The 265,735-nt window shown below is 30.4% G+C and overlaps 3 protein-coding genes across 23 annotated transcripts; all 3 read left to right on the plus strand.

Moving 5' to 3' along the window:
* The first annotated feature begins 26,008 nt into the window (after positions 1-26,008).
* Positions 26,009-177,433, plus strand: LOC145293993 (uncharacterized). 21 transcript variants are annotated; one of them, XM_080140886.1, is made up of 27 exons: positions 26,009-26,170; positions 27,853-27,982; positions 30,951-31,052; positions 35,241-35,342; positions 37,586-37,687; positions 40,476-40,577; positions 43,306-43,407; positions 46,315-46,416; positions 49,226-49,327; positions 52,232-52,333; positions 55,240-55,341; positions 58,237-58,338; positions 61,235-61,336; positions 64,238-64,339; positions 67,244-67,345; positions 70,237-70,338; positions 73,242-73,343; positions 78,946-79,047; positions 81,149-81,250; positions 81,949-82,050; positions 94,290-94,388; positions 97,845-98,177; positions 100,490-100,600; positions 162,981-163,079; positions 163,522-163,836; positions 166,851-166,961; positions 177,159-177,433. In XM_080140886.1, exons 2-27 carry the CDS (start codon positions 27,853-27,855, stop codon positions 177,161-177,163), a joined length of 3,039 nt encoding a protein of 1,012 aa, XP_079997012.1. In that variant the 5' UTR covers positions 26,009-26,170; the 3' UTR covers positions 177,164-177,433. The 21 variants fall into 21 exon arrangements, with proteins under 21 accessions (XP_079997012.1, XP_079997020.1, XP_079997032.1 ...); XM_080140894.1 differs by lacking the exon at positions 166,851-166,961; XM_080140906.1 differs by lacking the exon at positions 166,851-166,961 and having other exon boundaries at positions 163,794-163,836.
* Positions 177,434-199,956: 22,523 nt separating this feature from the next.
* Positions 199,957-200,748, plus strand: LOC145294201 (uncharacterized). The gene has a single exon (XM_080141311.1). The coding sequence runs from the start codon at positions 199,957-199,959 to the stop codon at positions 200,746-200,748; it is 792 nt and encodes a 263-aa protein (XP_079997437.1).
* An 8,171-nt stretch (positions 200,749-208,919) lies between these two features.
* LOC145293995 (uncharacterized) lies at positions 208,920-232,604 on the plus strand. The gene is made up of 8 exons (XM_080140908.1): positions 208,920-209,078; positions 212,207-212,342; positions 216,626-216,724; positions 220,677-220,991; positions 224,516-224,626; positions 227,329-227,439; positions 230,575-230,889; positions 232,163-232,604. The coding sequence occupies exons 2-8, from the start codon at positions 212,207-212,209 to the stop codon at positions 232,165-232,167; spliced, it is 1,092 nt and encodes a 363-aa protein (XP_079997034.1). The 5' UTR covers positions 208,920-209,078; the 3' UTR covers positions 232,168-232,604.
* Positions 232,605-265,735: the final 33,131 nt, after the last annotated feature.

Consider the following 265,735-nt stretch of genomic DNA (forward strand, 5'->3'; position numbering starts at 1 on the left):
AAATCAAATAAAATCAATGCGCATCAAAAGAATTGAGTGTATTACTTCAATCATGGAGACTTGATATCAGTCTGTCTGAAACCGAAACTATTAAAGAGTAAATTTACACGAGGCTGAACTAATAAGTATACTAATTAAGACTATTGTACAAAATTTTAATGTCCAGTCGTGTATTTTCGATCCTGTTGTCATTAGACTACCTTTCCAGGTCTAGTTATTATAATGATTTCATTAGGTGATCGTAGCCCCTTATACATCTGTCCTAATATGCCTTATGTGTAACTATCTAACAGGTAATCTCTGAAAGTACTGGTCACATAGCACTGAAATTCTCAGGAAATAATATGCATGAACCAAGGGTGGTTTATAGCGAACAATCTCTTTGCTTACATGCATGTATATCGCATACACACATAGGCAAATTTACATGTAAAATGTTCATTAAGCATGAGATGACGTTTTGTTTTTTATGCGCATGAGCGTTCTTTCGTTTTTTTCTCAGGCTGGAACGCTCGGTTCTTTTTAATTTCAATTCTAACTAATGACACTAACTCATTTTTTTATGTTTTAGTATTAAAAAAACGAAATCATGCGTACATTTTACTCGCGGTTTGAAATTTCTTAATATGAAAACAAACCTATAAATCTTTTTTACGATCTCATATTTACTTAATTTCATACATTATTTTTAGACAGAGGACGGGGGGGGGGTGACACACGGAATACTGACAGTAACGTTATTATTTACAAAGCCATTCTTAATATGGGAAGGGGAAGGTATTATTTAAACTATTCTGTACTTTCACCTAACAATTTATTAAATAAGAAACTGACATGTGTTATCTCTATTTTTGTTTAGTATTAGCTAATATTAGGATCTGTTTCTCAACCCAATTTCTTGATTAGTTTATTGTAAAGCAAGTGTTGCCTAATCACTAACTGCACTTTGAAATATTTATTTTTTGAGTAGCATGAATTTTAAATAAGGTGCTTCTACGGTGTAGTACGCATATTTGAAAAATACAAACAATTTATAATGAAATCGTGTATTTCGAAAACCTGCTGAGTTATTTTCCGGAAGTGACGTCATGTGTTGATGATGGGGGGGGGGGACAAGCACGATTATGTTGCTTTAAAAAGTACTCTGAAGGCTGCCAAGGATTACCAAACCTTCTTTTTTTAGGTGAGGTTGGGGTGTGGTGAATTAGTGCCTGTTCATTCTCCCAAGCATTACCACCACTTTTTCTGTTTATGGAGAGGAGGCCAGTAGATGATTTCGCTGAAATGCTGCCGACACAGCATATATTTATTTTAAGAGGTGGGGAGGGGAATATGGAGTAAGCCCCGGTAATGGCTGAAGCAGTAGTTTATGATCTCAAAACTACTTTATTTCATATATATTTTAAAAGGAATAGGATATGGAGTCAGGCCTGGAAACGGCTGAAGCAGTTTACGATCTCAAAATTACTTTATCTAATATTAAAAGCTGAAACAGTCTACGATTTAGACATTACATTATTTCCTGTATTTTTTAAAACAGTGAGGTGGGGGATATAAAATCAGTCCAGGAAATGGCTGAAACCGTTTACGAGTTAAACATTATTATATTTCATTCATATTTTTAACAGTGGCGTGGGGCTTACAGAGTCAGTCCCGGAAATGGCTGCAACATTTTACGTTTTAGACATTAATTTATTTAATGTATATTTATAACATTGTGGTGGGGAATAAGAAGTCAGTGCCGGAAATGGTTGGAACAGTTTACGATTTAAACATTACTTTATTTCATGTATATTTTTAACAGAGATTATTACATAGTTATTATTTTCGTAAGGGGAGGCGATAATGTGGGTTATAATTATGAAAAATGATTGTCTAAATTAGTAGCATATCCAAGAATTGCGAAAAATGATGAAATGTGAGTTAATTGATTGGTATTTTTTAACGAAATAATGGACACAGACAATATATCAAAGTTATTATTTTCGTAAAGAAGAGGGAGTCTAAATGTGGGTTAAAATTATAACAAAAAAAATATTGTCGAAATAAGTAACATATCCAAAAATTATAAAAATGATGAAATGTGAATTAATCGATTGGTGTGTTTGTAATGAAATAATAAACCCAGACAAAATATCAGTATTATTATTTTCGCAAGAATGGGGGCATTATGTTGGTTACAATTTCAAAAACTGATTGTCGAAATTAGTAACATATCCAATAATTGTGAAAAATAATGAAATGTGAGTTAATTGATTCGTATTTTTTTTAATGAAATAATCAACGCAGACAATATATCAAAGTTATTATTTCCGTAAGGGGGGTTGCGATAATGTGGGTTACTATTATGAAAATTTTGCCGAAATTAGTAATATATCCAAGAATCACGAAAAATGATGAAATGTGAATAAATGATGTGTTTTTAATGAAACAAATAACTCAGACAATATATATCAAAATTATTATTTTTGTAAGGGAGGCAGATGAAAATGTAGGTTAAAATTACGAAAAATGATTTTCGAAATTAGTAACTGTTAAGTTTGCAGGTTGAAACAAGTAACGTAGAAAGCAATACAAATGACGACTCAACAAACAAAGGTAGATCAAATAACAAGTGTATTAGGAAAAGGTATATTTACAGGATATTTACATAATGGTGTCAAATAAGAGAGTCTTTGCTGCTCTCGGCGGCCTTCGGTGGCTTCTGGTGAACACACACTCAGACTAACTGAGTCTTCCTATTTATGTGTAATTACTATCCACATATGCAAATGAATGTGTGCTACCACTACAGTAACATATCCAAGAATTATGAAAAATCATATAATATCATATAATTTATTGATTGGTGCACTTGTAATAAAATAATCGGCCCATACAATATATCAAAGTTACTTTTTTTCGTAAAGGGTAAAGCGATAATGTATGTTACAATTATAAAAATAATTATCGAAATTAGTAACACATCCAAGAATTATGAAAAATGGTGAAATGTGAGTTAGTTGATTGGTGTGCTTGTAATGAAATAATCGGCCTAGATAATATATCAAAGTTGTGATTTTCGTAAGGGATTGCTAGAATATGGGTTAAAAATTCGAAAAGAAATTGTCGAAATTAGTAACATATCCAAGAATTATGAAAAATGATGTAAATTTGAGTTAATTGATTGGCCTGTTTGTAATGAAATAATCGGCCCAGACAATATATCGAAGTTATTATTTTAGTAAGGGATAGGCGATAACGTGGATTACAAATATCAAAAACTGATTGTCGAAATTAGTAACATATCCAAGAATTATGAAGAATAAATCGATTGGTGTGTTTGTAATGAAATAATAAAGCCAGATAATATATAAAAGTTATTATTTTCGTAAGGGAGTGGTCATAATATGGGTTAAAATTATAAAAAATGATTGACGGAAGTAGTAAAATATCTAAGAATTAAGAAAAATGATGAAATGTAAGTTGATTGATTGGTGCGTTTGTAATGAATTAATCGGCCCAGACTATATATTAAAGTTATTCTTTTCGTAAGGAGGGTGCGATAATGTCGATTAAAATTATGAAAAATGATTGTCGAACTTAGTAACATATCCAAGAATTATGAAAAATGATGAAATGGGAGTTAATTGATTGGTGTGTTTATAATGAAATAATAAACCCAGACAATACATTAGTGTAAGTATTTTTCGTAAGAGGGGGCGATAATGTGGGTTAAAATTGTGAAAACTGATTGTCGAATTTAGTAACATATCCAATAATTATGAAAATGATGAAATGTGAGTTAATTGATTGGTGTGTTTGTAATGAAATAATCCAGACAATACATCAATATTATTATTTTTCGTAAGAGTAGGGCGATAATATGGGTTAAAATTGTGAAAAATGATTGTCGAACTTAGTAACATATCCAAGAATTATGAAAAATGATGAAATGTGAGTTAATTGATTGGTGTGTTTGTAATGAAATAATCAATCCAGACAATATATCTATATATAAACGCCTGCTTATCCCATGCTGTCCGGATGAAAAGAGGTCGATAGAAAAAAGGGAATTATGAGGTTGCATTTCTGTGTGTTCCTCCGCCTACGGCCAAATCACTATCTGGCCATGCAGGGGGAGGGTGTGTAAAAACCAAGTACGGCCAAGGATGGAATACTGCTGCCATATCTGGGCAGGAGCTGCCAAAAACAGCCTATCATGCCTTGACAGAGTACAAAATAGACTTCGTGGTTTAGTGGGGGATGCCCTTTTCTCTACCCTGCAACCCCTCTCCCACAGAAGAGACGTTGCGAGCCTATCCTTGTTTTATCGTTATTTTCATGGCAGGTGCTCGTCTGAACTCCAATCCCTGGTCCCCCCTCGCCAATCTTTCACGAAAAACACCCGTCTAGCTGAATCTACTGTGAAAAATTTCCCCCACTCTATATCTGTGCCTAAATCAAAACGCGGATTTCATGAGCAAAGCTTCTTTCTTAGAACTGCACGCCTGTGGAACTCTGTTCCGTCTGCCTGCTTCCCTCCGGACTACAACTTGGATGTCTTCAAGTCTAATGTTAACAAATTCCTAATGAACCGCCCCCCTAATTAAACACTTCATAAAATCTCCTCACTAACGTGATGTACTTGCAATAACCCTTATCCCTGAGTGGCTTCCGGGCCTTGATAAGTGGTGATCACTGTGTAAAAAAAAAAAAAAACTACAAAAACTATGGCACTACGATATAGTGCCATACCAGGAACTACTACTGAACACACAGCATAATGGTGGTTTAAGAAATTTCGTGGCGACGATGAGAGTTTTGAAGATTATGAGCGTAGCGGTTGGCCATCGAATGTTGACAACGATCAATTAAGAGCTTTAGTCAAAGCCAATTCACGCACAATTGTTAGAGAACTTGCTTCTGAATTAGACGTAACGTATACAACGATTTTCAATCACTAAAGAGAGACTGAAAAGGCAAAAAAAAACTTATTAAATGAGTACTTCACGAATTGACCGACAACCAAAAGAAGCGCCATTATGAAGTGTCATCTTCCCTACTTTCACGCAACAAGAACGACCCGTTTCTCGACGAGGTTGTTACTTTCGATGAAAACTGGGTTCTTTACGACAACCGACGACACTCAGCTCAGTAGTTAGACGCCGACGAAGCTCCACGACACTTTTAGAAGCCAGAGTTACACCACAAGAAAGTCATGCAAACTGTTTGATGGTTTGCGACCGGTCTCACCCATTACAGTTCTTTGAATGTAGACGAAACCATTACGGCAGCAAAGTACTGTCAACAAAAAGATGAAACGCATCAAAGACTTCGATAACAACACCGAGCATTAGTCAACAGAAACGGCTCATTTCTCCTCCACGTCAATGCCTGACCCCACGTTTGCGACCGGTCTCACCCATTACAGTTCTTTGAATGTAGACGAAACCATTACGGCAGCAAAGTACTGTCAACAAAAAGATGAAACGCATCAAAGACTTCGATAACAACACCGAGCATTAGTCAACAGAAACGGCTCATTTCTCCTCCACGTCAATGCCTGACCCCACGTTGCTAAACCGACCCTGCAGAAGTTGAGAGAAGTGGAATACGAAACTCTACATCATCCGCCATACTCTCCAGACCTCTCACCCACTGACTACCGCTTTTTCAAGCATCTGCGTGAGAAATGATTCAAAAAAGCGATATCAACAACGCCTTCAGCGACTTCATCGTCACCAGAACGCAAGATTTTTACGTTACTGATATAAATACACTTGTTTTGTGTTAGCAAACGTATGTTGATTCTAATGGTGCTCATTTCGATCAATACATTTTTGTTAGTAGCCGAGATAGATATGTTCGTCTGAATTTAATGGTTAAAAACCGCAAGAACGTTTTTGGTAACCTAATATTTAATAAAGATGCATACAAAACACTTCTGGGATCAGCAGGAATATATATATATATATATATATATATATATATATATATATATATATATATATATATATATATATAGTAGTACGTAGACACGACGTTGCCCGGTATTGACTGAGTATCAACGAAGGTTCTACATCATACTTGTATTGTTATTAAAATCAGTGAAATTGCTCATTTTCAGTCAAACCGATTTATAACCTTCCCTAGTTTGGGAACGACTGCCGTGCCACGGGAGGAGGCTTCACAGACCTCACTGCAGTGACATAATTTATAATACATTGTAATGTATATTGTAATGTAGAGTACCTACTGTTAATTTTATAAAATTATTTTTATATAATGGTTGAATTAGAGTTCAAAATTCAGATGTCAATATCATAGTTTAATTGTATCCCAAAAAGTAGCATCCATTTAGAATGCGCCCCTGTCCTATCAAAGAACCTATAATTGATTTTATATTCTGCGCAAATAACTTTTGGAGCTTACGAAGTCAATCAAATCGTTCAACGTAGTATTTGTATTAAATAATATTGTATTTACAAAAATGTTTTTGTGATAAATTAAACAACAAAGGGACATTAATGGGTTAAGACAAAAGTTAGTCATATTATTTCTAAGTTAACCAAATTAATCATTCAATTGCTTCAGATCTATATAAAAATGCTTGGAATTACGCTAATTCGTTTTTCTTCCTTTTACGAATAAATTGAATTTATCATTTTGCTATTTTAAGCAGAATTAAGTATGCAATTAACGCATTAACCTGTTCTAATTGTGCCATCAATTTTTATGTATGTTGCGTCATGTATCCTTGTAAGTTGCGTCATCCTATTTATCGAACCAGTCCTCTTCACCACTTTCTCTTTCGCACGTCTATAGACAACTATATTCTATCTATAACTAGAAGGATCTGTTTCCCAGTGATGCCCGAGATAATATAAAAGAATGTTTTATTATATAAAAAAATAGATATTAGATTATCAGTTGCGTAAAAAAAACAACAACTCTGATACAACCCATTGTGAGGTATGAAGATATTTGATAAGTGCAAACAGTTTTTTCTTTGACATGTATATTTGAACTGGTAATATTTAAAAGAATTTCTAAGTGTTATTTCTTTACATCTCTGAATATCTTTTCTGGATCCAGTAAATTACTTACAATAGGAATCCTTTTTTTAATTTCTTTTTTGTTGAAATCAAATAAAAATGTTTTACACGGTGATACGTTTGGTAGGGTTAACCCTAGAGTAAATATATGAAAGTATGACCAACAATATCCCGACTGTTTGGATATCATTGTGCATATTTTTTTTATGTATTTTTTACTGATAAATAAATGAAAGTATAATATCTGTTCTGACACTAAACTTCATCTCCATTGTCATTAGTAGCGAAATTCTAAAACCTTTTTTTAATATTTAGTCCGGATCTAGAGTGTCCCTTTGCGGAAGCTAAATTTACTTCCCGTTAAAAACAGATCTGTTGTTTTTCCTTTGCCCTCGTGTGATAATGGATGGGATCGGCACTAACCCATATGCGGGTTTAAGCGGCTTCCTCCAAAAGAGGAAGTTCCGTGAGAATATGAAATTGTCAAGCGGAAATCGATGTGTCAACGTAATTATGCCGTACATTTTGCCATTGGATGGAGCCAAATAAATCAGAATATACATAATTACTAGTGCTATGACAACAAAATATTATTTTCATTGTTTTGACTCTCGAGTATATATCCGACACAGTTAGACACAGTTAATCAATCGAGAACCACATCACTCTATCCCAAAACATATAAGATGTTAACTGATATATACTTGAGAGTCAAAATAATGAAAAGAATATTTTCTTGTCATAGCACTAGTAATTACATACATCGTGAGAAGAATTAAATAAAAAAGCATTCTTATATTGTAACTGTAAGATATTATATGTAACCGAGAAATCTACCAGTATGACGTTATCAGTCTTTTGTTTTAAATTCTGTAGAGGTTGCAAAAAGACCCCCCCCCAAAAAAAAGAATATTTCTATTCTGAAAAGCAAAACGGTATTGTTATGCGTAAAACAAATGGTTGAAAACGAAATTACTATTCCCTGCTGTTAAAAGATCTCTTACGAAGAGATTCTACTTATGATTATAAAAGTACGTTATTCAGATGTTTTATTTTGTGAAAGCAATCAACAGCTAAAAGAAAGCGTTTGGGTTTTATTTAACACTAGCCGGGGGCGCACCCGGCGTTGCCCGGTTGTAAAATATGTTTAAATATGATATTTCAATTTATACAGATTTCGTATATATTGTTATAGAGTCAATTCTCTATTGATTATTATATTGTACCCAATATATAGTGGTGATTTCAAAAGTGAAAAGATATGACTTGAGTGCCATCAGTTAGAATCGAAACTGAAACCAAATTTTATGAAAAATTCTTTGTAAAATTATTTATTACAAGATTCAAAAAAGCAAGCAAGGCACCTGGACGATCTGCAGTTTTATAATTATTAATTATTTGTCTACCCACCAGCACACAAACACCCTCACATGCATACATACACGTGTATAGAAAAAGATGAGATCGAAGCAAGCAAGGACGCCACAAGGATATAATTATCAAGATTTAAGAGGGACTAAAGATAAAAAAATAATTGTAAGTCATTGTAAACGAAGGTGGAAAATAACGAAGACATTTAACGAATACAGAAGATTATTCGAACGACGGTGTTGAATGTGTTCGTTTAAATTGGTATTGGTTAACTGAAACGTATAAATGTGAAGCAACCTGGATTACAGAATAGAAATCACGCAATCCTGGATTATACTAGTTCAGTAACAGTCTGTCGGTTCAAATACAGTAAAGGTAGTAAAAATAGTTTCCAACAAAAAATGACATCAAAACTGATTGTGAAAGCAAATAAGAGGGTAATCATCTTTTTCAATAAAACGGATGGAGAGCACTTTACCTAAATACTAGTTATGATTAATTTTTCTTTCACACATGTGATGTCCCTCAGATGGGGAGCGACATATATTTTTATATAATTATCCAGGACACGTTTTTGTCATTATATGATTCATTAGCATGACTGAATATAACGAGACTCGGATCTAGAACCTTAGAGTTGGAAGCCTGAAGAGCAGTGGCAGAAGATCACGCTTCAGATTATGGGATTCTACTTTCATGCATTTTCTCTTTTTGTCATTTGTTTCAGCTAGGGGGATGATGCATCCTACCGGATGCCACACATTCACCCACTACCTCACACATTCAGACCAGAGATATTTGTACGATTCTAAGCGTACCTTTACGTGCTATTGTTTATATCTTCCTTGCATTTGGTTCACCGGGTATATTTGCCAGGTAGTTTTTGAAATTCTTTTTCATGAGTCCGGTTGCTCATATAATTACTGGAATGATAGCGATCTTCCTAAGATTCCAGTTTCTACTCATGCGACATTTAAGATAATTTTTTTTCGCTTTCAACATCACTAAGGACACTAACATCTACTAAGGTTGCTGTCTTTTCCTTCTTGTCCCATATAACTATGCCATGTTCAATAGCTCTGTTTTCTAAGTGCGGAGCTGTTTTCTGAATACGGAGTATTGAATAGTTATTGTAGATGGTGTGTTACTAATTTACAATTGATCTTTCTGTTATATCTTCTCTAGAGTTATTGCTGTACATCTATGTGTATGCATTTCTAGTTATAATATAAATTATGGTAAAATGTGTATAAACATAACCAGATTAATTTTGCATTTTAATCATTTGATCATGTTAACAAAAAATGTTAGTTTATTTATTTACTAGATGTACCAGGCATTGCCCGGTATTAAACGTAAAATTAAATTCCTTCAAAAATAATTAAAAAACAGAAATTGGGGCATGGTCATGCGAGTATTGTTTTCTTTCTAAACGCTTCACTAAAGCCATTGTGTCAAGTACAATAACCATTAGATTAGCTTGACACGATCTTCACAGAGTGTTTTCAAACCTATTTATACTTAACATATTCTAAAGGATTCGCGCATGCGCAGTCGTGAAACAGATAGCAAACATAAGAATTTGACGACTCCCACGTACCAATTATTTCCAATTTTGACGCCTTAGCAGCTCTTTTTTCCACATGAAATTGATTACAAGTCTTCCACCAAATTTAAATTCTGTATATAAAAAATTCGTTGAGTATATAGGTTGAGAAATGTCCTCACGCACACGTTTTCACTATTATATATATATTAGGTTGGTATAAAAACAATATCGTTTTTTCACATATGTTACTTTTATATATGATTTCTGAATTTTTTTTTTTACACGGTGGTCACCACTTATCAAGGCCCGGAAGCCACTCCGGGATAAGGGGTATTAATTCATCGATATATATAGCCATGTTATTGATAATTTTTCGCTCTATCAAATCGTGTTATTCGTTACTCTTCTCAATCTCTTCATTAATTTCAGTATAGACAAAATTCAAATCCGCACGATTTTCTTGTTCCAGTTCAAACTAGGCTGAAAACTTGACGAAACAGGTCATGATATCAATGGTGCATTTGGCCAAGAAACCACTAAAGAATTTGTGGCACAACAATGGTTCAAGAAATTTCGCAATGGTTACGAGAGCCTCGAACATGAAGACGATCGCAGCCGGCCGACTGTGGTTTATAAAGAACATTTGAAAGCCTTAATTTAAGCCGATTCTCGAAAAATCACAGATGGAAGTTGCTGTTGAACTCAAGGTTGACCACTCAATAGTCGTTTGCTATTTAAAGTAAATAGGGAAGTCAAAACAGTTGGGTAAATGGGTGCCGCATGAATTGAACGATAATCAAAAAAGAATTGTCGTTTTGAGATGTCTTCTACGCTTTTTCTGCGCAATAAAAACGACCCATTTCTTGAGCGGATTGTGACGTGTGATGAGAAGTGGATCCTCTACGACAACCGGCGACGTTCGGCACAGTGGTTGGATGCCGGAGAAGCTCAACAACACTTCCTGAAGCCGAAATTGCACCAAAAAAAAAGATTATAGTGACTGTTTAGTGATCTGAGATCGGTCTCATCCATCACAGCTTCTTAAATCCGGGCGAAACGATTACGGCGAAGTAGTACTGCCGACAAATTGACGAAATGCATCAGAAGCTTCAACGTATGTGCCCGAGATTGGTCAATATGAAGGGACTCATTCTCCTCCATGACAACGCTCGTCTGTATGTTGCTCAGCCGACACTGCAGAAGCTGAACGAATTGGGATACGAGACTCTGTCTCATCCGCCATATTCATCGGACCTCTCGCCCAACGATTATCACTTTTTCAAGTATCTCGACAACTTCCTACGCGAAAAATGCTTCAAAAGTCGAGATGATGCCGAATTGGCCTTCAATGACTTAATCGCTTCAAGAACACCGGGTATCTTTGCTAATGGGATAAATAAACTTGCTTCTCGTTGGCAAGAATGTATCAATTCTAATGGTTCTTATTTCGATTAATAAAGTTTGTCATGAAAGAAGTTATGATCTTTTGCATTTGAACGTCAAAAAACGACATTATTTTTGCAATAACCTAATACATAGATGACTGATTTCTACCAACTCCGAGTGCAATGCACACAATTCATTATTTGTAAAGTTGTTTATCATGTAAAATCCTGTTCAATAACAACAGCGGTAGCAGCACAATGTCAAGAACTGCAACAGATATTCTATGGCAAAAAAATATCTTGTAGTTTTGTTGTAGTCAAGAGCTCTTGGTTGACGTTTGATACGACTAGATCATGGCCCTTCTATTCGCTTTATCTATACGGACTGATGATATAAACTTCATCATCATCATCATCATCATCATCATCATCATCATCATCATCATCATCATCATCATCATCATCACTACCACCACTACACTACTACTATTACCACCGCCACCACTACCACCACCATCATCACCTTCATCATCACCACCACTACTACTACCACCACTACTGCTACTTCTGCTACTACTACTACTACTACTACTACTACTACTACTACTACAAAATAATCCGATTAAAGAAGAAACAGGCGATATTGACAAAATTTAACACCTTATACAACCAAAAATCACAAGGATTTGAGAGGTTTTATTAAAACACGAACAAACAGGCCCGACATATAAAATCAACAGTAGGTTCTTTTCGAACTGGATATTTCTGTTTAAAGCACGATTTCACCATGATCCTTGACTTTTTAATTTTAAACTTAAATTCAAGTCATTATTCCCGCACAAGCAGGTATATAAAATCAACAATAGTTTCTTTGATATGACAGGGGCGCATTCGAAATTAATGTTTCTGTTTAGAGCACAATTGAACCATGATACTTGATTTTTGCATTTTAAACGTTAACTCCACCCGTTATATATAAACATAATTTTATAAAATCAACAGTAGGTTCTCTACAGTGCAATGTAGATTACAATGTATTGTGGACCAGTCATTGCGTGAAAGCATTTGAAGTTTCCTCTAGAGCAGGTAATCAATCGATTTGCTTGAAAAATGGGCGATTTCACTGATTTCAATGACAATAAAAATATGGGCGTGTGAAATATTCGTTGATCATCATTTAATCTCGGGCAAAGTTGAGTCTCTCTGCTAATGGCACAACTCTGTATTTAGTGGAAACAAAAACGAGTACAGAAAATAAAGTAGTTGTACGTCAGTCCGACTGCCAAGAGTGCATACTTTTACTTAATCTCGAGAGGCATATCATCACGGGTTTTATAGTAATCTGAAGAGTTCATTGTTACCCGTAAGATGGGCACTACAACGTTCTTCTCTCGCAAACCTCAACTACGTGGAGGCCTCAGCATCATTTTCTCTTTGAGTTGATTACGATAATAACCGGTGACTGTCGTTTCCTTTTGGAGTGTCATTGTTCTAGGGCTGTTTATATCATGTCTAGATAAAAGGTGTCATTTTCCTGTGGCGTACTGCCGCTTTCTGATTTAATTAAGATGCTTCTTATGCTAAAACTGACAGTCTCGGATTATATAAACTATATTTTCCATTTTCTACTCTAGAATACCATATTCCCAGAAGGATGTATTGTTTTAAACATAGTGAAAAAATACCCTTTTCCCTTAGATGAACTGTTTATTTTAGTACTTTATACTTTTTAAGGTGTCGACAAGCGATTGTAAAATCAAATTCGACCAGCATATTGTACATAACTTGTTGAAGAATCGCTAGCGCAACTGACTTCAAAAGCAAGCCTTTTAAACTTGTATAATTCGCCAGGCGTATTATACATAGTAATTTAGGACGTTCTTTTACAACGAGTATTTGATTTAAAAAAAAGAATGTCCTTTTATTTAATTTTGCAAACACTCTCTGTGCTTAGAAGTGGTGACCTTAAACTATATCCAGTGGTGAGGCCCCAGCTTGTGGGCTTTGGGGAGTGTGGAGCCACCCTTTAATTACCATTGCTCCCAGGTCCACTCTGACCCGGAGTGGTAGTACCTGTTAGGGTCCCAACTATGGGTTAAATAGAAACCAACGTGAAAACCACAAATATATTCTATTAAAAAATACATTTTCTTGAAAATCTTTGGATTCGGCATTAAATAACCCGAAAAGGGTTGACATGCCGTAAAACAAAAACAACCAACCAACTTAGAAGTGGATAATGGGGCTGCGTTTAGACAAGTTGAAAAATCAGCACAAATGCAAGCCTTTAGTTTTTTTAATAGACAGTAGGTGCTAGCCATTGGCTATACTCTACTTGAAATAAAATAGCGGTCCGTACTAATCTGTTAAATTCCTCATTTACCTTTTACAACGAGGATAAAAGGCACACTCCCTTATTTCTTAAATAGTTGTTGTATTTCTCTTTCGGTTCAAATTTTGTTGACATTTTTAACACCAACCAGGACTGGCATAAAATTTTTGCGTAAATGATATTTTTATTTCTATTTTGTGTTCCTTGCGCGATCGTCAGACTTTCTATTTTCTGCCAAAATCTATTGATTGGTAATTCTTAAAGATTAAACTGTTGCATCCAGTCTGTACCAAATAAATTGCTGGTACGTTTAACTTGTATATTTTCAAATTTTTGGTAATTCCGTAAAAAGACACGATGTAACGAATGTTGATTCCAAGTCCGTGCATATATCTGTCAGAGTAATTACGATTGAGAGAGAGAGAGAGAGAGAGAGAGAGAGAGAGAGAGAGAGAGAGATCCTTTCATGCTAAAGTAGTTAGAGAGGATTGAGAAGTGTATGTAAGTTTTACTTAATGCTATATTATCCGAGGAGTTTAGTAAGAAAAATGAGTCTACATCATCTAGGTTAGTCCTATGCATATGAACATTTGTGAATGTGAGCTTTAAGCAAGGAGGCGACATGGTTTTGGGATGGAAGCTTTTGGAATTTTTCTTCGTTTTTTAGTTGTTGTTTCATTTGGTATTTAATTAGTTCCACCATAATAGAATTAAAATATTCCAAGGTTAAATGTATCTATAAAGTACAGCTTTAAAAGTTTCAATTTAACGCTGCTAACAGTCATCATAATAATGCAATTTGCAATCCCCTCTGATCCATTTGGGCAGAATAAAAATAGTAGCCATAATTTTTTGAACAACCCTCGTAGTAAGCAGAAGAGTTCAGGCAATTGAAACAAATACTGGTTGAATAATAATAATAATAATAATAATAATAATAATGAAAACAGCTGAAATATTAAGGAAAACGCTTGAATGCGGAGATTAATACAAATGAGACAAACTACTGTAGAGGCAAATCATGAAGAATCATTACATGGAACCAAGAATATTAAAGCTGCATACCTACAAATTCTCTATCCCCTCACCCATCCCCTCCCATTGCCCCATCGCCCTCTTCCTCCTCCTTCCCAAACAGATGCCAAATAGCCGAGAAGGGTCAAGGAGGATCGAAAGACCGAGGAGAGAGAACCAACCAGACCTCCGCTGGACAAGTGAGAAGAGAACTGGGACCTTGGGGAGGCTTATTGCCACTTAAATTCCAGTAGAGACCAATGGCCGCTGCATTCGAGAAACCAATGGAAAGCAGCTGTTGCGATAACGCAAATTTATTTGCAAATGTTATCGAAAGAGGTGGAGGGTATTGAAAATCTGAGGAGACTTATTGTCACTCACCTTCCAGGGAACACCACAGGTTGGTTTCAAGGAGATATCTTTGATGACCTGTGTGATAGCTCCTTGCCAGCCATTATTATTATTAATAATAATAATAATAATAATAATAATAATAATAATAATAATAATAATAATCGAATTGCCCAACAAAGGTGGGGGAGGATACTACGCTAACATGATACCCATACATATTTGAGAATTCTAGAAGCATTCATCATAAAACCAACAGAAATTAAACAAAGATTGGAAAATAAAACCCGAGAAATATGAGAAAACTCTTAGAAACTAAATTATATAGCTGTGGTTGACTAAAAAACATCAGAGAAGTATCACTAGTACTATATCCTGGAACATTCATATACTTGACTAAAGAAGAACTGAGACATTTTAACAAGACGACTAGGGAACTAATGTGTATGCATAGGTTTCTACAAATATAAGTTTAGGAGAAGTTGTATTCTTCAAAATTGTATACAGAGGAACTCAAGTATTTTCGTAAATAGAGGGAGTAGTGTGTTTATATCTGGATCATAATAACACCGCTTAATGTAGAAGGGATGGATAGGGCACATTCCATAATTTAGTCTTTTCCTAACTCTTAACTCTACCCAACACATTCTATAATCAGGTAAGCTTATTCGGGATTGAAATTATATCTTAACTGCTTACACACAATGCCATTGATCAGTGGCTAATTCAACTCATCCTTTAGGACTGGATTAAACAGCTAACGGTGTCTTTACTGCCCACTTGTCTAAACAATATTTTTTCAGTCTAGATTTTCATAACTCATGCTATGACAGGATCACAGATAAAATAAGCCTGGCTCTAGTGTTGTCACACACTTCAACCAAACCATGAAAAAATGACACTAAACAAATATAACAGCCGTGGAGCTCAGACGAAAGATGTGAGCATCATGATCAGTCATCATGGAGGATCAAGTCGGCATCTTGTGTATGCTTGTACTTCTGATTTTAGATAACAGAATACGTTCTTTTAATTAGAATAATATTTTTCTGACCCCTAAAATATTTTTAACACTTTAACAGAATTTGAACAGAATTAAAGTAATTTTAAGTTTATTCAAAATTATTTTGATTCGCTTAGATTTACGTAGAAACACAGATACAACAAATTCAGCACACACAATGTTCTGATTTTTTCCTGGGAAACTATTATTGTTTATATTTACGGAATTTGAATCGCCACACTGTTGCTGCACCGGTACATTCCACGATTGAATAATCTCTATGATGTAATTCAGCCTGTTTCATATTTATGCATTTTGAGTAACCAATACCAAGTTAAACGAACACATGTTATGTTGTGGAGTTTTCATGCATGTGTGTGTACGTATCATGTTAATAATGTCTATAGTGGCTTCTCCACTATCTGAACCCAAGTTATATTTGTGACCTGTTTGAGTTCTTTCCGTGATCGTCTAAATGTTCATATGCGCGCGCGCGTGTGTGTGTGTATGTGTGTGTGTGTGTGTGTGTGTGTGTGTGTGTGTGTGTGTGCATCATATATGTATTCGACATACCTTGTTTTCAACTGCGTCGTTGATCTTGTGGTCCGCCTGGATTTTGTCTGTTCTTGGAAGGAAGCTGAAATCTGTTTCACTCCAAAACGATGGTTAGTTTTATATTAGTCTTTATTTACTTTCTAGATATCGAACGCAGAAGCATGGAGTGCGAGTATCTTTGCTCGTGGTTAATTCTAATCTCCAATTTGGAGACACGTTATCCCCCTGCCAAGGGGGTGGGGCAGACAACCGTTACCCCGACCGCTCTTCTTTACTTCCAAATTCCAACTCGAAATCTATGTTCAAACAACCTGATCACGTGACAACTACGTCCTTCTGGGTCAGCTGTTTTTTTTAGAGCTTCCAGTGAAGCTTTCCATTTTATAGTTTTGGGCAAGTTTATCAAAACATCTTCAGCTAAAACCCATTTTAACATTTCAGACCAATTTATTCTCTAAACAATAAATAACTTCCAATAAAAACCATTTTAACACTATCACTGAACAGATAGATAAATAGATAGTAAGGCAGATAGATAGATACATACATAGATCGACAGACAGATAAATAACAAATAATTGCTTGCGTTCCACAACTATTCAACAAAGTCGTTTAAATAAATAGCAGAAATCTTATGAATTCGTTTACTGCCTTCGTTGTGTTCTGCCTACGTCTACAATTAGTTTTGGCTTTGTTCCTGATAAATGTTAAATAAACAAGTGAACGAGGCATAAAAAAATGACTAAGTTCAGCACCCTCCCCCCGCCTCATTTAGCCCCCAAAGTCACCAGGAGACGTCAAATCCTGGTGAAAATGAAAAAACGGTGCAGTTTTAGGCCTTAACATATGTAAATTTAAGTTCTGCACCATGCAAAAAAAAAAGAAAGAAATGACTAAGTCCATCATTCCTCGACATATTAAACCACAAAAGTTTCCAAGGCTTCTACATATTTAAATTTGAGTTCAGCACCATGCAAAACTGCTAAATAGACATACACAGAAAATTTTGGACACATATGGTAAAATAGCCCCCAAAATAGAATGTTTTCATTAGCCCTAAAAGAGCCCCTGCGGGCACATCCAAGAGTTATCGCGAAGTATAGACAAACAAAATTATATAGAAATCAGTTAGTTACAACTTTTCAGAAAGTTTTATAAAAATCCAAGACATCAATTTTTTTTTAATAAGCACAAAAGTGTCAAGTTTAGCCATTTTAACTCCAAAGGCACCCCTGGGGAAGGGCAGCCAGAGTTTTCCCGGAAAATCCGTTCTGTTACATTTTTACTCATATCATGTTTAATGTTTGTGCAAAATTTCAAAAAATTCCAAGGCGTAGTTAGGAGAAAAGTGCAGACAGACGAACGGACAGGGGTGAATTTACAGGGCCACCCTCCTTTGGTCTGGGGACCAAAAAGAAAAGCTTACTTTTTATCTTTCAACTATTTTCACCAAATAAAACATCTGCTTTATATACGTTTCGGCCAAGATTAAAGTGTAGTATCTGTTCTTCAGATGCGGCACTTCCATTTCTCGTTCTCTTTCAGTGGAGGAGAAATCCTTCACGACTGAGACAATTTTTATTTTTATACCTTTTCTCCACGTTAAAAAACGACCCTAGTTTCTAACTCTATCTCGTGGGGAGGCATTGTAAATAGATATAATCATAACTAAAACATCTTCGTTATAAAAAAAAATCACTGTAACAGGATGTAGAAATTTACAATAACAATACCGAACTGATTTCACAATATCTCTTAACAATAACAATACCGAACTGATTTTCAGAATTGGAATCTTATTTTATTAGGAGGGTTTCAAAGTATTTTTGTTCCATATACTGAATTTGAACAGAAAGACTGTTAGCGTACCAGTAATTTCCCTGATTACATTATACTTTATTTACAATTACAATACAAACATGCTTATTTTTCTTTGTTATTCTTGTTAGAATGTATGCAATTACGTGTGTTCTGATTTTTATAGCTCCACACAAGGACAAATGTTAGACAGCAGGTCGTTTTGTTTATGTGGACAAAATCTGGCTACCAGGAAGGGATCCTCTGGATTTGGACAAAAAATATTGATTCAGTCTTTAGAATGTGTACCTCAATGACTGAGTAGAGATGTGATGAAACGTTATATTAGAACGGATACTACATTTTCAAATATTTATTTGAAAACATAAAAATACAATTTAAAATTTACACACAAGATCATCTAAACAGCGAGGATTAGTAATAGACGCACATATTTAATTTAAAGGCCATTCTACCTAAAATATCCTCTACCTGTATAAGAGCCAAGTACGTCCTAGGACAAGGCGCTGTTGCAACATATTAACAGGAGCTGCTCGGAGCTTCCTATCCTGCCTTTATTTGACTAAAAAAAATTACTAATTTAAAGAAATGAATTGCTGAGCTCAGATCTTCATCAATGTTCTCCCGTCGTCGGCATTTATGCAGACGACACTACCATCTATGGCAACACTTCAAAGACCAGAAACCGCCTATATCTCTCTGATTCTCTCTCCTCTGACCTTGAGTACGTGTTGTAATGGGTTAATTTTAATGCATCGAAAACCAAACTTCTTTCTTTCCCTTATCAACGCCCTGATTCACATCTGGCCCATATTGAAATAAACGGCTCTCGACTTGAGGACGCCCCATGTTTAGTCAAGCTTCTTTGTCTGACCTTAACCCCTGATCTGAAATGGAGCACATACATCAAAGTCGTTGCCAAAGCTCGCTGAAAAAATTGTTGGATCATTCTACCGCTCCAGTAGATATCTCACTTCTGATGCAATTCTCTTCCTGTATAAAAGTCAAGTACGTCCTAGGATGGAGTACTGTTGCCACATCTGAGCAGGAGCTGCTTATAACCTCCTATCCTGAATTGACAGAGTTCAAAACAGACTTCGTAATCTAGTAAGCGATGCCCTTTTCTCTTCTCTGCAACTTCTTTTCTACAGAAGAGACGTTGTGACTTTGTCTTTGCTTTATCGCTATTTTTATGGCAAATAATCGACTGAGCTCCAATCGATAGCACTCCCTCGACAATTTGTCATAAAAAACACTCGTTTAGCCCAAAATAACTATCAATAAACTCCCCACTCTTAATCGGTGCCTAAACCTAAACGTGAATTCTATGAACAAAGCTTCTTTCCTAGAACTACTCACCTATGGAACTCTGTCCTGCCAGTTTGTTTTATAGCTGACTACAATATAGTCGTCTTGAAGTACAAACTAAACAAGTTCTTATTAAAGTGTACTCGTAAATAATCTAATTATACTCAATGTCTACTATAAACGATTATTACGCTACTGTCCCAATGACTACAATACACACGTTAATCCTTATCCTCGAGTTACCTCCGGGCCTTGATATGTGGTAACCCCTTTGTAAAAAATGTTCAAATATATACTGTTTACACTTATGACATATCTCTTCTACTTACAGTGGATTGTTCTAGAGTATGTTTGTTTTTTTTTTTTGTTTTTTCACACAAGCTGATGATCTAATATTTATTTTTTATAGTTGAAACATTCTTTTATATTCCCGGGCAACTCCGGGAAACAAGTCCTGCTATTTAAATATCAACCATAGCTGTCTATTAAATTGCAAAATTCGCTTGTGATTGTAAAAGAAAGGGGCGAAGAGGATAGATGCGATAACTACGATAACACAATTTACAAATTACATAATGAACCTTACATAAAAGTTGATGACTACAATCAAAACAGGTTAATGTGATAATTGTATGTCTAAGTTTGGTTTAAATAGGAAATAAACAGATTCAATTTATGTGAAAGCGAAGTAAAACGAATTAGTGTAATTTGAACCATTTTCATATCGATCTAAAGCAATTGAATGTTTAATTTAACGAATTTAGAAATAATATGAATATCTTTGGTCTTAACCCATTATAGACCATTTGTTCTTTAAATTAATTATCAAAACTTTTTGTAATTACAATATTTTTTATACTAAACCATTTTCAAATATTTGCTTGACTTTATAAAATAGAGAATTCACATGTACGATATATAAAAATTGGCTAAGTATAAGAAAAAAAACCGTTTATTTGGTCTCAGCCCATTTATCTCCCCTTAGTTCTTTAATTTAAACTACTTTTTTAAAAATACAATATAATTTTATACGTAAACTATTTTCAAACATTTAATTGACTTCGTAACACATTTTACACTTGTGTCAAATGTGATAAGGTTATAATAATACTAAAAAAAACAATACGATCGAATCAAACATGTGAATGATTTTATCTTTTCGCTCTAGACTTTCATCTAAACTGATATATTCATCAGTGTTTTCTAATATATATATATATATATATATATATATATATATATATATATATATATAATATATATATATATAACACAGTATGTGTTAATTTGAAAATTTATAAATGTGGTAAAAATATTGTTATTTATCCTTCTGGCCAGAAAAAATAACTATGGTCGCTAATAGGTTAGAAATATGAAAACATGTTTTCGTGGGAGGAAATATTTATTTGTCAACAAATGGTTTTCTTTTTGGTAATATTTTAATAAATTAAATTAATTGACAATATAAAACATCCTGATGTTGTTGATACATATACATAAACACACACGTACACGCACACATACACACACACACACACACACACACATATATATATATATATATATATATATATATATATATATATATATACACTAACAGGGATACCCGATGTTGCCTTAGATTTAATCGATTGATTGCATAGTCTAATTGGGACCCACTGCGTTGCACAAGGAGAAAGCTTCACATGTCTCCCCCAATGACTTAGTCCACAAAACATTGTAATTTTCATTGCACTGTATAGAAACTACTGTTCATTTCATAAAATTATTTTATATAATAATTTACATTAAAGTTTAAAATGCAAAAATGAAGTATCATAATTCAATTACGCTCCAAAAAGAAACGTTCATTTCGAACATGCACCTATCATATCAAAGAGCCTACGGCTGATTTTATATGCCGGACTTCTCAAATGCACTTGTGATGTTAGGCTGTGTAAAGCGTTAACCTTGGTCAAAAAGGCCTGTTCCTTCTTTTATCGGATTATTTCGATTATCGATTATCGAAACGTTTTCAGGGGTATTCGGATACAAAACCGATCTAAGAAAACTCGAAAACTCATAAATTACATTAACAACATTGACAGATATGGAATAGCTGGAAATTTTCTCTTAATTATTAAAGCCTTCCTCTCCGATAGGTTTACACGAGTAGTCATCAAATGGCAGAAATCAGAAACTCATAGTATCAACGCTGGTGACCCTCAGGGTTCCATCCTGGGCCCAACTTTCTAGCTGATCTTCATCACTGTTCTCCCTAATTACATTCTTAGGTGGTCCTGGATATGATCGTAAACTATATCCGATGGTGAGTCCCCAGCTTGCGGGCTTTGGGGAGTGTGGAGCCACCCTTTAATTACCATTGCTCCCAGGTCCACGCTGACCCGGACTTATTAAGTTAAATAAACTTTATGAAATAAAGTTTTTCTGTATATACTTGTAGAACTGTATATTTATGCGTTAGGGTTAAGCAGGTATCTGTCTTAGTGTATTTGTATATATGTAGATCTATACGTGTGTGTACATGGATATCTATATATCTATGTATCTCATATTTATATTTATATATGTATGTGTCTAAGCCTGTATGCGTGTATATATATATATATATATATATATATATATATATATATATATTTTTTATTGAAAGCTGTATCCGATTGGGGTCTGCAGGTTCTAAGGTTCCCAATTAGCAGTTTTATTAGTACCAGTATAATAATCGGGGTAGTATGTGTATGGATGTTTATGTTAAGTATCTGTATAGATATTACTACGTGTATAGGTATCTATGTAGATTATATGGGTGTGCGTTTTCGTTTAGTATAAATGGATTTAACTATACATTATGTATGTATATATGTGTGTACATTTATATATGTATATATATATGCACGCGAGTGTATCAGAGTATGGATTTTGTACATGTATTTCTGTATATTTGCGCGTGCGGAAGTCGGTAGTCTTCTTTAATTTTATATTTATATTTATTTTATTTTTATACTTATAATTTATATATCTGTGCGTATGTGTAAGTTGGAATATAACAAACGAGTGTATCCACTCCTGAGTGTATATGTGTGTTTTACTTCTAGAATAGAATGTGTATGCAAAGGAAGAATGCCGGCCTAATCCCACTGGGTAGCCACCGGAAGTATCTATGCTCATTTTGACCATTTTTGCCAGGCGAGACAGAATGTCGGGTCTCTCAAGCACGTTATAACGCAAAAACAAAAAGACGAGATAGATAAAACGGAATATAAAAAAGGGAATAAAAATAAATAAGAAATAAGAGGTTAAGATATGAAAGATAAAAACCGATGAGGTATGGATCGTTCAAGAACCTTACTTATCCTTCCACACATAAACCCCCCACCCATATTAGGTAACAAGATTTCTAATTTTGTAAACGAAATAAGGAAAGTGTTTTTTTTTTTGTGTCTTGAAATGTCAGTTTTCGAAGATAATTCATGGCCTGAAGACGTAATCTCCCCAGTACGCGTGATAACAGAACATGTATGCACATATGTAGGTATCAATGTTTGTATAAATTATGTGTCAGGTCATGTCATATGCTACTGGTACCATGTAACCCAATACTACCTGCCTCATGGTCGGGTCACCGGCGACTAAACTGGTTCCCCCACCAGACTTGTTTGGTGAGGAGGGTGGCTAGTCTCCCTGACCTGAAGGATTAAAAACAAGACCTTCCAAAGGGCGAATGAACTCTTTTTCTGGGTCAACGGCCAACTAGAACCGTGTATATTTGTGTGTGTGTATATGTGTATTGGGGTGGAGAGGGTTCCCGTAAGCCGTGGTGAAGGCAACCTTTCTAGGAGAAGCAAATCTCTGATTTAAAAAACCATAAAGCGGGAGACCAGTACCCGCATTAAGCTGGTCTGCAGTTAAATTTGTTGCTGGCTATCTTGCTCTTGCTTGTTGCTGGATCTTTTGAACCGAGAGAGAGACAAAGCTAAGACTCTGTAACATCATCTTTGTATAGATACTCCCTCAGGCATTTGGGCTCATGGATTTTAAATGTCTGAGGGAGTGGCACTCGTCTGACAAGACGTTGCAATCATCATAAATAAATTATATATATATATATATATATATATATATGTTTTTTTTTTGTTTATTGTTAGCGATACTTTCTTGAATGAATTCAAGTATTTATACGAAAGTGCATTTTTACCTAAATGCTTGTTGGGAATAATTTTCCCATTGACCAATCTGGTACCCCCTTTTAATGGGGAGCGGCATATATATTATTTTTAAAATATAATTATCCACTGACACGTGTTTCGTCGTCCACGACTCGTGCCGATTTCGAATCTCGCTAGATTCAGCCACTCTGATGAGTCGTGGACGACGAAACACGTGTCAGTGGATAATTATATTTTAATAATTATATATATATATATATATATATATATATATATTAGTGTTGAGACGATTAATCGCAATCAGAATAGGGAATCGGAAAAATCGGAAGATTTTGAGGTACGGGAATCGGAAAAGTTTTATTTATTTTCCGATGCCAAAACAATTCCCTTAATTATCTAATTTTTGTTTGATTTTGTTTGAAAAAAAATCCCCTACAGCTGGTAGTAATTATTTTATACTAAATATTTATTGATTTTAAAAATAATAAATCAAAATAAAATCTGCAGATTATCCTCACAAGTGTTTGAGATGATTCATGCACATTTAACATGGAGTTTTACGGTAATCGGAAAAGATAACAACTTTATAGTAAATATTTAGGGATTTATAAAAAATCAGAATCGGTAACTGTATCGGAATCGGATAAAATATTGGAGTCGTCCCATCACTAATACATGTGTGTGTGTGTGTGTGTGTGTGTGTGTGTGTGTGTGTGTGTGTGTGTACTAGCAGGGACACCGATGTTGCCTGGGATTTAATGAGGATCAAATATTTATTTTCATACATGACCAAACTTACATTACATAATAAACCATTAATAGAAAGTACAATAATCTTAAGTAGTATTACTCTATTATTTCAGACTATTGTTAATAACTATAGTCTTAAATAGTGATGTGTCGGCTTTGTCATTTTTACAAGAATATTGTTATTTATTTTGTTACATATCGATATCAAAATATTTAATTTTGAACTTAATGAAATCATTATAATAACTAGACCCCCAGAGGAGAAGGTAATGCCTGAAAGAATTGGCTAATGCCAACAGTACTGAAAATACACTACTGACCATTAAAATACTATACAATAGTATAACAGTTTTTATTAGTATATTCGTTATGTTAGTCTATTGTAACTTACCCGTTAAGTTTCAACTTTAGACAGACTGATACGAAAACTTCATTATTGAAGTTAAACAATCAATTTTTTTGATTCGAATTTATTTCGAAATATTTCATTTTACATGAAATTAATTTTTTTCTAATTATTTTTCAAATGAAATATAATCATTTCTTAGTGTTAATAAATCCATGTATATTTTTATTTGTGTGGGTTTATTTATAAATTTTTGTTTTTTAATTGTTTGAGAATGTTTTAAAAAAATCAAATTGTTTTAAAAATGTTTCTAAATTCATCTAACCAGGCAGAAACATAGATTTATAGAAAGAATCAGTAACTAGTCTCTTTCTTGTGGACAGGATACAAAAAATGTCTAATAGATCTCGCACTGTCAATTAAGGTTGATCCCTGTCTCATCGCCGCAATGTTTTTCTAAATTCTTTCACCGAATGTGTTCCAATGAACTTTGTGCACTTACAACCCCTTAATTTACATATATCTGACACACCTGACTAACAGCAAAATTCCATCCCTTCACGGTAGAGATTCCCAAATGAGAAAACTTTACACTGCAATAGCTTCTTTCCTTGAATCGCTTGCCTTTGGAATTCCTTCCCTGTTCTTTGTTTCTGTTACTGATCCGGAGAAATTTAAATATAATGTAAACAAACATCTTGCTGTAAAATTACTTCGAATAACATCAGCGTCCCTATAGAAAGATAGGAAGAAAAGTGAGAGAGGGAGAGGGTTAATAAAAAAATTATTCGATGCAGAAAATAAAAAAGAACGTAATTGACATTATTGCAAAAGAACATTTGGTTATAGATCTGCATTGATTGGTGGAAAAAGAGAAAAGGTGAGAGAGTAAGAAGATAGAGGGGGTAGAAGGGGGAGGGCGCAGGAGGGGGATAGAGATAAAATAAATGATAATAAGACGATGAAGAAGAAATATAAAAGCATAAAAAGATATTAATAAAAAAAAAAAAAGAAAGAGAAAGCTTTAAAATGAAAGACACGATTTCCGTAAACGAAGATCGTAAAAGTGTTTGGTGTTGGAAAGGGGGGGGGGGATTTAATTTCTACAATTACATTATAAAAGGCCTGTGACTTTTGAATCCGTTCACAGTGTACTGATAGATATCCCAACAATCAGACATTAAAAAGGTAAGCTTGAATCCATTTTTTTCTTTTTTTGATGCGTGTGCGCGTCCGAAGAATCATTTTTTATTTGTTTCAATTATATTTCACTTTTTATTTATGGAACTCAATGAAATTACAATTAATTTATGAAACTCAATGAAATTACAAAGATATATCAGATGAATGACAAAAGTTTTTATTCCAAGTTTCATGATGTTGATCATCTTACAATTTATTTCTTTAAGTCCGTTGACATGCACAAGTCTTGACAGCACCTGTTTCGTAGCACAGGATCATTAAATTATTATATCAATCAATAATTTATTTTGCTCTTAACCATACGGGTATGACTACAAAATCCAAAAATTGGAAGAGAAGTTGCAATTACCCTTAATTTTTCTTTTATTACGCTAATATATATATTTATATATATATATATATATATATATATATATATATATATATAGATAGATAGATAGATAGATATGTGTGTGTATTTAATATGTATATATGTACATTATATATATATATATATATATATATATATATATATATATATATATATATATATATATATATATATATATATAATGTGAATATGTGTCCCGAAACTGCTAATCGAAATACACTATCGTTCGAATTTTGTTCAAATCTGATAGACACAAATGTTAATCAGCAGCTTTTGTGTTCGCATTAATATTTCAGGAAAACGTAATACATTCTTCGACTCACTTTAATTAAAATTATAAATCGCATTTGGTTAACCAACCCGATACATATCTCTACTACTCTATGAAAGGAACTTTGTATGTGTGTGAGTTCGTTCCCCATGGACTCCAAAATAGCTGGGCCGAGTTTTTTGTAATTTCACACTAAAGTACTTTATGTGTCTAGGAGTGTTCTTCGATCGGTTTTGTATTCGAATACCTCCGATAAGTTTCGAAAATCTATAATCGAAATAATTCGATGAAACAAAGAAAAGACAATTTTGAACAAAGTTAGCACTTTATACAGCCTAACATCAAAAGTACATTTGATGAGGTTTTATTACTACACAAGAAGAAAGGCCCGGCATATAAAATCAACAGTAGGTTCTTTGATATGACAGAGGTGCATTCGAAATGAATGTTTTCGTTCAGAGAACAATTGAAGCATAATCTAATTCCTACATTTTGGACCCTCGCGTCTGTCTCTCTCTCACTGTGTGTGTGTGTGTACCTTTTTCTCTCTCTTTGTGTGTGTATATATATATATATATGTATATATATATATATATATATATATATATATATATATATATATATTTAGAGAGAGAGAGAGAGGGGGGGGAGTTTTGATATCAATACTTCATTTAAACATTATTTATTAAAAACAACTTAATTATTAACTGAAATCGAGTTAAAAACATAATCTAACTCCTACATTTTTGACCGTCGCGTCGAACTTAGGGTTGATGTTGTTGACGAAAATATGATTTCGTCCTATTAATCGTCAACTACATTCCAGTCTTTCAACATATAAAAAAATATATCATCAAATACAGCAGAATTATCTAATTATGATTTATCTGTAATTTTCTATTTTTTCCGTTTTTCTTTTCTTTTTCTTTTTTTTTTTTTCCAGAAATATATAAAATATGGCAGAATTATCTAATTATGATCTATCTGTAATTTTTAGGGTTTTTTCCCCGTTTTTTCTTTTTCCAGATGTCTGCACTGCGTGTTAGAGAAAAACTCGGCTGGTTCGTCTGCATCACTTTGCTTATAATTCTGTCTTGCCGCGGAGTTCAATCTCAAAAGGATGAGGAAGAACCTGAACCTGCTTCCAATATTCTAAGTATATAAATGTTTATTAAAAAAAAAAAAAAAATTCGGGGGTGGGGAAGCAAGTTTAGTAAAAGTAAAAGTATTGATCTTCTTACTTTATATAAACTTAAAATATTGTTATATTCAACTGATATAATTAGGAATATAAGAAAAAGTGGGGACATCATAATAGGTAATGTTGGTTGATAGTAACCTTTTCTATGGATTTACAACTGTGTATATTTCTATCTTTAAGAATTTTATACGTTTATATGTTTATGTATTTATATGTTAGAAATAAACTTCTAAACTATTTAACTGATCATTATGAATTTCGGAACACAGCTGCTAGTAGTTAAGGGTCGATTATATGTGTTATATTTTGTTTAATTTGGTTTTATTTCAAATTGAAGTAGAAGACCCTGTTATAAATTCATACACCTCCGATATTTGCCATTGCTTTTATTAGTCTAGATGTTAGTGCTTCCTATATTTCAAGTAATAAATGTTTATAAAAAGTCGTTTGCTTTTTTTTTGTGTAATTTTAGTTAAAATATAAAATATTGAGATTCGGAATGATATGGAATCAAACGATAGCTATATTTGACATCGATAATTAAGAGTAAAAAAGTTAATAAATCTAAATAAATAATGTTGTTTACTTGTAAGCTAGAATGCTTTTTAAAAACTATGTATTAACGCCTACATATATATATATATATATATATATATATATATATATATATATATATATATATATATATTCACGTGAAATCACCTTTTTCTCCACCATATTCCCTCTGCTTCATTTTTTGTTATCAAGTAAGATCTTTGACTTCATTGCATTTTCATCAAATACTTTTGTATACAAAATCGGATCCCGCACTTTGCTAATTCCTACCCTCTGATGAGTAAGAAAAGTATTTCTTCGAAACTCCGCGGATTAAGGACAATCCGCTTATTAAGTGTTTCCTTTTCAGATTAAATATGTTTTTAACTCTTTTTTAAAGTGTTTTTTTAACAGGTTTCATTAACTATTTGCTCTTATATATATATATATATATATATATATATATATATATATATACAAACGAGGGGCGTGCAATAAGTAATGCCCCTAACCCACTTCCAGTTGTCTGATCTAGCTGAAATTTTACATGTGCAATAATTTATATCTCTACGGTTATGTGACAAATTACAGCTCTGAACTAATTGTGGTTCCTGTTTTACAGGTGTTTGAACTGAGTCAGGTGTGAAATGGAGCCTGTTGAATGTCGAGCAGTGATCCGGTTTTTTTATTTTAAAGGACGCACACAACACGAGACTTTTGATGAAATAAAAGAAACTTATGGTGATAATGCCCCATCATATGACCTTGTAAAACGCTGGCATCGTGAATTCAAACATGTCCGGAAGTCTGTGGAAACAGCTCCCAGACCTGGTCGCTCCCCTTCTGCCATTGATGAGGCATCTGTCCGTCAAGTTGAGGCTGCCATTTTGGAAGATCGGCGCATTACTATTCGCCAAATAGCCCAAGATGTCAAGATTAGTACAGGGTCTGTGAAAATTATAATTCATGACCATTTGCGTATGCATAAGGTGTCTGCCAGATGGATTCCCATTCCAGAAGCGAGAACGCGTCGTGCTCGAGGATGAATTTGGAGAGACGCAAAGAAGATGAGTCAAAGTTTTTCAAAAGACTGATTACACAGGATGAAACCTGGGTCCATCACTATGATCTAGAGACCAAAGCCCAATCAATGCAGTGGAAACACTTGGACTCACCACCTCCAAAGAAGGCAAGAGTGCAGCCCTCCGCTGGCAAGGTCATGCTCACAGTCTTCTGGGATCAGAACGGAGTAGTGATGACAGATTTCCTGGCAAAGGGTACCACAATTATAGGAGCCTATTATGCTTCATTTTTGAGGAAATGAAGGGAAGCTATCAAAATCAAGAGGCGGGGCAAGATCAACAAAAGTACTCTCCTCGTGCAGGGCAACGCTCCAGTCCACAACTCGCATGTCGTCAGATCAGAAGCACGGGCGTGTGGTTATGAAATCCTCCCCAATGCTCCCTACTCTCCTGACCTTGCACCCTCTCACTTCCACCTCTTCCCAGCCATGAAGTTGTTTTTGAAAGGAAAGCGTTTCCCAGATGATGCAGCCTTGATTTCTGAAGTCACGTCGTGGTTGGAGCACCAACCTGCGGTGTTCTACAAAAACAGTCTCCAAAGCTGCATCAAACGATGGGAGAAATGCATAATTCTGGGTGGTTCCTATGTAGAGAAAGACTAATAACTGTACCAAGTTTCCTTGCTCTACTGCTATGGGAAGTGGGGCATTAATAATTGCCCGCCCCTCGGATATATATATATATATATATATATATATATATATATATATATATATATATATATATATATATATATAGAGAGAGAGAGAGAGAGAGAGAGAGATTTTATGTAGTTAAATGTGTTTCTTTGTTTATATATTTGTATGACCAGAATTCACTACTAAATTAATTTACTGATGATTCATCATTTAAAAATATAACTGCAATTCGTAAGTGTCGGTCACGTAACTTGCATTTTGTTTAATTGAATTTTATTTCACCATAGGAAGAACCCCCTAATATAAATCCAGACACCTCCGATATTTATCATCTAATAACTAGATTAGATGTAAATCCGGATGTTTGTCTGGGTCTACAAGATGAGGGCGTCTGAAGATATTGGTTTCCTGAAAAAAATGCAACTAACATTAATGCTTTTTGTTATTCTAAAGATGAGGAAACTCGACCTGCTTCTAATATTCAAAGTTATTAATTAATATTTAAAACAGGATTTTTTGCGGGGGTGGGGATGGAGACATTTGTAATAAAAATAAAACTGGTCATCCCCAGAATCTTCATAAAACTAGGTGTTAATCCAGATGTTTGTACTGCGTGTCAAAAAATAGTTCGACTGGTTCACTTTGTTTTTTGTTCTATTTTTTTTCGAGGAGTTCAATATTTAATGAATGAAAATGGACTTGAAACTCAACGTGTCTTATCTGGGAATGATGAGGAAGAACCAGAACCTGAACCTGCTGCTAGTCTTCCAGGTAAGTTAATGTTTATGATTTTTCTTCTTCTGTTAGGGACGATGAAATTTAATAAAAAATAAACATATTGATCTCCGGAGTTTTCATGCCATTAAAATACCTTTATATTCAACATAGGTCGTTTATGTCAACGAATACTTAAATTTAAAGGAAATAACCAGCATCGACATAGCAAAAATAAGCATATTATTCAAGTTATAATTTGGGACGCTGATTTATACAAGATTACGGTAACCGAATCCCGGACATTGCCGAAGCAGTTTACGAAAATGGGCAAAGTTAGCGATCATTACCTGAATGAGGTTAGTCCCAGAAATTGCCGGAGAAGTAAAATAAATATACATGAAAATATTAATATAATAATATAATATAATAATATAACAATATAAAAATAATATAATAATATAACAATAAACAATACATAAAAATATAAGAATATAACATTAAAATAATATAATAATATAATAATATAACAATAATATAATATAGCAATATAATAATGTCCGTACATAGCAATACAATAATGTAATAATATAATATTATTACAATAAAACAATAAAATCAGATAATAATATAATAGTATAATAATATAATTATATAAGAACATAATAATATCATAATATAATAATATAAAAATATAATAATATAACAATAAAATAATATAAAAATATAATAATATAACAATAAAATAATATAATAATATAATAATATACTAATATAATAATATTACAATATAAAATAAAATAATATCATAATATAATACTATAACAATATACCAATAAAATGAGATAATAATATAACAATAAAAATATAAAAATATGATAATATAACATTAAAATAATATAATAATATAATAATATAATATTATAACAATAAAACAATAAAATCAGATAATAATATAATAGTATAGTAATATAATTATATAAAAAACATAATAATATAAAAATATAATAATATCACAATAAAATAATATAATAACCTCATAATATAACAATAAAATACTATAATAATATAATAATATCATAATATTACAATATAACAATAAAATAATATAATAATATAATAATATAACAATGTAACAATAAAATAATAATATAATAATATAACTATCTAATAATAAAAATATAATAATTAATTAATATAAGATTATACAAAATATTACAATAAAATAATATAACAACATAATAATATAATAATATAATAATACAAAGTTTAACAATATAACAATAAACTATTATACTAATATAATAATATAACAATATAACAATAAAATAATATAATAACATAATAATATACACATATAATATAACAATATATTAATATAACAATAAAATAATATAATAACATAATAATATATAAACATAATATTATAACAATATAACGATAAAATAATAAAATAATATAATAATATACTAATATAAAAATATAACAATACAAAAGTAAAAAATATAATAAACAAATAATATCATAATATAACAATATGACAAAGAAATAATATAATAACACATTAACAAAATAATATAATAATATAATAATATAATAATATCATAATATAACAATATGACAAAGTAATAATATAAGAACACATTAACAAAATAATATAATAATATAATAATATAATAATATAATAATAAAATACCTGCTTAAAAAAATACCGATTAAAGTCGTCCTGGTAATGTAAACAATGTTAAGTAACAAAATTAATTTATTAATTAACGTACACGAAACATGAATGAAACTGTGTTAATTAATCAACCACCAAAATTAAATAAACTTGTTCGAAACGATGATAATTAATTAAAACAAAAAATAAATAAAGTTGTTTGAAACGATGATAATTAATTAAAACAAAATTTTAATAAACTTGTTTTAAATGATGGTAATTAATTAAACCAAAATTTTAATAAACCTGTTTGAAACGATGGTAAGTCTCTTGTGCGTCATGAGTAAGTTGCTGGAATCTGTGTTAAATACAGAAGTAATCAACCATCTCAACAAAAATAACCTTCTTAGTGACACTCAATATGGTTTCCATTCTGCTAGATCTACAGCAGATGTGCTTACAGTTATATCTCATAGGATTAGCAAATCTCTCGACGGAGGCAACCTTTCTAGGGCAATTGCTCTTGACATATCTAAGGCCTTTGATAGGGTATGGCATAAAGGTTTACTTCATAAGATCTCTAGCTATGGTATAGCTGGAAATGTCTTCTCAATTATTAAATCATTTCTTTCTGATAGGTTCATAAGAGTAGTAGTTGAGGGGCAAAAATCAGAAGCCCACAGTATTAATGCCGGTGTCCCTCAGGGGTCCATCCTGGGCCCAACTCTTTTCCTGATCTACATTAATGATCTTCCAAATCACATCCTTACATCATTTGTAGACATTTATGCTGACGACACTACCATTTATGGTAGCACATCTAAGACAGTAAACGACCAAGTTCTCTCCAATTCTCTCTCTTCTGATCTTGAGCATGTAGTACAATGGGGAAAGGAGTGGCTGGTTACCTTTAATGCATCTAAAACCAAGCTTCTCTCTTTACATCATCAACATTCTGATCCACATCTGGCATCAACTGAAATGAATGGCTCTTGTCTTCAGGAGGCCACAAGTTTTGAGAGGCTTCTGGGCTTGACCGTTACTCCTGATCTTAAATGGAACAAGTACATCAAATCTGTTGCCAAGACCGCTGGAAAAATGGTGGGATCTTTTTATCGATCCAGTAGATATCTCACTGCTGATGCAATTCTCTATCTATATAAGAGCCAGATACGCCCAAGGATGGAATACTGTTGCCACATCTGGGCAGGAGCTGCTAGAAAGGACTTTCCTGAGTTCAAAATAGACTTCGTAGCCTCGTAGGAGATGTCCTTTTCACTTCTCTGCAACCTCTATCTCACAGAAGAGATGTTGCGAGTTTGTCTCTGATGTATCGTTATTTTCATGGAAAGTGTTCGACTGAGCTTCAATCTATGGTCCCCCTCGCCAAACTTTCACAAGAAACACTCGTCTAGCTGTAAACACTATCAATAATTCCCCCCACTCTTTATCTGTGCCTAAACCTAAACGTAGATTCCATGAACAAAGCTTTTTTCTTAGAACTGCACGCCTGTGGAATTGTCTTCCGTTTTCCTGCTTTCCGGCTGACTACAATATGGTTGTCTTCAAGTCTAACGTAAATAAGTTCTTGATGAGCCGTTCCATAAAAGTTATCAAATTTAACAAATTTTCATTACTAATGATTATTATATTGTCCAATTTCTACTGTACACTCTTTAACCCTTATCCTTGAGTGGCCTCTTGGCCTTGATAATGTGTTGATACCTATGAAAAAAAAAGAAAAGAAAAAGTCCAATGTGAACAAGTTCTAATTGAATCGTCCCCCTAAGTAATCTAAGTTACAAAATTCCCACTGTTTACTATGCTAAAATCACAATGACTAATGTATACCTATTAACCCTTATCCTTGAGTGGCCTCTGGGCCTTGATAAGTGGTGACACCCATGTAAAAAAAAAAATATATACTAAATTTTAATAAACTTGTTTGAAACGATGATAATTAATAAAAATAAAAAATTTTTTTTAATAAACTTGTTTGAAACGATGGTAATTAATTAAAAATTGTAATAAAACTGGTTTGAAACCATAGAAAAGAATTAAAACTAAAATTTAATAAACTTGTTTTAAAAGACAGTAATTCATTAAAAAATTTAAATAAACTTCTTTACAACGATGGTAATTAATAAAAACAAAATTTAATTAAACTTGTTTGGAACGATGAAAATTAATTAAAACAAAAATTAAATAAATTTGTTTGAAACGATGGTTAAAACAAAAAATCCGTACATCTCCGATATTTATCATCTGATAATTAGATTATATCTTAATCCGGATGTTTGTCTGGTTCTCCCAGATGAGGCTGTCTGAATATATTGGTTTCCTTAAACAAAATGCTCCTAACATTGATGCTTTTTGTTATTCTAAAGATGAGGAAACCCGACCTGCTTCTAATATTCCAAGTTATTAATGTATATTTAAAATAATATGTCAAGAGCAATTGTAATAAAAATAAAACTGGTCATCCCCAGAATCTTCAAAAAACTAGGTGTTAATCCAGATGTTTGTACTTCGTGTCCGAAAATAGTTCGGCTGGTTCACTTTGTTTGCTATTCTATTTTTTCAAGGAGTTCAATATTTAATGAATGAAAATGGACTTGAAACTCAACGTGTCTTATCTGGGATGGATGAGGTAGAATTCGAACCTGAACCTGCATCTAGTCTTCCAGGTAAGATAATGTCTATAAAGTTTTTTTTTCTTCTGTAAAGAGAGGGTTAATTTTAATGAAAGTAAAAATATTGATCTCCGGAGTTTTCATGCCATTAAAATGCCGTTATATTCAACCTAGATCACTTATGTCAACGAATACTTAAATTTAAAGGAGACAACTAGTATAGAAATAGAATAATAAGCATATTTTTCAAGTTATAATTTGGGACGCTGAAATAATCAGTAGACCAAGAAAAAACGTAAAATAAAAAAAAAAATGATTACAGGATTACTGTAGCGGAGTCCGGGACATTGCCGAAGCAGTTTACGAAAAGGGACAAAGTTAGCGATTATTACCTGAATTAGGTTAGCCTCGGAAATTGCAGCAGCAATAAAATAAGATACACGAAAATAATAATATAATAATATAACAATAAAATAATATAATAATATAGTAAGATAATACTGAAAAAATGTAATAATATAATAATATAATAATATAATAATACAAATGTGTAACAATATAATATTAAAACATTATTCTAATATAATAATATAACAATATAACAGTAAATAGTTATAATAACATTATGAATAATATAAACATATAATATAATAATATAACAATATACCAATAAAATAATATAATCACATAATAATATAATAATATAATATTATAACAATATAACTATGAAATAATAAAATAATATAATAATATAAGAATATAACAATATAACAAGTAAAAAATGCAATAACAAAATAATATAATAATACAACAATATGACCATAAAATAATATAAGAACACATTAATACAATAATATAATAATATAATAACTGCAAGCGCCGGGTGAAGATCGTCCTGGAAATGTCAACAACAAGAAAAAGAAGTTGATCAACGTACTTGAAAGATAACAATGTTAAGTAACAAAATTAATTTATTAATTAACGTACACAAAACATGAATGAAACTGTGATAATTAACCAAAAACAAAAATTAAATCAACTTGTAATAACCGATTGTAAGTAATTAAAACTAAAATCAAATAAACTTGTTTGAAACGATTGTAATTAATTAAAACAGAAATAAAATAAAATTGCTTGAAAGATTTGTAATTCATTAAAACAAAAGTTTCATGAACTTCTTGAAACGATTGTAATTAATTATAACAAAAATTACATAAACTTGTTTGAAACGATGGAAAATAATAAAAAAAATGTAATAAACTGGTGTGAAACAATGGAAATGAATTTAAACTAAAATTCAATAAACTTGTTAAACGATGATAATTAAGTAAACCACAAATTAAATAAACTTTTTTGACACGATGAAAATTAATTAAAACAAAAATTAAAAAACTTGTTTGAAACGATGATAATTCATTAAAACAAAAATTAAATAAACTTGTTTGAAACGATAGTAATTCATTAAAAAAATTATATTAGTTTCTCTGAAACGATGATAATTAATTAAAACAAAAATGAAATAAACTTGTTTGAAACGATGGTAATAAATTAAAACAAAAATTAAATAAAATTGTTTGAAACGATAGTAATTCATTAAAACAGAAATTTAATAAAATATTCGAAACGACAGTAATTAATGAAAAACAAATAAATGAGCTTCTTTGTAACGATGATAATTAATTAAAACAATTTAAATCAACTTGTTGTAAACAATGATAATTCATTGAAGCAAATTTAAATAAACTTGTTTGAAACGATGATTATTAATAAATACAAAAATATAATAAACTTTTTTGAAACACCAGTAATTAATTAACACGAAAATTTAATAAACTTATTTGAAAAGATGGTAATTAATTAAAACAAAAATTAAATAAACTTGTTTGGAACGATGATGATAAATTAAAACAAAAATTAAATAAATATGTTTGAAACAATATAATTTATTAAAACAAAAATTAAATAAACTTGTTTGAAACGATGATAATTAATTAAAATAAAAAATCAATACATCAACGATATTTATCATCTAATAATTAGATTATATCTTAATCCGGATGTTTGTCTGGTTCTCCCAGATGAGGCTGTCTGAAGATATTGGTTTCCTGAAACAAAATTATATTAAAAATAATATTTTTTGCGGGGGTGGGGATGGAGACAATTGTAATAAAAATAAAACTGGTCATCCCCAGAATCTTCATAAAACTATGTGTTAATCCAGATGTTTGTACTGCGTGTAAAAAATAGTTCGACTGGTTTACTTTGCTTTTTTGTTCTATTTTTTTTTTTTTTTTGAGGAGTTCAATATTTAATGAATGAAAATGGACTTGAAACTCAACGTGTCTTATCTGGGAATGATGAGGAAGAACCAGAACCTGAACCTGCTTCTAGTCTTCCAGGTAAGTTAAGGTTTATGAATTTCTTTTCTTCTGTTAGGGGAGGATTAAATTAAATAAAAGTAAACATATTGATCATCGGAGTTTTCATGCCATTAAAATACCGTTATATTCAACATAGGTCGCTTATGTCAACGAATACTTAAATTTAAAGGAGATAACCAGCACAGAAATAGAAAAATAAGCATATTTTTCAAGTTATAATTTGGGACGCTGATTCATACAAGATTACCGTAACCGAGTCCCGGACATTGCTGAAGCAGCTTACAAAAAGGAGCAAAGTTAGTAATCATTACCTGACTGAGGTTAGTCCCGGAAATTGCCGGAGTAGTAAAATAAAATACACGATAATAATAATATAATGATATAATAATATAACAATAAAATAATATAATAATAAAATAATATAATAATATAAAAATATCATAACATAGCAATACAATAATGTAATAATATAACGTTATAACAATATAACAATAAAATAATATAATAATATGACAAAAAATAATACAATAATATACTAATATATCAATAAAATAATATAATAATATAATAACATAGCAATACTATAATGTAATAATATAATAATTTACAAATAAAATAATATAATAATATAATATTATATCAATACAATAATGTAATTATATAATAATATAATTATATAACAATATAACAATCAAATAAGATAATTATATTATAATATGAAAATATAACAAAACATACAATAATATCATAATATATTACTATAACAATATAATTATAAGAATATAATAATATAAAAATATAATAATATAACAATAAAACAATATAAATATATACTAAGATGACAAAAAATTTGTATAATAATATAATAATATAATAATATAACAATGAAATAATATAATAATATAGTAAGATAATATTGAAAAAATGTAATAACATAATAATATAATAATACAAATATATTACAATAAAATAATATAACAACATAATAATATAATAATACACAAGGTTAACAATATAATATTAAACTATTATACTAATATAATTATATAACAATATAACAATAAACAATTATAATAACATTATAAATAATATAACCATATAATATAAACAGTATAACAATATAACAATAAAATAATATAATCACATGATAATATTATAATATAATATTGTAACAATATAACTGTGAAATAATAAAATAACATAATAATATAATAATATAAGAAGATAACAATATAACAAGTAAAAAATATAATAACCTAATAATTTAATAATATAACAATATGACAATGAAATTATATAAGAACACCTTAATATAATAATATAATAATAGAATAATATAATAACTGCAAGCGCCGGCTGAAGATTGTCCTGGAAATGTCAACGACAACAAAAAGAATGTTGATCAACGTCTTTAAAAGGTAACAATGTGAAGTACCAAAATTAATTTATTAATTAACGTACACAAAACATGAATGAAACTGTGTTAATCAATCAAAAATAAAAAATTAAATAAACTTGTAATAAACGATGGTAAGTAATTAAAACTAAAATCAAATAAACTTGTTTGAAACGATTGTAATTAATTAAAACAAAAATAAAATAAAATTGCTGAAAACATTTGTAATTCATTAAAACAGAAATTACATAAACTTGTTTGAAAAGATAGAAAATAATTAAAAAAAATGTTATAAACTGGTTTGAAACCATGGAAATGAATTTAAACTAAAATTCAATAAACTTGTTTGAAACGAGTATAATTAATTAAAACACAAATTAAATAAACTTGTTTGACACGATGAAAATTAATTAAAACAAAAATTAAAAAACTTGTTTGAAACGATGATAATAATTTAAAACAAACATTAAATAAACTTGTTTGAAACGATGATAATTAATTAAAACAATAATTAAATAAACTTGTTTAAAAGGATGATAATTAACTACAACAAAAATTAAATAAACTTAATGGAAATGATGATAGTTAATTTAAACAAAAATAAAATAAACTTGTTTGAAACTATGATAATTATATTAAAACAAAAATTAAATAAACTTGTTGTAAACGGTGATAATTAATTAAAAAAAAAATAAAATAAACTTGTTTTAAACGATAGTAATTCATTTAAAAAATTATATAAGTTTCTTTGAAACGATGATAATTAATTAAAACAAAAATTAAATAAACTTGTTTGAAACAATGATAATTAATTAAAACAAAAATTAAATAAACTTGTTTGAAACGATGATAATTAATTTAAAAGAATTAAATAAACTTGTTTGAAACGATGGTAATTAATTAAAACAAAAATTGAATAAACTTGTCTGAAAAGATGGTAATTAATTAAAACAAAAATTAAATAAATATGGTTTAGCAATATAATTTATTAAAACAAAAATAAAATAAATTTGTTAGAAACGATGGTAATTAATTAAAACAAAATATCAATACATCAACGATATTTATCATCTGTAATTAGATTATATCTTAATCCGGATGTTTGTCTGGTTCTCCCAGATGAGGCTGTCTGAAGATATTGGTTTCCTGAAAAAAAAAATGCACCTAACATTGATGCTTTTTGTTATTCTAAAGATGAGGAAACCCGACCTGCTTCTAATATTCCAAGTTATTAATGTATATTTAAAATAATATTTTTTGCGGGGGTGGGGATGGAGACAAATGTAATAAAAATAAAACTGTTCATCCTCAGAATCTTCATAAAACTAGGTGTTAATCCAGATGTTTGTACTGCGTGTCAAAAAATAGTTCGACTGGTTCACTTTGTATTTTGTTCTATTTTTGTTCGAGGAGTTCAATATTTAATAAATGAAAATGGACTTGAAACTCAACGTGTCTTATCTGGGAATGATGAGGAAGAACCAGAACCTGAACCTGCTGCTAGTCTTCCAGGTAAGTATATGTTTATGATTTTTCTTCTTCTGTTAGGGACGACTAAATTTAATAAATGTAAACATATTGATCTCCGGAGTTTTCATGCCATTAAAATACCGTTATATTCAACATAGATCGCTTATGTCAACGAATACTTAAATTTAAAGGAGATAACCAGCATCGACATAGCAAAAATAAGCATATTTTTCAAGTTATAATTTGGGACGCTGATTTATACAAGATTACGGTAACCGAATCCCGGACATTGCTGAAGCAGTTTACGAAAATGGGCAAAGTTAGTAATCCTTACCTGAATGAGGTTAGTCCCGGAAATTGCCGGAGTAGTAAAATAAAATACACGATAATAATAATATAATGATAAATTAATATAACAATAAAATAATATAATAATAAAATAATATAATAATATAAAAATAACATAACATAGAAATACAATAATGTAATAATATAACGTTATAACAATATAACAATAAAATAATATAATAATATGACAAAAAAATAATACAATAATATACTAATATATCAATAAAAAAATATAATAATATAATAACATAGCAATACTAAAATGTAATAATATAATAATATACAAATAAAATAATATAATAATATAATATTATATCAATAAAATAATGTAATTATATAATAATATAATTATATAACAATATAACAATCAAATAAGATAATAATATTATAATATGATAATATAACAAAACATATAATAATATCATAATATATTACCATAACAATATAATTATAAGAATATAATAATATAAAATATAATAATACAACAATAAAACAATATAAAAATATACTAAGATGACAAAAAATTATATAATATTATAATAATATAATAATATAACAATAAAATAATATAATAATATAGCAAGATAATATTGAAATAATTTAATAACATAATAATATAATAATACAAATATATTACAATAAAATAATATAACAACATAATAATATAATAATACACAAGTTTAAAAATATAATATTAAACTATTATACTAATATAATAATATAGCAATATAACAATAAACAATTATAATAACATTATAAATAATATAAACATATAATATAACAATATAACAATATAACAATAAAATAATATAATCGTATGATAATATTATAATATAATATTGTAACAATATAACTGTGAAATAATAAAATAACATAATAATATAATAATATAAGAATATAACAAGTAAAAAATGTAATAACCTAATAATATAATAATATAACAATATGACAATGAAATAATAGAAGAACACCTTAATATAATAATATAATAATAGAATAATATAATAACTGTACGCTCCGGCTGAAGATTGTCCTGGAAATGTCAACGACAACAAAAAGAAAGTTGATCAACGTCCTTAAAAGGTAACAATGTGAAGTACCAAAATTAATTTATTAATTAACGTACACAAAACATGAATGAAACTGTGTTAATTAATCAAAAATAAAAATTAAATAAACTTGTAATAAACGATGGTAAGCAATTAAAACTAAAATCAAATAAACTTGTTTAAAACGATTGTAATTAATTAAAACAAAAATAAAATAAAATTGCTTAAAACATTTGTAATTCATTAAAACAGAAATTACATTAACTTGTTTGAAAAGATGGAAAATAATTTAAAAAAAATGTAATAAACTGGTTTGAAACCATGGAAATGAATTTAAACTAAAATTCAATAAACTTGTTTTAAACGAGTATAATTAATTAAAACACAAATTAAATAAACTTGTTTGACACGATGAAAATTAATTAAAACAAAAATTAAAAAAACTTGTTTGAAACGATGATAATAATTTAAAACAAACATTAAATAAACTTATTTAAAACGATGATAATTAATTGAACCAAAAATTAAATAAACCTGTTCGAAAGGATGATAATTAACTACAACAAAAATTAAATCAACTTGATTGAAACGATGATAGTTAATTAAAACAAAAATCAAACAAACTTGTTTCAAACTATGATAATTATATTAAAACAAAAATTAAATAAACTTGTTGTAAACGGTGATAATTAATTAAAACAAAAATAAAATAAACTTGTTTGAAACGATAGTAATTCATTTAAAAAATTATATAAGTTTCTTTGAAACGATGATAATTATATAAAATAATTTAAATCAACTTTTTTGAAACGATGATAATTAATTAAAACAAAAATTAAATAAACTTTTTTGAAACGATGATAATTAAAAAAAAATTAAAGAAACTTGTTTGAAACGATGGTAATTAATAAAAACAAACATTAAATAAATATGTTTTAAACAATATAATTTATTAAAACAAAAATTAAATAAATTTGGTTGAAACGATGATAATTAATTAAAATAAAATATCAATACATCAACGATATTTATCATCTGATAATTAGATTATATCTTAATCCGGATGTTTGTCTGGTTCTCCCAGATGAGGCTGTCTGAAGATATTGGTTTTCTGAAAAAAAATGCTCCTAACATTGATGCTTTTTGTTATTCTAAAGATGAGGAAACCCGACCTGCTTCTAATATTCCAAGTTATTAATGTATATTTAAAATAATATTTTTTGCGGGGGTGGGGATGGAGACAAATGTAATAAAAATAAAACTGTTCATCCTCAGAATCTTCATAAAACTAGGTGTTAATCCAGATGTTTGTACTGCGTGTCAAAAAATAGTTCGACTGGTTCACTTTGTTTTTTGTTCTATTTTTTTTCGAGGAGTTCAATATTTAATAAATGAAAATGGACTTGAAACTCAACGTGTCTTATCTGGGAATGATGAGGAAGAACCAGAACCTGAACCTGCTGCTAGTCTTCCAGGTAAGTATATGTTTATGATTTTTCTTCTTCTGTTAGGGACGACTGAATTTAATAAATATAAACATATTGATCTCCGGAGTTTTCATGCCATTAAAATACCGTTATATTCAATATAGATCGCTTATGTCAACGAATACTTAAATTTAAAGGAGATAACCAGCATCGACATAGCAAAAATAAGCATATTTTTCAAGTTATAATTTGGGACGCTGATTTATACAAGATTACGGTAACCGAATCCCGGACATTGCTGAAGCAGTTTACGAAAATGGGCAAAGTTAGTAATCCTTACCTGAATGAGGTTAGTCCCGGAAATTGCCGGAGTAGTAAAATAAAATACACGATAATAATAATATAATGATATAATAATATAACAATAAAATAATATAATAATAAAATAATATAATAATATAAAAATAACATAACATAGAAATACAATAATGTAATAATATAACGTTATAACAATATAACAATAAAATAATATAATAATATGACAAAAAAAATAATACAATAATATACTAATATATCAATAAAAAAATATAATAATATAATAACATAGCAATACTAAAATGTAATAATATAATAATATACAAATAAAATAATATAATAATATAATATTATATCAATAAAATAATGTAATTATATAATAATATAATTATATAACAATATAACAATCAAATAAGATAATAATATAATAATATGATAATATAACAAAACATATAATAATATCATAATATATTACCATAACAATATAATTATAAGAATATAATAATATAAAAATATAATAATACAACAATAAAACAATATAAAAATATACTAAGATGACAAAAAATTATATAATATTATAATAATATAATAATATAACAATAAAATAATATAATAATATAGCAAGATAATATTGAAATAATTTAATAACATAATAATATAATAATACAAATATATTACAATAAAATAATATAACAACATAATAATATAATAATACACAAGTTTAAAAATATAATATTAAACTATTATACTAATATAATAATATAGCAATATAACAATAAACAATTATAATAACATTATAAATAATATAAACATATAATATAACAATATAACAATATAACAATAAAATAATATAATCGTATGATAATATTATAATATAATATTGTAACAATATAACTGTGAAATAATAAAATAACATAATAATATAATAATATAAGAATATAACAAGTAAAAAATGTAATAACCTAATAATATAATAATATAACAATATGACAATGAAATAATATAAGAACACCTTAATATAATAAGATAATAATAGAATAATATAATAACTGTACGCTCCGGCTGAAGATTGTCCTGGAAATGTCAACGACAACAAAAAGAAAGTTGATCAACGTCCTTAAAAGGTAACAATGTGAAGTACCAAAATTAATTTATTAATTAACGTACACAAAACATGAATGAAACTGTGTTAATTAATCAAAAATAAAAATTAAATAAACTTGTAATAAACGATGGTAAGTAATTAAAACTAAAATCAAATAAACTTGTTTAAAACGATTGTAATTAATTAAAACAAAAATAAAATAAAATTGCTTAAAACATTTGTAATTCATTAAAACAGAAATTACATTAACTTGTTTGAAAAGATGGAAAATAATTAAAAAAAATGTAATAAACTGGTTTGAAACCATGGAAATGAATTTAAACTAAAATTCAATAAACTTGTTTTAAACGAGTATAATTAATTAAAACACAAATTAAATAAACTTGTTTGACACGATGAAAATTAATTAAAACAAAAATTAAAAAAACTTGTTTGAAACGATGATAATAATTTAAAACAAACATTAAATAAACTTATTTAAAACGATGATAATTAATTGAACCAAAAATTAAATAAACCTGTTCGAAAGGATGATAATTAACTACAACAAAAATTAAATCAACTTGATTGAAACGATGATAGTTAATTAAAACAAAAATCAAACAAACTTGTTTCAAACTATGATAATTATATTAAAACAAAAATTAAATAAACTTGTTGTAAACGGTGATAATTAATTAAAACAAAAATAAAATAAACTTGTTTGAAACGATAGTAATTCATTTAAAAAATTATATAAGTTTCTTTGAAACGATGATAATTAATTAAAACAAAAATTAGATAAACTTGTTTTAAACGATGATAATTAATTAAAAAAAAAATTAAATAAACTTGTTTTAAACGATGGTAATTAATTAAAACAGAAATTAACTACATTATTAGAAACGACAGTAATTAATGAAAAAAAATAAATGAGCTTCTTTGAAAGGATGATAATTAATTAAAACAATTTAAATCAACTTTTTTGAAACGATGATAATTAATTAAAACAAAAATTAAATAAACTTTTTTGAAACGATGATAATTAAAAAAAAATTAAATAAACTTGTTTGAAACGATGGTAATTAATAAAAACAAACATTAAATAAATATGTTTTAAACAATATAATTTATTAAAACAAAAATTAAATAAATTTGGTTGAAACGATGATAATTAATTAAAATAAAATATCAATACATCAACGATATTTATCATCTGATAATTAGATTATATCTTAATCCGGATGTTTGTCTGGTTCTCCCAGATGAGGCTGTCTGAAGATATTGGTTTTCTGAAAAAAAAAATGCTCCTAACATTGATGCTTTTTGTTATTCTAAAGATGAGGAAACCCGACCTGCTTCTAATATTCCAAGTTATTAATGTATATTTAAAATAAGATTTTTTGCGGGGGTGGGGATGGAGACAAATGTAATAAAAATAAAACTGTTCATCCTCAGAATCTTCATAAAACTAGGTGTTAATCCAGATGTTTGTACTGCGTGTCAAAAAATAGTTCGACTGGTTCACTTTGTTTTTTGTTCTATTTTTTTTCGAGGAGTTCAATATTTAATAAATGAAAATGGACTTGAAACTCAACGTGTCTTATCTGGGAATGATGAGGAAGAACCAGAACCTGAACCTGCTGCTAGTCTTCCAGGTAAGTATATGTTTATGATTTTTCTTCTTCTGTTAGGGACGACTAAATTTAATAAATGTAAACATATTGATCTCCGGAGTTTTCATGCCATTAAAATACCGTTATATTCAACATAGATCGCTTATGTCAACGAATACTTAAATTTAAAGGAGATAACCAGCATCGACATAGCAAAAATAAGCATATTTTTCAAGTTATAATTTGGGACGCTGATTTATACAAGATTACGGTAACCGAATCCCGGACATTGCTGAAGCAGTTTACGAAAATGGGCAAAGTTAGTAATCCTTACCTGAATGAGGTTAGTCCCGGAAATTGCCGGAGTAGTAAAATAAAATACACGATAATAATAATATAATGATATAATAATATAACAATAAAATAATATAATAATAAAATAATATAATAATATAAAAATAACATAACATAGAAATACAATAATGTAATAATATAACGTTATAACAATATAACAATAAAATAATATAATAATATGACAAAAAAATAATACAATAATATACTAATATATCAATAAAAAAATATAATAATATAATAACATAGCAATACTAAAATGTAATAATATAATAATATACAAATAAAATAATATAATAATATAATATTATATCAATAAAATAATGTAATTATATAATAATATAATTATATAACAATATAACAATCAAATAAGATAATAATATTATAATATGATAATATAACAAAACATATAATAATATCATAATATATTACCATAACAATATAATTATAAGAATATAATAATATAAAAATATAATAATACAACAATAAAACAATATAAAAATATACTAAGATGACAAAAAATTATATAATATTATAATAATATAATAATATAACAATAAAATAATATAATAATATAGCAAGATAATATTGAAATAATTTAATAACATAATAATATAATAATACAAATATATTACAATAAAATAATATAACAACATAATAATATAATAATACACAAGTTTAAAAATATAATATTAAACTATTATACTAATATAATAATATAGCAATATAACAATAAACAATTATAATAACATTAAAAATAATATAAACATATAATATAACAATATAACAATATAACAATAAAATAATATAATCGTATGATAATATTATAATATAATATTGTAACAATATAACTGTGAAATAATAAAATAACATAATAAAATAAGAATATAACAAGTAAAAAATGTAATAACCTAATAATATAATAATATAACAATATGACAATGAAATAATATAAGAACACCTTAATATAATAATATAATAATAGAATAATATAATAACTGTACGCTCCGGCTGAAGATTGTTCTGGAAATGTCAACGACAACAAAAAGAAAGTTGATCAACGTCCTTAAAAGGTAACAATGTGAAGTACCAAAATTAATTTATTAATTAACGTACACAAAACATGAATGAAACTGTGTTAATTAATCAAAAATAAAAATTAAATAAACTTGTAATAAACGATGGTAAGTAATTAAAACTAAAATCAAATAAACTTGTTTAAAACGATTGTAATTAATTAAAACAAAAATAAAATAAAATTGCTTAAAACATTTGTAATTCATTAAAACAGAAATTACATTAACTTGTTTGAAAAGATGGAAAATAATTAAAAAAAATGTAATAAACTGGTTTGAAACCATGGAAATGAATTTAAACTAAAATTCAATAAACTTGTTTTAAACGAGTATAATTAATTAAAACACAAATTAAATAAACTTGTTTGACACGATGAAAATTAATTAAAACAAAAATTAAAAAAACTTGTTTGAAACGATGATAATAATTTAAAACAAACATTAAATAAACTTATTTAAAACGATGATAATTAATTGAACCAAAAATTAAATAAACCTGTTCGAAAGGATGATAATTAACTACAACAAAAATTAAATCAACTTGATTGAAACGATGATAGTTAATTAAAACAAAAATAAAACAAACTTGTTTCAAACTATGATAATTATATTAAAACAAAAATTAAATAAACTTGTTGTAAACGGTGATAATAAATTAAAATAAAAATAAAATAAACTTGTTTGAAACGATAGTAATTCATTTAAAAAATTATATAAGTTTCTTTGAAACGATGATAATTAATTAAAACAAAAATTAACTACATTATTAGAAACGACAGTAATTAATGAAAAAAAAATAAATGAGCTTCTTTGAAAGGATGATAATTAATTAAAACAATTTAAATCAACTTTTTTGAAACGATGATAATTAATTAAAACAAAAATTAAATAAACTTTTTTGAAACGATGATAATTAAAAAAAAATTAAATAAACTTGTTTGAAACGATGGTAATTAATAAAAACAAACATTAAATAAATATGTTTTAAACAATATAATTTATTAAAACAAAAATTAAATAAATTTGGTTGAAACGATGATAATTAATTAAAATAAAATATCAATACATCAACGATATTTATCATCTGATAATTAGATTATATCTTAATCCGGATGTTTGTCTGGTTCTCCCAGATGAGGCTGTCTGAAGATATTGGTTTTCTGAAAAAAAAAATGCTCCTAACATTGATGCTTTTTGTTATTCTAAAGATGAGGAAACCCGACCTGCTTCTAATATTCCAAGTTATTAATGTATATTTAAAATAAGATTTTTTGCGGGGGTGGGGATGGAGACAAATGTAATAAAAATAAAACTGTTCATCCTCAGAATCTTCATAAAACTAGGTGTTAATCCAGATGTTTGTACTGCGTGTCAAAAAATAGTTCGACTGGTTCACTTTGTTTTTTGTTCTATTTTTTTTCGAGGAGTTCAATATTTAATAAATGAAAATGGACTTGAAACTCAACGTGTCTTATCTGGGAATGATGAGGAAGAACCAGAACCTGAACCTGCTGCTAGTCTTCCAGGTAAGTATATGTTTATGATTTTTCTTCTTCTGTTAGGGACGACTAAATTTAATAAATGTAAACATATTGATCTCCGGAGTTTTCATGCCATTAAAATACCGTTATATTCAACATAGATCGCTTATGTCAACGAATACTTAAATTTAAAGGAGATAACCAGCATCGACATAGCAAAAATAAGCATATTTTTCAAGTTATAATTTGGGACGCTGATTTATACAAGATTACGGTAACCGAATCCCGGACATTGCTGAAGCAGTTTACGAAAATGGGCAAAGTTAGTAATCATTACCTGAATGAGGTTAGTCCCGGAAATTGCCGGAGTAGTAAAATAAAATACACGATAATAATAATATAATGATATAATAATATAACAATAAAATAATATAATAATAAAATAATATAATAATATAAAAATAACATAACATAGAAATACAATAATGTAATAATATAACGTTATAACAATATAACAATAAAATAATATAATAATATGACAAAAAAATAATACAATAATATACTAATATATCAATAAAAAAATATAATAATATAATAACATAGCAATACTAAAATGTAATAATATAATAATATACAAATAAAATAATATAATAATATAATATTATATCAATAAAATAATGTAATTATATAATAATATAATTATATAACAATATAACAATCAAATAAGATAATAATATTATAATATGATAATATAACAAAACATATAATAATATCATAATATATTACCATAACAATATAATTATAAGAATATAATAATATAAAAATATAATAATACAACAATAAAACAATATAAAAATATACTAAGATGACAAAAAAATATATAATATTATAATAATATAATAATATAACAATAAAATAATATAATAATATAGCAAGATAATATTGAAATAATTTAATAACATAATAATATAATAATACAAATATATTACAATAAAATAATATAACAACATAATAATATAATAATACACAAGTTTAAAAATATAATATTAAACTATTATACTAATATAATAATATAGCAATATAACAATAAACAATTATAATAACATTATAAATAATATAAACATATAATATAACAATATAACAATATAACAATAAAATAATATAATCGTATGATAATATTATAATATAATATTGTAACAATATAACTGTGAAATAATAAAATAACATAATAATATAATAATATAAGAATATAACAAGTAAAAAATGTAATAACCTAATAATATAATAATATAACAATATGACAATGAAATAATATAAGAACACCTTAATATAATAATATAATAATAGAATAATATAATAACTGTACGCTCCGGCTGAAGATTGTTCTGGAAATGTCAACGACAACAAAAAGAAAGTTGATCAACGTCCTTAAAAGGTAACAATGTGAAGTACCAAAATTAATTTATTAATTAACGTACACAAAACATGAATGAAACTGTGTTAATTAATCAAAAATAAAAATTAAATAAACTTGTAATAAACGATGGTAAGTAATTAAAACTAAAATCAAATAAACTTGTTTAAAACGATTGTAATTAATTAAAACAAAAATAAAATAAAATTGCTTAAAACATTTGTAATTCATTAAAACAGAAATTACATTAACTTGTTTGAAAAGATGGAAAATAATTTAAAAAAATGTAATAAACTGGTTTGAAACCATGGAAATGAATTTAAACTAAAATTCAATAAACTTGTTTTAAACGAGTATAATTAATTAAAACACAAATTAAATAAACTTGTTTGACACGATGAAAATTAATTAAAACAAAAATTAAAAGAACTTGTTTGAAACGATGATAATAATTTAAAACAAACATTAAATAAACTTATTTAAAACGATGATAATTAATTGAACCAAAAATTAAATAAACCTGTTCGAAAGGATGATAATTAACTACAACAAAAATTAAATCAACTTGATTGAAACGATGATAGTTAATTAAAACAAAAATCAAACAAACTTGTTTGAAACTATGATAATTATATTAAAACAAAAATTAAATAAACTTGTTGTAAACGGTGATAATTAATTAAAACAAAAATAAAATAAACTTGTTTGAAACGATAGTAATTCATTTAAAAAATTATATAAGTTTCTTTGAAACGATGATAATTAATTAAAACAAAAATTAGATAAACTTGTTTGAAACGATGATAATTAATTAAAACAAAAATTAAATAAACTTGTTTTAAACGATGGTAATTAATTAAAACAGAAATTAACTACATTATTAGAAACGACAGTAATTAATGAAAAAAAATAAATGAGCTTCTTTGAAAGGATGATAATTAATTAAAACAATTTAAATCAACTTTTTTGAAACGATGATAATTAATTAAAACAAAAATTAAATAAACTTTTTTGAAACGATGATAATTAAAAAAAAATTAAATAAACTTGTTTGAAACGATGGTAATTAATAAAAACAAACATTAAATAAATATGTTTTAAACAATATAATTTATTAAAACAAAAATTAAATAAATTTGGTTGAAACGATGATAATTAATTAAAATAAAATATCAATACATCAACGATATTTATCATCTGATAATTAGATTATATCTTAATCCGGATGTTTGTCTGGTTCTCCCAGATGAGGCTGTCTGAAGATATTTGTTTTCTGAAAAAAAATGCTCCTAACATTGATGCTTTTTGTTATTCTAAAGATGAGGAAACCCGACCTGCTTCTAATATTCCAAGTTATTAATGTATATTTAAAATAAGATTTTTTGCGGGGGTGGGGATGGAGACAAATGTAATAAAAATAAAACTGTTCATCCTCAGAATCTTCATAAAACTAGGTGTTAATCCAGATGTTTGTACTGCGTGTCAAAAAATAGTTCGACTGGTTCACTTTGTTTTTTGTTCTATTTTTTTTCGAGGAGTTCAATATTTAATAAATGAAAATGGACTTGAAACTCAACGTGTCTTATCTGGGAATGATGAGGAAGAACCAGAACCTGAACCTGCTGCTAGTCTTCCAGGTAAGTATATGTTTATGATTTTTCTTCCTCTGGTAGGGACGACTAAATTTAATAAATGTAAACATATTGATCTCCGGAGTTTTCATGCCATTAAAATACCTTTATATTCAACATAGATCGCTTATGTCAACGAATACTTAAATTTAAAGGAGATAACCAGCATCGACATAGCAAAAATAAGCATATTTTTCAAGTTATAATTTGGGACGCTGATTTATACAAGATTACGGTAACCGAATCCCGGACATTGCTGAAGCAGTTTACGAAAATGGGCAAAGTTAGTAATCCTTACCTGAATGAGGTTAGTCCCGGAAATTGCCGGAGTAGTAAAATAAAATACACGATAATAATAATATAATGATATAATAATATAACAATAAAATAATATAATAATAAAATAATATAATAATATAAAAATAACATAACATAGAAATACAATAATGTAATAATATAACGTTATAACAATATAACAATAAAATAATATAATAATATGACAAAAAAATAATACAATAATATACTAATATATCAATAAAAAAATATAATAATATAATAACATAGCAATACTAAAATGTAATAATATAATAATATACAAATAAAATAATATAATAATATAATATTATATCAATAAAATAATGTAATTATATAATAATATAATTATATAACAATATAACAATCAAATAAGATAATAATATTATAATATGATAATATAACAAAACATATAATAATATCATAATATATTACCATAACAATATAATTATAAGAATATAATAATATAAAAATATAATAATACAACAATAAAACAATATAAAAATATACTAAGATGACAAAAAATTATATAATATTATAATAATATAATAATATAACAATAAAATAATATAATAATATAGCAAGATAATATTGAAATAATTTAATAACATAATAATATAATAATACAAATATATTACAATAAAATAATATAACAACATAATAATATAATAATACACAAGTTTAAAAATATAATATTAAACTATTATACTAATATAATAATATAGCAATATAACAATAAACAATTATAATAACATTATAAATAATATAAACATATAATATAACAATATAACAATATAACAATAAAATAATATAATCGTATGATAATATTATAATATAATATTGTAACAATATAACTGTGAAATAATAAAATAACATAATAATATAATAATATAAGAATATAACAAGTAAAAAATGTAATAACCTAATAATATAATAATATAACAATATGACAATGAAATAATATAAGAACACCTTAATATAATAATATAATAATAGAATAATATAATAACTGTACGCTCCGGCTGAAGATTGTTCTGGAAATGTCAACGACAACAAAAAGAAAGTTGATCAACGTCCTTAAAAGGTAACAATGTGAAGTACCAAAATTAATTTATTAATTAACGTACACAAAACATGAATGAAACTGTGTTAATTAATCAAAAATAAAAATTAAATAAACTTGTAATAAACGATGGTAAGTAATTAAAACTAAAATCAAATAAACTTGTTTAAAACGATTGTAATTAATTAAAACAAAAATAAAATAAAATTGCTTAAAACATTTGTAATTCATTAAAACAGAAATTACATTAACTTGTTTGAAAAGATGGAAAATAATTAAAACAAATGTAATAAACTGGTTTGAAACCATGGAAATGAATTTAAACTAAAATTCAATAAACTTGTTTTAAACGAGTATAATTAATTAAAACACAAATTAAATAAACTTGTTTGACACGATGAAAATTAATTAAAACAAAAATTAAAAAAACTTGTTTGAAACGATGATAATAATTTAAAACAAACATTAAATAAACTTATTTAAAACGATGATAATTAATTGAACCAAAAATTAAATAAACCTGTTCGAAAGGATGATAATTAACTACAACAAAAATTAAATCAACTTGATTGAAACGATGATAGTTAATTAAAACAAAAATCAAACAAACTTGTTTGAAACTATGATAATTATATTAAAACAAAAATTAAATAAACTTGTTGTAAACGGTGATAATTAATTAAAACAAAAATAAAATAAACTTGTTTGAAACGATAGTAATTCATTTAAAAAATTATATAAGTTTCTTTGAAACGATGATAATTAATTAAAACAAAAATTAGATAAACTTGTTTGAAACGATGATAATTAATTAAAACAAAAATTAAATAAACTTGTTTTAAACGATGGTAATTAATTAAAACAGAAATTAACTACATTATTAGAAACGACAGTAATTAATGAAAAAAAATAAATGAGCTTCTTTGAAAGGATGATAATTAATTAAAACAATTTAAATCAACTTTTTTGAAACGATGATAATTAATTAAAACAAAAATTAAATAAACTTTTTTGAAACGATGATAATTAAAAAAAAATTAAATAAACTTGTTTGAAACGATGGTAATTAATAAAAACAAACATTAAATAAATATGTTTTAAACAATATAATTTATTAAAACAAAAATTAAATAAATTTGGTTGAAACGATGATAATTAATTAAAATAAAATATCAATACATCAACGATATTTATCATCTGATAATTAGATTATATCTTAATCCGGATGTTTGTCTGGTTCTCCCAGATGAGGCTGTCTGAAGATATTGGTTTTCTGAAAAAAAAAATGCTCCTAACATTGATGCTTTTTGTTATTCTAAAGATGAGGAAACCCGACCTGCTTCTAATATTCCAAGTTATTAATGTATATTTAAAATAAGATTTTTTGCGGGGGTGGGGATGGAGACAAATGTAATAAAAATAAAACTGTTCATCCTCAGAATCTTCATAAAACTAGGTGTTAATCCAGATGTTTGTACTGCGTGTCAAAAAATAGTTCGACTGGTTCACTTTGTTTTTTGTTCTATTTTTTTTCGAGGAGTTCAATATTTAATAAATGAAAATGGACTTGAAACTCAACGTGTCTTATCTGGGAATGATGAGGAAGAACCAGAACCTGAACCTGCTGCTAGTCTTCCAGGTAAGTATATGTTTATGATTTTTCTTCTTCTGTTAGGGACGACTAAATTTAATAAATGTAAACATATTGATCTCCGGAGTTTTCATGCCATTAAAATACCGTTATATTCAACATAGATCGCTTATGTCAACGAATACTTAAATTTAAAGGAGATAACCAGCATCGACATAGCAAAAATAAGCATATTTTTCAAGTTATAATTTGGGACGCTGATTTATACAAGATTACGGTAACCGAATCCCGGACATTGCTGAAGCAGTTTACGAAAATGGGCAAAGTTAGTAATCCTTACCTGAATGAGGTTAGTCCCGGAAATTGCCGGAGTAGTAAAATAAAATACACGATAATAATAATATAATGATATAATAATATAACAATAAAATAATATAATAATAAAATAATATAATAATATAAAAATAACATAACATAGAAATACAATAATGTAATAATATAACGTTATAACAATATAACAATAAAATAATATAATAATATGACAAAAAAATAATACAATAATATACTAATATATCAATAAAAAAATATAATAATATAATAACATAGCAATACTAAAATGTAATAATATAATAATATACAAATAAAATAATATAATAATATAATATTATATCAATAAAATAATGTAATTATATAATAATATAATTATATAACAATATAACAATCAAATAAGATAATAATATTATAATATGATAATATAACAAAACATATAATAATATCATAATATATTACCATAACAATATAATTATAAGAATATAATAATATAAAAATATAATAATACAACAATAAAACAATATAAAAATATACTAAGATGACAAAAAATTATATAATATTATAATAATATAATAATATAACAATAAAATAATATAATAATATAGCAAGATAATATTGAAATAATTTAATAACATAATAATATAATAATACAAATATATTACAATAAAATAATATAACAACATAATAATATAATAATACACAAGTTTAAAAATATAATATTAAACTATTATACTAATATAATAATATAGCAATATAACAATAAACAATTATAATAACATTATAAATAATATAAACATATAATATAACAATATAACAATATAACAATAAAATAATATAATCGTATGATAATATTATAATATAATATTGTAACAATATAACTGTGAAATAATAAAATAACATAATAATATGATAATATAAGAATATAACAAGTAAAAAATGTAATAACCTAATAATATAATAATATAACAATATGACAATGAAATAATATAAGAACACCTTAATATAATAATATAATAATAGAATAACTGTACGCTCCGGCTGAAGATTGTCCTGGAAATGTCAACGACAACAAAAAGAAAGTTGATCAACGTCCTTAAAAGGTAACAATGTGAAGTACCAAAATTAATTTATTAATTAACGTACACAAAACATGAATGAAACTGTGTTAATTAATCAAAAATAAAAATTAAATAAACTTGTAATAAACGATGGTAAGTAATTAAAACTAAAATCAAATAAACTGGTTTAAAACGATTGTAATTAATTAAAACAAAAATAAAATAAAATTGCTTAAAACATTTGTAATTCATTAAAACAGAAATTACATTAACTTGTTTGAAAAGATGGAAAATAATTAAAAAAAATGTAATAAACTGGTTTGAAACCATGGAAATGAATTTAAACTAAAATTCAATAAACTTGTTTTAAACGAGTATAATTAATTAAAACACAAATTAAATAAACTTGTTTGACACGATGAAAATTAATTAAAACAAAAATTAAAAAAACTTGTTTGAAACGATGATAATAATTTAAAACAAACATTAAATAAACTTATTTAAAACGATGATAATTAATTGAACCAAAAATTAAATAAACCTGTTCGAAAGGATGATAATTAACTACAACAAAAATTAAATAAACTTGATTGAAACGATGATAGTTAATTAAAACAAAAATCAAACAAACTTGTTTGAAACTATGATAATTATATTAAAACAAAAATTAAATAAACTTGTTGTAAACGGTGATAATTAATTAAAACAAAAATAAAATAAACTTGTTTGAAACGATAGTAATTCATTTAAAAAATTATATAAGTTTCTTTGAAACGATGATAATTAATTAAAACAAAAATTAGATAAACTTGTTTTAAACGATGATAATTAATTAAAACAAAAATTAAATAAACTTGTTTTAAACGATGGTAATTAATTAAAACAGAAATTAACTACATTATTAGAAACGACAGTAATTAATGAAAAAAATAAATGAGCTTCTTTGAAAGGATGATAATTAATTAAAACAATTTAAATCAACTTTTTTGAAACGATGATAATTAATTAAAACAAAAATTAAATAAACTTTTTTGAAACGATGATAATTAAAAAAAAATTAAATAAACTTGTTTGAAACGATGGTAATTAATAAAAACAAACATTAAATAAATATGTTTTAAACAATATAATTTATTAAAACAAAAATTAAATAAATTTGGTTGAAACGATGATAATTAATTAAAATAAAATATCAATACATCAACGATATTTATCATCTGATAATTAGATTATATCTTAATCCGGATGTTTGTCTGGTTCTCCCAGATGAGGCTGTCTGAAGATATTTGTTTTCTGAAAAAAAATGCTTCTAACATTGATGCTTTTTGTTATTCTAAAGATGAGGAAACCCGACCTGCTTCTAATATTCCAAGTTATTAATGTATATTTAAAATAAGATTTTTTGCGGGGGTGGGGATGGAGACAAATGTAATAAAAATAAAACTGTTCATCCTCAGAATCTTCATAAAACTAGGTGTTAATCCAGATGTTTGTACTGCGTGTCAAAAAATAGTTCGACTGGTTCACTTTGTTTTTTGTTCTATTTTTTTTCGAGGAGTTCAATATTTAATAAATGAAAATGGACTTGAAACTCAACGTGTCTTATCTGGGAATGATGAGGAAGAACCAGAACCTGAACCTGCTGCTAGTCTTCCAGGTAAGTATATGTTTATGATTTTTCTTCCTCTGGTAGGGACGACTAAATTTAATAAATGTAAACATATTGATCTCCGGAGTTTTCATGCCATTAAAATACCTTTATATTCAACATAGATCGCTTATGTCAACGAATACTTAAATTTAAAGGAGATAACCAGCATCGACATAGCAAAAATAAGCATATTTTTCAAGTTATAATTTGGGACGCTGATTTATACAAGATTACGGTAACCGAATCCCGGACATTGCTGAAGCAGTTTACGAAAATGGGCAAAGTTAGTAATCCTTACCTGAATGAGGTTAGTCCCGGAAATTGCCGGAGTAGTAAAATAAAATACACGATAATAATAATATAATGATATAATAATATAACAATAAAATAATATAATAATAAAATAATATAATAATATAAAAATAACATAACATAGAAATACAATAATGTAATAATATAACGTTATAACAATATAACAATAAAATAATATAATAATATGACAAAAAAATAATACAATAATATACTAATATATCAATAAAAAAATATAATAATATAATAACATAGCAATACTAAAATGTAATAATATAATAATATACAAATAAAATAATATAATAATATAATATTATATCAATAAAATAATGTAATTATATAATAATATAATTATATAACAATATAACAATCAAATAAGATAATAATATTATAATATGATAATATAACAAAACATATAATAATATCATAATATATTACCATAACAATATAATTATAAGAATATAATAATATAAAAATATAATAATACAACAATAAAACAATATAAAAATATACTAAGATGACAAAAAATTATATAATATTATAATAATATAATAATATAACAATAAAATAATATAATAATATAGCAAGATAATATTGAAATAATTTAATAACATAATAATATAATAATACAAATATATTACAATAAAATAATATAACAACATAATAATATAATAATACACAAGTTTAAAAATATAATATTAAACTATTATACTAATATAATAATATAGCAATATAACAATAAACAATTATAATAACATTATAAATAATATAAACATATAATATAACAATATAACAATATAACAATAAAATAATATAATCGTATGATAATATTATAATATAATATTGTAACAATATAACTGTGAAATAATAAAATAACATAATAATATGATAATATAAGAATATAACAAGTAAAAAATGTAATAACCTAATAATATAATAATATAACAATATGACAATGAAATAATATAAGAACACCTTAATATAATAATATAATAATAGAATAACTGTACGCTCCGGCTGAAGATTGTCCTGGAAATGTCAACGACAACAAAAAGAAAGTTGATCAACGTCCTTAAAAGGTAACAATGTGAAGTACCAAAATTAATTTATTAATTAACGTACACAAAACATGAATGAAACTGTGTTAATTAATCAAAAATAAAAATTAAATAAACTTGTAATAAACGATGGTAAGTAATTAAAACTAAAATCAAATAAACTTGTTTAAAACGATTGTAATTAATTAAAACAAAAATAAAATAAAATTGCTTAAAACATTTGTAATTCATTAAAACAAAAATTACATTAACTTGTTTGAAAAGATGGAAAATAATTAAAAAAAATGTAATAAACTGGTTTGAAACCATGGAAATGAATTTAAACTAAAATTCAATAAACTTGTTTTAAACGAGTATAATTAATTAAAACACAAATTAAATAAACTTGTTTGACACGATGAAAATTAATTAAAACAAAAATTAAAAAAACTTGTTTGAAACGATGATAATAATTTAAAACAAACATTAAATAAACTTATTTAAAACGATGATAATTAATTGAACCAAAAATTAAATAAACCTGTTCGAAAGGATGATAATTAACTACAACAAAAATTAAATAAACTTGATTGAAACGATGATAGTTAATTAAAACAAAAATCAAACAAACTTGTTTGAAACTATGATAATTATATTAAAACAAAAATTAAATAAACTTGTTGTAAACGGTGATAATTAATTAAAACAAAAATAAAATAAACTTGTTTGAAACGATAGTAATTCATTTAAAAAATTATATAAGTTTCTTTGAAACGATGATAATTAATTAAAACAAAAATTAGATAAACTTGTTTTAAACGATGATAATTAATTAAAACAAAAATTAAATAAACTTGTTTTAAACGATGGTAATTAATTAAAACAGAAATTAACTACATTATTAGAAACGACAGTAATTAATGAAAAAAAATAAATGAGCTTCTTTGAAAGGATGATAATTAATTAAAACAATTTAAATCAACTTTTTTGAAACGATGATAATTAATTAAAACAAAAATTAAATAAACTATTTTGAAACGATGATAATTAAAAAAAAATTAAATAAACTTGTTTGAAACGATGGTAATTAATAAAAACAAACATTAAATAAATATGTTTTAAACAATATAATTTATTAAAACAAAAATTAAATAAATTTGGTTGAAACGATGATAATTAATTAAAATAAAATATCAATACATCAACGATATTTATCATCTGATAATTAGATTATATCTTAATCCGGATGTTTGTCTGGTTCTCCCAGATGAGGCTGTCTGAAGATATTTGTTTTCTGAAAAAAAATGCTCCTAACATTGATGCTTTTTGTTATTCTAAAGATGAGGAAACCCGACCTGCTTCTAATATTCCAAGTTATTAATGTATATTTAAAATAAGATTTTTTGCGGGGGTGGGGATGGAGACAAATGTAATAAAAATAAAACTGTTCATCCTCAGAATCTTCATAAAACTAGGTGTTAATCCAGATGTTTGTACTGCGTGTCAAAAAATAGTTCGACTGGTTCACTTTGTTTTTTGTTCTATTTTTTTTCGAGGAGTTCAATATTTAATAAATGAAAATGGACTTGAAACTCAACGTGTCTTATCTGGGAATGATGAGGAAGAACCAGAACCTGAACCTGCTGCTAGTCTTCCAGGTAAGTATATGTTTATGATTTTTCTTCCTCTGGTAGGGACGACTAAATTTAATAAATGTAAACATATTGATCTCCGGAGTTTTCATGCCATTAAAATACCTTTATATTCAACATAGATCGCTTATGTCAACGAATACTTAAATTTAAAGGAGATAACCAGCATCGACATAGCAAAAATAAGCATATTTTTCAAGTTATAATTTGGGACGCTGATTTATACAAGATTACGGTAACCGAATCCCGGACATTGCTGAAGCAGTTTACGAAAATGGGCAAAGTTAGTAATCCTTACCTGAATGAGGTTAGTCCCGGAAATTGCCGGAGTAGTAAAATAAAATACACGATAATAATAATATAATGATATAATAATATAACAATAAAATAATATAATAATAAAATAATATAATAATATAAAAATAACATAACATAGAAATACAATAATGTAATAATATAACGTTATAACAATATAACAATAAAATAATATAATAATATGACAAAAAAATAATACAATAATATACTAATATATCAATAAAATAATATAATAATATAATAACATAGCAATACTAAAATGTAATAATATAATAATATACAAATAAAATAATATAATAATATAATATTATATCAATAAAATAATGTAATTATATAATAATATAATTATATAACAATATAACAATCAAATAAGATAATAATATTATAATATGATAATATAACAAAACATATAATATCATAATATATTACCATAACAATATAATTATAAGAATATAATAATATAAAAATATAATAATACAACAATAAAACAATATAAAAATATACTAAGATGACAAAAAATTATATAATATTATAATAATATAATAATATAACAATAAAATAATATAATAATATAGCAAGATAATATTGAAATAATTTAATAACATAATAATATAATAATACAAATATATTACAATAAAATAATATAACAACATAATAATATAATAATACACAAGTTTAAAAATATAATATTAAACTATTATACTAATATAATAATATAGCAATATAACAATAAACAATTATAATAACATTATAAATAATATAAACATATAATATAACAATATAACAATATAACAATAAAATAATATAATCGTATGATAATATTATAATATAATATTGTAACAATATAACTGTGAAATAATAAAATAACATAATAATATAATAATATAAGAAGATAACAAGTAAAAAATGTAATAACCTAATAATATAATAATATAACAGTATGACAATGAAATAATATAAGAACACCTTAATATAATAATATAATAATAGAATAATATAATAACTGTACGCTCCGGCTGAAGATTGTCCTGGAAATGTCAACGACAACAAAAAGAAAGTGGATCAACGTCCTTAAAAGGTAACAATGTGAAGTACCAAAATTAATTTATTAATTAACGTACACAAAACATGAATGAAACTGTGTTAATTAATCAAAAATAAAAATTAAATAAACTTGTAATAAACGATGGTAAGTAATTAAAACTAAAATCAAATAAACTTGTTTAAAACGATTGTAATTAATTAAAACAAAAATAAAATAAAATTGCTTAAAACATTTGTAATTCATTAAAACCGAAATTACATTAACTTGTTTGAAAAGATGGAAAATAATTAAAAAAAATGTAATAAACTGGTTTGAAACCATGGAAATGAATTTAAACTAAAATTCAATAAACTTGTTTTAAACGAGTATAATTAATTAAAACACAAATTAAATAAACTTGTTTGACACGATGAAAATTAATTAAAACAAAAATTAAAAAAACTTGTTTGAAACGATGATAATAATTTAAAACAAACATTAAATAAACTTATTTAAAACGATGATAATTAATTGAACCAAAAATTAAATAAACCTGTTCGAAAGGATGATAATTAACTACAACAAAAATTAAATCAACTTGATTGAAACGATGATAGTTAATTAAAACAAAAATCAAACAAACTTGTTTGAAACTCTGATAATTATATTAAAACAAAAATTAAATAAACTTGTTGTAAACGGTGATAATTAATTAAAACAAAAATAAAATAAACTTGTTTGAAACGATAGTAATTCATTTAAAAAATTATATAAGTTTCTTTGAAACGATGATAATTAATTAAAACAAAAATTAGATAAACTTGTTTGAAACGATGATAATTAATTAAAACAAAAATTAAATAAACTTGTTTTAAACGATGGTAATTAATTAAAACAGAAATTAACTACATTATTAGAAACGACAGTAATTAATGAAAAAAAATAAATGAGCTTCTTTGAAAGGATGATAATTAATTAAAACAATTTAAATCAACTTTTTTGAAACGATGATAATTAATTAAAACAAAAATTAAATAAACTTTTTTGAAACGATGATAATTAAAAAAAAATTAAATAAACTTGTTTGAAACGATGGTAATTAATAAAAACAAACATTAAATAAATATGTTTTAAACAATATAATTTATTAAAACAAAAATTAAATAAATTTGGTTGAAACGATGATAATTAATTAAAATAAAATATCAATACATCAACGATATTTATCATCTGATAATTAGATTATATCTTAATCCGGATGTTTGTCTGGTTCTCCCAGATGAGGCTGTCTGAAGATATTGGTTTTCTGAAAAAAAATGCTCCTAACATTGATGCTTTTTGTTATTCTAAAGATGAGGAAACCCGACCTGCTTCTAATATTCCAAGTTATTAATGTATATTTAAAATAAGATTTTTTGCGGGGGTGGGGATGGAGACAAATGTAATAAAAATAAAACTGTTCATCCTCAGAATCTTCATAAAACTAGGTGTTAATCCAGATGTTTGTACTGCGTGTCAAAAAATAGTTCGACTGGTTCACTTTGTTTTTTGTTCTATTTTTTTTCGAGGAGTTCAATATTTAATAAATGAAAATGGACTTGAAACTCAACGTGTCTTATCTGGGAATGATGAGGAAGAACCAGAACCTGAACCTGCTGCTAGTCTTCCAGGTAAGTATATGTTTATGATTTTTCTTCTTCTGTTAGGGACGACTAAATTTAATAAATGTAAACATATTGATCTCCGGAGTTTTCATGCCATTAAAATACCGTTATATTCAACATAGATCGCTTATGTCAACGAATACTTAAATTTAAAGGAGATAACCAGCATCGACATAGCAAAAATAAGCATATTTTTCAAGTTATAATTTGGGACGCTGATTTAAACAAGATTACGGTAACCGAATCCCGGACATTGCTGAAGCAGTTTACGAAAATGGGCAAAGTTAGTAATCATTACCTGAATGAGGTTAGTCCCGGAAATTGCCGGAGTAGTAAAATAAAATACACGATAATAATAATATAATGATATAATAATATAACAATAAAATAATATAATAATAAAATAATATAATAATATAAAAATAACATAACATAGAAATACAATAATGTAATAATATAACGTTATAACAATATAACAATAAAATAATATAATAATATGACAAAAAAATAATACAATAATATACTAATATATCAATAAAAAAATATAATAATATAATAACATAGCAATACTAAAATGTAATAATATAATAATATACAAATAAAATAATATAATAATATAATATTATATCAATAAAATAATGTAATTATATAATAATATAATTATATAACAATATAACAATCAAATAAGATAATAATATTATAATATGATAATATAACAAAACATATAATAATATCATAATATATTACCATAACAATATAATTATAAGAATATAATAATATAAAAATATAATAATACAACAATAAAACAATATAAAAATATACTAAGATGACAAAAAATTATATAATATTATAATAATATAATAATATAACAATAAAATAATATAATAATATAGCAAGATAATATTGAAATAATTTAATAACATAATAATATAATAATACAAATATATTACAATAAAATAATATAACAACATAATAATATAATAATACACAAGTTTAAAAATATAATATTAAACTATTATACTAATAAAATAATATACCAATATAACAATAAACAATTATAATAACATTATAAATAATATAAACATATAATATAACAATATAACAATATAACAATAAAATAATATAATCGTATGATAATATTATAATATAATATTGTAACAATATAACTGTGAAATAATAAAATAACATAATAATATAATAATATAAGAATATAACAAGTAAAAAATGTAATAACCTAATAATATAATAATATAACAATATGACAATGAAATAATATAAGAACACCTTAATATAATAATATAATAATAGAATAATATAATAACTGTACGCTCCGGCTGAAGATTGTCCTGGAAATGTCAACGACAACAAAAAGAAAGTTGATCAACGTCCTTAAAAGGTAACAATGTGAAGTACCAAAATTAATTTATTAATTAACGTACACAAAACATGAATGAAACTGTGTTAATTAATCAAAAATAAAAATTAAATAAACTTGTAATAAACGATGGTAAGTAATTAAAACTAAAATCAAATAAACTTGTTTAAAACGATTGTAATTAATTAAAACAAAAATAAAATAAAATTGCTTAAAACATTTGTAATTCATTAAAACAGAAATTACATTAACTTGTTTGAAAAGATGGAAAATAATTAAAAAAAATGTAATAACCTGGTTTGAAACCATGGAAATGAATTTAAACTAAAATTCAATAAACTTGTTTTAAACGAGTATAATTAATTAAAACACAAATTAAATAAACTTGTTTGACACGATGAAAATTAATTAAAACAAAAATTAAAAAAACTTGTTTGAAACGATGATAATAATTTAAAACAAACATTAAATAAACTTATTTAAAACGATGATAATTAATTGAACCAAAAATTAAATAAACCTGTTCGAAAGGATGATAATTAACTACAACAAAAATTAAATCAACTTGATTGAAACGATGATAGTTAATTAAAACAAAAATCAAACAAACTTGTTTGAAACTATGATAATTATATTAAAACAAAAATTAAATAAACTTGTTGTAAACGGTGATAATTAATTAAAACAAAAATAAAATAAACTTGTTTGAAACGATAGTAATTCATTTAAAAAATTATATAAGTTTCTTTGAAACGATGATAATTAATTAAAACAAAAATTAGATAAACTTGTTTTAAACGATGATAATTAATTAAAACAAAAATTAAATAAACTTGTTTTAAACGATGGTAATTAATTAAAACAGAAATTAACTACATTATTAGAAACGACAGTAATTAATGAAAAAAAATAAATGAGCTTCTTTGAAAGGATGATAATTAATTAAAACAATTTAAATCAATTTTTTTGAAACGATGATAATTAATTAAAACAAAAATTAAATAAACTTTTTTGAAACGATGATAATTAAAAAAAAATTAAATAAACTTGTTTGAAACGATGGTAATTAATAAAAACAAACATTAAATAAATATGTTTTAAACAATATAATTTATTAAAACAAAAATTAAATAAATTTGGTTGAAACGATGATAATTAATTAAAATAAAATATCAATATCTCAACGATATTTATCATCTGATAATTAGATTATATCTTAATCCGGATGTTTGTCTGGTTCTCCCAGATGAGGCTGTCTGAAGATATTGGTTTTCTGAAAAAAAATGCTCCTAAAATTGATGCTTTTTGTTATTCTAAAGATGAGGAAACCCGACCTGCTTCTAATATTCCAAGTTATTAATGTATATTTAAAATAAGATTTTTTGCGGGGGTGGGGATGGAGACAAATGTAATAAAAATAAAACTGTTCATCCTCAGAATCTTCATAAAACTAGGTGTTAATCCAGATGTTTGTACTGCGTGTCAAAAAATAGTTCGACTGGTTCACTTTGTTTTTTGTTCTATTTTTTTTCGAGGAGTTCAATATTTAATGAATGAAAATGGACTTGAAACTCAACGTGTCTTATCTGGGAATGATGAGGAAGAACCAGAACCTGAACCTGCTGCTAGTCTTCCAGGTAAGTATATGTTTATGATTTTTCTTCTTCTGTTAGGGACGACTAAATTTAATAAATGTAAACATATTGATCTCCGGAGTTTTCATGCCATTAAAATACCGTTATATTCAACATAGATCGCTTATGTCAACGAATACTTAAATTTAAAGGAGATAACCAGCATCGACATAGCAAAAATAAGCATATTTTTCAAGTTATAATTTGGGACGCTGATTTATACAAGATTACGGTAACCGAATCCCGGACATTGCCGAAGCAGTTTACGAAAATGGGCAAAGTTAGTAATCATTACCTGAATGAGGTTAGTCCCGGAAATTGCCGGAGTAGTAAAATAAAATACACGATAATAATAATATAATGATATAATAATATAACAATAAAATAATATAATAATAAAATAATATAATAATATAAAAATAACATAACATAGAAATACAATAATGTAATAATATAACGTTATAACAATATAACAATAAAATAATATAATATGACATAAAATAATACAATAATATACTAATATATCAATAAAAAAATATAATAATATAATAACATAGCAATACTAAAATGTAATAATATAATAATATACAAATAAAATAATATAATAATATAATATTATATCAATAAAATAATGTAATTATATAATAATATAATTATATAACAATATAACAATCAAATAAGATAATAATATTATAATATGATAATATAACAAAACATATAATAATATCATAATATATTACCATAACAATATAATTATAAGAATATAATAATATAAAAATATAATAATACAGCAATGAAACAATATAAAAATATACTAAGATGACAAAAAATTATATAATATTATAATAATATAATAATATAACAATAAAATAAAATAATAATATAGCAAGATAATATTGAAATCATTTAATAACATAATAATATAATAATACAAATATATTACAATAAAATAATATAACAACATAATAATATAATAATACACAAGTTTAAAAATATAATATTAAACTATTATACTAATATAATAATATAGCAATATAACAATAAACAATTATAATAACATTATAAATAATATAAACATATAATATAACAATATAACAATATAACAATAAAATAATATAATCGTATGATAATATTATAATATAATATTGTAACAATATAACTGTGAAATAATAAAATAACATAATAATATAATAATATAAGAATTTAACAAGTAAAAAATGTAATAACCTAATAATATAATAATATAACAATATGACAATGAAATAATATAAGAACACCTTAATATAATAATAGAATAATATAATAACTGTACGCTCCGGCTGAAGATTGTCCTGGAAATGTCAACGACAACAAAAAGAAAGTTGATCAACGTCCTTAAAAGGTAACAATGTGAAGTACCAAAATTAATTTATTAATTAACGTACACAAAACATGAATGAAACTGTGTTAATTAATCAAAAATAAAAATTAAATAAACTTGTAATAAACGATGGTAAGTAATTAAAACTAAAATCAAATAAACTTGTTTAAAACGATTGTAATTAATTAAAACAAAAATAAAATAAAATTGCTTAAAACATTTGTAATTCATTAAAACAGAAATTACATTAACTTGTTTGAAAAGATGGAAAATAATTAAAAAAATGTAATAAACTGGTTTGAAACCATGGAAATGAATTTAAACTAAAATTCAATAAACTTGTTTTAAACGAGTATAATTAATTAAAACACAAATTAAATAAACTTGTTTGACACGATGAAAATTAATTAAAACAAAAATTAAAAAAACTTGTTTGAAACGATGATAATAATTTAAAACAAACATTAAATAAACTTATTTAAAACGATGATAATTAATTGAACCAAAAATTAAATAAACCTGTTCGAAAGGATGATAATTAACTACAACAAAAATTAAATCAACTTGATTGAAACGATGATAGTTAATTAAAACAAAAATCAAACAAACTTGTTTGAAACTATGATAATTATATTAAAACAAAAATTAAATAAACTTGTTGTAAACGGTGATAATTAATTAAAACAAAAATAAAATAAACTTGTTTGAAACGATAGTAATTCATTTAAAAAATTATATAAGTTTCTTTGAAACGATGATAATTAATTAAAACAAAAATTAGATAAACTTGTTTGAAACGATGATAATTAATTAAAACAAAAATTAAATAAACTTGTTTTAAACGATGGTAATTAATTAAAACAGAAATTAACTACATTATTAGAAACGACAGTAATTAATGAAAAAAAATAAATGAGCTTCTTTGAAAGGATGATAATTAATTAAAACAATTTAAATCAACTTTTTTGAAACGATGATAATTAATTAAAACAAAAATTAAATAAACTTTTTTGAAACGATGATAATTAAAAAAAAATTAAATAAACTTGTTTGAAACGATGGTAATTAATAAAAACAAACATTAAATAAATATGTTTTAAACAATATAATTTATTAAAACAAAAATTAAATAAATTTGGTTGAAACGATGATAATTAATTAAAATAAAATATCAATATCTCAACGATATTTATCATCTGATAATTAGATTATATCTTAATCCGGATGTTTGTCTGGTTCTCCCAGATGAGGCTGTCTGAAGATATTGGTTTTCTGAAAAAAAATGCTCCTAACATTGATGCTTTTTGTTATTCTAAAGATGAGGAAACCCGACCTGCTTCTAATATTCCAAGTTATTAATGTATATTTAAAATAAGATTTTTTGCGGGGGTGGGGATGGAGACAAATGTAATAAAAATAAAACTGTTCATCCTCAGAATCTTCATAAAACTAGGTGTTAATCCAGATGTTTGTACTGCGTGTCAAAAAATAGTTCGACTGGTTCACTTTGTTTTTTGTTCTATTTTTTTTCGAGGAGTTCAATATTTAATAAATGAAAATGGACTTGAAACTCAACGTGTCTTATCTGGGAATGATGAGGAAGAACCAGAACCTGAACCTGCTGCTAGTCTTCCAGGTAAGTATATGTTTATGATTTTTCTTCTTCTGTTAGGGACGACTAAATTTAATAAATGTAAACATATTGATCTCCGGAGTTTTCATGCCATTAAAATACCGTTATATTCAACATAGATCGCTTATGTCAACGAATACTTAAATTTAAAGGAGATAACCAGCATCGACATAGCAAAAATAGGCATATTTTTCAAGTTATAATTTGGGACGCTGATTTATACAAGATTACGGTAACCGAATCCCGGACATTGCCGAAGCAGTTTACGAAAATGGGCAAAGTTAGTAATCATTACCTGAATGAGGTTAGTCCCGGAAATTGCCGGAGTAGTAAAATAAAATACACGATACTAATAATATAATGATATAATAATATAACAATAAAATAATATAATAATAAAATAATATAATAATATAAAAATAACATAACATAGAAATACAATAATGTAATAATATAACGTTATAACAATATAACAATAAAATAATATAATAATATGACAAAAAAATAATACAATAATATACTAATATATCAATAAAAAAATATAATAATATAATAACATAGCAATACTAAAATGTAATAATATAATAATATACAAATAAAATAATATAATAATATAATATTATATCAATAAAATAATGTAATTATATAATAATATAATTATATAACAATATAACAATCAAATAAGATAATAATATTATAATATGATAATATAACAAAACATATAATAATATCATAATATATTACCATAACAATATAATTATAAGAATATAATAATATAAAAATATAATAATACAACAATAAAACAATATAAAAATATACTAAGATGACAAAAAATTATATAATATTATAATAATATAATAATATAACAATAAAATAATATAATAATATAGCAAGATAATATTGAAATAATTTAATAACATAATAATATAATAATACAAATATATTACAATCAAATAATATAACAACATAATAATATAATAATACACAAGTTTAAAAATATAATATTAAACTATTATACTAATATAATAATATAGCAATATAACAATAAACAATTATAATAACATTATAAATAATATAAACATATAATATAACAATATAACAATATAACAATAAAATAATATAATCGTATGATAATATTATAATATAATATTGTAACAATATAACTGTGAAATAATAAAATAACATAATAATATAATAATATAAGAATATAACAAGTAAAAAATGTAATAACCTAATAATATAATAATATAACAATATGACAATGAAATAATATAAGAACACCTTAATATAATAATATAATAATAGAATAATATAATAACTGTACGCTCCGGCTGAAGATTGTCCTGGAAATGTCAACGACAACAAAAAGAAAGTTGATCAACGTCCTTAAAAGGTAACAATGTGAAGTACCAAAATTAATTTATTAATTAACGTACACAAAACATGAATGAAACTGTGTTAATTAATCAAAAATAAAAATTAAATAAACTTGTAATAAACGATGGTAAGTAATTAAAACTAAAATCAAATAAACTTGTTTAAAACGATTGTAATTAATTAAAACAAAAATAAAATAAAATTGCTTAAAACATTTGTAATTCATTAAAACAGAAATTACATTAACTTGTTTGAAAAGATGGAAAATAATTAAAAAAATGTAATAAACTGGTTTGAAACCATGGAAATGAATTTAAACTAAAATTCAATAAACTTGTTTTAAACGAGTATAATTAATTAAAACACAAATTAAATAAACTTGTTTGACACGATGAAAATTAATTAAAACAAAAATTAAAAAAACTTGTTTGAAACGATGATAATAATTTAAAACAAACATTAAATAAACTTATTTAAAACGATGATAATTAATTGAACCAAAAATTAAATAAACCTGTTCGAAAGGATGATAATTAACTACAACAAAAATTAAATCAACTTGATTGAAACGATGATAGTTAATTAAAACAAAAATCAAACAAACTTGTTTGAAACTATGATAATTATATTAAAACAAAAATTAAATAAACTTGTTGTAAACGGTGATAATTAATTAAAACAAAAATAAAATAAACTTGTTTGAAACGATAGTAATTCATTTAAAAAATTATATAAGTTTCTTTGAAACGATGATAATTAATTAAAACAAAAATTAGATAAACTTGTTTGAAACGATGATAATTAATTAAAACAAAAATTAAATAAACTTGTTTTAAACGATGGTAATTAATTAAAACAGAAATTAACTACATTATTAGAAACGACAGTAATTAATGAAAAAAAATAAATGAGCTTCTTTGAAAGGATGATAATTAATTAAAACAATTTAAATCAACTTTTTTGAAACGATGATAATTAATTAAAACAAAAATTAAATAAACTTTTTTGAAACGATGATAATTAAAAAAAAATTAAATAAACTTGTTTGAAACGATGGTAATTAATAAAAACAAACATTAAATAAATATGTTTTAAACAATATAATTTATTAAAACAAAAATTAAATAAATTTGGTTGAAACGATGATAATTAATTAAAATAAAATATCAATACATCAACGATATTTATCATCTGATAATTAGATTATATCTTAATCCGGATGTTTGTCTGGTTCTCCCAGATGAGGCTGTCTGAAGATATTGGTTTTCTGAAAAAAAATGCTCCTAACATTGATGCTTTTTGTTATTCTAAAGATGAGGAAACCCGACCTGCTTCTAATATTCCAAGTTATTAATGTATATTTAAAATAAGATTTTTTGCGGGGGTGGGGATGGAGACAAATGTAATAAAAATAAAACTGTTCATCCTCAGAATCTTCATAAAACTAGGTGTTAATCCAGATGTTTGTACTGCGTGTCAAAAAATAGTTCGACTGGTTCACTTTGTTTTTTGTTCTATTTTTTTTCGAGGAGTTCAATATTTAATAAATGAAAATGGACTTGAAACTCAACGTCGCTCATCTGGGAATGATGAGGAAGAACCAGAACCTGAACCTGCTTCTAGTCTTCCAGGTAAGTTAATGTTTATGAATTTCTTTTCTTCTGTTAGGGGAGGATTAAATTTAATAAATGTAAACATATCGATCTCCGGAGTTTTCATGCCATTAAAATACCGTTATATTCAACATAGATCGCTTATGTCAACGAATACTAAAATTTAAAGGAGATAACCAGCATCGAAATAGCAAAAATAAGCATATATTTAAAGTTATAATTTGGGACGCTGATTTATACAAGATTACCGTAACCGAGTCCCGGACATTGCCGAAGTAGTTTATGACAAGGAGCAAAGTTAGTAATCATTACCTGAATGAGGTTAGTCCCGGAAATTGCCGGAGTAGTAAAATAAAATACACGATAATAGTAATAGAATAATATAATAATATAACAATATAATAATAAAATAATATAATAATAAAATAATATAATAATATAAAAATATCATAACATAGCAATACAATAATGTAATAATATAACGTTATAACTATATAACAATAAAATAATATAATAATATAACAAAAAAATAATATAATAATATACTAATATATCAATAAAACATTATAATAATATAATAACATAGAAATACTCTAATGTAATAATATAATAATATACAAATAAAATAATGTAATAGTATATTATTATATAAATAAAATAATGTAATTATATGAGAATATATAATTATATAACAATATAACATTAAAATAAGATAATAATATTATAATATGATAATATAACAAAACATATAATAATATCATAATATATTACTTTAACAATATAATAATTAGAATCTAATAATATAAAAATATAATAATACAACAATAAAACAATGTAAAATATACTAATATGACAATGAAATAATATAATAATATAATAATATAACAATGAAATAATACAATAATATAGTAAGATAATATTGAAAAAATGTAATAACATAATAATATAATAATACAAATATATTACAATAAAATAATATAACAACATAATGATATAATAATACACTAGTCTAACAATATAATATTAAAATATTATACTAATATAATAATATAATAATATAACAATAAATTATTATAATAACATTATAAATAATATGAACATATAATATAACAATATAACAATATAACAATATAACAATAAAATACTATAATCACATAATAATACAACAATATAATATTGTAACAATATAACTATGAAATAATAAAATAACATAATAATATAAGAATATAACAATATAACAAGTAAAAAATATAATAACCTAATAATATAATAATATAACAATATGACAATGACATAATATAAGAACACCTTAATATAATAATATAATAATAGAATAATATAATAACTGCAAGCGCCGGCTGAAGATCGTCCTGGAAATGTCAACGACAAGAAAAAGAAAGTTGATCTACGTACTTGAAAGATAACAATGTTAAGTAACAAAATTAATTTATTAATTAACGTACACAAAACATGAATGAAACTGTGTTAATTAATCAAAAATAAAAATTAAATAAACTTGTAATAAACGATGGTAAGTAATTACAACTCAAATCAAATAAACTTGTTTGAAACGATTGTAATTAATAAAACAGGAATAAAATAAAATTGCTTAAAACATTTGTAATTCATTAAAACAAAAATTACATAAACTTGTTTGAAATAATGGAAAATAATTTTAAAAAATATAATAAACAGGTTTGAACCATGAAAATGAATTTAAACTAAAATTCAATAAACATGTTTGAAACGATGACAATTAATTAAAACACAAATTAAATTAACTTGTTTGACACGATGAAAATTAATTAAAACAAAAATTAAAAAACTTGTTCGAAATGATGATAATAATAAAAAAAAACATTAAATGAACTTGTTTTAAATGATGATAATTAATTAAGACAAAAATTAAATAAACTTATTGTAAATGATGATAATTAATTAAAACAAAAATTAAATTAACTTGTTTTAAATGATGATAATTAATAAAAACCAAAAATTAAATAAACTTGTTTTAAATGATGATAATTAATTAAAACAAAAATTAAATAAATTTGTTTAAAACGATGGTAATTAATTAAAACAAAATGAAAGAAACTTGGTGTAAACGATGATTATTAATTGAAACAAAAATTCAATAATTTGCTTGAAACGATTATAATTAATTAAAACAAAAATTGAATAAAAGTGTTTGAAACGATTTTAATTACTCAACAAAATTAAATACAAGTGTTTGAAACGATGATAATTAATTAAAACAAAAATTAAATAAACTTGTTTGAAACAAGTTTAATAATTTCAAACAAAAATTTAATATAATTGTTTGAAACTATTATAATGAAAACAAATTTAAATTAATAAGTTTGAAACGATGATAATTAATTGATCTAATTTTTGTAAACGATGATAATTAATTAAAACAATAGTTAAACTTGTTTGAAACGATGTTAATCAATGAAAGTAAAAATTAAATAAACATCTTTAAAGCGATGATAATTAAAACAAAAAAAAAATTAAATAAACTTGTTTGAAACGATTTTAATCATCTAAAACAAAAAGTAAATAAGCTTGTATGTAACGATGATTATTAATAAACAAAAATTAAATAAACTTGGTTGAAACGATGATAATTAATTTAAACACAAATTAAGGAAACTTGTTTGAAACGATGATTTTTTATTAAAACAAAAATCATAAAATTTGTTTTTAACGGTGATAATTAATAATAAAAAAAAAGGTAATAAACATGTTTGAAACGTGTTTAACAAATTAAAACAAAAACTAATAAACGTGTCTGAACTTGTCTGAAACGATGATAATTAATTAAAACAAAAATGTAATAAACTTGTTTGAAACGATGGTAATCAATTAAAACAAAAATGAAATAATCTTGTTTGAAACGATGATAATTAATTCAAACAAAAATTAATAAACTTATTTTAAACGATGATAATTAATTCAAACAAATATTAAATAAACTTGTTTGAAACGATCTAAATCAATTAAAATGAAAATTAAATAAACTTTGATAATTAATTAAAACAAAAATAAAATGAACACCTTTGAAACCATGATAATTAATTAAAACAAAAATTTAATATAAGTGTTTGAAACGATGATAATTGATTGAAACAAAAATTAAATAAACTTGTTTTAAATGATGATAATTTATTAAAACTAAAATTAAATAAACTTGTTTTAAACGATGATAATCAATTAAAAAAAAATCAAATACATTTGTTTGGAAGATAGTAATTAATTAAAACAAAATTAAAGAAACTTGTTTGAAATGATTCTTATTAATTTAAACAAAAATTAAATAAATTGTTTGAAACGATCTTAATTAATTGAACAAAAATTAAATAGAAGTGTTTGAAAGGATAATAATTAATCGAAACAAAAATAAAATAAAAGTGTTTGAAACGATGATAATAATAACAAAAAATTAAATAAACTTGCTTGAAACAAGTTTAATACATGCAAACAAAAATTAAAAATAATTATTTGAAACGATGATAATTAAAACATATATAAATAAATTACTTTGAAACGATGATAATTAATTAAAACAAAAATTACACTAATTGTTTTAAACAATGATAATTAATTAAAACAACATTTAAGTAAACTTTTTGAAACGATGTTTATCAATTAAAGAAAACATTAAATAATTTGAAACGATGATAATTAATACAAACAAAAAATAAATAAACTTGTTTTAAACGATTTTAATCAATTAAAAAAATAAAAAATAAACTTGTATGAAACGATGGTAATTAATTAAAACAAAAATTAAATACACTTGTTTTAAACGATGATAAATGAGTAAAACAAAAATTTTATAAAATTGTTTGAAACGATGATTATTAATTAAAATACAAATTTTAAAATTTGTTTGAAACGATGATAAATAATTAAGAAAGATTTAATAAACTTGTTTGAAACGTTGTTACCCAATTAAAACAAAAATTAAATAAACGTGTTTTAAACGATGAAAATTAATTAAAACAGAAATTAAATAAACTTGTTTGAAACTATGTCAGTCAATTAAAACTAACATTATAAAAACTTTTCAAAAACGATGATCATTAATTAAGACAAAAATAAAATAAACTATTTAGAAACGATGATAATTATTGAAAACAAATATTAAATAAACTTGTTTGAAACTATGTTAATCATTTAAAACAAAAATTAACTAAACTGTTTTGAAACGATGATAATTAATTAAATCAAAAAGTAAATAAACTTGTATTAAACGATGGTAATTAATTCAAACAAAAATTAAATAAACATGTTTGAAACGATGATAATTAATTAAAACAAAAATTAAATAAACTTGTTTGAAACGATGGTAATTAATTAAAACATAAATTAAATAAACTTATTTGAAACGATGATAATTAATACAAACAAAAATTAAATAAACTTGTTTTAAACGATTTTAATTAATTTAAACAAACAAATAAATAAAGTTGTATGAAACGATGAATATTAATAAAAACGAAGATTTAATAAACTTGTTTGAAAGGATGATATTAATTTAAAAAAAAATGAACTTGTTTGAAACGATGATTATTAATTAAAGCAAAAATTTTGAAATTTGTTTAAAACGATGATAATTAATTAAAAAGATTTAACAAAAACTTGTTTGAAACGTTGTAAACCAATTAAAACAAAAATTAAATAAACTTATTTGAAACGATGATAATTAATTAAAACAAAAATAAAATAAACATGTTCGAAACTATGACAATAAATTAAAACAAAACTTAAGATGATTGTTTTAAACGATGATAATAAATTAAAACGAAAATTAAATAAACTTGGTTGATACGATGTTAATCAATTAAAACAAAAATTAAATAAACTTGTTTGAAACGATGATAATTAATTAAAAAAATGTAATATAATTGTTTTTAACGATTATAATTAATGAAAACAAAAATTAAATAAACATGTTTGAAACGATGATAATTAATTTAAACAAAAATGTAATATAATTGTTTGAAACGATGATAATTAATTAAAACAAAAATTAAATAAACTTGTTCGAAACGATGATAATTAATTAAAACAAAAATCAAATAAACTTGTTTGAAACGATGGTAATTAATTAAGACAAAAATTAAATAATGTTGTTTGGGAGGATGTAATTAATTAAAACAAAATAATAGAATTTTTTTTTAAACGATGATAATTAATTAAAACAAAAATTAAATAAACTTGTTTGAAACGATGGTAATTTATTAAAACAAAAAATCAATACACCTCCGATATTTATCATCTGATAATTAGATCAGGTCTTAATCCGGATGTTTGTCTGAGTCTCCCAGATGAGGCTGTCTGAAGATATTGGTTATACTTAAACAAAATGCTCTAAACATTGATGCTTTTTGTTATTCTAAGGATGAGGAAACGCGACCTTCTTCTAATATTCCAAGTTATTAATTAATATTTAAGTAAGATTTTTTGCGGGGATGGGGATGGAGACAATTGTAATAAAAATAAAACTGGTCATCCCCAGAATCTTAATAAAACTAGGTGTTATTCCGGATGTTTGTACTGTGTGTCCCAAAATAGTTCGGCTAGTTCACTTTGTTTGCTATTCTATTTTTTCAAGGAGTTCAATATTTAATGAATGAAAATAGACTAGAAACTCAACGTGTCTTATCTGGGAATGATGAGGAAGAACCAGAACCTGAACCTGCTTCTAGTCTTCCAGGTAAGTTAATGTTTATGATTTTTTTTTCTTTTGTAAGGGACGATTAAATTTAATAAAAGTAAACAGGTTGATCTCCAGAGTTTTCACGCCATAAAAATACCGTTATATTCAACATAGGTCGCTTATGTCAACGAATACTTAAATTTAAAGGAGATAACCGGCACATAAATAGAAAAATAAGCATATTTTCACGTGATAATTAATCACAACAAAAAATGTTATAAACTTGTTTGAAACGATGATAATTAATTAAAGCAGAAATTAAATAACTTGTTTGAAACGATGTTAATCAATTAAAACAAAAATTAAATGAACTTGTTTGAGACGATGATAATTACGTAAAACAAAAATTAAATAAACTTGTTTGAAACGATGATAATTAATTAAAACCAAAATTAATCAAACTTATTTGAAACGATGATAATTAATTAAAACCAAAATTAAATAAACTTGTTTGAAACGATAATAATTATTTAAAAAAAAAATTAAATACACTTGTTTGAAATTATGATAATTCATTAAAACAAAAATAAAATAAACTTGTGTGAAACGATAGTAATTCATTTAAAAAATTAAATAAGTTTCTTTGAAACGAGTAAATATACTTGTTTGAATACATGGTAATTAATTAAAACAAAAATTTAACAAACTCATTTGAAACGATGATAATTAATTAAAACAAAAATTAAATAAACTTGTTTTAAACGATGATAATTAATTAAAACAAAAATTTTCTGTTATTGTTTGAAACGATGATAATTAATCAAAGACGAAATTTAATAACTTGTTTGGAACGATGTTTATCAATTAAAACAAAAATTAAATAAACTTGTTTGAAACGATGATAATTACGTAAAACAAAAATTTAATACACTTGTTTGAAACGATGATAATTAATTAAAACAAAAATTAAATAAACTTGTTCGAAACGATGATAATTAATTAAAACAAACATGTTATATAATTGTTTGAAACAATGATAATTAATTAAAACAAAAATTAAATAAACTTGTTTGAAACGATGATTATTAAATAAAACAAAAATTAAATAAACTTCTTCGAAACGATGATAATTAAAACAAACTTAAATAAACTTGTTTGAAACGATGATAATTAGTTAAAACATAAATTAAATAATTGTTTGAAACGATGATAATTTATCAAAACTAAAATTAAATAAACTTGTTTGAAACGATTATAATTAATTAAAACAAAAATTAAATAAACTTGTTTGAAACGATGATAATTAGTTAAAAGAAAAATTAAATGAACTTGTTCGAAACGATGATAATTAATTCAAACAAAAAATCCATACACCTCCGATATTTATCATCTACTAATTAGATTATTTCTTAAGTCGGATGATAATTAATTAAAAAAAACATTAAACAGACTTATTTGAAACGATGATTATTAATTAAAACAAAAATTAAATACACTTTTCGAAACGATGATAATAAATTAAAACAAAACTTAAACAAACTTATTTGAAACGATGATAATTAATTGAAACAAAAATTAAATAAACTTGTTTTAAACGATGGTAATTAATTCAAACAAAAATTAAATAAACTTGTTTGAAACGATGATAATTAATTAAAACAAAAATTAAATGAACTTATTTGAAACGATGATAATTAATTCAAACAAATATTAAATAAACTTGTTTGAAACGATGATAATTAATTAAAACAAAAATTAAACAAACTTATTTGAAACGATGATAATTAATTCAAACAAAAATCCATACACCTCCGATATTTATCATCTGATAATTAGATTATATCTTAATTCGGATGTTTTCTGGTTCTCCCAGATGAGGCTGTCTGAAGATATCGGTTTCCTTAAACAAAATGCTCTTAACATTGATGCTTTTTGTTATTCTAAGGATGAGGAAACCCGACCTGCTTCTAATATTCCAAGTTAATTATTAATATTTAAATAAGATTTTTTGCTGGGATGGGGATGGAAACAATTGTAATAAAAATAAAACTGGTTATCCCCAGAATCTTCATTAAAATAGTTGTTAATCCAGATGTTTGTACTGCGTGTCCGAAAATAGTTCGACTGGTTCTCTTTGTTTGCTATTCTATTTTTCGAGGAGTTCAATATTTAATGAATGAAAATGGACTAGAAACTCAACGTGTCTTATCTGGTAAGGATGAGGTAGAATCCGAACCTGAACCTGCATCTAGTATTCCAGGTAAGATAATGTTTATGAAGTTTTTTTTCTACTGTTAGGGGAAGGTTAATTTAAATGAAAATAAAAATATTGAATTCCGGAGTTTTCATGCCATTAAAATACCGTTATATTCAACATAGGTCGTTTATGTCAACGAATACTTAAATTTAAAGGAGATAACCAGCATAGAAATAGAAAAATAAGCATATTTTTCAAGTTATAATTTGGGACGCTGAAAAAATCAGTAGAGCAATGAAAAAATATAAAATGAAAAAAAAAATGATTACAGGATTACTGTAGCCGCGTCCCGGAAATTGCCGAAGAAGTTTACGAAAAGGAGCAATGTTGGCGATCATTAGCTGAATTAGGTTAGCCTCGGAAATTGCCGGAGCAATATAATAAAATACACGAAAATAATAATATAATAATATAACAATAAAATAACATAATAATATAATAATATAACAAAATACACCTAACATTGATGCTTTTTCTTATTCTAAGGATGAGGAAACCCGATCTGTTTCTAATATTCCAAGTTATTAATTAATATTTAAAATAAGATTTTTGCGGGGTGGGGATGGAAACAATTTCAATAAAAATAAAACTGGTCATTCTCAGAATCTTCCTAAAACTAGGTGTTAATCCAGATGTTTGTACTGCGTGTCAAAATATAGTTCGACTGGTTCACTTTGATTTTTGTTCTATTTTTTTTCGAGGAGTTCAATATTTAATGAATGAAAATGGACTTGAAACTCAACGTCGCTCATCTGGGAATGATGAGGAAGAACCAGAACCTGAACCTGCTTCTACTATTCCAGGTAAGTTAATGTTTATGAAAAAAAATTTTCTTTTGTTAGGGGAGGGTTAATTTTAATAAATGAAAACATATTGGTCTCCGGAGTTTTCATGCCATTAAAATACCTTTATATTCAACATAGATCGCTTATGTCAACGAATACTTAAATTTAAAGGAGATAACCAGCATAGAAATGGAAAAATAAGCATATTTTTCAAGTTATAATTTGGGACGCTGAAATAATCAGTAGAAAAAATATAAAATGAAAAAAAAAAATGATTACAGGATTACTGCAGCCGAGTCCCGGGCATTGTCGAAGCAGTTTACGAAAAGGAGCAAAGTTAGCGATCATTACCTGAATTAGGTTAGTCCGGGAAATCGCCGAAGAAGTCAAATAAATTACACGAAAATAATTGTATAATAATACAAACATAAGATAATATAATAATATAATAATATAACAATATAACAATAAAATAATATAATAATATATCAAAAAAATAATATAATAATATGAATATAAAAAATATAATAATATAATAGTATAACTATAAAATAATATAATAATATAATGATATAATAACATAGCAATACAAAAATATAATAATATAATAATATAACAATTTAACAATGAAATAATATAATAATATAAAAATATCATAATATACCAATATAATAATGTAATAATATAATAATAATATAACAATATAACAATAAAATAAGAAAATATAATAATATAATAACATAAAAAATAGTATAATAATATGATGATATATTAATATAACAATGTAATTGTATTAGAATATAATAATATGATAATAAAAAATATAATAATATAACAATAAAAAATATAGTATTATAATAATATAACAATCAAATTAGTATAATAATATAATAATATAACAATAAAATAATAGAATAAGATAATAAGATGATAAAAACATGTAATAATATAATAATATAAAAATATAAATATATTACAATAAAATAATATCACAACATAATCATATAATAATATAATAATACCAAGTATAACAATATAACAATAAAACATTATACTAATATAAAATATTATAATATGACAATAAATTAATATAATAACATAATAATATAAACGTATAACATAATAATATTACAATATGAAAATAAAATTATATAATAACATAATAATATAATAATATAATATTATAAAAATATAACAATAAAATAATAAAATAAAATAAAATATAATAATATAATAATACAATAATATGACATTAGAACAAGTAAAAGACATAATAACATAATAATATAATAATATAACAATATGACAATAAAACATTTAATAACACATTAATATAATACTATAATAATACCATAATATAATACCTTCAAGCGTCGGGTGAAGATCGTCCTGGAAATGTCAACAACAAGAAAAAAACAAGTTAATCAACGTAGTTGAAAGATAACAATGTTAAGTACCCAAATTAATTTATTAATTAATGTACACAAAACATGAATGAAACTATGTTAATAAATAAACAACAATAATTAAATAAACTTCTTTGAAACGATGGTAAGTAATTAAAACAAAAATTAAATAAACTTGTTTGACACGATTGTAATTAATTAAAACAAAAATTAAATAAACTCGTTTGAAACAATTGTAATTAATTAAAAGAAAATTTTAATAACTTCTTTGAGACGATGGTAATTAATTAAAAAATGAAATAAACTGGGTGGAAACAATGGAAATGAATTAAAACTAAATAAACTTGTTTGAAAAGATAGTAATTCATTAAACAAAATTAAATAAATGTGTTTGAAATGATGGTAATTAATTAAAACAAAAATTAAACAAACTTGTTTGAAACGATGATAATTAATTAAATAAATTAAATAAACTTGTTTTTAACGCTGATAATTAATTAAAATAAAAATTAAATAAACTTGTTTGAAAAGATAGTAATTCATTATACAAAATTAAATAAACGTGTTTGAAATGATGGTAATTAATTAAAACAAACATTAAACAAACTTGTTTGAAACGATGATAATTAATTGAATAAATTAAATAAACTTGTTTTTAACGCTGATAATTAATTAAAATAAAAATTAAATAAACTTGTTTGAAAAGATAGTAATTCATTGTACAAAATTAAATAAACGTGTTTGAAATGATGGTAATTAATTAAAACAAGAATTAAATAAACTTGTTTGAAACGATGATAATTAATTAAATAAATTAAATAAACTTGTTTTTAACGCTGATAATTAATTAAAATAAAAATTAAATAAACTTGTTTGAAACAATGATAATTAATTGAAACAAAAATTAAATAAACTTCTTAGAAACGATGATAATTAATTAAAATATAATAATACAAAAAGATAACAATAAAATAATATAATAGTATAATAATATAACAATAAAATAATATAATCATATATTATAACAATGAAATAATATAATAATATAATAATATAATAAAATAATATAATAATATAATAACATAACAATATAATAATGTAATAATATAATAATATCATAATATAACAATATAATAATGTAACAATATAATAATATAATAATATAACAAGGTAACAATAAAATAAGGTAATAATATAATAATATAATAATATTACAAAAAATAATATAATAATAGCATAATATAATAATATAACAATATAATTATATAAGAATATAATAATATAACAATATAAAAATATAATAATATAACAATAAAATGATACAATAATATAATAATATAACGATAAAATAATATAATCTATATATATAAATGTAATTTTTGGTGCGTTTATAATATATAGAACCATATTTCTACATTACCAATTTAATTGAAATTTTCAGAAAATCTATTTTTAAAGTCCAAGAATATTTGCATGTTATTAAAATAATTTAACATTGCGAATTATAAAAATATTAAATTATAAATGAAAATATTTTTCGTAACTGCGAGATTGTCCCCATTTCATTTCCGGTAGAAATGAGCCTTTCACTTATTGAGATAAGTATTATTTGTATTAATTTTTATGATACTCACGCAGCGAGTGATCCGTGCTGAAATAATAATGTTATTATTTTAAAAGCCATTCTTAACATGGGGAGGGGAGGGTGTTTTGTACCTATTCTGTACTTTAACCTTACAATTGAATAAAAAAAACATATCGTTAAACTTTAATTAACCGTGGAAATACGATTTAAAAAATAGCGTGTCACTCTCTACATTTTTTCCTTTTAAAGAGTAAAACTTTTCTTATTCATGAAAAGAGTTAAGCCTACGTAAATAAATAAATAAATAAATGTTTGTACACGTGACAAATTATTAATAAATGGTTTAGTTACTTTTTTTTTTAAATTATTTATGAAAAGAGTTAACGTAAATAATCTTTGTAAAAGTAAGTGCGAAAGTACCGTAGTTGTACTCCCATGCGTAATTTCTTTACTTATAGGTTTTTGGATTTTTTTTTCACTGGATTATTATTTATTGGATACTAATTAAACAGATTATTAAAAATTTTTTTTAAAGAAATCATTATTTCGACATTTGAAAGTGGTGCTCACTTTTTAGTTACAACGTTCTGATAAATCAGTCACCCATTTTGTAAGCAATAAAAACGCGGTATACCAAAACCATAGAAAGTAAAAATAATATGAGTCTCTACCGTATTTGTAAGTCAGAAATATATTTGTTTCTCAGAGAAAAAAAAATAGATTGAACATGACTTTGTTATTGTTTTTATGAAAATAAATGTTTCGAGTTTAAAAAAATTTTTTTTTTTTTTTACTTATTTAGCTAAAAGTCAGTTTGTGGGTGTTTTTTTATTTTAAATAATTTGTTTTTATGAAAGGTGAGGGGTTTTTTTTCAAAACTTTTGGTTTTTTAAAAATTTTTTAAGTATTATAAATTTCACTAACATGCTAGAGAAATGTTGATGCTAATGCAGAGAGTGATCCGCGCTATTATTTAAATCGTATTTCCACGTTTAATTAAAGTTTTATGATATGCTTTTTTTATTCAATTGTAAGGTTTAAGTACAGAATAGGTACAAAATACCCTCCCCTCCCCATGTTAAGAATGGCTTTTAAAATAATAACATTATTATTTCAGCACGGATCACTCTCTGCATGAGTACCGAAATGTTTAATAATTTGGTATTTTTTTAGATTTGGTCCACCTCCACAATTTCTTTTAAATGACGACATTTATAGGATTTCGAGTATGCTGAATACGGAAATCGCATTGAAATTTTGCGGAAATCAGTAGTTATCAAGATATAAAAAGTTATATTATGCATTGTATTCTTTGGTGGCCATCTTTTTACGCGCGCACGCGCCATAAACAAATGCACGCGCGTAAAAAAGATGGCCGCCAAAGATTACAATGCATAATACAACTTTTTATATCTTGATAACTATTTATTTCTGCAAATTTTTAAATGCGATTTTCGTATTCAGCATAGTCGAAAACCATTACAAGTCCTCATTTAAAAGAAAATTGAGGAGGTGGACCTAATCTAAAAATTTACCAATAATTTTCCATCCCGTACGCCTCCCGATACATTGCTTCGTCAACATGCGACCATTTTATATCTCCCGAAGTCACTTCCGTATTTAGCAAAAAAAAAAAAAAATGGGTGACCGATTTACCAGAACGTGGTAACTAAAACGTGAGTACCCCTTTCAAATGTTGAAATATTTTTTTTTTTTTTCAATTTTTTTTCATAATCTGGTTAGTGTTCAATCAATAATAATTCAGTGAAAAAATTTTAAAAAACCTATCAGTATAGAAATTCACATGGGGGTGATGGTTGTATAACTCCGCCACGTAAGTAAATAAATAAAAAATGTTACGTGCACATGCGTTAGTCTTGACTAGGGGGGGGACTAAGGGAACGACCATTAAATAATTCTGCGGGTCGCCATGGAAATCAACGCCCAATGAGTACCAAAATAGTTTCCATGATATGAAGAAATTTTTTTTCGAAAAGTGGGTGATCACTTTTCCATGTAAATTTAACTTAAAATGAGCACCCACCTTCTGGCCACATCACCAATCACATCGATCTTTCCAAATCTCAGTACCCTATATATCAAATTTTGAATCTCTAGGCTTAAAATTGACAGAGTTATTGCGTAGGGAAATGTACACACACACACACGTTCACTTATATATATATATATATATATATATATATATATATATATATATATATATATATATATATATATATATATATTCATTATTTCGTTACTAGATAATTCTAGTTAAATTATTTCTAATAATTCAATCGTTATTTCCAATGGAGCATTGAATTAAATAATTTATTTATTTTCGACAGGAAAAGAGCTATACTACTACTACTACTACTACTACTACTACTACTACTACTACTACTACTACTACTACTACTCTTAATAATAATAATAATAATAATAATAATAATAATAATAATAATAATAATAATATAGTTTGCTTAATTTTTAACCAAGAACAAATTTCCCAGCACCATATATTTTTTTATTAAAATAATACGGGTTACGATCGTTTCAATTATTTTAATAGTTCAATCATATCTGAAAGCAAAATAACAATACAGAAAAAGTTAAACATACTTAAATCATTCTTCAGTCCGTTTCTAAGTTGGTATCTTCTTCAGAGCAGATTATTACAAGATCCGTTCGTAAGTTACATTTATGTAACTATTGAATATTATCCCGTATTTTACGTTTAAGATTTACATCCTAATCATTACTATTATCATAGTGTATCAATGTTTTGACAAGTCTTACTTTAGCTTTTTAAATAATTATTTTATTATTATTTGCCTTAATAATTATTTTTAAATGTTAGTGTAACATTAACTAAGTTTTACTTCATTTCTAATTAATACTTAATGTAGATAACTCATAAAAACTTAAATAAAATTTTACAAATTGTAATTGTCTTTGGCGATGACGGAGTAAACCAAGTAATCTTTCTATTACTTTTATTTTTATTATTTTGATGTTCTTGTGCTATATTAAATTTCATTATTAAAATAAAACACCTTTTTAAACATTATACTATCTATTAAATATCTTTAGTTGAAGTTTGAACTCGATAAAGTCGGAAATTTAATAGAATAGGAGGATATTATTTTGGGTGTACAAAGTCTTACCCTTATATTAGAAACTGTTCTTTTAGTATATAGATAGATATTATTAATATATAATTAAAAATATCTCTTTATATATAAAACTCAGTATATGTGTGCTGTGGATACGCATTTGAATGTTGTGTGTCGCCTATAGAAGGAAAGTGTTTCAAAGCTGCATTAAAAATCTAAAAGTGTATTCTCATGTAAAATGTAACGAGTATAACAATATTAGGAGGCAAAACATGAGATTGCCAGTAAAAACAAAAAGGTAATAACGTGTCATGAACTTGGTTCGTTCGTAATTATTAGTCCAAATAACCACTGAATGGATGGCTTCCACATTTTGGTATATGTTTACTGTACCCATGCGTGTTTCTATATATCTCTTTTTAATTATAACATTATACTTAATTTTTCTATAATAAATAGGTGGTTTTCTTTGTACGGATGGACCACTTTTTTTTATTTGGGGACAATTATTTCACACCGCGTGCCATCACGTGACATCACTAAACGGAACTTTTATATACTAAATTGATTTCGTTTAAAAATGGAATTATTTCTCTTTCGTTAATATATATATATATATATTTAATATTTTGTGTTTTATATATATAAAGTACAATTGTTGAATGTTATTCTCTTGATTATATTTGTTTGGGAGAAGCACAATAAAAAAAAAGATTAAAACGGAGCGAAATTTAAATTTCCATTTTTACAACAATCCAGCGCGTACATCGCAAGTTTTATCGTAAGTTAACGAGCAACCCATAAAAATCTGGTAACTGAGTGTCAAATCTGCTTAAAATATTGTAAAAAAAAAAAAAACTCTCCCTACTGACAATACTGGCAATAATTTGGTTCCGTTCTTCCCTTGAGTGTTCTAATAAGAGGGATTTATTTACTAGGATCTGTATTAGAAGCTGAGCAAAATTATTTAATTGTTGAATTTTTTTGAATTTTGGTTAAATTTGGTACTTTGCAATCGCTAAAAGCCCACACAAAAATTGAACAAAAGATAAAATTAAGAAGAATGGCACTCATGCAGAATTTACCCCCCCCCACACACACACACACCGGATTCCAATTAGTTTAGGGTTCGACCGGTCATCGTGGTGACCGAATTCCGCCGAGCGTTGTCCAAATAATTTTCACTTTTACAAATATTTTTAACAAATAAATGTTATCAAAGTCAAGATACCGAGAGATTGTCAGTAAATGGCTTAGTTATTTTTTTCGTTTTTTACCCATCCGCAAATGCTATTAAAAAAAGTCGATAAAAGTCGTCATTTAAAAAAAAATTTAAAACCAAATGTCTGTAAAAGTGCGGCATTATTAATAAATGTTTAGTAATTTTTCTTTTAATATTCATAAAGAGTAAAACTTTTTCAAAATAAATAATGTGACAAATAATCGTTGAGTTACTACGACAACGTCAGTAAATAAAAAAAGTGTTACGTGCGCTTGCGTCAGAAAGGGAGCGATGCGTGTTTTTTATGCTGGTATGGAACTCAACGCCCAAGGAGTACCAAATTCTGTTTTGAAAAAGAAACGTTTACTACTAACTTTCTTTAAAAAAAAGTGCAAGTTTTCCTGAAAAAAAAAACTTTCACCCAACAATTTATGGCAAAAATAGCGACCCATAAAAATCTGGGGTGCTTCTACACTTTATTGCCGAAATTGGAAACGCCATTTTTTTCACGCACTTGCTATCAAAATCTAGGGGAGACATCATTATATGGCCGAACGATTGCTCCCGGAAAGGTAAAGAATAGATTTACCAAAATTAACATTTATTACTTCCGGAAACTTGGTAAACCGATATTACTGGAGAAAATGAATCTTGACAATTCAAAAAAAATGTTTAAAATTATTTATTTGTTCGAAAAAAACAAAAACAAAACAAAACAAAAAACTATTTTATAAAAGTCCAATGTTGCTTTAAAAGTAAATAAAGAAAGTGAAAGAGAACATATATCCGTAATTGTTTAATTGGAAACGTTTCGATTTAATTGATGAGAACGGGAAAGTTTTTCATGGAACAATTTTTTTTTATTATTAAAAACAGAAAATTGAAATGACATATTCATAATAGTTTAACCTGGGAGAGCGCCATTTGAAAACCAAAACAAAGCCAAAACATTTATTAGTTTCTTTTTGTTTATTTTTTCGTTTGTGTTTTTTTTTTCGAACAAATAAATAATTTTAAATATTTTTTTGAATTGTCAAGATTCATTTTATCCAGTCCAGGGAGTAATAAATGTTAATTTTGGTAAATTTATTTAGTTTAATTTATCGTTTCCGGAAGTAATACATGTAAATTTTGGTAAATTTATTCTTTCCCTTTCCGGAAGCAATCGTTCGGCCAGATGTCTTCCCTAGATTTGGATAGCAAGTGCGTGAAAACAAAATGGCGTCTCCAATTTCGGCAATAAAGTGTAGAAGCACCAAATCTGCTAGCTGAGTGACAAATCTGCTTTAAATATTGAAAAAAAGAAAGAAAAAAAAAGAATAGAACCTCAAGATGTATCAGAAATTTGGAGGAATTTGTGACACCCCTAACAGAAAACTGCGAATAAAATATAAAAACTCGTAATTTCTCTTTTTTGTTTATTTTCTATATGGAATATACTTTCAAAATAAACTATTAAAGTTGTTTAAAAAAATAATAGAAATATTATTTATTTAACAAACAAACAGTGTTTACAAAATGTTTACAAAATGCCGGCGTGCCTTCATGCAGCCATTTTTTTACGTAATAAAATCAATAGAATTTTACGAGTTAAATATTTTTCAATTTTTAAACTTTAAAAATCTATCAAAATTTTTCTATTGGTTCAATTTTTACGATATTTTCAGGGTCAATGTGAAATTTTATGCTCTTTCCAATAAACCAAATATAATATTTTAGACAAACGTTTTTTTTTCAAATTCACATCCGCATTTTGAAATGTTTATTAACATTTAAATAATTAATTTATGTGTCAAAGTTTTATATATCACAAATTGAAGATCAATAAAGAAAATATTCCAATTTAAAACAAAAAAGAATAGTTTTTGGAAATTTACCTGTAAAGTCCAAAGTGTAAAGCCCTTCTTTTTTTTTAAACACGTTTTTTTTAAGTAAAGCGCATGTTATGCTTACATCGTTAAGTAAATACCAGACGCTGACGGCAAATCTTTCTATCTCATTGAATGTTTTCTTTTTTTAGATATTAAAAAAAATTAGTCGATGAAGAAGTATTAAAATATATCAATCAAAAACTCGTATATTTCATTAAAAGAATTTTTTAAAAATCGATGAAGCGGATTTTTTGTTCTAGGGGAAAAAAACTTATAAGTGAATGTGCATTTCATTTTTTAACTACGGAGGATGAAAAATTCTAATTTTGGTTAACACACACAATAAAAAAGAGACATTATTTATGTCCTTGGACGAAACCATACTTCATAAATTTCATTTTTGTAGCAGCAGCTATTTAACGCTTCGCGCAAACATGTTACAGAAATGCGATTTTCTAGGACCTCGCTTTAAAAAATCCTTTTATTTAAAAAATACATGGAATTTAAAATATAAATATGGATAAATTCTTAACAATGAAGAATGCAACTACCCATTTAATACTTTTTTGGCATTTATATATATATACATATTTATAAGCAAGTCAAAATATGTTGATTTTCTTTATATTTTTTTTTTAAAGAAAACCTCTTTAAAGAAACAAATATTGCATAATTTGCTATTAAACTTGTATTTTTTGAAATTTGATCTTTGCTCCTTTTAATTGAAAAAAAATTAGGGTTTGAATTATATTTTCAAATAGTTATAAGCTTCAAAAATAGTAAGTTATGATCATCATTTAGACCCTCTCCCAAACATACTGGCAATAATTTGGTTTCATCCTTCCTTTCAGTGTTTCCAATAAGGGGGATTGATTTACTAAGATTTGTATTGGGAGCTGGGCACTTTTTGCATTTTGGTTAAATTTGTTAGTTAGCTAGCGCTAAAACCCACACAAAAAATTGAACAAAAGACAAAATTAAAAAGAGTGGTACTCATGCAGAATTTAAACCCCCTCCCCGCCCGGATTCCAATTAGTTTAGGGTTCGACCGGCAATCATCAGATTCAGCCGAGCGTTGTTCAAATGTTGAAACACTAAACCAACATTTTATTTATTTTTTTGCAGAATTAATTAATGATAGGAGTATTTTTTCCATTTATTTTCTATTGACAAAAGAAATTTGTACATTATCTTGAAAGAAATCTGACTTTTCTTTACTTTCACCTAACTATTTACAGTGTTCATATAAAACATTCATCTTTTCTTTTTATAATAAAAATTCTGTTTTCAAAAAGAAATGTTTATTGCTAACTTTCTTTTAAAAAAAGTGCAAGTTTTCCTGATAAAAAAAAAACAAAAAATCTTTCACCTAACTATTTATGGTAAAAATTCACCTTTTCTTGTGGGAAAAACCCCAACTTTTATTGATAAAAAAAAATTGCAAAAATGATAAATAAACAATACAAAATGCAATTTTTTATGAGGAATGTGTTCCATTTTAACAAACTGAGCCACAGCAACGCGTGGCCGGGTACAGCTAGTATATATATATATATATATATATATATATATATACTAGCAAAAGTACCCGCCGTTGACTGGATTCAAAAACAGTCTACAGAAAATGGACTCTGATTTATGAAAGTATGATAGGTTATGAAAAAGAAGGGTTGTAAAGAGATAGTTTCGAATTTGGGAGTATCAAAACCAAAGCAAAATATGATGAAAGTAAAAATAAAATAGATAAACCGCATAATTTATTATACCATACTGTTCACACTGAAACACTTATCACAATATTCTGTGGATATATCTTAAAAAACCTTGTTAAACTTTGTGACATATTTTCATTCTATGGAGGTCAGGCGCGAACGAAGACCCCATAATTTTATTATACCATATTTCTTCAAACTGAAACATTATTATCAAAGTATACTTACGCAGATAGATATGAAAAGTCTTTATTAAAGTGTGTGCCTATTTCCATTCTATAAAGGCCAGGCGCGAACGCAGACCTCACAATTTTATTATACCATCCCTATTTAAGTTAAAATATACTTATCAAAGTATTCTTATGCACATCAATATCAAAAACACCTGTAAACGTTGTTTTTTAATTTTTTTAAATTTTTTATTTTCATACTTTGTGGACCATGCGCGAACGCAGACCCTACAATTTTAATGAACCACCGTTCTGTAAGATCAAAAATACCCATTCCTGTGTCTCGATACACCTTCTACCATGATATGTAATCAGTGTTTTTAAAATAGTAAACCATATAGGAGCCTATTCGTGACCACACACATACACACACACACACACACACACACACAGCTTTATATTATAGAATACATACATACACACACACACACACACACACACACATATATATATATATATATATATATATATATATATATATATATATATATATATATTAGATTTCTCTTTGTCTGTCTGTCCGTCTCACGTTTTTTTAGAAACAACTCGACCGATCTCTCTGGCCAACGCGTATATAAGTATTCACAACGAGTGTGTATATAATGCGAGGAGGTCTACGTTTACGCATACAATTTAATCAGGGAAAGTTCTTTTCACAAAACGAGTGTATATACGCGTCAGTTTGTATTATTATAATGTTATTTTCCTGTGTGTGTAATGTTCATTGAGTGTCCGGTTGTGTGAGGACGTTTACACATATACAATTACACAAATAACAATGGCTATTTCATTACACTGGAAAAAAAAGAACATGACGTTAAGAAGTATTTAGTTCTCTCCCACTTTAAGAACTGTCACACCGCGGTCGAAGTGTGGGATCGAGAATCCAGCGCCGGCGGTGAGGAGCATGCTGAGCCGCAAAATGTGCCCGGGTAGCCTCGTCGGCATTTCCCAGTAAGGGAGCCTCAGGCGATCAACAATAAACTAAGCCCTTCTAAAAAGGAGAATTACATGTAAAACTTCGATAAAACTTCCGTATTTGGTATTATTAGAAAACGTACAAAAGGCTGAACTCTTTTAATTATCTAAGTGACATATTTCTCTTTGAATTTCAGAAAGAAGTATTGAATGCGACTTCTCTGACCCAATGATATGCGGCTACAAGGTCCGAGGTGGATATAACCATATTTGGAGTAGAATGAAGACCACGTCAGGTAAAGATCACACTTTTTGATTTAGTTTGTTTCCGTTATGAAACATAGATATATTTGAATGCAAAATACATATATTTTTTGTGTTACCTTTGTGGCGTGTGCGAACAATGTCTTATATTTTAATCACGTTTAATCTTTGTATGATGAAAATGAGATAATCCTGACAAACGAGAGAAGGAGTTGGATAATTAAATATCTAAGCGCATGCGCGTACAACCATGCAAGTGAATGCATACATACATTAACGAGGCATATACAAATGAATTATGAGGTTAACCTTAAGTAAACACTTTAATGTAAAACCACACCTTTTCGTTTTGAGTCCAGCTAGTAAAACGATACAGAATAGCCCCGGCCAGAAATCGTGTGATTTCATCGACTTCGGCTGGAATGACCTCTTACCTCCTGTGTCATTTAAATCTTTCCATTTAAACTCGCCCCTCGTTATCATTAAAAACTACACATGCCGCATTTCTGTCAGCGCTGTAATCGCCATAAAAACATTGAATTTCACTTGTTCCTCCCACACCTCCTTCATGTGATACACTCAAACCAAGAAAAATCCGTAATCAAAGCTTCTTTCCTCTTCTCCAAAAGACCAGCTCGAGAAAGAAGAAAAAAAACCATGGAAGACAGCGAGATATGCGCCCAACGTAATCTCGTCTTAAATCAGTGCGAGTGAAGACAGGGAGAATAGTATATGGGATAGAAATAAGTAACTAGTCATGTCCTATCAGCCCATGTAATTCCACGCCAGACGCCAACGCGTGTTTTAAAACAGACTGTTTTTCTATAAACTTCTTCCTGAAGCCACGCAACGTCACATTCCCTCCGCAAAACACACTCACAGTTCAATCAATTCTCAACTGAAAACATCAAGTCAATCTTAGCTAACCTCTCACTGGTTGCTATTTCTCGTTATTTCCCACTAACCAATTGATATATCAGGAGGTCTACCTGCTCAATATTTGACCAATGCATTTTGTTTAAGTCTTATGGGTTTGGAGCTGTTTTATCAAACGACATAAATTTGAGACATTTTCGTTTTCGGAAAACATCAATCTGAAAACGTGTTCGTAATTCCATTGTGTTCGTATTGTTATCGCTTGGGTTGCTAGTTCACGCGGACACACATACTTATGTGAATTGTCATAAATTCATGATGCAACATAAAAATAGTTGTATAAAGATATGTATCAATCAAGTTGACCTAATGGTGCGCATGTTCGCTGATGGACTAAGAGATTGAAGATTAGGTCTAGCCATACCACTCAAAATAGTACTTTAATGCCCGCTTGCTAAGCACTCGGTATTATAAGGGTCAAAAGCAAATTGTAGCAATTCTGGAATATGAACGGTGCTTTCTTATCCATATTAGTGATGTAGCCAATTACAATTCATTACGGTCTTCTCTTTTAATGTAAATTTTATAAAAAAACAATTTTACAACCGATAGCAATTTGAAGGAACGAGTCTCAAGAGACCGCTATCATCCGAGGCAACGATATTGTATATTATGATGTTATCTTATCAATGTCTAAATCATCACTTATGAAGGTCTGAAGCCACTCAAGCATAAGAGTTAATATTGTACGCTGTTGTGATTGGTAGGGATGGAAATTGGGAAGAATTGAACTATTTAAGAAAGCAAGAATTTGGTTACTTTTGACTTGAAGACGACCATGTTGTTGTCAGTTTGAAAACAAGCCCGCGGTATAGAGTTACACAGGCTAACAGTTCTAGCAAAGAAACTCTGTTCCTGGAATTTGCCTTTAGAGTTCGACAAAGATAAGAGTGGAAATTGTCGACAGTGGTTGTAATTAGACGAGTGTTTGTTGCGAAGGTTTTTCATGTCAGCCAAAGATTGAAACTCAATTGAGATAGACTCGCAGTGGCTCTTCTGTGAGAAAAGGTTGCAGTAAAAAAGGACATCACCTACTAGATTTCGAAGTCGGTTCCATTCAAACCTCATGCTATAAAAGATGCAGAGAACCATATTAGAGAAACATCAAAATTCATTATCATGCCTTGTTAGCTGCTTGTTCTTAACGTTACTCTTTCTTTTTTTTTTAATGACTTTTTTAAATTGAGAAAACGCCGGCGGCAAATAAGTTATTTCATACTTCGAAAATGTCTAAGTCAATGTAAAGACAAAACTTTTGGTAAACAGAAGCGATTTATTCAACTTGGTCTTCGTTCGAAATTACTGACCAGTGGAGTGGAGGAAGACAAATGGAGATTAAATATCGCCATACAAACATCTCACAGACAGTTGCGTATAAATAGATTACAGAATAAGTGAAGCTGGACGTTATTGTATATTGGATGGATATTTTTCTTATCGTGATCAGTATATGATCACGATAAGGAAAAAGTTTAATTTCAAGGATTTTAAGAAAACATCGGTGCAAAAAAAAAAAATTTAATGTGAAAAAGGCTGATACCGCCATCTGTGGAGTGGAGGAAAAAATCGTCCATAATCACTGTTTAATCATATTTTGGTGCTTTTTGAATTAACATGTTTATCCATGTAATGCTTCCAATGAACTGGATGCTTCTCTCGCTCACTTTCTCTTTGAACCATGTAACGTCATAATCGTTTTGACAGTTGACATGGTCTAGTAAATCTAACATCGAGTTCAATAAGTTCACCTCGACTAAACATTAATTTTCTTTTATTTTGTGACTAATCAATTTATATATGGGTTTGTCCGTCTAATGTCTAACACGTGATATGTAGCACTATATCGTAGTGCCATGGTTTTGGTAGTTGCTTACGCCCCCCCCCCTGCATGGTCAGGTGGTGATTTGGCCGTAGGCGGAGGAATACACAGAAATGTAGCCCCATAATTGCCTTTTTTCTATCGAACTTTTTTGTCTGGATCGTCATGAGGTGAGCACGCATATTTCTGTCTCTCCGTAAATGAGGGCGCACCTCTTCTTCAACACTAATTAGGGTAGGTTAGTTAGTTTTGAAGAGCCTATTGTCTAGTTTTAGTTGTAAAAATTAATTATAATATGTATACTCTATTGTAATATATATTTTTGTAAAATAGTTAAGCTTATATAATATATATATTACAATTGTGTCATGCGTCGTTTTTTTGTGAGTCTGCCATAAATGTTTTAAGTCGAATCAGGCCTGAAGACGAAAAAAGAATATCCCAGCTAGAATGCCACCAGAGTGATCTTGAAAGAATGAAGGAGCCACTTACATCCAACATCCCAGGTAGGCTTTTCCTCTTGATATTCAGGCCCTAATGACTGACCCATCGTCACATCATCATGGGACAATTTCTAAGACATTTAGTGTAATACGTGTCTCGGTCACACACCAGTGACCGGCTGATCGTGTTATATATGTATAAATTATTATTTATTTTTATTTTTTATTGTTCATCGATTATTGATATGAAAAAATATTTTCCTTGTTTTAAAGATGGTTTTTCATTTCAGGTTATGCCATGTCATTCAGGGCTTTCCGTGGAAACGCTGATTTAATATCGCCATACAAAAATCTTACAGACAGTTGCGTACAAATAGATTACGAAATAAGAGGTAGAAGCCGTTGCATATTGAATATAATTACTACTCACGATAAGAAGCTAAAGTTTAATCACAGGCCAAGCTCAGTGGGAAGAACACAATTTTATGTGGAAAAAGCTGTCACCGCTATCAAGTTTGAAGCTAAAGCTTTTTACATACGTTTTTTTCCCTACCGCTTTCTTCGTATTTGTCACATACAGATTGAAAAAGTAAGCATTCGCAACGGTACCTGTCCTGCTCTTGGTAAGTTGTTTTGAAATATTACTTACTTTCGCACCCAACATATCCTAATATTGCAAACGAATGTTAAAACGAATATGATGCTTTGTCGTTTCTGTTGTTAAGTAAGTCCAATTTCTGCATGTGATAAAGATCGTGCCTTTACGGTTGCCGGATCTTAGAAATAAAGTCACTAAACCCATCTCTTTGTACTAACAGGTTCTATTAATTTATTAATATTCGGCCAAAATGTTCTATTTAATAATTAGTAAATTTATTAATTCTAATTAATATATGCACTATTTACAATTTACGGTTATATTACATTATTTATTAATTCGAATTTGAAACCACACATGATTAAGTTCACTTAACTGTGATAATCAAGTTTATTGCTAATTCAATTATAATTCTTTGTATTAGTTGATTCTAAACCTAATAATTACGTTTGGTTGAGATTTATAATTTCGCTAAATACTCCTTACCTCAATTGTTTACCTTAAACGTAACAAGTTAAAATTAATTCAATTTATGGTCTGATAGATTTACCGCCCATCGATATATTAACTTACTTAGTTTAACATTCATTCTCTTATCAAACATAACCCTTCCCTTCCATATTCCGTTAATCAGTAATGTTTATACAGTTCTAATGTATTTCACTTAATATTATTCAATGATTAATTCAGTGTATATTATAAATTAACTAATACGTTTAATATAAAATGTTAATATTAAAACTATTTCAATCGATAGTCATAAGTCATTAAGTTGTAATTCATTTTTGTTTTAATGTCTAATTATAAATTAATTAGTTCTAACATTTCCGCTTAGTTTATTTATTTATTTTTATTTTTATCATTATTATTATTATAATTATTATTATTATTATTATTATTATTATTATTATTATTATTATTATTATTATTATTATAATTTTTATGTTTTATCATTATTATTATTATTATTATAATTATTATTATAACTTTTATGTTTTATCATTATTATTATTATTATTATTATTATAATTATTATTATAATTTTTATGTTTTATCATTATTATTATTATTATTATAATTATTATTATAATTTTTATGTTTTATCATTATTATTATTATTATTATTATAATTATTATTATAATTTTTATGTTTCATCATCATTATTATTATTATTATTATTATTATTATAATTTTTATGTTTTATCATTATTATTATTATTATTATAATTATTATTATAATTTTTATGTTTTATCATTATTATTATTATTATTATTATTATTATTATTATAATTATTATTATAATTTTTATGTTTTATCATTATTATTATTCTTATAATTATTTTAAAAGTAATATTTTAAAGTTCACATACTTTTACTAGTTCAATATTCGACAATCTAGTATTAATAAACATTTTTCGAACTACTTAGTTAAGTATAATTTTAGTTTTACATTGAATAGATCCTAATTCTCTAATAATTAGGTTTCAGAGTTTCCTAATCTCGTAACAATATGTTCTTTTAGTTACAATAAGATAAATAAATATTTAAGTGAAATCGAATTCTAATTATGCTTTAAGTTATTTCAGGATTATTAATGTTATTTCGACATAATATTATAGATTATGTTTACTTTTGATTTAATTTTTATTTTTACTTTATCACCTCCTACCCTATGCATTCCTTTTTTCTCTCCTTCGATTTTACTTTTAATCCAGAAATGAATTGATAGACGTTTAGTAAATCTATATATATTTTTAAAATATATAGTTTATCTTAATTGATGTTCAATAGATATATCTCATTATAAGTATAATAGCGTTTTACGTCCATTCTAACAATTAACCCATTTGGCTCATATGTTTTAGTCCACACATCGATCGTATAAACACACACACACACACACACGCATACATATATATATATATATATATATATATATATATATATATATATATATATGTAACATGATAAGTGTTTAATAACATATGTATATAACAGGATAAGTGTTTTAAAAAAATGTTTTAAGAAAGAAATGTTTTACAAACAAATGAAAATAATTTTTTTAATATAAAAAATAATTAAAGACTAAAAATACTTTCATTTTGCTTAAACGAAACAATATCTTTAAAGCATAAAAGTTCTTAAAATAATGCAAAGTAATGCTCCAAGGCAAAATTGCATATTCTAAAGTTTCTCCTACGTTGACTAAGGACAAATTAACTCAAGTTTAGAATCAAAACAGATACTACACTGGAATCTTAAGTGATATTATTCATAGAAAGTCCATTCAATATTTTACAAAATGCATTGTTATCAAACACGTGTTTCTTTTCAGTTTGTCCATATGAAACTAGAGCATGCCTGGATCAGTCGAAATGTATATCACATTCAAAGTTCTGTGATCGAACTCCAGATTGTCCTGATAAGAGCGATGAAGCATCATGTCGTAAGTATACAATCTTAAAAAAAATTTACTCTATTTTTTTGTAATCATGGAAGTATTTAATTGCTCTGTTCATTGTTTATTTTAAATGTATCTTTATTTCAAATTCTTGGACACCGTGGTGATCGGAATCACAATACCAAGTTCTCACTCGTATTACATTTGAAATCGTAACGCCTTCTTTGACCTCCGAACTTAAAAGAGTCGATATTCTTTACAAGTGAACATTTCTAGAACTGAATAAAAAATATCTGTGGGTTACATGATTGAACCATCCCGTCGTTTACTTTTGCGATCTCATAATACGATCCGGCCGTTACCTATATGACCAACTGTGGCCATTGTGCTCTAAACTTTTACCTCTTTCTATCGCAGTTTACGGTGACGTTTGAGATCAGCTGAGGTCTGTTATTGTTTATTGTTTAGATATGTCTTTTGTTCCAAATATTTAATATTTATTTGTTTCAAATTGTACACCCCGATTGACCAACTTTTCTTGTGCATGGCATATTTATCTAGCTAACTTACTTGTTCGATATCGTAGGGCCCCAAATCTGTAACAGAAACGTAACATTTCCAGATTCATTTTCTTAATTATGAGTTGAATTTAGATATCTAGAACGAGGAGTATAAACGCTTCTACATATCTGCACCTTATATGATATTTTAATCTGGAGATTTAACCCGGAATTAAACTAAGAAGTGATTAATTATTTATAAGGACAGTTCAACAAGAATTTGTTTATATTGGACTTGAAGACGACTATGTTTTAATCAACTGAAAAGCTGCCCCGTGTTATTTCGTTCCACCGACGAATAGTTCTTGGAAAGGAACTTTGTTCGTGGAAGTTTCGATTAGATTTACTTATACATAAGGAGAAAGAAAATTTACCTACAGTGGTTGTAGCCAGACATGTTCTAGCTGTGAATTTTTTACAGAGGGAAGTGTGTTCATTTAATCTACGCGATAAGCAATGAAAATGCTATTTCAAACTCAGAATTACAGACCAAACTTAAACATGACAGTTCACTCAAGGAAAATCTATTTATAGCGTGAGCATGACAGACCAAAGTTAAACATGACAGACTGACCGACGGTCTAATGAATGAAAATGATACTTATAACGTGATCGTATTCTACCAATAATTTTTTCGAAAATCGTCATTAAATTACAGGATGATAAAAACTTGAAATTAATACTTTATTTTCGGGGGGGGGGGGTCGGCCATTTAAAAGGTTATTGGGTGCATAATATTGGCAACATTTCGCATTTGAAAATTTAAAATTTGATTCCTAATAATATGACAACGAGTTTTTTCTGGATTGCAATTTCTTAAGACACCTTACGCTTCAGCTTTTAACTTTAGATTTTTCTAAAACTCAAAATGTTGTAATAGCTTTTGCTCAAAATGTAAATAAGGTTTCTAGACACAAGGTTTAATTTAATATTACTTTTTTATAATTGTTAGGAGGCATAAAGGTGGTGCGTAATTCTTCAGTTCGCGGAAATAATTTTACTCGCCCTGGGACGAGTATTCTTCTAGTTATTGTACGTCTCTGAATTTTTTAAAACCTTTTCTCTTCTCTTCATTCAATTGCAGCTAAATCGATTTCTTGCGACTTTGAGAATCATCATCTCTGTGGCTACAACTTTATTGGATATTGGCATCGGCATAAAATTTTCAACCCAGATTTGCGTTTAAACAATTCAGGTAATTTTTTCTAATACTGTTCTAACTTGGGTTTATCGTAAGATCACGGTACAAAATTGCTCTCACTCCCATAAACAGTAGGTCACATGATATTCTGTGTGGTTTCTGACGAAAAATTATACATTTAAATGATATTACGCGTCCAAGAATATTTCAAATTGGTACCTTATCCGATGTTACCATTACGTTAAGATATCGGCATTGAAACATGCAAACGCATAACATTTTATAATCCTACCATTAACCCTAAATTCAGATGGCAATACGAAAAACTGAGACTAGAAAAATCTATATATTAATAGTGTGTTGTATAGAGGTTTAGGCTTCTTATCATGGGGTCCTGATTTCGAATCTCGCTAGATGCAGCCACTCTGATGAGTTGTAGACCACAAAACACATGTCAGTGGGTAATTATAATTTTAAAATAATATATATATGCCGCTTCCCATTTAGGCGGTACCAAATTGGTTAAAGGGAAAATTATTCCCAACTCTCATTTAGGTAAATATGCACTTTCGTATAAATAATTGAATTCATTCAAGAAGTATCGCTAACAAAAACAATCCACCAAAATTTGCCTGTATTCCATTATTTAATAAATGATCCATTCTATATCTACCAATATATAGTTTTGTGTCTTCATTTCATACTCTTGTTGTCCTATTATATATATATATATATATATATATATATATATATATATATATATATATATTCTTCAGAAGTTTGGATTTCGATTCAAGCTGATGCACCCAAATCATATGAATATATTTTTTAAATCACAACTTCTTAATATATACTGCGTGTCAAATTAACAAGATAATATTTTTACTAGTTTCAGAAACTTGCCTGTAGTTTCGTATCAAAAGCTTCGGAAACATTGGCAATGCTGAGCTGCGTGTACTGTGAAATTTTTGTCCTGTTCCACGCAATGTAAACAACTTGTCATCGTAATTGCTGAATCCATGGTATTTGAGGTGTGCCAAATTATTAACAAGACAGTTTGTTTCAATAAAATGGGTCGTAAAGGTGGTTTGAGTAATTTTGAAAAGAGTACTATTACAGAACAATTAGCAAAAGTTAAAACTACCCTCGAAATATCGAAAATGATAGGAATGTACCATCAAACTGTGAAAAACTTTGTCAAGGACTCCTACAAAGGTACTTAAGAGAGCTGATAAAGGTAAATCTAGAGTTGTTTCACGCCGTTCTCTGCTCCAAATTAAACGTGAAGTTGTTAAGCACCCTGGGCAGACAAGTCGAGAAGTCTTTGACCAAGTCGGATTGAAGAATGTCTCAAAAAGTACTCGATGTCGCCTTCTGAAAGAAGTGGCAAAGTCTGTTAAGTCTGTGACGAAGACTTCATTAAAGCAACATCACATACAAAACCGATTGAAATGGGCAGAGTAGACTTTGGAATTCCCTTCCGGGTTTCTGCTTTTCTTTCATATCATTTATAAAGGTCTTAAAACGAATAAGTTAATTTTTAAATAGGAAATAGTGAATAAGTTCGTTTGAATATGAAATGACGAATAAAGTTACTGTAAATTAAGGAAAAATGATTAAGTGAGTTTTATATGAAAAAAAACCGTACTTTTCAATATAAAAATAATAAATTTGCCGAAGTGTCAAACGGTAAGTAACTTTAAAACAAAAAAGTTACTTAAAAATAAAAAAGTTTTGGTTTTGATTTCGATTATAATTGAATGAACTCAACTCATATATGTACATATTCTTTCTTCATAAGTTTTGGTTTTGGTTCTGATTATAGTTGAAGGAACTCAACTCATATATGTACATATTCTTTCTTCATAAGTTTTGGTTTTGGTTCTGATTATAGTTGAAGGAACTCAACTCATATATGTACATATTCTTTCTTCATAAGTTTTGGTTTTGGTTTCGATTCAAATTGATGCGCCCAAGTCATAAGAATATACAGTAGAATCCCGAGATACGGTGGCCCTAGGATACGTTTTTTTTTTCAGGTTACGAATTGTAATCCGATGTTTTTATGGCTCCCGGTTACTGTATTTACCTCGCCTTACAGTATTATTCATAATCTTATATGATTATGTTACATGGAAAGGGCTGTCCCCTTCCCATGTAAATAAGAAGAATACTAGATAAGTGAAAATGAGATAAGGATAAGCCTAGAATCGAACCCTGTATTTTGTTACTAATTTCTAATGCCGTATGCCGGGGTGCTACTGTATTTTTTTTTTTTTTACTGTTGAAATCACAACTTTATAATATATACAAATCAATAAAAAACTGACTCTGTAATAATACATACGAAATCTGCAAAAATTCAAATATAATATTTAGGCGTATTTTACGGCCCGGCTAAGTCGGGCGTCCCTGCTAGCTTAGATAAATACTTCTACAGTTTAAACAAAAGAGCTACAATAATATCAGGGCGTCTCCATTTACGCTGAACATCTACAGAATGCCAACATCAATATATTACATATCAAAGAGTTTACTGTGGAATTTCCACAGGTCTCACTGGTTTATATGACCGTTTCATTTTCGTTTTGTTTCTCAGAAGGTCAGTAATTTTCGGAGCTTTTAAAGCTACTAATTTGATTGATTTGTTTGTTTTTAGTGTATTCAATGCGCGCACTAATTGGAGGGGCACCGCTCACTTCTCCCGTAATGACCATCCCCGACTCATGTCTACAGTTCGCCTACGCCGGTGAAAAGGAGTTCAGCTTCATAGTGGCGGCTAAGTATAGCAACGGTAATACTACATCAAAATGGTACAAACTCGTTTCTAAACTAACAAAATGGACCGTCAAACAATTCGACTTGCCTGCAGGAACTGTTCAAGTAAAATTCATTATAGTCTTGGAAAGGTCAAAAATGTTCACATTGCTCATAGACAATGTGAAACTTAATAAGGGAACCTGTCAAAAATTGGGTAAGTAATTATTTGGAAGTTCTTTTCTTTTTTCTTATTTTTACTAAGTTGTCACTACTTGTCAAGGCCCAAATACCACTCGAGTAGACAGTGAGAGAGAACACCGTAATGATGATGATGATGATGATCATGATGATGATTGGGCAGAATTTGATTATTTAAGAGGGTGGCTTTACAAGAATGTATTTACATTGGACTTGAAAACGACCATGTTTTAGTCAGCTGGAAAGCAGTCCCATTGTATTATGTTACACAGATGGGCAATTTAAGTAAGGAAGTTTAATTTATTGTCGGTGTGGAGAGAGGGAAAGAGAAACTATTGACAGTGGTTGTAGCTAGACGAGTTTACAAACATATACAATAGATTGGAGCTCAGCCGAGCACCTGCCATGAAAATAACGATGGAGCAGAGAAAGACTAGCAAAACTAGCAACTTCTGTGAGAAAGAAATAGTAAAGGAGGACAGAAGAGCATCGTTTACTCGACTCTGAAAGCAGTTTTGAATTCTATCAAATATAAAACACTGCTCTAGGAAGGACCTCATCGGTTTGGCAAAAGGACTCTATTTGAGGACGCATTTGGTTCTTACACAGGTAGAAGATTAAGTCCAAAATGACATACCTTCTAGAGAGATAGAATGATCCGAGAATTTTTCCAGTTTACTTAGCGCTGGATTGGGATCCGAGCGTTAGCGGTAAAAAAAAAAGAAGTTTGATTTGGGATACAATCAAAGTAACTACTAATGCTTTTTCGTCATTGTATTGTGCTCAATGACGGAGTGGAGGTAACCAGAAAGGCTTTTTGAAGTGTTATCGTAGATGTATGTTTCGTCCGCAGGATTTGGGAGATCATTGATGAATATGAGGAAGCAATTGGAGCCCAGAATAGATCCTTGAGGCATGTCAACGTTGATTCTAGAAGCCTCAAACTTCTGTCAATCAACGACTATTGTAATGAATCTGCCAGAGAAGAAAGATTTGATGGTTAAGGGGGTATTTCCAGATATTCAATAACAATTTTCTGGCGTAAACTTTTATACTTATTATTGGAGTAGAAGCATTTCTTATACCTAGGGATCTCTACTCTGAAGGGGTGGGATTTAGCTGCTTGTCGTGTTCGTTGGGGGTGTTCCCGTGGAGAGGGTACAAGTGCTTGTAGTTCGTCAGAGCATCCATCATTAAAGTACTTGTAGAACAGGCATAGGGATGCAACATTTCGTCGATGGGACAGAGGCTGAAGCCTGGATGACAATTCAGGACCTATCTCTTTTGAACCCTGTCCAGGAGTGAGAGAGAAGCAGCAGATGCACAAGCCCAAATGTGAAAACAGTACTCCATACATGGGCGAGTGGTGGCCTTAGAGAGGTACAGGATACTTTCAAGCGTAAGTAGTTTTCTAGCACGGTAGGGACAGCACACCTTTTTCGCAGCAGCCTTGGCAATGTTCTCAATGCATCTATTCCTGTTCATGTTCCCTGCAAACGTTAGGCCGAGGAGTTTAAAGAAGCACTTTCAGGTAATGTATTCTTGGCCATTTCTATTGGTGGTAGAGAAGGTCTCTTGTAATTATTGAAGGAAACAAGCTTAGTCTTGGCAACATTGAACGTGACCCACTATTTTTGTCCCCATTCCTCTACAGGTTAGAGGTCATCATCTTGTGTTTCTGCCATTTCCTTAGATATGTGTTCAGTTGTTTCCCCCTCGTGTCTTCTATAGAGTGTGGTTTCATCAGTAAATATACCCATCTGAGAAATGATTTTATCATATAGGTCATTTATGAATATCAAGAATAATAAAGGTTCAAGGATAGACACCTGAAGTCCGCATTTATATCGTATTGTTTAGATGTACGACCGTCGAGGACAACCTGGATTTTCCTCTTACTAAAGAGGGATTTAATTACATTATGTATTTTTCCAGTGATACCATATGATCTGATTTTCCTTAGAAGACCATCGTGACATACCTTGTCAAAAGCCTTAGATCTATCGAGGGCTACCGCTCTACCCCCCCCCCTGTTTCGTCCAGTAAACATTATATACGTTCAAAGATTACAGTTAGGATATCTTCTGTGGAACGGGCTTGCCCAAATCCATATTCATTGTCGGTCAGGAATTTACCAGCTGTAAGGTGATAGACTAGAGCTTGATTAATTATGGACTTAAATATTTTGGCAAAAAGCGGGAGGAACCAAATGGGGCGATAATTAAATGGGTCATTTCTTCCGCAAGAATTCTTGAAAACTGGTACCACAGAAGCGGATTTCCAGTAAGGCATATGTTGTAAAGTTTGGAGAGAACTTGAGTAAGCTCAGCGCAGCATTTTTTTAATAGCACAGCCGGGATGAGATCAAGTCAACATGCTTTTGAGGCGTCTAAGTTTTTTTTATGATACCATGTACCTGAGAATGGGGTGATTTTCAAATCATCTAGTGTGACATCTGTCCGCAAAGGAAAGTCAGGGAGGGAATGGTGTGTCGGGTCCAATGTGGAGTTAAAAGCAAACCGACTGCCAAGCAGGTTAACCTTCTCAGTTGCCGTGCAAGCAACCTCATGATTTTTTGATAGTGGGGGAATCGTTGACTGTCCATTATTTACTACACTGTTGTAGATTTTCCAAAAACCCTAATTTCTGTGCTTCAGTGCGTTTTCTGGTGGTTTCTGTGTATTCTGTCTTACATCTCGCTATTTTTCTCTTATAATTACTTCTAGCTTCTATATACTTCTGTCTGTTTGAAGTGGACTTATGTCGGTTGAATCTGCGGTACGCATGCTGCCTTTGAGCAATGGCAGCTGTACAAGTAGAAGTAAACCATTGGGGAGAGTGGGGCTTGCTATAGAATTTCCATGTGGGAACATGTGCTTCCATTGCTGTTTTGAACCATTCAGTGGTCTCAATTGTACACTGTTCAGCTGGAAGAGAAAAGATATTTCCCCATGGGGCATCTCTGATGAGATCCCCGATGGCTTCCCAGTCAGCCTTTTTGTAATACGTCGTTGTTTTGAGCCGTGAGTCTTCAGTTTTGGGTCGAGAATTTAGGGCGACTTCTACCATTATCACTGCATGATCAACATTCCTTAGTAGGCTGTGGGTATTCGTTGTAAAATCATCAGTAACTGTGATCAGAAATAGATCTAGAAGTGAGGCATGTTGATTTTGCTGGTCTAGGAAACGTGTCGGGAATGTAACCGTCTATTGTTCTAGAAACGAAGCAACCGGACGTAGATTCATTGATCATCTGTGGTATTACGATCAGCACATCAGCTGTGGATCTCGAAGCACAATAACCATATTGTTTGTTCCTAAGTATGGCGATTTTTGCTAAGGGGATTGACAACTTTCGGATTTATCATGGATTCAAGCAATTTACTCATGATTATATGAAACTGAGTGGTTTGTGCTGATATGCAGAAAACCGATCTCCGTCATTTTTTAAATGGAACTCGTGTGGTTTTACAGGTTGGTTGGAAGTATTTCTTCTTCAAGCATCGTTTGAACAGTTTTATAAGAATAGGAGATAATTACGGCTGCATCTTTATGTTTTATATTAGCATATTGTTAGAGTTAGTTGTTTATATATAGTTTATATAGGTTTTATATTATTGAAATCTTGTCAGGGTTAGTTGTTTACATATATTTTGGTGAAATGAATCTTTTATTGCTATGAGTTCATATATTTTATATATGACTTTATACTTATTTATTTGTTAGTTACGAGGTGCCTTAAATAAGTTTCTAGACTTTTTTGTACAAGCATTTAAAATTGTAGTAGACTCTTGAAAATTCAATATGTTATTGCTTTACATGTTATGAGATTACTAATTTTGATGATTCAGGGTTCAAATGAGCAGCTACAGCAGGAATTGGAATATACCTTACTAAAGCCTGATTGTCACAGCTGGTGAATTTCAAAAATGCAATCGGGACGTGAGGATAGTTTAGAAGAACGATATACAATTAAATTCTGTTTTAAACTTTGAGAAAATGCCACAGAACCGTATGAAATGTTTCAGACTGATTTTGGACTACTTTGCAAGAATCGGGCATCAGTTTTTTAGTGGCATAGAAGATCTAAGGAATGCAGGAAGTCTCTGTTAGGGATGATGCGAGGTGTGGGAGGGTTAAGGAAGTCATAACACCAGAGTTGATCGGCCAAATAAGGAATTTCATGGATAAAGATTGTCGTGTGTTTATAGAGACAATATATGCACAGTGTGATGTCAGTGTGGGAACTGTACACACAATTATTCGCGAGGAATTGAAGATGCGGAAGATTTGCGCGAAGTTTATCCCATGGATGTTCAGAAAAGATCACTGACTATTTGTTTAAGATGGACATCAATTCAGTTCTTCATACCCCCTATCGTCATAACCTTGCTTACTGTGACTTTTAGTTATTCCCTAAAAAGAAGACTTCCGGTACAACAAGTGCATTGCAGCCGGAGGGGATTACTTCGAAGAGGACGAGAGTTTTATGTGTTTACTATCAATAAAAGTGCCATACGAAAACAGTCTGGAAACTTATTAAAGATACTTCGTATGAATATGATGTTATTTCTTTTACTACCGTAAGAATAATTTTCAGCTAAATTTCTGCAAAAATAATTAACGAATGTTATTTTTAACAAATGCTAATTTTTAATGTAATTCATTCGCTTTTTGTAATGCTGTTATGTGATTCTTATGCTTTTTTTGTCAACAGTACGATATGATTTGATTTTAGAAGAATTCAGTTTGAAAACGATAAAATCGAAATTTAATTAAATTAAGATCGATTCATCATTAAATGAACATCTTTGCTGATCGGACCATCTTATTTTGTTCAATGTACGTGAAAGGTGAAAACGTACGTACTGACATAAAATACTTTAGCGTATTGTTTTAAGATTATTGATCTGAAACAAACCAAAATGTTGAACACATAAACTTAAATGTACGTCGTATCTAAATCACTTCTGCTTTTTTTTTCAGGGTCACTGTAGTCGCCCAATGACATGTCGGAATCAACATGGACATCGAAAAGTAGTAGCGATCATCAGGAGAGGCTGCAGAGGTCCTATATACAGCTTGACGTTCTATGCATTGAAAAATGGATCACTCAAAGAATTATAAATTAAATACAGTATCGACATATTATATCGCCAAACTCCACAAACTTTTTATTTATTTTTTTTTTTACATTCTAGTTTTCAGTTTGAGTAATCGTCCTAATCTTACTGCATTTCGATAAATACAAATTATATTTTCATTAGAATTTTTAAAGATTAGTTTCTATTTTTCAAAACATGCGATTAATCTTAGAATTATATTTACAGACGTACAAGATATGTTTAAATAAAGGCGACAACTTTTCATATGAAGGGAAATAACTGTTTTATCCTGAATTACATGATTAAAACTTTTGCAATTTTCATATCTCGTATTTCGTATTTCTTTAACATTTGTTTTTATCTCAATGTATATTTTGTTTGTTTTTTCAACGAATTAAAAAAAATTATGTTTGAAATTTTTGAGAACCAATTTTTCGTATTAGGTTGATTCGTTTACCCATATTTTCTGCTTCATTCACGTTTTTAATGTTTTGTTTTTATAAAACTTGTCAGTAAATATTAAAATGCTTTTGTATAATTCGACGATAATGTACGAGAGACAACTCCATTTTATTTTTTCACACAACCTCACAAAGATGCAATTTCATCTTTTTTAAAAACTACATCTTTATTTTTTTTAATTAAAAAAAGAATGCTTTTTTTTATTAAATTGGGTAATAACCAATTTCTTTATTAGCTACACATAATTTCTATTCATTTTTTATTATAATTAAAATTTGATAAACAGATTGTTCATTGCTTGTTAGAAAAAAATCACGTGATCTCATTAATAATTTTTTTGAAACGTTAAATTTGAAACGAACATATATGTCTTTATATATTTTAAAGCGAACTATTTTATTTTATTATTAGGATCCTTTGAGATGAGTAATTTGTAAATTTATATATTTATTTTCAGTCTGCTATCCTATTTTTAGTTATATTAAAAAATCCCTTTATCGCTTACGTAAAAGTGTTTTGTTATATCTCAAAATTGAATTACTTTTTTTTTATGGTTTTTGAAAAAAGTTAAAACGGACTTGTCTCCCGAACATTGTCATCCTATTCTACAAAAGCCTCAAAATTAATATATTTTTATATAGACGGACTCTGTTATTGCTTCTTATGAAATTGTATTTTATTCTACAAAAAAAAAACCAACATTATAAAAGAGTATTCAACCATGGGAGCTCTACATTGAAATTAGTTTACGTAAAAAAATCAGAAGGACATTTTTTAAAAATGGTTTGGTTACAAAGAAATATTAAATGCACTCTCAACGTTTTCTGGTAGGAATGAGTAATTAGTTACAAGTAGACAATCCTCTTTACGTAAGCAAAAGAATTTCATTTGTTTTTTAGATTTTTTACGGACATTACAAAGATTTCATTTCTTTCTTATATTTCTCTTTTATATTCAACCCAATATTGTTCTCTGACAGATGTTGGCGATATTCTTCTGATGTTGGTTTAGGCTTTTAAACTCAACGTCACATCAGCCCGCGCTCAAGAGGCATTTCTCAAACACAAATCTATTTCCCTTGGATATTTTTAAACTTCCGCGTCCATCAATAATTGTGGAATCATAGTTCGCGCGCGTTTTTGTACTTATAAAACAGATTAAACTCAGTAAAAGCAGATTCTTAAAAAAATGGTTTGCGATATAAGAATTTATTTTATTTCATTTTATTTGTCTTCTTTTTCAACATAACATATATATTTTGTATTATTGAAAGTATTAATAAATGTTCATGCATTTCTTAATACGTGTTTTGCGTTTTATTTCTTTTTGATTTTATTTTCAAAATGTCAGTACGGTGTGGGAGCAATTGTACGGGTGTGTGCTGGCGACTTATAGCTGAAAAGGAATTAGTAATTCGAAAGAACATCAGGTATGATCCAAACACAGATGCTATGAACAGCGGTTGTAACGATAACAACAATTTATTGAGTGAAAGACAAGAGATACACAGGAAAAGTGTTTCTAGGTTTGCCAGCTTAAGTTGTGATCTATTTTTCAAGGCGGTCGTGATGACTTCTACCGGCACAAAAAAGTAAAATTTGAACATTTATTCTTAAGTTCACTTGCAGTATGCAAGCGAACTTAAGAACAAATGTTCAAATTTTACTTTTTTCTATAAGCAAGGTTCAAACACGTAATACCCACATAGTTTTAATAGTTTGAGGTGTCTGCTTTGTTTGATAGCGAAGAACTACTAAAACATTGTGGATATTGCTTGTTAGTAAACTTGCTGACCTACAGAAAAAAAGAGGAAATTTGAGAATTACAGGACAACAATTTATTGAAAGGAAATTTCCAAAATTACAAATACAAGACTAGAAATGCAAGATTCAGGATTGGTGACGAAAAAAACAAAATAGACTTCGTAGCTTAGTGGGGGATTTCCTTTTCTCTTCCCTGCAACCTCTTTCCCACAGAAGAGACGTTGCGAGTCTGTCTCTGCTTTATCGTTATTTTCATGGTAAGTGCTCGTCTGAGATTCAATCAATGGTCCCCCCTGACCAAACTTTTACGAAAAACACTCATCTAGCCAAAACCACTATCAATAATTTTCCATACTCTTTATCAGTGCCTAAACCTAAATGTAGATTCCATGAATAAAGCTTTTTCTTAGAACTGTATACCTGTGGAACTCTTCCGTTTTCCTGCTTTCCAGCTGACTACAATTTGGTTGTCTTCAAGTCCAACATAAACAAGTTCTTGATGAACGGTTCCATAGGTGGAATGTCAACCCTATAAATATAATTCGTACCGTGAAGACAGGAGGGACCCAATGGAAGACTCAACGAGAGACTCAGAGAAACACGAGATCGAGAGTCGACGACCATCCAGCCGACACCTTCTCCAAGAACGGTCTCCCCATGACTATACCAATGGATTCTATATAAATCTTGTATATACGTTCTTGCTTTCAATATGTCTGTTCTACTTTACTTTTGTGTTGTAGTTATTTATTTCATGTGTTCAGTCGAGATTCAACAATGGCGGCGAAGGATTCAGAACTTATGATATTTAAAAGTTGTTAAAAGACGATTAAGCATTAAGGAAAAATATTAAAATATGTCGTTGCACTAACAACGGTGACTTTAAATTTAAAAACGTTATCTGCAACGATACACCTTAAAACGGGTTCGACTACTAAAACATACATGGAATTACAAATTCTCACAAATATACCGTGTCAAATTTGAAAATGCAACGAACTTTTAAAAATTTATTTTTTGTTTGTCCAATGCTATAGTGACGAATTTTCCTCTGATAGTAAATCAAAATCGGAAGTGTTTTCGTTAAAATACGCGAAAAAAGAAAATACACTGAAAAAAGAAAGAACAATTAATGAACAATTTCTAAATAGAAGTTATAAAAACTCGATTTTTTGCGTATTGAAAGTGAAGTAATTTATACATGCAGGGAGTAAAAATAAAAATTTTCATCGACAGACTCCGTTCACAAAATATAAAAGAATATCAAAAGTTGATTATCACGGACTTGTGGATGTCAACAGCAAGACATGAGATAATAAAGACGTTCAACATACATTTGTGGGTTACACGAATTAAAAATATATTCATTATTGCATATACATTATTATCTAAACATGGAAGAGTTCTCCAAAATCATAGCCCAATTATTCAAATCACAGCAGGAATGTCAGCAGCGTCAAAAGGAAGAGTTGGCCTTATTAGCAAAAAAAAAAAAAAATATATATCAAGAAAAACAAAACGAACAGCTGCCTTTATTGTTGCAAAAACCAAGATAAAAAAAACAAGAAAAACAGGAAAAACGTTTTGCACACCTGCAATTAGAGACCGAAAAATATAAAAAAAAAATCCAAAAAGAGCAAAGGGAATTTTAAACCAAATTACACAAATAAGCAATGTCAAGATCGGAAGAAATTCAGAACAAACATTTAAAAATTCAAATTTTAACCCTGGAGAAATTAAAGAACAACCAGGCAAATGAAGGAAATTTTACATAATCTAGTAACACCATATTTAATTCGTTGAAAATTTCCAACTACGTACCAGACAAAGAGAAAACGTTTAGAGCGTATTATAAACATTATGAGGATATTTTCTCAAAAGACTGTGTAAGCTGGTCGAACTCAAGAAAAGTCAATTTATTACTAAGAAAACTAAGTACAGCAGAACATAGGAAATTTATAGATTTTATACTACAGAGGAAAACAAATGAGCTGGAATTCTTGCTAAAGGAACTGTTTGGACCAAATATGGGGCTTTGGTATAAGCGATCATTGTGCATGAATATGTCTAAATCCGATCATCAGGGTTACATATGCGTCTATAGTAAATAGACATTGTGACAACTTCAGATTGGCAGAGATTACCGTTGAGGATTTCAAGTACTTAATTTTTGCTCAAAAACTAATATCAACCAAGAGTTTCGAAATAAGACGTAGACTTTTATCTGAACTCGAATCTGAACCACAAGAAATGTTTAGTGTGCAACAGGATTGGACAGAAAAGTTCGTGTCATAAAACAAAAAAAAATTAATAACCGAATTAGACAAACAAGTTCGAATATCAAATCAGACAGAGATTTTAGGAAATATGTTACGAATGAAATATTTAGGAAAATATCAAATTTCAGCTCAATTCAGGATCAGACCTGACAATAATAAACTATAAAACATGGAAATTGTAAAATATGCCTACAGTAATAAAGTCAACGAAACTCGCTCGTATGGTAAACGACAAGATAATTAACTTCGAAGGGGAAGTTGTACTTCCCATGAAGCTAAACGGGATCGTTAAAAAAATAAAAGTTTTTATTCTGAAAAATGGAGAAAACTTGTTGGGTACGGATTTCATTGAAACATTCGAATTGTGGAATAAACATTTAAACTCGTTCTGCAGAAAAATAAAAAAAGTAATATGCAAACAAGACAAGACATTAAAGAAGAATTAAAGAGAAAATTTCCGGAAATTTTCACACCTGATCTTGGAAGATGTAACAAGTCGGAAACCAAATTTGAGCTCAAGGAAAATACGATGCGAATTTTTAAAAAGAAACGTAACGTTCCTTTCGCAGTAGTAGAAAAAATAACGAAGAACTTGATAGATTGAAAAAAAAATGGGAATTATATCGAAAGTAGAAACTAATTCATGAGCTGCCCCGATTGTGTGCATCAAAAAGTAATCAAACCAAATCAGAGTGTGCGCTGACTTTTCGACAGTTTGAACTCGGTGATTAAGGATTACCATTACCCGTTGCCGAGTCCAGAGGAGATTTTTAACAAGCTAAATGGCGCATATATATTTTCAAAAATCAACTCCTCAGACGCCTATCTCCAAATTCCCGACGAAGAGGAATGTTCGAAGTTACTAGGAATAAACACTCACACAAGGTTATTCAAATTCAGCAGTATTCTGTTTGGTATTAAAGTGGCACCTGCCATTTTTTAACAAGTTATGGACGTTATGTTGAATGATTTGGATTTTGCGTGCGCCTACTTAGACGATATCATTTTAAGGAGCGCAACAGTCGACGAACATCTGGAGAATCTCGTTTATGCATTCAAAAAATTCAGGACTTTGGATTTAAAGCTAAAGAGTCAAACTTCGAATTTGGTTTGGATGGAAATTAAATATTTAGGATACATAATCAACAAAAATGACAGACTTCCAGATTCGGACAGGTTCATTGTAATTAGAGACATGCCAGCGTCCACTAACCTGGCGACACTACAGAATTTTCTCGGGCTCGCTAATTAATTACTATCAAGCATTCATTAAAGGAATGCACAATCTAAGAGCTCCATTGAATGAACTATTGAAACAAGACAATGCATGGGAATGGACAGTAGAGTGTCAGAAAACCTTTGATGAAATCAACAAAATGCTTACATCCAACCTCTTTTTAACCTATTTCAATCCAAAGCTGGATATTTTAGTAGCAAGTGACGCCAGCTCATACGGTGTAGAAGCGTATATCCAATACATAATATCAGATGGTTCAAGGAAACCAATTACACACGCTTCTAGAACACTACTTCCAGCAGAGAAAAGTTATTCACATATCGAAAAACAGGCGCTACGTATTATTTTCGCCATAACGAAATTTCATAGATACATCTACGGCTGGTACTTTATGCCAGAAACGAATCATAAACCTCTGATCACAATCTTTGGATCGACGAAAGGCTTACCCGTTTATACGGCAAATCGATTGTTGAGAGGGCGTACCATTCTTCTCAATTATGACTTTCACATAAAGCATCTATCATCTATCAGAGCAGATCATGATGTAAAAAGCATGATAAACAACATTGTAAGAGAACTGCCAGTTACAGTAAATGAAATCAAAAAGGAAGCTGAAAATGATGATTTCATTTTAGACATGAAAAACAAAATTGTAACAAATGATCAAAAAGTGCAGCAGATATGTGACGGAGTTTTATTATATAGTGAAAGAGTAGTAGTTTCAAAAAGGTGTCAGAAAAGAATATTTCAGCACGGTACCTTCTCTACATAAGTACCGAAATAATAAAATAAGACATAACAAAGTTAGATCTTACACGTGAACCGACGAAATTTTTTTTTTACATGGAGGTCCCCACTTATCAAGGCCCAAGGGCCTCTCGGGGATAAGGGTTATTGTGTGTACAGTAATCAATGGGATAGTACAGTAATAGTATTGGAGAATTGATAAAGTGTCATTACTTAAGGGAGCGGTTCATCAGGAATTTGTTTGTGTTGGACTTGAAGACATCCAGGCTGAAGTCGGGAGGGAAACAGGCAAGCGGAACAGAGTTCCACAGGTGTGCAGTTCTAAGAAAGAAGCTTTGTTCGTGGACTCTACGCTTTGATTTAGGCACAGATAAGGAGTGGGGAAAATTATTGACGGTGGTTTCAGCTAGTCGGGTGATTTTTGAAAAAGATTGGCGAGGGGGGACCAGAGAATGGAGCTCAGACGAGCACTTGCAACGGAAATAACGATAGTACAAATATAGGCTTGCTACGTCTCTTCTGTGGGAAAGAGGTTGCAGAGAAGAGAAAAGGGCATCCCCCCACCAAGCCACGAAGTCAATTTTGTACTCTAAATTGCTGAAAAACCAAGTCTCCATTTTTATGAACTTTTGTTATAGTTTTTCTTTTTTTTTTTCTATTTTTATAACCCGAACATACTTGTTTCTAAAGTCTGCTACTTTATTTTTCCGTCCAGAACGTATTTGTTTCTAAAGACTGCTACGTTATTTTTCCGTCCAGAACATACTTGTTTCTAAAGACTGCTACTTTATTTTTCCGTCCAGAACATACTTGTTTCTAAAGACTGCTACTTTATTTTTCCGACCAGAACATACTTGTTTCTAAAGACTGCTACTTTATTTTTCTGACCAGAACATACTTGTTTCTAAAGACTGCTACTTTATTTTTCCGTCCAGAACATACTTGTTTCTAAAGACTGCTACGTTATTTTTCCGTCCAGAACATACTTGTTTCTAAAGACTTCTACTTTATTTTTCCGTCCAGAACATACTTGTTTCTAAAGACTGCTACGTTATTTTTCCGTCCAGAACATACTTGTTTCTAAAGACTGCTACTTTATTTTTCCGTCCAGAACATACTTGTTTCTAAAGACTGCTACTTTATTTTTCCGACCAGAACATACTTGTTTCTAAAGACTGCTACTTTATTTTTCTGACCAGAACATACTTGTTTCTAAAGACTGCTACTTTATTTTTCCGTCCAGAACATACATGTTTCTAAAGACTGCTACTTTATTTTTCCGTCCAGAACATACTTGTTTCTAAAGACTGCTACTTTATTTTTCCGACCAGAACATACTTGTTTCTAAAGACTGCTACTTTATTTTTCTGACCAGAACATACTTGTTTCTAAAGACTGCTACTTTATTTTTCCGTCCAGAACATACATGTTTCTAAAGACTGCTACTTTATTTTTCCGTCCAGAACATACTTGTTTCTAAAGACTGCTACTTTATTTTTCCGACCAGAACATACTTGTTTCTAAAGACTGCTACTTTATTTTTCTGACCAGAACATACTTGTTTCTAAAGACTGCTACTTTATTTTTCCGTCCAGAACATACATGTTTCTAAAGACTGCTACTTTATTTTTCCGTCCAGAACATACTTGTTTCTAAAGACTGCTACTTTATTTTTCCGACCAGAACATACTTGTTTCTAAAGACTGCTACTTTATTTTTCTAACCAGAACATACTTGTTTCTAAAGACTGCTACTTTATTTTTCCGTCCAGAACATACATGTTTCTAAAGACTGCTACTTTATTTTTCCGTCCAGAACATACTTGTTTCTAAAGACTGCTACTTTATTTTTCCGACCAGAACATACTTGTTTCTAAAGACTGCTACTTTATTTTTATGTCCAGAACATACTTGTTTCTAAAGACTGCTACTTTATTTTTCCAACCAGAACATACTTGTTTCTAAAGACTGCTACTTTATTTTTCCGACCAGAACATACTTGTTTCTAAAGACTGCTACTTTATTTTTATGTCCAGAACATACTTGTTTCTAAAGACTGCTACTTTATTTTTCCGTCCAGAAAATACTTGTTTCTAAAGACTGCTACTTTATTTTTCCAACCAGAAAATACTTGTTTCTAAAGACTGCTACTTTATTTTTCCGTCCAGAACATACTTTTTTCTAAGGACTGCTATTTTATTTTTCCAACCAGAACATACTTGTTTCTAAAGACTGCTACTTTATTTTTCCAACCAGAACATACTTGTTTCTAAAGACTGCTACTTTATTTTTCCAACCAGAACATACTTGTTTCTAAAGACTGCTACTTTATTTTTATGTCCAGAACATACTTGTTTCTAAAGACTGCTACTTTATTTTTCCGTCCAGAGCATACTTGTTTCTAAAGACTGCTACTTTATTTTTCCAACCAGAAAATACTTGTTTCTAAAGACTGCTACTTTATTTTTCCGTCCAGAACATACTTTTTTCTAAGGACTGCTATTTTATTTTTCCAACCAGAACATACTTGTTTCTAAAGACTGCTACTTTATTTTTCCAACCAGAACATACTTGTTTCTAAAGACTGCTACTTTATTTTTCCGTCCAGAACATACTTGTTTCTAAGGACTGCTATTTTATTTTTCCAACCAGAACATACTTGTTTCTAAAGACTGCTACTTTATTTTTATGTCCAGAACATACTTGTTTCTAAAGACTGCTACTTTATTTTTCCAACCAGAACATACTTGTTTCTAAAGACTGCTACTTTATTTTTCCAACCAGAAAATACTTGTTTCTAAAGACTGCTACTTTATTTTTCCGTCCAGAACATACTTTTTTCTAAGGACTGCTATTTTATTTTTCCAACCAGAACATACTTGTTTCTAAAGACTGCTACTTTATTTTTCCGTCCAGAACATACATGTTTCTAAAGACTGCTACTTTATTTTTCCGTCCAGAACATACTTGTTTCTAAAGACTGCTACTTTATTTTTCCGACCAGAACATACTTGTTTCTAAAGACTGCTACTTTATTTTTATGTCCAGAACATACTTGTTTCTAAAGACTGCTACTTTATTTTTCCAACCAGAACATACTTGTTTCTAAAGACTGCTACTTTATTTTTCCAACCAGAACATACTTGTTTCTAAAGACTGCTACTTTATTTTTATGTCCAGAACATACTTGTTTCTAAAGACTGCTACTTTATTTTTCCGTCCAGAAAATACTTGTTTCTAAAGACTGCTACTTTATTTTTCCAACCAGAAAATACTTGTTTCTAAAGACTGCTACTTTATTTTTCCGTCCAGAACATACTTTTTTCTAAGGACTGCTATTTTATTTTTCCAACCAGAACATACTTGTTTCTAAAGACTGCTACTTTATTTTTCCAACCAGAACATACTTGTTTCTAAAGACTGCTACTTTATTTTTCCGACCAGAACATACTTGTTTCTAAAGACTGCTACTTTATTTTTATGTCCAGAACATACTTGTTTCTAAAGACTGCTACTTTATTTTTCCAACCAGAACATACTTGTTTCTAAAGACTGCTACTTTATTTTTCCAACCAGAACATACTTGTTTCTAAAGACTGCTACTTTATTTTTATGTCCAGAACATACTTGTTTCTAAAGACTGCTACTTTATTTTTCCGTCCAGAAAATACTTGTTTCTAAAGACTGCTACTTTATTTTTCCAACCAGAAAATACTTGTTTCTAAAGACTGCTACTTTATTTTTCCGTCCAGAACATACTTTTTTCTAAGGACTGCTATTTTATTTTTCCAACCAGAACATACTTGTTTCTAAAGACTGCTACTTTATTTTTCCGACCAGAACATACTTGTTTCTAAAGACTGCTACTTTATTTTTCTGACCAGAACATACTTGTTTCTAAAGACTGCTACTTTATTTTTCCGTCCAGAGCATACTTGTTTATAAAGACTGCTACTTTATTTTTCCAACCAGAAAATACTTGTTTCTAAAGACTGCTACTTTATTTTTCCGACCAGAACATACTTGTTTCTAAAGACTGCTACTTTATTTTTCCAACCAGAACATACTTGTTTCTAAAGACTGCTACTTTATTTTTCCGACCAGAACATACTTGTTTCTAAAGACTGCTACTTTATTTTTATGTCCAGAACATACTTGTTTCTAAAGACTGCTACTTTATTTTTCCAACCAGAACATACTTGTTTCTAAAGACTGCTACTTTATTTTTCCGACCAGAACATACTTGTTTCTAAAGACTGCTACTTTATTTTTATGTCCAGAACATACTTGTTTCTAAAGACTGCTACTTTATTTTTCCGTCCAGAAAATACTTGTTTCTAAAGACTGCTACTTTATTTTTCCAACCAGAAAATACTTGTTTCTAAAGACTGCTACTTTATTTTTCCGTCCAGAACATACTTTTTTCTAAGGACTGCTATTTTATTTTTCCAACCAGAACATACTTGTTTCTAAAGACTGCTACTTTATTTTTCCAACCAGAACATACTTGTTTCTAAAGACTGCTACTTTATTTTTCCAACCAGAACATACTTGTTTCTAAAGACTGCTACTTTATTTTTATGTCCAGAACATACTTGTTTCTAAAGACTGCTACTTTATTTTTCCGTCCAGAAAATACTTGTTTCTAAAGACTGCTACTTTATTTTTCCAACCAGAAAATACTTGTTTCTAAAGACTGCTACTTTATTTTTCCGTCCAGAACATACTTTTTTCTAAGGACTGCTATTTTATTTTTCCAACCAGAACATACTTGTTTCTAAAGACTGCTACTTTATTTTTCCAACCAGAACATACTTGTTTCTAAAGACTGCTACTTTATTTTTCCGTCCAGAACATACTTGTTTCTAAGGACTGCTATTTTATTTTTCCAACCAGAACATACTTGTTTCTAAAGACTGCTACTTTATTTTTATGTCCAGAACATACTTGTTTCTAAAGACTGCTACTTTATTTTTCCAACCAGAACATACTTGTTTCTAAAGACTGCTACTTTATTTTTCCAACCAGAAAATACTTGTTTCTAAAGACTGCTACTTTATTTTTCCGACCAGAACATACTTTTTTCTAAGGACTGCTATTTTATTTTTCCAACCAGAACATACTTGTTTCTAAAGACTGCTACTTTATTTTTCCGTCCAGAACATACATGTTTCTAAAGACTGCTACTTTATTTTTCCGTCCAGAACATACTTGTTTCTAAAGACTGCTACTTTATTTTTCCGACCAGAACATACTTGTTTCTAAAGACTGCTACTTTATTTTTATGTCCAGAACATACTTGTTTCTAAAGACTGCTACTTTATTTTTCCAACCAGAACATACTTGTTTCTAAAGACTGCTACTTTATTTTTCCAACCAGAACATACTTGTTTCTAAAGACTGCTACTTTATTTTTATGTCCAGAACATACTTGTTTCTAAAGACTGCTACTTTATTTTTCCGTCCAGAAAATACTTGTTTCTAAAGACTGCTACTTTTTTTTCCAACCAGAAAATACTTGTTTCTAAAGACTGCTACTTTATTTTTCCGTCCAGAACATACTTTTTTCTAAGGACTGCTATTTTATTTTTCCAACCAGAACATACTTGTTTCTAAAGACTGCTACTTTATTTTTCCAACCAGAACATACTTGTTTCTAAAGACTGCTACTTTATTTTTCCGACCAGAACATACTTGTTTCTAAAGACTGCTACTTTATTTTTATGTCCAGAACATACTTGTTTCTAAAGACTGCTACTTTATTTTTCCAACCAGAACATACTTGTTTCTAAAGACTGCTACTTTATTTTTCCGTCCAGAAAATACTTGTTTCTAAAGACTGCTACTTTATTTTTCCAACCAGAAAATACTTGTTTCTAAAGACTGCTACTTTATTTTTCCGTCCAGAACATACTTTTTTCTAAGGACTGCTATTTTATTTTTCCAACCAGAACATACTTGTTTCTAAAGACTGCTACTTTATTTTTCCAACCAGAACATACTTGTTTCTAAAGACTGCTACTTTATTTTTCCGACCAGAACATACTTGTTTCTAAAGACTGCTACTTTATTTTTCCAACCAGAAAATACTTGTTTCTAAAGACTGCTACTTTATTTTTCCGTCCAGAACATACTTTTTTCTAAGGACTGCTATTTTATTTTTCCAACCAGAACATACTTGTTTCTAAAGACTGCTACTTTATTTTTCCGACCAGAACATACTTGTTTCTAAAGACTGCTACTTTATTTTTCTGACCAGAACATACTTGTTTCTAAAGACTGCTACTTTATTTTTCCGTCCAGAGCATACTTGTTTATAAAGACTGCTACTTTATTTTTCCAACCAGAAAATACTTGTTTCTAAAGACTGCTACTTTATTTTTCCGACCAGAACATACTTGTTTCTAAAGACTGCTACTTTATTTTTCCAACCAGAACATACTTGTTTCTAAAGACTGCTACTTTATTTTTCTGACCAGAACATACTTGTTTCTAAAGACTGCTACTTTATTTTTCCGACCAGAACATACTTGTTTCTAAAGACTGCTACTTTATTTTTCCAACCAGAACATACTTGTTTCTAAAGACTGCTACTTTATTTTTCCAACCAGAACATACTTGTTTCTAAAGACTGCTACTTTATTTTTATGTCCAGAACATACTTGTTTCTAAAGACTGCTACTTTATTTTTCCGTCCAGAACATACTTGTTTCTAAAGACTGCTATTTTATTTTTCCGACCAGAACATACTTGTTTCTAAAGACTGCTATTTTATTTTTATGTCCAGAACATACTTGTTTCTAAAGACTGCTACTTTATTTTTATGTCCAGAACATACTTGTTTCTAAAGACTGCTACTTTATTTTTCCATCCAGAACATACTTGTTTCTAAAGACTGCTATTTTATTTTTCCGACCAGAACATACTTGTTTCTAAAGACTGCTATTTTATTTTTCCAACCAGAACATACTTGTTTCTAAAGACTGCTACTTTATTTTTATGTCCAGAACATACTTGTTTCTAAAGACTGCTACTTTATTTTTCCGTCCAGAACATACTTGTTTCTAAAGACTGCTATTTTATTTTTCCGACCAGAACATACTTGTTTCTAAAGACTGCTATTTTATTTTTCCAACCAGAACATACTTGTTTCTAAAGACTGCTACTTTATTTTTATGTCCAGAACATACTTGTTTCTAAAGACTGCTACTTTATTTTTCCAACCAGAACATACTTGTTTCTAAAGACTGCTATTTTATTTTTCCAACCAGAACATACTTGTTTCTAAAGACTGCTACTTTATTTTTCCAACCAGAACATACTTGTTTCTAAAGACTGCTACTTTATTTTTCCGACCAGAACATGCTTGTTTCTAAAGACTGCTACTTTATTTTTCCGTCCAGAACATACTTGTTTCTAAAGACTGCTATTTTATTTTTCCGACCAGAACATACTTGTTTCTAAAGACTGCTATTTTATTTTTATGTCCAGAACATACTTGTTTCTAAAGACTGCTACTTTATTTTTCCGTCCAGAACATACTTGTTTCTAAAGACTGCTATTTTATTTTTCCGACCAGAACATACTTGTTTCTAAAGACTGCTATTTTATTTTTCCAACCAGAACATACTTGTTTCTAAAGACTGCTACTTTATTTTTATGTCCAGAACATACTTGTTTCTAAAGACTGCTACTTTATTTTTCCGTCCAGAACATACTTGTTTCTAAAGACTGCTATTTTATTTTTCCGACCAGAACATACTTGTTTCTAAAGACTGCTATTTTATTTTTCCAACCAGAACATACTTGTTTCTAAAGACTGCTACTTTATTTTTATGTCCAGAACATACTTGTTTCTTAAGACTGCTACTTTATTTTTCCAACCAGAACATACTTGTTTCTAAAGACTGCTACTTTATTTTTATGTCCAGAACATACTTGTTTCTAAAGACTGCTACTTTATTTTTCCGACCAGAACATACTTGTTTCTAAAGACTGCTACTTTATTTTTCCGTCCAGAACATACTTGTTTCTAAAGACTGCTATTTTATTTTTCCGACCAGAACATACTTGTTTCTAAAGACTGCTATTTTATTTTTCCAACCAGAACATACTTGTTTCTAAAGACTGCTACTTTATTTTTATGTCCAGAACATACTTGTTTCTAAAGACTGCTACTTTATTTTTCCGTCCAGAACATACTTGTTTCTAAAGACTGCTATTTTATTTTTCCGACCAGAACATACTTGTTTCTAAAGACTGCTATTTTATTTTTCCAACCAGAACATACTTGTTTCTAAAGACTGCTACTTTATTTTTATGTCCAGAACATACTTGTTTCTAAAGACTGCTACTTTATTTTTCCGACCAGAACATACTTCTTTCTAAAGACTGCTACTTTATTTTTCCAACCAGAACATACTTGTTTCTAAAGACTGCTACTTTATTTTTCCGTCCAGAACATACTTGTTTCTAAAGACTGCTACTTTATTTTTCCAACCAGAACATACTTGTTTCTAAAGACTGCTACTTTATTTTTCCGTCCAGAACATACTAGTTTCTAAAGACTGCTACTTTATTTTTCCGACCAGAACATACTTGTTTCTAAAGACTGCTACTTTATTTTTCCGTCCAAAGTCCGAATGAAAAAACCATTAGAGTAAAAAGCATTCTAGCACTTAGAGACCTCAAAACTGAAGGGGTGTGTGTGTGCAGTCAGCACCAACCCTATTCAGGGTTTAACCGGCTTCCTCCCTCGGAGGAAGTTTCATGGGAGTATGAAATTCACAAGCGGTCCCAAGTCGCATGTATATCCCCGTTAGGGTGAGATGACGACGTTAGGTTTTTGCAACTTTTTTCAGGGAGGTGTCGACGTCCTCCTACATACAGCACATGGATTTTCCCAAATTTTGGTCATTCATTTTAGTAATGACCAGGCTCAACGTTGCTTAACTTCGGTGATATGATGGGAACTGATGTGTCAACGTGATTATGCTTGAAGGGGTGTGATTTTGTTGCTAAGCGTGTTTGTCGGGGGCATGTACATCGAGGGGGCACAAATGTAAGGAGTTCATCTGAGCACATTTCGTTAAAATAATTTTAAAACAGGCACAGAGAAGCAACATTGCAGCGATGGGACAGGGGTTGGAGCTTAGTTGACAAAGTGGGGCCTATTAGATTGACGACTTTTTTTTGGACCCTATCCAAGAAGCATAGACTAGTATTAGATGCACTAGTCCAGATGTGGCAACAATATTCCATGAATGGGCGAATGGGGGCTTTGTACGGGTACAGGATACTCTCAGATCTGAGTAGTTTTCTAGCAGGATAGAAGGAACCCACCTTCTTTGCAGCAGCTTTCGCAATGTCCTCAATGTATTTATTCCAGGTCATACTGCCCGTGAATGTAAAGCCGAGGAGTTTGCAGGAAGAATTCTCGGGTAGGAAGAATATCGGTGGGTGGTGAGGTGTCTTGTGATTGTTAAAGGAGAGCAGTTTAGTCTTAATAGCATTAAGTGTCACCATCCATTTACGGCCCCATTCCACTTCGGTCTGGGGGTCATTTTCTAACGATTCTGCCATTGTCTTAGATTTGTGTACGTCCGTTCTTCCGTCGTGTATGTAATAGAGCGTTGTATCATCAGCAAATATATTTATCTTTATCATTAATGAATATCAGGAATAATAGTTGTCTAGTAATCGACCCCTGAAGTACTCTCGCATTAATGTTATGCTGTTTGTATGTACGTTCATCAATGGCAACCTGGATGGTCCTATTGTGTAGAAAGGATCTAATTATATTTAGTATACGTCCAGTTATACCGTACGATTTAATTGGCACCTCTTCGTTCCAGACTTTGTGAAAGGCCTCGGATATATCAATGGCTACAGCCCTAGCTTCGCCCGCCTTCTCCAGTGTATCATATATGCGTTAAGACCTATTCGTCCACGGGATTTGTTTTTATTTTTTCACTAAAACACGTTTTAAATATATTACCCTGAAGCGTTAAAACTTAATACAGTTAAAAGAAAAGTAATAATAAAAGAACGCATTTAAAGATTTATTTGAAAAACAAGTATTAATCTATCTTTATAGGTAAATAAATATTTTTCAAAGAAAGCTAAAGCATATATCGTTTGAGTTTTCTTAAATTTCAAATTTATATAACAAATAAATAAACGTTTTAACAAATATACCTCGAATTTTACTATATTTCTTTGGTAATAAATTCTCTCTTTTATTTGCATGTGTTTAAATGGAAAATAATTCCTTGTCTATAGGAAAAGAAAATAGTAAGCTTTTAACGCTTTTCGTAATGTCCTCTGCAATGGAAGGATTTTCGATCGTATGTTTAGACTTACACACATACACACACACACACACACACACACACACACACACACATATATATATATATATATATATATATATATATATATATATATATATATATAAAATTTAGGTTCGAACATTTGCGTGAATAACAATCAAATAATAACAGACAATACGCCATAATCACGTTGACACACATCCCTGCATTATTTCCAGATGATTGAAATACCGTTACAACCTCACACAACGCGTGAGTCGTATATTTGTCACAAATAGCAGACCACAACTGAAGCAGAAGAGTCTACAGAAGAGGGTCACAGGCCGTGCCCCTTTGTCGGATTAGAAACCAGCGGTATCAATGTTGTTCTGACATCTATAATATAATATGTAAACGGATATATGTTTGTCTGTCTGTCGGCATGTCTGTCTGTCGGTTTGTCATTCTGTCTCCATATTTTCAAACTCTATGTCCCCCAAAATTTAAAGTCGCAGAGCGACGCTTGGGGCTTCAAATGATTGATTTTTACGCAAAATTGTAAGGGGTCAAAAATGGGTCAAAAATGAAAAAAATCATTAAACATTTTGTACATTCAACTTAGTTAATTTTTTATTTGTTATCGGTTTGTATACGCGCGTATCACGTTGATACAGTAGTAACGTCACCAGTTTGAATACTTCGATTTCGATTCTAGTTGATGGCACCTAAACACTTCTTTTATGTTTACTTTTGAAATCACGACTCTATAATAATATATACGACATCTGGATAAATTAAAATATCATATTTAAGCGTATTTTACGCTCGGATAATGCCGGTACCCCCCCCGGTTCTCAAACATGTAAATGGTTCTATGTCTGTCTGTCTGTGCGTCCGTTTATCTTTCTGTCTGTCTTCGTATTTTCAAACACTATCTCCTCCGAAACTAAAAGTATCAAAGCGGTTTAAATTGTTTTTAAGGTAAAAAATGGCTCAAAATAAAACAAAAACAAAAATGGTATACATTTGTAAATCTATCTTAGTTTATGTTTAATTTTAAATTTTTAATGAGTTTATATGCGTGTCACCAACTTAGAATGCGCGGGCGTAAAATACTCTTAAAGTATGATATTTTGATTTGTCCATCTTTTGTATATATTATTATTAAGTCGTGATTTTAAAAGTAAAAACAAATATATTTGTATGCCATCAACTGGAATCGAACTGAAACTGTAGCATCCAAAGCTGGTGACGTTACCCTATTCCCTATTCCCTTATTTCTCTACAAACTGAGTAAAGTGGGTTTGCTTCCATTCCACCTGTGCTCATTCGGCTGGTTTGAACCAGTCTTGCCTGAGAGGTTGAGGGTACCATTCTCCCTTGAAACTCGCATTCACGAATACCCGTGGGCTTAATCTAGTACTATCGGGGACATTAGTTGCATGGGTAATATGTAGGGAGATGAATAGCAAGATGTCTGTTCACATTACACGTGAACTTCTGCATATCAGTACAGTCGGGAAAGCAGAATCCCGGAAGGGAGTTCCAAGTCTAACAGTTCTGGAGAAGAAACTTTTGGAATAGAAGGCTTCCTTACACCTAGGGATCTCTACCGTGAAAGGGTGGGATTTAGCGGCTTATCGGGTTTGTCGGGGGGTATTCACGTCGAAGGACTACAAGTGCTTGTAGTTCGTCAGAGCATTCACCATTAAAGTACTTGTAGAACAGGCAGAGGGATGCAACATTTCGTCGATGGGAGTCCAGAAGTGAGAGACAAGTAGCAGATGCACCAGCCAGATGTGAAAACAGTACTCCATACATGGGCGAATGGCTTCCTTATAGAGGTACAGGATATTTTCAGGCGTAAGTAGTTTTGTATCACAGTAGAGAGAGCCCACCTTCTTTGCAGCAGCCGTGGCAATGATCTCAATGTATCTATTCCAGTTCATGTTCCCTTTAAACGTTATGCTAAAGAGTTTACAGGGAGTACTTTCGGGTAATGTGTTTTTGGCCATTGTTATTTGTGATAGAGAAGGTTTCTTGTAATTATTGAAGAAAACAAGCTTAGTTTTGGCAGCATTGAATGTGACCATCCATTTTTGTCCTCATTCCACTACAGATTTGAGGTCATCCTCTAGTTTTTCTGCCATTTCCTTAGATATGTGTTCATTTGTTTTCCCCTCGTGCCTGGTATAGAGAGCGGTTACATCAGCAAATATACCCATCTCAGAAATAATTTTATCATTTATGAATATCAGAAATAATAAAGATCCAAGGATAGACCCCTGAGGTACTCCTGCATTTATATCATATTGTTTAGATGTACGACCGTCGAGGACAACCTGGATTTTTCTTCTACTTAAGAAGGATTTAAAGAAGGATTTAATTACATTATGTATTCTTCCAGTGATACCATATGATCTAATTTTCCTTAGAAGACCATCGTGCCATACTCTGCCAAAAGCCTTAGATATGTCGAGGACTACTGCTCTACACTGCTTTGTCTAGTGAACGGTATATACGTTCAGAGATTAGAGTTAGGATATCTGCTGTGAAAGCTTGCCTTAATCTATATTGTTTGTCGGTCAGGAGTTTAGCAGCTGTAAGGTGATGGACTAGAGCTTGATTAATTAAGAACTCAAATATTTTGGCGAAAAGCGGGAGAAGGCTAATGGGGCGATAATTTAATGGGTCACTTCTTTCGCGAGAATTCTTGAAAACTAGTACCACAGAAGATGTTTTCTAGCAGTCAGAAAAGAAAGATTCGTTAAGGCATATGTTGTAAAGTTTGGAGAGAACTGGAATAACCTCAGCGGTGCATTTTTTAATAGCACAGCCCGGATGAGATCAGGTCAACATGATTTAGAGGTGTCTAAGTTATTTATGATACCATGTACCTGAGAAGGGGTGATTTTCAAATCATCTAGTGTGGCGTCTGTCTACAAAGGAAAGTTAGGGAGCGAGTGGTGTGCCGGGTCCAATGTGGAGTTTGAGGCAAACCGACTGGCAAGTAAATTAGCCTTCTCGGTTGCTGTGCAAACAACCTCACGATTATTTGATAGTGGAGGAATCGTTGACTGCCTATTATTTACTATACTCTTGTAGATTTTCTTCAAATCACGGGTTCCTAATTTCTGTGCTTCAGTGCGTTTTCTGGTGGTTTCAGTATATTCTGTCTTAGCTGTCGCCATTTCTCTCTTACAATTACTTTTAACCTCCCTCTCTGCCGTAAAAACGGATAGATATATACACGAGCTTGGATTCTATATTCATAACACGCTTCCTTTAACTAGTTAGTTACTTATGTTTTCTCTACCGTTTTCCCTGAAGTCAGGACTGTAGTCTAATCGGTCATGACTCTGCTAGTATAGATGCAGTACTCTCTTCAAATAATAACGTCCAAATACATGTGCTTGGTGACTGTAATATTCACTATAAAAATTAGTTTGGTTTCTCAGGACGCTCTACTTATACTTTCTCTATAGTCCATTCACTAACACAGACATGTTCCAACTTGCCTCCCAGATCGTGAACACTAGTGCTTCTAAATTTATTCCTCATAACAATACATGAGGATTGTGTGACAAATGCTCATCATCCACTTTGAAACACAGACTACGTAGTGGTACCAGTTGACATCACACTTAAATACCAATTCCAAGGTGAGAAGCTATTGTTTAAAACAGCAAGTTACTACAAAAAGGCAGACCGGTAAGCCGTCAGAGAACACGTCATAGATGCCCCATTGACGAATATTTTCTCTCTTCCTGCTCACATCTATGGTTCACTACAGATTGTGCAGCAGCCATTGCAAAAGGACAGTATGCATTACGCCGGTTCGTACGTTAAGTAAAATAAAAATAGGCAACATTTCATAGATGCTAGAAATAATTGTAACAGATGAATAGCCACAGCCAAAAGATAGCATGCTGAAATATCCAGGGAACGCATAGAATCGCAAACGTGATTTCTGGGAATTCTATAATAGTGTAGTAAATAAAAGGCGAAAAGTCATTCACCCACTATGCAACAACTAGAAGGTCAAATACACGTAAACTGGGAAGGTAGATGATATGAAAATCACCCCTTCTCCTGTCCGCGATATCATAAAAAGCTTAGACACTTCTAAAGCGTGTTGGACTGATTTCATGCCTGCTGTGCTAATTAAGAAATGCTCAGCTGAGCTAGTCCCGTACTTTACAATAAATGCCTTGGTGAATTTTGCTGGAAGATGGCATCTGTGGTACCAGTGTACAAGAATTCAGCCGAAAAGACTGACCCTCTCAATTATCGCTCTATCAGTAGCCCCTCTTCACTAAACACTTTGAAATGTTAATCGTCAGTTCATCACCTCGCAAAATCATATCTTCTCTTTGAAAAACAGCATGGATTAAGGGAATGTCGTTCTACTGCAGATATTTTAACATCCCCAAACGTATATACTATGCGCTGGATATGGCGGGCAAAGCGTGGGCCGTAACTCTTGATATATCGAAGATGTTGGACAAGTCTCTTACGAAAGGTTGCCAATAAAAACGAATACTATATATATATATATATATGTATATATATATATATATATATATATATATATATATATATATATATATATATATATAGCAGGGACACTCGACATTGCCTGGGATTTAATGAGGATCAACAAATGTTTCGCCCTCTACAATAAAATCGATTGCAACATAACATCGTGTAATTACAAGAAACATTACGTAAAGGTTGCCAACATCCAAAGTAAAAGTGATTCTGTAGTACGAAATGGAATTGAACTATAAACAACCAGGTTGCAACTTTATGTCATTTAGCTCTTAGCCGCCTATCAGTGTGCAAATTGTGAGATGGAAACTATATTTTTGACTATAATGCAACTTACATAAAAGCTGATGACTACAATCAAAACAGGTTAATGTGATAATTGTATGTCTAAGTTTGGTTTAAATAGCAAAATAATAGATTCAAGAGGAAGTAAAACAAATTAGCTACAATCAATAAATACCACACTCCCTATCGGTGCCTAAACTTAAACACGGATTCCATGAACAAAGCTTCTTTTCTAGAACTGCTTGCCTGTGGAACTCTTTTCTGCTGGTCTGCTTTCCAGCTTACTTCAATATGGTCGTCTTTAAGCTCAGCGTACACAAGTTCTTATTGGACGGTACTCATGAATATAATTATACTATTAATAAATTTCTACTACAATTATTACGCTAATGCCCCAATGACTAAAATACATACACTAACCCTTATCCTCGAATTGCCTCCGGGCCCTGATATGTGGTAACTCATTTGTAAAAATAATGTTCAAATGTATACATTTTTAAATTGTTGAAATGTGGTTACAATAGGTTGTTCTAGAGTTTGTTTTCTTTTCACACAGCTGAAAATCTAATATTTATTTTTATAGTTAAAGCATTTTATTATATTCCCCAGGCAACTCTGTATTTATGTATGCGCTTTCAACAAGACTGCATAATAAAACATAAGTAATGGCTTCCTTTTTCACATGCCCAACCTTTTTTTAGGTAAAAATAAAAATCCATTTCTTTCATATCTCTTTTCCACGCACACATATATATATATGTGCGTTGACGTGTAGGAATACAAAATGTCTTTGGAAAAAAACAAGAATGTTTCCTTCAAATGCACATAATTTCGACCGATCCTTCGATCTTCCTCGGTGTGAATGATAGAAAACATGAGTGTACGAACATATATATATATATATATATATATATATATATATATATATATATATATATAGACATTTAAAAAAATAAGAAATGGCTTCTGTTTACATGCTCCAATTTTAAGATCCAAATGATTTCTCTTTTTATGTATAATTGAATATAAAAATATATATTTATTTTTCACAGAATTAAAAATGAACCAAAAGGATTCCCCATTATAAAAAAGGGTTTTTTTTACTCTAAACGGCATGGTCCCTCACAGTTGGGAGATTCTATTTATAAACGATGCTGCTAGGAACTGACGAATCAAATTAATTCAAGTTCTGTTACCAACCAATCAGAAACCAGAATTGCTCCATAAAAATTAACCCTTATTTTTTTAGCAACATTGCATGTGTTTTCTTCGTGTCAACATGTGAAGAACTTTTTGCTCTATGACTTCCAACTTAAGAACTGTCAACTGAGAACCACTCACTTCCAGGACATGTGTAGAACAACTAACCATCGGAAACTGTTCTGAAACTAAACATGGCTTCCAACTCAAGTCGGATCCTACTATTTAAAGATCAAACATAGTTGATTATTCACGTACAACATTCACTTGTGATTGTCAAAAAAGGGGTAAAAGGGGCTGATACGATAACTACGATAACACAGCTTACAAATTACATGACACAACTTACATAAAAGATGACGACTACAATGAAAACAGGTTAATGTGCTTATTGTATGTCTAAGTTTGGTTTAAATAGCAAAGTAATAAATTCACTTTATGCGCAAAAGGAAGTAAAACAAATTAGTGTAAATTGAACTATTTTCATATCGATCTCAAGCAACTGAATATTTAATTTGATGAACTTAGAAAGAATATAAGCAACTTTGGTTTCAACCCAATAATCACCATTTGTTCTTTAAATCAATTATCAATTTTTTGTAATTACATTATTTTTGATACTAAACCATTTTCAAAATAGAGAATTTACTTGTAAGATATATAAAAATTGACTGATTATAATTAAAAAAAAAAACAATTGATTTGGTCTCAACCTATTTATCTCCCCTTAATTCTTTAATTTATAACTACTTCATTAAAAATACAATACAATTTGATACGTAAACTACTTTCAAAAATTTAATTGACTTTGTAAGATAGCCATTTTACTTGTGCTAAATGTGATAAAGTTATAATAATTACTAAGGAAAACAATTAAATCGAATCAAACATGTAAATGATTTTATCTTTTCGCTCTAGACTTTCATGGAAAACTGATATATTCATTAGTGTTTTCCAATATATATCACACAGTATGTGCTAATTTGAAATTTATAGATGTGGCAGAAATATGGTTACTTATCTTTCCGGTCAGGAAAAATGGGCCATGGTAGCTAATACGTTCCAAGTGTGCAAAAATGTTTCCGTGGGAGGGAATGTTTATTTGTCAATATATGGTTTTCTTTTTGGTAATATTTTATTAAATTAAATTGATTCACAATATAAAAATCCTACTGTGGTTGACGTATATATATATATATGTATATATATATATATATATATATATATATATATATATATATATATATATATATATATATATCATAATTAGGGAATTTAAAATTTGTGATTCGAAAAAGTTAAATTTCAAATATAGAAATTTTATTGTATACAAGACAAAGAATGCAGCATTGCAAAATATATTTCCTTAACCCATGATCTTTCGATGTTATCCATCTCATCGGAGGAAAATATTAGCAAACATTATAAAAGGTTTGCATCTAAATTGCTCAACGTAATAAACATAGAAAATTAAATTAAATTAAATGTTTTCAATTTAATTTTAATATATACACACACACACAAATATATATATATATAAACAGGTACATATATATACATGTACATATATTTACATGTATATACATGTACATATGTATGCATATACATGTATATATAAGCATATATATACATATACATATATACATATACATATATATAAGCAAATATATACATATACATATGTACATATATATACACATATATATACATGTATATACATATGAATACATATATATACATATGAATACATATACATATATATACACATATATATGCACATATACATGTACATATATACAGACATATACATACATACACCTATATATACATATATATATATGCATATATATACATATATATACATATACATACATATACACATAAATATGTATATATATACATATATATACATATATACATATATATTTACAAATATATATATATATATATTTACATGTATATATATACATATATACACGTATATATACATATATATACATATATACATATATGCATATACATATATATATACATATATACATATATATATATTTATGTATACACACACACATATATATATGTATATATATATATATATATATATATATATATATATATATACATATTTTCCGTAGCCTCCAACACCTAGGTACAAATTTTAAAACCTATTATTTGTTAGAAATAACAACTGTGAAAAGCGTAAATTTTGACAACTGATAGTCGTTATCATCCATAATAACATACTAAAATTTGAATCACTTGCAAAGGATTGAAAAAAAATTATAACAATTATTTATTCATTTTCAAAATAGGAACGTCCAAAAGTAAGGGACAAAATTAAGAAAAACAATGTAAACAGCCAAAAAAAAAAAACAATAAAAATATATGTACAATCAATATTTAGTAAATGAGCCCTTGCTCTCAATGACAGCTGCACATCTTCAACTACAAGAACAAATCAGTTCTTGACAATCCTCTATACTAATTTTAGACCATTCTTTTTGCATCTTAACCTACAAATCCTCCGTGTTAGAGGGATTTATTTTCATAACTTTCACTATCATTGTAGGATTTAACAACCCTGCTTACAATACTCTTGGGACGTTTAACTTTCTCTGAAATGTCTCTAATGTGCTTTTCCTTGTGTAGTTTACATGGTTTTTCTCAATTTTGTCCCTTACTTTTGGACGTTCCTATTTTAAAAATAAGTAAATAATTGTCATAATTCTATTTCTATCCTTTGCAAATGATTCCAATTTTAGTATGTTATTATGGAGGATAACGATTACCAGTTCTCAAAATTTCAGTTTTTCACAGTTGTTATTTCAAACAAATATTAGGTCTTTAAATTTTGTCCCTTTAGTTTTGGACGCTACGGTATATGAATATATATATATATATATATATATATATATATATATATATATATATATATATATATATACGTTACTGAGCAAAAAAAATAGGCCAAGAGTGAAAGAAAGAAAAAATTGATTTTTCAATATTTTTTCGTGAATTTTTGTTAATTTTAACTGAAAATTTCTATTTTGTAGATCATTATTATTATAGCATATAATAATAAGTGAAAAAATTAATAATAAAATGATAAGACCGCATCTTGGCAAGGATATAAAAAAATTACAGGATTAAGGCAGTCCAAAATGACTTACAAGCAGATTTTTGATATTTTAAGAAAAGAAAATGTCAAAACATCTCTTTCTATAGTGAAACGAGTCAAATGTTCAAAGTCAAACGCTTGGTAAAAGGGAAATCTGGATCTGGTCGCCCTAGAGTATCCACTTTGAAGGATGACCACAGGCTTAAATTAACTGTTTTGAAGGATCGAAAGAAAAGTTATGTTGACCAAAGAATTCAAAACAGGGACTGGAAATTCTCCTCCTAGATATACAATATCCAGACGAATGAAAGAAATGAGATTTTCCTCTAAAAGGTGTGTAAAGAAGCCACTTTGATCTAAGAAGAACATCAATGATGGAAAGAGATTTTTCTCAGGTTATGGCAAGAAAGAAAGACTGGCCCAGGAATGTTTTCTGGTTAGATGAATCAAGATGTCTTGTTAGTGATGCTCCCGATGCTCCCGAACGGTGCAATCGAAAAACTGGAGAAAGATTTTCGCCAAGTTGCATAAAATCGACAATTAAACACGGGAATGAAGGGATAATAGTATGGGGAACTTTTACTACAGCAGGAGTTGGAGAATTTATTAGATATGAGAAGTCAATCAATGCAAAGGAATACATTCAAATATTAGAAACAGGACTGTTACTAAGTATCCAGAAGCTGGGAATATACCAGAACATTCAAGAAATCAAAAGGGAATGCGATTCCATCCTAAACATTTATTAAAATGTCCTGTTCTGTGTTATTAGTCTCGTTTAAGTTTCCTTGTTCAATTGTTCTTTGTTCAATATAGCTTTTAGTGCAATAAAATGTATAATATTTTTTTGGCCCATTTTTTTTGCTCATGAGTATATATATATATATATATATATATATATATATATATATATATATATATATATATATATATACTAGCAGGGATACCCGATGTTGCCTTAGATTTAATGAGGATCAACGAATGTTTACCCTCATATATTTTATTGCCATCGAAATTCCTGAAATCGATCATTTTTTTAATCAAATCGATTGCATCTAATTGGGACCCACCGTTGTGCATCAGATGAAAGCTTCACATGCCTCCTCCAATGAATGATTCCACAAAACATTGTAATTTACATTGCACTGAAGAGAAACTACTGTTCATTTCATAAAATTATTTTATATAATAATTTACATTGAAGTTTAGAATGCAAAAAATAAGTATCATAGTTCAATTGTGCTCTAAAAAGAAGCATTCATTTCGAACATGCACCTCTGTCATATCAAAGAGCCTACTGCTGATTTTATATACCGGACTTCTCAAATGCACTTGTGATGTTAGGCTGTGTAAAGCGTTAACCATGGTCAAAAAGGTCTGTTCCTTCTTTCATCGGATTATTTTGATTATCGATTTTCGAAACTTCTCGGGGGTATTTGGATACAAAACCGATCTAAGAAAACTCTTAGACACATGAAGTAAATTTGTGTGAAAGTACAAAATAGATCGGCCCAGCCATTCTGGAATCGATACAGAACGGACGACTGCACACAAAAAACATGCCTGCTCCTAGTTCCGGACCTATATCGTGGCTGAAGGCAACTACATTGAATAGATGTTAGCTCTACTAAATTATCAAGTTACCTGGAATGTATTTTTCAATAACAGTTTTCAAATAAAGTTGAAGTGTTGTTTTCTGTATGAAGACACTTTTATCGTTCCACTCTGTAGTCGTTACATGTCAACACTCGGGACCCACGCGTTGTATGCAGACAGTTGCAAGGAAACAAAGGTAAAGAAAGAATTTGACTTACTTTGACTACTTTCTCAGTTGCAACAACAGACATTTATTTACATGTACTTTCAGAATAACGCCTTTTCTCTTGTTCAAAGTTCTTTTCGTACCCCAATATTCTTAACACGACTTTGTCATACCCAACACGTTACACTCTATTTTTGTCCGTCTATGTTTAGGACACGTCTTATCCTGTCGCGTGTATAACACGTCTATTTCTGTCCTAATAGATCTCGCACTGTCAACTTTTATTTTTATTTGTGTGGGTTTATTTATAAATTTTTGTTTTTTAATTGTGTTAGAATGTTTTAAAAATTCAAATTGTTTTAAAAATGTTTCTCGATTTATCTAACCAGACACAAACATAGAGTTATAGAAAGAATCAGTAACTAGTCTCTTTCCTGTGGACAGGATACAAAAATGTCTAATAGATCCCGCACTGTCAACTAAGGTTGATCCCTGTCTCATCGCCGCAGTATTTTTCAAGCTCTTTAATCGAATGTTCTCCAATGAAATTAGGGCACTTATAACCCCTTAATTTACATATATCTGACACACCTGAATAACAGCAAAACCCCACCCTTTCACGGTAGAGGTTCCCAGATGAGAAAACCTTCCACTGTAATAGCTTCTTTCCTTGAATCGCTTGCCTTTGGAATTCCTTCCCTGGTCTTTGTTTCTTCTACAGTACCAATCCGGAGAAATTTAAATATAATGTAAACAAACATCTAGTTGCCTAACTACCCACTTAGAATGACTCGTAATAGTCTGATTCCTGTTAACACCAGCGTCCCTATAGTAAGGGATGACGAGAAAGATAGAAAACTGAGAGAGGGAGGGGGTTAACAAAAAGTTACTGTACCATTGTACCAACTCGGAGAAATTTAAACGTAATGTAAACAAACATCTTGCTGCACAATTACTTAGAATCTCGTAATAGTCTGACCCCTAATAACACTAGCGTCCTTATAGAAAGAGAGAAAGAAAAGTGAGAGAGGGAGAGGGTTAATAAAAAAATTATTCGATGCAGGAAATAAAAAAGAACGTAATTGGCATAATTGCAGAAGGACTTTTAATAATAGATCTGCATTGATTGGTGGAAAAAGAGAAAAGGGGAGAGGGTAAGAAGATAGAGGGGGTAGAAGGAGGGAGGGCACAGGAGGGGGATAGAGATAAAATAAATTATAATAAGACGATGGAGAAGAAATATAAAAACATAAAAAAATATTTAAAAAAAAAGAAAGAAAGAGAAAGCTTTAAAATGAAAGACACGATTTCCGTAAACGAAAGTTGTAAAAGTGTTTGGTGTTGGAAAGGGGGGGGGAATTTAACTTCTACAATTACATTATAAAAGGCCTGTGACTTTTGAATTCGTTCACAGTGTACTGATAGATATCCCAATAATCAGACATTAAAAAGGTAAGCTTGAATCCATTTTTTGCTTTTTTTGATGCGTGTGCGCGTCCGAAGAATCATTTTTTATTTGTTTCAATTATATTTCACTTTTTATTTATGGAACTCAATGAAATTACAATTAATTTATGAAACTCAATGAAATTACAAAGATATATCAGATGAATGACAAAAGTTTATATTCCAAGTTTTATGATGTTGATCATCTAACAATTTATTTCTTTAAGTCCGTTGACATGCACAAGTCTTGACAGCACCTGTTTCGTAGCACAGGATCATTAATTTATTATATCAATCAATAATTTATTTTGCCCTTAACTCTGCAGAGGAAATATAACCTATGAACACATGAAAAAAATAAAATGCATTTGGGCATGACTACAAAATCCACAAATTGGAAGAGAAGTTGCAATTACCTCTCATGTTTTAATTTTTACGCCAATATATATATATATCAAGTAAGATCTATGACTTACTTGTAGTTTCATTTAATACTTTTGCAAGCAAAATCCGATCCCGCATTTTACTAAATCTTACCCTCTGATGAGGAGGAAAGTATTTCTCCGAAACTCCGCGGATTAAGGACTATCCATTTATTTATTGTTTCCTTTTTAAAATTTTAAAAATATGTTTTTAACTCTTTTTGAAAGTGTTTTTTAACATGTTTATTTAACTACTTGTTCTTATTATAAGCTATATCTCCTATTTGTTTTTATCGAGCTTTTACATCTGGTTGAGATTACTTTATAAATATTAATTCTTTAATATTTATAATATGCTTTAGTTTTGCCACCTTGGATCATTTCTTAACTGTAATTCTTATTTTATATATATATATATATATATATATATATATATATATATATATATATATTTATTTATTGTGTGTGTGTCTTCGTGTGTGTCTGCGTGTGTGTATATATTTAATATGTACATATGTATATGTGTACGTGATATATATATATATATATATATATATATTGTCATCCACATACAATACTGTTTCGCTGTTTCACAGCTCATCAGTGCGGCTAGACAGGCAACCTAACCACTACACTATTGGCGGCCGCTGAACGAGTAGTGAATTTAACGATGTTTTGACATCGTCCGAAATACCGCCGCTCGATTTGTTTACACAAAGAGCGTCGCTTATACGCTAATGGTAATTCGTGTATCACTTCTCAATATGCTCAACTCAAGGTGAGGAGCATTATAGTCATCCACATACAGTACTGTTTCGCTGTTTCACATATATATATTATGAGAATATTGTGAGAATATGTGTTCCGAAACTGCTAATCGAAATACCCTATCGTTCGAATTTTGTGCAAATCTGATCTACTCAAATGTTAATTAGCAGCTTTTGTGTTCGCATTAATATTTCAGGAAAACGTAATACATTCTTCGACTCACTTTAATTAAAATTATGAATCGCATTTGGTTAACCAACCCGATACATATCTCTACTACTCTATGAAAGGAACTTTGTATGTGTGTGAGCTCGTTCCCCATGGACTCCAAAATAGCTGGGCCGAGTTTTTTGTAATTTCACACTAAAGTACTTTATGTGTCTAGGAGTGTTCTTCGATCGGTTTTGTATTCGAATACCTCCGATAAGTTTCGAAAATCGATAATCGAAATAATTCGATGAAACAAAGAAAAGACAATTTCGAACAAAGCACTTTATACAGCCTAACATCAAAAGTACATTTGATGAGGTTTTATTACTACACAAGAAGAAAGGCCCGGCATATAAAATCAACAGTAGGTTCTTTGATATGACAGAGGCGCATTCGAAATGAATATTTCCGTTCAGAGAACAATTGAAGCATAATCTAATTTTTACATTTTTGACCGTCGGGTCGAACTTAGGGTTGATGTTGTTGTTGACAAATTTCGTCCTAATAATCAACTACATTCCAGTGTTTAAGTTTTAGGTTTTTTTTTTTCATTTTTTTCATTTTTCTTTTTCCAGATGTCTACACTGCGTTTTAGAGAAAAATTCGGCTTGTTCGTCTGCATCACTTTGCTTATAATTCTATCTTGCCGCGGAGTTCAATCTCAAAAGGATGAAGAAGAACCTGAACCTGAGCCTGCTTCCAATATTCTAAGTATATAAATGTTTATTAAAAAATAAATAAAATTCGGGGATGGGGAAGCCAGTTTGCTAAAAGTAAAAGTATTGACCTCCGGACTTTATATAAACTTAAAATATTGTTATATTCAACTGATATAATTAGGAATATAAGAAAAAGTGGGGACATCATAATAGGTAATGTTGGTTGATAGTAACCTTTTCTATGGATTTACAACTGTGTATATTTCTATCTTTAAGAACTTTATATGTTTATGTTCGAGATAAACTTCTAAAGTAATTAACTGGTGATCCCCACAATGTTCATAAAACGAGACGTTAATCAAGATCTTTGTACTGCGTGTCAGAAAATAGTTCGGCTGGTTCACTTTGTTATTCTATTCTTTTAAGGAGTTCAATATTTAATGAATGAAAATGGACTTGAAACCCAACGTCGTTCATTTGGGAAGGATGAGGAAGAACCAGAACCTGAAGCTGCTGAATAATCAGTAAAACAAGGAAAAAATATTAAATGAAAAAAAAAATGATTACACGATAACTATAGCCGAGTCCCGGAAATTTCTGAAGCAGTTTAGGAAAAGGAGCAAAAGTAGTGATCATTACCTGAAAGAGGTTAGTCCCAGAAATTGACGAAGAAGTAAAATATAAAGCACGAAAACTATACCTGCAAGTGCCAGGTGAAGTTAGTCCGGGAAATTAAAAAAAAAAAACAAACACAAAAAACAAGTCAATAAACGAACTTAAAATACGATAAATATTGTCTGAAAAAATGATAATTAATTTAAACAAAAATTTAATACTTGTTTGAAACGGTAATAATTAATTAAAACAAAATTTAATAAACTTGTTTGAAACGATGATAATTAATTAAAACAAAAATTTAATAAACTTCTTTGAAACGATGATAATTAATGAAAAACAAAATTAAATCAGCTTGTTTGAAACGATGACAATTAATAAAAACAAAAATTAAATAAACTTGTCTGAAACAATGATTATTAATGAAAATAAAAATTAAATGAAGTTGTTTGAAACGATGATAATTAATTCAAACAAAAATTAAATAAACTTGTTTGAAAGTATGAAAATTAAAGAAAACAAAAAATAAAATGAACTTGTTTGTAACGATGATAATAAATTAAAACAAAAATTAAATAAACTTGCTTGAAACAATAATAATTAACTAAAAAAAAACTTAATAAACTTATTTGAAACGATGGTAATTAATTAAATACTTTTTTAAAACTTGTTTGAAACGATGATAATTAATAAAAATAACTTAATAAACTTGTTTGAAACGATGATAATCAATTAAAACAAAAATTTAATATAATTGTTCGAAACGATGAAAATTAATTAAAACAAAAACTAAATAAACCTGTTTGAAACAATGATAATTGATTAAAACAAAAATTAAATAATTATGTTTTAAACACTGATAATAATTAAAACAAAAATTAAATAAACGTATTGTAAACGATGATAATTAATTAAAACAAAAATTTAATTAACTTCTTTGAAACGATGATAATTAATCAAAACAAAAGTAAACTAAACTTCTCTGAAACAATGAAAATTAATTTTTAAAAAACTTAATAAACTTGTTTGAAACGATGTTAATTAATTAAAACAAATCTTTTCATAAAAGGTTGTTTGAAACGATGATAATTAATAACAACAAAAATTAAATATACTCGTCTGGAACAATGATAATTAATGAAAACAAAAATAAAATGAGCTCGTTCGAAACGATTGTAATTAAAAAAAATTAAATAAACTTGTTTGAATAGAGGTAATTAATTAAAACAAAAATTTAATAAACTTATTTGAATAGAAGGTAATACATAAAAACATTAAATAAACTTGTTTAAAACAATGATAATTAAGTAAAACAAGAATTGTATAAACTTGTAGGAGACGGTGATAATTAATGTAATCGAATATTAAAAATAACTTGTTTGAAAGGATGATAATTAATTAAAACAAGAATTAAATAAACTTGTTTTAAACGAGAGTAATAAATTAAAACAAAAATTACATAAACAAGGATAATTAACGAAAACAAAAACTAAATAAACTCGTCTGAAACAATGATAATTAAGTAAAACAAAAATTAAATAAACTTGTTTGAAACGATTGTAATTAATTAAAACAAAAATTTAACTAAATTATCTGAAACGATGATAATAAATTAAAACAAAAATTAAATAAACTTTTTTGATGTGATGATAATTAATTAAAACAAAGATTTAATAAGCTTGCCTGACACTATGAGAATTAATTTAAACAAAAATTTAATAAACTTGTTTAAAACATTTATAATTAATGAAAACAAAAATTAAATACACTTATTTAAAACGATGGCTATTAATTAAAACAAAAATTTCAAACCTGTTTGAAACGGTGATAATTAATTAAAACAAAAATTTAATAAACTTGTTTGAAACGATTGTAATTAATTAAAACAAAAAATTTTATGAACTTGTTTGAAACGCTCGTAATTAATTAACCCAAAAGTTTAATCGACATGTTTTAAACGATTGTAATTAATTGAAACAAAAATTTGATAAATTTGTTTGAAACGATGATAATTACTTTAAACAAAAATTAAATAAACTTTTTTGACACGATGGTAATTAATTAAAACAAGAATTGAATAAACTTGTTTGAAACCATTGTAATAAATTAAAACAAAAATTTAATACATTTGTCTGAAACGATAGTAAGAATTAAAACAAAGATTAAATAATTTTGGTTGAAACGATTGTAATAATTACAAAAAAATTAAATAAACTTGTTTGAAACGATGATAATTAATTAAAACAAAAATTTAATAAACTTGTTTGAAACGATAAAAATTAATTAAAACAAAAATTTAATAGACTTGTTTGAAACGATGATAATTAATTAAAACAAAAATTGAATAAACTTGTTTGAAACGATGATAATTAATTAAAACAAAAATTTAATAAACTTGTTTGAAACGATGATAATTAATTATAACAAAAATTTAATAAACTTGTTTTAAACGATGATAATTAATTATAAACAAAAATTTAAAACTGGTTTTAAACGATGATAATTAATTTACACGAAACGTAAATAAACTTGTTTGAAACGATGATAATTAATTAAAACAAAAATTTAATAAACTTGTTAAAAACGATGAAAATTAATTAAAACAAAGATTAAATAAACTTGTTTAAAACGATGAGAATTAATTAAAACAAAAATTTAATAAACTTGTTTGAAAAGATGATAATTAATTAAAACAAAAATTTAATAAACTTGTTTGATACGATGATTATTAATTAAAACAAAAATTTAATAAACATGTTTGAAACAATGATAACTAATAAAAACAAAAATTTAATAAACTTGTTTGAAACGATGGAAAGTAATTTTAAAAAAATTCATAAACTTGTTTGAAACGATGATGATTAATTAAAACAAAAATTTAATAAACTTGTTTGAAACGATGAAAATTAATTAAAACAAAAATTTAATAAACTTGTTTGAAACGATGATAATTAATTAAAATAAAAATTTAATAAACTTGTTAAAAACGATGAAAATTAATTAAAACAAGAATTTAATATACTTGCTTGAAACGATGATAATTAATTAAAACAGAAATTTAATAAACTTGTTTGAAACGATGATAATTAATAAAACAAAAATTATTAAACTTGTTTGAAACGATGATAATTAATTAAAACAAAAATTTAATAAACTTGTTTGAAACGATGAAAATTAATTAAAACAAAAATTTAATAAACTTGTTTGAAACGATGGTAATTAATTATAACAAAAACTTAATAAACTTGTTTGAAACGATGATAATTATTTAAACAAAAATTTAATAAACTTGTTTGAAACGATGGTTATTAAAAAAAATATGAATTAACGTGTTTGAAACGATGATAATTAATTAAAACAAAAATTTAATAAACTTGTTTGAAACGATGATAATTAATTAAAACAAAAAATTAATAAACTTGTTTGACACGATGATAATTAATTAAAACAAAAATTTAATAAACTTGTTTGAAACGATGATAATTAATTAAAACAAAAATTTAATAAACTTGTTTGAAACGATGGTTATTAATTAAAACAAACATTTAATAAGCTTGTTTGAAACGATGATAATCAATTAAAACAAAAATTTCATAAACTCGTTTAAAACGATTGTTATTAATTAAAACAAAAATTTAATAAACTTGTTTGAAACGATGATAATAATTAAAAACAGAATTTTAATAAACTTGTTTGAAACGATGATAATTAATTAAAACCAAAATTTTATAAGCTTGTTGGAAACGATGGTTATTAATTAAAACAAAAATTTAATAAACTTGTTTGGAACGATGAAAATTAATTAAAAACAAAAATTTAATAAACTTGTTTGAAACCATGAAAATTAATAAAAAACAAAAATTTAATAAACTTTTTTTTAAACCATGAAAATTAATTAAAACAAAAATTTAATACAATTGTTTGAAACGATGATAATTAATTAAAACAGAAATTTGATAAACTTGTTTGAAACGATGATTATTAATTAAAACAGAAATTTAATAAACTTGTTTGAAACGATGGTTATTCATTAAAACAAAATTTAATAAACTTGTTTGAAACGATGATAATTATTTATAACAAAAATTTAAAACTGGTTTTAAACGATGAAAATTAATTAAAACAAAACGTAAATAAACTTGTTTGATACGATGGTAATGAATTAAAACAAAAATTTTATGAACTTGTTTAAAACGATGAAAATTAATAAAAACAAAATTTTAATAAACTTGTTTGAAACGATAATTAAAACAAAAATTTAATAAACTTGTTTGAAACGATGATAATTAATTAAAACAAAGATTTAATAAACTTGTTTGAAACGATGATAATTAATTAAAACAAAAATTTAATAAACTTGTTTGAAACGATGAAAATTAATTAAAACAAAAATTTAATAAACTTGTTTGAAACGATGATAATTAATTAAAACAAAAATTTAATAAACTTGCTTGATACGATGATAATTAATTAAAACAGAAATTTAATAAACTTGTTTGAAATGATGATAATTAATTAAAACAAAAATTTAATAAACTTGTTTTAAACGATTGTTATTAATAAAAACAAAAATTTAATAAACTTGTTTTAAACGATGGTTATTAATTAAAACAGAAATTTAATAAACTTGTTTGAAACGATGAAAATTAATTAAAACAAAAATTTAATAAACTTGTTTGAAACGATGATAATTAATGAAAACAAAAATTCAATAAACTTGTTTGAAACGATGAAAATTAATTAAAACAAAACATTTATACACTTGTTTGAAACGATGATAATTAATTAAAACAAAAAGTTAATAAACTTGTTTGAAACACTGATAATTAATTAAAACAAAAATTTAATAAACTTGTTTGAAACGATGATAATTAAGTAAAACAAAAATTTAATAAACTTGTTTTAAACGATGGTAATTAATTATAACAAAAATTTAATAAACTTGTTTGAAACGATGGTAATTTATTAAAACAAAATTTTAATAAACTTGTTTGAAACGATGATAATTAATTATGACAAAAATTTAATAAACTTGTTTGAAACGGTGGTCATTAATTATGACAAAAATTTAATAAACGTGTATGAAACGATGAAAATTAATTATAACAAAAATTTAATAAACTTGTTTGAAACGATGGTAATTAATTATAACAAAAATTTAATAAACTTGTTTGAAACGATGATAATTAATTAAAACAAAAATTTAATAAACTTGTTTGAAACGATGTTTATTAATTATAACAAAAATTTAATAAACTTGTTTGAAACGATGATAATTAATTATGACAAAAATTTAATAAACGTGTTTGAAACGATGGTTATTAATTAAAACAAAAGGAAATTGAAGAAAACGAACATGGCGTTAAGAGGTATTTAATTCTCTTTCACTTTAAGAACTGTCACACCACGGTCGAAGTATCGGAGTGAGAATTCAGCGCCGGCGGTGTGGGGCACGCTGAGCAGCAAACTGTGCTTGGGTAGCCTCGTCGGCATTTCACAGTAAGGGCGCCTCATGCGATTAGCAATTTACTAAGCCCTTTTAAAAAGGATAATTACATGCATAATTTCAATAAAACTTCCGTATTTGGAATTATTAGAAAACATATAAAAGGCTGAACTGTTTTAAGTATCTAAGTGACATATTTCTCTTTGAATTTCAGAACGAAATATGGAATGTGACTTCTCTGATCCAAAGATGTGCGGCTACATCGTTTGGCTTGCGCATGGCTCAAGTTGGGCCAGAATGAATACCACGTCAGGTAAAGATCACACTTTTCGATTTAATTAGTTTCCGTTATGGAACATTGATATATTTGAATGTAAAATACACATATTTTTTTTTTACTTTTATGACGTGTGTGAACAATGTCTTTTTTAAGAAACACCCGTTTTAATCACAAATTAAAGAGTGAAGGAAATTAACGATAGTGCTTTTGGCTAGGTGACTCTTTTTCGTGAAAGTTTGGCGAGGGGGGGCATAGATTGGAGCTCAGCTGAGCACTTGCCATGAAAATAACGACAAGGCAGAAACAGGCACGCAACATCACTTCTGTGAGAAAGAGGTTCTAGGGAAGAGAAAAGGGCATATTTTAATGTAAAATACATATATTTTTTGTTTTACCTTTGTGACGCATTCAAATCTTATGTTTTAATCACGTTTATGTGATTAAAACAAACCCTAACCTGTCACACTCCCTCCGCAAAACACTCTCACAGTTCAATCAATTCTCAACTGAAAACATCAAGTCAACATTAGCTAACCTCTCACTGGTTGCCATTTCTCGTTATTTCCGACTAACCAATTGATATATCAGGAGGTCCACTTGCTTAATATTTGACCAATGCATTTTGTTTAAGTCTTATGAGTTTGGAGCTGTTTGATAAAACGACATAAATTTGAGACATTTTCGTTTTCGAAAAACATCAATCTGAAAAAGTGTTCGTAATTCCATTCTGTTCGTATTCTGTTATCGTTTCGGGTTTTTTGTTTTTTGTACATAAGAGTCACCACTTATCAAGACCCGGAGGCCCCTCGAGGATAAGGATAAATAAGTTTACAGCAGTCAATGGGATTATGGCGTAGTAATCGTTAGTAGGGGAAATTTTGTAAATTGGATTATTAAGGGGACGATTCATCAAAAACTTGTTTACTTTCGACTTGAAGACAATCAAATTGTAGTTAGCTGGAAAGCAGGCAAACGGAAGAGAGTTCTACAGATATACAGTTCTAAGAAAGAAGCTTTGTTTATGGAATTTATGTGTAGGTTTAGGCACAGATAAAGAGTGAGGGAAATTATTGAAAGGGTTTTTGGTTGGACGACTGCTGTGAAGGTTTGGCGAGGGGGCATGGATTGGAGCTCTGACAAACACTTGCCATGAGAATAACGATAAAGCAGAGACACGCTCGCAACGTCTCTTCTGCGGAAAAGAGGTTGCAGGGAAGAGAAAAGGGCATCCCCCACTAAGCTACGAAGTTTATTTTGAACTTTGTCAAGGCAGGATAATCTGTTTCTAGCAGCTGCTGTCCAGATGTGGCAGTAGTACTCCATCATTGGACTACCTGGTTCTTATATAGGTAGAGAACTGCATTAGGAGTGCGATATCTATTGGAGCATTAGAAGGATCCTACCATTTTTCCAGTGACCTTGGCAACGGATTTGATGTATGTGTTCCATTTCAGATCAGGAATAAAGGTCAAGCACATAAGCGTGTCAAAACATGGAGCCTTCTCAAGACGAGGGCCATTCATTTCAATTGATGCCAGATGGGGATCAGAGCTTTTATGATGTAAAGATAGGAGCTTGGTTTTAGATGTATTAAAAGTACACACCCACTGCTTTCCCCATTGTACCACGTGCTCAAGATCAGAGGATAGAGAGTCAGAGAGAACTTGATCATTTACGGCCTTTGATGTGTTGCCGTAGATGGTAGTGTCGTCAGCATAAATGTCAACGAATGATATTAGGATGTTATTTGGAAGATCATTGATGTAGATCAGGAAGACAGTTGAGCCCAAGATAGACCCTTGAGGGCTCCAGCATTAATACTGTGAGCTTATGATTTCTTCCTATCAACCACTGCTCTTGTAAACCTATCCGACAGAAATGATTTAATAATTGAGGAAACATTTCCAGCTATACCGTAGCTGAATATCTTATGAAGTAAACCTTTATGCCATACCCTATCAAAGGCCTTTGATATGTCAAGAGCAATTGCCCTAGAAAGGAAACCTCTGTCAAGAGATTCACTAATTCTTTTAGATATAACCATTAGCACATCTGCTGTAGATCTAGCAGAACGGAAACCATATTGCATGTCACGAAGAAGGTTATTTTTGATGAGGTGGTTGACGACTGCTCTATTCAGCACAGGTTTCAGCAACTTACTCATGACGCACAGGAGACTAATAAGTGTGTACTGAGAGGAAGTTGACCGATCACCTGAATTCTTAAATATAGGGCATACTGATGAGGTTTTTAAAGGTGTTGGGAAGCAATTCTCCTTAAGACAACGCTTAAACAGCTTTGTAAACATGATAGCTAGTTCTGGTTGAAGCTTTTTCAGCACTATAATCGGAATGCCGTCAGGGTCAGTTGCTTTACTGAAATCAAGGTTTGGCAACATCACATACAGATATTTGTATGTGATTAGTGCATTGTCACAAATTCATAATGCAACATGAAAATAGTTGTATAAAGATACGTATCAATCAAGGTGGCCTAATGGTTCGCATGTTCGCTGATGGGCTAAGAGATTGAAGGTTCATCTTAGGTCGAGCCATACCAAAGACTCAAAATAGTACTTAAATGATCCCCTTGCTAAGCACTCGGTATTATAAGATAAGGGTCAAGGATAATTGTAGTAATTCTGAAATATGAACGGTACCTTCTTATACATATCAGTGATGTAGCCAATTACGATTTATTATGTTCGATTCTTTTAATATAAATTTTATAAAAAAAAACCTTTTTCAACCTATAGCAATTTGAAGCCTCAAGAGACCGCTATCATCCGAGGCAACGACATTGCATATTATGATGTCATCTTATCAATGTGTAAGACTTTTTGTGTGCATTTCTTGTTTCTAATTTTTTTACAGATAAAATCACTACTTCTGAACGTCTGAAGGTCACTCAAGGATAAGGGTTAATATTGTACGCTGTTGTCACCGGAACAGGAGCGTAGTGATCGGTAGTGATAGACACTGGGAGGAGTTGAATTATTTAAGAAGGCTGTTCAACAAGAATTTGGTTACTTTGGACTTGAAGACAACCATGTTGTTGTCAGCTTGAAAACAGGTCCGCAGTATAAAGTTACACAGGCGAGCATTTCAAGAAAAGAAACTCTGTTCATGGTATTTGCCTTTAGATTTCGACAAAGATAAGAGTGGAAATTGTTGACAGTGGTTGTAATTAGACGTGTCTTTGTTTTGAAGGTTTTTCATGTCAGCCAAAGATTGAAACTCAGTTGAGATAGACTCGCAGTGGCTCTTATGTGAGAAAGGGGTTGTATAAAAAAAGGATATCACCTACGAGATTTCGAAGTCGGTTGCATTCAAACCTTATGCTATAAAACATGCAGAAAACTACTTTATTACAAAAACATCAAAATTCATTATCATGCATTGGTAGCTGCTTGTGTTACATGATAAGGGCTGTCCCCTGTTCATGTAAGTATAAAAATAGAGAGATTAGTTAAAATGAAAATAAGAGAAAGCAGAAATCGACCCCTGGACATAAGTTTTAAAGAACAATAGGTTTAAATGGAATATCCAGTAAATTGTTAATTCGGATGAAATAAATAATAAATAAACTATTCAATTGTTAAAAGAATGCGGATAATAAAATATGGTTAAATAAATTAGATATGTAGGTTAAATTCCTTTGTGGAAACAACACAAGAAAAATAGGTTATTGGGAAATCAATGTCGGAAACGTGCAAAGTCGCGCATGTTGAAACACGTGAATTTTGCTCACGTGGCCGGGATGCATGAATTTCTCAATATAGGAGGTGGGAGTTAGTTGGTCGTGGAGAGAGTCAGGAGACAGTCAGAGAGACAGTCAGGGAGACAGTCAGGGGAGACGGTCAGTGAGAAAACTCAGAGACAGGCGGACGTCTGAAGCGGTCTGAAGCGAGACGTCACTTCAGAAACTAAAATGTGAAACTTTGAGTTCTTAATGAGGAAATCCCGACCGGTCGTAAGGAAATAAATTCATCATGTGTTTGTGATAAAGCTCATCTTTGTGTTTGTGATTTCTACAAAAAGGTAAATTGTATTGTTATTATATGTCTGTGTTATAAAATGTCATTACATACACATCTCTCTCTCTAAGATACAACATCATATGTAATAAGACAAGAACTCTCACTAAGACTCATATCTTTACTAATAAGAATTCACGTAACATACGCGCACAAGTGGTATCGTCTAATACTAATAATAATCACCATATCCTACTATATAACACCGTACAATTTGGTGTTCGTGAACCAGTTGCATCAGCGATGCAGAAACCGAACCTGGGTTCGATACCACGAAAATAAAAGAAAAAAAAAAGAAACACAACGTTTTAAAAGGGTCCAACATAATTTAAAAAAATAAATAAATAATACCACGGAAAAAGAAAAAATTACACGATCACAGAATTCGAAAAAGAAAAAGAAACACAGCGTTTTAAAAGGGTCCAACATAATTTAAAAAATAAATAAATAAATAAATAATACCACGGAAAAAAAAATTACGCGATCACAGAAATGCGAAGAAAAAAAAAGAAAAAAAATTGAACACACACGCACACAGAGAACAAAAGATACAAGAAATATTAAAAAGAAAAAGAAGAAAAGGCCGATATGCCGTAAAAAGAAATTCGTAGTAATGGAAAAAAATAGTAAACAAGTCACCAAGAGTAATTCATTGATAAATGAATTGGTCTGTAAAAAAAAAAAACACACACACACACACATACACGCAAAGGCAGAGATTGTGTCACCCATTATTATTGTTTTGAAATTTGTAGAAGTGTCATTAGAAAATCTGTGTCAATATGAAATCGTTTGGACGAATTGTTGAATTTAATCTGTCAATCAAAACAGGAATTTTTGAAAGGTCGCATGTACTCTCTGAAACAGGTGTAAATTGTTTGGAAATGCATTTTGTGTTCATAGTGAACTTTTCGGCTTTTGTGTGTTTATTTATTTTGTTTTTGAAAAAAAAAGGGACAATTGTTTTGGACAGACTGTTGAATTGTTCTTTGTTACAGATGATTTTTTTTTTGTTGTTAAAAAAAAAAGTTATAACTGTTGCAAAATGTTTAAATGTATTAAGGTATTTTTTTAAAATGTTTTTATGATGTTGAACAAATATTGTAAATTGTCTTATGTATGTAATGTTATGATTTTCACAGCAAGAATTCAAAGTTATCCGTAAATATACATTAGATTAAAATGATCTAGTAGAAAATAAGTTAAGACGTATGGTTGGCTTACAGATTCAGTTAGAATTTTAGAAGGGGGACAAGAATTAAAATTACGTAAATGGGTATTTGGAGAGTTTTTAGATGTGATAAGCCGTAAGAAAGATGTTTTGTTTTAGCATTTGGTTTTGTTGTTTTTTTTTTAGAGATCCTAGAAAATTTTCTCCAAGAAAAGTGACTTGGTAGGGATTGATAAGCACAAGAAGTGCCCCTATACGAAAAATTTGGGAACCTGGTTAATTAAGTGCTTAAAATAAGCTGGTTGCACGTACCGACTCCAAGCAAAGTAGTAAGTCTTGGCTTAATTAATAGACAGGCGTTGGAAAGAATACGAAAATTCTTAAGGGGACCAGTAAACCGATGAGAGGTAGTCCCGAGGCAATCACATATAACTTAATGAAGTAAGAGACAGGCAAAAATATGCCGTAGATTACGTAAGAAAGATATAACCTTGTATTTTTTTTTAGAGAAGCATGAATGTGGGATATATCTGCTGGATCTTGGAAGCCCTGGTGAGAGAAAAGAAAAATCACAAAAAAATCGGGCAATTAGATAGAATTTAGGCGCAATTAAGTTGTTGGTCGCAGGAAACGTGTTAGTTAGTTAGGGGTGATATTTCTAAATCCTCGTCGAAGTTTCAAGAATCCAAGCAAGGAAATCCGAGTGAATCCGTATGAGAGAAAAAAAGGTATATCTTAAACTTCTGAAGCCAACCACAAAGATTTAAGATATGAGCTTTGGTATGTCCCGTATGAGATAGTTATAGAATAAAAAACAAAGCCATACTTGATAAGACTAACCATGCGGAAAGAGAGATCAGAACACTTTTGAGACTAAGGAAGTCGTCCATTTCGAGAAAGGTGAAAGCCTCTAGTCTGCGGCATATGGGTGGCTGGAAAATAGCTGATGTAAATCATAGGTAAATACCCTACACCCAAAAAGTAAATGCCACAAAGATCAGAAAGGTTCTGATCTTATAAAAAAATAAATAATTGTGAAGTCGGCCGTGAGATTTTTTTTTTTGTGTTTTTTAGCCTGATCTTTCTAGCCGTGTGGTTGTGTAGATGTAAAAATAAAAAAATGTACTAAAGTTAAAAATGCATACATTTTTTTTGTGAAATATGGAAGGGAGGGATGTTACATGATAAGGGCTGTCCCCTGTTCATGTAATTATAAAAATAGAGAGATTAGTTGAAATGAAAATAAGAGAAAGCAGAAATCGAACCCTGGACATAAGTTTTAAAGAACAATAGGTTTAAATGGAATGTCCAGTAAATTGTTAATTCGGATGAAATAAATAATAAATAAACTATTCAATTGTTAAAAGAATGTGGATAATAAAATATGGTTAAATAAATTAGATATGTAGGTTAAATTCCTTTGTGGAAACAACACAAGAAAAATAGGTTATTGGGAAATCAATGTCGGAAACGTGCAAAGTCGCGCATGTTGAAACACGTGAATTTTGCTCACGTGGCCGGGATGCATGGATTTCTCAATATAGGAGGTGGGAGTTAGTTGGTCGTGGAGAGAGTCAGGAGACAGTCAGAGAGACAGTCAGGGAGACAGTCAGGGGAGACGGTCAGTGAGAAAACTCAGAGACAGGCGGACGTCTGAAGCGAGACGTCACTTCAGAAACTAAAATGTGAAACTTTGAGTTCTTAATGAGGAAATCCCGACCGGTCGTAAGGAAATAAATTCATCATGTGTTTGTGATAAAGCTCATCTTTGTGTTTGTGATTTCTACAAAAAGGTAAATTGTATTGTTATTATATGTCTGTGTTATAAAATGTCATTACATACACATCTCTCTCTCTAAGATACAACATCATATGTAATAAGACAAGAACTCTCACTAAGACTCATATCTTTACTAATAAGAACTCACGTAACATACGCGCACAAGTGGTATCGTCTAATACTAATAATAATAACCATATCACCCAGTATATAACACTTGTTCTTATACCTTACACTTTTTATTATCTTTCCAGACTGAGGAAACTACGGCTGCAAATAAATTCATTTATATTTCGAAAATGTCTTAGTCAAGACAAAACTGTTGGTAAACAAAAGTGATTTATTCAACTTGGTCTTCGTTCCAAATTACTGAGTACTGGAGTAGAGGAAAACAAAAAGAGATTAAATATCGCCATACAAACATCTCACAGACAGTTGCGTATAAATAGATTTCAGAATAAGTGAAGCTGGACGGTATTGCATATTGGATGCATATACTGATCACGATAAGGAAAAACTTTAATCTCAAGAATCTTAAGCAAACATCGGTGCAAAAAAAAAAAATTTTATGTGAAAAAGACTGATATCGCCATTTGTGGAGTGGAGGAAAAAATCGTCCATAATCACTGTTTAATCATATTTTGGTGCTTTTTGAATTAACATGTTTATCTATGTAATGCTTCCAATGAACTGGATGCATCTCTCACTCACCTTCTCTTTGAACCATGTAACGTCATATTTGTTTTGACAGTTGGCATGGTCTAGTAAATCTAACCTAAACGTTAATTTTCTGTTATTTTGCAACTAATCAATTTATATACCTATGGATTTGGCCCTCTAATGTCTAACACGTGATGTCCAAATTATTATTTGCTTTTATTAGTTTATTATTCATCGATTGTTTATTGATATTGTAGAGTTGAATGTAATAAAATAATCAAAGAATAAAGCGCTCGCGTGTGTGTATCGTGCGGTCATACAACTTACCTTTGGATGGGATCTCAGAGAAAGAGAAATTAAAGATGCCAGCCATTGATTTATAAGGTGTAGTCTCGTGGAATCTCACGAGATCTCATCTTCCACTGCACAGGTTTGCAAATGGAATGGGATGGGTTTTCTAATAAAATGCCTGTTGGTAGAGGCGTTGGGGGAAACACGTGCTGGAATTTGAGAGAGAAAGTTGACAGTGACGAATTCTAGCTGAACTTTTGCTTGTTGTATTCGAATTATTTTGTTTTGTTGGTTACCAGTCTATTTAACAACAGATATGATAAAAGATTTTCCTTGTTTTAAATATGTTTTTATTTCAAATTTCAGGTTATGTCATGTCATTCAAGACTATATTTGGAAAGTCTTATTTAATATCGCCATACAAAAATCTTACAGACAGTTGCGTACAAACAGATTACAAAATACGCGGTGGAAGGCGTTGCATGTTAGATATAACTACTCATCCCGAAAGGAAACTAAAATTTAGGCTCACGTCAAGTTCAGTGGGAAGAGCACAATTTTATGTGAAAAACGCTGTCATCTCTGTCAGGTTTATGGCTGAATCTAATCACTTTTATCATGTTACTTGTCACATACGGATTGAAAAAGTAAGCATTCGCAGTGGTACCTGTCCTGCACTTGGTAAGTTGTTTTTAAATATTACTTACTTTCGCACCCAACATATCCTAATCTTTCAAATGAATGTAAAAACGAATATGATGATTTGTCGTTTATGTTAAGTCAATTTCTGCATATAATAAAGATCGTGCCTTTACGGTTGACGGATCTGCATGAAGTCCTACTCAATGATTGCTGCTATTCGGTAAACTGTAGGGTTTTATGACTGCATGCAAAGTCGTGGAAGGTTGGCCAACGAGGACCTTTCTAGGATCGGAGGGGGACAGTTATGTTCTTTTATTAAATGTTTATATATAGCACTAGTTTTATTTAGATGCAATCTTAGATAAGTCCTCGATGACAACATAAAAATTATACAACATGAAAATAATATTAAAAAATTAAAAATTCTTGAAGCGTCATATATTAGAACACTTCAATCCACTATAAATGATATTGCATTCGAGAAAAGCAGTAACGTTCTTAAACGTCTTGCGTAGTTCGTAGTGGACAGATTTTGTTAACAGAGTCCACGAACTTGTTGATTTTAACACTCGAATTTTTAATCGACCTATATTTGTAATCGACTTTTGATCGACTCTATATATTTTAACTCATCATTTTCGCTCCTTCGCACTTTTACTTCAACACCTGAAGATGATTCGTGGACGAATCGAAAGCGCTCGTGACTGCAACAACTATGGAACTTTTATTGATATTTTTGATTTTGATATAAGAAAAGATTATACGGAAAATCGAAAAATAAAAAAAAGATTCATAAAGCAAAGTGTCTCCGTTGCATTTAATAATATTTGCTTGAATATATATATAATATATGAATATATATATATATATATATATATATATATATTATTATTATTATTTTTATTATTATTATTATTATTATTATTATTTGTTTGAAAGTAATATTTTAAATTTCACATTTCAAATACTTTTACTAATTCAATATTCGACAATCTAGTATTAATAAACATTTTTCGAACTAGTCACTTAGTTAAGTATAATGTTATTTTAACATTCAATAGACGCTAATTCCCTAATAATTAGGTTTCATAGTTTCCTAATCATAATAATATGTTCTTTTAGTTTTAATTAGAAAAATGTATAGTTAAGTGAAATCTAATTCTATTTTAATTTAAATTATTTCAGAATTATTGATGTTATTTAGAAATAATATTATAGATTATGTTTACTTTTGATTAACTTTAGTCCCTCCTGCCGTATGCATTCCTAACCCTAACCCTACCCTATGCGTTCCTTTTCATTCTCTCTTTTAATTTAACTTTTAATCCCGAAATTAATTCATAGACGTGTAGTTAATGTGTATATATATATATATATATATATATATATATATATATATATATATATATATATATATATATATATATATCATCAGCAAAGTATTGGGAAGGGTTTTTAATATATGTAAAAGACACCATAAATAAACCTAGCATTAAAAGTAAGGCAGAAGTATCTGAAAAAAAAATAAAATAAAGGTATGTATTTACTTGATAAGAAATTAAAGATATAAATAAAATAGAATAAAATTATAAATCTGAATTTGGTTTAAATATAATATTATAATAATATATTTCTAATAAGATTCATAGACAAACACATATATATATTATATTAAATTAGCTCTAGGATATTTACCTATCGAGCTTATTATATATCTAAACTACAACGTGCACTTTTTCTTTCCCTGTATTTTAATTAAATTAGTAATTTTACTATTACATTAAAATACACTCTGCTCTTTAGACTATTGTTCTAATCTCCTTTAAATATATATATATATATATATATATATATACAAATATATATATATTTGTGTATATATATAAATATAGGTGTATATATATAAATAAATAAATATATATATATATATATATATATATAGTTTATCTTAAATGGTGTTCAATAGATATACCTTATTATTACTATAATAGTGTTTTTACATCCCTTCTCACAATTTACACATTTGACTCATATATTTGAGTCCACACATCAATCGTATAATAACCATTTGTTTCAACATATTAAGTCTATTATTAGATCAATATTTGGAATCTTATTGTTATAAACACATTTGTAATATTATGATTATTATAAATTAACCCTTCCTATCTATAAACTAATTGTCACAAAAGTTTAGCATGTCTAAACATTACGATCAATCTAGAAGTTATAATATCACGATTCACTACTATTCCCTATTCTAATTTAATATTTAATTTTTCATCCACATCTAATTAGAGAATATAGTTGTATGTTCTTTTTTATCATTTTACAATTAAATACTACATTATGTGAGATTCGTTATCATGATAGCTATTTAGACACAATTGGTTTCAGGAAAAGCTGTTCGATACAGAAATGTATTTATAAAGAAATGTGTTAGAAAAGATATGTAGAAAGAAATTATTCAGAGAGAAATAATTTTAGAAACTATTATTTAAAAAGAACTGTTTGGAGGAGAAGTGTTTCAGAAAGAAATGTTTTAAGAAAGAAATGTTTTAAAAAAAAGAAATGTCTCAGAAAGAAATGTTTTAAGAAAGAAATGTTTTAAAAACGAAATGTTTCAGAAAGAAATGTTTTGAGAAAGAAATGTTTTAAGAAAGAAATGTTTATAGAAAGAAATGTTTCAGAAAAAATGTTTTAAGAAAGAAATGTTTTAAAAAAGAAATGTTTTAAGAAAGAAATGTTTTAAAAAAAGAAATGTTCTTAGACATAAAATAAAAAATTTTAATATACAAAATAATTAAAGACTAAAAATACTTTCATTTTGCTTAAAAGACACAATATTTTTAAAACATAAAAGTTCTTAAAATAATGCAAAGTAATGCTCCAAGACAAAATTGCATATTCTAAAGTTTCTCCTACGTGTACTAAGGACAAATTACTTCAAGTTTAGAATCAGAACAGATACTACACTGGAATCTTAAATGATATTATTCATAGAAAGTTAATTCAATATTTTACAAAATGCATTGTTATCAAACACGTGTTTCTTTTCAGTTTGTCCACATGAAACTAGAGCATGCCTGGATCAGTCGAAATGTATATCACATTCAAGTTTCTGTGATGATATTCCAGATTGTCCTGATAAGAGTGATGAAGCATCATGTCGTAAGTATACAATCTTAAAAAAAAATTTACTCTATTTTCTTGTAATCATGGGAGTATTTAATTGCTCTGTTCATTGTTTATTGTTGCACAATTCACAAAACTATAAAAAAAAATTCACTTAACAGTTATTATATAGCATTTTGGCGGTAGGCTATAGGTGTTATACGTTAGACTAGGGTAGAAGGTGTGGTCAGGATAACTTACTTAAAACTACGTTGCTGTGCATTTATAAAAGAAACATTCGATACCTCCGTTGAGTCTCAAGAGTACAATGGATACCTACTGTAAGATTAGCTGCACGTGTAGTTGTGAGGCGCGGATTGCGCAATCTCTAACCATACCTCTCTAGAATCTGCACTGCTTGTGTCCAGTGGCAAGGAAACCTCCATGACGACTGGAAGTAATGATGAGATAAACGGAGAACACATACAGCACCTGGAATTCCGCAATGGTCACCCATTTCAGTACTGACCAGGCTCAACTTTGCTTAAAAGATAATAACCAGGTTGACACAACAGTTGCCTTTAAATCACTAAAGTTAAGCTACGTTGAGAATGTTACAGGATATATGCAGACACTAATGCGCATCTTTAAATGTATATATAAAGCACATTCTACGTTGTCATTGCTAAGGTAATTAACGTATATATAACATACTAATATCAATGTATCAGTTTGTGATGTCTGTGCGCAGGTAGGCGTTCGACACATACAATAAACATATATGAGGATGAGACTGTTCTTTCAAACGGGCTGCTAACTCCAGTCTACAAAAATGTATCCATAATTTAAAAAAAAAACAGTTCAACAGTAAATATTCAGGCATATTTATCTAGCTAACTTACTTGTTCGATATCGTAGCGCCCAAAATCTGTTACAGAAACGTAACATTTCCAAATTCTTTTTCTTAATTATGAGTTGAATTTAGCTATCTAGAACGAGGAGTATAAACGCTTCTTCATATCTGCACCTTATATGATATTTTAATCTGAAGTTTTAACCCGGAATTGTATTAACTTAAAACATTTATATGACAAAATTGATTGATTTACTAAACTTAACAGATCATCGGGATACTAAAATGTAAAAGCATATTACTGTTGAGGAATATATAACACGTCAAATGTAACACTATAAAAATGAGTGCAGACTTATAAAGACCAAAATATTATTTCAGCTAGCATTGCCAAACCCCTCTCATGAACGGCTTCCAACTCTTTCTTTCTCCCTGCCAACGTTTGTATGTAAAACTCTTTCTCTCTTTTCTCTGACGTCAAACCAAGTCGCCATTACTTTTAGTAAAACCAAATATTAGGTACGAGCAAAATGAATGCCGGTGCTCGAAATGAATAAACATTTTGACCCCTCCCTTTACTTAAAAATTCACCAAAAATCAGAAAATTAACACATTTTAATGAAATTTTCAGTATGTATTAAATCATGATAACGGAATATAATGAACTAATTATTGTTATTTAAATCTTAGTGAAAAGGTATTATTTTTTTAAACGCAAAATACTTTTACTAAAGTTATGGTTTTCAGTAGTAAATAAAAAATGCAAGAATTTATTTTTGCTTTTTTATGTAAATAAAGCATCGTACTTTGTAACAATAAAATAAAAATAAAATAATTTTTACAGGAACATTATGAAAAAAGCTCCTGAAGTCCGTATTAAAGAATTCGATATAACTCAAAGAAAAATTAATTTCCCGCACTACCAATATTATCATTGAATTAAGCATTGTTTATTTAATATTTTCACACAAAAATATTATAATTGCAAAAATTATTTCTACTTCTTTTTACGCTTACATTTTTAACGTAATCTTTACATGTAAGATTCTAATATTTCCATTGCACGCAAGAACGTATAATTATCAACGTAAAATAATGTTCATATAATCTTGGAAAATAAAGTAAAAAAAATTAAATGTAAAAACAGGAACATAGAAAAATAATTTAATTAAAAAATGGCAAAAATTATACGAACGTTCCATGTTGGTAAGTACGGATGCGCTGAGTTGAAAAGAAAACCAGTCTGTTTTTCCCACCCTCCTCCTATTTTCAACTACCCGCCTGTTTGTGTTTATAAACTTTAAATTTCACGTAAACATTATGATAAATTTTAACGCAAGTCTATTTTTTTAGTGTGTAATTTTTTCAATGATTATAAATTGTTTTCTTAACCAATTGTAATTCTGTATTAATATTAATAAATAATGGTGCTAACATTTTTCTTTTCAAAGAATAAATTATCAGTAGTATAATTAATGAATTTAATTAACTTTTATGCATTTTTAAATGAAGGAATAGGGCCTGCGACTCAAAAACAAAAGTCGCTCAGTATGCCGGAATAATGTTAAATAAATACATAAATTATGTCTAATTTTTCCTTCCATACATATTTGAATTTTGCCGCCAGAGATTTTTTTCTTTTTTCTTTTTTTTTTTTTTGATACGATAAACAAGTCTCGTTCCTACCAGTGATACATTTTTGGACAATTATTACTTTTTTAGCAAAAGTTAAGTACATTTATTGTATTAATTCATTAGCTAAAGACTTTAACTTAATACTTAACTTGGAAATAATTCCGGGAAACATGTTTCTTGCCAGAGAAATGTAAACGCGATTTTTTGTCATAATGAATTTTTACGTGAAATGTAGGTTTTTTTTTTCAGATTTGAGATAAAATTATTCCATGTATTTTTTTATTTCAAACATTTTTTTCTTGGAGAATTTAACTAAACTATAATCTTTCAAATACAATAAAAAAGTAGTCGAAAATTTAAAAAAAATATTATGATTAACCGGCGTTAAAAACATGCCCCCTACCGAAGCAGCCATTAAATTGCCCGTGCCTACCAAATATATTTTTTTATTTCAAATTACATTCCAATTTGTTTTTTATGTATGTTATTAAATTCCATTACGACTGAAACTCTAATTGTTTTACTTTTCCATATTCTTTTTTTAGATATTAAAACATATTCTTTGAATGTTTGCTATTTCATAACAATGGCTATTTCATTACACTGGAAGAAACCGAACATGACGTTAAGAGGTATTTAGTTTTCTCCCACTGTAAGAACTGTCCCACCACGGTTTAAGTGTGGGATCCAGAATTCAGCGCCGGCGGTGAGGGGCACGCTGAGCAACAAAATGTGCTTGGGTTCGGCATTTCCCAGTAATGGCGCCTCAGGCGATTAGCAATAAACTAAGTCCTTCTAAAAAGGATAATTACATGTAAAATTTCAATAAAACTTTCGTGTTTTGGTATTATTGGGAAACATAGAAACGGCTGAACTGTTTTAATTATCTAAGTGACATATTTCTCTTTGAATTTCAGAAAGAAGTATTGAATGTGACTTCTCTGACCCAATAATATGTGGCTACGAGGTCAGAGGTGAATATGGCTTTCGTTGGAGTATAATGAAGGCCACGTCAGGTAAAGATCACATTTTTCGATTTAATTTATTTCCGTTATGAAACATTGATATATTTGAATATAAAATACATATATTTTTTTGTTTTACCTTTGTGACGTGGGCGAACAATGTCTTGTTTTAATCACGTTTATGTAATTAAAACTTTGTGTACTGAACATGAGAAAATCCTGACAAACGAGAGAAGGAGTTACAGAATTAAATATCCAAGCGCCTGCACGTATAACCATACAAGAAGAGAAAGGGGCATCTCCCACTAAGCCGCAAAGTCTATTTTGAACTTTGTTAAGGCAGGATAAGCTGCTTCTAGCAGCCCCTGTCCAGATGTGGCAACAGTACGCCATCATTGGACGTACGTGGCTCTTATATATTTTATCATTCATCAGTTCTTTATTGATATGAAAAAAGATTTTCCTTGTTTTAAATATGTTTTCTTTATTTCAGGTTATGTCATGTCATTCAAGACTTTCCGTGGAAAATCTGATTTAATATCGCCATACAAAAATCTTACAGACAGTTGCGTACAAATAGATTACAAAATAAGCGGTGGAAGGCGTTGCATGTTAGCTGTAACTACTGATCCCGATAAGAAACTAAAATTTAGGCTCGCGTCAAGTTCAGTGGGAAGAGCACAATTTTATGTGAAAAACGCTGTCATCGCTCTCAGGTTTATGGCTGAATCTAATCACATTTTTCATGTTATTTGTCACATACAGATTGAAAAAGTAAGCATTCGCAATGGTACCTGTCCTGCTCTTGGTAAGTTGTTTTTTAATATTACTTACTTTCGCACCCAACATATCCTAATCTTTCAAATGGATGTAAAACCGAATATGATGATTTGTCGTTTCTGTTGTTAAGTAAGTCCAATTTCTGCATGTGATAAATATCGTGCCTTTACGGTTGCCGGATCTGCATGAAGTCCTACTCAATGATTGCTGCTATTCGGTAAACTGTAGGATTTTATGACTGCATGCAAAGTCGTGGAAGGTTGGCCAACGAGGACCTTTCTAGGATTGGAGGGGGAAAATTATGTTCTTTTATTAAATGTTTATATATAGCACTAGTGTTATTTAGATGCAATCTGAGATAAGTACTCGATGACAACATAAAAATTATACAACATGAAAATAATATTAAAAAATTTGAAATTCTTGAAGCGTCATATATTAGAACCCTTGAATCCACTATAAATGATATTGCATTCGAGAAAAGCAGTAACGTTCTTAAACGTCTTGCGTAGTTCGTAGTTGTTAACAGAGTCCACGAACTTGTTGATTTTAACACTCGAATTTTTAATCAACCTATATTTGTAATCGACTTTTCATCGAATTTATATATTTTAACTTATCGCCGTTTACTGTATATTTTAGTTTTCACTTAATTTTCATTTTCGCTCCTTCACACTTTTACTTCAACACCTGAAGATGATTCGTGGACGAATCGAAAGCGCTCATGACAGCAACAACTGTGGAACTTTTATTAATATTTTTGATTTTGATATAAAAAAGATTATACGGAAAATCGAAAAATTAAAAAAAAGAATCATAAAGCAAAGTTTCTCCGTTGCATTTAATAATATTTGCTTGAATATATATATATATATATATATATATATATATATATATATATATATATATCAGCTTTATATATATATATATATATATATATATATATATATATATATATATATTGAATGGATGACAAATGTCTATATTGCAAAGTTCATGATGTTGACCATCTTATAATTTATTCCTTTAATTCAGTTGATATTTACAATTCTTGACAGTATTTGTTTCGTAGCGCAAAATCAATCACTTCATTATATCAATCAGTAAATCTATTTTGCCCTTAACTCATGCGAAAAATAGCAACAATACATACGTCAAAAGGAAATAAAGTGCGTTTTGACATGATTAAAATCCGAAAATTGGAAGAGAAGCTGTAAATACCTTATTATATGTTTTCATTGCGCCATTTTGAATTTTAGATATAAAGTCACTAAACTCATCTATTCGTACTAATAAATTCTATTTATTTAGTAATATTCTGCCAAAATGTTCTATTTAATAAGTAGTAAACTTATTAATTCTAATTAATATATAAATATTTATGAAAAAAACATCAATAATTATAATCTATTACACATGTTTGTATATACGAAACTTAAAAATAAAAATAAAAAACTTTTACAATTTACGGTTATATTAAATTATTTATTAATTTGAATTTGAAACCATACATAATTAAGTAAACTGTTGTAATCAAGTTTATTACTACTTCAATTATAATTCTTAGTATTAGTTAATTCAAATAATTACATTTTGTTAAGAGTTATAATTTCGCTAAATACTCCTTACCTTAATTGTTTACCTTAAGAGTAACAAGTTAAAATTAATTCAATTTAGAGTATGATAGAGTTACTACCCTTAAAACAAATCCATCGATATATTAACTTACTTATCTTTAACATTCATTCTTTATTCATACATAACCCGTCCCTTCCATATTCCACTAATCAGAAATGCTTATAGAGTTCTAATATATTTCACTTAATATTATTCAATGATTAATTCAGTGTATATTATAAATTAACTAATACGTTTAATATAAAATGTTAATATTAAAACTATTTCAATCGATACATAAATCATTAAGTTGTAATTCCTTTTTGTTTTAATATCTAATTATAAATTAATTAGTTCTAACATTTCCGCTTAATTTATTTATTTATTTTTATGTTTTATCATTATTATTATTATTATTAAATTAAAGTAATATTTTAAAGTTCACATACTTTTACTAGTTCAATATTCGACAATCTAGTATTAATAAACATTTTTCGAATTACTTAGTTAAGTATAATTTTAGTTTTACATTGAATAGATCCTAATTCTCTAATAATTAGGTTTCAGAGTGTCCTGATCTCGTAACAATGTTATTTTAGTTTTAATTAGATAAATGTATATTTAAGTGAAATCTAATTCACATTATGCTTCAAGTTAATTCAGGATTATTAATGTTATTTCGACATAATATTATAGATTATGTTTATTCCGATTTAATTTTATTTTATCCCCTCCTACCCTATGCATTCCTTTTTTACTTTATCACCTCCTACCCTATGCATTCCTTTTTTCTCTCCTTCAATTTTACTTTTAATCCAGAAATGAATTGATAGACGTTTAGTCAATGTATATATATATTAAAAAATATAGTTTATCTTAATTGATGTTCAATAGATATACCTTATTATAAGTATAATAGCGTTTTTACATCCATTCTAACAATTAACCCATTTGGCTCATATGTTTTAGTCCACACAGCGATCGTATAAACACACACTCATCTATATATATATATATATATATATATATATATATATATATATATATATATAACAGGATAAGTGTTTAATAACATATGTATATAACACGATAAGTGTTTTAAAAAATGTTTTAAGAAAGAAATCTTTTACAAAGAAATGAAAATAAAATTGTTAATATAAAAAATAATTCAAGACTAAAAATACTTTCATTTTGCTTAAAAAAAAACAATATTTTCAAAACATAAAAGTTCTTAAAATAATGCAAAATAATGCTCCAAGGCAAAATTGCATATTCTAAAGTTTCTCCCACGTGTACTAAGAACAAATTAACTCAAGTTTATAATCAGAACAGATACTACACTGGAATCTTAAGTGATATTATTCATAGAAAGTCCATTCAATATTTTACAAAATTCATTGTTATCAAACACGTGTTTCTTTTCAGTTTGTCCATATGAAACTAGAGCATGCCTGGATCAGTCGAAATGTATATCACATTCAAGTTTCTGTGATGATATTCCAGATTGTCCTGATAAGAGCGATGAAGCATCATGTCGTAAGTATACAATCTTAAAAAAATTTTACTCTATTTTTTTGTAATCATGGAAGTATTTAATTGCTCTGTTCATTGTTTAATGTTGCAGGATTCACAAAACTATATATTTTTTTCACTTAACAGTTATTATATAGCATTTTGGTGGTAGGCTATAGGTGTTATACGTTAGACTAGGGTTGAAGGTGTGGTCAGGATAACTTACTTAAAACTACGTTTCTGGGCATTTATAAAAAAAAACATTCGATACCTCCGTTGAGTCTCAAGAGTACAATGGATACTCACTATAAGATTAGCTGCACGTGTAATTTTGAAGCAAGGATTGCGTAATCACCAACCACACCTCTCCAGAGTCTGCACTGCTTGTATCCAGTGGCAATGAAACCTCCAGGACGACTGGAAGTAATGATGACAAAACGGAGAACACATACAGCACCTGGAATTACTCATGACTATATGAAACTGAGGGTTTTTTCTGATATGCAGAAAACTGATCTTCGGTATTTTGAAGATGCGGAAGATTTGCGTTTGTCCCAAGGATGTTCAGAAAAGATCACTGACTATTTGATTGAGATGGACATCAATTCAGTTCTTCATCCTTCATGTAGTCATAACCTTGCATACTGTGACTTTAAGTCATTCCCTAAATAAACTGAGTTCTTTGTCCTGATATACGGAAAACCGTTCTTCGGTATTTTTAAATTAACTGATGTTGTTTTACAGGTTGTTGGGAAATATTTCTCCTTCAAGCATCGTTAGAACAGTTTTATAAGAATAGAAATAATTACTGTTGCATCTTTATAAGTTTTATATTATTGAAATCTTGTCAGGGTTAGTTGTTTACATATATTTTGGTGAAATGAATCTTTTATTGCTATGAATTCATATATTTTATATATGAATTCATATATTTTATATATGAATTCATATATTTTATATATGAATTCATATATTTTATATATGAATTTATACTTATTTATTTGTTAGTTACGAGGTGCCTTAAATAAGTTTCTAGACTTTTTTGTACAAGCATTTAAAATTGTAGTAGACTCTTGAAAATTCAATATGTTATTGCTTTACATGTTATGAGATTACTAATTTTGATGATTCAGGGTTCAAATGAGCAGCTACAGCAGGAATTGGAATACACCTTACTAAAGCCTGATTGTCACAGCTGGTGAATTTCAAAAATACAATCGGGACGTGAGGATACTTTAGAAGAACGATATACAATTAAATTCCGTTTTAAACTTGGAGAAAATGCCACAGAACCGTATGAAATGTTTCAGACTGATTTTGGACTACTTTGCAAGAATCGGGCATCAGTTTTTTAGTGGCATAGAAGATCTAAGGAATGCAGGAAGTCTTTGTTAGGGATGATGCGAGGTGTGGGAGGGTTAAGGAAGTCATAACACCAGAGTTGATCGGCCAAATAAGGAATTTCATGGATAAAGATTGTCGTGTGTTTATAGAGACAATATGTGCACAGTTTGATGTCAGTGTGGGAACTGTACTCACGATTATTCGCGAGGAACTGAAGATGTGGAAGATTTGCGCGAAGTTTATCCCATGGATGTTCAGAAAAGATCACTGACTATTTGATTAAGATGGACATCAATTCAGTTCTTCTAGAGCATGCCAAGATCAGTCGAAATGTATATCACATTCAAAGTTCTGTGATCGAATTCCAGATTGTCCTGATAAGAGCGATGAAGCATCATGTCGTAAGTATACAATCTTTAAAAAATGTTATTCTAATTTTTATAATCATGGAAGTGTTCGTTGCCTAATTGTTGCACAATTCACAAAACTACAATTTTTTTCACTTAACAGTTATTATATAGCATTTTGGTGGTAGGCTATAGGTGTTATACGTTAGACTAGGGTAGAAGGTGTGGTCAGGATAACTTACTTAAAACTACGTTGCTGGGCATTTATAAAAGAAACATTAGATGCCTCCGTTGAGTCTCAAGAGTACAATGGATACTCACTGTAAGATTAGCTGCACGTAATTTTGAGGCAAGGATTGCGTAATCACCAACCACACCTCTCAAGTGTCTGCACTGCTTGTATCCAGTGGCAATGAAACCTCCAGGACGACTGGAAGTAATGATGACAAAACGGAGAACACATACAGCATCTGGAATTCCGCAATGGTCACCCATTTCGGCACTGACCAGGTTCAACGTTGCTTAAAAGATAATAACCAGGTTGACACATCAGTTCCCATTAAATCACCGAAGTTAAGCTACGTTGAGCCTGGTCAGTAAAAGAAATGTTTCATACAGTGTAGATGCAGACACTAATGCGCATCTTTAAATGTATATATAAAGCACATTCTACGTTGTTATTGCTAAGGTAATTAACGTATATATAACATACTAATATCAATGTATCAGTTTGTGATGTCTGTGCGCAGGTAGGCGTTCAACACATACAATAAACATATAGAAGGATGAGATTGTTCTTTCAAACGGGCTGCTAACTCCAGTCTACAAAAATGTATCCATAATTAAAAAAAAACTGTTCAACAGTAAATATTGAGGCTATTCAGACAATCACCGTCAGATGTTTTTACAATTTTAAATGTATCTTTATTTCAAATTCTTTGACACCGTGGTGATCGAAGTCGCAATACCAAGTTCTCGCTCGTATTGCATTTAAAATCGTAATGCCTTCTTTTCTCTCCAGACTTAAAAGAGTCGATTTTCTTTACAAATGAACATCTCTGTAACTGAATAAAAAACATCTGTTGGTTACAGTATTGAAGCGCCCCGTCGTTTGCTTTTGCGATTTTCTGCCTAATATGATTCGGCCGTTACCTATATGACCAGCTATAGCCTTTGTGCTCTAAACTTTTTCTCCTTTATATCGCAGTTTACGGTGACGTTTGAGGTCCGCTGTGCTCTGTTATTGTCAATTGTTTAGACATTTCTTTTCTTTCAAATATTTAATATCCATTTGTTTTAAATTGTATACACAGATTAACCAACTTTCCTGTGTATCGCATATTTAGCTAGCTAACCTACTCGTTCGCTATCGTAGGTCCCCAAATGTGTTACAGAAGCACAATATTTTAAGATTAATTTCCTTAATTATGAGTTGAATTTTCCACTCAAGAAAAAACTATTTATAACGTGATCGTGTCCTACTATTATTTTGTTCGAAAAATTAAATTACAAGATGATAAAACTTTGAAATTCATACGTTATTCATTTGTTAATAACGGTATTGAATATTTCAAAAGTAAATACTGAGCTTCCTCTCTGCTTTTGGAAATCGATTCCAAGTGAAATCGATGTTAGAAATTTGCTTTGATTTATTTATTTATAGCAAAGCACACTACCAATTATGTTGCAGTAATTTAATTACACTTTTGTTGTAATTCATTGACTCGATTCAACTTAACGGTGCCTAATAATGTCTACCTATATAAGCTTAGGTATGTGTGTATGTTTATATATTTGTAGGTTCAGGATTCACTCATAAAATAATTAACCGATCATTTTAGAAACAGATCTAAATTTTGAAAAGGCGAAAACAATTGCAATGTAGGCTATATTAATTTTAATTTAGTTTCATGCAAAAAGTTTACAACGGGGTTGGAAACCTTTCGTGAAAATTCAGAAATATCCGATCTTACATTGTTACCAGAAATTATCAGACATGCATTAATAAATGTTCCAACATTTTCGGTTTTGTTTGACGATTTAAAAGGTTATTGAGGGCATAATATTGGCACAATTTCCCATTTGAAAATTCAAAGTTTTCATATTCCTAATAAGATAACAGCAAGTTTTTCTGACTTTCGCCTTACACTTCTGACACCTTACACTTCAGCTTTTAAGTTTAAAGTTTTTCTAAAATGAAATCAAAATAATGTAATGGACATTGCTTAAAATTGAAATACGGTTTCTAGACACAAGGTTTAGACTAATGTTATTTTTTTATAATTGTTAGTGGGCATAAAATGCTGCAAAATCTTCTGTTCTGGGAAATTGTTTTACCCGCCCTGGGACGAGTATTCTTCTAGTTATTGTATGTCTCTGAATTTTTAAAAACCTTTTGTATTCTCTTCATTCAATTGCATCTAAATCGATTTCCTGCGACTTTGAGAATCACTACAAATTTATTGGAACATGGCGTTGGTATAAAATTTCCGACCCAGATTTGCGTTTAAACAATTCAGGTAATTTTTTCCTAATACTATTCTGACTTGGTTCTCTCGTAAAATTATGGTACACAATTGCTCTCATCCCTATAAACAGTAGATCATATTATATTCTTTGTGATTTCTGACGAAAGATTATATTTTTACATGATATTATGCGTCCAAGAATATTTCTGATTAGTACATTGTTCCACGTTGACCTTCACATTAAGATATCAGTATGAAAACTTATGTAAATATGACCGTTTATAATGCTACAACTAATCCTAAATTCAGATAACAATACAAAAAACTAACACTAGAAAAATCTATATATTAATACGATAGCGTGTGTTATTTTGTGTTTCACGCTTACATCTTTTTTCTTCCGAGTGACTGTCGTTTAATTGTTATGACCTTCCATTTCTTGTAATAAATAATTTTACCAAAAATTTTTTTATAAGATATAGTTTCGCTTATAACTCGGGCTAACCTTTACAGGAAACATGAGTTGGCACAGATACATTGAAAGCATTGGCAAGGTTGCTCCGAAGAAGGTGGGCTCTCTCTACCATGCTAGAAAGTAACTTACGCCTGAAAGTATCCTGTACCTCTACAAGGCCACCATTCGCCCATGTATGGAGTATTGATGTCACATTTGAGCTAGTTCATCTGCTACTAGTCCCTCACTCGTGGACAAGGTTAAAAAAAGAAGCGTTAACCTGGTAGGTCCTGAACTGTCATCTAAGCTTCAACCTCTGTCCCATCGACGAAATGTATTCCTCTGCCTGTTTTACAAGTATTTTAATGGTGGATGCTCCGACGAACTACAAGCCCTTGTACCACGTCGACATAACTACCCCGGTAAAACCCGACAAGCAGCAAAATCCCACCCTACACAGTAAAGATCTCTAGATGTAAGAAAGGCAGTTACTCTAATAGTTTATTTCCCAGAACCGCTAGATTTTAGAAAAATTCTACCGGGTTCCTGCTTCCCCAACTGTACTTGACATGCAGAAATTTAAGTGTAATGTGAACAAACATATTGCTGCTCAACTTCCTACATAGTATCCTTGCACCTTAGGTCCCCAAAATATGTGCGCTTGCGCGTACAAAAACATCGATGTTTTATTTTATTTACTTTCCTTTTTTCGGTTATATTTATTTATTTATTATTATTATTATTATTATTATTATTTTAGTAGTAGTAGTAGTAGTAGTAATAGCAGTAGTCGTAGTAATAATAATAATAATAATAATAATAATAATAATAATAATAATTAATAAAAAAAAAATATGAGCTCCGCATTTTCTAGTAATTTCATTATGTCGTCCCCTCCCCCGGTTTCTGCGCACTGCCTAAAAAATAATGGTCGCCACTTACATTGAGACATGATATATGCGGAAAAGTATGTTTGCAATATCGTGAAAACTAGTTGCTGGTCTCAACTTTAAATGATATTCGTTTTCAGCACACCCGAAAACACTAGAAAACAAGTTTTTAACGGTAGGTTGTGTGTTGGTCTACCAGGCTACAGTTAAAAAAAATTAATTCAGTCTATCGTGTTATTTTATGTTTCAAATTTATTTCGGACCCCCCCCCCCCGTAACAACACTAAACATACTTTAATTAAATTTTAATTAAAAAAAAAATTGAATTTGTTATGTTGTGGGACCCGTTTTGTTTATGAAATTTTTAAAATAAAAAAAACATTAAAAATCACTTTAAAATAAAAACAATAACATATTATTTAACATAAAAACGATACTATTGAGTTATTTATATAAAAGAACGTATTACATAGAATACGTTTACATGACAGAGCAGTTACTTTAAAATAAAAACGATAGAATTACTTAACGAAAGGATAAAAAGGTGTATATAAAACAAAGAAAATATAGCACGTTACTTCAAAATAAAAAAAAAACCATTAAAAAACACTTAAAAAATAACATAATATTTAACATAAAAACGATAACAAAATGACTTTAAAACAATAGAAACAAAAATATGTTACTTTAAAAAAAGCTAAGGTATTTCAGTGTTACATAGACGGCGTCTATTGTTAGTGTTAGGGGCGATAACTCCAATTTCTTTTGGGTCAAATAAAACGGCAAATAAATAAGCATTATTTTCTTTTCCGAACACAAAATTATTTGAAAACCAAAGCATTTAGTGTATAAACATGTATAAATATATAATTGTAAAAGCATTGATTGAAAAGTCTGCGTAAGAAAATATAATTTTAATAAAACATTTTTGGAATTAAACCAACATTGGATTATGTTTTTCCTCGAAATATTTTTAGAATTAATGTAAAATTGGATTTTTTCTAAACAATTTACCGTTTTAATTTTGGAGGCGTTTGTTGAAGTATATATTATTAGATTTCATTTTTAAATTAATGAATAATTTGAATGGAGAAATGGCGACAGTTTAGTGAAACGCACCTAAAAATGGCTGCCGTCCGTGTAATGTAGAAAGGCCAACGATAACTAACTTAAAAAAAAACAATAAGAAAAAAAGTTACTTAAAAATAAAAAGCATAACAAGATATTCTATATATTAATACGACCGCGTGTGTTATTTGGTCACATTTACATCTTTTTTCTTTGGAGTGACTGTCGTTTGATTGTTATGACCTTCCATTTCTTGTAATAAAGAATTTTAACAAAAAGTTTTTGGTTTCGGTTCTGATTATATTTGAAGGAACTCAACTCATATATATACATATTTTTTCTTCATAAGTTTTGGTTTCGATTTCGATTCATGCTGATGGACCCAAGCCCTTTGAATATACAGTAGAACCCCGGGATACAGTAGCCCTAGAATACATTTTTACAGGTTACGAAGTGTAATACGATTTTTTCCGGTTCCTGGTTACCGTATTGCCTTACGGTGTTATTTATAATGTTATTTGATTATACACATGTGTATTATATACCGTACTATATTTTGTTATTAATTATTAATGCTGTATGCCGAGGTTCTACTGTATAATTTTTATTTTTGAAATCACAACTTTATAAGATATGAGAATCGATAGAAAATTAACTGTGTAAAAATACATACGCAATCTGCAAAAATTAAAATATAATACTTAAGCGTATTTTACAACCGAGGAGTTTAGAGCTTGATTAATTAAGGACTCAAATATTTTGGCAAAAAGTGGGAGAAGCCTAATGGGGCGATAATTTAATGGGTCAGTTCTTTAGCCAGAATTATTATTAGCAGTCAGTAAAGCAAGATTTGTTAAGGCATTTGTTGTGAAGTTTCGAGAGAACCGGAGCAACCTCAGCAGAGCATTTTTTTAATAGCACAGCCCGGATGAGATCAGGTCAACATGATTTAGAGGTGTCTAGGTTATTTATGATACCATGTACCTGAGAAGGGGCGATTTTCAAATCATCTAGTGTGGCGTCTGTCCACAAAGGAAAGTCAGGGAGCGAGTAGTGTGCCGGGTCCAATGTGGAGTTTGAGCGAACCGACTGGCAAGTAAGTTAGCCTTCTAGGTTGCTGTGCAAACAACCTCACGATTGTTTGATAGTGGGGGAATCTTTGAATGCTCATTATTTACTACACGGTCGTAGATTTTCCAAAAGTCACGGGTTCCTAATTTCTGTGCTTCGATGCGTTTTCTGGTGGTTTCAGTGTATTCTGTCTTAGCTGTCGCTATTTCTATCTTACAATTACTTCTAGCTTCTATATACTTCTGTCTATTTGAAGTGGACTTATGTCGCTTGAATCTGTGGTACGCATGCTGCTTTTGAGCAATGGTAGCTGCACAAGTAGAAGTAAACCATTGGGGAGAGTGGGGCTTCCTATAGAATTTCCCTGCGGGAACATGTGCTTCAATTGCAGTTTTGAACCATTCAGTAGTCTCATTTGCGCACTCTTCAGTTGGAAGAGAAAGATATTCCCCCATGGGGAATCTGATGAAATCCCTGATGGCTTTTCAGTTAGCTTTTTTGTAATATCTCATTGTTTTGAGCAGTGGGTGTTCAGTTTTGGGTCGATAGTTTAGGGCGACTTCTACCATTATGATGATTAGCATTCCCGTACAATCATCGGAAACTGTGGCCAGAAATAGATCTAGAAATGAGGCATGTTGTTCTTTCTGGTCCGGGAAACATGTCGGAAATGTAACCGTCTATTGCTCTAGAAACGAAGCAACCGTACGTAGATTCACTGATCACCTGTGGTATTACGGTCAGCACATCAGCTGTTGATCTCGAAGAACGAAAACCATATTGTTTGTCACTAAGTATGGCGATTTTTGCTAAGGTGATTGACAACTTTCGGATTTATCACGGATTCAAGCAATTTACTCATGACTATATGAAACTGAGGGTTTTTTTCTGATATGCAGAAAACTGATCTTCGGTATTTTGAAGATGCGGAAGATTTGCGTTTGTCCCAAGGATATTCAGAAAAGATCACTGACTATTTGATTGAGATGGACATCAATTCAGTTCTTCATCCTTCATGTAGTCATAACCTTGCATACTGTGACTTTAAGTCATTCCCTAAATAAACTGAGTTCTTTGTCCTGATATACGGAAAACCGTTCTTCGGTATTTTTAAATAGAACTGATGTTGTTTTACAGGTTGTTGGGAAATATTTCTCCTTCAAGCATCGTTAGAACAGTTTTATAAGAATAGAAATAATTACGGTTGCATCTTTATAAGTTTTATATTATTGAAATCTTGTCAGGGTTAGTTGTTTACATATATTTTGGTGAAATGAATCTTTTATTGCTATGAATTCATATATTTTATATATGAATTTATAATTATTTATTTGTTAGTTCCGAGGTGCCTTAAATAAGTTTCTAGACTTTTTTGTACAGGCATTTAAAATTGTAGTAGACTCTTGAAAATTCAATATGTTATTGCTTTACATGTTATGAGATTACTAATTTTTATGATTCAAGGTTCAAATGAGCAGCTACAGCAGGAATTGGAATACACCTTACTAAAGCCTGATTGTCACAGCTGGTGAATTTCAAAAATGCAATCGGGACGTGAGGATACTTTAGAAGAACGATATACAATTAAATTCTGTTTTAAACTTGGAGAAAATGCCACAGAACCGTATGAAATGTTTCAGACTGATTTTGGACTACTTTGCAAGAATCGGGCATCAGTTTTTTAGTGGCATAGAAGATCTAAGGAATGCAGGAAGTCTTTGTTAGGGATGATGCGAGGTGTGGGAGGGTTAAGGAAGTCATAACACCAGAGTTGATCGGCCAAATAAGGAATTTCATGGATAAAGATTGTCGTGTGTTTATAGAGACAATATGTGCACAGTTTGATGTCAGTGTGGGAACTGTACTCACGATTATTCGCGAGGAACTGAAGATGTGGAAGATTTGCGCGAAGTTTATCCCATGGATGTTCAGAAAAGATCACTGACTATTTGATTAAGATGGACATCAATTCAGTTCTTCATACTCCCTATCGTCATAAGCTTGCTTACTGTGACTTTTAGTTATTCCCTAAAAAGAAGACTTCCGGTACAACAAGTGCATTGCAGCCGGAGGGGATTACTTCGAATGTGTTTACTATCAATAAAAGTGCCATACGAAAACAGTCTGGAAACTTATTAAAGATACCTCGTATGAACATGACGTTATTTCTTTTACTACCGTAAGAATAATTGTCAGCTAAATTTCTGCAAAAATAATTAACGAATGTTATTTTTAACAAATGCTAATTTTTAATGTAATTCATTTGCTCTTTGTAATGCTGTTATGTGATTCTTATGCTTTTTTTTGTCAACAGTACGATATGATTTGATTTTAGAATTCATTTTGAAATCGATAAAATCGGAATTTAATTAAAATCAATTAATCATTAAATGAACATCTTTGCTGATCGGACCATCTTATTTTGTTCAATGTACGTGAAAGGTGATAACGTACGTACTGATATGAAATACTTTAGCATATTGTTTTAAGATTATTGATCTGAAACAAACCAAAATGTTAAACACATAAACTTAAATGTACGTCGTATCTAAATCACTTCTGCTTTTTTTTTTTTTCAGAGTGACTGTAGTCGTCCAATGACATGTCGGAATCAACATGGACATTGAAAAATAGTAGGGGTCACCAGGAGAGGCTGCAGAGGTCCTGTATACAGCTTGACGTTCTATGCATTGAAAAATAGATCCTTAGTTTCTGTTTTTCAAAACATGCGATTAATCTTAGAATTATACTTACAGACGTACAAGATATGTTTAAATTAAGGCGGCAACTTTTCATATGAAGGGAAATAACTGTTTTATCCTGAATTACATGATTAAAACTTTTGCAATTTTCATATCTCGTATTTCGTATTTCTTTAACATTTGTTTTTATCTCAATGTATATTTTGTTTGTTTTTTCAACGAATTAAAAAAAATTATGTTTGAAAATTTTGAGAACCAATTTTTCGTATTAGGTTGATTCGTTTACCCATATTTTTTGCTTCATTCACGTTTTTAATGTTTTGTTTTTATAAAACTTGTCAGTAAATATTAAAATGCTTTTGTATAATTCGACGATAATGTACGAAAGACAACTCCATTTTTTCACACAACCTCACAAAGATGCAATTTCATTGTTTTTAAATACATCTTTATTTTTTTAATTAAAAAAAGAATGCTTTTTTTATTAAATTGGGTAATAACCAATTTCTTTATAAGCTACACAGAATTTCTATTCATTTTTTATTATAATTAAAATTTGATAAACAGATTGTTCATTGCTTGTTAGAAAAAAAAACACGTGATCTCATTAATAATTTTTTGGAACGTTAAATTTGAAACGAACATATATGTCTTTATATATTTTAAAGCGAACTATTTTATTTTATTATTAGGATCCTTTGAGATGAGTAATTTGTAAATTTATATATTTATTTTCAGTCTGCTATCCTATTTTTAGTTATATTAAAAAATCCCTTTATCGCTTACGTAAAAGTGTTTTGTTATATCTCAAAATTGAATTACTTTTTTTGTTATGGTTTTTGAGAAAAGTTAAAATGGACTTGTCTCCCGAACATTCTCATCCTATTCTACAAAAGCCTCAAAATTAATATATTTTTATATAGACGGACTCTGTTATTGCTTCTTATGAAATTGTATTTTATTCTACAAAAAAAAACACCAACATTATAAAAGAGTATTCAACCATGGGAGCTCTACATTGAAATTAGTTTACGTAAAAAAATCAAACGCAAATCTGTTTCCCTTGGATATTTTTAAACTTCCGCGTCCATCAATAATTGTGGAATCATAGTTCGCGCGTGTTTTTGTACTTATAAAACAGATTAAACTCAGTAAAAGCAGATTCTTAAAAAAATGGTTTGCGATATAAGAATTTACTTTATTTCATTGTATTTGTCTTTTTCAACATAACATATATATTTTGTATTATTGAAAGTATTAATAAATATTCATACATTTCTTAATACGTGTTTTGCGTCTTATTTCTTTTTGATTTTATTTTCAAAATGTCAGTACGATGTGGGAGCGATTGTACGGGTGTGGGATGGCGACTTATAGCTGATAAGGAATTAGTAATTCGAAAGAACATCAGGTATGATCCAAACACAGATGCTATGAACAGCGGTTGTAACGATAACAACAATTTATTGAGTGAAAGAGATACACAGGAAAAGTGTTTCTAGGTTTGCCAGCTTAAGTTGTGATTTATTTTTCAAGGCGGTCGTGATGACTTCTACCGGCACAAAAAAGTAAAATTTGAACATTTGTTCTTAAATTCACTTGCAGTATGCAAGCGAACTTAAGAACAAACGTTCAAAATTTACTTTTTTCTATAAGCAAAGTTCAAACACGTAATACCCACACAGTTTTAATAGTTTGAGGTTTCTGCTTTTTTATGAGAGCGAAGAACTACTAAAACATTGTGGATATTGCTTGTTAGTAAACTTGCTGACCTACAGAACAAAGAGGAAATTTGAAAATTACAGAACAATTTATTGAAAGGAAATTTCCAAAATTACAAAATACAAGAGTAGAAATGTAAGATTCAGGATTGGTGAAGAAAGAACCGCTCCAGTAGATATCTCACTCCTGATGCAATTCTCTTCCTATATAAAAGCCAGGTACGGCTAATGATGCAGTACTGTTGCCACATCTGGGCAGGAGCTGCTAAAAGCAGCTTATCCTGCTTTGACAGAATTCAAAATAGACTTCGTAGCTTAGTGGGGGATTCTCTTTTCTCTTCCCTGCAATCTCTTTCCCACAGAAGAGACGCTGCGAGCCTGTCTCTGCTTTATCGTTATTTTCATGGTAAGTGCTCATCTGAGATTCAATCAATGGTCCCCCCTGACCAAACTTTCACGATAAACACTCATCTAGCCAAAACCACTATCAATAATTTTCCATACTCTTTATCAGTACCTAAACCTAAATGTAGATTCCATGAACAAAGCTTTTTCTTAGAACTGCATACCTGTGGAACTCTTTCGTTTTCCTGCTTTCAAGCTGACTACAGTTTGGTTGTCTTCAAGTCCAACATAAACAACTTCTTGATGAACCGTTCCCCGAGTAATCCAATTTACAAATTTTCCACTACTTATGTTTACTACGCTATAATCACATTGATTAATGTATACCCATTAAACATTATCCTCGATTTGACTGCGGATCTTGATAAGTGGTTATTCCTGTGTAAAAAGAAAAAATAGATAACCAAACGACTTCTGTTGGATATCAATTTACCGAAAGGAAATAGTTAGTCAATGCTGCAAAATAATTTGTATTCGTTTTTGTCGGACGTAATTAACAACAACTAGAAATGTTGTGTTGCTGTAGCACTAGATATGTTGTCTCAAATTTTAAGCTACTTTGCTTTATTTTCATCTGCTTTATCAACGTTCATTTGTGACGAACAGATGCCTTTATTGTTGCAAAAAACAAGATAAAAAAACTAGAAAAACAGGAAAAACGTTTTGCACTCCTGCAATTAGAGACCAAAAAATATAAATAAATAAAAAATTCCAAAAAGAGCAAAGGGAATTTTAAACCGAGTTACAAAGAAGCAATGTCAAGATGCGAAGAAATTCAGAACAAACATTTAAAAATTCAAATTTTAACCCTGGAGAAATTAAAGAACAACCAGACAAATGAAGGAAATTTTACATATTCTAATTACACCATATTTAATTCGCTGGAAATTTCCAACTACGTACCAGACAAAGAGAAAACGTTTGGAGCGTATTATAAACTTTTTGAGGATATTTTCTCAAAAGACTGTAAGCTGGTCGAACTCAAGAAAAGTCAATCTATTACTAAGAAAACTAAGTACAGCAGAACATAGGAAATTTATAGATTTTATACTACAGAGGAAAACAAATGAGCTGGAATTCTTGCTAAAGGAACTGTTTGGACCAAATATGGGGCTTTGGCATAAGCGATGATTCTGCATGAATATGTCTAAATCCGATCATCAGGGTTACATATGCGTCTATAGTAAATAGATATTGTGACAACTTCAGATTGGCAGAGATTACGGTTGAGGATTTCAAGTACTTAATTTTTGCTCAAAGACTAATATCAACCAAGAGTTCCGAAATAAGACGTAGAGTTTTGTCTGAACTCGAATCTGAACCACAAGAAATGTTTAGTGTGCAACAGGATTGGACAGAAAAGTTCGCGTCATAAAACAAAAAAAAATTTAATAACCGAATTAGACAAACAAGTTCGAATATCAAATCAGACAGAGAATTGAGGAAATGTGTTACGAATGAAATATTTAGGAAAATATCAAATTTAAGCTCAATTCAGGATCAGACCTGACAATAATAAACTATAAAACATGGAAATTGTAAAATATGCCTGCAGTAATGAAGTCAACGAAACTCGCTCGTATGGTAAACGACAAGATAATTAACTTCGAAGGCGAGGTTGTACTTCCCATGAAGCTAAACGGGATCGTTAAAAAAATATAAGTTTTTATTCTGAAAAATGGAGAAAACTTGTTGGGTACGGATTTCATTGAAACATTCGAATTGTGGAATAAACCTTTAAACTCGTTCTACAGAAAAATAAAAAAAGTAATATGCAAACAAGACAAGACATTAAAGAAGAATTAAAGAGAAAATTTCGCGAAATTTTCACACCTGATCTTGGAAGATGTAACAAGTCGGAAACCAAATTTGAGCTCAAGGAAAATACGATGCCAATTTTTAAAAAGAAACGTAACGTTCCTTTCGCAGTAAAAATAACGAAGAACTTGATAGATTGAAAAAAATGGGAATTATATCGAAAGTAGAAACTAATTCATGGGCTGCCCCGATTGTGTGCATCAAAAAGTAATCAAACCAAATCAGAGTGTGCGCTGACTTTTCGACAGTTGAACTCGGTGATTAAGGATTACCATTACCCGTTGCCGAGTCCAGAGGAGATTTTTAACAAGCTAAATGGCGAATATATATTTTCAAAAATCAACTCCTCAGGCGCCTATCTCCAAATTCCCGACGAAGAGGAATGTTCGAAGTTACTAGGAATAAACACTCATAGAAGGTTATTCAAATTCAGCAGTCTTCTATTTGGTATTAAAGTGACACATGCCATTTTTTAACAAGTTATGGACGTTATGTTGAATGATTTGAATTTGGCGTGCGCCTACTTAGACGATATCATTTTAAGGAGCACAACAGTCGACGAACATCTGGAGAATCTCGTTTATGCATTCAAAAAATTCAGGACTTTGGATTTAAAGTTAAAGACTTAAACTTCGAATTTGGTTTGGAGGAAATTAATATTTAGGATACATAATCAACAAAAATGGCAGACTTCCAGATCCGGACAGGTCTATTGAAATTAGAGACATGCCAGCGTCCACTAACGTGGCGACACATGGAATGCACAATCTAAGAGCTCCATTGAATGAACTATTGAAACAAGACAAGGCATGAGATGGACAGTAGAGTGTCAGAAAACCTTTGATGAAATCAAGAAAATGCTTACATCCAACCTCTTTTAACCCATTTCAATCCAAAACTGGATATTATAGTAGCAAGCGACGCCAGCTCATACGATGTAGAAGCGTATATCCAATACATAATATCAGATGGTTCAAGGAAACCAATTGCACACGCTTCTAGAACACTACTTCCAGCAGAGAAAAGTTATTCACATATCGAAAAAGAGGCGCTGCGTATCATTTTCGCCATAACGAAATTTCATGGATACATCTACGGCTGGTACTTTATGCCAGAAACGAATCATAAACCTCTGATCACAATCGTATTATCTGGTCCAACGGGCTCAGGGCAAGATTTGTCGACACCTTTAAGCGCGCTCTGAAAACCTCAGGAGTTCCAACAAACAAGGCGCTTTAGCGGTTCCTACAAGTGTACAGGATTACGCCAAACCAGAGAACACTCTCCGCCCTGTCACCTACTGAACTAATGTTCGCCAGAAAAGTTAAGTCAGTGTTTGACAAACTCGTGCTGAAACAAAATATAGTAAAGAATACTAGGCATACATCTAGAAAAAGAGCCATCTCCGGAGAAGAGAAAGTATTTTTCATCGACGAGATGTTGCATCCCTCTGCCTGTTCTACAAATACTTCAATGGTAAATGCTCTGACGAACTGCAAACACTTGTACTTCCCCGACGTAACTACCCCCGACAAACCCGACAAGCTACTAAGTCTCATCCCTTTACAGTAGAGATCCCTAGGTGCAAGAAAGCCTTTTACTCCAATAGTTTCTTCCCCAGAACTGCGGGTCTTTGGAACTCCCTTCCGGGATTCTGCTTTCCCAACTGCAACGATATGCAGAAGTTCAAGTGTAATGTCAACAAACATCTTTCTACTCATCTCCATTCATAATGACCCCGCTAATTAAGTCCCTGATAGTAGCCCCCTGCTTCAAAGTGGCACTTTGCCTTGTTTGGGGTGAAAATTGAATAAAAAAAAAAATAAAAAAAGTGCTACAAAAACAACGTTGCGTTTTGGGAGCGAGGCATAGTGGATAAGAAAACGGTGACTTGATTTACAAAATTAAAAGGACCGAAAAATACGCATAAATGGCACCAGAACCAACTGAAAAAATGTTATTCACAAGAGCATGAAGTGGATGTACCGGATGATGCCATAGAATTAATTTATGAAATTTTTCAAATGGAACCTCCGCAAAATACTCCTGAATCGATCAGATCCGGTAAGAAAACGAAAGTTCACGGACCCATTGGACGGAATCCAAAACGTAAACGATACTAAAAATTACACTGATGGATATATGATGGATATATTCATATAAAGTATGCAAATGGGACCTGCAACAAAATATTGCATAATCATCATCCCATATATGAAGCCGTTTTGAAATCCAAAAGGGACTCCAATGCTTGGAAGGGGGTGTTGTTGTAGGATCTACCTAATTAGCATACGTAAAGTGTCAACCATATAAATATGGTTCGCACCGTAAAGCCAGGAAAGACCCAACGAGAGACCCAACGAGACACTCAGAGAGACAACGAGACCGAGAGTCGACGACTAACTAGCTCACACCTTCTTCAGGGACGATCTACCCATGACTATACTAAAGGACTATGTAAATATTGTATATAGTTTCTTGCTCTCAGTATATCTGTTCTTTTTTACTTTTGTGTTGTAGTTATATTTCCGTGTGTTTAGTAGAGTTTCAACAATATATATATATATATATATATATATATATATATATATATATATATAGTAACTTATAAAATATATATGGCGATTAAGCTACACTGAATATTCGGCGTTTCATCCACTGTAGGATTCGTCAGGCTTATGCGCGAATTCTGTGGTTGTTTCTCGTTTTTATATATATTGAGGATTTTAGTTAGCCAATCAGCTTTCTAGTATCAACCGCGCCCCTTCCTATCAGCCAATGGGCATGCATTTTATCGAACAAAGGATGTTTTAGAACTAGGTTAGTGGTTTAAGGCAGACGATTTTCCTCATTTCTTCTCTTTTATATATATATATATATAAATATACATATGTGTACACACATACATGCACATACACACACACATGTATATATATATATATATATATATATATATATATATATATAACATTTAACAGATCAACCGATATCTACGAAACAGCCTTAAAAATAGTGGATACAAAAATATCGATATCAAATATAAGCAACAAAAGACAAACAACTATAATAAAATTTAAAATAGAAGAAAAAGAACTATAATTTGGTATACAGCCCCATACAATCAAATGTAAAAAACATAACTTGGCAAGAAATATCGAGACCTTATTGAAAAACACTTTCCCGCAACAAACCCCTTACACAAAATCTTCAATTAAAATATCTTGAAGTTATCTTACAGTTGTTGCGAAAATTTAGAGATGATAATTAAAGCACATAATAACCAAATACTAAATAAAAACAATGTAAACAACAGCAAAATAAACAATAAAAAAGTAAACACCATGACAAAAATAAAACCAACACTAGCAGAAATAATAATAATAATAATAATAATAACAATAATAATAATAATAATAATAATAACAAACCAACCCCGCTCAAGAACAGCCATACCATAAATAAAAATACTAATAACGAACAAGATAAATGCAACTGTAAACACCGCACACTTTGCCCAGTTCAAAATAAATGTCTAACAAAAAGCGTAGTTTATCAAGCAACAATATTTGCGAATGAAAACCCGAATAACAAGAAATATTACGTAGGCATGACTTCCTTAGATTTCAAAACCCGATACTATGACCACAAAAGTACATTCAAAAATTAAAAAAAAACACCGTATAAAAACAACACTAGCGAACTGGGAACTCAAAGAAAGCGGACATTCGCCGGTAGTCGAATGGAAAATAATAAGAAAATGCGGACATTTAGACGACCCATGTAAATTATGCTTTCATGAAAATTTGCTATCCTGTAATTTAAAGAACCCCAAAATCTATTAAACTGACGAGAAATAGCAAACAACTGTGTTCACATAATAAAACTTACTCTAGGATAGCGATACAAAATAGCTTTAAAACTAACAAAAACAATAGAAAACAAACAAATAAATAAAGTAAATAAACATTAATATACATAAACGACCACACACACACACATATATGTGTGTGTGTATGTGTGTATGTATTTGTGTACACATATGTATATTTATATATATATATATATATATATATAAAGAGAAAAAATGAGGAAAAGCGTCTGCCTTAAACCACTAACCTAGTTCTAAAACAGATCCTTTGTTCGATAAAATGCATGCCCATTGGCTGATGGGAGGGGCGCGGTTGATACTAGAAAGCTGATTGGCTAACTAAAATCCTCAACATATATAAAAACGAGAAACAACCACAAAATTCGCGCATAAGCCTGACGAATTCTATAGTGGATGAAACGCCGAATATTCAGTGTAGCTTAATCGCCATATATATTTTATAAATTACTAACTAGCTCTACCTACGTATTGAGCTATTTGAAGTAAATACTTAGTTTACGCATAAATCTATACTTTCGTATATTAATTTAGTGTGAGTAAATGAAGTAGTTACTATATATATAAAATATATTTTAGTCATCGACATACAGACATGTTTCGTTGTTTCACAACTCATCAGTGCCGCTAGACTAACACCTCTCCCAAGCCGAGGATCGAACCTAGAACCGTCGTGATGACAGTCGGCAGTCCTACCCCTTGACTACGGAATCGGTGGCCGAAATTAACCTGTCCGAACGATTATTTAAATAAACATCCGTCCGCTACTCGTAGAGGGCTCAAACGTTTGTTTGTAAACAAATCGCGAGCTTCGCATTATTTCAGCTAAATTAAGTAGCGAGTAAGATAATTTACGAGAGTGCTCTACCAAAGAGGGGAGCTTTATAAAATATATTTTAGTCATCGACATACAGACCTGTTTCGTTGTTTCACAACTCATCAGTGCCGCTAGACTAACACCTCTCCCAAGCCGAGGATCGAACCTAGAACCGTCGTGATGACAGTCGGCAGTCCTACCCCTTGACTACGGAATCGGTGGCCGAAATTAACCTGTCCGAACGATTATTTAAATAAACATCCGTCCGCTACTCGTAGAGGGCTCAAACGTTTGTTTGTAAACAAATCGCGAGCTTCGCATTATTTCAGCTAAATTAAGTAGCGAGTAAGATAATTTACGAGAGTGCTCTACCAAAGAGGGGAGCTTTATAAAATATATTTTAGTCATCGACATACAGACATGTTTCGTTGTTTCACAACTCATCAGTGCCGCTAGACTAACACCTCTCCCAAGCCGAGGATCGAACCTAGAACCGTCGTGATGACAGTCGGCAGTCCTACCCTTTGACTACGGAATCGGTGGCCGAAATTAACCTGTCCGAACGATTATTTAAATAAACATCCGTCCGCTACTCGTAGAGGGCTCAAACGTTTGTTTGTAAACAAAACGCGTAAACAATATATATATATATATATATATATATATATATATATATATATATATATATATATATATATATATATATATATATATATATATATATACAGTGGGGAAAATAAGTGTTGGACACACCCCATTATTCTTTATTTAACACATTTTTTATGCAGCGAATGATGTGAAAATTTAGCAAGAAATAGTTACTAATTTAACGATAACAAATAATTTTAGAAATTGGAACCTTTTAATGCATAACAAAAATTATATAATGAAAACGGAATAGCCGGAAAAAAAGTATTGGACACACTAACACAATTTCATCTAATATTTAGTTGAAAACCCCTTATTGGCTATTACAGCTTCGAGACGTTTTCTATACGACGAAACTAATTTGTGACAACGTTCAGGCGATGTTTTGGCCCACTCTTCAACACATACTTTCTTCAAATCCTGAATATTACGTGGATCTCGCTGGTGGACCATGATTGAGCTCTCTCCATAGATTTTCTATAGGATTTAAGTCTGGGGACTGACTGGGCCACTTAAGAACATCTATTTTGTTATGTACGAACCAATTGGAGGTTATTTTAGCAGTATGTTTGGGAGCATTATCTTGTTGAAAGATCCATACCTAACACATTGGAAGCAGGCTAAAGATTATTTTCAAGAATTTCCCGATATTTGGCTGCATTCATCTTTCCATCTATAATATGAAGTGGCCCAGTACCATTTGAAGAGAAGCATCCCCAGAGCATGACATTTTCACCACCAAACTTTACAGTGGGGAGGGTGTTCTTGGGATCGTGCGCTGTGCCATCTCTTCTCGATACTCGACGTACAGAGTTAATGCCGAAAAGTTCCACTTTCGTCTCATCGAACCAGATCATATTCTTTCAGTAATCATCTGTTTTCAATAAGTGGTCTCTTGCAAACTCCAGACGAGCATTAACATGACATTTTTTTAGTAATGGTGTCTTTCGAGTGTACGCGATTTAAGACCGTTGCGTCGGAGTACATTACTAATCGTTGGTTTTGTTACTACTATCCCTGCTTCTTCCAAATGTTTCTGAAGTTCACCTCGTGCGGTTCTCAGTTGCTGCTGAACTTTTTGTACTATCTTTCTCACTGCTCGATCCAACATCTTGCGAGGATCTCCAGTGCGCGGATAGTTCAGGGTTGAGTCATGCACCTTCCATTTTCTAATAAGGTTCCCTATGGTGCTTACAGGGATTTTGAATTGAGCATATATACACCGATAACCAATTCCATTCTTGTGCTCAGCAATAATCTTATCACAGACGACTTAAGAGAGTTCTTTACGTTTACTCATTCTGATAACCTTCACGCGTGATGGCTTACTGGTGACTAACATGTTCCAATACTTTCCAACGACGTAGAGTATGGTCTACAACAATCGAGAAACTTCTAAAACGTATAATAGTGTCAACAAATTACAATGCAAATAACAATTTCCAGCATTATTTATAAAAAATAATAATAAAATATAATTTAAAACAATGTGTCCAATACTTTTTTTCCGGCTATTCTCGTTTTTATTATATAATTCTTGTTATGTATTAAAAGGTTCCAATTTCTAACGTTATTTGTTATTGTTAAATTAGTAACTATTTCTTGTTAAATTTTTGTGTCATTCGCTGCATAAAAATGTGTTAAATAAAGAATAATGGGATGTGTCCAACACTTATTTTCCCCACTGTATATATATATATATATATATATATATATATATATATATATATATATATATATATATATATATATATATATATACATATACATTCGTACATATACATATATTTTTCCTTGTACCCATTTGTGAATTATTTCACGGAATTTTGTATTTTGGATGACCTCAAAATACCTACCAGTATTGGGATGGCTTTGGATTTTTACTTCTGGATACCGGACTTTTACCAACATTTTTTTGATTTTACCGCCATTGGATCTTCTACTCTTTACTCGACTATCCATTCACGTGAAATCATTTTTCTTTTTCCCCATTCTGTCTGCCTCATTATTTTAAAACTTTTGCAAGTAAACTCTATGGCTCATTTTCATTTTCATTAAATACTTTGCAAGCAGAATCCGATTCCGCATTTTGCTAATTCCTTCCCTCTGAGGTGAGGGAAAGTATTTCTCTCGAAACTCCACGGATTAAGGACAATCCACGTCATATGTGTCTCCTTTTTTGAAAATTAAATATGTTCTTAACTACAGTTAAAGCGTTTTTCTTTTAACATAGTTTATCAAATTTTTTCTCATATATATTCATATATATATGCAGCCTTTGAGACTTTACACGACCGGTCGCCACAGTCGATTGAAAATTTGTTGGGGAGACTAAAAGTTGTAAATCACTCGCTCGCCAGTCGATAAAAATTTTTTAAATAAAGAAACGGGAAAAATGATTTATTTTACGACCCTCAAATATGAGGTGACTTAGAATGACCTTTGTCTCATCATTTGTGAATTCTTTCATCTCTAGCTGTGAGACCATTGGAATATCGTATTGAAAAAAGAGTGGTCACGCTAAAGGTCAACAAGAGGTCAAATTTACACATTCGGCGTGTAGTCAGAATGTTGCCTTCATTTAGCTCTCTGATTTTGAAATTCATTTGGAAAAAGTTCTTCGACGCTACAACTACATACACTTCATGCTCACAAAAGTAAAGACGAACATTTGAAAGAGGAAAAAACGCATCGTTCCGTCAAGCACGCACCGAAAATTAAATTATACACCAAGTAAGTAATAAGTTTTCGCTTCAGTTTTGTTTCTTCGTAAACAAACATTATTTATTCCAGGTACGATAGAAATGTATCAGGATATAAACAAATCTGGACATGAATTATAAAAATGTAAACACATAAAAATATCAAAACGGCTGATTATTAGTAACATGTTATACATGATATAATATTTCGACTTGCCTTTTAAAAAATAAAAAATATAGAATAAATGTATAAAAAAAAACTTTATTATTTCATTAACAAAGCTATTTAATTACTAGGTTAATCTATATAAATTTCGCTGAAATGTTCAATGCTATATGATGCTAAATGTCCATTTTTATTATGATCTCGCTTCGAGTTTTGTCCAGTAATTATTGTAACTATTTCTGATTGTTTTGAGGTGCTAGGATGATTGTGTGTTTCAGAATATTTTTCCATTAGAGACTTCATATTGAAATGTTTTAATGACAAAATGGATCTCTAATATTTGTTTTGCATTTTAAAAATATATTTATTTCAAGGGTGTGGTTTTACATTATGTTTTCTTTGTGTATGAAGTTTGATATATTCGTTTTCTAACGGTACCAATAAACACAGTCTTGAATTATTTATATTTCAATTGTCATTTTGATACTGCGTATCAGCATCCGAAGAAATGATTCATTGGAACAATAATATGAATGATGCTATATAAAGAAACTTGTGTTGTATTTTAATGTTTTGTTAACTATTCACTGAAATGTTTGTAGTAATAAAATAGTTGATTTACAAGAGTTAAACAAATATTTTCTTGTTAGATTATACACACGGTAATTTCCTGAATTGTAAAATTATTTACTATTATTGACTGAAACAAAGACATAAAGTCGGACGAGTAAAAATATTTTGGGGCGAGTAAATTTTCCCTCACACTCGACCGACGGTCGAGTGATTTTTTTTTCAAATCTCAAAGGCTATATATATATATATATATATATATATATATATATATATATATATATATGTGTGTGTGTGTGTGTGTGTGTGTGTGTGTGTGTGTGTGTGTGTGTGTACACGCACACACACATATATTTCTTTCTGCAACTTTACAATATGGCAAGGAGGGAGAAAAGAAAAAAGAAAGAAAAAAAAACATACTGAGGATGGAGTATAGTTCCGAAATATATTTATGTTATAAATTTAAAACAAGTAAAATATTTTTTTATTTTCATAATATTACGTTGTGATTTGGCTTTCAAGCGCACTTGATGCGAATTTTATTTTATTCAAATAAAATCAACGTTTCTATAATGAAACTCAAACCCTTGACGATATATATATATATATATATATATATATATATATATATATATATATATATAATGTGTGTGACATACTTGAGGAGGTTAAAAATGGAATCAGATCTCAAGCAAAAGAGAGGAACCGAAATATAAGCTCCATTCTCTTTTCAAAATGCTTATTTACATCAAATAAATAAATGAATTCCTATTTCAGTCAAGTAAATTATTTTTCGACATTGCTTCTAAACTTTTTATTTAATATAGCGTTTTTAAAAGAAATAATGGTGCTTATGCAGAGCAAGTACTGTGCTATTTTTTAATTGTATTTTTAAGTTTAAGTTTTAAGTTAAGTTTTTCGGTTTCTTTTGTTTATTAAATTGTTAAATAAAAGCGCACCCTCCCCATGTTAAGAATAGGTTTCTAAATAATAACGATATTATTTCAGCACGGTCCCTTCTCTATATAAGTACCGAAATAATAAAATAAGACATAATAAAATTAGCTCTTAGACGTGAGACGACGAAATTTTTTTTTTTTTACATGGAGGTCACCACTTATCAAGGCCCAAGGGCCACTAGGGGATAAGGGTTATTGTGTGTACAGTAATCAATGGGATAGTGTAGTAATAGTATTGGAGAATTGATAAAGTGTCATTACTTAAGGGGGCGGTTCATCAGGAATTTGTTTGTGTTGAACTTGAAGACATCCAGGTTGAAGTCGGGAGGGAAACAGGCAAGCGGAACAGGCGTGCAGTTCTAAGAAAGAAGCTTTGTTCATGGAATCTACGCTTTGATTTAGGCACAGATAAGGACTGGGGGAAATTATTGACGGTGGTTTCAGCTAGTCGGATGTTCTTGGAAAAAGATTGGCGAGGGGGGGGGACCAGAGAATGGAGCTTAGACGAGCACTTGCCATGGAAATAACGATAGAACAAAGAAAGGCTCGCTACGTCTCTTCTGTGGGAAAGAGGTTACAGGGAAGAGAAAAGGGCATCCCCCACTAAGCCACGAAGTCAATTTTGTACTCTACATTGCTGAAAAATAAAGTCTCCATCTTTATGAACTGTCGCTATAGTTTTTCTTTTTTTCTATTTTTATGGCCCGAACATACTTGTTTCTAAAGACTGCTACTTTATTTTTCCGGTATAACTGTCATTTACACATAATTTTTTTACTCATGTTCACCCCTAACAAGGCATATTGCTACGTGGATGTAAGGAGTTACTATTTCGAACCATTCCTAAGAAAGATGAACAAGATGTTGGTTTATATTATATTCAAACTTCTGCATGTCAGTACAGTCAGGGAAGCAGGTAGTAGGAATGGAATTCCAAAGTCCGAATGAAAAAACTATTAGATAAAAAGCATTCTAGCATTTAGAGCCCTCAAAACTGAAGGGGGTGCAGTCAGCACCAACCCTATTCAGGGTTTAACCGGCTTCCTCCTAAGGAGGAAGTTTCATGGGAGTAGGAAATTCACAAGCGGTCCCCAGTTGCATGTATATCCCCGTTACGGGAGATGACGACATTAGGTTTTTTTTTTACTTTTTGCAGGGAGGTGTCGACGTCCTCCTACATACAGCACCTGGATTTTGCCAAATTGGTCATCCATTTTAGTAATGACCAGGCTCAACGTTGCTTAACTTCGGTGATCTGACGAGAACCGGTGTGTCAATGTAACTATGCCTGAAGGGGTGTGATTTTGTTGCTAAGCGTGTTTGTCGGGGGCATGTATGTCAAGGGGGGCACAAGTGTAAGGAGTTCATCTGAACACATTTCTTTGTACGGGTAAAGGATACTCTCAGATCTGAGTAGTTTTCTAGCAGGATAGAAGGAACCCACCTTCTTTGCAGCAGCTTTCGCAATGTCCTCAATGTATTTATTCCAGTTCATACTGCCCGAGAATGTAAAGCTGAGGAGTTTGCAGGAAGAATTCTCGGGTAGGAAGAATATCGGTGGGTGGTGAGGTGTCTTGTGATTGTTAAAGGAGAGCAGTTTAGTCTTAATAACATTAAGTGTTACCATCCATTTACGGCCCCATTCCACTTCGGTCTGGGGGTCATTTTCTAACGATTTGGATTTGTGTACGTCCGTTCTTCCGTCGTGTATGTTATAGTGCATTATATCACCAGCAAATATATTTATCTTTATCATTAATGAATATCAGGAATAATAGTTGTCCAGTAATAAACCCCTGAAGTACTCTCGCATTAATGTTATGCTGTTTGTATGTACGTTCATCAATGGCAACCTGGATGGTCCCATTGTGTAGAAAGGATCTAATTATATTTAGTATACGTCCAGTTATACCGTACGATTTAATTGGCAGCTCTTCGTTCCAGACTTTGTGAAAGGCCTTGGATATATCAATGGCTATAGACCTAATATATATATATATATATATACATACATATATATATATGTATATATATATATATATATATATATATATATATATATATATATATATATATATATAAAATTTAGGTTCGAACATTTGCGTGAATAACAATCAAATAATGACAGACAATACGCCATAATCACGTTGACACACATCCCTGCATTATTTCCAGATGATTGAAATACCGTTACAACCTTACACAATGAGTGAGTCGTATATTTGTCACAAATAGCAGACCACAATAAAGCAGAAGAAAGTCTACAGAAGAAGGTCACAGGCTGTCCCCCTTTGCCGGATTAGAAACCGGCGGTAATGAATAAATCGTCAGTTCATCACCTCGCAAAATCATATCTTCCCTTTGAGAAACAGTATGGATTAACATTACCAAACGTATATACTATGCAATGGATATGGCGGGCGAAGCCAGGGCCGTAGCTCTTGATATATCCAAGATGTTGGACAAGTCTCTTACGAAAGGTTGCCAATAAAAACGAATACTATATATATATATATATATATATATATATATATATATATATAGCAGGGACACCCGACATTGCTTGGGATTTAATGAGGATCAACAAATATTTCGCCCTCCAATATTTTGTCATCAAAATCGGTGAAATCGACCATTTTTTTACAATAAAATCGATTGCAACATAACATCGTGTAATTACAAGAAACATTACGTAAAGGTTGCCAACATCCAAAGTAAAAGTGATTATGTAGCACGAAATGGAATCGAACTATAAACAACCAGGTTGCAACTTTATGTCATTTAGCTCTTAGCCGCCTATCAGTGTGCAAATTGTAAAATGGAAACTATATTTTTGACTAAACAAAATATTAATGATTTAAAGAAATGAATTCCTTTACCAACTCTCTTTTTCATCTTCATCAATCACATTCTTTATATATAATTTATTTCGTGAAAATGAGAATTACGATCAAAATAATTCAATGTAAAATTAAAATAAATTAAAAGCAAAATTCAAATTTACAAAACAAATTTAGGCACAACACATTCTTAGATCTTTCCTAGACATTTACGAAAACGACACTATCATCTACACTTCAAAGATCAGAAACAGCCAATATCTCTCTAATTCTCTCTCCTCTCATTTGCTGCGATAAGGAACACGGTAGCTGGTAAATTTTAATGCATCAAAAACCAAGCTTCTATCTTTCCCTCATGAACATTCTAATCAACATCTGGCCGTATAGAAATGAACTGCTCTCGCCTTGAGGACGCTCTATGTTAGACAAGCTTCTCGGTCTGACCTTCACTCCTGATTTGAAATGGAGCAAATAGATCAAATCCGTTGCCAAGGTCACTGGCAAAATGGTTGGATCATTTGGATCATACTAAATTTCTACTACAAACGATTATTATGCTACTGTCCTAATGACATTAATACACACATTAACCCTTATCCTTGAGAAGCCTCTGGGCCTTTATGACCCCTTTGTAGAAATTTTTTTTAATGTATATGTCAAGGGAAAAACTGTTTACACTTATGACATATCTTTTCTACTTAGAGTTGGTGGTTCTAGAGTTTTTTTGTTTTTTTTTTTCACACAACTGATTATCTAATATGCAACATTCATTTGTGATTGAAGAAGAAAGAAGTGTATAAGACTGATACGATAACTATGATAAGACATTTTACAAATTACATAATGCAACTTACATAAAAGTTGATGACTACAATCAAAACAGGTTAATGTGATAATTGTATGCCTAAGTTTGGTTTAAATAGCAAAATAATAGATTCAATTTATGCGCAAGAGGAAGTAAAACAAATTAGTGTAATTTGAACCATTTTCATATCGATCTGAAACAATTGTAGGATTAATTTGATTAATTTAGAAATAATATGAATATCTTTGGTTTTAACCCGTTAGTGACCATTTGTACTTTGAATTAATTATCAAAACCTTTTGTAATTACATCGTTTTTTAATACTAAATCATTTTCAAAGATTTGCTTGATTTTATAAAATAGAGAATTTACTTGGACGATATATGAAAATTGGTTGATTATAATTTAAAAAAAAACAAATGATTTGGTCTCAACCCATTTATCTCCCTATAGCTACAATCCTGTAGATGACGGGTCGGCCGATGGTCTACTTGTGTTGCATGTTTGGCATTCTTTACAACCATTTTGTACCTCGCCCTTAACTTCAATTAAAAATTACGATCAAACAGCGTGTAAACGCAAACAAAACCTCCGTTAAAGCTTGCATTCACGAATATCCGTGGGTTTAGAACTAATTTAGATAAAGTTGAATTATTTATCCTAGCGAACACCCGGGATGTCTTGACGCTTATTGAAACTAACATAAAAACCTTCAAATATCTTTCCTGTTTCTACAGAACAGTGAGCAAATGAGACCACTTATTGGTTCAAAGCGGCAGTTGAAGCTCATGTTCCCAGAGTGAAGTTCTATAGTAAACGCCACTCTCCCCAATGGTTTATGTCTTCTTGTGCAGCTGCCATTGCATAAAGACAGCATGCACAACGAAGATTTATCCGACAAAAGTTTATTGAAGCTAGAAGTAATTGTAAGAAAGAAATAACTATAGGTAAGAGTGAATAAACTGAAACCACCAGAAAACGCATTGAAGCGCAAATATTAGGAACTCGTGATTTCTGGAAAATCCACAAGTGTAGCAAATAATGGGCAATTAGGAATTCCCACACTACCCAATAATCATGATATTATTTTCACGGTAACCGAGAAGGCTAACATTCTTGCCAATCGGCTTGCTTCGAACTCTACAATGGACTAAAAAAAACACTCCTTTTTGATTTTCCTTTGCTGACCAACATCCAAAGTAAAAATGTTTCTGTGCCACAAAACGGAATCGAACTATAAACAACCAGGTTGCTAGTTCATGTCGTTTAGCACTTAGCCACCTCTCAGTATGCAAATTGTAAGACGAAAACTATTTATTTGACTGAACAAAAGTTTAATGATTTAAAGAAATGAATTACTGTACTTAACTCCCACATCACATTCTTAGATCTTCCGTAGACATTTATGCAAGCGACACTACTGTCTATGTCAACACTTCAAAGACCAGAAACGGCCAAGATCTCTTTAATTCTCTTGATCTTGAGCACGTGTTGCAATAGGGGAAAAGTGCCTGGTTAATACTTATGCATCGAAAACCAACCTTATCTCCCTCATCATCTGGCCCGTATTGAAATGAACGGCGGTCGCCTTAAAGACGCTCCATATTTAGCCAAGCTTCTTAGTCTGACCTTTAATCTTCTATCTTTCACTCATAAACCCTCTGATTCACATGTGGCCGTATAGAAATGAACGGCTCTCGCCTTCAGGACGCTCCATGTTTAGACAAGCTTCTTGGTTTGACCTTCACTCCTGATATGAAATGGAGCATATACATCAAATCTGTTCCCAAGGTCGCTGGAAAAATGGTTGGATCGTTCTACCCCTCCCGTAGATATCTCACTTCTGATGTAATCTTCTACCTGTATAAGAGGCAAGTACGTCCTAGAATCGAGCACTGTTGCAACATCTGAGCAGGAGCTGCTCGGAACACCCTATCTTGATTTGAATAAGTTCAAAACACACTTCGTAATCTAATAGGCAATGCCCGTTTCTCTTCTATGGAACTTCTTTTCTACAGAAAAACGTTGCGAACCTGTATCTGTTTTATCGTAATTTTGATGGAAAATGCTCGGCTGAGCTACAATCTAGTGCCCTCCTCTCGCCAATCTTTCACAAAAAAAAACACTCATCTAACCAAAATAATTATCAATAAATCCCCCACTCCCTATCGGTGCCTAAACTAAACACGGATACCATGAACAAAGTTTCTTTTCTAGAACTGCCTGCCCGTGGAACTCTTCTCTGCTGGTCTGCTTTCTAGCTTACTTCAATATCGTCTTTAAGCTCAGCGTACACAAGTTCTTATTGGACGGTACTCATGAATATAATTATACTATTAATAAATTTCTACTACAATTATTACGCTAATGTCCCAATGACTAAAATACACACATTAACCCTTATCCTCGAGTTGCCTCCGCGCCCTGATATGTAGTGACCCCTTTGTAAAAATAATTTTCAAATGTATACATTTTTAAATTGTTGAAATGTGGTTACAGTGGGTTGTTCTAGAGTTTGTTTTCTTTTCACACAACTGAAAATCTAATATTTATTTTTATAGTTAAAGCATTTTATTATATTTCCCAGGCAACTCTGTATTTATGTATGCGCTTTCAACAAGACTGCATAATCAAACATAAGAAATGGCTTCCTTTTTCACATGTCCAACCTTTTTTAAGGTAAAAAAATAAAAAACATTTCTTTTATTTCTCTTTTTCACACACACACACACACACACACACACACATATATATATATATATATATATATATATATATATATATATATATATATATATATATATATAAATGTTTATATCTTTTCTGCATTTATCTCCTGTGTGTTGACGTGTAGGAATACAAAAAGTCTTTTGAAAAAAAAAACAAAAAAAAAAACAAGAATGTTTCCTTCAATAGCACATAATTTCGACCGATCCTTCGATCTTCTTTGGTGTGAATGATAGAAAACATGAGTGTGCGGGCATATATATATATATATATATATATATATATATATATATATATATATATATTGACATTTAAAAAAATGGCTTCTTTTTACATGCTCCAATTTTAAGATCCAAATGATTTCTCTTTTTATGTATAATTGAATATCAAAATATATATTTATTTTTGAACAGAATTTAAAATGAACCAAAAGGATTCCCCATTATAAAAAAGGGGGGGTTGCAAACTTTTTTAATCTAAACGGCATGGTCCCTCACAGTTGGGAGATTCTATTTATAAACAATACTGCTAGGAACTGACGAATCAAATTAATTCAAGTTCTGTTACCAACCAATCAGAAACCAGAATTGCTCCATAAAAATTAACTTTTTTTTTTAGCAACATTGCATGTGTTTTCTTCGTGTCAACATGTGAAGAACTTTTTGCTCTATGACTTCCAACTCAAGAACTGTCTACTGAGAACCACTCACTTCCAGGACGTGTGTAGAACAACTAACCATCGGAAACTGTTCTGAAACTAAACATGGCTTCCAACTCAAGTCGGGTCCTATTATTTAAAGATCAAACATAGTTGACTATTCACGTACAACATTCACTTGTGATTGTCAAAAAAGGGGTAAAAGGGGCTGATACGATAACTACGATAACACAGCTTACAAATTACATGACACAACTTACATAAAAGATGATGACTACAATGAAAACAGGTTAATGTGCTTATTGTATGTCTAAGTTTGGTTTAAATAGCAAAATAATAATTTCACTTTATGCGTAAGAGGAAGTAAAATAAATTAGTGTAAATTGAACTATTTTCATATCGATCTCAAGCAATTGAATATTTAATTTGATGAACTTAGAAAGAATATAAGCAACTTTGGTTTCAACCCAATAATCACCATTTGTTCTTTAAATCAATTATCAATTTTTTGTAAATACAGTATTTTTGATACTATACCATTTTCAAAGATTTTCTTGATTTTATAAAATAGAGAATTCACTTGTAAGATTTCCTTGTAAAATTGGCTGATTATAATTTAAAAAAAACAATTGATTTGGTCTCAACCTATTCATCTCCCCTTAATCATTTATGCAAGACAAATAATACAGTATTTTAAAATATATTTCCTTAACACATGAGCTTTCAATGTTTATACATCTCCTCGGGGGAAAATATAAGCAAATATTATAAAAGGTTTGCACCTAAATTGCCAAACGTAATAAACATAGAAAATTATATTAAATGTTTTCAATTTAATTTTAATATATATATATATATATATATATATATATATATATATATATAAGCATGTACATATATATACATGTACATATATTTACATGTATATACATGTACATATGTATACATATACATGTATATATAAGCATATACATATATACATATATATACATATATACATATATATCCAGATATATATCTATACATATATATACACATATACAGATACATACATATATATATATACATATATACATATATGTACAGATACATATATATACATCTATATATACATATATGTAACTATATACATATATATACATATATACATATATATACATGCATATATATATAAATGTATATGCATATATACATATATATACATATGTATGCATATATAAATATATATATACTTATATACATATATATACATATATATTTACAAATATATATATATATATTTACTTGTATATATGTATATATACATATATATACATATATATATACCTACATACATGCATATACATATATATACATATACATATACATATACATATATACACACACACACATATATATATTGCTTTGAAAAGTATGAATGGAGTCATTATGGGTGAAAAAAAAAAGAGAAACGGGAAATTGTATAGAGACAGATCGACTAAAAAGAATTATAGGTAAAAAAAAACATCGAATAAAAAAGGATCCATACGAAATTTCGTGTAAAAAAAAAATTAAGGGATCTAGAGGTTAACCTTTCGACCGACCCTTTTCAATAGATCTCGTCGGTAAGTTACATTAAATTAACGAATGAGAATGGAAAAAGGGGAGCAGATGAAGTCGAGAAAAAAAAAAATATATATATATAATTAAGAAAATCCGTTGTCTACAAGTTCATATATTCAGATATTTTTTGATAGACTACGGTTTTCGAAATTTTTATCAACTACTGATAATTTTCGCAGCAACAAAGCTCGTTCGAACAACCAGAGACGTTTGTCCGCACTTATTCGCACCAGGCACGGTGAAGGGATTACAGTAGACCGTCATGTGTTCAACTTCTCAGGTGTCACTCTTTCCCATAATGAAAAAGTTGTATTAGCCAGAGGGTTGGATGTCGGCATTCCCCCCCCCCGAATGATTGGCAGGGAAAGTACCTTTGCTGAATTCGAAATATTAAACTCACAGCTCAAACATCATGAGCCTCGTTCCAACGATGAATTTTTGTATATGAAGGCTAGGTTAGCTGAACTGGCGCACAAGTTCACGAACTCCTCTATCAATGTTCGTGAATTTGTATGGACTAAAATCCACTATCAAGCCGCCAAACTCCTTAAAACTAATAAGGATATTTACATCACTAAGCCGGATAAAGGTGCGGGTGTCGTTATCCTTAATACGAAGGATTATATCGGAAAAATGTTGGATATTTTAAATGATAAATCCAAATTTAAAAGGCTTGGCGACACATCTCTTTATAGCACTTCGAACACTGAAGTAAAAATCCAGAAACGGTTTCTTCAAATACATAGGAAATTTATTAGTAAAGATACTTATGATAGAATCCGGCCCGTGGGTTCACAACGACCCAGAATGTACGGGCTACCAAAGATCCACAAGAACGAGGTCCCTTTAAGACCCATTCTTTCCATGATCGGTTCACCCCAGCATGAACTGGCAAAATGGTTGTCCGAGATTCTTGAGCCTGTATTAAAGGAATTCTCGGGTAACTGCATTGCGGATTCTTTTCGTTTCGCTGCCACTATGCGTGAACTTGATTTTAATTCAGAAACAACTTTCCTATGTTCTTTCGACGTTACCAATCTTTTCACTAATATACCCCTTGATGAAACTATTCAAATTTGTTCGGATATGCTCTATCGTAGCACATTAACCCCCTCCGGATTTTCCGGAGAATATTTTCCTTGAATTCATGGAACTAGCTACCAAGTCGGTCTGTTTTAGCTTTAATGACGTAATGTATCAACAGGTAGATGGTGTGGCTATGGGTAGTCCTTTGGGTCCTATCCTGGCCAATATTTTCCTAGGCTTTCAGGAATCCTTACTGTTTACTCAGGTTTCTAGACCTGTTCGTTATTGGCGGTATGTAGATGACACTTTTGTCATTTTCAAGTGCCGCCATGAAGTAAGTGATTTTTTTCTGAAATTAAACAGTCTCCACCCGGCACTTAAGTTTACTATGGAGGAAGAGCAGAATTACTCTTTACCCTTTTTGGACGTCCTTGTAGAAAGGATAGGGAATCGGTTTAATACAACTATATACAAGAAACCTACCTTCACAGGGTTGTATATTAGTTGGGATTCCTTTGCCCCTATGAACAGGAAAATAAGTTTAATTAAGACCTTGGTCCACCGCGCACTCATGATATGCTCGCCAAGCAAACTTGAGGAGGAACTTAAGAAAATAACGGACATGCTTATTAAAAATGGTTTCCCTGGTGGTATAATTTCCAAGCGTATTCGCCAAAAACTTACTAGTTTTAACACTAAGCCTCTTTTCGGTCCGGCTAAATGTCCGGTTTATTTGAAGCTCCCCTACATAGGTTAAATTAGTAGGGGTTTTGTTAGCAAGATCACTTCGGTTGTTTCCCACTGTTTTTACGCGGTGCAACCCCGAGTAGTGCTGTGTACCAAAACTGCCTTCCCTGCGTTTAAAAAAGATGTACTTCCCACGCTACAAAATAGTTTAATAATATATGAGTTTAGATGTCGGTGCGATGCTGACTACGTGGGTCGAGCTTTTCAACGTTTAGGGGTCAGAGTGGCACAACACGTTCCTGGGTATTTACGCAAGCTTTTTATATCATCCGGGTCTTTAAGGAATACATCCGGGCCTTTACGGAATACATCCGGACGACCACCAATTCTCGAATCGTCAATTGGTGTTCATTTGTACGAAAATAAAACTTGTGGCCAAGCATATTCTGATGAATGCTTCCGCATTTTACATAAAGCCCGGAACAAATAGCACCTCAACATCTTGGAGGCCGTCAGTGTGCTAATACGCAAACCAGCTTTATGTAGACAAAAAGAACTTTCACATAAATTAGAGTTATTTAAAGAACTCTAAAAAAAAAAAAAAAAGTCTACATGTACGCTGGTTTTTCTGGTTTGTCTATACTTACTTGTAAACAACGGATTTTCTTAATTAATGTTTTTTTTACCTATAATTCTTTTTAGTCGATCTGTCTCTCCACAATTTCCCGTTTCTCTTTTTTTTTTCACCCATAATGACTCCATTCATACTTTTCAAAGCAATATTAAAATTGTGTACCACGAAACATTTGTTTAAATCTATATATATATATATATATATATATATATATATATATATATATATATATATATATATATTCCGTAGCGTCCAAAACCTAGATATAAAATTTAAAAACCTAATATTTGTTAGAAATAACAACTGTGAAAAGCGTAAATTTTGACAACTGGTAGTCGTTATCATCCATAATAACATACTAAAATTTGAATAATTGGCAAAGATTGAAAAACAATTATAACATTTATTTATTTTCAAAATAGGAACGTCTAAAAGTAAGGGACGAAATATAGTAAAACAATTTAAACAAAAAAAATAACAATAAAAATACATGTACAATCAATATTTAGTAAATGAACCTCTGCCCTCAACTACAAGAACGAATCAGTTCTTGACAATCCTCGATACTAATTTTAGACCATTCTTTTTGCAGCTTAACCTACAAATCCTCCGTGTTAGAGGGATTTATTTTCATAACTTTCACTCCTAAGGTCTTCCAAAGATTTTCTATTGGATTTAAGTCAGAACTTTGAGGTGGCCAATCTATAATTTCGAAATCTTGCTCGCTAACTCATTACCACCTTTGCCTTGTGACATGGGCATTATCTTACATAACGGTAACCCTACCGAAACCTGAATTCTGTATGATTGGCACATTTTCTTGAAAATGTTTTTATAGATCTGCGCGTTTACACGAGTTTGTAATCGGACAAGAGGTGTTGTACCTTGGCTAGAAAACATTCCAAAAACCATGACGCTTCCGCCCCCAAACTTGACAGTTTTCTTAGTGCATTTTGCACTTAATCTTTCACTAATACGTCTTATTACATTGTTTTTTTCCATCATTTCCAAATAAATTAAACTTGCTTTCATCACTGAAAAATGCTTTTGTCCAATTTTCATATGCCCAAATACACACCTGTAAACTCGTATCTCTTTTTGTATTCTTCGAACTAACAAGTGGTTTCTTCCCTGGGGTTCAATTATGCAGCCCTATTTCTTGCAGTCGTCTAGAAACAGTCTGTTTTGATATATTAACACATGAGCTACTATTCATAACGGTCCTTTTAATTTCTGTACAACACTGAAAACGGACGTTAATGACATACACTGCATTATTCGATCTTCTCTTGCCGGAGTTTTACGGGGTCTGCCAGTTTTAAAAGCACTATTTTGCCAGTATCATTGTAGGATTTAACAATACTCTTGGAACGTTTCACTTTCTCTGAATGTGCTTTTCCTTGTGTAGTTTCACAATAGCTTGTATCACAGAGTAATCAAGTTTTGGGCGTTTCGCCATGGTGCCGGCTGATGCAACGTTTACAAATGACTAAGTAAGATTATTCTTTAGAGGAAATCCAAAGATTTGAATACAGCATATTGTTTACATGTTTTTTCTCAATTTTGTGCCTTACTTTTGGACGTTCCTATTTTAAAAATAAATAAATAATTGTTATAATTCTTTTTCTATGATTTCAATTTTCGTATATTATTATGGATGATAACGACTACCAGTTGTCAAAATTCAGTTTTTCACAGTTGTTATTTCTAACAAATATTAGGGTTTAAAATTTTGTCCCTTTAGTTTTGGACGTTACGATATATATATATATATATATATATATATATATATATATATATATATATATATTTATATATATATATATACATATATATATATATACATATATATATACATATATATATATACATATATATATATATATACATATATATATACATGTTTGTTGTTCCTTTGTTATTTATTTTTTCTAAAATCCGATTGCTGCATCGGAAAGGCCAGTTAAAAATACATAATATACTTTGTTATTTTCTTTAATTTAATCCCTTTTTTAGAATTTATTAGACAAAATTTAACTTTTATTTTACCGTGCCAATAAATATGATCATCACTGTATATATACATATATATATATATATACATATATATATGCATATGCATATATGTGTATATATATATATATATATATATATATATATATATATATATATATATATATATATATATATATATATATATTATACATTCCTGAGCAAAAAAAAATGAGCCAAGAGTGAAAGAAAGAAGAAATTGATTTTTCAATATTTTTCTATGAATTTTTTAAAATTTTAATTGAAAATTTCTATTTTGTAGATCATTATTATTATAGCATATAATAATAAGTGAAAAAAATTAATCCTCAAAATGGTAAAACCGCATCTTGGCAAGGATATAGAAAGCTAATTACAGGATTAAGGAAATCCAAAATGACTTACAAGCAGATTTTTGATATTTTAAGAAAAGAAAATGTCAAAACATCTCTTTCTATAGTGAAACGAGTCAAATGTTCAAAGTCAAACGCTTGGTAAAAGGGAAATCTGGATCTGGTCGCCCTAGAGCATCCACTTTGAAGGATGACCACAGGCTTAAATTAACTGTTTTGAAGGATCGAAAGAAAAGTTATGTTGACCATAGCAAATAATTCAAAACAGGGACTGGAAATTCTCTTTCTAGATATACAATATCCAGACAGATGAAAGAAATGAGATTTTCCTCAAAAAGGTGTGCAAAGAAGCCGCTTTGATCTAAGAAGAACATCAATGATGGAAAGAGATTTTTCTCAGGTTATGGCAAGAAAGAAAGACTGGCCCAGGAATGTTTTCTGGTTAGATGAATCAAGATGTCTTGTTAGTGATGCTCCCGATGCTCCCGAACGGTGCAATCGAAAAACTGGAGAAAGATTTTCGCCAAGTTGCATAAAATCGACAATTAAACACGGGAATGAAGGGATAATAGTATGGGGAACTTTTACTACAGCAGAAGTTGGAGAATTTATTAGATATTAGAAGTCAATCAATGCAAAGGAATACATTCAAATATTAGAAACAGGACTGTTACTAAGTATCCAGAATCTGGGAATATACCAGAAAATTAAAGAAATCAAAAGAGAATGCGATTCCATCCTAAGCACTTATTAAAATAAATGTCTGGTTCTGTGTTATTAGTCTCGTTTAAGTTTCCTTGTTCAATTATTCTTTGTTCAATATAGCTTTTAGTGCAATAAAATGTATAAAATTTGTTTGGCCCGGTTTTTTGCCGACGAGTATATATATATATATATATATATATATATATATATATATATATATATATATATATATACTAGCAGGGCTACCCGATGTTGCCTTAGATTTAATGAGGATCAACGAATGTTTACCCTCATATATTTTATTGCTATCGAAATTCCTGAAATCGACCATTTTTTAATCAAATCGATTGCATTATCTAATTGGGACCCACCGTTGTGCATCAGATGAAAGCTTCACATGCCTCCTCCAATGAATGATTCCACTAAACATTGTAATTTACATTGCACTGAAGAGAAACTACTGTTCATTTCATAAAATTATTTTATATAATAATTTACATTAAAGTTTAGAATGCAAAACATAAGTGTCATAGTTGAATTGTGCTCTAAAAAGAAGCATTCATTTCGAACAGGCACCTCTGTCATATCAAAGAGCCTACTGCTGATTTTATATGCCGGACTTCTCAAATGCACTTGTGATGTTAGACTGTGTAAAGCGTTAACCTTGGTCAAAAAGGCCTGTTCCTTCTTTCATCGGATTATTTCGATTATCGATTTTCGAAACTTTTCGGGGGTATTCGAATATAAAACCGATCTTAAAAAACTCTTAGACACATGAAGTAAATTTGTGTGAAATCACAAAATAGATCGGCCCAGACATTCTGTAATCCATAAAGAACGAACGCATGCACACAGAAAATATGCCTGCTCCCAGTTCCGGACCTATATCGAGGCGGCGATTGTGGCTAAAGGCAGCTACATTGAATAGATGTCAGCTATTCTACATAATAAAGTTACCTGAATTGATTTTTCAATAAAAGTTTTAAATAAAGTTGCAGTGTTTTTTCTTTATGAAGACACTTTTATCGTTCCACACTGTTTTTTTTTGTTTGTTTTTTGTCTGCAAGGTGGTCACCACTTATCAAGGCTCGGAAGCCACTCAGGGATAAGGGTTATTGTAAGTACAGTATGTTAGTGTGGATATTTAAAGTGTCTACTTAAGGGGGCGGTTCATGAGGAATTTGTTTACGTTGGACTTGAAGACATCCAAGTTGTAGTCAGGAGGGAAGCAGGCAGACGGAACAGAGTTCCACAGGCGTGCAGTTCTAAGAAAGAAGCTTTGTTCATGGAATCTACGTTTTGATTTAAGCATAGATAAAGAGTGGGGAAGATTTTTCACAGTGGATTCAGCTAGGTGGGTGTTTTTTGTAAAAGATTGGCGAGGGGGACCACAGATTGGAGTTCAGACGAGCACCTGCAATGGAAATAACGATAAAACAAAGATAGGCTTGCAACATCTCTTCTGTGGGAAAGAGGCTGCAGGGAAGAGAAAAAGGCATCTCCTACTAAGCCACAAAGTCTATTTTGTACTCTGCCAAGGCAGGATAGGCTGTTTTTAGCAGCACCTGTCCAGGTATGGCAGCAGTATTCCATCTTTGGACGTACTTGGCTTTTATATAGATAGAGAATTGCATCAGTAGTGAGATATCTTCTGGAGCGGTAGAAGGATCCCACCATCTTTCCAGCGACCTTGGCAACAAACTCGATGTACGTGTTCCATTTCATGTCAGGAGTGAAGGTCAATCCCAGAAGCTTGTCAAAACATGGGGTTTCTCCTAGACGATAGCCATCCATTTTAATTGATGCCAGATGGGGATCAGAGCGTTGATGATGTAAAGATAGGAGTTTGGTTTTAGATGCATTAAAGGTAACCAGCCACGACTTCCCCCACTGAACCACTCGTTCGAGATCAAAGGAGAGAGAATCAGAGAGAGCTTTATCATTTACAGCCTTTGATGTGTTGCTGTAGATGGTATTGTCATCAGCATAGATGTCAACGAATGATTTAAGTATCTGTTTAGGGAGATCATTGATGTAGATCAGGAAGAGAGTTGGGCTCCAGCATTAATACTGGAGGCCATCAACCACTACTCTTATGAGCCTATCAGAGAGAAATAGTTTAATGATAGAGAGAATATTTCCAGTTATACCGTAGCTGGAGATCTTGTGAAGTAGGCCTTTATGCCATACCTTGTCGAAGGCCTTTGATATGTCAAGAGCAATTGCCTGGAAGGAAGCTTTTGTCAAGAGATTCACTAATCCTACGAGTCGTTACATATCAACACTCGGGACCCACGAGTTGTATGTCGACAGTTGCAAGCAAACAAAGGTAAAGAAATAATTTTACTTACTTTGACTACTTTCTCAGTTTCACCAACAGACATTTATTTACAGGTACTTTCAGAATAACGCCTTTTCTCTTGTTCAAAATTCTCCTCGTCCCCAATTTTCTGAACAAGACGTTGTCATATCCAACACGTGACACTCTATTTTTGTCCGGCTATGTTTAGGACACGTCTTATCTTGTCGCGTGTGTAACACGTCTATTTCTGTCCTTCTCGTGTTTTATAATTTTGCACTTAATGAAATCATTACAATAACTAGACCCCCAGAGGAGAAGTTAACGCCTGGAAGAATAGTCTAATGCCAACACTACTGAAAATACACTACTGACCATTAAAACACTGTACAATAGTATAATAGTTATTATTGGTATATCCATTATTGTAATTTACTCGTTAACAGTTTCAACTTCGGACAGACTGATACGGAATCTTCATTATTGAAGTTAAACAATCAATTTTTTTTGATTCGCATTTATTTCAAAATATTTTATTTTACATGAAATTAATTTTTTTCTAATTATTGTTCACGTAAAATATAATCATTTCTTAGTGTTAATAAATTCATGTATATTTTTATTTGTGTGGGTTTATTTATAAATTTTTGTTTTTTACTTGTTTGAGAATGTTTTTAAAAATTCAAATTGTTTTAAAAATGTTTCTCGATTTATCTAACCAGACACAAACATAGATTTATAGAAAGAATCAGTAACTAGTCTCTTTCCTGTGGACAGGATACAAAAAATGTCTAATAGATCTCGCACTGTCAACTAAGGTTGATCCCTGTCTCATTGCCGCAATATTTTTCAAGCTCTTTCACCGAATGTGCTCCAATGAAATTAGTGCACTTATAACCCCTTAATTTACATATATCTAACACACCTGACTAACAACAAAACCCCACCCTTTCACGATAGAGGTTCCCAGATGAGAAAAGTTTCCACTGTAATAGCTTCTTTAAATCAATCCGGAGAAATTGAAATATAATGTAAACAAACATCTTGTTGCCTAACTACCCACTTAGAATGACTCGTAATAGTCTGACTCCTATTAACACCAGCGTCCCTATAGTAAGGGATGACGAGAAAGATAGAAAACTGAGAGAGGGAGGGGGTTAATAAAAAGTTACTGTACCATTGTACCAACTCGGAGAAATTTAAACGTAATGCAAACAAATATCTTGCTGCACAATTACTTAGAATAACTCGTATTAGTCTGACCCCTAATAACACTAGCGTCCTTATAGAAAGAGAGAAAGAAAAGTGAGAGAGGGAGAGGGTTAATAAAAAAAATTATTCGATGCAGGAAATAAAAAAGAACGTAATTGGCATAATTGCAGAAGGACTTTTAATAATAGATTTGTATTGATTGGTGGAAAAATAGAAAAGGGAAGAGGGTAAGAAGATAGAGAGGGTAGAAGGAGGGAGGGCGCAGGAGGGGGATAGAGATAAAATAAATGATAATAAGATGATGGAGAAGAAATATAAAAACATTAAAAAATATTTAAAAAAAAAAGAAAGAAAGAGAAAGCTTTAAAATGAAAGACACGATTTCCGTAAACGAAGATCGTAAAAGTGTTTGGTGTTGGAAAGGGGGGGGGGATTTAACTTCTAAAATTACATTATAAAAAACCTGTGACTTTTGAATCCATTCACAGTGTACTGATAGATATCCCAACAATCAGACATTAAAAAGGTAAGCTTGAATCCATTTTTTCCTTTTTTTGATGCGTGTGCGCGTCCGAAGAATCATGTTTTTTGTTTTAATTATATTTCACTTTTTATTTATATCAATCCTTAATCTATGAAACTCAATGAAATTACAAAGATATATCAGATGAATGACAAAAGTTTATATTCCAAGTTTCATGATGTTGATCATCTTACAATTTATTTCTTTAAGTCCGTTGACATGCACAAGTCTTGACAGCACCTGTTTCGCAGCACAGGATCATTAATTTATTATATCAATCAATAATTTATTTTGCCCTTAACTCTGCAGAGGAAATATAACCTATGAACACATGAACAAATATAAAATGCATTTGGGCATGACTACAAAATCCACAAATTGGAAGAGAAGTTGCAATTACCTCTCATGTTTTAATTTTTACGCCAATATATATATATATATATATATATATATATATATATATATATATATATATATATATCAAGTAAGATCTATGACTTACTTGTAGTTTCATTCAATACTTTTGCAAGCAAAATCCGATCCCGCATTTTGCTAAATCTTACCCTCTGATGAGAACGAAAGTATTTCTTCGAAACTCCGCGGATTAAGGACTATCCATTTATTTAGTGTTTCCTTTTTAAAATTAAATATGTTTTTAACTCTTTTTGAAAGTGTTTTTTAACATTTTTATTTAACTACTTGTTCTTATTATAAGCTCTATCTCCTATTTGTTTTTATCGAGCTTTTACATCTGTTTGAGATTACTTTATGAATATTAATTCTTTAATATTTATAATTTACTTTAGTTTTACCATCTTGGATCATTTTGGTAAACTTAACTGTAATTCTTATTTTATATATATATATATATATATATATATATATATATTATATATATATATATATATTATTATTATTATTATATATATATATATTATTATATAAATAAAATGAACTCATTTTCTCCCGCCGATTTTGACCTTAATAGGATTAAAAATCAAGATATTTCATGCAAATATAATATGCACAAACGGCAGAACAATATCTGAGGTGTGTTATAGGCTTATTATTTCTCAAATTCCTCGATAATCTTAGATTTCTATACTTTTTCTGCTGAGAAGTCACGGCCAAAATCGGTTAAGATCAATGGAAGTGGTAAAATATTTTCTCTCTAATAAATTCCTCCTCCCCCTGCCACCACTTAACACCGTTTGGGGATCGTTCACAAGGAACAGTTGAGAAGAGAACACCGGTTTGGCTTCTGCAGTGCTCTGTGGCGTAGTGGTTAGCGTGCTGGACAATTCACATTATATTTTCACGTTCGCGCCGACCTACCGTAGTCGTTTTTTTTTTTGTTTTTTTCCTAAACAACTGGAATGGACTTTTCTTGGTGGCCGAACTGTTAAGGTTGCAGATGTTTTTTTTTTGGGGGGGGGGTTTCACACTTTATTTTCCTACTTTTACTCATGACTCCGGGTTTGATCCTTCCTACTTACCTACCATAACATTTTTTAAAACTCCCCCCCATCCCGGAAACAAACACTCGGGCAACGCCGGGTACCCCCGCTAGTATATATATATATATATATATATATATATATATATATATATATATATATATGATGGACTCTCCGTCGATTTTCGACGTATGAGACTCCGACAATTGACCTGAAGGTCTAGAACTCAGCGTGTCGACATTCACTTAGACGTATGTGGCACTTTAGTCCTGCTAGAGACTTGCAATGGCGACCGCAGTGGTGACAGACATGTAAATGAGAGAATTTAGCTCCACACTGCTAAGTATTATTTTTTTCACTTGACTCTCGCTTCTTTTAGTTTTTCGATGCAAAACGCCGAGAACTCCCTGATTTTTCTGTCACACATTTCTATCCACTTCCTTCTGTCTTTTGCAGTTAGCTCAATTTTGTCTTTGTACCGCAACCATGGTCGTCCCACGTTTCGACGGCCTCTGTCTAATTGGCCATACAGGAGTTGCTTCGGTATCCTCTCATCATCCATTCGCATAACATGACCCGCCCATCGAAGCTGCGACTGGATTAAGAAGCTTTCGATGTTGCTGATTTTAAAAGTGTGAATAATTTCGCATTTGATATTTTGTCTTTCGAAGTAAACCCGCAAATGGCACGTAGACATCTCTTATGGAAGACGTCAAGTTGCGAAATTTGTTTTAGGTACGGGGTCCACGACTCCGAGGCATACAAATATATATATATTGTGTGTATGTCTTCGTGTGTGTCTGCGTGTGTGTATATATTTAATATGTACATATGTATATGTGCACGTGATATATATATATATATATATATATATATATATATATATATATATATATATATATATATATATATATTATGAGAATATGTGTCCCGAAACTGCTAATCGAAATACCCTATCGTTCGAATTTTGTGAAAATCTGATAGACTCAAATGTTAATCAGCAGCTTTTGTGTTCGCATTAATATTTCAGGAAAACGTAATACATTCTTCGACTCACTTTAATTAAAATTATGAATCGCATTTGGTTAACCAACCCGATACATATCTCTACTACTCTATGAAAGGAACTTTGTATGTGTGTGAGTTCGTTTCCCATGGACTCCAAAATAGCTGGGCCGAGTTTTTTGTGATTTCACACTAAAGTACTTTATGTGTCTAGGAGTGTTCTTCGATCGGTTTTGTATTCGAATACCTCCGATAAGTTTCGAAAATCGATAATCGAAATAATTCGATGAAACAAAGAAAAGACAATTTTGAACAAAGTTAGCACGTTATACAGCCTAACATCAAAAGTATATTTGATGAGGTTTTATTACTACACAAGAAGAAAGGCCCGGCATATAAAATCAACAGTAGGTTCTTTGATATGACAGAGGCGCATTCGAAATGAATGTTTCCGTTCAGAGAACAATTGAAACATAATCTAATTCCTACATTTTTGACCGTCGGGTCGAACTTAGGGTTGATGTTGTTCGTCCTAATAATCAACTACATTCCAGTGTTTCAACATATTAAAAAAATATATAAAATACAGTAGAATTATCTAATTATTATTTATCTGTAATTTTTAGGGTTTTTTTTTTTTTTTCATTTTTTCTTTTTTTCTTTTTCCAGATGTCTGCACTGCGTGTTAGAGAAAAACTCGGCTGGTTCGTCTGCATCACTTTGCTTATAATTCTGTCTTGCCGCGGAGTTCAATCTCAAAAGGATGAAGAAGAACCTGAACCTGAGCCTGCTTCCAATATTCTAAGTATATAAATGTTTATTAAGAAATAAATAAAATTCGGAGATGGGGAAGCGAGTTTAATTAAAGTAAAAGTATTGATCTTCTTACTTTATATAAACTTAAAATATTGTCATATTCAACTGATATAATTAGGAATATAAGAAAAAGTGGGGACATCATAATAGGTAATGTTGGTTGATAGTAACCTTTTCTATGGATTTACAACTGTAGTTTCTTGGCGTTTTAAAAATTGGGAGTTAAGTAGGACGTCCCCCAATATGAAAGGGTGAATGCGGTATTATGGTGAAAGAAGATACTAGCTGGGAGAAACTTTTGACTTTGTTCAGTTCTGGAGTGACAAGGATGACCAACGACCCCCAAAATCCCCCCTTTTGAGTTGGCCATGTGCCTAAGTTTTTTGTTCATCGTTGATTTTGACTGTATTTTTTTAACATGAATAAAATATTTAATATCTCAAAGTGTAGTATCTGTTCTTCAGATGCTGCACTTCCATTTCTTTTTCTCTTTCGGTGGAGGAGAAATCCTTTACGACTGAGACAATTTTTATTTTTGTACCTTTTCTCCACGTTAAAAAACGACCCTGGTGTCTAACTCTGTCCCGTGGGGAGGCATAGTAAATAGGTACAACTGTATATATTTCTATCTTTAAGAAGTTCTATACGTTTATATGTTTATGTATTTGTATGTTCGAGATAAACTATTTAACTGATCATTATGAATTTCGGAACACAGCTGCTAGTAGTTAAGGGTCGATTATATGTGTTATATATTTTTTAATTTGGTTTTATTTCAAATTGAAGTAGAAGACCCTATTATAAATTCATACACCTCCGATATTTGCCATTGCTTTTATTAGTCTAGATGTTAGTGCTTCATATATTTCAAGTAATAAATGTTTATAAAAAGTCGTTTGCTTTTTTTTTTTTTTGCAATTTTAGTTAAAATATAAAATATTGAGATTCGGAATGATATGGAATAAAACGATAGCTATATTTAATATCGATAATTAAGAATATAAAAAGTTAATAAATCTAAATAAATAATGCTGTTTACTTGTAAATTAGAATGTTTGGATTTTAAATATGTATTAACAACTATACACACACACACACATATATATATATATATATATATATATATATATATATATATATATATATATATATATATATACAATATTTATTATGACACTATATATACATATTTCAAGGTCGTACCATTGGTTTCGATACACCGAAAACAGTAATAATATACTGTGGAGAATCGGTATAATCTCTTCGGCGACAAAGAAAAATCACCTCTCATTCTAATCTCCAAACCAACTCTCTTCTACTCATATCTCAACCTTTCTCACCACCTAATATCCTTAACTTTACCATATAACCCCCCCAATAATAAGGATAACCTTTATAGAGAAACTATTCCCCTCCCCCCCACAAGCTTCGCATCTGATAGTTGTTAAGTCTTTTAATATTTATTAATTTCCTTTAATTATTTTAATTATCTTAAATTTCTCCATTCACTATTATTCTCTCATAATTAAAATATTAATATTTAAAAAAAAAATTAAAAATTCTTTTAAAGTTCTTATTTTTTATTTATTTATTTATTAAATTTACCTTATTTATCTTTATCCTTATTTTATTTAATTTAATTAATTTAAATAATTTAAAAAATTTTATAAATCATATTAATATATTCATGCCTTTCTCATTATTTATTACCGTTAATTGTCCTACTTTTATTTATTGATATGGCTTTAACAGGACCTTTATATTTTTTAGAGAGTTTTCCATCGCACCCCCTTCCCCGCTATGCACGCACACACACACACACACACACACACACACACACACACACACACACATTCTTCCTTTCTTTCTTCTATAATCATAATCTATTAACGTCGGTTTTAAAACGATATTTTTTTAAATATGAAATTCTGAGTCTTAAACGCTCGTCTAGCGTTTCTTCTATGTTCGTTCATTTTGCATTAGTTCCAGATTTTTCTTTGTCGCCGAAGAGATTATACCGATTTTCCACAGTATATTATTACTGTTTTCGGTGTATCGAAACCAATGGTACGACCTTGAAATATGTATATATAGTGTCATAATAAATATTGTATCTTCAGCTCTCACATCTACGATCGAGCACTTTATTGGATTTTTTTAATCACCCCTGGACACGCTATATACATATATATATATATATATATATATATATATTTATATATATATATATATATATATAGAGAGAGAGAGAGAGAGAGACAGAGAGAGAGAGAAAGATATATATATATATATATAGAGAGAGAGAGAGGGAGAGAGAGAGAGAAAGATAGACAAAGATATATATATATATATATATATATATATATATATATATATATATAGGTATTTTATGTAGTTAAATGTGTTTATGTGTTTATATGTTTATATACTTATATAACCAGAATTCACTACTAAATTAATTTACTGATGATTTATGAATTTCAGAACATAACTGCAAGTCGTAAGGGTCGGTCATGTAGGTTGTATTTTGTTTAATTTTATTTTATTTCAAACACAGGTAGAACTCCCTAATATAAATCCATACACCTCCGATATTTATCATCTGATAAGTAGATTAGATGTAAATCCGGATGTTTGTCTGGGTCTACCATATGAGGCTGTCTGAAGATATTGGTTTCCTGAAACAAAATGCACCTAACATTGATGCTTTTTGTTATTCTAAGGATCGGGAAAACCCGACATGCTTCTAATATTCAAAGTTATTAATGTATATTTAAAAACAGCTTTTCTTTTTGCTGGGGGGGGGGGCATGGAGGCAATTGTAATAAAAATAAAACTGGTGATCCCCAAAATTTTCATAAAACGAGGTGTTAATCAAGATGTTTGTACAGCGTGTCAGAAATAGTTCGGCTGATTCACTTTGTTTGTTATTCTATTCTTTTAAGGAGTTCAATATTTAATGAATGAAAATGGACTTGAAACTCAACGTCGCTCATCTGGGAAGGATCAGGAAGAACCCGAACCTAATGCTGCTGAAAAATCAGTAGAACAATGAAAAAAAAGTTAAATGAAAAAAAATTATTACACGTTTGTTGTAGCTGAGTCCCGGAAATTGCTGAAACAGTTTACGAAGGAGCAAAGTTAGTGATCATTACCGGAATGAAGTTAGTCCCAGAAATTGCCGAAGCAGTAAAATATAATACGCGAATACTATACCTGCAAGTGCCGGGTGAAGTTAGTCCGGGAAATTAAAATAAAAAGCCAATAAATGAACTTAAAATATGACAATGTTACAACAAAAATTTAATAAACTTGTTTGAAACGATGGTAATTAACTAAAGCAAAAATTTAATACACTTGTTTAAAATTATGGTAATTAATTAAAACAAAAATTTAATAAACTTGTTTGAAAGGATGGTAATTAATTAAAACAAAAATTAAATAAACTTGTTTGAAACAATGGTAATTAATTAAAACAAAAATTAAATAAACTTGTTTGAAACGATGGTAATTAATTAAAACAAAAATTTAATAAACTTGTTTGAAAGGATGGTAATTAATTAAAACAAAAATTAAATAAACTTGTTTGAAACAATGGTAATTAATTAAAACAAAAATTAAATAAACTTGTTTGAAACGATGATAATTAATTAAAACAAAAATTAAATAAACTTGTTTCAAACGATCGTCATTAATTAAAACAAAAATTTAATTAACTTGTTTGAAACGATGGTAATTAATTAAAACAAAAATTAAATAAACTTGTTTTAAACGATGATAATTAATTAAAACAAAAATTTAATAAACTTATTTGAAACGATGATAATTAATTAAAACAAAAATTTAATAAACTCGTTTGAAACGATGATAATTAAAACAAAAATTTAATAAACTTGTTTGAAACGGTGATAATTAAAACAAAAATTTAATAAACTTGTCTGAAACCAACTATTTCATTATACTGGAAGAAAACGAACATGGCGTATTTAGTTCTTTTTCACTGTAAGAACTGTCACACCACGGTCGAAGTGTGGAATCGAGAATTCAGCGTCGGCGGTAAGGGGCACGCTGAGCAGCAAAATGTGCCAGGGTAGCCTCGTCGGCATTTCCCAGTCAGGGCGCCTCAGGCGATTAGCAATTTACTAAGCCCTTCTAAAAAGGATAATTACGTGCATAATTTCAATAAAACTTCCCTATTTGGTATTATTAGAAAGCATATAAAAAGCTGAACTCTTTTAATATCTAAATGACATATTTCTCTTTGAATTTCAGAACGAAATATTGAATGTGACTTCTCTGACCCAATGCTTTGCGGCTATAACATTTGGTATGTGCATGGCTCAAGTTGGATCAGAATAAAAACCACGTCAGGTAAAGATCACACTTTTCGATTTAGTTTGTTTCCGTTATGAAATATTGATATAGTTGAATGTAAAATACATATATTTTTTTTGTTTTACCTTTGTGATGTATGCGAACAATGTCTTGTTTTAATCACGTTTATGTGATTAAAGTTTGTGTACTGAACATGAGAAAATCCTGACAAACGAGAGAAGGAGTTACAGAATTAAATATCCAAGCGCGTGCACGTATAACCATACAAGTGCATGCATGCATTAACGAGACATATACAAATACATTAAATGAGGGTAGTCTTAAGTAAACACTAAAGTAAACATCGACTTCGGCTGGAATGACCTCTTATCTCTGTCTCGTAATCAAAGCTTCTTTCTTATTCTTCAAAAGACCAGCTGAAGAAAGAGAAAAAAACATGGAAGACAGCGAGATATGCGCCCAACGTAATCTCGTCTTAAATCAGTGCGAGTGAAGACAGGGAGAATAGTATATGGGATAGAAATAAGTAACTAGTCATATCCTATCAGCCCATGTAATTCCACGCCAGACGCCAACGCGTGTTTTAAAACAGACTGTTTTTCTATAAACTTCTTCCTGAAGCCACGCAACGTCACACTCCCTCGGCAAAACACTCTCACAGTTCAATCAATTCTCAACTGAAAACATCAAGTCAACATTAGCTAACCTCTCACTGGTTGCCATTTCTCGTTATTTCCGACTAACCAATTGATATATCAGGACGTCCACTTGCTTAATATTTGACCAATGCATTTTGTTTAAGTCTTATGAGTTTGGAGCTGTTTGATAAAACGACATAAATTTGAGACATTTTCGTTTTCGAAAAACATCAATCTGAAAACGTGTTCGTAATTCCATTCTGTTCGTATTCTGTTATCGTTTCGTTTTTTTTTTGTTGTTGTTTTTTTGTACATAGGAGTCACCACTTATCAAGACCCGGGGGCACTCGAGAATAAGGATAAATGAGTTTACAGCAGTCAATGGGATTATGGCGTAGTAATCGTTAGTAGTGGAAATTTTGTAAACTGGTTTATTAGGATGACGGTTCATCAAAAACTTGTTTACTTTGGACTTGAAGACAATCAAATTGTAGTTAGCTGGAAAGCAGGCAAACGGAAGACAGTTCTACAGGTATGCAGTTCTAAGAAAGAAGCTTTGTTTATGGAATTTATGTGTAGGTTTAGGCACAGATAAAGAGTGAGGGAAATTATTGAGAGGGGTTTTTGGCTAGACGACTGCTTTTCGTGAAAGTTTGGCGAGAGAGCATGGATTGGAGCTCAGACGAGCACTTTTCATGAAAATAACGATAAAGCAAAGACACGCTCGCAAGTCTCTTTTGCGGAAAAGAGGTTGCAGGGAAGAGAAAAAGGCATCCCGCACTAAGCTACGAAGTTTATTTTGAACTTTGTAAAGGCAGGATAATCTGCTTCTAGCAGCTCCTGTCCAGATGTGGCAGTAGTACTCCATCATTGGACTACCTGGTTCTTATATAGGTAGAGAACTGCATTAAGAGTGCGATATCTATTGGAGCATTAGAAGGATCCTACCATTTTTCCAGCGACCTTAGCAATGGATTTAATGTATGTGTTCCATTTCAGATCAGGAATAAAGGTCAAGCACATAAGCGTGTCAAAACATGGAGCCTTCTCAAGACGAGAGCCATTCATTTCAATTGATGCCAGATGGGGATCAGAGCTGTTATGATGTAAAGATAGGAGCTTGGTTTTAGATGTATTAAAAGTACGCAGCCATCGCTTTCCCCATTGTACCACGTGCTCAAGATCAGAGGAGAGAGAGTAAGGGAGAACTTGATCATTTACGGCGTTTGATGTGTTGCCGTAGATGGTAGTGTCGTCAGCATGAATGTCAACGAATGATCTTAGAATGTTATTTGGAAGATCATTGATGTAGATCAGGAAGAGAGTTGAGCCCAAGATAGACCCTTGAGGGACTCCAGCATTAATACTGTGAGCTTATGATTTCTTCCTATCAACCACTATTCTTGTGAACCTATCCGACAGAAATGATTTAATAATTGAGAAAACATTTCCAGCTATACCGTGGATGAATATCTTATGAAGTAAACCTTTATACCATACCCTATCAAAGGCCTTTGATATGTCAAGAGCAATTGCCCTAGAAAGGAAACATCCGTCAAGACATTCACTAATTATTTGAGATATAACCGTTAGCACGTCTGTTGTAGATATAGCAGAACGGAAACCATATTGCATGTCACTAAGAAGGTTATTTTTGATGAGGTGGTTGACGACTTCTCTATTCAGCACAGATTCCAGCAACTTACTCATAACGCACAGGAGACTAATTGGTCTGTACTGAGAGGAAGTTGACCGATCACCTGAATACTTAAATATAGGGCACACTGATGAGGTTTTTAAAGGTGTTGGGAAGCAATTCTCCTTAAGACAACGCTTAAACAGCTTTGTAAACATGATAGCTAGTTCTGGTTGAAGCTTTTTCAGCACTATAATTGGAATGCCGTTAGGGTCAGTTGCTTTACTGGTATCAAGGTCTGGCAACATCACATACAGATATTTGTATGTGACTAGTGCATTGTCACAAATTCATAATGCAACATGAAAATAGTTGTATAAAGATACGTATCAATCAAGGTGGCCTAATGGTTCGCATGTTCGCTGATGGGCTAAGAGATTGAAGGTTCATCTTAGGTCGAGCCATACCAAAGACTCAAAATAGTACTTAAATGATCCCCTTGCTAAGCACTCGGTATTATAAGATAAGGGTCAAGGATAATTGTAGTAATTCTGAAATATGAACGGTACCTTCTTATACATATCAGTGATGTAGCCAATTACGATTTATTATGTTCGATTCTTTTAATATAAATTTTATAAAAAAAAACCTTTTTCAACCTATAGCAATTTGAAGCCTCAAGAGACCGCTATCATCCGAGGCAACGACATTGCATATTATGATGTCATCTTATCAATGTGTAAGACTTTTTGTGTGCATTTCTTGTTTCTAATTTTTTTACAGATAAAATCACTACTTATGAAGGTCTGAAGGTCACTCAAGGATAAGGGTTAATATTGTACGCTGTTGTCACCGGAACAGGAGCGTAGTGATCGGTAGTGATATAAACTGGGAGGAGTTGAATTATTTAAGAAGGCTGTTCAACAAGAATTTGGTTACTTTGGACTTGAAGACAACCATGTTGTTGTCAGCTTGAAAACAGGTCCGCAGTATAAAGTTACACAGGCGAGCATTTCAAGAAAAGAAACTCTGTTCATGGAATTTGCCTTTAGATTTCGACAAAGATAAGAGTGGAACAGTGGTTGTAATTAGACGTGTCTTTGTTTTGAAAGTTTTTCATGGCGGCGAAAGATTGAAACTCAGTTGAGATAGACTCGCAGTGGCTCTTATGTGAGAAAGGGGTTGTAGAAAAAAAGGATATCACCTACGAGATTTCGAAATCGGTTGCATTCAAACCTTATGCTATAAAACATGCAGAAAACTACTTTACTACAAAAACATCAAAATTCATTATCATGCATTGGTAGCTGCTTGTGTTACATGATAAGGGCTGTCCCCTGTTCATGTAAGTATAAAAATAGAGAGATTAGTTAAAATGAAAATAAGAGAAAGCAGAAATCGAACCCTGGACATAAGTTTTAAAGAACAATAGGTAGCTGCTTTTTCTTATACTTTACACTTTTTATTATCTTTCCAGACTGAGGAAACTTCGGCTGCAAATAAATTCATTTATATTTCGAAAATGTCTTACTCAAGACAAAACTGTTGGTAAACAAAAGCGATTTGAGAGAGAAAGTTGACAGTGACGAATTCTAGCTGAACTTTTGCTTGTTGTATTCGAATTATTTTGTTTTGTTGGTTACCAGTCCATTTAACAACAGATATGAAAAAAGATTTTCTTTGTTTTAAATATGTTTTTTTATTATTATTTCAGGTTATGCCATGTCATTCAACAATGAATTTGGAAAGTCTTATTTAATATCGCCATACAAAAATCTTACAGACAGTTGCGTACAAACAGATTACAAAATAAGCGGTGGAAGGCGTTGCGTGTTAGATATAACTACTAATCCCGATAAGAAACTAAAGTTTAAGCTCGCGTCAAGTTCAGTGGGAAGAGCACAATTTTATGTGAAAAACGCTGTCATCTCTGTCAGATTTATGGCTGAATCTAATCACTTTTATCCTGGTACTTGTCACATACAGATTGAAAAAGTAAGCATTCGCAATGGTACCTGTCCTGCTCTTGGTAAGTTGTTTTTTAATATTACTTACTTTCGCACCCAACATATCCTAATATTGCAAACGAATTTTAAAACGAATATGATGATTTGTCGTTTCTGTTGTTTAATAAATCCAATTTCTGCATATAATAAAGATCGTGCCTTTACGGTTGCCGGATCTGCATGAAGTCCTACTCATTGATTGCTGCTATTCGGTAAACTGTAGGATTTTATGACTGCATGCAAAGTCATGGAAGGTTGGCCAACGAGGACCTTTCTAGGATCGGAGGGGGACAGTTATGTTCTTTTATTAAATGTTTATATATAGCACTAGTGTTATTTAGATGCAATCTGAGAAAAGTCCTCGATGACAACATAAAAATTATTCAACATGAAAATAATATTAAAAAATTAAAAATTCTTGAATCGTCATATATTAGAACACTTCAATCCACTATAAATGATATTGCATTCGGAAAAAGCAGTAACGTTCTTAAACGTCTTGCGTAGTTCGTAGTGGACGGATTTTGTTAACAGAGTCCAGGAACTTGTTGATTTTAACACTCGAATTTTTAATCAACCTATATTTGTAATCGACTTTTGATCGACTCTATATATTTTAACTCATCATATATCATTATTATAACGCCGTTTACTGTATATTTTCATTTTCGCTCCTTCGCACTTTTACTTCAACACCTGAAGATGATTTGTGGACGAATCGAAAGCGCTCGTGACAGCAACAACTATGGAACTTTCAATAATATTTTTGATTTTGATATAAAAAAGATTATACGGAAAATCGAAAAATTAAAAAAAAAATCATAAAGCGAAGTTTATCCGTTGCATTTAATAATGTTCGCTTGTATATATATATATATATATATATATATATATATATATATATATATATATATATATATATATTCAATGAATGACAAAAGTCTATATTTCAAAGTTCATCATGATGTTGGCTATCTTATAATTTATTCCTTTAATTCAGTTGATATTTACAATTCTTGACAGTATTTGTTTCGTAGCGCAAAATCAATCACTTCATTATGTCAATCAGTAAATCTATTTTTCCCTTAACTCATGCGAAAAATAGCAACAATCAATACGTCAGAAGGAAATAATGTGCGTTTTGACATGATTAAAACCCGAAAATTGGAAGAGAATCTGTAAATACCTTATTATATGTTTTCATTGCGCCATTTTGAATTTTAGATATAAAGTCACTAAACTCATCTATTCGTACAAATAAGTTCTATTAATTTAGTAATATTCTGCTAAAATGTTCTATTTAATAATTAGTAAACTTATTAATTCTAATTAATATATAAATACTTATGAAAATAACATCAATAATTATAATCTATTACACATGTTTGAATATACGAAACTTAAAATAAAAATAAAAAACTTTTACAATTTACGGTTATATTAAATTATTTATTAATTTGAATTTGAAACCATACATAATTAAGTAAACTGTTGTAATCAAGTTTATTACTACTTCAATTATAATTCTTAGTATTAGTTAATTCAAATAATTACATTTTGTTGAGATTTATAATTTCGCTAAATACTCCTTACCTTAATTGTTTACCTTAAACGTAACAAGTTAAAATTAATTCAATTCATAGTATGATAGAGTTACCGCCCTTAGAACAAATCCATCGATATATTAACTTACTTATTTTAACATTCATTCCTCTATCAAACATAGTAATAAGTAATGTTTATGCAGTTCGAATGTCTTTAACTTAATATTATTCAATGATTAATTCAGTGTATATTATAAATAAACAAATACGTTTATTATGACATGTTAATATTAAAACTATTTCAATCGATAGTCATAAATCATTAAGTTGTAATTCATTTTTGTCTTGATATCTAATTATAAATTAATTGGTTCTTACATTTCTATTTAATTTATTTATTTTTATTTTCATCAATATTATTATTATTATTATTATTATTATTATTATTATTATTATTATTATTATTATTATTTTAAAAGTAATATTTTAAAGTTAATATTTCAAATAGTTTTACTAATTCAATATTCGACAATCTAGTATTAATAAACATTTTTCGAACTAGTTAGTTAAGTATAATTTTAGTTAAACATTGAATAGATCCTATTTCTCTAATAATTAGGTTTGAGAGTGTCCTAATTTCGTAACAATATGTTCTTTTAGTTTTAATTAGATAAATGTATATTTAAGTGAAATCTAATTCTAATTATGCTTCAAGTTAATTCAGGATTATTAATGTTATTTCGACATAATATTATAGATTATGTTTACTTCCGATTTAATTTTATTTTATCCCCTCCTACCCTATGCATTCCTTTTTTACTTTATCACCTCCTACCCTATGCATTCCTTTTTTCTCTCCTTCGATTTTACTTTTAATTCAGAAATGAATTGATAGACGTTTAGTTAATCTATATATATTTAAAAAATATATAGTTTATCTTAATTGATGTTCAATAGATATACCTTATTATAAGTATAATAGCGTTTTTACATCCATTCTAACAATTAACCCATTTGGCTCATATGTTTTAGTCCACACATCGATCGTATAATAATCACTTGTTTCAACATCTTCAGTTTACTATTTGATCAATATTTGGAATCTTATTGCTATAAATACATTTGTAATATTATGATTATTACAAATTTACCCTTCCTATCCATAAATTAATTTTCACAAAAAAGTTTAGCATGTCTAAACATTACGATCAATCTAGAAGTTATAATATTACGATGAACTAGTGTTGTCTATTCTAATTTAATATTTAATTTTTCATCCACATTTGATTATAGAATATAGTTGTATGTCCTTTTTTATCATTTTACAATTAAATACTTCATTATGTGAGATATGTTATCATGATAGTTATTTAGACACAATTGGTTTCAGGAAAAGCTGTTCGATACAGAAATGTATTTATAAAGAAATGTGTTAGAAAAGATATGTAGAAAGAAATTATTCAGAGAGAAATAATTTTAGAAACTATTATTTAAAAAGAACTGTTTGGAGGAGAAGTGTTTCAGAAAGAAATGTTTTAAGAAAGAAATCTTTTTAAAAAGAAATGTTTTAGAAGGAAATGTTTTAAGAAAGAAATCTTTTAGAAAAGAAATGTTTTAGAAGGAAATGTTTTAAGAAAGAAATCTTTTAGAAAAGAAATGTTTCAGAAAGAAATGTTTTAAGAAAGAAATCTTTTAGAAAAGAAATGTTCTAAGAAATGAAAATAAAATTTTTAATATAAAAAATAATTAAGACTAAAAATACTTTCATTTTGCTTAAAAAGAAACAATATTTTTAAAACATAAAAGTTCTTAAAATAATGAAAAGTAATGCTCCAAGACAAAATTGCATATTCTAAATTTTCTCCCACGTTGACTAAGGACAAATTAACTCAAGTTTAGAATCAGAACAGATACTACACTGGAATCTTAAGTGATATTATTCATAGAAAGTTCATTTAATATTTTACAAAATGCATTGCTATCAAACACGTGTTTCTTTTCAGTTTGTCCATATGAAACTAGAGCATGCCTGGATCAGTCGAAATGTATATCACATTCAAAGTTCTGTGATCGAACTCCAGATTGTCCTGATAAGAGCGATGAAGCATCGTGTCGTAAGTATACAATCTTAAAACTTTTATTCTAATTTTTGTAATCATGGAAGTATTTAATTGCTCTGTTCATTGTTTATTGTTGCACAATTCACAAAACTATAATTTTTTTCACTTAACAGTTATTATATAGCATTTTGGCGGTAGGCTATAGGTGTTATACGTTAGACTAGGGTAGAAGGTGTGGTCAGGATAACTTACTTAAAACTATGTTGTTGGGCATTTATAAAAGAAACATTCGATGCCTCCGTTGAGTCTCAAGAGTACAATGGATACCTACTGTAAGATTAGTTGCACGTGTAATTGTGAGGCGCGGATTGCGCAATCTCTAACCACACCTCTCCACAATCTGCACTGCCAGTGGCAGGGAAACCTCCATGACGACTGGAAGTAATGCTGACATAAACGGAGAACACATACAGCACCTGAAATTCCGCAATGGTCACCCATTTCAGTACTGACCAGGCTCAACGTTGCTTAAAAGATAATAACCAAGTTGACACAACAGTTCCCATTAAATCACTAAAGTTAAGCTACGTTGAGCCTGGTCAGTAAAAGAAATGTTACAGGATATATGCAGACACTAATGCGCATCTTTAAATGTATATATAAAGCACATTCTCCGTTGTCATTGCTAAAGTAATTAACGTATATATAACATAATAATATCAATGTATCTGTTTGTGATGTCTGTGCGCAGGTAGGCGTTCAACACATAAAATAAACATATATGAGGATGAGACTGTTCTTTCAAACGGGCTGCTAACTCCAGTCTACAAAAATGTATCCATAATTTAAAAAAAAAGAAAAAAAAACTGTTCAACTATTCAGGTTACGGTGTGTTGAACAACAACAAAGAGTCATATTTTTTTTTACAATTTTAAATGTATGTTTATTTCAAATTCTTGGACACCGTGGTGATCGGAATCACAATACCAAGTTCTCACTCGTATTACATTTGAAATCGTAACGCCTTCTTTGCCCTCCGAACTTAAAAGAGTCGATGTTCTTTACAAGTGAACATTTCTGGAACTGAATAAAAAATATCTGTGGGTTACATGATTTAATCGTCCCGTCGTTTACTTTTGCGATCTCATAATACGATCCGGCCGTTACCTATATGACCAACTGTGGCCATTGTGCTCTAAACTTTTACCGCTTTCTATCGCAGTTTACGGTGACGTTTGAGATCAGCTGAGGTCTGTTATTGTTTATTGTTTAGATATGTCTTTTGTTCCAAATATTTAATATTTATTTGTTTCAAATTGTACACCCCGATTGACCAACTTTTCTTGTGCATGGCATATTTATCTAGCTAACTTACTTGTTCGATATCGTAGGGCCCCAAATCTGTTACAGAAACGTAACATTTCAAGATTCATTTTCTTAATTATGAGTTGAATTTAGCTTTCTAGAACGAGGAGTATAAACGCTTTTACATATCTGCACCTTATATGATATTTTAATCTGGAGTTTTAACCCGAAATTGTATTAACTTAAAACATTTATATGACAAAATTGATTGATTTGCTAAACTTAGCAGATCATCGAGATACTAAAATGTAAAAGCATATTACTGTTGAGGAATATATAACACGTCAAATGTAACACTATAAAAATGAGTGCAGACTTATAAAGACTAAAATATTATTTCAGCTAGCATTGTTGAAAACAAAAGAATTTGGGGATTTTTTTATACAAATTAGTTATCGATTATCGTGTCTCAAATGCAACTCGAAGATATGGCTTAATGCCCTGATCAGATCAACTGTGGGAAAATATCTTGAGAAGGATTGAAGTCAATGATGGAAACTAAGAAGTGATTAATTATTTATAAGGACAGTTCAACGAATTTGTTTATATTGGACTTGAAGACGAGTATGTTTTAATCAACTGAAAAGCTGTCCCGTGTTATTTCGTTCCACCGACGAATAGTTCTTGGAAAGGAACTTTGTTCGTGGAAGTTCCGTTTAGATTTACTTATACATAAGGAGAAAGAAAATTTACCTACAGTGGTTGTAGCCAGACAGGTGCTAGCTGTGAATTTTTTTACAGAGGGAAGTGTGTTCATTTAAACTGCGCGATAAGCAATGAAAATGCTATTTCAAACTCAGGATTACAGACCAAACTCAAACATGACAGTTCACTCAAGGAAAATCTAAAACATGACAGACTGACCGACAGTCTAATGCATAAAAACGATACATATAACGTGATCGAATTCTACCAATAATTTTTTCGAAAATTGTCATTAAATTACAGGATGATAAAACCTTGAAATAAATACTTTATTTTCGTGGGTGGGGGGTCGGCGATTTAAAAGGTTATTGGGTGCATAATATTGGCAACATTTCGCATTTGAAAATTAAAAAGTTTAATATTTGCTTTAGATTTGATTCCTAATAATATGACAGCAAATTTTTTCTGAATTGCAATTTCTTAAGACACCTTACGCTTCAGCTTTTAAGTTTAGTCTTCTAAAACTCAAAATGTTGTAATAGCCTTTGCTCAAAATTTAAATAAGGTTTCTAGACACAAGGTTTAATTTAATATTACTTTTTTATAATTGTTAGGAGGCATAAAAGTGGTGCGTAATTCTTCTGTTCGCGGAAATAATTTTACCCGCCCTGGGACGAGTATTCTTCTAGTTATTGTACGTCTCTGAATTTTTAAAAACTTTTTCTCTTCTCTTCATTCAATTGCAGCTAAATCGATTTCTTGCGACTTTGAGAATCATTATCTCTGTGGCTACAACTTTATTGGATATTGGCATCGGCATAAAATTTTCAACCCAGATTTGCGTTTAAACAATTCAGGTAATTTTTCCTAATACTGTTCTAACTTGGTTTTATCGTAAGATCACGGTACAAAATTGCTCTCACTCCCATAAACAGTAGGTCACGTGATATTCTGTGTGGTTTCTGACGAAAAATTATACTTTTAAATGATATTACGCGTCCAAGAATATTTCAAATTGGTACCTTATCCGATGTTACCATTACGTTAAGATATCGGAATTGAAACATGCAAACGCATAACATTTTATAATCCTACCATTAACCCTAAATTCAGATGGCAATACGAAAAACTGAGACTAGAAAAATCTATATATTAATAGTGTGTTGTATAGAGGTTCAGGCTTCTTATAATGGGGTCCTGATTTCGAATCTCGCTAGATGCAGCCACTCTGATGAGTCGTAGACCACGAAACACATGTCAGTGGGTAATTATAATTTTAAAATAATATATATATATATATATATATATATATATATATATATATATATATATATATATATATATATATATATATGCCGCTCCCCATTTGAGCGGTACCAAATTGGTCGAAGGGAAAATTATTCCCAACTCGCATTTAGGTAAAAATGCACTTTCGTATAAATAATTGAATTCATTCAAAAAGTATCGCTAACAAAAACAATCCCCCAAATTTTGCCTGTATTCCATTATTTAATAAATGATCCATTCTATATCTACCAATATATAGTTTTGTGTCTTCATTTCATACTCTTGTTGTCCTATTATATATATATATATATATATATATATATATATATATATATATATATATTCTTCAGAAGTTTGGATTTCGATTCAAGCTGATGCACCCAAATCATATGGATATATTTTTTAGATCACAACTTCTTAATATATACTGCGTGTCAAATTATTAACAAGATAATATTTTTACCAGTTTCAGAAACTTACCTGTAGTTTCGTATCAAAAGCTTCGGAAACATTGGCAATGCTGAGCTGCGCGTACTGCGAAATTTTTGTCCTGTTCCACGCAATGTAAACAACTTGCCATCGTAATTACTGAATCCATGGTATTTGAGATGTGCCAAATTATTAACAAGACAGTTTTTTTTTCAATAAAATGGGTCGTAAAGGTGGTTTGAGTAATTTTGAAAAGAGTACTATTACAGAACAATTAGCAAAAGGTAAAACTACCCTCGAAATATCGAAAATGATAGGAATGTACCATCAAACTGTGAAAAACTTTGTCAAGGACTCCTACAAAGGTACGTAAGAGAGCTGATAAAGGTAAATCTAGAGTTGTTTCACGCCGTTCTCTGCTCCAAATTAAACGTGAAGTTGTTAAGCACTCTGGGCAGACAAGTCGAGAAGTCTTTGACCAAGTCGGATTGAAGAATGTCTCAAAAAGTACTCGATGTCGCCTTCTGAAAGAAGTGGCAAAGTCTGTTAAGTCTGTGACGAAGACTTCATTAAAGCAACATCACATACAAAACAGATTAAAATGGGCAGAATAGACTTTGGAATTCCCTTCCGGGTTTCTGCTTTCCTTACTGACATGCAGAAATACTTCATAAGTTTTGGTTTTGGTTCTGATTATAGTTGAAGGAACTGAACTCATATATGTACATATTCTTTTCTTCATAAGTTTTGGTTTCGGTTTCGATTCAAGTTGATGCGCCCAAGTCATAAGAATATACAGTAGAATCCCGAGATACGGTGGCCCTAGGATACGTTTTTTTTCAGGTTACGAATTGTAATCCGATGTTTTTATGGCTCCCAGTTACTGTATTTACCTCGCCTTACAGTATCATTTATAATGTTATATGATTATGTTACATGGAAAGGGCTGTCCCCTTCCCATGTAAATAAGAAGAATACTAGATAAGTGAAAATGAGATTAGGATAAGCCAAGAATCGAACCCTGTAGGCAAATGCTAAAGATAATAGAGAATGGAATGTTAAAAATTAAATCTATTGTAAATTCTATTAGAAATAGTTAAATATTGTTTATATCGGAAAAAGAATCAATTGTCCATTCTTTAGAAATCTAAATATTAGATAAGGCCAGTTAAATGAATGTACAATGCAAATTAAATTATATTGTTTAAAAATAGGTTGGATTAGAATTGAGGATTCTTTTGTTTGTCAAAAGTGTGTTGGACAAACATATGTAAAGCCACGTGAAATTGTCACGTTTGAAAACACACTTCTGACGTCATAAACAAAGGACATTTCGCAATATAGGATTCTATGGATTCGTAGTCAGACAGTCAGTAAGAGTCAGTTGATAAGCCAAGAGTTGACAGAGTGAGTTGGAAAGGAGAGTCCCTTACAGGCGAAGGTTGGAAGATTAACCATGTAGATTCAAGTTTGAATTCCTGACGTCATCGATCAGCCGATCAGATGAATAGAGAAATCACCATTTATGTTTGTAACTGTGTTGTCTCGTGTCGTTATTCATCACAACCAAAAAGGTAAATGCGTTTATTATCATCTTATAATGAACATTGTGTAACCCTTCATATATTATGTATCTCCTCCTCTCTATATGTGTTAAGAACTTGTCTGCATTAATAATATGAAACTACAAGAATTGTCACAGTCGTCGTCGTCGTCGTGAAGTAATATGTATAAATGTCTCCCTCATTATCGTCATCTGTTCTGAGTCTCCGTATTATATGTCCCCGTTAATGTACTACACAACAATTATACACATGTGTATTACATAATGTACTGTATTTTGTTACTAATTTCTAATGCCGTATGCCGGGGTGCTACTGTATTTTTTTTTTTTTACTGTTGAAATCACAACTTTATAATATATACAAATCAATAAAAAAAACTGACTCTGTAATAATACATACGAAATCTGAAAAAATTCAAATATAATATTTAGGCGTATTTTACGGCCCGGCTAAGTCGGGCGTCCCTGCTAGCTTAGATAAATACTTCTACAGTTTGAACAAAAGAGCTACAATAATATCAGGGCGTCTCCATTTACGCTGAACATCTACAGAATGCCAACATCAATATATTACATATCAAAGAGTTTACTGTGGAATTTCCACAGGTCTCACTGGTTTATATGACCGTTTCATTTTCGTTTTGTTTCTCAGAAGGTCAGTAATTTTCGGAGCTTTTAAAGCTACTAATTTGATTGATTTGTTTGTTTTTAGTGTATTCAATGCGCGCACGAATTGGAGGGGCACCGCTCACTTCTCCCGTAATGACCATCCCCGACTCATGTCTACAGTTCGCCTACGCCGGTGAAAAGGAGTTCAGCTTCATAGTGGCGGCTAAGTATAGCAACGGTAATACTACATCAAAATGGTACAAACTCGTTTCTAAACTAACAAAATGGACCGTCAAACAATTCGACTTGCCTGCAGGAACTGTTCAAGTAAAATTCATTACAATCTTTGAAAGGTCAAAAATGTTCACATTGCTCATAGACAATGTGAAACTTAATAAGGGAACCTGTCAAAAATTGGGTAAGTAATTATTTGGAAGTTCTTTTCTTTTTTCTTATTTTTACTAAGTTGTCACTACTTGTCAAGGCCCAAATACCACTCGAGTAGACAGTGAGAGAGAACACCGTAATGATGATGATGATGATCATGATGATGATTGGGCAGAATTTGATTATTTAAGAGGGTGGCTTTACAAGAATGTATTTACATTGGACTTGAAAACGACCATGTTTTAGTCAGCTGGAAAGCAGTCCCGTTGTATCATGGTACACAGATGGGCAATTCAAGTAAGGAAGTTTAATTATTGTCAGTGTGGAGAGAGGGAAAGAGAAACTATTGACAGTGGTTGTAGCTAAACGAGTTTACAAACATATACAATAGATTGGAGCTCAGCCGAGCACCTGCCATGAAAATAACGATGGAGCAGAGAAAGACTAGCAAAACTAGCAACTTCTGTGAGAAAGAAATAGTAAGGGAGGACAGAAGAGCATCGTTTACTCGACTCTGAAATCAGTTTTGAATTCTATCAAATATAAAACACTGCTCTGGGAAGGACCTCATCGGTTTGGCAAAAGGACTCTATTTGAGGACGCATTTGGTTCTTACACAGGATTAAGTCCGAAATGACATACCTTCTAGAGAGATAGAATGATCCGAGAATTTTCCCAGTTTACTTAGCGCTGGATTGGGATCCGAGCGTTAGTGATAAAAAAAAAAGAAGTTTGATTTGGGATACAATCAAAGTAACTACTAACGCGTTTTCGTCATTGTATTGTGCTCAATGACGGAGTGGAGGTAACCAGAAAGGCTTTTTGAAGTGTTATCGTAGATGTATGTTTCGTCCGCAGGATTTGGGAGATCATTGATGAATATGAGGAAGCAATTGGAGCCCAGAATAGATCCTTGGGGCATGTCAACGTTGATTCTAGAAGCCTCAAACTTCTGTCAATCAACGACTATTGTAATGAATTTGCCAGAGAAGAAAGATTTGATGGTTAAGGGGGTATTTCCAGATATTCAATAACAATTTTCTGGCGTAAACTTTTATACTTATTATTGGAGTAGAAGCATTTCTTATACCTAGGGATCTCTACTCTGAAGGGGTGGGATTTAGCTGCTTGCTGATCGGACCATCTTATTTTGTTCAATGTACGTGAAAGGTGATAACGTACGTACTGACATGAAATACTTTAGCGTATTGTTTTAAGATTATTGATCTGAAACAAACCAAAATGTTGAACACATAAACTTAAATGTACGTCGTATCTAAATCACTTCTGCTTTTTTTTTTCAGAGTGACTGTAGTCGCCCAATGACATGTCGGAATCAACATGGACATCGAAAAGTAGTAGCGATCATCAGGAGAGGCTGCAGAGGTCCTGTATACAGCTTGACGTTCTATGCATTGAAAAATGGATCACTCAAAGAATTATAAATTGAATACAGTATCGACATATTATATCGCCAAACTCCACAAACTTTTTATTTATTTTTTTTTTTACATTCTAGTTTTCAGTTTGAGTAATCGTCCTAATCTTACTGCATTTCGATAAATACAAATTATATTTTCATTAGAATTTTAAAAGATTACTTTCTGTTTTTCAAAACATGCGATTAATCTTAGAATTATATTTACAGACGTACAAGATATGTTTAAATAAAGGCGGCAACTTTTCATATGAAGGGAAATAACTGTTTTATCCTGAATTACATGATTAAAACTTTTGCAATTTTCATATTTCGTATTTCGTATTTCTTTAACATTTGTTTTTATCTCAATGTATATTTTGTTTGTTTTTTCAACGAATTAAAAAAAAATTATGTTTGAAATTTTTGAGAACCAATTTTTCGTATTAAGTTGATTCGTTTACCCATATTTTCTGCTTTATTCACGTTTTTAATGTTTTGTTTTTATAAAAATTGTCAGTAAATATTAAAATGCTTTTGTATAATTCGACGATAATGTACGAGAGACAACTCCATTTTATTTTTTCACACAACCTGACAAAGATGCAATTTCATCTTTTTTAAAAACTTCATCTCTAGTTTTTTTTAATTAAATAAAAAGAATCGTTTTTTTTTTTATTAAATTTAGCAATAACCAATTTCTATATTAGGTACTTAGAATGTTTTTTCAGTTTTTATTATAATTAAAATTTGGTAAACAAATTGTTAATTGCCTGTTGGAATAAAATCAACTGACGATTTTATTAATAATCATTTTAGAAATGTAAAATTTGAAACGAACATATATGTTTTTTTATATATTTTAAAGCAAACTATATTTATTTTATTTTTTGAATCCTTTGAGATGAGCAATTTGTTTATTTATTTATTTGTTTGTGGACTATTATACTCGTCATCATAGTTGTTGTTTAACGATGTTCCGAACAACTATTCCACTGGCCTTCGTCAGGTGTGTAACCGCTATGGGATAGGAATGCTGGGTCTCTTAACTGCATCCACAGTAATTACCGACTTCCATAGTTGTTGTCGTCTAACCACGCTATCTTTTAACAATGCAGTTTCAATCCTAGCCAAAGTCGGCCAGAGGATTAGTTGTCAAAAACGTGATGAGATGACAATAAATATGGGACGGAATAATTACTGCAAAAGCCTACAAAATTCTATATTTTTTCTAAGAAGATGAGGATAACAATCCACAAATAAATATTTAAAATACTTTTATTTATATGAAGAAAATAACTTTTTTATCGGTTACGTAAAAGTGTTTTGTCATATCTCAAAATTGAATTATTTTTTTTATGGTTTTTGAAAAAAGTTAAAATTGACTTGTCTCCCGCACATTGTCATCCTATTCTACAAAAGCCTCAAAATTAATATATTTTTTATATAGATGTTATTGCTTCTTATGAAATTGCATTTTATTCTACAAAAAACACCAACATTATAAAAGAGGATTCAACCATTGGAGCTCTACATTGAAATGAGTTTACGTAAAAAAAATCAGAAGGACATTTTTAAAGAATGGTTTGGTTACAAAGAAATATTAAACGCACTCTCGACGTTTTCTGGTAGGAACGAGTAATTAGTTACAAAAATTTGCGTAGAAAATAAAAATTAGATTTTTTAAAGAAATCTAGATTTTAGCTAAAAACGTATTGAGTAAAACTTCGGTAAAATTTTATGTTACGTGCAAAGTTGAAGTACATCAAGGAAAAACATCGGGGTTAACTTCCAGAACTTTCCAGAAAATCATGAATTTTATAAATGAAAAGAAAACAAATTACCATTAATTTCGATTCACTTAGTGAATATTAATTCAATTTTCAACTAAGCAAATGTGATTTAAATAATTTAATCAAATTCATATTTACTTATTTATTAAAGCGAACTACATAGGCATCTATTCGTGTATAACAATAAGAAATAGTAAGTTATCTCAGTTATTGCAGATTGTCTCCCTTGAATTAAATTCTTCCGTCTATCTATTTTTTTAATTTTTATTTTTTATTTTTGTGTACTTTCTCAGAAATCCAGGGTCCTCTTCCTTAGACTAACACCTAATCTCAATTTATTTCTTAAAGCTAAGTGCATAGGCATCTTTTGGCATATCTGTAATCAGAAGAAATGCTATGAGTTATTTCAGTTATTGCAGATTGTCTCCCTTGAATAGGAACTCTTCCGTCTTGCCGTGAACAATTGAATACAAGAATAGGATAATGAAACTAACAAAAATTCAATGAAAATAAAAGTAATGCATCCAATCAAATTGTTTAGTACGATAAAACATTATGGCGTATGGGGGATGAAGCAGAGTTTCCGAATTCATTCAACTTCTGCAGGGTCAGTTTAGCTACGTGAAGGAGAATCTGGCATTTTTTGTTGACTAATGCTGGGGTGTTCTTGACGAAGTTTCTAATGCATTTCATTAATTTTCCCGCTGTAATAGTTTCGCTTGCATTAAAAAACCTGTAATGGATGAGACCGGTTGCAGACAACCAAACAGTTAGTATGACTTTTTTCTGGTGAAACTCTGACTTCGAGAAGTGTCGGTCGTAGAGCTTCGTCGGCGTCTAACCACTGAGCTGAACGTCGCCGATTGTCGTAAAGAGCCCAATTTTCATCGCAAGTCACAACCCGGTTTAGAAAGGAGTCGTTCTTGTTGCGTAAAAAAGGGAAGATAACACATCATAACGGCGTTTCTTTTGAGTATCGCTCTATTCGAGAGGCATCCATTTATCAAGATTTTTTGTTTTTTTTCCAATCTCTCTCAATTGGTTAGAAATCATCGTATACGTTTCGTCTAATTCAGAAGGAAATTCTTGAACAGCTGTACGTAAATTGGCTTTGACTAACGCTCTTAATTAATCGGTATGAACATCAGACGGCCGACCATCACGCTCATCATTTTCAAGACTATCGTCATCGCAACAAGATTTCTTAAACGAGCGTTGTACTGACCATCAGTAATGGTTTCTGGGCCAAATGTTTCATTGATATTGCGAGCCGTTTCAGTAACTTTTAGGCGTAGCTTGAATTAAATAAGAAAATTGTGCGAATTTACTATTTTCCATCTTGTATTAAACGTTCTTAACAGAAGTTATAATTTGTTTAAAACGATTGTAATTAAAACGATTATGTACAGAGAAAAACACCTTTTAAAATGATAAATAAAGTAAAGGTATTCTAACGAAATCTTATTTAAAAATATATCATTTAAAATCAAAATTAAAAATTCAGCTATGAAACTTCTTGTCAACCTAATATATGTATATCTATACTCCTATAAGTTGATTTTTTTGTGTATTGATATTCATATTAAAACCCTTTTTTTCTATTTATTTAAAAAGAAAATACAACTTTGTTATATATGGGTCGTGGAATTGCATTCACATCTGCAAAAGATCTAGCTAATTTGCATATTCCTTTAAACATTAATTTTAATTAATTCCCTATTAGTTTTTCGGTTTTCTTATGGGGTGATCATCTTTAGTTAACTATTACGTATAATTATATTCATGTAAGAAGAAAAAAAAGTTCGTCGTTGATTATCGGACGATTCCGAGTGACTCGACCTGGCGAGTTGTTTTTCAAACAACAAAAACGTGCAGACGACTTTTCTTATATGATAAATAACCAAACGACTTCTGTTTCATATCAATTTACCGAAAGGAAATAGTCAGTCACTGCTACATAATAATTTGTGTTCTTGTGTGTCGAACGTAATTAGCCACAATGATTACTAGCAAGCGTGTGTCGCTGTAGCACTAGATGCTGTCTCAACTTTTAAGTTACTTAACTTTATTTTTATATTTAGAAGTTAAAGTACTCTACATCCTGAAACACAACATGAATTTTAACACATTTATTTATTTATTTATTTATTATACTTATAGCGTCGTATATAGTGCGTAACATTAAGGGAGATAATTCAGTGTATAATATACTGACTTGTTGGCCAAAAGTTTTATACTTAACTATATTGATACAACTTCCGCTAAATTATGCCTTTTTATTTTTATCAAAAAATGCTTCATAAGTATGGTGAGTATTTTTTGAAGAAAAAAGTAAATTTAAAACAATGACAGAAGAATGCTGTATGTTAGATTGGTAAATATCAGCGAAGTATACCGTGACCTACGTAAATATACATTCAAACCCTTGCACTTTAAAATGACATCATGTTTAAAGTCCTAGCAATCGAGATCTGTCGAACAGACTGTCGATGATAAAAGGTTTTACAATTTTTTACAGATTTAATGCTAATAAAATTTAAAAAAAAAACATTTCATTTTTATTATTTCCCACATTTTCCAAACCACAATTGTTATGTTAAAAAAAACTAATAAAACATGTTTACGCTTTTTTTACTAATAAAATAGACGTTTAATTTGTTTCGTATAAAAATCCTATTTTCATTCCAAGATCACATTTAATTTAAAAATATCAGAGTTTGTGCGTGTGAATATATATATATATATATATATATATATATATATATATATATATATATATATATATACTTTCCATGTCTCACTGACTTTAGCAAATAGGGTGCATACCTTTATAACTATTTGCTAATATTTTCTCTCCTCTGATGAGATGGTAGACATCGAAACCCTATAGGTTCAGGAGATTAATTTTCTAAAGCATTCTTTGTCTTGCTTAGAATAATAAAAATTCTTTGATATGAAACTCAACCACTTCATTTCATTTCAATGAGAGTTTTTTTTTAAATTCATTGAATTACAATTTAATATATATATATATATATATATATATATATATATTACTTAATTTACTCACATAAAATTAATATACGAAAGTATAAATTTATGCGTAAACTTTAAGTATTTACTTCAAAAGTGCTGAATACGTAGGTAGAGCTAGTTAGTAAGTTATAAAATATATATGGCGATTAAGCTACACTGAATATTCCGCGTTTCATCCACTCTAGGACTCTGTAGTACTATCGCTCCCCGGGAGGGTTACTTGATTGATGAACGTCTTGGGAATGCAACCAGCTCCACGGAGAATGAACGATATCTAAACGATATCTAAACAATAGGCACATGCTGGAAACACAACGAAAACGGGTCGATCCGTCGTCGGCTATAACTGTTTGGTACGGGTCGCATTATGTGTGGTCAGTGCAGGAATCTTCCCATCGTCGCTTGTTGCGTGTTCATTGCAGCTCTCTGTCGTCGACATTAATGGTATGCTGAAATCGAACACTTGTATGAAAACAGCGACAAAATACATTTTTATAAAATTATAATTTATTAAACAGTTAGGAAACATTTAGTCGACCCATCGCGTACAGCGAGCAAACCTCAACTGTCTTTACAACAATCAAATTATATTTTATTCTCTCTTTCTTCATTGAAAGAGAGAGAAAGGAAGTCAATGATAGAAATAGAGAAAGAAAGAGTGAGAAAATGAGAGAGAGAGAGAAATATGCTTTTCACACAATGTTTTAGTTTTCAACTTCAGATATCCGCGTGTAAATCTGACCTTTAAAAGTTTCATAACACCTGTCACTCAAACCCAACCGACATGATCTAACGTTCCCAAACCCAAAAACACCTGCATGAAACGTTTTTAACTGCATCACAAAGTCAGGCACAAGGTTGGAAGCTAGATATAGGGGTTATTAATTGAGCAGCCCCCAGCTCCCTTAAAAGGGGCTACGTCATTGTGCCACAACTCTTCAGGCTTATGCGCGAATTTTTTCGGGCATAAGGCTGAAGAGTCCTAGAGTGGATTAAACGCGGAATATTCAGTATAGCTTAATCGCCATATATATTTTATTACTTTATATATATATATATATATATATATATATATATATATATATATATATATATATATATATGGGGATCAGAGCGTTGATGATGTAAAGATAGGAGCTTGGTCTTAGATGCATTAAAAGTAACCAGACACCTCTTCCCGCATTGTACCACGCGCTCAAGATCAGAGTAGAGAGAATCAGAGAGAACTTTGTCATTTACGGCCTTTGATGTGTTGCCATAGATGGTCGTGTCATCAGCATAGATGTCAATGAATGATTTAAGTATGTGTTTTGGGAGATCATTGATGTAGATCAGGAAGAGAATTGGGCCCAGAATGGCCCTGAGGGACTCCAGCATTAATACTGTGGGCCTCCAATGAACCTATAAGAGAGAAAGTATTTAATAATTGAGAAAACATTTCCAGTTATACTGCAGCTGAAAATCTTGTGAAGAAGGCATTTATGCCATACCTTATTGAAGGGCTGTGATAAGTCAAGAGCAATTGCCCTAGAAATTCGATCCTGGCTTTAGGCAGTTGCCTGTATAGCCGCACTGATGAGCTGTGAAACAGCGAAACAGTGTATATATATATATATATATATATATATATATATATATATATATAATAAATTCCACAGCCAAACAACGTCGCAGCCCACAAGTGCCATGGCAGTCAAAGAACCGGAAATCCAAGACTCGAGTTTCGCCCTCATTTGGGCTAATCAGTTAGACAATCCGAACTCAGGATTCGAAACCCGAGCCTCTTGCATGCAAGGCAAGCACTCTACCAACTGAGCAAACGACCTGTGCACAAGAATTTCTATTAACCAACACAGATCGTGTAAACCGCGCCGAAATCCGACTGTGAAATGAACCTACTTCGTCTCAGCAAGAGACGCGGTCATCCAACCAGCTAATAACGCCAAGCCGATGTCTCACAAGTAGGAGTTTTAACTCGAAAGGACGATGCCATCCAGCAATACTAACCAAGCGAGCAACTTATGATAGGATTTTCAGAATGTGAAAGATTGTATATAGTAAATTCCACAGCCAAACAACGTCGCAGCCCACAAGAGTCATGACAGTCAAAGAACCGGAAGTCCAAGACTCGAGTTTCGCCCTCATTTGGGCTATCAGTTAGACAAATGAGGGCGAAACTCGAGTCTTGGACTTCCGGTTCTTTGACTGTCATGGCTCTTGTGGGCTGCGACGTTGTTTGGCTGTGGAATTTATTATATACAATCTCTCACATTCTGAAAATCATATATATATATATATATATATATATATATATATATATATATATATATATACGTGAATAACAAACAAATAGTGACCTACAATACGGCATAATCACGTTGAAACACGGTTCCTGTTAGATCGCCGAAGTTAAGCAACGTTGAGCCTGTCAGTTCTAAATAGGTGACTATCTGGGAATACTGTATGCGCCCTCCGTTTATCTCGGCATTATTTAAACCTTTTCCACTGAACTCAACAGTGTCAATTCAGGAAAGATGTGGTTAGGGATTGTGCAATACTTGCCTCACAATTACATACGCAGCTACCCTTACAGGGGGTATCCATTGTCTTTTGAGACTGAATGGAGGCAACTTGTGACTGATAACAAAAACGAGGCTTTGTTACACATACAATTTATTTAAGTAATAAAGAGTGGCCTGCAATGCTACCAAAAGCAAGGTAATTTACTCTTCTTTTGAAAATTCGTACAAACCTATTTTTGTGCAGCCTGTAGAGTCCTATGCAGTCAGAAAGAATGAAGAAAAAAGAAAAAAATGAGCGCTTTTTCTCTTTCTTTGATTGCGAGATTGTCGTCTAATATGTAAATGAGATGCTTCCGGTTTGAAATCAAAAGCTTCATTTTTCAGAGACTGGTTTGATTTTGGTTCTGAATGTGGGAGTAACAAGTTTTGTCAAAAGTTCTTCAAGTTTTAGAGTTAAGTTTTTGACAACAGAGCGTTGAACCTTTGACAGTAAAGTGGCGAGTTTTGAGGACAGAGCGTCGAGTTTTGGAGTAACGAGTTTTTGGCAGCAGTGTCGAGTTTTGAGTAGCGAATTTTTACAGGAGTGTGTGGAATTTAACATCGTTACTTAAAAGCGAAGCATAGTTAGCAATTCATCAGGGCAACCGTAAAGCAGTTAACACTTAATTGTTTTGATAAAATAAAAAAGGATGTAGTTTTATAAAACAAGTAGGATTTGGTCGGGGGGGAAATGGATGAAGAGGACACTCATATTTTTGTTTGTAATAAAAAATAAACTTCGAATTGGTTTCTTTTTTGTTTTGTTTGTTTTTGTTTTTCTCTTTTGTTTTATCTATATAACACATGGTCTCTGATTTCTTATATAATGTTTTCTGATCGTTTCACAGTGTTAGAGAATGGATCGAGAGAGAGAGAGAGAGAAAGAGAGAGAGAGAGGGGGTGTAAATTATATTGAGACACGTTGATCGGAAGTCAAGCTCAGCTGATCGGTCACGTGATCAGGTTAGTTGAATCGTGGAGATTTGGTTTGGGCTTAGAAGGCGACGGACGGCTTCAGACGTCTCTTCCCCTTGAGTGGGGGTTGCTGACGTGTGTAGAAACGAGACCAAGAGTACTACGCAAGCCAGAGATTCACTTTCCGTCTTTTGCGAGACATCTGGAAAGTGAAATAAAAACTATAAAATAAATTCATCGTGTTGTAGTGAATGAACCTTCACCCAAAACAGGTACCGTCTCCTCTCCAAGACACGAGATGTTTCCAGATGGACTAACATCCTAGACGCAGAAGGTATGTTGAAAAATACATGTACCACACACACACACAACGGCATATGAACATATCATTTAATAGACTAAACCACTAGACGATCACATGACGTTAACTCTGACTAGACTATCACACATGATGCCCTTTATGATATAACAACGCAACAACAGTTATTCTTGTATCTTCTTGATTGAATATAAGCAATTTATGTGAGTGCCAAAGTCTGCAACAACAAATGGAAGTTTTCCATTGATTAGTTTCGTGTTTTTTGACATTCTGTATCCATACATATTTTGGTTGATGCCTTTTCTTTTTTTTTAGTCTTAAATATTTCATTTTGCGTGTTCACTTTCTTTCACGCTCTTTTCGCGAACATCCACCCGTTAAACCTTTTTATTTTTCTTATTTTAAAGCGGCACTCTCAAATTTTTAGTATTGATATGTGTGTGTAAGAGAGACAGACAGAGAGAGGGAGAGATGTTGCGTTGTTATCTCTAATAAGGGATTAGAAGAGATGACGTATATTATATATTTGTTGTATCATAAAGGTGATCGTGTGTGATCGTCTAGTCCGAGTTAATGTCGTGTGTGATCGTCTAGTGGTCCAGTGTATTAAATGATATGTTCATATGTCGTTGTGTGTGTGTATGTGTGTGTGTGTGTGTGTGTATGTGGTACATGTATTTTTTAACATACCGTCTGTGTCTTTGATGTTGGTCATTTTGGAATCATCTCGTCTTGGAGGGGAGACCTGGTACCTGTTTGGACGAAGATTCAAACACTCCAAGACAAGGAATTGGTTTTATAGTTTATTTCACTTTCCAGATGTCTCGCAGAAGATGGAAAGTGAATCTCTGGCTTGTGTTGTTCTGTTCTACACACGCCAGCGCCCCCCTCCAGTGAAGGGGAGGAGACAACGGTGAAGCTGTCCGTCCTCTTCTGAGGACGGGCGGCTTCACCGCTGTCACCAAATCTCTACGATTCAGCTAACCTGATCACGTGACTCACACGCAATCCGATCAGCTGATCTTGACTTCCGGTCAACGTGTCTCAATATAATTTACACCTCTCTCTCTCTCTCTTTCTCTCTCTCTCTCTCTCTCTCTCTTGATCCATTCTCTAACAGAGAGAGAGACCTACAAACACACACCTTTTTATTGCTGGCTTCTTCGTTCTCTTCTATTGTGTTGACTTACGCTGCGCGTTTTTTTCCGTCGTTTTTACTTCTTCCATTGTCGCTGTCATCGCCGTTTCGTCTAGCGTTTGCTTCGTCTTCCTCGTGCTTCGTTTAATGTCTCCTCAGTGTAGCTAGCTGAAATAAACTTTTCTTCATACAGAAAGATAGACTAAGACGTCCATTATGAGTCTGAGTTTATTTTATTTAACACAGGAAAGTGACTTTACTTCTCTTAATTGGTTAACTCAAAAGGGTGGACACAACGTCAACGATATTCAATAGCAATTACCAAAGTTTTTTTTCTTCGGTTATGAAAGCATTATTCATCAATTGCTTCGCCCAATGTCCAATGGCAAAACTCGCATTATTAACGGTCTGTCTCCAACGGCTCCGATAGACATTTTAACACGTCTCAAGTCGACGGACAAATGCAACGGCATTGCTTTACTTTCCTCTGTCTCTTTGCTGTCCAACCCATCTGACCTCCTACTTGATGTTTTGACCCAGAGGTCACCTATCTATGATTCAGCCTTTGAGAAGCGATCTGTTTTGCGGAATTTTGTCCCCCACGACCTGCTCGACCGACTCAAAAATTCATACGAGTTCATTATACGTTGTTATTGGCAATGTCACTCTTTTGAGCATCATTTGCATTCAGGCTGGAGCTGATGATCTAGCGCTCATATTGAGTTTTGAATTTCAACAAGCACATTGAACTGGAAATTTTATTTTGAGACATTTTATTTAATGGCGTACACTTTGTGAGATGTATCCTGGAATTGATAAAACGCAGTTATATACGAAAGAAAAAGAGTGAAATATCAGCAAGCGCTTATATGCGTTAATTGAGAAGGGAGGGTCTAAAATAAAGAATGACCAAATAAGTTGAATTAATATTTGTGTGTAAATTATATTCGTTTTGTCTTGATTATTTATATTTATTTACATTTTTCCTATAATGGGTTAAATAAACAATATATGGACATGTCTTACTATCCAGAGAGATTCGAAAAAAGTGGTCAAAATTTTAAATATATAACCAATAAATATTACTTTTAAAAAAAAAGAAGATAAATTACTCTTCTACCTATTTTGAAAAGGTTTTGTGGTTTACTCACTTTAAAACTTTTATTCAGTTTGAAAAACATATAGTGTCGAGTGTTAGGTGAGAACAAAAAAAATGTCCGCGAATTGACACCTAAATATTTAAAGTTTTGATGATGACTTAAAAAAAATATATACAAAATACTGTTAGAAACCCACTCAATAAATGTTACTATGACATATATAAGGTGGGTTTCTAACAGTATTTCTTTTTATTTTAAAGTCGTTTTTAAGACTTCAAATATTTAGGCGTCAGTTCGTGACCATTTTGCTTGTTCTCTTGTAAGGCTCAATACTACATGCTACCAAATGCAAGATAAGTTACTCGTCTGTGAATAAATGCCTTGAAAATTGTAATAAACTTATTTTTGTGCAGCCTGTAGAGTCTTATACAGTCAGAAAGAATCAAAAAAGTTTTTTTTTAAACTTCCAGATAGGTAATAGAGTAATATATTTTAACTCGATAACATTCATTTGTTATATATTTCGATTTTAATCACTTTTCCGAATCTCTGTGAATTGTAAAACATACACTAATGTGTGTGTGTGTGTGTGTGTGTGTGTGTGTGTGTGTGTGTGTGTGTGTGTGATAATAAAAGTATAAAAAACCCGACTATATATATTTAGAATGAAAAGGCAAAAATAAAATGCTTGACAATTCGTCTGTTCAGTGGGTTTTATTCAAACGACTGTTTTCAAATGTGAGGTATATCCCCATCAGCTTTCAGATAGTGTCAAGCATTCAGGATAGAAATATAGATCATTTTGTCACCTTCTTTTTGTAGTTATTCTATTCGTGGATGAAACGATTACCGACTACATTATAAGGGCAGAAACAACCGCCAATGCCTTAAAACTCTCAGGTGAAATAATAAGCGATAGCTTGTTGATATCAAGGGACTTCCAGCCGATTTTAAACCATTTACAACTGTCATAACGCAAAAAACACAAACCCATAAACTTCAGAGAATTTAAAGTGGCATTGCGTAGTTATGAAGAGACGAATCGTATGCTCGTGGACAATAATAACTCCAGCCATATTATGGAGTTCAAAAATGCTTCTCGAAAACAGACACCACCAAATTACGCACCTCACCGCAACGTGTTCCCCAAAAGTAATTTTCCCAAGAAAAAGAATAAAATTATCTGCTATAATTGTGGACGACCCAACCACAAAAGTTTCCAATGTCGATATAAAAGCTCAAAAATGGACTCTGTAAAAATCTTTGAGAACTTTGAGGAAGAACATACATTTCTATTCACATGTAACTTTGACAATACCACAAACGGTAAAAAAAATCTCCTTGTAGACTGTGGTTCTACAGCACATGTTATCACCAAGGAATCTGATTTTATTAATTTTGATTCAAACTTTAATCCACAAAGTCATTTTGTCGAACTTGCCTACGGTAGTCAAATAAATGATATAGTCTTGAAAAGAGGCGATGCTAAAATATCCCTAAAAAAATAATAAAGACGAAATCTGTAACTGTATTCTAAAAAATGCTCTTTTCATACCTACATTTAAGCAAGACATATTTTCCATGCAGGCTGCCATTAAACAAGGCGAGAATATAATGTTTGGCCAAAACAAGTCAAAATTGATATACCCCAATGGAACTGTATTTGACGTTAAAGAAAATGGCCGACTATATTATTTAAAAAGTATAATTCCCTCAAAAACTGCCTGTCACGACTTGGAAACCTGGCATAAAATTCTAGGACACTGCAATACAGCTGATGTTAAAAAATTACCAAATGTAGTCGAAGGCATGAAAATAATACCTTCAGACGATCTCCCAAATTGTGATGTGTGTGCACAGGGGAAAATAACAAAATATATAAACCGAACGCCAGACAAAAAAGCTACGAAAATTCTCTCACTTGTGCATTGTGACTTCGCGTCGATGGGGAGAAATAATGTAAGGTACGTTTTGAACTTTATTGATGATTTTTCCGGTTTAATAATAGTTTATTTTCTAAAAAACAAATCCGACATTATCCTCACCACTAAGAAATATTTAGCTGATATTGCGCCGTACGGCTCAGTAAAATGTATTCGCTCAGACAATGGGACTGAATTTACTAGTAAAGACTTTGAACTTCTATTAATTAACCACCGTATTGAACACGAGAAATCTGCGCCGCATTCCACCTTCCAAAATGGCACCGCTGAAAGGGCATAGCGAACCCTTTTTGAGATGGCAAGATGTCTACTTATCGAATCGAAATTAGCGCATAGTTTATGGACATATGCTTTAATGGCAGCAGCATATATCAGAAATAGATTGTTCAATAAAAGATTAACCAGACACGTCGATACCCGATAAGGGAGCGGAAAAGACCAGACTTCTTAAAAATTGAAAAGATACAAGACTACGTAGTGGATTACTGTTACTTGTTCAAAAGCGCACTGGAAAGTTATAATGAGCCGATTAATTCAGAAAATCACCAAGAATGGAAACAAGCTATGATATCCGAATTGAAAGCTTTATCTGATTATAACACATACAAAATAGTGGCAAAGCCAAAAGATAAAAATATATTTCTTCACGCTAGGTTTTTTCCAAAAAAATCACAGCTTCTGGCAGTGAAACTTTTAAAAGCAAGATTTGTTGCAAAAGGTTTTTCACAAATTTCTGAAGTGGAATATTCTGCCACATTTTCATCAACGACAAATTAAACGACAATTAGAATTTTATTACAAATTGCTACTCAATACAATTTAAAAATATATCAAATGGGTGTAAAAATGCTTATCTAAATGTTCCGATTGACTGTGAAATCATTGGTGGAAACCCCCTATTAGGAGGCAAAGGCATTTAACAGATCCAATATATTAATAAATATAAATACGAAACCTGCATTAATCAAAATATATTTAAGCGTATTTTACGACAGGGTAATGTCGGCCGGTCTGCTAGTATATATATATATATATATATATATATATATATATATATATATATGCATTTTTTTACACGGTGGTCACCATTTATCAAGGCCCGGAAGCCACTCAGGGATAGGGTTATTGTAAGTACAGTACGTTAGTGTGGAGATTTAATGAAGCGTTTACTTAAGGGGGCGGTTCATTAGGAATTTGTTTATGTTGGACTTGAAAACATCCAGGTTGAAGTCAGGTGGGAAGCAGGCACACGGAACAGAGTTCCATAGGCGTGCAGTTCTAAGTAAGAAGCTTTGTCATGGAATCTACGTTTTGATTTAGGCACAGATAAAGAGTGGGGAAGATTTTTCACAGTGGATTCAGCTAGACGGGTGTTTTTCGTGAAAGATTAGCGAGAGGGGAGACCAGAGATTGGAGTTCAGACGAGCACCTGCCATGGAAATAACGATAAAACAAGGATAGACTCGCAACGTCTCTTCTTCGGGAGAGAGGTTGCAGGGTAGAGAAAAGGGCATCCTCCACTAAGCCACGACGTCTATTTTGTACTCTGTCAAGGCAGGACAGGCTGTTTTTAGCAGCTCCTACTCAGATATGGCAGCAGTATTCCATCCTTGGACGTACTTAGCTTTTATATAGATAGAGAATTGCATCAGTAGTGAGATATCTTCTGGAGCCGTAGAAGGATCACACCATCTTTCCAGCGACCTTAGCAACAGACTTGATGTACGTGTTCCATTTCTGATCAGGAGTAAAGGACAAACCCAGAAGCTTTTCAAAACATGGGGCTTCTCCTAGACGAGAGCCATCCATTTCAATTGATGCCAGCTGTGGATCAGAGCGTTGATGATGTAAAGATAGGAGTTTGGTTTTAGATGCATTAAAGATAACCAGCCACGTCTTCCCCCACTGAACCACGCGCTCAAGATCAGAGGAGAGAGAATCAGAGAGAACTTTGTCATTTACAGCCTTTGATGTGTTGCCGTAAATGGTCGTGTCATCAGCATAGATGTCAACGAATGATTTAAGTATGTGTTTAGGGAGATCATTGATGTAGATCAGGAAGAGAGTTGGCCCCAGGATTGACCCTTGAGGGACTCCAGCATTAATACTGCAGGCCTCTGATTTTTGTCCATCGACCACTACTCTTATGAGCCTATCTGAGAGAAATGACTTAATGATTGAGAAAACATTTCCAGTCATACCGTAGCATATATATATATATATATATATATATATATATATATATATATATATATATATATATATATATATATATATATATTCGGTTTAACGTCTGTTTTATTGACTTTGAAAGTAAACTATTAAAAATAAATTATCAGAAGATTTATAAAAAAAATCCAATAAAATATATATGAATACATTATTTGTCAGATGTTAAATTCAGAAAATTCTTAAAACAAGACAATTTTCATAAATTTAACGCGTCTGTTCAGTCGCGGGCGCTGCTTTACAATCGTTTACTGTGCAAAGGGAAACAACTCGTTTTTACTAAAGGATTCGTTCATTTTTTCATCTCATAATTTAGGACGCTCGCTGCGACGATATTTTTTTATTAAATCAAAAAATTTTTAAAAAGCTGCGAGGAACTGTTTTTAATGTCACAAAGTTGATAACATTAATAATGCAAAATGTAGTTTGTATGCAACTGTTAAGAGAAAAAACAACGAACCAACGTTATTTTCATTAGATGAAAAGATTTAAAAAGAAAAAGTTGCAGCAACATTATTTTTTTTTTAATTAAAAAGTAAATTTTATGGTAAAGTTTTTAAAAAAAGTTAGACTTTAACCTTAAAAAAATAAAAATAATGAAATTCTTTTATAAAACAAAGATGAAACTTTTAAAGCTGCGGCGACTTTTTATTTTTATGTTTTAACTGTAACAAAGCTTATAACATTAATAACACCAGCATCTAGTTTTTAACCTTACAAAAAAATGAAAATGCGACGTTTTATTAAAGAGTTTCATTCAGCGCCCAGTTATGTTGTAGTGAAGCCAAGACTATTGTTTCTCCATTACATGTCTCTTTCTCTCTACTCTTCCCTTTCCCCTTCCTTCCTTCCTTCCTTCCTCCTTTCCTCAAAAATATGACCAGAGGTTGTAACCAATCAGGACGGAGAACAGTTCTGTTGGAAAAACAGAAACATAGATACAAAAAGTGTTGGAAGCAAAAAGACGTAGACGCAAGTGGTTCCAGAGTCAGGGGACATAAATGAAAATCACAAACTTTCTATAACCCGATACCACTTGTATGCTGAAATGAATATAAAACCGTTTTGTTTGGAAGTTCCTTTCTTTATTATTATTCCCAGGTCGGTTTCTACTCCCGTCTTATTAATTTCGACGACTCCCCAAAAGGGGGACCCGCCGAAATGGTGACCTACCCAACAAGAATTACATTATGGTAACCGCCATATGTTGCCCGTGAAATAAAGCAGTCTTACCTTTTACAAATTGTGGCGATTGTTTCAAGGGAGACAATCAACAAGAACGAAAACATAAAATGTATTATCTCCCTTCCACTCTGAATAAGATTTATAACTCAAGAAAATTGCAAAGTACCTCATATCGTGTAACAGATAAGAAAAATACAACGAGGTTTTCAGAGCGCCTTCTCCTTCTCCCTTCCCCGTAATACGATGTGAGACTCTGAAAGCCTCTTTGTATTTTTTAACTTTTGAAAGATGACAGTTTTACTAATAAATTTTAGCGACTTAACCTAGATATACATTACTTAGGTACGTGCATTAACGGCGGAAAATGAGTGGGCGGGGCATAGTTTGAAGCCGGTTATTGTTATTATTTATTTTTTTGTAGGTTAGATTTCCGATTACTTTTTGATTGTATTTGAAAGAGCAAAGCCTAAAGTTAATTTCCAAACGGAAAAATATATTTGTACACACGAAAAATGTTTTCACGGTGATATTCAGAAACTGACATGTTCAGCTAAAGTTAAATAAATTCATTGTAAAAATCGCTTGAAAAATAAATATTAGTTTTCTGGGACTATTTACAAACATAATTAGTAAATTTCTAAGATATTGAATAAAAAAAAACACCTTTATACAAAAAATAGTTTAATTAGCTCCCCCCAAAGCGAGAGATTTTGGCTTCGCTCAAACAAAACAAACGAAGTCGTCTAAGCATGGCTTCTACGGAAGCCCAAAATGTCAGAAAGTCAGGTGGTTGGAAGGAGAGAGGGGGTGCAAAACCGATTAGCTTTCTTTTTTTCCCCAGCCGTGCAGCCGTGTAGTAGGTGTGTCAGAAATTTCGTGAAAATAGTGAATAATTCCACCCCATCGTTCCATCAGCATTACAAATTTAAAAAAAGATTAAAATTTTCCTTAAGATGCCCTCACTTATTCCCGATTATAACACCCATCACTTTCCGTTTTATGTTTCATAAAAACCGTTCTTGGAAGTTCATCATTTCAAACAACCGTGTGTTGATATTTCAGTGCTCATGTTGTATATTGGGACCCTATGCTGGTAAGTAGAGATTATGTTAACTAGTGTTAATTTCGAAGAGGGTTTATTAAGTACACGTTTGGACAAATTGGCGACAAAGGGAAATAAACCCAGTCCACCTAGCGAGTGAAAGCAATGGGGCCAATGGTCAGCTTCTTAGGCTAAAAAGCATATGTCGGTTTGTTAGAGGAAAATTGTGTCATGTGTCAACACAGCATTTTCCGGCAGTTTTGAGTCAGGGAATCCCAGAGACAACGCGTGCCGACACTGTAGAAACCTAATAGAAATTTCCTCGACAACTGTTCATTTGTGAGCCAATTTTTAATCGAGTAAGATAAATAAGTAAGAAAAAAAATATTTTATCTATTATAAAGGGTTATTTTTTGTCTCTTTTCCTGTGAACGAATCTTTTCTCCCTAATAAAAACCTTTTAATCGTCTCTGTGTGCCGTCATGCATGAATTTGAATAATTTTGAGTTAATAGAATATCACAACTAGTGGAAGATCAACGGCAACGCGCATACGGGAAGGGACGACTACTGGGTGAAGACGAAATCGTACGTAGAAGAGACTTTATTAATTGATTTGTGTTTTTGATTGCTCACCGGCGACAACAGGCACAACGAGTACCCGTTTGTTGAAACCAAGAGTCCAAATTTCCCCAACAATCTAGATCGGAAGCTCATTACATGAATATAAGTACATACGGGTCTTTCCTCCTGAAATATTGTGGTTGGCTGATTACGACATAAATACAATCTGGTAGAGATATTTTCTAGAGACGTCGAAAGGTGCACAAGGCTCACGCTAAAAACTTCCGCTTCGATCACAATCCGTCCATACTGCGGCATACAATATTCATTTCTCCAAATGAATCGATGCCGCTCAACTATTAAAACGATATGTATCCCGTTTCCTGGATCATACCAGTGGCGACGAAAGGATTCGAAACGAACTTACAAGTCATATCGATGGCATTTTACATTCGAAACGGACCTCGAAAGTTGAAATAGAAATCTAACGAAGAACGTTAGAAAGACTTGTCGTTACGTATAGAAACTGAGTAAATTTTTTCTCTCCAATTTTTTTAACTTAACAAAAAAACATTTAAAAAAGACTTAGTGATTTCTTGGACAGAGTAAGAGTTTGCTATTTCTCTCGTTGTACGTAGAAAAGTAATTGGCCACACAAATTGGAGAATTTTTTTCTTGTTGATACGTTAAGAATAGAACAGATAGAATAATTTGTTAGAGTGCTTCATGCCACTATACAACAACTTGAAACAAACCTAACATCAACAACAACAGAGGTTTGAAAAGTTATTCAAACGACAGGCAGAAGAAAATAAATCACTTTTGGGAGACGTATTATTTAGGACAACAAAATCGCCAGGTTCGAGAAATTTTTCAGCTGAAAGGAATCCCATAATTTAAATACAACCCGGATATTGGTTAAACGTTCCCAGCTTCTTTTTATAAGTTTGTAACCATATTTACGAAAGTGAAAGTGACGAAGAAAAATCAAGATAATGTTACAAAAGTTGGGAACGAACGAAAATATTATATACGCAAATTTAATCCTTCTAAAAAAAAAAACGGAGTAAATGTTTTTTTAGTGAAACAATGAAAATAAAAAGATAAAAGAGACAGTTTGTTCTAATCTGCAATATGTGTGTAAATATTGTAAAAAATAAGGGCGATGATTTTGTCACGTATACTGGTATAATGAATGCCCATTGTGAGGTATTTAATTTAACGGAATTATCGAGCGACCTGTTTAAATGTTTGATTTTTGTCCAAGTTTAAACTGTTAAGGAAATCTTTTAAAAATTCTTAGTAGTATGGACCCGGAAGCAAAAGTTATGCTACAAAGAGTAACGGAAGAATGCCAACGCCTAATAAATATTGAAGAGAAAAGCATAAAAATTGTAAGACAAAAATCAAATCCAACTGATGAAAATTATCGATTACTTCTTTCTGTAACAAAGTTGATAAAAATAAGACGAAGCAAAGAGAAAAAATAGTATGGATTCGCAAAGCGAATTCCCTTACGTTTTTTTTTTTTATTATTACTTTAGAAATACTTCGTTTGAGCACAAAAAACAGAAATTGACTTCGAATTAAAAGAAAATGTTAAACCGGTTTAAAACTTATAAATAAAGTACAATTTTCGACACTAGACGCAATAAATGAAGTATTAGAAAGGGGTTGGAAAATGGCGTGATTTCAAAAGTTGATTACTCGGATTGGACGTCGCCAACAGTATATATAAAAAAGAAAAATCGAGAAATGATAGTATGCGCGAACGTTTCGAATGGGTTGAATGCCTGTTTAAAAGACCATGCATATCCCCTACCATATCGATAGTAGAGTATTTGCAAAATTGTATTTGTTTGGAGCTTACCTTCAAGTTAAAGACTAAACCCAGAAAGGACTGAAGTTACTAAAAATACTTGGTAACGTTGTTAAATTCCAGGCTTTCTTGAGATTAGTAAGTTCCTATAGCGTATATATTCCAAAAGTATATGAGATGAGAACGCCGTTAAATAAAAAAAATCGATAAAAAAGGCACAAAGTGGATATGGTAAGATGAATGCGACCAGGTATTTAAAAAAAAAAGCTGTTAGGCAGCAGATCTATTATTGGCACATTTCGACCCGAAGACGAAGATCATTGTAGTTGCGGATGCTAGCAATGAAGGATTGGGTGCCGTACTACGTCACAAATTTGAGGATGAATCTACAAAACATGCCTCAAGAACGTTGTTGCTTGTGGAACGAAATTACAGTCAGATTTAAAAAAAAAGAGTTTAGCAATAATTCACGCTGTAATGTTTCACAGGTTTATATACAGAAAAAAGTTCATTCTGCAAACAGATAATAAATTTTTACATTACAATGTTTGGTTCAAAGAAGGACATACCAAGACACACGGCGTAGTTGGTTGTAATTCTATTGAATTATAATTTTAAAATAGAATATGTACCGTAAAAGAAGATAGGTCATGCCGATTGATTATCATAACTGATATCTAAATATTCAGAACCACTCGATGAAACAGTAATAGTGGCACTAAAAGACGAAGGTGAATTGTCGAGTCTGTTATGCAATACGATAAGGGAACTTCGGGTCACACTAGAAGATGTGAAAAAAGCAGCGGAGAATGCTGATTTCATTAATAAAATGAAAAAGTAGATTTGGTGGGACGAGAAAATTTAAAAGGGAAATACCGTGTCATCTTTTGCGATATGTGACTGCATATACAATCTCGCCAAAAGGGGCTGCGCAATTAAGAGGCAAAATGGGCCGTAATAAATAACACGCCCAAAGTAGCCAAACAATAAAGAGACAAAGGAGCCGTAGACTAAAAAAAGATTAGATTAACTAGTGTTGTCTCAAATAATCTCGCTCGATGGTGCTGAGCAATTAAGATGCATAAGAGAAATAAGTTGTAGGACAAGGCAAAAGGTTATACTAACTAGTTTAGACAAAGAATTTCGGATAAATTAAAAAATCTGTTTTTGAAAAATTTAATGGTTGTTAAAGAAAATGAGAAAAGAATAGATAAAAAATAAACTCGCACGGCGGGAAAAAAAACAAACGAATCTGATAATACAAATAACAGTATAACAAGCAATTAACTGACTTTATTGCTAAAATTAAAATATCTCGTTTCACTTTGGTGAATTTACGGACGCAGTGCCGACAGAGACCTAAGACTATTCAATGGTACTTGAATTTGGTCTTCCTTCGGATTGCCTGGCTTTGTAACGTATTGTTGACATTTAAAACTTTGATTTTGGACAACGACGCCAAGGCATTTCTGCAATTATGCAATGAAGTGTCTGGAAAAAAACTGCATTCTCGCTATTGAAACAGTTAATTGAGCCTTTCCCCTTTAAACATATTTAAATGTTATGTTTAAATGTTTAGAAAAATATATTAGAATCCGTCTTCGTTTTTTTAAATGAAAAAAAGAAAAGAAAAAGGAGGGAATTCCTGGCGGGGGGAAAAACAGGTCAAATGAAACGAAATTTTATTTGGATTAATTTGTTCATGTTTTTGTGAACTTTTTTTTTTTATTGAATTAGTTTGGAATTAGTTTGGAGATGAGTAAATTGTATAATTTTTTATTTAATTATTTGGATTATTGTCCTCATCTTCTAGTTGTTGTTTTCACGACGTTTCGGCCAATTATTCCTTTGGCCTTCGTCAGGTTAACCGCAACGGGATAGAAATGTCGAATCCTGCAACTACATCCTCAGCAATCGCTGCCTTCAATAGCTGCTGCCAAATCATCACGGTTTGGTTAACTAATCCTCTGACCGTCTTTGGGTGGGATCGAAACCGCTACCTCTAGCTCCACGCTCACCTGGAATCGTAGATATTCCGCATCTCTATCCACTGCATTACGGGCCCCAAAGGGTCAGAGGATTAGTTGACCAAACCAACCGTGGTGAGATGATAATAGCTATTGAAGGCAACAATTGCTGTGGATGTAGTTGCAGTATTCAACATTCTTATCCCGTCGCGGTTAACCTGACAAAGGCCAGAGGAATAATTGGCTGAAATGTAGAAAACAACAATTAGAAGATGAGGATAATAGTCCAAATAATTTTAAAAAAAAAAGTTTTTTTCTTGTTTTATTTTTTTTAACTCAGAGGAGGTTTTAGATTTGAATATCTTTTTGTGTGAAGGTGTGTAATGTCGCAATGTGGGATGTGTGTGTGTGTGTTTGTGTGTGTGTTCGTGTGTTTGTGTGTGTTTGTGTCTGTGTGTGTTTGCGTGTATTTGTGTGTTTGTGTGTGTGTGCATGCTTGTGTGTGTGTTTGTGTGTGTATGTGTGTGTTTGTGTGTGTGTGTTTGTGTGTGTGTGTTTGTGAGTGTGTGTTTGTGTATGTTTCTGTTTGTGTGTGTGCGTGTGTGTGTGTGTTTGTGCGTGTATGTGTTTGTATGTGTGTGTTTGTGTGTGTGTTTGTGTGTGTGTTTGTGTGTGTGTGTGTTTGTGAGTGTGTGTTTGTGTGTGTGTGTGTGTGTGTGTGTGTGTGTGTGTGTGTGTGTGTGTGTGTGTGTGTGTGTGTGCGTGCGTCAATGGGACAAAAATAAATCTTTTTCAACAAAAGAGCGAGATGAAGTTATTTTCTATTCTTTGTCTGTTTTGCTACTGAGATTACAACCTGTATGTTCCAGGATGATGTTACAGTGTTATTTTTTGGGGTGATTCGTTTTAATAGATTTTTAAAACAAAATTAATTTCCAATTTCTGTGGATTTCCTCAGGTTTATGATAGCCTTAAAATGCATGCTTGGAAAAGGCGAACACATGTCTGACGAAAGGTGATTTTCCTGAAATACGGATCCTTCATCTAATCATAATGACACAAACATGAACACAATATATGTCAAATACTTTTTTAAATATACATACAATATATATATATATATATATATATATATATATATATATATATTGTATTAATAAAGTTGAATCTACATAAATTATTCCACCATTATATCTTGATTTGCTTCAATTTGTTTCTGTCCGTTATACCTCTGCATTGTATTGCATTCTATAAATTTAAATTTCGTTTATATACAGACTAGACAATGCTTGAAACAAACTAAATAAACCTCTTATAAAAAAAAAAAAGAAACAGATTCACAAAAAATATCCTTACTTAAATTTTAATATAATTTTACTGAATTTCTTGTCTAACAATCATTAAAGGAAATGGAAAGATCCGGTATTTTATGAAGACGCCGACTTTAGATTTGTGAAGATGTTTTTCTTTCTAAAGTTTTATTTTTCTACAATCGCCAGTTAGGTGCAGAGCTAGGTGTATCAGCATTTTGGGGGAATTTTTGACACCCGTAACACGAAACTGCGAATAAAATATAAAAACCTCGTAATTTCTCTTTTAAAAGTGGGTTGTTTATTTTCTTTATGGATTATACTTCCAAAATAAACTATTAAAGTTGTATAAAAAGTAATAGAAATAGTATATTTTATTTTTTAAAAAGCAGTAATGAAATTAATTGAATTTTACCAGTTAAGTATTTTCAATTTTTAAACTTTAAAAATCTATCAAATTTTTTCTATTAATTCACTTTTTACAATATTTTCAGGGTCAATGTGAAATGTTATGCTCTTTCCAATAAACTGAATATAATATTTTAGACAAACTTTTTTTTTATTCAATTCACGCCCCCCCCCCATTTGAAATGTCTATTAAAAAGTAAATAATTAATTTACGCATCAAAGTTTTATATATCACAAATTGAAGATAAAAGATCAATAAATAATATATTCAAATTTAAAACAAAAAAGGTCAGTTTCTGACACACCTAGTGCAGAGCAGTAAATCATTGCACGGACAAGAAACCTTTTTTTGCGCGAGAGAATGGGTTAAAGCGACAACAACAAAAAAAAAAGAATCATTAAAAAAAATAAATCATTTAAAAAAAATAAACAAAAACAAAAAGCAATCCACATACAACAAAGAACTTATCGTCTTTTTTGTTAATTCACAGACAATAGAAATACAAACAGACGGCATGGATAAGAAATAAAAGAAAAATACCTAAAAAAAAATGTGACGGCAAGCGAAACGAAAATAATTAAAGACATGTTTTACTCTCTAATTAAAAGTCCCAGGCGGAAATCACGGAGACACGATTCCATAGACTCATTGGGGTGGGGGTCGGGTGGTGATAGCGAAGAGGGTTTGGCCGGAACGTAAAATATCGTGTTCCAAAAGAAAAAATGCACTGTACGTTGCTCAGTATTTGCACTGCAAGCCAGGTTATAACCAGCCGGATTTGTTATAACTATTTGATTTAATTTTAAATTTCAAACAATTAGAAAAACAAATAATGCTGATTAAATGAAAAATTAAAATCTGCTTATTTTTTTTTTCCTCTTTGCTGAGACTTTCGGTGGAAGCCATCCTAATCATAGAAGACTTTGTATTTTATTTATTTTTTTTTCATTTTTTTTTTTTTTTTCATTTTTATGTTGTTACATTAAAGTCAGATGTGCGTCACGTGATTATCGCGAGAATTAAAAATGTAAGTTAGTTACATCATTATTTCGTAAGGTTGAATTTAAAAACACTAGAAAACCAAGTAATGCCGAATAGCCAATAATATTTGTATAAATAAATAAACTACATATATGTCTATGTGTATAAATATTGTAACGTGATAGACAAATATCAGAGGAAAGGCCAAAATATGAGCATGTTACATCATTTGAAAGCATTATTGGTCCCCCGACAAAAGGAGGGTGGAACTGTAAATCCACCCTTGTCCTTTCGTCCGTTCGTCTGTCCGCACTTTTCTCAATAACTACGCCTTGGAATTTTTTGAAATTTTGCACAAACATTAAACATGGTATGAGTAAAAACGTAACAGAATTGATTTTCTGGGAAAACTCCGGTTGCCCGCCTAGAGGTGCCTTTCTGGTTAAAATGGCTAAAATTGACACTTTTGTGCTTATTAAAAAAGTGATGCCTTGGATTTTTATAAAACTTTCTAAAAAGTTGTAACTAACAGATTTCTATATAATGTTGTTTGTCTATACTTCACAATAACTCTTGGGTGTGCACCAGGGTTTTTTTTTAGGGCTAATAAAAACACTCCATTTTTGGGGCTATTTTACCATATTTGTCCAACATTTTCCATGTGTGTCTATTTAGCAGTTTTGCATGGTGTTGAACTCAAATTTAAATATGTTAAAGCATTGGGAACTTTTGGAGCTAAAGGGGGGGTGCAAATAATGGACTTAGTCATTTCTTTATTTGCATGGTGCAGAACTCACATTTACATATGTTCACGTCTAAATGTTTGTTCATTTTTACCACTTTTGGGGCTAAATGGGGAGGGGGGGCAAATGCTGAACTTAGTCATTTTTTATGCCTCGTTCATTGTGCACTCGGAGGGGACCATGCGTGCTTCATTTGTTTAAATTTAAATCATTTGTTTATTCTCTTAAAAATAGTTTTCATTTCTCATTTAATTATTGTTTTCTGCTGTTTTTCATTTTAACCTTACGAAATAATGCGTTCAAAGAATGTTGCAATTCAGTTAGTCACTTGTTTCAAAGCGACTCTACAGAATGACACCAACATTTTAATTTCTTGTACTCTGTCAGTGGAAGAGAAATCCTTCACGACTGAGACCATTTTTATTTTTGTTCCTTTTCTCCACGTTAAAAAACGACCCTGGTGTCTAACTCTGTCCCGTGGGGAGGCATTGTAGATAGGAACATTGACATGACCCACCTTTGGAATGCCGATTGCCTGACTGGGGTAAGGGTATAGTTTACAATACTACTACTATTGTTACTAATCTTGACGGAGTTCAGTTACAGCAAATGACTCCCAACTCTGCCTTGCACGAACAGCCAAATCTAGGACGAAACCTGCAGTTTGGATAACATAGAAAACCCCAAACTACGAAATTCTCTCAGAAAACCGGATATTATACTTTTTACACACACAACTTGTCAGTATAGATGTCTGTTAGTGTAGAGTCTTTGATTGGTTGCTCGCATTCGTATGTGATTGGCTGATCGAGCTTCGAATATCGACATGAATACATTCGTACGTCTAGCTACACCGATGTGTCGTAGGCTGCAACATATGTGAATGAGTGCGTTAAATCTATTGGAAATTGAAAGACTGCATCAGAAATGCAATAATTTCTCTGGATGCTGAAAACCCCCTGTTTAGTTCATAATTTTTTTTAATTATAACTGTTCTAAATAAATTTACGAAATTTTAAGATTTAAGCAAAAATGAGTAAATATTTTATTGTGTCTTTTTGTTCCTTTTGCACACACACACATACGCACACACAAACTCTCTCTCTCTCTCTCTCTCTTTCTCTCTCTCTCTCTCTCTCTCTCTCTCTCTCTCTCTCTTGCACGCTCTCTCTTTATAGTGCACGAATCAACACAGGTGAGAACAAATAAATGAAATGTGAGGAGAAGCATTATTATGATATTATTAGGAAACATTTTTTTTTTTAATTTTTAATGTTGTCTAGATTTCTACAACTGATTTAGGGTATTTTTGCGCGGTTGAACCAGGAAATGGCATCCACTTGTCTCCATCAGGTAAGATTTTGTATTAAGTTGATTTTTTTAATCAGATCTTGTTACAAAATCGATTACATTTTTGTAACATTTTCAGCTGATTTTTGCCAACAGATATGGTCCTAAATATATATATATTTTTTAGAGAAAAAATGTTGTAAACTGAATGGGGGGGCACTGGTAAAGGTAAGTACACGTAAATTGCATGTTGCTTCACCATTGTTTAAACTTCCGGGCATGAACTTCCGTTTCCTGGAATGCTCAGCGGCAGGCCAGTTCCTCTTCAGGTTTCAGCAGTAGCCAGCCATTATAATTGCATACCCGCGATCCTGATCTCCATCTCTTTCAGGTCCTTATGGAATCTCTCCTTCTGCTCGTCACTCATTCAACCCAGGTACTCAGGAAATCGGTCCATATGTGAAAATAGGTAGTGCCTCTTGACACTCACGTTGCAGGTCAGCTTTCTAAAAACAGTCAGTGTTGTTGAAAAGTTTTACGTAGTTTCTGATCATATTGTTGCCAAGTTCTTCACTACTAGAACTTCCACGCTTCCAGTTCCATTTCATTGAGTTTTTCGAACTCTGGATCTCTGATTAGCTACCGGGATGCCAGCTTTCAACTTCTCCAGTGGTAGGAAGAATTTTCTGTCTCTGTCCACCAGAGGGTCGTTGATAATGTTCCTTTCTTTGCAATTCCTTCCGCAGAAGGAAGTCCTTCTTCAATTTTGAACACCAATTTTTGACAGATTTAGAAATGTTATAGCTTCAAACTGGTTCCTTTTCGACATAATCATTCAGAACTATCAGACTTGGATATTTCTTGTAATTAAAATAATCATTTCCACCCAAAACAATGATTCCATATGGCATTTTACGCCCATCACCTTTTTCTAAAATGCTCCACACGCGTACATGTGAACAAAAACATTACCAAATGGCATATGGTTCTCAAAAACCTGACTTGATTGAGCAAAACTAATGCGATTTTTTGGATTCAGCATATCAGATTCGTCCTAAATCAGCTGAAAAAAAGCAGACAACAAATTTGTTGTTGACCAGTGGTCAATTTATTTGGTGGAGTTAAAGGTTGTGTAATTTATAGGATTGACCAAATAGAGGAGATATACATAAATATTTACACATCGCTACAGAAAAAAACCCTGAACATAGGAACAGAATCGTTAAGGACAGCTACACAGAAAAATGCATCAGAACGAACTATATCAAAGCTAATTAAAAAAAAAAAACAAGAAAATAGTAAATGCAGACTCTGCAGACAAAGAGACGAGAGGGTAATTCACATAAGTGGATGCAGCAAATTAGCCACAAAAGAATATAAAAATAGACAGGAAAAGAAAGTCTATCAGTAGGAAAGATAGTCTATCAGGAATTGTGCAAGCATCTGGAATTTGAACATGTAGATAAATGATAAATTAAAAGCGCAAAATCCTCTAGACATGCTGGTAGAAACTGCGAAATTAATCAAGCGAAGAGACTCGATGCCATAATAATGAACAAGAAGAAAACATCTGCAAAATGGTAGATTTCGTTGTCCCAGCAGTTCACAGATCATGATCAAAAAGTGTACATGGAACTTCCCAGAGAACTAGAACATGGAAAGAATCACCTACTCTTTTATTTTATTTCTCTTCTCATCCTACTCTTCTCCTCCTATCACCCCCGGTCGATTAAGATACCTGGAGATAAAAATTCACTCTTTTTTTTTTTAAATAGAAAGAAAAGCTCATAAAAGAGAGGTCCCATGCAGATCCGCATAAACTCTTCCTCAAAGAACTACCTTGGCATGTGCATTTAATGCCTACTGGAGAGAACTTGAATGCCTACTGGAGAGAACTTGAATGTCTACTAAATACTATCATCGAGTGTCTAAAGTCTCTCTGTACTTTGGTTTATCAGGACAACCTGGTATGAAGATACTTTCCATGAAAATAAACCCTGACTAAATATTCAAAATCACATATTATTCGCGGACCAAATGTGGTTAGCTCACATTAGATTTTGCGAGGAATTGTGCATTTTCTCTAAGTGATGTTACCTCAAGTAACAGCACAAAACAAAATCCGCCATCAGAAATAATGAATTCTTGTCCTGGAATCCAGCAAGACCAAGAGACCACAAGGAATACTATAACAAATTTAAATGGTCGATTGGGGAGGGGAAAATTATGTTCTCAACTTCTTCACAAACTCAGAACTTTAATGGAACATTTGAATATCTATGTATCTCATATAGAGACCAAGTACAAGCCCCGGGAAGTGGAGACCCTTGATTTCTGAAGAACCTTGACTAAAATAAAATTAAATAAGAGAAAGAAAGCAAACATCAAGTAAGTCTTACTTTATATCTCATTGCTTTGTAAAAATCTACAATCCTTCTTGTTATGTAAATCGCTCCAGACAAGGCATGAAGCCACTTGTATGAAGCAAAAACAAAACAAAAATACTATTTCATCGTGCCATATTGTCACTGGATATGTGTGTTCGTCGGTGTCAGTGAAGAAGGGTCGTGGTAAATGGGTGTCGATCGTACGATATGTTGTCTGACGGTGAAATGCCGGCTAAACGTGTTCATTACGGTAAGTTTTCCCCTTGAAGATTTGCTTTAATACAAGGTCTATGAAGAAAGTCTCCAATATTCTTTCCTCACGTTAGCAGTGAACGGTGAGTCAGTTTAGGTGTCTTCCATATTTTCCTTTACTTTTGGTGCAGGTATTAGGTCATAATAGTTGCTTGTTGCGTATCATCAAAACTGAAGTACCACATTCCAAATAAAATTGGTAAAAGTCGCTTTAAAAGAATTTGCTCTCGTGGTAATTCATGGCGATTATATGTGTCAGCATAATCGCGTCACATCACCGAAGTTAAGCGATGTGGAACCTGGCCAGTACCAGATGGGTGACCATTCAGGAATGTTAGGTGCTTGTTATGCGGCAGTTACTTATCCATTAATGGATTCTTCTAAATATCATATTAATCGAAAGCCAAGTATTCTCATTGTAATGGGATTCTCTACCGTAATCCGATTGACAAATAAACCTCTTGTTTCTGTAACTTTGTTCTTTTTCAATATATCTTTAAATCCTATACCGTGTTCCGAGTTGTCCTTTCGTGGTCCCAATTCTGGGTCCACATCTGGGTCCACATCAATATGTTAAAGAATTACAAACTGCTAGTATATCATACGAATTAAAATGGTCTGTTATTGATTAATGATAGAACAGATAAATACATCAATGATTTTAAAAGAATATAAACATTTTACGTTATAAATAATAACCCTTTTTTTTACACAGTGATCACCACTTATCAAGGCCCGGAAGCCACTCAGGGATAAGAGTTATTGCAAGTACATTACGTTAGTGTGGAGATTTGATGAAGTGTTTAATTAAGGGGGCGGTTCATTAGGAATTTGTTAACATTGGACTTGAAGACATCCAAGTTGTCGTCCGGAGGGAAGCAGGCAGACGGAACAGAGTGTTCCGAGTTGTTCCTTTCGTGGTCATCAGTGCTGTATTTAATCTTCCCTTGACCGGGATATGCATGCGGCTGGGGACTGCTTGTGAATTTAATATTCCCCTGACATTCCTCCTTCGGAAGTAGCCAGTATAACCCGCCCAGGACTCACACCACACTAAGTACTACCGATTCGTTTATCAAAGTCAAATGTACTATTTTCACCTTACTCTATAAGTGTAAGTTATTCACGGCATAACCATGCTGACATAGTGTTTCTCATTAGATCACCGAAGTTAAGCAATGTTGAGCCTGGCTAGTACCAGATGGGTGACCATTTGGGAATATAAGGCGATATATGAAGGAGGACGTCAACACTTCCGGCAGTTCTTGCATTCCACTTGGCCTCCAGCTCTTTCGACCCTGTCCTACCGCTGGATCAGGTTAGTTGGGACGAGAGAGAGAGAGAGAGAGAGAGAGAGAGGGGGGGATAGCTAAACGCAAACCAGCTTCACTTAAAACAAACTCCCAGCGCGTGTTGTCGATTATCCCTAGGATGTTCAGATGGTCTTCCTCGTTCTGACGGACGTGTTCCTAAATTATTCTCTGAAACTGAACCCATCTCGAACATTTCAAGTTTCGCAGCCTCTCTGAATAAGATGTCGTACATTTTATCTTTTTAGTTTGGTAAAGTTGGCATCATTTCCTTTTAATTGCAAATGAATCAAAATTGATTGAATTGAAAATACGTGACGAAAAGCAATGATAACGTTGAAATTTTGAAATAAATAAATGGTAAGATGAATAACATCGGAAATTTAGAATATAGATGCTTTGTCATATATATATATATATATATATATATATATATATATATATATATATATATATATATATATATATATAAAGCTGAACGTCTGTGTGTGTGTGTCTGGTCACGAATCGGCTCCTATATGGTTGACTATTATAGAAAACTGATCACATATAATGATAGAAGATGTATCGAGACACAGGTATGGGTATGTTTGATCTGGCAGAACGGTGGTTCATTAAAATTGTGGGGTCTGCGTTCGCACCTATGTCCACAAAGTAGGAAATAAAAAATTAAAAAATTTAAAAAAAAACGTTTACAAGTGTTTTTGATATAGATGTACATAATAATACTTTGATAAGTATGTTTTAACTTAAATAGGGATGGTATAATAAAATTGTGGAGTCTGCGTTCACGCCTGGACTCCGGAGATTGGAAATAGGCACAAACTTTAATAAAGACTTTTCATATCTATCTGCGTAAGTATACTTTGATAATTATGTTTCAGTTTGAAGAAATATGGTATAATAAAATTATGGGGTGTTCGTTTGCGCCTAACCTCCATAGAATGGAAATATGTCATAAAGTTTAACAAGGTTTTTTAATATAGACCACAGAATATTATGATAAGTGTTTCAGTGTAAACAGGTACGTAATAATAAATTATGGAGTTTATCTATTTTATTTTTACTTTCATCATATTTTGCTTTGGTTTTGATACCCCCAAATTCGAAGCTATCTCTTTACAACCCTTCCTTTTCATAACCTATCATACTTTCATAAATCAGAGTCCATTTTCTATAGGCTGTTTTTGAACCCAGTCAACGACGGGTACTTTTGCTAGTATATATATATATATATATATATATATATATATATATATATATATATATATAGTAAGTTATAAAATATATATGGCGATTAAGCTACACTGAATATTCCGCGTTTCATCCCCTCTAGGACCCTTCTGGCTTATGCGTCCTAGAGGGATGAAACGCGGAATATTCAGTGTAGCTTAATCGCCATATATATTTATGACTTACTAACTAGCTCTACCTACGTATTGAGCATTTTTGAAGTAAATACTTAAAGTTTACGCATAAATTTATACTTTCGTATATTAATTTTATGTGAGTAAATGAAGTAGTTATATATATATATATATATATATATATATATATATATATATATATATATATATATATATATATATATATATATATATATATATATATATATTTCTCGTGACTTTGTGGATCGCAATCACAACCACTATTTATTTTACTTTGGTTTTATTCCAAAATTCACAAACTGGGACATAATCAAGATATTTTTCTTGCAGAACTAAAGATAACGTTCTTTACTTATGTATTCTTCTTCTTTTTCTTTTTCTTTTTCTTTTTCTTCTTCTTCTTCTTCTTCTTATTATTATTATTATTATTATTATTATCAACATTATTGTTATATAGCAGTAAAGAGGCTTATTATTCTGCCATTTAATTTATATGTGTGTTTGTGGTGCGTACAGACACAGGTATGTAATTTAGATAGTAACGTTGACAGAAGAGAGTCACCCTTTCTCTAAATGCTGACAGAGATATTAGAGAGGGGTTGAATTAACATAGAGTGAGAGGAGTTGAAAGGACTACATAGATTAAATAAGGGCGGAGGTACTTGTTCAATTCATAAAAATTACTGCTAATTGGAACAATTCAAATATAACGTTTCTTTTCAAACACTATCAAGTGTTCGGTGGAGCACTGGTAAGATTCTTGACTGCTAAATCACAGTTTTGCCGCCCTTCAGTCCCCCTATTTACTAGAAATCTTTCTAGACTGAAGAAATTTTCATGTTTGTCCCAATCTAGAGTTCCCCTTAAAACTGACCTTGTGTCTAACTTTGTTCTCGTGGGGAGGAAAGTAAATAAATAGGTGCACACTAAACTAGACCACATAACTTATACACACACGCACACACACACACACATTCACACACACACACACACACACTATCTCTCTCTCTCCTTTTCTATCTCTCTCACTCGCTACCTTTCTACGTTTCTCTCTCCGCCTTTCTTTCTCCTTCCCTCTCTCCTTCTCTTTCAACCGGTTACTTACTTTCTCAGTCACATCCCCTCTCTCCAGCCACTCTTACCATCTTTCTTATTCCTCACCCCCTTCTTTCTCTGGGATATATTTCTCTCAAATACTTAAAAAAGAAGAGAACAAATAAAACAGACGTATAAATGATCCCCTTTCCGTCTTCTCTCCTTCGGTCTGAGTCCCACCCTTACACTCTGGTACCTAGCTACCCGATCTCCCACCGACCACTTGTCGTCTTCAATAGCACCTGACAGTCCTGGTTGTTAAATTGTTTCCCAGTCGGATTTATAATTATTACCTGTGGACAAAAACGGAGACCAGCGACTGTTTTGACTATTGTACTTCAACTCTTACGTCAACTAGACTTACTCTCACGTCTTACCTCTCCCTTTCTTTCCACTTCCCTCCCTCTTTCTCTCTTGCTTTCGCCCTCTCTCTCTCTCTCTCTCTCTCTGTATATATATCTAGTTTTCTACCCCCCTCTTTCTTTCCTCTCCCTCTCTCTCCCTCTTTCCTTTCAATCTGTAACTTTCATTATCAGTCACTTTATTTTCTCTTTTACACATACACACTCTCTCCTTTTCTCTTTCTCTCTCTCTCCCTTTCTCTCATTTCTCTTTCTCTTTCTCTCTCTCTCTCTCTCTTCCTTTCTCTCCTTCCTCTTTCTCTCCCTTTTAGCCGATATCTCTC

Source organism: Euprymna scolopes, chromosome 15, assembly GCF_053919585.1.
Source record: "Euprymna scolopes isolate OS-2025 chromosome 15, ASM5391958v1, whole genome shotgun sequence".
NCBI lineage: Eukaryota > Metazoa > Mollusca > Cephalopoda > Sepiida > Sepiolidae > Euprymna > Euprymna scolopes.

Coding starts and splice junctions, on each gene's coding strand:
- LOC145293995 (XM_080140908.1), top strand. CDS start 212,207: ATGTCTGCACTGCGTGTTAGAGAAAAACTCGGCTGGTTCGTCTGCATC. Junction 216,725..220,676: donor CAGAATAAAAACCACGTCAG/GTAAAGATCACA, acceptor TTATTATTTCAG/GTTATGCCATGTCATTCAAC. Junction 227,440..230,574: donor TTTGCGTTTAAACAATTCAG/GTAATTTTTCCT, acceptor GTTTGTTTTTAG/TGTATTCAATGCGCGCACGA.
- LOC145294201 (XM_080141311.1), top strand. CDS start 199,957: ATGATTGGCAGGGAAAGTACCTTTGCTGAATTCGAAATATTAAACTCA.
- LOC145293993 (XM_080140886.1), top strand. CDS start 27,853: ATGTCTGCACTGCGTGTTAGAGAAAAACTCGGCTGGTTCGTCTGCATC. Junction 73,344..78,945: donor ACCTGCTTCTAGTCTTCCAG/GTAAGTTAATGT, acceptor TATTTTTTCAAG/GAGTTCAATATTTAATGAAT. Junction 82,051..94,289: donor ACCTGCTTCTACTATTCCAG/GTAAGTTAATGT, acceptor TTTGAATTTCAG/AAAGAAGTATTGAATGCGAC.